Source organism: Peromyscus maniculatus, chromosome 3 (assembly GCF_049852395.1).
Source record: "Peromyscus maniculatus bairdii isolate BWxNUB_F1_BW_parent chromosome 3, HU_Pman_BW_mat_3.1, whole genome shotgun sequence".
Taxonomy (NCBI): domain Eukaryota; kingdom Metazoa; phylum Chordata; class Mammalia; order Rodentia; family Cricetidae; genus Peromyscus; species Peromyscus maniculatus.
The window spans coordinates 137,521,132-137,744,200 of NC_134854.1; the positions used below are offsets into that span (position 1 = coordinate 137,521,132).

At 42.3% G+C, this 223,069-nt stretch overlaps 1 protein-coding gene across 5 annotated transcripts; it reads left to right on the forward strand.

The window, feature by feature from the left end:
* The first annotated feature begins 56,410 nt into the window (after positions 1 to 56,410).
* On the forward strand, positions 56,411 to 188,281 carry Pparg (peroxisome proliferator activated receptor gamma). 5 transcript variants are annotated; one of them, XM_006978521.4, is made up of 8 exons: positions 56,411 to 56,550; positions 80,528 to 80,600; positions 136,476 to 136,703; positions 138,434 to 138,603; positions 149,995 to 150,133; positions 160,471 to 160,670; positions 170,374 to 170,824; positions 187,834 to 188,281. In XM_006978521.4, exons 3-8 carry the CDS (start codon positions 136,478 to 136,480, stop codon positions 188,079 to 188,081), a joined length of 1,434 nt encoding a protein of 477 aa, XP_006978583.1. In that variant the 5' UTR covers positions 56,411 to 56,550; positions 80,528 to 80,600; positions 136,476 to 136,477; the 3' UTR covers positions 188,082 to 188,281. The 5 variants fall into 5 exon arrangements, with proteins under 5 accessions (XP_006978583.1, XP_076423753.1, XP_006978582.1 ...); XM_076567638.1 differs by lacking the exon at positions 56,411 to 56,550 and adding an exon at positions 56,685 to 56,823; XM_006978520.4 differs by lacking the exon at positions 56,411 to 56,550 and adding an exon at positions 57,516 to 57,645.
* Positions 188,282 to 223,069: the final 34,788 nt, after the last annotated feature.

The window sequence follows — 223,069 nt, forward strand, 5'->3', positions numbered from 1 at the left end:
CTCTTCATGAGCAGCCCCGCCCCTACTTCCCAGGCAGCAATCCTAACAGCCGGGGTGACCATAGCCTTCACTTTGCTTGCTGCTGCCCCTGAAGGTCTGTCCCATGGTCTATATGGTCTCACATTTGTCCAATGTTGTTTCATAGATTTTGCCCAGTTGCAGGTCAGATCTGGTACAGGTGACGCCATCATCCCTGGAAGCAGAACTATATATAATCCACTCTCAAGTCTCATGAAAACTGTTTACAGCTAGGCTCCCACTCTAGGTAAAGTAGGAATGCGTATGTGAGTGAGTGAGTGAGTGAGTGAGTGAGTGAGTGAGTGAGTGAGTGAATGAGTGAGTGATATGTGGTCAAATCAGTTGCCTCTTAGTCTCCCATGGCTTGGAGAAACTTCAACAGCTTGCCTGAAAACACGTCATGTAGGTAGTCTAAATGAAGACCCATTCTTCCCTGAGGCCAGGCATACTTCAGAAATTAGCCCTTCATGATGGATTTTTAATTAATCATTAACTCCTCCAGAATGCTGCCTCCAGCGGCAATGCCATATGCCTTCCAGCATTTAAAAGGTTACAAGTGTTAAGTAAGTTCCGGCACTGCCTGCTTTACTAAAACACAAACGCAGAGTTCTAGTTTGCTCAGTAATATCAGAAATCAATCTGTGCTGGCCAGGACAGGCACATTTGTGTTTATCATTTCACAGAGGGGAGAAATCATACAGTTTCTTCATAAAAATCTAAGCTTTTGCTTTGGGGATTATAGCTAATTGCCTCTCTTGACTTCCATTCGGCATTTGGGTTTGTTAATCGTGGGACGTGGTTACTATTTTGTGTCTCCATGTTTTCTGGTAGATGGCTCCCTCTCTGGGGTCTATCACACATTTTATGTTTTACCTGGTGTGGGGGGCAACTATGAAACTGACTTTTTGAATTTGCCTGTACTATATCTGCTGAGCACCCAGGGGGAAGCTAAAGCCGGTGAGAGCGGGAGACAATCTATTTTCAGTGTTCATCTGCCCTCAGCATTCCTCAGCATTCTGTTGCTGGAGCTCTTGGAGGGATTTAGTTAGCAGAGGTTGTCCAGGTATGAGATCAAGCAGCTCACAACTGCCTGTACCTCCAGCATCGGGGGGATGGGACGCTTCTGGCCTCTATGGGCACTTGTATTCACATGCACAAACCCACATATAGACACACATACACACACACACACACACACACACACACACACACACACACACACACACAGAATTAAAAATAATAATGAATTTTTTTTTTAGGAAGACTAAAAATATCTTAAGCTTAAAAAAATTTAAGTCCAGTCCTTTAATTTCAGTACCTCTTAGTTCTTTGACTTTATGAATGGAAAAAGGTGGCATGTATCCACTGGCTTAATCTAAGGTGTCAACAATCCCTCTCTGAAACTATTGAAGTAAGGGGAGTGCCCACAATTACTAAAGATCTTCCGGAGATAAAAGAGCAATTGCATAAACTTCTGGCTCTGTGCATCACAATGAGTCAGCGGTTCACAAAAAGCTCAGCTCCATTGGCGGTCCGGCTCCATACATTTTTGAGGAATAATTTCTCCTCACATGTAGGTGAGTCACTGAGGAGGCACAGAGACACACTCCTGCAGTAGCCAAGGCTCCACCAGGGTTCCCTTTATCCACTTTCTCCTGGATATTTGCTTTTGATCAGAGACGATGACTTGGCCAAGACAGAATTCTCTCTCCTGGCAATAAGTTTCAGGCTTAGCAAGGGAGAGGCAGGATGGCTGCAGAGGCAAGAGCTGCCTCAACTCCTTGTTATTACACTAAGGCACTCACTTGCGGCCAAGCTTCCACAACCTGAGTTCATTTCCCAGAATGCACATGGTGGAGGGAGCTCACTGACTCCCCAAAGTTTTCCTCTGACCTCTACATGCATATGTGGCATGCACAGACATGCACATACTCACATTAAATAAATAAGTAAATAAATGCATGTTTTAAAAAAATACATCTAATTCACCTGGGAGATTATGTACCTGGTCCTATGCTTATCTATCCTGCTCCGTAGGGGGCCTGATTAGGAAGGAAAGAAATAGGATATAGAGGCATTGCTACCAGGCCACCCTGCCAACAGCTCCGTGCTAAAGCCTTGGCTGAAGCTGTGCCCATTAACTTCTGTCTTTCGTGTTTGCACACAGCGCAAAACTTGGCCCCTCAGAACCCTCAGAGGAGGAGGAGGAGTGCAGTCTGGGTAGTCTGGCTTCCTGAATGGCCATGAAGAAGCAGCCAACCTTATAAAATAGGATCCTGGGCTGGGGTGTGGCTCGGTAGTAGAGCGTGTGTTTAGCCTGCTGGAGGCCCTGAGTTCCATCCCTGGCACCATAACATAAACTATCTAGGAAGGAAATCCTCCTGACATTTTTTCCCTTATAAATAAAATATATAGAGTACCCTTTTCTTGAAGACATACTATAAATTATCAGTTTCAGTGAGCCACAGTGCAACAGGATCCTTGAGCATAACAAGGCACTTAGATGTCTCCCCCAGCACTGAGTAGTTCTAGACTTCTATCCCCTGTAGTGATGTCTTTCCTCCCTTGTGCCATCCTCTTTGGTCCTTTGCTCACAGAGACATTGGCAGTGCTCACATCTTCCTATTAAATAGAAGAGGATATTAAATTGAACTAACATTAAATAAAAGCTATTATTATCAGACTTTGTGTATGGCTTTTATAAAAATAAAGTTCATTAGATTGGCAGCACAGACTTCATAATACCCCATTGTCTGCTCAACTCTATTTTCTATTCTCTTTCTTTGGGGGACAGAGGATACTTTCCAAAATGGTGGGGTTGTCTCGGAGCTGAATTTTTGTCAGCTAAGGTTCCATCACTCTGTCACACAGAAGAGGTGACTCCCTTGCCATCCATGAGAGTCAAAAAGGTGACTCCTTTGCCATACATAAGAGGAATGTGTAGAGCCCCATGTTCCCTGATTATATATGAACACACATGTATGCAAGTATGAAAGTGCCATTATGAAACCTATTGCCATATGTAATTAATGTATGCTAATAAAACCTTTCAAAGCTGGTGTTTCCATGGTGTTCCCCCAGTATATACAAAGGGGGTACACTGAAAGGACCCCAGTTAATACCCAAAACATTGGGTAGCACTAAACCCTATCTATAAAGGTTTTTTTCTTGTATATACCTCCATTGAAGCCTAGTTCATAAATTAATATGAAGATATTAGCTCAGAAAGAGACTAACAATGATAAATAATAAAATAGAAAATTATACACTGTGTCAAAAGTTTCATGAATGGAGTGTCTTTCTCTCTCCCTCCCTCCTTAGTTCCTCCCTTTCTGTCTTTCTATTCTATCTTTGACATAGGGCCTCATGTAACCCAGGCTAGCCTCAAACTCACTTGTAGCTAAGGATAACTTCAAACTCTCGATCCCCCTGCATCAGCCTCCCACATGCTGGGTTTAAGGGTGTGTCTTACCACACTTGGCTCTTATAACACTTGCACCATTTTACTCAATGGAAACACTTCTTTTTTAAATATTTATTTTTGTTTTTATATGCATTGATGTTTTGCCTGAATGTATATCTGTCTGAGGATGTCAGATCTTGGAGTCACAGATAGCTGTGAGCTGCCATGTGGGTGCTGGGAATTGAACCCGGGTCCTCTGGAAGAGCAGTCCATGCTCTTAATTGTTGAGCCATCTCTCCAGCCCTCAATGGAAACACTTTACAGCTTCCCCATGATGCATCTGTCTTGCCAGCATCGATGTTGGGTTTTGGGGCCCTCTTAAGTAAAGCAAGCACTGTGATAGTGTAGAACATTCATGCTGATAACTGAAATGGCTGCTAAGTGACAGATGGGCGGGTGACATACACAGTGTGGGTATGGTAGGTGAAGAGGTGACTCATGTATGGGGTGGGACGGGGTGGGACTAGAAGATTTCTTCATGCTACTCAGAAAAGTACAATTAAAACCTGAATAATTATTTACCTCTGGAACTTTCTTCTTGCTTCCAGAAAATGTCTCCCTATATAACTCAAGTTGGCTCTGGACTCCACATTCTCCTACTTCAGCTCCCATGTGCTGAGATTACAGGCGTGCACCTCTACACCTGGCCCCATTTAAAATTTGGGGGCCATAGTTGGCACTACAGGTGTCTGAGACTGGAAAACGAAACCATGGAGACATCAGATCACTGTGTCAGCTAATGTTTATACAAAGAGCCACCTTCACTGACAAGGGTTCTGGCTACTTAGGGCCATAAAGTATCATTCCTTCAGTATTAGAAATGTTCCTTTTCATTATCCTATTTTCTTTATTCTTTTAAACCAAAGATTTGCTTTTAAATTATGAATATATATTGCCTCCTTTCTTGGTCTCCCAATACCCTAGCTATAGTGAACCTCATATGTTCCCCCTTTTCTTTGATTTCAGTATCCACTCCACTATTTTGATGGTTGGCTCTTGGCTCTGACAACCTCCCTCTGGCATTAATTCCAATTAGAGGTTTCTAGTTCGAAACTATTTAAGTAGCCTGGTTAACCATGTTGAATATGGGGATTAGAAAAGCCACTGAAAAAAATCCCAAGCATTCTAATGCAGTGCAAATTTTAATTTAGTTAAATCATTTATAAACAGACAAACAAAAAAAACCGTTTCACTGCCCCAAACCAACACACCATAGACTACTATAACCTGTTTCACAGATTAGCAGTCACGGAAGGGGTCTTGGACACCAGCCAACCCAGCAGATCTTTCTACAGTACAGAGCCCAGAAGTGAGTCTCACTGGAGTCTCACACGCACGGGGTGGGTACAATAGTCATGAGAGCTGGAACGTGCCATCGAGATCTCAATAGCCTGTTTTACCACGTAACCACGGAATTCCTTCTCCTTTCTCTCCAAATCACTCCATGAACCCAGAGCGTTTTCTTGACTCCATTCTTTGGTGACCACAGTTATTCAAACTGTGTTGCTCTTTCAACCTCAAGTGGGTGTCTGGCATTCCTAGTTCCTAATTCAGTTATGCAAGCTCTCAGCATAATTTAACCAACATGAGTTAGCAGGGGTGAGAAACTATGTAGACATTTTCATCAATATCAGCTTTTTTTTTTTAAATAGCCTGATAAGACTTTTTTATGAGCTCTAATTGAACCCAGTGTACTAGGCTAATTTTCAGAAAATGTGCGTTATTCCGTTCAGAAAGAGCCTCACGTGCCCTCACACACTTCTGAGAACTGTCCTGTGGCCTGTGATGGGTTGAAACTCTTTCTGATCAAAAGTGAGTGCAATCTGGTATTCTTCCCATGAAATAGGTAGGCTCCATCTGAATAAATTGATTCATTAGTGGAGAAAGAAACAAATATCCAGTTACATACACGTGGCCATGGAAAGGCATGGGGCGCGCTCTCAGCTTGAACGAGTCCTACAGTTTCTCAAGGAAGACAGGGGTAGTGCTGAGGAGAGGGAGCAGGGACTCTGATTCGCTTTTGCAAATATTTTCTTTTCCTATCTCCGCTCTCTGTCAACCTCTCTGGAGGCACCAGGCCGACAAGAAATGGACAGTTTCTTTGAGCAAATCATTTTTGCCTAGAAATCCTGCAGGACAGGTATGGCCTGACTTAGCTGCAAATGATAATCTAGCAATGTCGTTATGCAAGTTGCATGGGACCCGAAGGAACACAAAGCTACCTGCTGTGTGGTCATGCTATCTCCCTAAGAAAGCGATAAAGAACTTTGGTGTAAAGGAGGGGGTGGGGGAGAGGCGAGGAGGGCAATGTTGCCTTTGAACTCTAGCATGACACAGAAGGCTAGAATTCTCCACAGCTCGCATTTGGGCTAAACTATCCAGAGAAACCCAAATCTTGCCTTGACCTGGCTCATAACTTCATTCTCTAGCCACACGTCCAAAGATAGCTCAGACTCCAAAGATCTGAATTGCAGCAGCATCTCCCTGGCTTCTTATGAAATCTCTTCATCTGGCTTCTTAGCGAGTAATCTCACATTAAGAAGGCAAATCCCACTCTGCTTCTTACATCTATCTGCCTGAAGTGGAGAGCCTACTCCAGGAATGACCGTGTTCCTGCCCTGGGCTTGCCAGGTGCTGACCGCTGTCACTCAGACATGTCAGTATCGTACTGTTTCCCTGAAACCGGGCACTCTCATTGAGAAATCCTTGAGCATCCTTCTATGCCAACCTCCCACCTACCCCAGCACTGCTGCCACCAATGCTAACCTGGCATCCTCTTCTCGGGCTCTGGGACTCAGGCTGAGACCTGCTTCCTGACAAAGGTGTTTCCTTCCTATCTGGCACATCCCAGGCAGAAATCACGTTTCATAATGTCTCTCTCCTTTTGTTCTCGGATGGCTCCTTGTAGCTCATGTCTCTTGTTAGCACACCTGGGCCAGAGCTGGCTCCCGGAACGATGGGAGAGACTTGCCAGCAAACTTGCCTAGGATGTCTCTTCAGGAGGAATCTTGGGACTGGGGCCTGTTTAGAAATACCAGAGATAATGTGGGAAAAGAAATGCCAACCCATCCTATCCGAACAAGCCAGAAACCACATGGATCCTTATAAAGATGCCAGGCTTAAGGGGGTGGCAGATGCCCCTTCTTGGTAAGGGAACTTTATGTCCCTATGTCTCTTGTCCTGAGTGGAGCAGGTTGTCACTGGCCTTCTCAGGACATTCACTGCATAGCTGGGCTCCAGCCACCTGAGGGACTTGGAAAGGCCTTCGAATGCCTGCACCATGAGAAGTCCCTCCCTCTGCTCTATCTTTTCAATCACCAAGAATGTTGATTCATTAAAGTCTAAACTTTTGCTGGCACCATCTTGGCCTCCCATGCCCTGCCTTGGCCTCTCATGGTCACCTCCATAAAAGCAGTGGGTGAGTCAGCAACATGAGAAAAAAGGAAAGAGGTGTGTTTCTGGCTCTCGCACACATGACTCTGAGCGCGGAAGGATTGCAAACAAAGGCTTCGAGCTGAAACCAAAGGGTGTGGGAAGCTTCACAGCGCGGGGCAAGCAAGGTTGAAGCGGCGTGTTCAACAGGTCAGACATGTGCACTTTCTTTCTATTTAATAATTAGAAAGGCATTAAGTCCCCACTGGACTGCGGGGCAGCTTCTGGTGGAAACAACGGCGGGTGTCAAAACACCTGTCCTGGCCGGAGATTGGATCTCTTCCTTCCCCTGCGGTGAATTTTCTTTTTGGTTCCTTAGTTACGTGTGGTCTAGAACATGTATATCCCTTGTGTCTTCCTGCTCCAGTTGGTCTTGCAGAAGACAGTTTTTGAGCTGAAGCCGCTGAACTCACGCAGTGGACTCTCCCTTGCCGCCAAGGACGCAGCAAGTTCCTTTGCCCGCCATGGCATGTTTGTGATCTTGAAGCACCACCCCTGAGTGTAATCCAAATTCTGTGAGACTCCAAGTTTTCTGTACTGGCCCAAGACAATGTTAGCCTTCTCACGCCTCTATGGAATGCTGCTAGGTAAGAGATGGAAATTCCACCCAAACCCTAGAGTTCCCAATGGCCCCTCATGGACCAGCAGATACTTTGCAAGACTCTTGAATTGTTACCCTCGATATGAAGCTTAAACACCCAGAGAAACATTATGAAATCTGATTTCTATCTTCCTGGCATAGCGGACAGCATGGTATTCGGTTGTAAAAGCACATGCACACAATGCTGTGGGGACAGGTCCCAGCCTGTTTCTGCATCTTAGAACCCCTGGTAAATTCTCGGGGACAGAGAGAAGCCCTAAGCAGGCCTGCCTCCATACAAATCCCATCTCCATCAATGATTAAGCATGAACCCACGGGCAGGCTGCCTGATCTCCTCGAGTCTGGACCTACTCCTGTTCAATGTGAATGACGGTAACCCCCGCCTCCCAGGGCCATTGTAAGGATTCAATTATATTTGTAAAATGTTTAGAGGAATGTCCATCATAAAGTGCTTGTTGAGGGGCTGAGGAGACAGGTCAGTGGGTGACGTGCTGGCTGTGCAAGCTGCAGGGCCTGAGTTCGGATCCCCAGCACCCCTGTGAGAAGCCGGGCATGGCTGTGCATCCCTGTGAGCCAAACACGGAGAAGCAGAGACAGGCAGATCCCAGGAGCTTGCTCCCCAGTGTAAATGAAATGTGAGCTCCGAGTTCGAGAGACCCTGTCTCAAGAAATAAGGGAGAGACACAACTGAGGAAAATCCCCGTTGTTGACCTCAGGCCTCCACAGTGTCTGCGTGGATACATGTACACCCCATCTCAACTGTTGCTGGATGAAGTGAAGGTATGCACTGCAGTGTATTAGTCTGTGACAGTTGCTGTAACAAATACTACCGGCTTAAACAGCAGCAATTTATTGTCTCATAGTCTGTAGGTTCGGACTCTTGAGTTTAAGACAAAGGCAAGATGGGGTCTACTTCAGGATTCTTCTCAGGGCCGGTGGATGGCCCCTTCTCTGTAACATCACATGATTTCCATCTGTGTTCATGTCCAAAGTATCTCTCTATGTAAGGACACCAGAAATAATGGATTCAAGTTGGCCCTAATGATCTCATTTCATTTTTTAAGATTTATTTTCATTTATGTATATAGGTCTCTCTCTCTCTCTCTCTCTCTCTCTCTCTCTCTCTCTGTGTGTGTGTGTGTGTGTGTGTGTGTGTGTGTGTATACAGCCATTTAACCCAATTTAATTGAAACACTCTCATAAAACCCTGTCAAATACTGTCACACTCTGAAGTGTTGGGGGTTAGGATGTCAACATATGAATTTGCTTGTTCCTCCAGAAACAGCCATAGGCCACAGCTGCTCAGGCACATGGGAAGGAGCACCTAGCCTCCTTGACTTCTCACACTCACTTAAAAAGGTCCTCACACATTGTGCCCTCTCCCAAGGACTTTACAAGCAAGCACGTTTCTTTTTCTTTATTCTTCATTGTGTAAACATTTCCTAAAACCCCCATTTTAATCCTTTTCAAATGTACAGTTCTGTGACAGTGAGTGCATTATTGTGTGATTATCACCACTATCTGGCTCTAGAGCCTTCGTTCTGCCCCCAGCTGAGACTCTGTACTCATTAAACACCAGCCATAAAAAGGAGTGAGGTCCTGACACATGCTGCACCCGGGTGAACCTGGAAAACATTGCGTGAATGTCACCGGAGGGCAGGTACTGGATGGGTCCTCTCACATGAGGTTCCTAGAATTGTCAAGTCAGGTTTCTAGAGACACCAAGTCAATGGGCTGAGGACTGGGGCTAGGAGAGAGAGGAAGTTGGGACTTGGCGGGGGACAGAGTTTCAGTTTTGTAACATGTTACCAGAAGTGAATAATAATGGGAAGATCAAGTTTCTCGCGGGAGGCTTCTTCCCCTTGCTGGCTGCAGGCATCCTGGCAAAGCTCTGGTAGCCCCCAAAGGCACTCGGAGCATTGGAAGCGGAGACTTCATCTCTCTGGGTCTGCCTTCGCTTTGCGAGACATGCTCTGCTGCGTCCCCGCACCAGCATCTCCTTCCCGCCATCCTTGTACCTTTCGACCTTCCCTACACATGTCACTGTCACTGCTGCGGGATGTTCCACTTTGCTCTTGGGCAAGTGCCGTGCTGAACTACAGAACCAACAGACAGCAGTCCTACTCCAGGGCTGGGTGTGCGCCCCCACTCAGAGAATATTGGCATTTGAGCACGGGACAGTCTTAGCCGTGGGGTGGGGTGGAGGAGAGGGCAGGCCTTGGGAAAGTGACTCCAGCATCATAGAGGGCTGGGAGGTACCTGCCGCAAAGACACAGTCTGCCTCTTCCTTATTTCCCCCTCCCAAGCCAGGGCTACTGATGAGCCTGTAGTCTGAGCATCCCTGACCAAACCTCCCTGACAGAGGCCTCAGTCTCCGTGGCAGTCTAGCTGTGGCGGAAGAGAGCACTTGAGATGTTCTGATGTTTGGCCTCGTGTCAGAGTTCAAGTGACAGAGTCCCTGTTTTTATAGTTTATAGTCCCTATTTACAGATACGCTGAGCTCAAAACGGCTGTTTCTTCATGTGCCAGCTCTGAAACCATTTACACACACACACACACACACACACACACACACACACACACACACACACCTACTTTACTGGGAGTGCTAAATAACTATTTTACTGAAAGTGAGTTAGCAGAACCCTCCTTTTAAAACAACCCTTTGCATTTCTAATATGAATTCTGGAGGCAAACCTTTGGAAGTCAGTTCTCCATCAAAAATCATTTCAATCAACAGCACATAGATCTTTCAATACTGCCAGAGTTCAAGCCCTGGGGTTAGCTCCTGGCTGGCATAAGAGCTGAGGAGATTTAGTAGCCGCTCTGGATACAGGAATATAAACATGTCAGCTCGCCATAAGCCTTTTTAATGATAGCTCATCTATTGTTCTCAAGTGAGACACTCGAGAGTCTTCGCCCTAATGAATGGGCTTTCTGTTCTCCTGCACCTTGAATTATGTGAAGCAAAGATCAGATCTCCTTAATACATTGCTTTTAATTGCACTTGGCCTAAGGGATCCGCCAGCCCCCATCTTTCTTCTTCGTGCTCTTGAAGTGTCAAGCCAAGGAAAGCAAGACCCTTTCCTTTCGAAGACTTCAAGCCACCCCAGTTAAAGCGCTGCCATGTAGCAGGAGAAAGTTGGAAAGGAGAATTTGTTGTCCTAGGAAAGACAGCACAGAGAAATCTCAGACTACAGTCAGCAAGTAAAAGCAATGCAAACACCAATAAAACAACGGCCACCCCAGCCACCCCGGCTAGCTTGCGAGAGGTGATGAGAGTTCCTTCAAATGCCAAATCTACCCTTACAGCAGGCAGAGTCAGACTAACGCTCCCCGGGAGCCTGCCAGTGTGCCCGGGATTCTGGTTTTTCTCTGTTCTCAGGCGTTGGTTTTTTCCCCCCTTTGCTTGTCATTTGTAATAGTGACTTATTAGAATACTTATCATATTTGGATGAGTCACCTCCAGCCATTCAACTTTCATTTCAAATGTAAAACACGCTGCAATTTTTGAATACTAGTGAGTGCGTTATGGCAAATCCCAGAGCCATAAGCATAAATAAGACCCATGTTTGGTTTTTAAAACAACGTCTTGTTATTGTAGCCTGGAACTTGTTATTGTAGTTATGGCTAGCTTGGAACTTGATATGTACTTCAGACTGGTCTGGAATGAAGGTAATCTTCCTGCCTCTGCCTCTCAAACTGTTGGGATTACAAGCATCCATCACCATGCCAACTTCAACCTAAGTTTTATAAAAAAAAAAATATTCTTCTATTTCTTTTAAAAATGTTATTCGAGGGGCTGGAGAGATGGCTCAGCAATTAAGAGCACTCACTGTTCTTCCAAAGGTCCTGAGTTCAATTCCCAGAACCCACATGGCAGTTCACACCTGCCTGAAACCCTCTTCTGGTGTGCAGATAGACATGCACACAAAGTACCCACATACATGAACAAATAAATCTTTAAAAAAGTGTTATAGACGGCGAGAGACACACTTGCTATGGTGTTCATGAAGAGGTCAGAGGACAACTTTACAAAGCTGGGTCTCCTTCTACCTTTATGTAGGTTCCGGGGCCTACACAGGTCATCAGGCTTTCAAAGCAAGCACTTTTGCTCAGGGAGCCATCTCGCTGGCCCTTTTGCTGTTGCTGTTGTTTGTTTGTTTTGTTTTGTTTTTAAATTCTGTTGTTGTTTGTTTTGAACACACTAAAATAAACAATGTATTCATTTTTTTCCTGGGAGCTAAAACACTAGCTTCTATTTCAAGTCTCTCTTAACTTGAATTTCAGTGTATTTGGATAGACTAAGCATAAGCAGGGCATTAGAGGCCAGGAGGGGAGGGCGCTTTGTCATTAATTAACACTTCTACTAGAGATCAGTCCCGATGAGATTTCACTTGTCTCCTTTTGCCGAATCGGACATTTTAACCTCGATGCTGAGAAAAGCACCATTTCTGAGGGTCAGGTGTCAGGGCATTTGCATCTGTGGTACATTTGATTACTGTGGCTGTCATCACATTGAAAAGTCCTTATTAAGCCAGTACGTCTCAGCGCTGCTGCGGTAAGCAGTGTGTAAGGAGAACTACGTGGAGGCAATTCCCATTTTGATGGGCACAAAAGGGAAGCTGATGCAGAGACGCGGCAAATACAGATATGTTCCAGTGAGAGGGGACAGGGAGTTTAAGAGGAATGGGGGTGTGGGGGAGTCCTTCAGTGATAGAGTGGGTGCTGAGCCTACACCAGGGCTCCATCTCTACCACCAAAAAAAAAAAAAAAGAAAAAAAAAAAAGAAAGAATGAATGAAATTGGGTGTTTCTTGTTTGTTTTCGTAAATGAACTCATTTACAGACAAAGGAATCAGCTGGGCCCGGTAGCCACGCCTGTAGTCCCAGCACTCAGTGGCAGAGGAAGGAAGAGCTCTGTGAGTTTGTGGCCAGCCTGCTCTAATAGGGAGTTCCTGGCCAGCCAGTGCTACATAGTGACGCCCTACCTAAAACAATAACAAGGAAAACCTAAAAACAAGATAGCCAATCATAGAACTCTAAAAGCAGAACAGACTGAGGGCTGCCCAGGCTAACTCTTTTGTCCGACACTGGACAGACAAAAGACCAAACCAAAGTTACAGAAAATTGGACATACCCAGGGTTAAGACTGGCACTTCCAGCTCTGAGTAGAACGTTCCGCCCATCACCCTATTTTGCCTTCATGCTTTCTAAACACAGCCAGAGTTGTACATAGATGCTCTCTCGGTCAAGATCCAAACTTTTCTTAAAGTTAGCAATTGAAATATTTGTTTAGATTGGGTGGTGATGGTGGCACACGCCTTTAATCCGAGGCTGAGGCAGGCAGATCTTTGAGTTCGAGGCCAGCCTGGTCTACAGAGTGAGTCCCAGACGGCTAGGGCCACACAGAGAAACACTGTATTGAAAAACAAAAACAAACAAAAAAAAACCAACAACAACAACAACAAAAAAAACAGAAGATAAAAATGAGAGAAAAGAAGAGATAAGTATGAATAATAAGAAGAATAAGAAGAGAAAGACAAGCCTAAGAAGAGGGAGCAGGGCAGGCTGCCATCCTCCAGAGAGAAGCAGCCACATCTGTAGAGAGCAGGGAATTGGACACTGAGGCCAACAGTCCTGCCTGCTGGGTGTCTCTGCAGGACCACAGGCTGCTTACATTAGCCCTCCATCCTTGCTTCCTCTGCGGCTCCTGCTGTGGTCCACTGCCCGGCACTTCCCTGCTCTCTGTCTGTTCCTCCAGCACAGAAGAGCTGGGCAGTTCCTGAAAGAGAGCCCTGGGTGTGGTCGAGTTGACAAGCTTCCCACGGAATGCTCCTCCGTTAAAGCCTCAGCAGCCTGAGAGCAGGAAGGACTGTTTCAGTCTTCTTGACTCTGGTCACATGTGTTAGAACTGTGAGAGGCAAAACCTTTGCTATTGGGCTCCAGGGCACTCACAAGTATGTAAACATATGTTACCAAAGCTATTGGAAAGAGACTTCCTCCCTCCTCCTTCCTTCCCACCCCTTCTCTTCCTTTTCCTCATCTCTTTTTCCATCTCCCTTCCCCCTCTTCCTCCCCATCCCCACCCCCTCTCCTTCCTTCTTTTCCTCTTCCTCCCTCCCTCCCTCCTTCCCTCCCTCCCTCCCTCCCTCCCTTCCTTCCTTTCTTCACTCATTTGGTTGAATTCTCCTCCCCTCCCGAGTTTTACGTACGGGATAATAGGTGAGCTATGAAAACGGCTCGCTCATCTCGGCAGACAGACAAAGTTGCCTTTGGCTGTTGCCTCTTCAGAACAGTGCTGAGGTTGCAGAGGCTACTCAACCTTGCACTGGCCTCAGATTTTTAGTTTTAGTTTTAATGACCATCAGGGCACCCTGATTGGCTGCTTTCTACTGCATTAAAAACAAACAAAAACGTCTTCCAGGTGTCCACGAGAGACAAAGTTGATAACTAAAATAAACTGAACAAATTTCTGATCTGGCTAGGAAGTCCTAGGCCACAAATCTTTCTGGTTTTGGTCTGTGCAAAACCCATTGAACTGATATATGTGTATGACCATGAAGGCGAGGGTCCAGTCATAACTACTGTCAGCAAAGAGTCCCAACCTAACTTGAGATGGATTAAAACAAAGCCCCAAGCTCCACACAGCCCATTTCTTGCGGCCTGAGATAGGCCGTGTGAGCATCCAGCCAAACCATCCTGAATATATAGAAATATCTGCAAGGCTCTGTGTGTTTGGAGGCTGCTGCGTGGATGTTTTGTCTACATGCCATGGAACAGGTAGATGTTTCAACATCCAGATGACAGCCTTGAGGTTTTTTGTTTTGATGTGACATTTCCCAATATTACCAAGCAATATTCCCAATTGATAATCGACACCAATAACCTTCAAGAAAGCACCCACCTTGATTTACTGCGAGTAGACATGAGAACAGAAAGGACTGCACAGTTGTGTGGAGTTGGATGTTCATTTTCCCTTTGCAGGTATGAAAAACCATACGCCAGGGAGGCATTCTGGTGCCCTAAAGGTCTGCTGTTTTTTAGAACATTCCTCCTTGTTGCCTATTTTCTGTCTTTTCTTTTTCCTTTTTTTTAAAAAAATATTAAAATTTTTCTTTGACTTGTTGAAAGGACGGGGAAAGCTGAAATTGAACAACCCATTTTTTACTCATACTCGGGGCCTGCGCTTGCACAAGTGGACTGAGACATCACTAGGACCCTTGCAGGTGGCTGTTTTTGTTGTTTTGTTTTTGACCAAAAAAAATTCAACATATTTCTACTTAGCATTCAGATTTCTACCAACTGGGGTGTGTGTGTGGGGGGGGAGGCATGACAGGGGACAACTGTATACCACCCACACTCTTTTCCTTGGTGGTCTCCAACTCTCCAGGGAAATCATAGCCCAGAAGAGAACGGAAAGAGGATGTCTTGCTTGGTGGTACCTGGCCTCTTGCGTTTTCCCCGTTACACCCTATGTTCAGAGACCAGAGACAGTAGCTTTTTTTTTTCCCCTTTAATGTGAACACCTGTCTTTGGTTCCTTCGTACATTCCATTTCTTCTTTTCAGACGTTCCTCTATGCTGGGGCCATGACATTCTTGCACAGGAGTGTATTTGGGAGCATGTCCTGGATACAGATTTCTTGTTTTAGCTCTGTAAGCGCCAGCTGTATCCAACCCCCAAACCTCCCTTTTCCTCCCTCTCAAAACCATTTTGCACACATACTCACCACTCACAGGCACGTAGACCTTCTGGAAATGAGCGTCATTAGTCTGTTTGGTTCTACTTCTGTAGACTACCCGAGGCTAGGTAACTGGTGAAGAATAAAGACTTAGCAGGGTGTAGTGTAATCCCAGGACTCTGGAGGCTGAAGCAGGCAAGCACAAGTTTGAGGTCATCTTCGTCTACAAAGCGGGATCCTCATCTCAAAAACAAAACAAGACAATTGAGTGGGGAGTTATTGCCCCCAGATCCTAAGGCTCCTCCGGTGAGCACATATCTAGGTACAGCAAGAAGGCCAGGCTTACCCTAACAGCAACCCATTCAGCAATGATCCCTCCCCAAAGGCATGGCATTAATCAATTGAAGGGGTCAGAAGCTCAAGACCTAATCACTCTGTAAAGTCCTCACTTTACACTCGGGAGAAAGTTTTTCAACATAGGAATGAAGACGAATTTCTAAACAGTCTTATTAAATAAGAAACAGAGCCAAATACAGGGGTCATAGCTGAAGAGATCAGAGAAATAACTAATAGCCATCAATAGCCTTAGCTTACCACCTGGCGGGGGGAGTGGAACCTTTTGCCATATCTACTGTTAAATCAAGATAAACACCTTGCTTTGGACTGGTAAAGTCCAGAACCTGAAATTTCTTAAGTAAGTCAACAGCTTTCTCCACCTCATATAGGAATTTCTTGGGTCACATGAAAACCACAAGAAACTAAACTTCATCTTAAATATAATCAAACTTTTCTGTGGGGTTGTCATCTCTACTTCAGTTGTATTTTGGTAACATCTAAAACAATGGAAACACAGGATGGAGGTCTACAGAGCTCAGTGGTGGATGTTTGTCCAGCATGCATGACGCCCCGGGTTCTATCCTCAGCACCCCACCGTACCACTAACAATAACTGAAATACAGAATGAATATATTATGTTGCTAGTAATCATAGCAAGCAGAATTGGGAGTTTTAAAATGTTTATACAAACAATGTACACATGTATACAAGGTAAACAAAATAATCCTAAGGAACTATGATTCCAGAGGGGGCAGAAGGGTTGTAAGATACAGAGGTCAGGAGGACGTGGGCAAAAGTGTCTCCTGAACACAACAGAACCAACACACTCACGAGCTCACAGTAGCTGTGGTTGCCTGCACAAGACTTGTATAAGATCAAGCCAGTCAACATTCCAGCATGGAGGGAGGAGGGACTCCCGAGCTTCCACACTTAGGAATAGCTATAGACAGTTGATGGCTTCTGGAGAGAGAAGTCAGTTTTCTTTAAGGGTGTGACCCTTGGTAAATCAACCATGCTCCAGTGGGTGGCACCATGCCCAGGAGTATATGGACAGCACAAATTGAGATGGGGAGGTGGGGGTGGATCTGGGGGAGTTAGGGTTAAATATGATCAAAATATATTATATGAAATCCTCCAAGAATTAATAAAAAAAATTTTTTTAAAGAAACCACAATTCACTTCCACACACCACCAACCCAAAATTCTGTTTCTTAGCCACTTGTCCCAGACCTTCACCTTTTCTTGCTTCATCTACTTCTTCTCCTAATGTTTCCCTTGATATTTCTAGCTGATATCCTCACTAAGCTTTTTCTTTAACCATCAAATTGGGTGTTGTCCAACTTGAAGTTGTGGAAGGAGTAAATCAACACTCTTCCTCTCTCCCTGCACAGTCCTCTCCTTTCTTCCATTCTTTCAATGTAATGTTATCATAAGTTGGGGGTGGGGATGAACAGTTATTTGCATTACTATTACTCTGTAAACACGTCACCGTGGAGCCAAGTGCGTCAACCATGAGTGTGGCCCGCCCCTTTCCTACAGATTTGCTTTCCTTAGGGTTGATCACCTCCTCCTCCTCTAGTTTGTCAAGAGCACCAACTACACTTCCCATCTTCTCCAAAAGAAATGTGAAGTTCCTTCCAGCACAGATGCATCAGGCAATTAATCTGCAGGTATCCTTCAGAACGTTGGAGAGACATCTCTCTGGCAGTTCCCTCCAACACCACCCCAGGCAGGGTTAGCTGTTCTTGCTGGCTGTCTGTTCAGTGTCAGCCTGGCCTTCAGTCATCCTGAGAATGGCCCTTCCTTTCTCCAGGGCTGATTCTTCTGTTTCCTGGATTCTTGTCTCCTGTGTAATTAGTCTACTCCATTCTTTTGTTAGAGCACATCCTCCAGTAGTGTCTTAAGAAAAGGTGAGCAGAAGGCAATTCAAGAAAAGCTTTTTTTGTAAATACCTTTAATTTTGCAGAAAAGCTACAACAAATATTCATGTCTCTTCTGTTCCAAACACTTTGCCCATTTTGTTATTATTTGCTTTTATATGTACAAACACAAAAGAAAGAGGGAGAAGGGGAGAGAGAGACTGAGAGAGGAGGTAAGAGAGTACATTTATGTTAAGTAAAAAAAAATTCTGAGCAGTTTGGAGCTAGCTTCTCTGCATATGTCCCTTTATCCCTAATTGTCTATATAGTCTACATGACTAAAAGTATCATTTTACATATCAGCAACTTTGGTAAATATAATATTGATATAATACTTTTATAAATCCTTCCCTCCTCATTCTAACCTCAACTGATCAGAAATGTGCAATGAGTCTTTCTCACAAATAATGACACAGAGACTTCTTATTATAAAAGCTCAACCTATAGCTTAGGTGTATTCCAAACTAGCTGTTGTAACTTAAATAAACCCATTTACATTAATCTATGTTCTATCATGTGGTGTTACCTCTCTTTCATCTTGCACCTCCTGTTTCCTCTCCATGTCCTCTGGCTTCTGTGCACCTACATTCTCCTCTTCTTCCTTTCTTTCCCTGGAAATCCCAGCTATACCTCCTGCCTATATATTGGCCATTCAGCTTTTCATTACACCAATCACAGCAAATACATCTTTACACAGTGTTCAAATATCCCACAACATTCCCCCACTTTGTCTAAATAAAAAGGAAAAGTTTTAACTCTAACATAGTAAAACTATATACAATAAGAACAATTAATCAGGTAAGAATTACATTCACAATGTCCAGTCTATTTGTATTTGGCAAATTCAGAGAAAGTACTGTATTATCTATCCTATCTTAGTGAGTCCAAAGTTTTGTGCCCAATTCACTTTCTATCCTAATTTGTTTTAAACAACCCAAAACTATCTTTTTAGACCTCAACATATTTTTTTGGCTTTTTTTTTTTTGGACAGGGTTTCTCTGTGTAGCTCTGTGTAGGCTCCTTTCCTGGAACTCACTCTGTAACCCAGGCTAGCCTTGAACTCACAGAGATCTGCCTGCCTCTGCCTCCCGAGTACTGAGATTAAAGGCATGCACCACCACTGCCTGGTTTCAAAACATTATCTTAGATAAACAGTTTAAGCTTTTATGTCTCTCAGTCTTATACACTTTGTATCTTTTATGTAATTTTTTTAAAATTTGGTAATAAGGAAAACTGTAACTATAACTATCTAGTCGTCAACCTCACCAAAGACCCAAGGAGGATATAATATTACCTGAGTAAACAGGAAGTACAGAGCAAGCAAAAATAAAGAAATGATAGAAACAGCTGGCTGCCTGGACAGTCATCCAAGGTTCCTTTGTAATGTTGGGGCATCCATCTTTGGCCTACAAGCTTAGCATATCTTATAGACTTTTCTGTGAAGCAAGATTTTTTTTTTTGGACAGGGTTTCTCTGTGTTGCTTTGTGCCTTCCCTGGAACTCACTCTGTAGCCCAGGTGGGCCTTGAACTCACAGAGATCCGCCTGCCTCTAAGCAGGAATTTTGAAGGACAGTCCTACCTTGTCTTGGCAAAGTTTAGCAGTTGCCTCCTTTTGTGTCCTGCTTGTCTGGTTTGAACAGCATACTGTCAGCAGTCCAGGCAAGGGCAGTTCTTTGCCCAGTGGCTAGCTTTGGCACATTGAAAGGAAACTCCATATGGAGATTCTTTGATACCCATCATCCTTTTTGAAGTAGATTGGTGCTGCCAGGAGCAGATGTGTCTCACTGTCATGAAAAACCTTACATTATTAAAACATCTTAAATGCCATATTCTGTGGGTCTCTGAAATGTTTGAAGACCATCTATCTCTGTTTAACCCTAAAAACATATCTAATACGACTACAAGTTTGATTATTATAGATGACTAACTACTAACCTGTATTTCTTAATTATCCTAAATAGCTTTCAAGGACTAGAACTTTACATTACATTTTTAAATGAGTTGCATAGCTACAATACCTTAAACAACAATAGAAACATATATACAGTATAACAAAAGTAGCCTTAAATTTGTATCAGTATTTAAAAATTCATACTAATGGAAAATATTTGAGACTCGTGGTTATTCAGAAGTAGACTCAACAATTCCCCTTCAGAAAGAGATCCCTGAATCTAGACTCCTTTGTTCACTTTTTTCCTGACTGTTACAAATAACAACTTGCAACCAACCCCACCCCCCACCCCCCACCCCCGCAAATGATGACAAACATCCATAGCCCACTGAATGACCAAAACCACCCACCCCAACCTCTTGGGAATATGGGTGTCATGTTCTCTAAACTGCTTCCTGTTTTCTAAGGGCAACAACATCTTTAGGGGACCCTGAGAAAATTGAGATTATGGTCAAGCCCGGATTGCTAGCTATATTATTTGTTGTCCAGTCTCTGTGTGATAGGAAAGTTCAGGGCTTATCTGAAGTTCTGGCTGGAACAGAGCATGAGGCTGGACCATCTCAGCCAGCAGCTTTGAAGTTGTTCTGGATGCAGAATTTTAAGGAAATTGCAACAGAGGCATTTTAAGAGGCTGGATCACCTGGGCTACTTGTCTTTATTGGTATTTGGTCTTTTTTTTTTTTGAAAATACAATTTTTAAAGGTAACAGATATCTATATTAACACAAGTTTTGAATGTGCAGTGTGTGCACAAGTTAGTTAAAGATGATTTTTTTGTTTTATATTTTAGCAGGTAAAAGGCATCTGTTAACTTTATAAGTTTGTTTGGACTGTGTAACCAAACCTCTATCCATGCCATATGAAAGGATGGCATGTAATAATAATTCATAAGGATTCCATAGCCAACAAAATTTATCATGTATCATCCAGTCTCAGAGCTGTTCCCATAGTAAAGGGATCAGCATATACATCACATGTCTTATAGTCTTTCTTGGTTTCTTTTTTATGTCTGTAGCCAAGATTTTCAAGAGGTCTCCCTGGTCAAATCTGATCTTTATTCATTTTGAAGACAAACATAACTTTTTGTTTCTTGTGGAAACAAAGGCATAACCTCTCCCCCAATGCAACGTATTTCTGACTTTAATTTTGAAGTTAAGATATTCTTAAAATATATAGGTAGGTTTAATTTAGCACTTTCCATAATCCAATGTCTCTCAGCAGCTATTGTTTTTTGTACATTAGCATTTAAAGAATTTAAAGTCAACAAAATACCATACAGGATCCAGACACCCTGTGTATGTCCCATCTTTATATGGCTTTTTTATATTACTTTACTCTCTCCTTTTAAGTCTTTAGACTTTATTATTTTAAACTATTTTTTATGACTGTCTATACCCATTTTCTTTTCTTTCTTTAGCATTTAAGCACATTTTAAAACATACTGTACATTTTTAGAGGTTTTCTGTGTTTGGACCTAGCTTTACTAAGTGCTGGCAGAGTTCTCTGACCACATGAGACCAATCTTAAACTACCATGTCAGCTGTTGCATGGTTCAGCTTAGCACATGGTGCTTGTGGTTGGCTCTAGCCCACAGTGGCCTGGAGCGGTGTCTCTTTATGCCACTGAGCACAGGCTACCTGAGAGACTGCAGGACTATGAATCCATATCAGCTCCTTGTCCAGAACTTTTCTTAGCTTTCTCAGGTCCTGTATTTGGATATTCGAGCCTCCACACTGGACGCCGTATGTAGACAGATTTTTCTTTGGACCACCAACTCACAAAAAATGACATGGAGACTTATTATTAATTATGCAAGCTCGGCCTATAGCTTAGACTTGTTCCTTACTAGCTTTTATAACTTAAATTTACCTATTTATATCAATCTGTATTCTACCACATGATGTTACTTCTCTTCCATTTGCACTTCCTGTTTCCTCCCCATGTCTCCTACCTTCCTCTATGCACCTACATTCTGCTCCTCTTCCTTTCTCTCCCTAGAAATCCCACCTATACCTCCTGCCTATCTATTAGCCATTCAGCTTTTTATTACACCAATCACAGCAAATACATCTTCACACAGTGTACAAATATCCCACAGTGAAAATGTTTTTGTATATTTTCTAGAATCCAGTCTAGGCTCCCATGCTGTATTTAGCTATCCTGAGTCTTCAGTCTCCTTTCACCTGAAATACTGCCACAGACTAACTATTTTTTATGAACTTAAAAATAACCAAAAAGGCCCCACCCTTATATTTAATAGAATTCTACTCCTTTTGATGTCTTCCTGTTTTCTAGTAATTAGATTCAGGTAATACATTCCTGCTCAAAACACCACATCAGTGGTCCTATGTCCTTCCCAGGACATCAGATTCGAGTGTCTCTCAAGGCCCATCTGCTCCTTGTTAGTGATGTTGACTTTGGTCACCTGGTTAAGATGCCATTCATTTTTGTTTTATATAGTTTTTTTTTTCTCTTGCACTTAGTGGTATGGGAAGACCCTTCAAAATCATGCTGATATCCTCTTAACCATTGAAGTTTCTCCTGACTTTGTATTCATTAATGAGTCCTACCAGAATCAATATTTACTAATACAGTAAATGGTTTATGGCTGCCCTCTCTTCAACTGGACCAGTAAATCCTCCACATGCTACCAAAAGCAAGAGCCCTGCAGCTTGCCTCAAGGGCAGGGCATCCCCAAAGGCCTGCGTGTTACCTTAGCACCCAGCCTGGTGCCCCAACCTTTAAGCAGTGGGGCCTCCTAGGGGGTTTCACGTCATCAAAGGGATTGTGGGCCCCGAGCTCTTGTTCTTTCGCTTTGCCACCACAAGATGAACAATTTTGCCCACCCCCTCTTTGGTCATGATGTAACTAGCCCACACCAGAGGCCTAAATGCAGTAGGACCAGTCAACCATGGACTGAAACATCGAAAAGTAGGAGCCCTAATAAGCTATTCCTCTTTATAAACAGACTGTTTGAGGTATTTTGTTATAGTACCAGAAAGCTGGCACCTCCCATCTATCTATCCACTCATCTATCCTGGTTGTCACCACCCATCTACAGAGCGTGAATCTACTCTCCATCCTTTGTATGGATTCTTAGATTGTTTTCTCTCTGTGGTTTTTAATTAATTTCCTGCTTTACCTTTAGAATTCTTGTTTCCCAAACACTTACACAAGCCTCTCATTTTCTTATCTTTTCTTCTCCCTTTTATGCCTGGGTCTTCTAATTCTTTCTGGGACAGTTCCTTAGCTTTACATTCTAATCCTTATGTCAACCACTCCATCTTTAGCTATGATATTTCCAATTTTTAAGAGCGCTTGTTTTTTATTCATCTTACTTCATGGATGCAGTGAGTTTTTTCTCTCTCTCTCAGATATTATTGGCCCTGTTTTTTTCTAGCCTTTCTCTCAATCTTTCTCTCTCCATCCCTGTCTGTCTATCTGTCTGTCTCCTTTGTGTGACCTTCACCTTGGCAATGTTACTCAAAGGGGCCAGTGGTCTTTGGCAGATGATGTCTCAGAGAAGGCCTGGGCAGGATCTGCTAAGCTTCTTTGGAGAGCACAGGATGTTTAGATGTTGGTCATGTGGTAGTTCTCCAGGGGAGAACCATCTGATCCTACAATTGGGAAGAGTGGGGGAGGGAAGAGAAAGGGTCGGATAGATAGTTAAGAGAAATAAGCAGGGATGCTGGACCTGGAGGCCGGGCTTTGTCACCTGCTCGGGTACACCCTCCATCACGCCTGTGATCCTGCACCAAACCCTCCATCTCTTCCAGTCCTTCCAAAGAATAGGTCTCCTTCCTTCCATAGGACAGCGAAGAGCGCTGCTTAGCCGGGCAGACTAGTGGAGGAGTCAGAGGAACTATGTGTTCTGGAAACAGAGTTTTAAACAGTCTTCAATTCTCCTGTTCTAGTTTCGCTTCTGTTGCTGTGGAAAACAAAACAAAACAAAACAGAACAAAAAACCCACACTGACAGAAAGCAGCATAGGGAGGAAAGGCTGGTTTGGCTCACAATTCCAAGTTACAGTCCATCGTTCTGGGGAAGTCAAGGCGGGAACTCAAGAAGTTAGTCACAGCCGGGCGGTGGTGGCACACGCCTTTAATCCCAGCACTCAGAGGCAGAGCCAGGCGGATCTCTGTGAGTTCGAGGCCAGCCTGGTCTACAGAGTGAGATCCAGGACAGGCACCAAAACTATAAGGAGAAACCCTGTCTGGGGGGGGGGGAGTTAGTCACATCACATCCACAAGCAAGAACAGAGAGGGAGTGAACACATTCTTACCTCCTTGCTCTCAGCTCGTCCTCTCCATTCTTACACTGCTCAGGAACCCTGGGTAGGGAATGGTGCTGCTCACAATTGCCCGAATCTTCCTAGATCACTTAGCAATCAAGACCTCCCCCCCAACCCCCACATACACACAGATGCAGACATGCCTGCAAGCCAACCTGTCCTAAATAAATCCTCATTAAGACTCTCTTCCCAGGCGACTCTAGGTTGTATCAAACCAGCACACTCTCCTTCCAAGGGTCATCTGATGCACCAATTCCTGAACTTTCAGGGGCCCTGCAGAATGAGCGGCCACCCTCTGCCACTTGAAGACTCCAGGCTTCACCTTCTGTACTCTTCTGTCAGTCTCCACAGGTCCCTTGGCCAGTTCTTCAAACCTTTGTCATCTCCTTTCAAGTTGCCTTTACTCTGGAGTTTATCTGTGGATAGGAAGTCCCTATTCTGTCACTTTGATAGTGTCTCAAAGGGGACAGAGGGGAAGGAACGTGCTTGAGTCACTGTGGTTCTCTGGAATCTGAATGCAAACCTGGATCCGGACAAAGGAAGAAGCAAAGTATAAAGTCACTGTCAGCAATGGCAGTCTTGCACACCCTCTCAGAACAGCACCAACAATGGCGGCCTTGCACACCCTCTCAGAACAGCGCCAACAATGGCGGCCTTGCACACTCCTCTCAGAACAGCACCAACAATGGCAGTCTTGCACACCCTCTCAGAACAGCGCCAACAATGGTGGCCTTGCACACCCTCTCAGAACAGCACCAACAATGGTGGCCTTGCACACCCTCTCAGAACAGCACCTGGGCTGCAGTGTTAAGTTTGTTTTGTGGTTGTAAGGAAAGACATGGCCCTAAAAGTCTCATTTAGGGTGAGGTATGATACAGCAGCTCAGGGAAGGATATGAGATTATATTCTATTTCCCTATAGGACACACACACACACACACACACACATACACACACACACACACACACACACACACACACACACACACACACCTCATCTATACTACTCCATACTACTTTGCAAGACAAACCTAGAAAAACAGAGCAACTTTGGAAGCCCTGGTCAGGAGCCACCTCATGCCAGTGTGATACAGATGGTCAACATGTCACCATTTACAAGAATAATCAGAGGCCGGGGAGATGGCTCTGAGGGTGAAGGGTGTTGCCGAACACACCTGAACTCCTGAGTGTGTGTTGTAAAATGCCAGGGGCACACCTGCAGTCCTACCTAGCACAGGAAGGTAGAGACAGGAGGTTCTGGGGCCCATTGGCCAGCCAGGAGAGCCAGTGAGCAAGCTTCAGGTTCAGCCAGAAGCTCTGTCTCAAAAACTGAGGTAGAGGGCCAGAGAGACAGCTCAACAGGTAAGGATGTTTGCTGCCAACCTGAGTGTGATCTCCAGAGCCAGCCTACCCACGTGGTGGAAGGGGAGAACCAACTCCCACAAATTTGTTCTCTGACCTCCACACAGGTTCCATGGTGCAGGCTAAAGAAGCAAATGTTCAAAGGTGGTTGTTGTTGTTTTTAAAATAAGGTAGAGTACAAGAGAGGGAACTGTCAACCTCTGACCTTGACTTGAGCATGGATGGACACATGTATCTGCACACATACATAAAACACGCCCCCACCCCCCGCAGCAATGCAAATACAAAATTAGAACACAGGGAGAAAATTGTAGGAAATTCCATCAAAAAGAGGTTAACGAACACGCACTGGGTGCTCTTCTATTTGGTGACTGCCGGCGGCTCCTTTCCTGGGCTCTTCTTGCTGGTTACCATTACCATCTGCAGCAGGAGGAGACTCGTGTTTGACAGGAGCCAGACAAACACAAGTCACTGTGTGGCCCTAGGTGGTGGAGCAGTTAGGAAGTGTAAACTCCCTGCGGTACAGTGAGACTTGTCTCCCAGGACTTGAGAGTTCAGTCATAAAATATAACCTCGGTGTCTATTTTTTTGATTCCATAACTTATGAGAAACTCTGCAATTTGACTGCATTAATGGCAGCTTTGTAAACATTGACTGATGTGTGTGAAGTCACAGCCGGTACATAGTTGTGTTTATTTCTCTAGTGGGCGCAGCCACGCAGCAAAGGGCGAGGCCATTGCGTGACTCATCAAATGGGAGCAGGGAGAATCTGTGAATCATGTGGCACTCCAGTAAAACTTAACTAACTCTGAGTACATACATACCACCAAGGAAGAAAGGATAGTGTTCACCATAATTCCTTCCCAGAGTTTATGGGCCTTGGTGTAATGTTCAACTCCCGAGGCAAGGAGTTGCTGCATAGATTAGTGAGAAGCAATGTCTTAAAGGAGATCTGCCCATTTGCAATTGACTTACACAACAATAAACAGAAGCATAAGCAGAGAGGAGCAAAGAGAGATGTATAAATCCCTCAGAAAACACCAGCAGAGAGTTCAGCTATACTGGAAATCGCAGTTCATCAATAGAAAGCTTGCCTGACAGGTTCCATCCACGATCAAGTAAGAGTTCCCCTCAGGAGCTAGAGAGATGGCTCAGCGGCTAAGAGTACCTATTGTTCTTGTAGAGGACCCAAGTTCAGTTCCCAGCACCCATGTGGGCAGCTTACAACCATCTCTGACTCCAGTTCAAGAGGATCCGATGTCCTCTCTGATCTCCTGTGGACACTGCATGCCACACATGAAGGCAGACACTCAAACACATAAAATAAAAGCAAACTTCTTTTAAAGTGTGCTGCTGGAACGCAAGGATGTTTCAACAGATGTTAATCACTGAGTGTGATGAGCCATGTTAGCAAAATGAAAGACAACAGCACACAAACATGCCGTTAGTGGCAGAAGCATTTGACAAAATTTACGTGAAGCTAAAAAGCTTCCTCCCAGCAGAAGCAGAAATATTCAATAGACAGAAGAGAGGGTCAATGAAAAAGGAGGCAATATTTGCAAACCATAGCTCTGAGGAGGGCTTACTATCCAAAATATGTTAGGAACCAGTACCACTTCATTGCAAAACACAAATACAATCTGACTGAAAAGCAGGCAAAAGACCCAAAGATGTGCAAACAGCCATTGGGTTCATGAGAAAAATGCTCAATGTCACAAATTACCAAAAAAAAAAAAAAAAAAAAACCCACAAGTCAAGATCACCACATCACCTCACCCTATCAGAGTGGCTGCTATGACAAAAAGGACAAGTGTAGAGAAATGGGGACTTCCTCACACCGTGTGAGAACACGCAGTTTTATGGAAGGTATACAGATTTCCAGGAAACTAGAATTAGAGCTGCATATGACCCAGCTTCTACTCTATATCCAAAGGGTTTCAAATCAGTATGTCTAAGACACATGTGCATGCCCACATCTACAAGAGCCAGGCAAGAAACAGGCTAAGTGTGCGCTAGTGGATGAAGCAAATATGTATGGCCTGTGTATACCATGGAATTCTGCGTATTCCTTACAAAGAAGGAATGCTCATTTTGATGATGAATCTTTTATACTGAGAAGTACACTGGGGGTTGGGGAGTAGGGAACCAGACAAATCATCCAGTCTGATCTCACTTATGCATAGAACCTAAAATAGTCAACTCATAGATGTAAAATGCAGAATAGTGGTTTCCATGGGCTGTAGGGGAATTTGATGGGGTAGACGTTGGTTGATGGCTTCGGATGAAAGGAATTAAGTTAGTGATCTGTTGCATTGTGTGGTGACTGTGGTTAATTGTGTGTTGTGTATTTGGAAATTGGTAGAAGTAGTCTTTAGTTCTCTCCACCAAAAAAAAATTGTGGGTGTGGTAACGTACATCTTTAGTCCCAGCACTCGGGAGGCAGAAGCAGGCAGATCTCTGAGTTCCAGGAGCAACCTGCTCTACATAGTGAGCTCCAGTACAGTCAGAGCTACACAGTGAGACTTTGTCTCAAAATAAAAAAGAAAGTTTTGAGGTGACGTACATGTTAATTTGCTTGATTTCCTCTTCCTTTACTCCATGCGCCAACCAAAAGTTTGTATTGTGCTTTTTTAAAAAACAATTGTTTTTTAGTGAAAGGGTAAATAAAATAAGACAAAAAATAATATTTGCTTGACGGAGTGGCAGAGGTAAAGTGAGCTTAATTCTAAATGCTGAAGAGAACACAGTGCATGCCTCCCATGAAAGACAGGAGTAGTCTCTACAGAATGGAGCTTGAGGAGATAGAATGTTTCACCCATTAAGCTGACATTCTACTGTCGGGAAACTATCCACAAGGACAATCAGAGCAGAATGTAAATAATAGTCATGAGACCATCCATTGTACCTCTAGAATTTGAAAACTTCCAAGAACCTAACTTCACCATACCAAAGGAATTGCCTATAGACATTGTACAACTGAGGCCTGAATCCTATTCAGTGTTAACACCGTGTTCTGGAAGAACTGTGAGTATGAGAAGAATAGATGATGGGAAAGTTCAGTGGTCAGAGCAGATCCCTCTACTCATGTTATATAATGATCTGTCAGACACTGAAAATAATTTGAGGACTGGTGTGGTGTGGTTTTATGGTAGAATGCTTGCCTACTTGTCTGAGGCCCTGGGACTCCTCCCTTCCACCAGAGCAATCCTAACGATAAATAGGTAGATTTCTTTTTCTGCTTAAAATATCCATAATAAGCATGCACCATCTGATTTTTGTTTGTTTGTTTACTTACTTATAGATAGGATTTTATTGCGTGGCTCTGGCTGGTCTGGAACTCTCTGTGTATGTAGACCAGACCTCGAACTCACAGAGATCTGATACCTCTGTCCCTACCTGAATGCTGGGAATCAAGGATAAAGGTGCCCACCACCACACCCAGCTTGTTCTATTATTTTTTAAATTATATCTGTTGTTTCCTAGCCAGGCAAGAGCACATCCTCCACCCTTCTGGGGACACACAGGCTATTTATAATGTCCTCCTCACTTCGCTCTCTAGACGTATCATTTACTCATCTTGGGCTTTCTCCATGTCTTTTCAGTCCCATGGAAGTCACAGTCTCCCCACACATGCCATGTTCGTTTTTATCACAAGATCTCTCCACAACCTGGGTGTTTTGGTTTGCTTTGGTTTTTCCTTTGCAGACAGCCCTAGCCTCTGTCTTAGGAACAGAGAGGTTAACTTCTTCAGAATTAAGAGTCCTAAGAACAAGACAGGGTCTCTGTTCTAGGGAGCTGGGGTATCATTCAAAGCAGGAATCAGGAAGAGCCCTCTTAGGAGAATCCAAGAAACACACTGAAATGAGAGGCAGAGCCCCCAGTGCTGGCCTGACGGCCCCCTGTGGTCACTCCCTAAAGCAACTGGAGATATCCCAATTAACCCAGATGCTGAAACTAAATTCCAAAACAGGAATAGCTTGCAGTGACCTTGGGGGTGTCTGTCTTCATGAATTTGTCACGTTCTCCATCCCCATCTAATGAAACCTACCTGGGTATCCTCTCTGTCAAGCCTGATGTAAATATGAGCCTCTCAGTCTTTTTCATATCATGCAGCTCATGAAAACTGACTTTCTTTTATGGCACATGGGGGTTTATCTTCCAGGCCTGTGTAGACAAAGATGACGAGCCCTGGGTCTCTGTGGGCCCCAGCCCTGGCTGGCTTCCCTTGGGGCTGAAGAGATGCTATCACAGCCCACCTGGTCTGCTCTCCCAGGCAGCAGAAAATCTAGTCTGCTCGGAAATGTCCTCAGGGGGGAAAAAAGCATCTTGCCTCTCCTCCTCAGGTACATTTTCTCTTTAGCTCTTCCTCATTAAGCATCAGAGCAGCAGCCTGAGTCTGTCTTTTGAACCACACATTCAAATAGCTAGGCCACCACTGTCTCTTTATTACTTCTATGACACTGGACAGAACCCAGGGCTTTGGGCATGCGCGGCAAGTGGTCTGTCATCGAGCTATATTCCCTGCCCCGTGATTGCATTCCTAAAAGAAACAATTTCCTGACATATTTTCAGTGCTGTGACATCCTAATGTGACACAGACCTTACCTGGAGCGACCCAACTCTGGCTGCCATCTGCAGAGATCTTAGTAAATGTGTCACAGCAAAGCTCTAAGTAACTCCAGTCGTGTGTGCGTGTGTGCCTGTGTGTGTGTGTGTGTGTGTGTGTGTGTGTGTGTGTGTGTGTGTGTGTGTTGGGGTGGGAGGTCTGCAATAGAACCTTCCAGAGGAGCAAGTGGCAAGCAAAAGGGAAGGGATGACCAGGGTGCCCACCACAACTTCCTGGTGTTCGTTCATTCAGAGCAGACTGACGTCCTCCATTCTTACTCTCTGCTAAAAGTCTAGTCCTAAATTGCCCTGCTTGATTTTGGTCGTTATATTTCAAAGGAATAAATGGCATGGAAAAAAAGTATGTACAGAGATGCACAATCCAGTCCTTGCCTTAAAATCTTACTATTTATTTATTTGTATGTGTGCGAGCCTGCATGAGTGTGTGTGCACCACATGAATGCAGGAGGCCAGATTTTCTTCTCTCTCCCTCATTTTGTGAGATAGGGTTTCCCTGTGTAGCCCTGAATGCCCTGGAACACCAGGCTGGCTTCAGACTCACAGAAATGTACCTTCCTCAGCCTCCTGGGAGCTGGGATTAAAGCTGTGTGCCACCACCTAGTGCTAGTAATTGTTTGCTTGTTTGTTTGTTTATTTGGTTGGTTGGTTGGTTGAGACACAGGGTTTCTCTGTGGAGCCCTGCCTGTCCTAGAACTAGCTCTGTAGACCAAGCTGGCTTTGAACTTGCAGAGATCTGCCTGTCTCTACCTCCTGAGTGCTAGGATTAAAGGTATGTACCACCACCACACAACACTAGTACTTGTTTTTAAGGGAATAATTTAAATACTATCTAGAAAACCACATGATTTTAGTTCCTTTTCACCAAAGATAGGGAAAGGATCAAATATTAAAATTAAATTTTATTTATTTACTTGTGTGGGCATTTGGATATGTGGGTGTGTAGGTATGCATGCATGTGTGCACATGCACACACACAATCCACCTGTGGTCAGAGGACAACTTTCCTGAGTAGATTCCCTCCTTCAGCCACGTGAGTCCTGGGGATCAAACTCAGTTCTTCAGGCCTGGCAGCAAGCACCTTTAGGCAACGAACCATCTTGCAGGCCCATCAAATGTTTTTTGACTCTGTGTAGAGTGGTACATGACTGCAGTCCCAGTGATTTTAGAGGTGGAGGCAAATGATCCCAAGTTTGAGGTCAGCGCAAGGAACAAATATAACGAGAACACATCTCAAACAAACAGGCAGATAGAGACAAAGGCATTTCAGTTCTTTAAACTTGCTGATTACATGCACTATCCTGAGCAGTGCTGATGTTCTAGACATTTGCTCCCCGCTTTCTCCAGTGCACACAGGTTAGTGCTAAAGATTGTGTGTTGTTCGAATCTTAAACAGTCTTATTACTAGAAAACACTGAGCCAGGTATTAGAGTAAAAGCTCAAAGATCAGAGAAGCAGAACAGCCAGCCACTAGTTCTTACCTCTACGAAATCCTCAGCCTAAAGAGAGAGCGAGTGCCTGTTTCCTCACGACTTATATACCTTTCCCTGCCACATTACTTCCTGGAACTAAAGGTGTGTGTGCTTCCCAAGCAAACACATGAGATCTCAAGTGCTGGGATTAAAGGTGTGTGCCACCACTGCCTGACCTCTCTGTCTAATCTAGTGGCTGGCTCTGTCCTCTGATCCTCAGGCAAGTTTATTAGTACACAATGTATCACTACAGTGTATCACTACCTAGTGCTAAAGACTATACAACCATCATGTTTTTATTCTAGTGCTTCCCTAAAGTGAGACATGTACTCTGCCTCCCTCCCTTCACCCCCACCCGCCCCCTGCATTCTAGAAAGCGATAGCTTCTGGCCTTCCTACCTCCTGATTTCTTTGTAAATAATCCCCGTAGCGAGTACAACAACCTCAGAGGCAGTTCAGGGGACTTTAGCTCCCAAATAGAATTTATTAAATGACTGAAAACATTCAAAGTGTACCGTATGGTGATTGTGTGTGTGTGTGTGTGTGTGTGTGTGTGAGTGTGTGTGTGTGTGTGTGTGTGTGTGCTTTGTGTAGTGGTCACCTCAATCAAATTGATTAACAAGCTAGCCAACAACACATCTGAAATCCCAGTGCCTCTGGAGACTGAGTCAAGAGCACTGAGAGTTTAAGGCCAGCCTGGCCATAAACCGGTGAGACCTCATCCCCACCACCAAAACCCAACACAGTGCGGTGTACCCATCATTGCTCTTGCTGTGCTTTAGAGTTCCTGAACTTACTTTATAACCAAAGTTTGTATTCAACACATCCTTATAAACTCCACCTCTGGCAATCATCCTAACCTTTGCCCTGTGACTCCTTCCTTTCCTCAGAAGTATACATGAGGTCATGCAGTACTTTTCTTTCTGTGTTTATTTTGCTTGGCATCACATCCTCCACATCATATACTTGTCCAAAAATGGACTTCTTTCTTTTTAATGGCTGGATAATATTCCATTGTCCATATTACTGAATGGTTTGGGTTGGCTGTACCAAAATTCAAGAGATAACACGGGTGTCGAGAGAGGGGACTAATGCTCACTCTTAGGACAGCCACTTTTGAAAGCAGTATAGTAGGTGCCCAGAATTCAAAGCAATCCAGCAATACCAAAGGGAGTGAAATCAGTATGCTGGGCGGGGGCGGACCTGCACTTTCATGTCTATTAGTATACCATTCATAGTAACCAAGATAGAAACCCAACGAACTATGGGTAAAGAAATGTGGTACACAAAGCTTACTCCTTATGCCTTTTAAAGAACATCCATGCCAGGCAGTGATGGTGCACGCTTTAATCCCAGTACTTGGGAGGCAGAGGCAGAGGCAGGTAGATCTCTGTGAGTTCAAGGCCAGACTGGTCTACAGAGTGAGTTCCAGGACAGTCAAGACTGTTAGGCAGAGAAACCTGTCTTGGAAAAAAAGAAGAAGAAGGAGGAGAAGAAGGAGGAGGAGGAGGAGGAGGAGGAGGAGGAGGAGGAGGAGGAGGAGGAGGAAAAGGAGAAGGAGAAAAAAAGTTATGACAAACATAACTTTTCCATCACACCCTTTTAACCCAAATTAGTAATTTGGAGGATCTACTTTTTCTCCTGTGCATATAAGCTGTTATGTGCCTAATGTTTATAAGGTGAGATGTGTAGGCAGATTTTATAAAGCTGTTTAGTCAATGTGCTTGCAGCTTGGGTACCTTTGAGCAGGTGAGGAGTAGGACCCATGTTATGGTTTTATGTAGGGCAATCAGCTCATTTGCGGATAACTGAAGATGGGAACAGCCCACAGCCCAGTCGGATATGTTTTCCTTACTGTGAAATAGCTCCATTATGTCTAAGAAGGTCACACCTAGGTATTTAGCCAAGAGAAATGAAAACACAGCTTCACATAAAAACTGGTACAGTTGCCGGGCGGTGGTGGCGCACGCCTTTAATCCCAGCACTCGGGAGGCAGAGCCAGGCGGATCTCTGTGAGTTCGAGGCCAGCCTGGGCTACCAAGTGAGTCCCAGGAAAGGCGCAAAGCTACACAGAGAAACCCTGTCTCGAAAAACCAAAAAAAAAAAAAAAAAAAAAAAAAAAAAAACTGGTACAGTGAAGTTTATTTCGACATATCCATAGATGCTCAACAGTGGAATCAATCCAAATTGTCTGTCAGCTGAGTTATGGTGTGTCATTAACTTTCCACTACCATGAAGAAGAAATACAGAAATTCTGTAATTTATAAAGAGAAAGTTATTCTAGCTCACATCCTTAGAGGTTTGGGTCTGAGGCTGGCTATCCACATTTTGGGGGACTGTGGAAGGCAGTTATCATGAGCCAGAGGGCATGTTGGATCAAAGCTGTTCACTTTGGGGCCAGGAAATGAGAATGGAAAACAGGGAAGGGCTGAGTTCCAGTGTCTGCTTCAAGGGCATCTCCCCAGTGGCTGGAAGACCTCCATCCCAAGACATGGAGCATCCAATTAAATCTGAATTTTATATAAACAATGGGCATGTTTGATTTTTAGAATATAAGTCTCAAATATTTCATGGGGTATACTCACATTAAACAATTAGTAGCTGTTTGTCTGAAATTTAAAGTTATACTTACCTTTGCATCTGTCTTAGAGTCCCTATTGCTGTGATAGACACTATGACCAAAAGCAGCCTGGGAAGTAAAGGGTTTATTTTAGCTTATACTTCCATGTCACAGTCCATCACTAAAGGAAATCAGGGCAGGAACACAAGGCAGGAATCTGGAGGCAGGAACCGAAGCAGAGGCCGTGGAGGAGTACTGCTTACTGGCTTGTTCCTTGTGGTTTCCTCAGCCTGTTCTCTTACGGCACTCAAGACCACCAGCCCGGGGTGGCATCTCCCAGAGTAAGCTGGGCACTTCCCACTTCAAGAAAATATAGTTTACCTTAAAACTGTTTTATGCAAAGGTGGCATTGTGGGAAAACAAGAAGAGCCCATTAATCTCAGCTCCGGGAATGCTCTGTCTTGAGCCAGATCAGAGGCTCCTAAAGACTGGGTGAAATTAAAATGAGGGTTGAATGTGGGGTGTCCTACCATCTCTGCTGCCAAATTACACATTGCTTTAGGCTAAGATGGGGCATTTATTAGGAAGGAAGGGGTGAACAGGCAGAAAGGGAGGGAAGGAGGGAGGGAGGGAGGGATGGAGGGAGGGAGGGAGGGAGGTAGCATGTGCTTAGCTTTCTCCTTACTTATGCCCAATTATTTACTAAGTGAGAGACTTTTTAAAATTATGGGCAGTCTTGAATTAGGTTTGGGATCCCACCCTCTACACATGTGACCCCTGTGAGTTCAGCTTCATTTCCAGCATCCTTGAACCTGGCTAAGTAGCAAAGGTGAGGGAGAGCCGACTCACCAGAGACAAAGTAAAGTCCAAGTAGCCCATCTGGGAAGCATAGTGGTTTTACCAAATGTTAAATGAAAGATGCAGAGCTTGAGAAAAGATTTGTGAACTGGTGATTGATTGATTGACTGATTGATTGATTGATCATTCAAAAAATGAAAAAAAAAAGGGACTGGAGGGAAAGCTCAGTGGCAGAGTGTGCACTTGGTACACACAGGGCTTCAGTCTTTAGCACATATACCCCAAATCTTAAAAGAAAATAAAGAAATAAACAAAAATATGGCATTTTGCTATTGAGAATGGGAAGAATAATTTCTGTTTCATGTATCTATTTTTTAAATGTTTTTGAATGTTTGCTGGCATGTGTGTTTGTGTACCATGTGTGTGCAGTTCCTGAAGAGGCCAGAAGAGGGCGTCAGATCCCCTGGGACTAGCATTACAGACAGTTGTGAGCTGCCATGTGGGTGCTGGGATTTGAATCTGAGTCCTCTGCAAGAGCAGCAAGTGCTCTTAACCACTGAGCAACCCCTCCATCCCCTCATGTATCTATTTTTAAACACATGACTATAGACATTTCAGAGGACAAATTCCTTACATAGTAATAAAAATAAATTCTAAACATTGTTTTAATTGAGGTGTGTATATATTTGAATTCCATCTTCCATGTGCCTGGTTATATGAGGAGAAATGTCTCAAATTATGAAGCAAGAATGGTGAGAAGCCTGTGTGGGCTTGTTTAATTTAGAAAGAGGGCTGGAAAGGAGCCAATACATTTCTTGGCTTTAAATAAGACCCTGGTGACATGTTACATTTTGATTTCTGAGATTAATTAATTATGGGAAAAAATCTTAGCATTTATTTAAAGGGTCACATGGGAAAAGTCATACACCAGGAAAGGCCGGGACTGAGACTGAGGGGCATTTCCAGGATGGGATGATTGGCGTGTGGAAAATTACTAGGAAAGAAATAATGCCTAATGTTCATGGTTTCCAAATTAGAAAGGAAAGTTTATTTTTGATGCCACTGTTTTGTTTGAACCTTTATAAACTCTTTTGGGGCAAGATTATGGAGTACCCTGCAAATGAAAACTTTCAGAGTTTTTTTTTTTTTTTAATCTAACACAATGCTGGATTTATGCATGTAATTGTATTTACTGTGCATTATAATGCATATGGAAAGATAATAGGTTATACTATCAAACATGTAAATGGAAGAGAGAACATTCAAGGGTAGTTTCAGGCAGTGATACACACAGAAATATAAAGGTTGAAAATAAGGCTGAATGGAGAAAGAAATGCAGACATTTTACAAGATGGGAACTGGTTACAACAAGGCCCTGAAGCATTTGTTACCATCCCTGCAAAAGTGGGGAACCCCTACTTGCTGCTTTTACAGAAAATGCAGTCCGCTCCAGCACCCATCTAGCCTCGGGCTCTACATATATGTAGTGGACATACATCTATGCTGGCATATATACTGCTTGAGTGCTACATGAGATTTTTAAAGAAACCTGCAATGCTTCTGTTAACATTTAAGATGTGTTAATAAAATGTATTTATTAGCACACATTTATTATGTGCTAATAAAAAAATTTTAAGGTCTAGCAACCTTTCTTTTTATCATCCCACAGTTAGGTGTGTGTCCATTATCTCACTAAATCCCACACATACATATAATTCATAACAATGCAACAATGATAATTTTTAAAAAGAAATTTAAAATACAAGGCTTCTATCTATGTGTCTAAAAATAGTTCTATATACTGAATTTCCCCATTTTTTTCCAAGCTGAAGAATATTGAGGGATTTTTGTACCATGAAATACAACTAACAAATTACCCCGGGGGGTTGGGGACCCACGAGCAAAGATCTCTTTAGGGAGCTAAATTTGAACTTGTCTTCCCTTCGGTTCTCTCTCCTCTCTAGTCTGAGGTCTGAAGAAAATAAACGTACTGGCCAAGTCACATGTCTGTCACATCCCCGGATTCTCTGTCAGCTTCCCTTTTTCTCCCTTGCCTTTTCTCCCCCGTCAGAGATCTTCGACAACTTCGGAAGCATTTGTGAAAGTCATCATCACAGTTTGTCCCACATTAGCAACTTCTGCTAAAAAATGCTCCAGTCATAATGTGACTTTTTCTGTTTTTAACATCAAATACCTCTTTGCCCATCTGCCTGCAACTTCCGAGTTTGCCGCTTCTCCTCGGGAACTGCCTCGCACTTTCCTGTGAAAACGAGTTTTCCTTGTGTGTCGGACATAGCCCTCTGTTGGCGTCTGCAAAACTCTCTCCCTGCTTAGTTAGCAGTGTACGGAGTCTCTGAAGAACACCTCCTCAAAAACGACGGTCCTGCAGATTCTAGCCAATTTGTGCCAAGAACAAAACTTTCACTTTTCTGCGCAGAAGCAAGCGGGACGGTTGGCTCTAATTATTTTTCCTAATTTAGGTTGAGTATTTGTTCAGCAGCTGCATTTTGTTGGCGGTGCATGGGGATACAGGTGCAGTTCCTTTCTAGATTTTGCATTGTCTGGAATGTTCCACATTTTGGTCCAAAATATACTTCATGTTCTACAAATGAAAGGAAGAGCTTGGTGGTAGGTCTCGGTGACTTTGAAAAACACAAGGCTGCTGAATTCTGTAATTCTCTAGCCTGGTTCAGTGTCTGGTGCGTAACCAGCGCAATGCGCTTGCCCGGGTTTGACCTTCGCTGTTTTACAAACTCTAGAACTAAAAGTTGAATTTCTACAAAATTCAAAAACTATCAAGGAAAAAAAAATCACCAGGACTTGGTGCCTGATTGTGAAGATCTTTTTAACAACGTGGCTTGTTTGAGTTCTCAGTCTACTGAAAATCTGATACAAGTTCCACGCGCTGCTTTTGAATAGTGTTCTACACGGCCTCTGTTTCTCACAAATGGGATGCATGGATGGAGGGGGCATTTTTGTGAGCTGCTATTTCCCCCTCCCAAGTGGCCCAGGATTTGATTATGTAAAACCGAGAGGGTGGAGACACTTGAGGGATAAAAACAGACGGAGTTAGTGTGACAGCAGCGTGCAGGGGGACAGTACACGTGCCGACAGCACATCAAGTTGTGTGTGCTTTAGCAGATCTTTGAAGGGCGTCAATCTCACCCCACTTGCTCCCGTGAGTCCTCACCAGTAGTTTTAAAATTTTAATCTGAAAGGTTAGTTATTGGTGGGCAAGCATTCAGAAAAGTATTGGGGTATTGAGAAATGGTCTTTGGTGGGTTTAAATCACAAGCACTACTTCTTACTTTCCAGTACCCATTTGGCTTCAGGAAAACCATAGCAGATAAACTCCTTCCCTCAAAATGTAATCCTGAATGGAGTGACCATAGTGATCAATGCCCACGGTACCACAAGTATGCTGCCTTTCTTCAGACAGTGCACTCCAAGGCTGTCACATTTCCATGCTTCCATATCAGCCATTCCAGAAGAGCAGATCTGCTCATGTCTTCCAAGACAGCTTATTTTTGTAGCAATATTGTTCATGACCTCCATTGAAGTGGAAATTGGTGTGTATTTTTTTTTTTTTTTTTTTTTGGTTTTTCGAGACAGGGTTTCTCTGTGTAGCTTTGCGCCTTTCCTGGGTCTCACTTGGTAGTCCAGACTGGCCTCAGAACTCACAGAGATCCACCTGGCTCTGCTTCCCGAGTGCTGGGATTAAAGGCGTACGCCACCGCCACCCGGCTGGTGTGTATTTTTATATATACCATTTTTTTTTCTTTTGTATTTGATACTCGATCCCCTATCTGTATTAATGGTCTGAGTGACTTCCTTCAGTTTGGATATTTTCTTCATGCTTTTCAATCAAATTTATCAAAATGACACCACATGTTGCCCTTTGCTCTTTATTTCCCCTCCAGTGCACATTAGCTAATTTTTTAAGCTGGGAATTTTTTGCTAAGGTCTAGAAAAAGAACACAGGGACACGGCTGCAGAATACCAGGGAGTAAATGGGGAAGGTATTTTTGTAAGCGCCGTGCAGATGTGGAGGGCAGTTTCCGCATAAATATCCCTTGGTTTCTCAGGCATTTCACAGCAGAAATGAACACGCTCTCCCACAATACAAAAAAATAATGTCACAAAGGTGAATCTAAGACACACATTGACAATAAAGAGCTGAAAGAACACGGTGGGCGAAAGTCCTAACTAACTTGAAAAATATTTAACTGAACAATAATGGAGCCATGCCAGATGCTAAAAGTCACCAGAGATAATTTTAATTGTTGTAGGTATAATGGTGTTCAATGACAGCTGTTTTGGAACAAAAAGGTTACTTCCTGCAAATTTCAGTTGGTTTTCTCCTAAAATAAACTCTCATTGATTGTTAAAAATTACCAATTGTCCTTAATGGCAATGAACATTGACGTCGGCTTTAAACATGGAGTCACCTCTCTGTGTTTATGTGTAAACATTATCTGGAGGAAAAATTAAAGGCATAATGTGGCCCTGTGTTATTTCTCCCTATGGAGAGATTACAGGGCTCTTATGTAAGAGAAGTCATTGGGGAAAAAAATGGCAAAACCTCCTTGAAAGCTGTTGCAACTTCCTACGGAGCCCAGCTTCCCTGATGTTTTCCCTTTAAAAAAGTTAGAAATGACAATAAGCATTTTAAAATTATAATTGAAAAAGTATTAGTGGTAATTCAACAAGTTAGTAAATAAATATATGACTATTAGTAGTAATTTAACAAATTAGTAAGCAAATTTATGTGTTGTATGTTGGCCCATTTCTACTAAAGGAAACTGTCTTAGATGTATTTTTCTACATGTTAAAAATCCATCTTTATTTTTTTCTAAGCTAAGACTACAATTGTACGCATTGTTTTTAAATGACCAAAGAAATGCATTTACTTTTTCTTTTCCTTTGATGCAGGGCATGGTGCCCAGGGCCTTGCATTTCTGTGTATGGCAAGCACTGAGCACTGAACTGTGCATCTAGTCTGCTCTGTGTTCTTAGAATGTTAAAGATATGTCTTGATAATTACTTAATTAAAAGTAGTTTGGGGAAATGCCCACATAAAGAGGTTCCATTTTTCAAGTTTTTGGTTTGAGATAGAAAGTCTCAGATTTGCTGTGGAGCCAAGGGTTTTAGACATCTGCCGTCATGCCAGCTTTGGGCGGTGCTGAGAACAGAACTCGGCGTGTCGTGCGTGCTAGACAACTGCCTACCCCTGAGCTACACATGCGACCCTGAGAGGAATAGTTTGTTTCTCAGGTCAAGAGACACAGTCCTCCCAGGCTTTTGCTACTAATTCACTTGAATGCTTCGGTTTTGTTCTAAGTAGGAAACCCAACTCGAATTTGTTGTTTTTTAAATTAGGAAATTCAGAAAAAGATAAAGTGAGCGACCCAAGTACAGAGAGTTTGCAGAAAGCCACTGCTCAGACAGTGGGTGTGTGCACAGCCATCTTTAAGTGGGAGCTGACAAAGTTTGAGTAGAGTTCTAGAGGCAGGGTCTCACCATGTACCTCTTACTATCCTGAAGGTTAATTTGTAGACCAGGCGGGCCTCAAACTCACAGAGATCTGCCTGCTTCTGCCTCTTAAGTGCTAGAACTAAAGACTAGCTAAAGTTTTATTTTTGAAAAATATTTTACTTACCAGTTGAACAACAATCACTAACAAATTTTAAAAGAACAATCATTGTCCTTGGATACTATAAGAATTCCCATTATCCTAAAATATTTTCCTTTTTATTTCTGCCTTATGAGATATTAAATTATACATGCTCACTAAATAGAATTTCACTATTTCGTGCTGAAACATTTCTTTTAAGAACACTTGGTTTTAAGCAATATTGTTTACATAAGACCTTGTGTACATCACAACAACACATTGTTTTTAAAAGAGTAATATAAGAAAAATTTTGAATATCTTTTCAAATAAGCAATTAAACATAAAAATAGTTTGACGTAATTGCTGGCATTTGCTAATCAAGGGCTTTAGAGCACAATTATCTTTGTTTTGTTCTCTTACATAGGATAAATTCTAAGCTTTATTCTTTGCTGCTCTGGGCACAAGAAAACAATACCACATGTTCTTGCTCCTGTGTGGAAGTCAGAAACACTGGTCTCCTCAGAAGAATGTGGAGTGGTGGTCAGCACTCAGAACGAGGGGTGGGGCGGAGAGTGAGTGGATCGCAACATCACAATACACTTAAGAGGAATAATGCTAACGTTCAGGAGAGTGAGTATGGTTTATAACAATTAATTTTCATTTTATTTTATCTCATGTCTGGGATTGAACCAGAGTTCTGAGGATACTAAGCACATACTGTAGAATTTAGCCACATTGCTATACAAATTAAATATTTGTAAAGAACTCTGAGAAAGTTGAGCCCTTTCAACATACAGAAACAAGAAAATTTTAAGTAAATAGAAATATCAATTACCCTGATATGGCATATGTGTGTGTGTGTAATTTTGACACTGTGCTTCATACATATGTATAATTAATTACTTTGTGTCAATTAAAAATTTTATAAATTAATAAGACTATGGCACCAGTTACTTAGAAGTCCAAAGTGAGAGAATCTTGAGTTCTAGGCCAGCTTGGGCAAGATAGGGAGATAGCATCTCAAATATATAAATGCGAATTTTCAAAAAGTAAAACATAAACAGAGTTTACCAATAGTCTTATACATTCTGATACAAAGAAGGCATTTTTTAAAGTGAAACATTCACAGAATGATGCACTTAGAATAATTTATGCTAAACACCAATAAAGGTGTCCGTGTGATAAAGCATGTGTGAGTGTAAGTACATACTCATGCACAGACAAGAGACTTGGAAAAAAAATGTCTCATTTAGGCAATGAAGTAGATGGTGGTGGTAGGGGGAAGCGCGAACAATTTGTTCTAGGGATTTCTGTTGTCCTTTCAACAAGAACATAGCTATACAACTGAGAGTAATTATTTTGAAGTGGAAGAAATAAAGTTACCCAACACGGTTGGTGGTAGGTACCCTGAATTCTGGGTTCGCTTTGCTTTTCCGTTCTGGGAACCGAACAAGGACCTTGCGCATGCTCAATGAGCACTTACTGCCGCGATGCGTCCCTGCCCTCTGGTCGTCTCTGAAACAGTTTCATCTTCTCCAAGAAGGTCAAAATCTCCTGAAATGAGCAAAACCATCACCAAGAGGAACTGCCCAAAAGCTCTGAGTATGGATTTGCTTATATACCCTTGTGATAAAATTACAAAAACTGGAATGAATATCCCTTTTCAAGTGTAATTAGGGGATGTTGATCTAAATAACGCTTGAGCATGTTTGGCGTCATAAGGATAAACTCAGGGGTCAGGATGCCAATCACTTTCAGGAGCACAGCAGGGTCCGCAGAAAGCACCCAGGAGCTCTGGGTCATTCCCAGAGTAGCCATTGGTGGAAAGAGGAAGCAGGGAGGTGTTCTCAGCGCCCACTGCGACCTTCCCAGTCATCCTGAGTCCAGAATCGCCCTGCTATGTACGACAAGAAAGTTCTGAGATGTGAACAAGAATGAGGTCTGTTTCTCCCTAACATTAGATCCGTCAATTTCAATCCCAATGTTTGTTGCCGGTGACTTCTTATTTTGGTTCTGAGGCAGAATCTCAATGTATGCCTGGCTGGTCTTTATCCCTTGTTTTTGATGCTTGGGATTTGAACCCCCATCTTTGTACTTGCCCTACCACTGAGCTCCACCCCCTGGTCAGTCCCCCACTCTTGTACTTTCTCTCCTTTCTCCTTAGCGCATGACATATACAGGTCTTCCTATTAAAGACAAGAATAAAAAGGTACCTGTTGGGAATTAATGCCCCCTTTGTAATCTGCCCCCCTTATTCCACTGACAGGACTCAGAGCAGTTCCTATTCTGTATCCGTACTTCTCAAGACTGTGGTGGACCAGCAAAGGCCAAGAGCTGCACTCAAAAATTGGAAATTAGATGAAGTCACAGAGATCCTCCTGTATCCACCTCTTGAGCATTGGGATTAAAGGCTTGTGTCACTATTCTAAAATACAACAATAATTAACCTATTAAAAAGCAAAAAGAGCCAGGCGGTGGTGGCGCACGCCTTTAATCCCAGCACTCGGGAGGCAGAGGCAGGCGGGTATCTGTGAGTTCAAGGCCAGTGTGGTCTACAAAGTGAGTTCCAGGAAAAGGCGCAAAACTACACAGAGAAACCCTGTCTCAAAAAAACAAACAAACAAAAAAAAACAAAAAAACAAAAACAAACAAACAAAAAAACAGCAAAAAGAAGACAAACCAACCCAAAACAATAACAACAAAAACATACAAAGAAAGCTAGGTAGAGCCCATCTCTAAATGGTGGTTGAGGCTGTAATCCCACCACTTGTGATGCCGAAGTAGGGTAATTGCTAAGAGTCTGAAACCAGCCCAAGCTACAAAGTGAAACCCTATCTCAAAAAAAAAAAAAAAAAAAAATGCAACAGTGTAGTGGCACACTCCATTACCCTAGCACGTAGGAGGCAGAAGCAGGTGGATCTCCGTGAGTTCAAAGCCAGCCTGTGGTCTGCAGAGTGAGTCCCAGGACAGTCAGAGCTGAAAAGTGAGACTCTCTTGGAAACAAAAACAAACAAAAAACAAACAAAAACCACCAGGGGGTCGGGGGCTCAACCTTAAACTTTTTCTAACTAGTTCTCCATCTGTAGTCGAGGTCTTTCTGTGCCTCAGTTTCTTCCTCTGTAATTTAAGGCTAAGATTTTAATTTAATAATAAGATTTAAGATTTCAATGCTAATAACGACTGAAGTTTGAAAGCGATCCTCAAATGGCACATCTGGCAGTGGGTCACAGCAGATGTTCAGTAGACTGCCCTGACAGTTTCCATCTTGCTTCTCACTAAAGCCCCCAGGCCTGCCCTGTTAACCTCTGTGTCATGTGACAGTATTGTTCACAAGCGTTCTCTCTTATGTCTCTACCTCTCCCTTCCCCTCCCCTCCCTCCTCTCCCCACCCCCCACTTCCTCTGGAGACAGATCTCCTTAAATCACCCAAGCTAGCACTGAACCTGAGAACCTCCTCCTGTGATCTCACGAATGAGATTACAGGCCTTCACCACAAGTGCCTGGACCACGCCCTTTTTTCTTTCTATTTCTTCTTTCTCAAACTTGCCGTCCTCTTTCACGGGACTCTTTGAAAGAAGGAATTCTGTCTTTCCTGCCTACAGAATACAGGGCAGAGCGACATACCCTGTAGGGTTAGAAAGCCAGCCCTGGCCCAGCCCACCATTTAGCTCAATTAACCACACGGGTGTCTTAGTCATGCTCCTATGAGCCTAGAATTTAGCTAGATGATGGTGAGATGGCTCAATAACATTCCAAAGAATTTACCAAATCGTCAATCTGTTCTGAGGTCATTAAGAGTTAACTATATACTAGAGTCCCAGGGAATCTTGCCAAGTCAATAAATTACTTGCTGTTTACTGAATACCAACTGTTTCCTCCACACACCGAATATGTTTTCGGTTTCCACAGCTTGCCTTTCTTACTGAGAGCTATTGGGATTACACTTTTTTTTTTTCCATGAGAAGGGAAAGATTCTTTCTTTGAGATGGCATCTTAAGTGGTGGCCCTCAGATGGTGGGGAAGGCAATTCTCAGCCTTGACTGGGGCCCAGACTCTGCAGTTCACACAATAAAGCACAACGATGAATATCCAGCCTGTGCCTTGAACTCTAGGATGTTTTTGGCTTTTCCATCGAAGAGATGATTGTCCAGTTTTCTTGTGCATAAGAAGCACTGAGTCGTGGAAGGAGGGATAGCACCTGGACTGGAAAGGAAGATTTGACTTTACCTTCCCATTCAGGAAGGCTGGAAGAGTTAATACTCCATGCAGTTGTTAGAAGACCTGAGTTCAGTTCCCACACTGGGTGGCTCATAACCGCCTGTAACTCTTGCTCCAGGCAGGTCTGACACCTCAGCCTCTGCTGACTTCTGCACAACCCACACACATACACCTTATTTTTAAAAAGGAAAAATAAATCTTAAAAATACTTCCAGTTCTTAAAAAATTACTATGTTTTCTTTGTTTGTTGTGTGTGTATGTGTGCGCTCATGTGTGCCACAGCCCAGGTGTAGAGGTCAGAGGACACACACTTGAGGTAGTTCTCTTCCTCCCAGCAGGTGAGTCCTTGGGTTCGAACTTGGGTCATCAGACTTGGTAGCAAGTGTCTTTACCTGTCGAGCCATATAGCAGCCCCCTCCCAATATTTCAATAAGAAAAAACATTTATGAATATTTGTGTAATCAAATTCAAACCTCACAGAATCACCTCAGATGCTTAGCTGTAGGGTTCCTGAACTTAACCAGGTGCCTCTAATGAGCCCCTGAATTCCAGGTCCCATCTCTCAAGATTAGAAACAAACGAAAACAGCCATATTTTCAAAACACTGATGCTTGATTGTTAAGTTTTTTAGGCTCTTAAATGTCAGTGGTTCTGGAGTCATACTTCACAAGCAAATGGGCAAAGCAAGAAGAATTACTGAAGAAAAGTATCAGTTCAAAACACTACAGTTCACACTAAGCCAAACAGTTGATGACATGCCAGAATTCTCAGATTTATTTCAGTGGTCCAAACTACATCATTTTTCTTTCCTTCAGAAAATTTCTATTCTCCAATGTTAGGTGAGTTAAGGACCTGTTAAGTTCAGTGGTTACTAGCAATTGTAATCTTTAGGCACCACAAATAAACAACATTGGTCTCTATCTGTTCATATTTATTCACCTACAAATATTACTGAGTTCCAGGCCCACAAGCACTTGATAAAAAAAAATATGAGGATTTGAGGCTCTTCCTGTTTGGAAGAGAGTATAACTTTGAACATAATAGTAATTTAATAAATGTGTGCTGAGTCACTGATTAGATTTAGTGTAGAAAACACAATTATTTGAGCTCTTTTGAAATCAACAGAGGAATGTTTTCAGAATAGTCTCCCAGAGTAGTGACTTCAGAAATCCGCTGGGTCTTTGCGTGCCTCAGTTCAAACCCTGGATCTTTCTTAGAGGGGCCACAATGTGAGTTCCTGAATGTCTGAGTGGAAAAAAAAAGTCTGAGCAAGTTTGAGCAAAAGAGAACATCAGTGTGAAGGAGCTGAACACACAAGCCAGAAGCCAGCACTTTAGACAGCTGGGCAGTGACCTTTGATCCCAGTACTGGGGAGGCAATGGCAGGCAGATCTCTGTGAACTTAAGGCCTGGTCTATAGAGACTCTGTCTCAAAAGAAAAAAAAAACTAGTCAGATAATTTTCAACGAAATTTGCTAAAAGAAGACCAAGGGGCCAAGGGTGCTCCACTCAGAAGAATGATTTAGAGTGTAAATCATGCTATCATAGTCATCTGAAGCACCTGATTTCAGATTCTAGATGGAAGGCTTGAGTAAAGGCACGGACTTACGTACCCTCCCTGCCCTGAATGCTCTTGAAAAGATCAAGGCTGCTGATGGACATTTTTCTGTGAACTCCAGAGAGGCAGGCCCCTCTTTCAGGAGGATGAAGCAGGGTCTCAGATTTCAGCCCCTTGCGTACCTGGTTGGTTACCTTCCTACAAAATCCCAGTCTACCTAATACAGGCTGGTGGAACCGGGCAGGCAAGCGGACAAGGCTAGAGTACAAATAAGCAAGCTCTACCTGGTAAGGGGAGGGCACAGAGACACACTGTTTCTCAACTTCACTGTTTAAATAGATTTTTATTGAGATACAATTCATGTCTAATAAAATCATCCTTTGGTTAATTAGTGAATATATTTATTGTATCTTACTATGTAGCCATGGCTAGCCTTGATTTCACAGTCCTACTGTCTTAGGCTCCCTAGGGCTGAGATCCACCGTGCCCAGGGTAAATGCTTGATTTAAGTAGTTTTCATATAAGTTGTTGCTGTCTCATTCTAGAGCAGTGGTTCTCAACCTTCCTAATGTTGAGATCCTTTGATACAGTTCTTCATGATGTGGTGACCCCCAACCATAAAATTATTTTCATTGCTACGTCATAACTATAATTTTGCTACAGTCATGAATTGTAATATAAGTATCTGTGTTTTCTGATTGTCTTAAGCAACCCCTGTGAAAGAGTTATTCAACCACCAAGGGTCGTGTCCCACAGGTTGAGAACCACTGTTCAGGAGTATTCTATCACCCTCAAAGACACTCTGTACCTGTTATCTGCCACCCAGTTTCCTCCCATTATCCCCAGGAGCCACTCATCTACTTCCGCCTCTGTGAATTTGCCTGTCGTGGTCACTGCACTGTAAAAGGAATCTTCTGCTCTCGGCTTTTGTGTCTGGCTTCTTACACTAAGCATGTTTGGGGGAGCATCCATATTGTAGGTTCATTCCATGGTGGGTGGGTGGGTGGGAACCTGGGACCCTGAGCATGCCAGGCTAGTGCTTTACCACCACAATCCCCTCCCCCCTTTTCCAACTGAATAATGACCTGTCATAAGTTAGTTGTGTTTGTTTATCTGCCCACCTGCTGATAGACACCTGTGGTCATTATCCATAACCAACGCTCTGTGATGCTTATAATGCTGGTGTGAGCACTCACAGACAAGCTGTCTGACCATCATTGAGAAGTTTCTGTGACCTCTGGCATCCAAAGGCACCTGTACACACGTGGTGCATATAAACTCATGAATGCACACACATACACATAAAATACACAAATAGATTTTTATAAAAGACAAATAAGTATATTTATTTACGTGCATTAGGAGACTATAAAAGCAATTTTACTAAGAGAATTTTATAAGATTTTATAAGACACTAATGCCAGAAAAATATTTTGGAAAGAGAAAAATATATCTATGCAAGAAAAGACATTGCCAAAATGTTTTGTCAATAAACAAAGTATCACCCGCCCCAGTACATCCTTCCACCTCCCTCCTCTCCCCCACTTCATAGTACTCTACAAATTTGTTTAAATATATAAATGTGATGCATGGCCAAACTACTAGGCCCCCGAACATCAAAAACTCCAGCAAAAATGCAAAACAGAGCTCTGCTCTGTGCCAAATCATCACACTCCAGAAACGAATTCCAAATTTCACATCCTAAATGTATGAAAAATGCTGCTCTGGGGATGAGTGCCAGGACTGGCACCCTGAAGACTGGAAGGGAAGTCACCCCAATGGCTGCTGTAGCAGCAAGAAGTGTGGAAGCCACTTCTGGTGTGAGAAGCAGGCACCCAAGTGTAGGGGGAGGGGAACCTCTCCTGGAAAGGGGAGGGCAGAATTCTGAAGCCATGACCTGAGAAAGCCCAGGTCTGGATCCGTGCAGAATTGAGGTCAGGCTTCCCTCAAGAGCAAAGTAAGCAGATGGGTCTAAATGTTCTTAAGAAAAAATATCTCTAAAAACAGAGGTTCATGGCTACCTAAGTAAGGCCCGGATCAGTGGCTGAGCCTGGGAATATGCATACACAAACGCTATCAGTTTAATAAATAGGAAGGATGAGCATATGACTTTTAAAGATGTTTTTTAATTGTTTGAAAATTTTAATCATTTGTACAATGTATTTTGACCTAGTGCCCTCACACTATTTCCTCCCAACTTCATGTCTTTTTATTATCATTGTTGTTGTCATCATTATCATCATCATCATCATCATCCTTTGAGGATTTGAGACAGAGTTTCTCTATGTAGCCTGGACTGCCCTTGAACTCAGAGAGATCCTCCTGCCTCTGCCTCCTAAATTCTGAGATTAGCCTCTCCCTTTTTTAAATTGCTGGCGATAACCCCCTAAGTCTAATTAATGCTGCCCATATGTGCACAGGTCGGGGCGGGGGCAGGAGGCATCCTCTGGGGCTTGGGCAACCTACCAGTGGCTGTGTGCCTAGAGGAGAGTGATTCTCCCCCAGCAGCCCGCAGCTGCCAATAGCTCCTCTGCTAGGGGCAGGGCCTCAAAGCATGAAACTTCTACAAATGATTGAATTGATGACTTTACTACTATGTTAATAAAATAGGGAGATGGGGCTCAGTTGGTACAGGGCACCAAGCCGTGGGCTCCAACTGCATACCAGGCTCAGATTTTTGTGTTAAATATTCAGAATCTGTTATAGATTACCTCCCCCACCCTTACTTGGCTGGAGTCGTACTGGGTACAGTAGGTCTGGGTATAAAAAGATGAATAAAGTTTGATTTCTGCTCCCTAGATGCCTGCATTTCAGTAAGGAAGAGAGACCTTTCCAGCACAACCTATACCAAAATAAAATGCATCAGAGCAGAGTACTTCTCTCCAGGTAGGAACATGTTCACATCCTTCAGACTCTGGAAGGCACAGCACACATACATCAGTCTTCGAGGTAGTGAGCACAATTTGCAACATGGCAATAGTAGACATTATCCCTGAACTATTTTACTAGACAAAATGAGAAACCTAGTTCTTCCAGAAAAAAAGCATGCTTCCCAATATTTTCCTTTCTTTTCTTTTCCCTCCCTCTCTTTGTTCCTCCCTCCCTCCCTCCTTTCCTTCCATTCTTTCTTTTTAGTAGACAGAGATGTCTTCAAACTCAGAGAGATCCATTTGCCTCTGCCTCCTGTGTGCTGGGTATAAAAGTGTGTGCTACCCACCCTGCATTTCCCAACCTTTAAAACAAAGAGCAAAATTTTAAGTTAGATTGGAAGTCTTACAATGAAATTTTTCATCTGGCATTTGTTTTAGAATTATGTTTGAAGAAGGATGAGCATGAGAGTTTTGATAAAGCAAGATTGACTTGGGTTCATTAATATTCTATGTTTATGCATGCCTTGTATTTTTTGTAAAGATTTATTTATTCATATTTTTGTGTATGGGTGTGTGTGCATGCATTCTTGTAAGAGAGTTTTATGTGCACTATGTGTATGTAGTGCCCAAGGAGACCAGAAAAGGGCATTGGATTCCCTGAAACTGAAGCTACAGACAGTTGGAAGCTGCCTAATATGGGTGCTCAAACCCTGGTCCTCTGCAAAATCCTTAAGCACTCCTCACTGCTAAGCTATCTCTCTAGCCCAGCCAGTATTTTCTATTTTACATATAATAAATAATTATAGTGTATTATAAATAAATTATCTATCTTTTAGGAATATACATTAGAAAAATATACATATCTATATATTTCATTTTATAGTATAAGGTCAAGGATTTAAACTCTGTCTCTCTCTTTCTCTTTCTTTCATACACACACACACACACACACACTCATACTAGAAAACTATTCCCATAAGGAAACCTTGTATTTGTAGCTTTTTCAAGGTTTATTTATCGGATGGGATTTGTTTTGCTTTTGACATACCGGAAAGAAAGAGATACAGAAGTGGAATGCCCATGTAGAGTCTACACTGTAGATGCAAAGCTAGAGGGGAAACAGACATGTGAAAATCATTACATGGTGCTCTGACATTCATGAGTAACTATCAGAAAAAGATTCGCAATGCTTTTGCATGCTTGATGAGTAACAGTTTCTGAGCTCCTGCTGGGAGCCTGGACGTGGCATATTTTCATGTCATCTCACTGATGGAATTTTGAGAATATATTATAATTCCATTGTATAAGTGAGAAGACTAAACTTCAAGAAGGCGAATCGGGGTCACGATGAGCAAAAATAAAGGTCAGACACCGGGAACAAAATTCTCGTGCTGACTTCAACAATATACAGGGAGTCGGGGTGGCGGGTCTTGTGTGTCTGTTTTAAGATCAGGTCTCGCTGTGTAGCACACCTGACACAGAACTCATATTCTTCCTGTCTCAGCCTTCCGAGTGCAGGAAGTGCAGACGTGAGCTGATGAGCAGCAGGCAGCGAAGCCCCGGGGGCAGGAGAACACAGGGACAGGGACATGACAGGACAGAAGGGGAGATGGCCAGCTGTTCCCAAAACCAAGATTTCTCTGCTCAAACTTGACTACTTCTCCTTGCCCCACAGTCCTGAGAAACAATCTGATGAACCACTGGGGTCTGTCTATAGGGGAAAGTAGAGGAAATAAGCAGGCTGGGCAACCGGCTCTCTTTTTTAATCTCCTGAAAACCAAAAGTATTATCAATCTGTTACCAGGTTTTCAAACCATTAGAACCTTAAAATCTAGTCTAACTCAAAACTGTTCAAATTATCAAATGGAATTTTCTTAAAATTAAATTTCTTTAATGTTATCATCGGCGTTTAGAAATCATGAAAAACGAAAAGTAATGTTTTAAAAAGTGAATGAGTAAAAGGGAAAAAAAGGCATTACTTCATTCTGTAGAAAGAGTATTTTTGAAGAAGTGGTCTAAATATTGTATTTCTTTCAGCTTTCACCTAAAAGCTCTAAGTTGAGATATTAAGAAAAAATAGTGATAACTATATTCTCCATGGCTTTTGTTTGTTAGTTTTTCGATGTGGATGGTCAGTGTATTCCAGGCTAGCCCGTAACTGCTAGGCAAGTGCCCTACCGCTAAATAACTAAATAAACCAGCTGAACTTAAGGATTCTTTAATTAAAATGTTCCAGTTTTTTTTTAAAAAAAAAACAATTTATGTATAAGTAACCACTCAAAACAAAAATACAATGCCGATCTAAGCAGAGGTGTCAAAAGATCAGCACTCTGAATTCAGAAGGAAGGTTCCAAGTTTGGCTTTGGGACATAAGAACTTTTAACAGAACTCATTTGATGAAGGAGAAAAGGGGCCCTGATAAAATTCAAAGTAAAATTGGGAAGCTGCAGATAAAATTTCATAGATGAATTTAAAAAACAAAAAACAAAAAGCTCACATGTGGGAACGTGTTGAGAATTACTCAAATGGCAGACATATTTGTGGAAGTGTGTGTGGGCGTGTGTGTGCGTGTGTATGTGTGTGTGTGTGTGTGTGTGTGTGTGTGTGTGTGTGTGTAACTTGTTAGTCATGTTAAACTGGTTTTGATTAATTTTGAATGAAGATCTTCTAAGTCTCCCTGAAATTTATAGTGCCTGGAGATTGATCACGGTTGTCTGGGATACAGAGGAGGGACAAATGTCAGGGTTGTGCCCAGCAGCTGTAAAGAGCAGAGCAATCCTCTCTGGAAAGATGTGCCCCGCCCCTAGCCCCCATCTCCTCCAAGCAGTGAAATATCATCACTAATGCCAAAGCCATTTTACAGTACCCTTGGAAAATAGAGAAAAATAATTTCGTTATTTTAAATACTCCCCTGTAAAAAGTAATGTAACACTATTTTTAAATTCTTGGGGACTGTCCAGTTTAAATATAGTTGAAGTAAATGAAAATCAAGTCAGTTAAAGTCATCTCTCACTCCTGACTGGACTCCCTTCCCAATAATAAACACAGTATGCAAGTGTTGGCCTGGGGACAAGGTGCCACTCTAGACAAAAGTTAATGTTATAAATGTCAAATGAAACAAACAAACAAACAAACAAACAAACAAACAAAAACCTGGGCATCTTTTTGTATGCTATGGAGGGTCAACACCAATATTTGGAGGAAATTCTCGTGGTTGGGGAAGTTGAATTAGGCACAAGCTCTTGTCTCTAGAAACTCCATATGGACCAGTCTCTCAGTGTGGTGACCACATGCTGCTCACCATTTTATCCCCTGCACTTAGCAGAGGGCCTGGCACAAAATAAACACTCAATAAATGTTTGTGGGATGGAAGAATCCTGCAAGTATAGTTTATACAGTGTCTTCCCACCTTTTAAAAATGTCATCTGTGGTTAAGAAATCCATGTTAAGCCGGGCGGTGGTGGCGCACGCCTTTAATCCCAGCACTCGGGAGGCAGAGGCAGGCGGATCTCTGTGAGTTCGAGGCCAGCCTGGGCTACCAAGTGAGTTCCAGGAAAGGCGCAAAGCTACACAGAGAAACCCTGTCTCGAAAAACCAAAAAAAAAAAAAAAAAAAAAAAGAAATCCATGTTATACCAACTCCTGGTACACATAAACACACGCATATGAGAACTCCAAAGCCACACTTTCTTTCACATGAGATCCACATTCTGATAGTCTGTGTTTTCTAGTCTGTTCTTTTTATTTGATTTGAAAAGTATGGGCTTTAAACCACTGAATTGATTTTATAACCCACTAATGGCAAGGCCACAGGTTTGAAAGTTTAGACTATCTTTTTTCTATTGTTTTCTCACATGTATTTGTAGGTTTCTAGCCATAGACACTTCAGAAATAACAGATGTTTTGATCCAGGAGACAAATTGTTTAGAAGTAGTTCAGATCAACTCTAAACCTTTGTGCTGTTTATGAATTCTCTGTGGTGGAATTTCCACTTCACGGCTGTTGGTGAATTATGGGAATTTCCCCCATTAAAAGCTGATTGTCCCTAACCTCATACTATATACATTTATCTAAGAATGGATTACAGACTCATATTGAAGAGCCAAACGAGTAAAATTATCAGAATTAAACCAAATAATACTGATAGTATTGAACTTATCTTTCAATACTATAAAATACTATAGTATTTATATATCAAAAATAAAACAAAATTAAAGCTAAAATAGATCAAAGATTTTTTTTTAAATGTGCTTTTAACAATGTCATTGAGAAAGTAAAAGTACAAGCTGGGCATGGTGGTGCACAGTAGTGATCTCAGGAGGTTGAGGCAGGAGGATCTCCAATTGGAGACTAGCTTGGGCTACATAGCAAGTTCTTGGCTTAAAAACAAACAAACAAACAAACAAATACCAACAAGACAGCTTATAGATAGGAGAAGATATTTCCAAATTGTATATCTGAAAAGGGATTTGTATACATAGTATGCAAATAACTGTTCCATATAAAACTTAAAAAAAAACAAAGTGATTTTAAAATGAGCAAAATATTTGAATAGCCTTTTCTTTAAGAAGATACACAAATAGCCAGTGACTACATGAAAAGATGTTCAATGTGATCAGTCATTAGGGAAATGCAAATCAAAACAGTAAGATGCCATTCATGCCTATTAGATCAGCTAAAATATTTAATAAGCGCTAACAAGGATGTGGAGAAATCAGGCCCCTCATACATTCCTGGTGGAAAAAAATGAAATGCCATTTCTCTTTCCTACAGGCAATGTCTAAATTCCTTTAAAACACATTGTTACCATATAGATGAAATGAAATGAAAACACACGCAAACAGCATTGTCCATCACTGCGTATAGCAGCGGGGTTCACAATGCCCCAAAGTCGGAGCAGGGCTGGAGTTGTGGCTCAGTTAGGAAAGAGTTTGCTTTGAAAGTTTGCTCCCCAGAGCCTACAAAAGAAGCTGGGGGGGGGATAGTATTGTAACTCTGTCTTGGGAAGACAGAGATGGGGGCGGGGCTCCAGAGGCTTGCTCCCGCATAGTCTAAACAAGGAGCTCCAGGTTCACTGAGAGGCCCCATCTCAAAAAACAAGATGAAGGACTCAAAAGATGGCTCAACCATTAAAAAAGAACATTTGCTGCCTTTGCAGAGAACCCAGGCTCAGTTCCTAGTGTCTGTTTGATAGCTCACAGTTGCCCATAACGCCAGCTCCAGAGAATCAGGTGCCCTCTTCTGACATTTGCAGATTCATGCACACGTGTGGTGCACATACATACACATACATACATAAAATAAACACATTTTAAAAGTGAGGTGGAGAGCAATTAAGGAAGACATCTGATGTCAACCTCTGGTCTCCACTTACACGTGCACACACAAACACGTGCACACACACAAAAAGTAGAAGCAGCCTAAAGCAACAAATGGATGATTAAACATTTGCTATGTCATCCAATAGGATATTATTTCATAATAAAAGAAATCTATGAAATACTGTCAGGCATGCCTCTAATTCTAGCCTGCTGGAGGCTGGAGGCAGGAGGATTACAAATTCAAGGCTAGCCTGGGTGGCATAAAGAGACACTGTCTCAAATAAACAAAGGATGGAAATAATACAAGCTGCAGCCCAGGTAGGCCTTGACAACACTGTGCTAAGTGAAAGAAACCAACCACACAGGACTTCGTAGTGTATGATTCCGTTCATGCGAGATGGCTAGGACAGGAAAACCGATCCAGGCAGAAAGCAGAGGGACAGTGAACCTAGGGCTGATGAGAAGGACTGTTCACGAGGAGGAAGTGTCTCCATAGGGGGGTAAAGACGTTCTAAAATTAGGTTGTGGTGACCATGACACAACTTTGTAAATAGGCCAAGACGCAGTGGATTTTGAATGTATGGTATTTTCATTTTAGATTACGTAAATTACATCTCAATAAAGGTATTAAAATATATACCATAAAAATGTATATTAAAAGATACAAGCAGCGCTACAAGCCTCGGGAGAAGAGCAGTGAGTTCAAGGCCAGTCAGGGCTACATAGCAAGACCTTCTCAAAAAGTTTAATCAACTCAAAACCAAAACCAAGCAAAAACAAATAGATTGGAACTCCTGGCTGAGCAAGAAGTTGGCCGCATACTTACTGCGTATATACTGCATTTGTACATACTTTCCTCTGGGTGTGGGGTGCTGAGCCAAGTCAACAGGGCCACTTAATGTCAGGCAGAGAACTGGGGTCTTTCCATGGTTAGTAAATGGTCTTTAGAGTCCCTGTGAACCTGACCTGTGTCTTGTTATTTTAGGGTTCGAGGGTGGAAGGACATGAATCTGTTGATTCCCGCTCTGAACTTTCTCCATAGTGTTGTTCTCACAAACACGTGCTGGAAAGCGCCGGTGAGAACCTTTTGTACCAGAGAATAAAGAATTCCATACCCCACAACAAATAAAGATGCTAAGAGTGGAGGAATCTCCTGAGCAAGAAGCACAATTATAAACTCCCAGAAGTCAGTGCCTTCCACAGGAGAGCCAGATAGACAATAAGATTTCCAATCAATAAGATTGGAAAAGGATAAGAGAAAGGCCTCTGGTGTCCCAGACATCACACCTTTGGGACAGATCATGACAGACAGAGCTGAGAGAAAAGGAGCTGTCCATCACATGCACTTCAGGTTCCTGGGACAACAAGCCCCAATATTCTCTCTAACTTAAAAACAAGAGATTCTCAAGTCCTCCCTGTGAGTGAGGTCCCCTGTGCAAGAAATACTGCTAAAGAATTTAAGAAACCCAGTGAACAAGTTTAAAAAACAGAGGGCTGGAGAGATGGCTCAGTGGTTAGGAACAGTTAGTGTTTGTCCAGAGGACCTGTGTTGGGTCCCTGGCACCAACCACCTGTAGCTCCAGCTCCTGAGGAGCCAACGCCTCTCCATTCACGTGTAAGCACGTGTGCGCTCACACACACACACACACACACACACACACACACACACACACATTTTTAAAGGAAATTGAATGATTAACATTAAAGTTGTCGCTTTATGAAGATGTCGGTCTTCATAGCGTTCTGCGATCAAAAGAAAAAAACCTAAGAGATCCTAAAATGCACTTAATTCGTATATCTATACATTTTTAAATGTTGCTGAAAAGAACAGCTAGAGAAAACCAAACTTCCGCGCGACGGTCAGGACATCGGCGGGGCCCTGGGCATCGGGCTGAGGGACACGGGACCTTCCTGGGTCGCCTCCCAGCGGCTGGGAGCAGCAAGGCGGCCAGGTAGCCGGCGCGGGCTGCGGGCCTCGGGGACGCCGGCCTCCGGTCGGTCGGTCGGTCGGTCGGTCGTGGGCGCGGGGCCTCCGGCCTCTCCCTGGGCGCCGCCCCCGGCCCGGCCCGGCCCGGCTCGATCGATCGCTCGCTCGCTCGGCTCGGCTCGTCCGCGGCCAGGCGGGGCTCGCCGCACTCGGAGCGGCAGCTGCCTGGGGCGCTCGGGTCGGGTCGCCCGGCCGCGGGGACGCACAGCGCCCGCCAAGTCGCCGCCTCGGGTCAGAGTCGCCCCGGGCCACGCGGCCGGCCAGAGGGAGGCGGAAGGAGAGGACCCGAGGCGCCGCGCTGGGGTCCTCGGGTCGTGCGCGGCCTGAGGGGACCGAGTGTGACGACAAGGTGACCGGGGCTGAGGAGAAGTCGCACTCTGACAGGACCCGGTGTGACGGACAGCCGGCGTCTCGGCTGAGGGGTCGCCGCGGACCGAGAAGTCACACTCTGACAGGACTGTGTGACAGACAGACCAGGTGAGGGGGGTGGGGGGGCTCGGCCTGAGGGGACGGGATCTGACGGACAAGGTGACCACCGGGTCTCAGCCGAGGGGACACAAGCTGAGCAGTCACACTCTGACGGGACCGTGTGACTGACAGCCTAACCCGGTTTCAACCAGAAGGGACGCGGGCTGGGAAGGGACACTCTGACAGGACCGTGGGAGTGACAGACAAAGTGACAGGGTCTTGACGGAGGGGACCCGGCTGAGGAGAAGTCACGCTCCGACAGGACCAAATGTGTCACCCAAGGTGACGGAGTCTGGGTCTGGGGGGGGGGGGGAGGACACGGGCTGAGGAGAAGCCACGCTCGGAGACGAGCGAGCGAGCGAGCGTGCGAGCGAGTGTGACAGCAGGGCGGGCGGGATCGGGGACCGAAACGGCGTGAGGGGGTCTCGTCTGAGGGTTGAGCGTGACTGACAGGGTGACTGTCGTCGGGCCGAGGGGGCCCGGGCCGGCCGGGCTCGGAGGGTCACAGCCGAGCTACCTCAGGCTCCCTGTGAGGGCGCGCAGACGTGCGCGAGCTCGGGGCCGGGTGGCCGTCCCCGCCAGCCCCTGACAGGAAAGCCAGGCGGAGGGGGGGGGACCGCGTGGTGCCGACTTTGGTGACAGTTTTCGGGGGGGGGGGGAGAGAGAGAGAGAGAGAGAGAGAGAGAGAGAGAGAGAGAGAGAGAGAGAGAGAGAGAGAGAGAGCGCCCGAGGCGCCTGAGGGGGAGGGGTGTGCGGGTGATCACCCTGGCGACTTGGCCCGCGGCCCCCGCCCGGAGCTGGCCCAGGTGTGGAGACTGTCACCGAGGCCCCTCCCCGCCAGGGCCCCCTTCCAGTCTACCTAGGGGGCGAGCACGGGGACAGGCTCGGCGCAGCCCTGGTGTGTGTGTGGGGGGAGGTGGGTGTGTAGCTCGGGTGCTTTATGGCTTGGGATTGGGGAGGAGCCTGAGGTGAGGAGGCAGGCACTGGGAGTAGCCAGGGCTGCTTTTATATAAGGGACGCGGGAGGTCAAGAAGGGGCCTGGACCTCTGCTGGGGATCAGAAGGCAGCGGCGGCTCTAAATTCTTCTTCCCTCCCATTGCCCAGGTGAGTGGCCCCACCGTCGACATCGCGCTTTGTTGGAGCGTGGTGTGAGTGTGAGGTGGCCCAACCGCCCCCCAGGTTCGTACGGATCAGGATGGGTTTGCGGTGTTCTTGTTACAGTAAGGATCTACTTCCCTTCCGAAGCTAACGGTAGGAAGGTAGTGTCAGGAGGAAAGAGAAGAGTTAAGTCTTCTGTCAGGATGAAGCTGAAGTTTTTCTTCTTTGCAGGATGAAGGACAAAAATGTAAAATTAAATGATCACTTGGAAGAAACAAACCAACAATCCAGATGAACCAAGTTGTAGGATAGCTAACACTTGGAAAGCCTCTTGATTTTTGAAGTTCATTATTGTAATGTCAACTATTGTCATGCACGAAGCAAATTGTTAACAGGAGTTATTAAATGAATAACTTAGTCTTGGACTTGGGCAGGTCTTCCACGGATATCAGGTGCTCTGTGGGAGTCTTCCTGTCCACAGCTAAGCGATCAATTGCTGGCTGAAAACACAGCTCCAGGTGCTACATGATTTAGTAAACCTGGCTAGGGTAGGACCTGGCGTTCTCTAGGGCTTCTCAAAGATGTCTCTCTGGAAAGTTTGATAGAAACACTCACAGATGCTAAGAGCATTTGAAGTGATGTTCCAGAAGATTCAGCTTCAACTTTTAAATAAGTTCTCTGCTGTCTATCTTCAACCAGATTTGCTCCAAAGTTAAGTACATGTCTGTAATATTTTAATATATGAAGATTTGAAATCAGTCATACATTAGCTGGAGTGAAGCATATCATGAGGCCATCCCTTTTTGTCTTACTGTGGGGTTTGTATAAATTTGCTCCTGGTTTTGTGCCACTTCATATTTAAGTTGCTGAGAATTATATCTTCACTGAGAAGATCTAAGAAGAAACTGGTGCTCATCTCAATCTTTTGCAGCTCACTAGAAGGAAAAAAATTGACAGTTTTATTTTTAAGAAAAAAATTCCTTTTCATGTGTAAAAGTTTCGTACTCTGATAACTGCTGTGGAGCAAGGGCAGCAATGGAGGCTAAAGTTCTCCAGAACTCCAGGCCGAAGAGTTTCTAGATACCGTTTCCTCATTCTTTCCTATTTAAAAGAATATAAGTTCTTTAAAACATAGAACTAAAATACCCAGAGACTTCACATCTTTTACTGAGTTTAAGACTGCTTTGACATTTTTTTTGTGATAACTATTTCTAATAATTAAATATAATATTTCCTTTAGAGGGACTGGTTTTCTCAACATTCATGCCACTACATTTTTCAGAATCACTTTTATTTTTAAAAAATCCAAATTACATTAAAAAATCACATCATTAATTTCAAAATTGCGTTGACATTTAAAATTCATATATGAAGAAAAGTATGACTTTAAAATTTTGATGTAGAAATGGATCACTGAGTACGTTACTAATTGTTTTCTGTTAGTGCATTTTATATATTTCAACAAAAAAAATTTCCTATAATTCTCTGAAAAATACGGATATTTGTCCATCGGCCTTGTCAAGATCCTCCTGTGTGAGGAAGCTATATAAAGGCACCACTGTGAGAACATATATAAGTATTAGCGGTGTATTTCATTTCCTCTTCAGATTATGAAGCAGTTGTTAACAGCAGGAGACTTTCATAAAAATTTTGTTAAAATAATTTCCCCCAAATGTTTCCATATTTTCACAGCTTCCATAGGGTCTGTAGGTGCCCGGTGCATATGTTGGCCATTCCAATTTGTGTCTTTTTGCTAGGTTTATTGTCATTTGAGCTTGGAAATATTCTCTGTGTCATAAAGTGAGGCAAATATACTGGAAGAAATTTCTGCTTTCATAGGATTCCACTAAGCAAATATTTGTAGTAGATTAAAATGCGCTAGTCAAGACAATTTGATTTAAGTCAATAGTATATAATTTTAAACATATGCTCAGCCCACAAATTGTCAAACTGAATTTCTCTTTTGCTTTTCTTATTTTGTGGCAAATTTCCCTGTTATCTATTACTTCACTTCACTCTCTTTCTTAATGCCTAAAAGCGGCAAAAAGAGCAGCGGCGTGATTGCCTACAAAGATCATTAAAAACGGAACTAAGTTGACCAAACCCAGCAAGACTGGTTAATATGTCTCACCACCATATACCATGCGTGAATTAGTTTCATAGCATATGAGGGTTTTTTTTTAATTAATTTTAATTTTTTAAAAATCTTCCTGGGCTTTCTTTGTCTAGTATTTGCAGTGTTCTCACAATACAGAGGTAGATTTTGAAGAGTTATACAATATATTTAAAAGTTATTTATTTAATAAGCCAACATATTTTAAATTTTATTTATCCAGCACATGTAACTGCATTTAGAAGGAGATCACAAACACAATAGGCCGTATTTTGGTGAAATGTATGACTCATGTTAAGATACTATCCACCACTAGTATGGTATATCCTTAAATCATTGTCTTAAGACCTAGGTTTGTGTGTTCTTACTATTTCATTCAATTATACATACATGTCAATATTTTAATCTCAAATATTCTGTTTAGAGTTTGGGAGTTTATACTGTTTATTTCAAGCATTATGAGCTTTCAAACTTTCTATACTTGGAAAGTTGGGAGTTTTCAAGTTATTAATCTTTGTTTTTGTTTGTCTGTTGATTTTTGGTATGGCTGCAAGCCTCGATCTCTTCAATAAGAGCTTGGCCCTGAATTTAACTGAGCTGATATTCTAAAGACGGCCTACATGCCTATCTAGGTCAGCGCTAACTCCTTCACAAATCTGACTGGTGTGCTCTCTTACTACTTTTGAGATAACTGTTGAGAAAGATGATAATGCCTGTCATATTTTAGCCAATTCAAGAAAAATTTATAGAAATATTTTCCTTTCAGCTGCAAATTATGTTCCCTATTCCCTGATGATTTTTGGACAAAAACAACCATAACATTTTTTTCCATCTTTATGAGTCTTTCATAGACAAGCGGTCTTTGTGCTCATACTAAGTTTCCAGGGCGGCAGGCTTGTACATTTATTTGATAAACCCTGCTCTTTATGGATTTTTATGGTACACTTTGAGAGTATCGAATATATGTTATCCAGGGCAAGTTTATTTTACCAAACATAGTAATATCCTTCAGCTCCAAAGGTTTACTACAGTTTACAACACCTAAAAAAAACACATAATGCCTTGTGCTAGTCATTAAAACTGTTTGTCTGTTTGTTTTTTACAACAAACACTAACCCAAATCAGCTTTTTGAAAAGCTTGATAAGTCACTTGTGCCTGCTAATAGGCCACCCACTTACTGGCAGGGAGCAACTGGACAAGCACGTAAATGGCCGTACATTTGAAGCCCTCCACGGATTAACATATTATTTTAAGAGACTTTCTTTCCTATGCAAGAAACGGACTTGGACAGGATTCGGCAGCCTAGGCCGATTCCAATTAGTACCTCAGTGAGTTGTGTGCTTGCTGAGTGGGTCGAAAGAGGCTTGTGCGTCGTCGTACTGGGAGTGCCGGGGAGAATTGCTGTGGGGCTTGAACAGCATGCATGTCTAAGATTGCTGTGGGGCTTGAATTGCACATCGCTGGAGGAAAAAAAAAAAAAAAACCTTCCAAGACCTGGAATTAGCGGGCTCAAGTAGTGTCGGAGCTGCAAAGTTAGGGCTATGGAGGCAGAGAAAGGCTCAAGCTGATGTTTAAGTGGGGGTGAGTGTCTGTGGATTTCTCTTTGGGAGTGGGAGCCCGGATTCTCATTAACCTCTCTGCCTTCTTAATAGTAAGTACTGTTGGGGCTCCCTCAGAGTCTTGGCTCTCCTTTCAAGCACACCAGTGACCAGGACAGTGACTGAGAAATCTTTTTTGATAGAGTATAATGGATTTTTCTCCACTGCACCCTTTCAGACACAAAAGAAAGAGGCCATCAATCCTTGCAACTTGCATTGGTGACAATAAATTTAAACCTTTGAGGCAGAATTTAAACTAGATAATAGAATGAGGTTTTATTGTATTTAATCATTTATTTTCATTATTTATTTAGGTATTGGAAGTCAAACTTTGGCCCCTCTCCCAAGCAAAGTAGTGCTCTGCTACAGTTATACCCCTAGGCCCCACTTTATTGTTTTTGTGCTGTTTGTTTGGTTTGAAGTACTGGTAATTGCATGTGCTAGGCAAGTGTTTTATCACTCTCCAGCTATAGTTTATATGTTTTATGTGGATGCTTGCTTTGCTTGCATGTTTGTCTGTGTACCACTTGTATGGCGGGTACCTGCAGAGGTTGGAAAAGGGTGTCCAATCCCTTGGCTTACAAATGGTTGTGAGTCACTATGTGGATGCTGGGAATCAAACCTGGGTCCTCTAAAAGAGCAGCCAGTGCTCCTAACTGCTGGGCCATCTCTCCAGACCCACTTTATTATTTTTAGAAAATAACTTCACTGCTAGGTTTAACTACTTAAAAAAAATCTTAATCTATGAACTTATAGAATTATAATATGGAGATAAAGTGTATTGAAACAGATTATCTGACCCCTGGGAAGAGTTCATGTTGGCATGGACCTGGAGTGAGGAGTCCTTCTCAGTTTACTGCAGATAAGGACAAGGGCAATGTGAGGGAAGTGGAGAACAGGGGAATACCCTGAGAAGGTGGGGGTAGGAGCAGAACATACAGATCCTGCTCTTCTCTGCTCTCAGGCACAGGTCGTGTGCTTACCACCGTGTCCTAGAGTGTAAGATTAGCTTGAAAGACTTTCCCTGTTCTATGGTGACATCTCAGGCTTCTAGAATCACTGAAATTCTAAGGTTGCCTCTCTCTGTTACTCTTGCTGGCTCTCAGGTAACTTGTGGAGAGAATCTAGCAAAGGGAATAGAGACAGACTATTCTTTCTTCCTGTGTGTTTAAGCAATACATTCTCCTTTATAGGGAAGGCAATTAGGACTGTGAGACTGAGTGCTGGGATGAAGTTCTGGAAAGAACTCCTTAACTTTGACCCCACCCCTGCAGCTGTCATTACCCCACTGAAAGTGCATTGTCATATGAAGGTCTGGAGACCACTCCAAAGAGCCAGTGTTCCAGGCACAGTTACCTGACCACCTCTCAGAAAAAGAAAGGTTGCTTCCTAGATTGCTTGTTGCCTGAAAACACAGGTAACATTCATGTGGAGTTGGAAAGAGAGAGTAGAAATCATGTTTGGCAAATGCATAGAATCACTGCACTTAGGAGGGGGAGGAAGGGCTCATATGTGGAACTGGATAAAGGGGGTTAAAAGAAGGGAAATAAAATAAGGTAATATGTCATCCTTGGCAGCAAAATATACATGAGACCAACTATGTGTAATAGCAGTGATAAGAAAAGATAAATTATTTATTTGCCTTGCATACATAATTTTTCTTTTAAAAATCAAGACATGTACCTAAGAAATGGCTCATTGGTTAAAGGTCCTTGATGCCAAGCCTCACAACCTAAGTTTGATCCTCAGGACTGGCACGGTAGGAGGAAAGAATGGACTCCCGAAGGTTGTCCTCTGAACACATACATAATAAATAAATGTAATTTTAAAAATTTAAATCAAAACAGATTGCAGATGTTCCTCAAACTATTTTCAACTCAAAAGAAAATAAACAGTTATTGTGCAATAGCATTTCACCTAGGAAATGTCATCCAAGTTCAGAGCTGTGAGCTGGCAGTTGATAATGTAATCAAGCACTATACTATCAACCCCTCGTTATGCCCTTGATTTCCTCCACGATGCCACACTAATTCCCTACTGTCTTCATGCTTTAGTTCTGCCAGACCTTTAAAGCACCTTCCTAATAGAGAGAAGTGAAAGGGGTTTTTCAATCACTTCAGTGGGAACATTTGACTAAGAAGAAGAAATGGTGCTTAATGCTCTGGCAGATCCACTTCACACATACTCGGTTTTCTTCTCTTTGAAATAGTTACAGCAGCTCAATAAAGCTCTGTCAGAAACCAAAGCTTGGTGGCCACTTCCAAATCAGCCTTATTAGTTCTGTGAGTCAGCTGATTGGTGGGATAGAAGTTAAGAATGGCCACCATCACACCCTGTACTAGTGTTATCTGCCATTAGTGTTTTACACAACCTTTCCAGTTTGTGAACCTAAAACTGAGAATCCCAAAGCCTCACCTAACTACATCTTGTCCCTTTCTTGCATTTGATAATAACCCGTGTAAACAAGCTTTTGAGTGTGTGAAAAAGTATACCCATATGAGTTCTTTTTCTTATTTTGTATACTGGTTAAGGTTAATAAAAGAGAACACAACATGTGAATGATATAAATATAAGTGAAGTTGAAACTTCAAAAAATTATTTGCATATGTCAGAATAATCCAGAAAAGTAGAGAGTGCACCCAGTCAAGCATTTGGCAATGGAAGATTGCTACATGTTTCCTTGAAGCATTTGGAACGACTTAGTAACATCCTGATTTTATTTAAAGGCAATATAATATTTTAAATTTTATGTTCAACAGTGTTCAGATTCACTGGGTTTTAGGACTGCACAAGTAATGAGTGAGAAGTTTCTTAAAGGAGGGTACCAATGGGGTTTATTCATCTCTCTGTCTCCAGCAAATAGCACAGTGATTAGGAAGTGCTCAGTAAACTTTCTCTAAAAGTATAAGGAAGGCTAGGGATGTAGTGAAGTTGGGGGAGTGCTTGCCTAACATGCAGAGCACTCTGGATTCAGTCCTCAGCACCACATTAATACAGACAAACCAACGAACAACTTGGAATCTTAGCACTCAGGAGGTAGAGGCCAGAAAATCAGAGGTTCACCATATTTCTTGGCACTACACAGTGAATTTGGGCCAGCCTGGATTTATTCGGCTATATTCTTATCCATAGCTTATGTGATATTCTTTACTATATTTCACTTCATTCATAGAATCCCTGGGAACTAACCTGTGAAAATCACCCTCACTGGCTTGCTAGATTACTTAGAGAGACTCAGTGCTATTGTCTATAAGTTCCTGTCAAGATAGGCCAATTGGTTGTTGGTAGCTCCTGTTACTGTAGGCTAACTAGATCTCTGAAACGTGATCTCACTGGTTCTTTTTGTCTTTGAGTGGCAGTTAGGAATCCTGAGTCTCAAAGATTAGATTTTATACTATCATAGGAAAGGATCTAGCCCTGGAGGACTAGTCTATGTTAAGTACATAAAACAATTCTCAATTCCAGTTTAATGAAAGTTGACAATGAGCCTTTGGTAGAGATTTTTAGTAACGGTTTTGTTTCTTACTCTAAAATTCTTTGATTTGGGGACTGCAGCCAGGGGTGTGGCTCAATGCTAGAGGGGTCTAGCATGCAAGGTCCTGTAGACAACACACTATGATTTAGGAGCTGAAGAACTTTGTATTTACGTATCTCTGACGTCACTGTAATTTAGTTCAGGCTGTGTAGAAAGCAGTTGAGCAATGTGTTGTATTCTGTAATGCTATACCCCCACTTCTGAGGCTTTTGCCAGAGTGCTAGAGGATACAAGAAAAGGCCAGATACAAGAACTTCGTAAAAGCATTGTTATAAGAACCCATATTTGAACCAGCCATGGTGGTATGCACCTGTGATCCCAGCACTTGAGAGGCTGCAGCAGGAGGATTGCATGTTTGAAGCTAGCCTTGGCCATATAGTAAGATCCTATCTTAAAACCATGTTTACAAGTGACACAGATATTCAGCAACAAAGAAAATAGTGAACTTTTTAGTTTCTCTGTGATCCTGATCAGTAAAGTTCAAGGCAAAGCATAGGTATCCTTTAGCTAGATAAATGTAAAGGCACTATATGAGTTTTTACTGTTATACCCAAATTTTATTTCACGCTTAGTTTTGTTTCCCATATTGGATTTACCCATGCTCTTTTTATTTTTGTGACTTATTTGGGAATGAAAAAAAAACCTTAAAATCCATCTTTTTTTTAAACAGTCTCATAATGTTCACAGCCATACATAAGGTTCAATTTTGCAGATTTCTTATGGCCTGTGATCTTTTAGATCTTTAGTGTGTGCTGTCAAATAAAGTTTTGAAAAAGTTTGCAGAATTACTTTCTTTTAAAGCCCTCCTCTTTTAATTTTTTCTTAAAAATATATATGTATTATGCTCTCTTTGTTTTTTTTCCCTCTCTCTCTCTAAAACTGAATGACCCCGTGAAAGAATTATTTGGTTTTCTAACTCCAGGCAGAATGTTGAACATGTAATCATAAATAGTCACTGAAGAAGAAGCCTGTTAAAGTAAACTTCCCTTATCAATGAGACCTTGATACAAAATGTGATAGAAATACTGTACATAATGTCTTGAAAATAGCAAGGAGTAGGTTTCCCTAAATCCCCATGAGCCATGAAAAAAATCACATATACTTACATAGATATACACATATACATACAGAGTACAGCAATAGTCCTTAGACTTTTCTTTCTTTTTTTTCTAATGTATTGTTCTAGAAATTCCAGAAGGAAAATTTAACTGCTTTTGCCTTTGACCCAGGTTATATATTGTTCTTGTCCCTTTCATATATATATGGCATCAGCGGCTTATGGCTTAGAATACTCTTTCCATCTCAAGGTGTTAAAAGTCTTCTAGAAGTTTTATATCAGTGATACTAAATATTTTCTTTGGCTCCCAAGTTCCTGCTGATTTAGTCCCTAATGTCAACCAATGTGAACTGTAGCTAACAAGACTTCAATTTCTAGGTCTTAGAATCTATTGGTAGAACAGACTCAATGTCTTGACACCTTAGAGTAAATCCCCCGAAGCTTTTCTGTGGGTGGATGCAGTATGAGGCATCAAATCCTGAGCTTTGAGCATGCTAGGTAAACTGTTCACCACTGAGCCACCTCCTTAACACCTCACATCCTGTGTAGAATGACCATTCCCTAATCTAGTTATTATAGCTACTTCACATTTATGAATTAATAAATTGCCTTATTACCATTTATGTTTGGTATTTAAAATAACAGAAAATATTGACCACTTAGAAATAAATTCTGAACCTGAAATGAGTGCAGTACACAAGGAAAATACATTTGAAGAATTTATGTGAAATCAGATAGAATTTATTTCCCATACATAGTGCTGTGGAATATTGAGAGAACCTCAATGTAGGCATAACCACAACTTTCAGTTTTGGCAAATGTTGCTGGCATTTTTTTTTTTTTTGGTTTTTCGAGACAGGGTTTCTCTGTGTAGTTTTGTGCCTTTCCTGGAACTCACTTGGTAGCCCAGGCTGGCCTCGAACTCACAGAGATCCGCCTGCCTCTGCCTCCCGAGTGCTGGGATTAAAGGCGTGCGCCACCACTGCCCGGCTTTGGCATTTTTATTATATCCCACAAACTTCATCTTTACTGAATGACCACTGACTTTAGGAACCATGTATCTTTACATCGGGATCAAAATCTGTTTTCTGAAAACACAGTCACATAAATGATGAGACTGGAGCTTGGGAGACTAAAGATCACAAATGTGCTGACTACAAACCTGCATCTAACACTGGGCAGTTAAAGACCCTGGTTCAGAGATAAGAAAATGACAGTGACTGAACATACCATATACTGGCATGACTGCCCATACAGCCCATTCCATGTGTTGACTACTGCTCAGAATGGTCTCTGACCCTAACAAATATGTATAGATAACTCATTTGACTTTGATATGAATATAAAGCTTTAAATATCAACATTATAGAGTATTCAAATTGCTCTTAATCTTCACCAAAATGAAATGTGAGTGGAAGACAGACTTACTCTGATAAGTAATCTGATACAGTCTGTCTTCTGTACCACATTACATTTGCTGATTTACGGGAAGAGGTGTCATTTTTATGCTTATGTTCCTGCCATGCATTATTAGAGTGTAGGGAATGTATACCACAGCTCTTGTCAACCTTTTTACTGATCTGTGCACTATATACCTTCCTAGTTCTGGCCTGCAGCAAAGGACAGGTGCATCCAAAGTCCTTGATATGTACTTCTCAACTTGATTTTTAGGAACAACTTTGTGCTTTTTCAGTATCATTTGCACATAGTTCTTAATATTACTACTCCCCAAACTGTCAGGGAAATCCCAGAATTGCTCTTTTTTAATGTGAATTCACATTCTCGATAACATTTTTAGGAAATGTGAAATTAACGTCAGAAGAGACTTTCACTTTGCTCACTCTGATACTCTGGAGCAGGTAAAGTGAGACATGAAAAAGGGAAAAATGTTAATTACAGACTTCAACATTCTGCTTTAGCTCTCCTTGTTGTCCTGGTCAGAGGAACAGGTTTCATAATGGCCTAGGGGCCTGAGCACTGTTTTTTACATTCCTGTTTGTAGACTTCCAATTGCAACTGTGGCAAATTCTGTTTAGTACAATTGGGAAAAGTTTATAATAATGCACAGCACAAATGTTGCTGAGACTTACTATCTAGGCATCATGTAAGACTGATTCCCTTTCATACTTTTTGTCAGGTTGGATAAAACACCATCAAATTTTGACCTATCCATTGGCTTATAATGAACAGTAATCTTTTTTTTTTTCTAACAGTGTTTCTCTGTGCATCCCTGGCTGTCTTGGAACTCACTTTGTAGACCATGCTGGCCTCAAACTCATAGATCCGCCTGCCTTTGCCTCCTGATGAGGAGATTAAAGGTGTGTGTCACCATGCCCAGCTTTTAATAATAGTAATTTAATTGCTCAGCTATTTCATATATGAACCACAAGTACTATCATCATAGTTATTTAATAGTTAATCTTTTCCAAGGAAGATCTATATTAATGAACAACTTCAAAGTATCAGACTGAGAAACTGATTTACATATAAAAGCAAAACCAAAAAATAAGCCTCTTTAAAATATTGCCTTGTGACATCTCTGGACACCCAATTCTTCCTTGTGAGCCTTCATCTGTGGATGTGGAATGAAGGTAGGAGTCTGTTTGCTAAAGCTGAATGCAGGGAACCTGCACCCTCTCCACCCTTAGGCAACCTGCCATTTTCCTCCTCTTCTCACACCTGTTCAGCTACTAGGGCAAAGAAACACTGACTAGATACGTGCAGGTCCTTTTCTTCCAGAAAGGAGCCCTACAGGAAGGATAAAGAGCCAAAGCGGGCTTGAGATGTTCTCTCATTTAATTACCCAAACTTCAGTTCCATTTTCGTACTCTTTCATGACTTGCTGCACACAAGGAATTAAACACCTGTTTAGGTAAGTTTTTGGTTCCGAGAAAGACACAGAATACCATAGCTGGGAGTCTTGAATCTGCCTAAGTCCCAAAGGGATACAGTTGAAATGGTTAACTAGCAACCCACAGCAACACGATGATTCAGGGCTGAAAATGAATGTGACTGAAATTCAAAGGAGGGAGTAGGTAGCCAGGAAAAGCCCTGCAGAGAAGAGTTCAGAAGTTCAAGAGGGTCGCCTTAAAAAAAAAAAGTGCGAAAAATGGACAGAGAAAGAAACAACAAAGAGCCGAATAGAGCAGATCTTTTCACAAAGATGTGGGCAGATCAGGGTAAAGTCACTGCTTCATGAACACGGGTTTCCTTTGGGGATGGGGATGCTTTGGCACTATATCAAGGAGATTTAAGCTGCATTTCTTTTCTTTTTAATGAAGTACTGAGAATCAAACCCAGGCCATGTGCATGCTAGGCAAGCAGCTGACTACCATGCCACGTGCCAGTTCCTGGCTGCATGGCTTTTCCAGTGTTCCACTGGCTGCATGGCTTAGCCAGTGACCCTGATCTGACCACTGCACATTGTGTACATGTATTGAAATACCATCTGTACTGTACACTGTATACAATCATTATGTGTCAACCAAAGACAAAATAGACAAGAATATTCTAGATACTGCTGTGTTATATACTCTGAAATGGATAATTTTATGTTTCTTCAAAAATTAATGTTCCTGGCTTGAGATAGTCAAAGAGAAAGAAAAAAAAAAAAAAGAATCTCCCGTGTAAGAAAACCAAGGCTGGAATAGTGACTAAACATAGCCCCAGGGGACTCTACACAAACAAACTGGAGGTGGAGAATCCAGGGATATGAGCAGGCAGAAATGGGGTTGGAAATGTAGATCTTTCAGACCGATGAAGAATGGTCTGGAATGCAGATAGAGGAGTAGGGGTTTTATCTTAGCAGTGGGAGATTCCAGATCTTAAGAAGTTGGAGATGATTTAGTCAGAAGATTAACCTGGCAGCTGTATGCAAAGAAATCCATCAGGAAGCTGTTAAAACATCTGGACATAATGTGTGGAACACCTGTGGAACTGAAGACAGAGGCCCACCTGAGCCGTGCTCTGAAGTACCGGTATAGTCTACACTCTGATGCACACTGACCTGGAGCAAAGGAGGACAGCTTTGAGGTGACACTGTCATAGAATTCAAGCATATGCTTTGACCATTCATCAAAGTATCCACAGTGTGCTGCAGAGAGAATGCCTTTCACCCTCAAATTAGATCCATACTGTCTTGAAGAGTAAACTACTCTGGGGACTTGCCATAGGTTTTAGGGTACCTTCTCTGTGTATCTCTTTATATGTTGGACACAGAGGCTATTACATTAGGCAAGACAGAGCTGGTCCCTTTCTTTATGGAACTGTTACATAGTCTCTATCAAAGGGTAGCCAGCCATTAAAGAGAGTCATAGTTCAGCTCAGTGTAAGGAAAGAATTATAATAACTATAGCTATCCAGCAGTGGGAAAGGCTGCTGAGCAGGCAGAAAATGCTTTGTCATTAGAATCCAAGTGAGTCTCTTCTAAGATGGCTTCCCCTACACACTTCCTTCATAATTAGCTACTTTGGAACATGAACATACGCTGTTTTTAGCTTTTTCATCAGTACTTATAAATAAGCTTATGTGAATGCATGTGCAAATTTGATTTTTAAAAGTATCCTACACTTAGTTCCACAGCTGGATGTGTGTGTGTGTGTGTGTGTGTGTGTGTGTGTGTGTGTGTGTGTGTGTGTGTTTTACTGGGAACTGAAACCAGTCTCTCCTATATGCTAAGCACATGCTATACCAATGAACCACACCCCCCATACTCTAGTTCTCCAATTCTTTTTAAAGAAACTATTATTTTCCAATGCTTTCTCAGCCGTTCATTTATTTCCAATTTTAATATTTATAGTAAGTTCCTCTTTCATGTGATGTTTTTCACAAGTAATGCAAATTTCTGCAGAAGTGAGTTACGTAAATCTAAGTCAAGCTGCTGACCTTTAAGTCATTTGTTTTTCACTCCTGTGATGCAATGTCATGATTGAACAAAACCTGATGTGACTACCCACTCAGGGATATCTCTGGGGTGCCTTTTTTTTTTCATTTTTAAAAATTAGTTCTTTGAGAATTTCATTCAATGTGTTCTGATCACACTCACTCCCCTCAGTCCCCAGATCCACTTCTTCGCTGCCCACTCAACTTTGTTTCCTTTTTCATTTTTACCTATCAAGTCCAATTCAGGCTGCCTGTATGCTGTTGATATGTGGCTCACAGCTGGAGCATGCTAGTAGAGCATGCTGGGAGAGCTACCAGGGACTACACTCTTAAAAGAAACTGACTCCTCCTCTCCCAGCAGCCACCAGTTTCCAATAGGTTTTTAACTAGGGATGGGACTTGGTGCCTACCTCCCTTTTCCATGCTGGAGTGGGATGCTCTTTTGATGTGTGAAAATAGATAGCTTTTATTATTCAGCCTATTTGACTTAGTCATTACAAATATCAAATTGTGTCTCTCAACATTTAGTAACTAGACTTACTACTGATTATTTGCATTTTATAATATGGTAACTTTTTAGACTCATGTATATATAGGAGTGATATCCTCAGTATGCTTTTTGAGAAATGTAAGAATGTTTTAACCCAGATGAAAAACATTCTTTTCATGGGGATTATTTTAGTGCTTGTAATGTCAGGTGAACAAAGAAGGTTGTCTGCAGAAGAAAAAATGCATTTCATTTCATCTCTAGTAAAATACCTTGTTAAAAGTTGCCCCCCCATGGTGTATGAGTAAAATAGGTTATGCTTTTCACCAAAATGAATATAAAATTTTGACATGTGCCTAAATCATTACCTGCTAGATATTAGGCACTCAAATATTTATTGAACATTGTTCAGTTATGTGAAATGATGGTTGATCAGACATCTCAAGTGAAAATTTAGTGTCTGAATAGGCATAGTAGTAAGTAAGGAGAGTTTAAGTTTCGAGAAAAGGGAAGGCACTTTCCTTAAGGTGACATTTAGATATAATTACCATAGTGAAAGTTTGGGTTAAATAGTTTTGGGGGGTATCTTAATGTCTATGCAATATTTAAAATACCAATGATAACTAATTCTGATGGTTAAATTCAAAGCGAATACATACTGAATCTAAGCATGCGTGTTATTATTGCTGAATGGCTAGGAACCTCTGAGCCTCTCTTCTCTTTCCGTCACCTTCCTTTCTGCCCCTTTTCCTTCCCTTCTTTCCTCCCTTTCTTCCTTTTTGTATCTCCCTCCTCCTCTTCCCCTCTCTCCCTCAGCCCTCTCTTTCCCCTTACTTCTTACAGTATCTCTGGTTATTAGCCCCTCTTCCTTGCCCTATTGTTTCATTCCTGATGCTTCTTCTTTTTTTTTCTTTTTGGTTTTTTTTTTTTTTTTTTTTTTTTTTCGAGGCAGGGTTTTTCTATGTAGCTTTGCGGCTTTCCTGGAACTTGCTTTGTAGACCTGGTTGGCCTCGAACTCACAGAGATCCGCCTGCCTCTGCCTCCCTAGTGCTGGGATTAAAGGCGTGCGCCACCACCGCTCAGCTCCTGATGCTTCTTATATTCTCTTTTCTGAGGTTTTACAACTGCTTCTTCTGAAGATTCTTCCTTTGCATTTCTGTTTCTCAATGCCTATTATTATCTCTTCCCTTGGTCAAGACTTTGACTGCAATGTGGAACTAATGTGTGATTTTAATCTATTAATCAAAAAAATCAAAAAAGGGATGCCTTTCTTTTGAATTTTTTCTGGTCTTTCTGACAGAACGTGGTTTCCATTGATTGTTTTCCAAATGGGTTTTTTAATTCGCTAATTCTCAAACTGTCTAAAAGGGGCCAATAGGCCTTCACCCACTGATGTCCTAGTTAAGGTTACTGTTGCTGTGATGAAACACCATGACCAAAAAGCAAGTTGGGGAGGAAAGGGTTTATTCAACTTACACTTCCACAGCACTGTTCATCATTGAAGGAAGTCAGAACAGGAACTCAAACAAGCAGGATTCTGGAGGCAGGAGTTGATACAGAGGCCATGGAGGAGAGCTGCTTCCCATGACTTGCTCAGCCTACTTTCTTATAGAACCCAGGACCACCAGCCCAGGGATGGCACCACCCACAGTGGGCTGGGCTCTCCCCATCAATCGCTAATTAAGAAAGTGGCTTACAGCTAGATTTTAAGGAGGCATTTTCTCAGTCGAGGTTCTTCCTCTCCGATGACTCTAGCTTGTGTCAAGTTGACATAAACCCAGCTAGGACAACTGGTAAATGCTTGTAAAGCACAGTAGCTTGTTGAAGTAACTCCTGATTGTCTCTAACAACTTTCACTTCTACCCTTTTTCCCCAAACAGCACAGAAAGCAGATGATCCTTGAACCACTGATTTGGGGTTGTGTCCTCCCTCACATGTGCAGTTACATAAGAGAGTCTGTCGTGTTCATCCTGTAGCTCCTTGTCTAGAGCAGCAGTAATGAATAGCAGATGCTCAGCAGATAACTGCTGCTTTAATATAATCATACCCACAGTCTGTTTCCCAGTCCTCAATAGCTCTCATAACTCTCTTGTGTAAAATTACTCATTAGGGCATCTTAGTCTATAAATTATTTATAAATGGAAGTATGTGATTCCCTGCTTAGAGCATTTTTAACCCTTCATTGTACTGCTTAGCCTACCACATAGTTTAAATCTTTAGCCAAAATGTCACTTAATCATCTTGCTGAATGACTGTTTCTTAATTAACTCAAGCAACAAAAAGATAAGCTAGTTATTGAGAGTTATCATTAATATTTATTGATCAGCAACCCTATTTCAGGCTCCATTTAAAGCACATTGATACAGGATCTTACTTTATTCTTCCAACAGTCCTATATTATATATGGTGCTAAGGTTATGTACAGGAATGGGATGTAGCTCAGTAGATAGAATATGTGTCTAGCATGAATAACACCATGGCTTCCATCCCCAGAACTGTATAAACTAGGGGTGGTGACATATGTCTCTATCTCAGCCTATGGGGAACTCAGAAATTCAAGGACATCCTTGGCTAATAGTGAGTTTAAAGTTAGTCTGACCTACAGGAGACCCTGCCTCAAAATAAGGTGGGTGCGTGTTGTGCATTTTGTACATTACTGAGGTCAATGCGGAAATAGGAAGGGACCAACTAACCTGCCAAATGAGAAAGCTAGGATTTGAACCCAAGCAATCTAAACCTGGCCACCAAGTCCTACACAGGAGCCTGATTTTACAGTATTGGAGTTCCCAGAGAATGAAATATCTACAGACACACACATACCCCCACTACCATGCCTTGTGTAACAGTTAGATATAATATAGGCTAGTTGTTCTAGTTCACTGAAAGTCAGTCTAGTGTGTGATAGTGACTTGAAAATACAGCGTGCTTTTGTGTTGTTTGTGACAAGGCAAATGAGATTACCAAATCTTTGATGTATATTTAGAAACTCCACTATTACCTAAAATCAACCACTCGGGGCAGGACAACCACTGTCAAAATTCTCTCTCTGCCAAGTAGTGGTGGCACAGCCTTTAATTCCAGGCAGAAGAAGCAAATCTCTGAGTTCAAGGCCAGCCTGGTCTACAGAGAGTTCCAGGACAGCCAGGGCTACATAGAGGAACCCTTTCTTGAAAAGGGAAAAAAATTCTCTCTCTATCCCCCACCTTCTTTCCCTTCTGCTTTTTAATACAAATAAAGTCACTTTATTTTGTTATCTGAGGATATAACAGTCAACTGAATAGTAAATTTTATAAGGTTGCTGTAAAAATCTAAGGTTAACTGGCCTTGATTGAGCTATACCTCTAAGGAATCAGTCTTCATGGTAAGAGGCAATAGGGCAGTGAAAAGTCCAGTGGAGTTTGTATCCATGGGAGCTGGCTCCAAAATTTATATGAAATGTAGTATTTGCATATAATCTGTCCATATATTCCTATTGCTCTAAATTGCCTTTATATGTCCTGTTATGTCTAATACAGTGTAAATGCCAGAGAAATTGTTCTACTGTGTTGTTTAGGGAAAAATAACAAGACAAAGGTTGTTATATATTCAGTATAGGCACAGTGGTTTTAGAATGTTTACTTATGATTATCATGGGTATGTATGATATGTGAGTTTGGACATACACATGCCATAGCACGAGTGTGAAGGTCAGAGGATGGCTTGTGCAGTTGGCTCTCTCCTACCTTTCCATGGCCTCCAAGGACTGAATTCAAGTCATCAAACGCTTTACCTGCTGAGCTAGCTCCCTGGCAATGTATTTTTTTTAAAATATTCTCAGTGTGTAGTTGGATAAATCTTAGGATACAAAATCCTTGGATATAGAGGAATGACTACATTTATCTTGGAATAAAAATTACTAATTTGAATATGTTTTCATACTTCCTACCTTCCCCCAACACACTGTGAGGAACACTGTATGATGGAAGAAGATTGCTTTCCCTACCTTTAAGAAGATACAGCTCAGTTTGCCCATCATGTATGAACTCCTAGGTTCAAGCTCCAATATCACACAGGTGTTTGTGCATTCATGTGTACACACACAATCTTCCCATGTCAGTTTCTAGACTTTCATGATAAGGTATTAATAAAAAGGGGCTGGCCATGAAGTGCTGGCAAAACTGTGAAGCTGATGTGCTAAGTCAAAGCTCAAAGAAGAAGAAAAGGGGAATTTTCTGAGCTGGGAGTGGAGGAAATGGTTAGGCAGCAGGGTGTTAGTGAAGACTAGAGAGAATGTGAAAAGAATTTAAGGGGAGGGCAGAAAGGGCTGCTTGTGGGTAGAAGCTGAATCCTATTCACTGGATTTTTCAAAGACCCAGGTAAAAACCTGGCATTGTCTTGAATGTGTTGAAGAATGAAAAATATTCCCATTAAGTGATCAGTTATGTTATCTTTTAGTCCTCCCTATCTCCTGCCTCAGTTTACCCATGCTCCCCAGGCCAAAGTCCACCCTCCAGCCCACATTCCTTAACTGTGCTTCTTTGATATTTCAGAGAAAGAAGATAGATTTGCTTGGCTTGTATTAAGTTTGAGATGCTGGGAGCACTTCAGCAAGAGATGAGTGCTCCAGACATAGTGGCCAAAAGATTTACAACTCTTTCTTGTTTAGTTTGGGTTGGGTTTGTGTTTTGTTTTTGAAGCAAGGTCTTGCCATGTAGCTCAGGCTGGCCTAGAACTCATGATCATCCTGACACAGCCTCCTAAGTGCTAGGATTATAGACCTGCCCACCATGTCCAGTGCGAACTTAGAGTTTTTGAGAGCACCTTAGAAACTACACAAAGGAAGGTGTACCATGCTCAAGAGTAGAAAGAAGAAAGCCAAAGGACTTTAAGAATCTAATAGTAGGACAGTCTCAGAAAGAACAGGCACAAAAGAAGTAGTGGGAAGGTAGGATGAAGCAGCAGTATTCAGGAGCCCGCTTAGATCAGCTTGTAGAAATTAATTGTAAAATGTAAGGGTTTTACTAAACCAATTTTTAGAGACTTCTCATTAAATATTAGATTATATGAACTTACAATCAGACAGGTTATGCTAAAAAACAGACACACAAAAAGGATATTTCCTAGCTCTTACATTGCTGAGATTTGTCATTTTATTATGTCTGTGTGGTGGACATTCTGCCTCAGCGATATCATGCTGGAAGCTTGAAACCCATGCCTTACACCATAGAAACTCACAAATCCTCAAACCAGAGCATTTTCTTCATGCCAGGAGGGCTAATGAAGTGTTTTCTCACTTCACCATTTCACCATTGGAAAACAGTAGAAATCAAGAAGTTGAATGGGTTAACAACAAAGCAGCATATAACTAGTTTCGGTAGAAAGTTCTGTGACATCACCCCAGTGCACTGTATGGAGGAACAGAAAAATGACAATTGATGAATCCACTGTTTGGGTGAAGCTGGGAATAATGAAGCTATGTGAGTTGCTATTGATGATGTGTGGTGTTATTTAATTGTGAACTACATTAAGAGTAGTTATATCTTAATGTCTTTTATAAAAATCTCCAAAAACACACTACACACACATTTATTTTCTAGTGAAACCTTCACTATTGGAAAAGGAACTGGTTATTTATAGACTACACCTCAGGAAATACTGCTGTCATATTTCACAATTAAGTTGTAAGTTTGAGACAGATTCTTGTTATTCATCTTTCTTAGTTTTTAAAAGAAATATTACCAAGAACAAATGTTGAGTTAATACTGTTTGGTGCTAGGGTTTGGGACCCAGGTCCTTGAGCATGCTAGGTAAGTAAGGTATCACTGAGATACATGCCCAGCCCAACAGCTCCCTTACCCACTCAGTCATGTCAATAGCCTTTTTTTTTTTTATGTTTTCTTCTGTGGTGAGCGGGAAGTGTTAAAGTTTGGTATCAATATTATGGTACTTAAAAATTAATATAGTCAGCGGGTGGTGGTGGTGGTGGTGGTGGTGCACGCCTTTAATCTCAGCACTTGGGAGGCAGAGTCAGACAGATCTCTGTGAGTTTGAGGCCAGCCTGGTCTACAGAGCGAGATCCAGGACAGGCACCAAAAACTACACAGAGAAACCCTGTCTCAAAAAAACAAACAAAAAAATTAATATGGTCAATGTAAAAGTTTTTACTCATAGTTTAAATATGACATCTCTTTCTGCAGCATTTTAAAAGAACATCTGTAAAATTACTTTTGGCAAGAGGTTTTTGTTTTGTTTAATTTTGTTTTTTCAGTGGTGATGGACATTGAACCCAGAGGCTTGTGGGTGGTAGGCAACTGGTTTACCATTGAGTTACACCTGCAACCCTTTGAGGATATAGTCCTTCCTGGATAAGTTTTTGATGATTTCCTTTTTTTTTTTTTCCTATCTCTTGGGTCAGTTTTCACTGCTCATTCCAGTTCAGGCAAATTAATCTGAATAAGTTGCTCTTAGCCTATATTGTTATCTATGTGATTCTAGTAGAAAGTCCTATTTCCTTTTTTTTTTTTTTTTTTTTTTTTTTTGGTTTTTTGAGACAGGGTTTCTCTGTGTAGCTTTTTCGCCTTTTTTGGAACTCACTTGGTAGCCCAGGCTGGCCTCGAACTCACAGAGATCCGCCTGCCTCTGCCTCCTGAGTGCTGGGATTAAAGGCGTGCGCCACCACCGCCCGGCTGAAAGTCCTATTTCTTATATGAAGCAGTTGAAGGAGTAGGCAGAAATAGTCTGGCCTATTGTGAGCTTTGTGTAAGTGCAAAGCCATGATTAGTTTCTTCACAGCCTGGGTCTTCAGGTTTTAGGGAATTAAATGGATTGATCATCCAATGAACATAACATAAACATAGAATGTGAAGGAGCTCCATACACTGTCCTCAGATTATCTCTGTCCTGTGTCTGTAGACTATGCCTTGAAGACACAGAACATCTGAGTGGATCCAGACAGTAGAATGGGGTATGGGTGATGGTTGGAATACTGCCTACCTCCAGAGGTAGTAGGAGCTGGCCTTGTTTTCTGTTTGATATAACTCTTGGGGTCACAAGCCTTGAAGAGATAGCCGTTTCTATATTTCTGTGTATTTTTTTAAGAGCGAGAAAGAACATGAAGTTGGATGGGGGAAGGATCTGGGAAGATCTGGAGGATGGGAAGGAATATGATCAAAATATATACGTGAACATTTTTTTAAAATAATAAATGAATATTACTTTCTTTTTGTCTAGTTCTTAATGAAGTCATATGTATTTAAGGAGGACTGGGAGCAAGTTTCAAGGAAATTAATATTGCTTAATCTTAACCTAGATCTTCAAATTTTTTTGAGGTAGTTGTAGCAGGAATCTAAAAGTTCTTATTAATAAAATCAAACCCGAGGCCAGTTATTGGGGTCAATGCTGGTAGATCAGAGAGACAGAACAAGCCACAGCTATCTCACCTCACCAGTTCCTCAGCTGGTCCTGTTTCCTTAGACTGGAAGCTTCTGTGTCCTCATCCCAATAGCTCTCAGCTGAACTGTGTTGCTCCAAAGCCTGAAAGCTTAACCAGCCAAATGCTTAACCAGCCAAATGCTTCTAGTTTCTGGTCCTCACGCCTTATATATCTTTCTGCTATCTACCACCACTCCCTGGGATTAAAGGCTGGCTTTCTTGGATTAAAGGCGTGTGTCACCATGCTTGGCTATTTACAATGTGGCCTTGAACTCACAGAGATCCAGAGGGATTTCTATCTCTGGAATGCCAGGATTAAAGGTGTGTGCTATCACCGCCTACCTAGTGGCTTTTCTGTTCTCTGACCCCAGATAAGTTTATTAAGGTCCACAATATTTTGGGGAAAACAATACCACCACAGGTAGTGGTTTTGTTAATTCATTTCTTTATTGATATTTTTATTTTGTTTTCATATCTCTGAATCTTTTTTTAAATTTTACCTTACACACTTTAAAAAAAGTCAGAGTAGTGGTTTCTTACAGATAAAGCATGTGTTAAATATGCTATACGTAATAAGCAGTTTCTGTGTGGATGCTGCCTTCACTGTTGACTAGCAAATTAAGTGTTTATGCAAATCATTATGGTGGAAGCCAGCAGCCACAGCCAAAATACAAGGCATACAGGCAGAAAGTGCTGACAATGAGCTCTTCCTGTAGAAGACTATCCCACTCTGAGAACAGAACTACAGCTTGCTAGTGATACTGAGATACTGTTAAAACTTGCCTGTTTTCAAGCAGCAGTACTGTGCAATGCTGGGGAACACCAACAAGCAGAGCTCATTGGCTGAAGTTCATGTTCTTAAATGTTAGAAATAACAGAATGGGAAAACAGTTCATCTTCATGATGTAACATTTTTACACCATTCATCATGTAACAGAACAGTTTCTGTCAGTTCCAAGAAGTCAGAAAAGCAAGTGTTGGAGTCTTGTGTATGTCAGAGCGTGCAGAAGGTTAGGTCTGCAAGCTGAGGCTCTCCGGCCCTCCTGATAAGGCTCTTGGCACCGGATGCTGTTTTGTCTTTACTGAATGTCCTATTCTGGGCTCCCTGAGCATTTTAAGAGACAAGGATGTGAATCATTATTTAGACAATCTGCTCCTTTACAGACCTTCCTCTGTAAAGTCTGCTTAGGGTGGCGTGTACTTCATCTCCTATACCCAAACAGGCTGGGGCACTCTACTTTGACCTTAGACTTCTTAATTATGCAGCTTCCAGGTGAAATCAAATTTCAGTAAACATCAGCTTTGCAATGTACAACTCTTATCAGACTTTCATCACCCCCCACCCAGGAACTGGATATGGACAGCAGGCCTCCTGTTGTGGTTTCTATCAGTAAACCATACCCAAAGCCCTCAGCCCTGTCTTTTGAGCTTGCTAATCCTTTTAAAGATCTAGTTTTTCCTAAGTCTGAGTGGTGATATAGTTATTATTAATTTGATGTATTAATTGGGTGCAATAAAAAAGTTTTACATCGTGTCAGTGATCTGACTGGTAAAGCAAGAGGAACAGATCAAATGCCTGTCTCTATTATGCAACTATTCTGAGATTTTTTTCATCCTACGTGATGCACAATGAATCATTTGATGGTATGTTGGTTATTCTAGAGAATATAAAGCTTTAAATGTGCAGGAAAAAACAAATACTGGGATGAAAATTAATGTGTATATTTGCATTTTGGCAGCCTGGGTTGTCTGAGGATTTTGAGTACCAATGAAATTTGAAAATATTATTTCTTTTTAATTATTCAGATTTGAAAGAAGCTAACTGTGAACCACTGATATCCAAGAAGGACATTTTTTAAACAAGGACAGCCCTTTACTGGTATGTACATCAGAATTTATTATATTACATTTGTATTTTAAAAACATTTATTTTTTACTGCCTCAATACTTTCTCCTACATAACTTGCCTGTTAGCTGTGGTTCATAAGAGCATACTTGTCTAAGACAAAACAAAGATAGGAAAATGCCCTAGAAGTTGGGTATAACACAAATATTTAAAAATAGTCCTCTAATCTCTTATTTTTATACTCATGTAATGACTCCAAGTGCATTATTTTAGATTCTTATACTTATGATTAAAGTTAGATAAATATATCTTATCTGGTCCTCATAGGCCATCAGCCCTAACCTCTGATCAGACAGAAGTAGGCATATATATATATATATATATATATATATATATATATATATAATTCATTCATTCATTTTGAGGAGAATTGCTAACTTCAGCTTGTACTTACATGAAGATACTTCCTCCTTGGGACTGACTAGCATGGGGTATGACTTCAGGGCCTGTGGACAAAGTTCTGGGAAATCCATCATTCCTTCAAGACCTGATTCTAGTGTGCTAAGGCAGTTCTTACTCCCCTAGTGTGCATTTTTGCCTGGAGACCTAAGTTACCCTGAAACTTTATGTGGTTTTAGGACTATTGGTTATAGTCAACAAGGGAAGTCACAGGATGGCCCATTTTTCTGAAACCTGCAGATGCATTGAAAAAAGAACTGTCAGATAAATACATTCACAAATTAATGCAGACTGTGTGTGTATGTGCATCAGTGCATGTGTGTATGTTCCTTAGCTCTGTCCCCTGAGAGGACCTAGATAAGAGCCTCGTCAGTAGCAAACCAAACTGTGGAGTCCAAATGCCATTTTCTCCCAAAAGAAACTGGAGTTCTTTGTAGAAGAGGTTGATTCAAAAGCTGAGGCAAAAACAGTCCAGCATAAGCCTGGAGGCCTATTTGGTGCCAGAAGCCAGGGTGTGCTCCAGAAGAGTCAGGGTGGGAGGAGAGAGACTAGCAGCCAAAACTGAGACAATTTGAGCAATAAAACCAACCAACTGTGGAACTGCATTATAGCTCCCCAAATGAAATATATGCAAGAGTTCTGACTGGTGTAAATAATTACAGAGTAAATGAATAAATGGAGGTGGAGAGAATGACAGCTCTTCTTTACAGAACTCAGTAAGAAGTGAAGGCAATAGAAAGTTGTTGTCAGAGAACCATAGCAATCTTTGCTGCAGGCTGGATCCACCAATGAGCACTGACTTTTGAGGGTGGGTAAGAACTTAAGGAGAAACAGGATATGTGCACAGCTTCCAAGTATTTCCCCCATGTGTGTTAATTACAAACTGGAATGAAGAGACTTACAGTGCAGAGTCCTGGCAGACACCAGCCAAAGCCAAGCAGCCGAGGTCAGTATCAACAGTAGTTAAGACAGTAAGCTATCTGCCCTGTGAGGTATCCTGAGAGGGACACAGGACATGTTTGGTATTCTTCCCAAAAGTCCATGACCTCAGCTGAATCATGAGAAAGCATGAGACACACCCTGAATAGAGACAGCTTAAGAATTCCGGAGCAACATGCTTCAACAGCATCAGAGGCATAAAAGACAGGCCAAGATGGAAATCTAAAAGGTCAGGAGACATGGCAAGAGGATGTGGTGGATCCTGGAGCTGAAGAGGGACTGATACTAGTGAGAAAGCTGGAGAAATCCAAATAAGGGTGAATATTACTACATCAGTTCATTTTTTTATAATTGTGCTAGGGTTTGAATATGTGAACTGTGGGGGAAGATCCACAAGATTGAGATCTGTCACCGTTTTATTTGTTCTATAAGCCTGAAGTTAAATCATTTCCCAGTTATGAAATATTTGGTGGTGGTTTTATTTATTATTTATTTAATTTATTGCAGTTCTGGGGATCAAATGCAGGGTCTTGCACATTCTAGATGAGCATTCTACCACTGTTACATCCCTAACCATTAAATATGAAGGTTTTAAAAGTCACATGGAAATCACCAAATAATCGTTCTCCTTGGTTTTCACTAATTTATACAAGTAGAGTTTCTGTTTGTAATTCATAAACAAGCCAGAGGTATGAAGCAGGTAATTCCCCTTTCTCTAGAGTGGCTTGTTTTGTCTGTTTGTTTGTTTTTGTCTTTTTATGTTAGAGGCTAAACCCAGCTAAATGCAAGCTAAGCAGCTTTCTCCCACTAAGCGTTCTCCCTAACCCTTTTCTCTCTTCTTCTGCTGTCCCCACCCCTCTCTCTACAAACCTGTCTCTGGTCAGTCTACTTCAGATAGCAGCCAGTTACTTGCATCTTCTTAGAGAACCATGCTGAAAACCCCACAGCAATGTCCAGGACAGCTGAGGGCTAGAACATCTGCCCAGCATGTATGTGTGTTACCCAGCACCCATGTATGACTGGGGACAGGGGATAACAGATTCCCAGCTCCACAAATCTGCACTTGCCTGGGAACTAACTTTTAGCAAATTGTTTAATCTAGCTGAGGACAGGATAGGATGTGAATGTTCAAACAAGAACCTCACAAGTTTTGTTTTTGTTTTTTAAATTTCATCCATAAGCTCTTGATCCCCACTCTTTATTACCTAGAATCTTAGGAGCAGCGAGATGACAGAAGACTACTCGTTATTGGTAAGAAAGTCAGGGAGTGCAGTGAGTACAAGTAACACTAAGAGAGCTTAGATACTCAAAGGAAATCAATAACAGCATTAAGTTTGCTTTGAACATTGATTTAATCTTAGAAAAGCCTAAGTGATTTAAAACAGAGAGACCAAACCCTTCCAAATGAGGCAAATATGCACTTTGGCATCTGAATGAGTGATCTAAATTCAGTTATTTGGCATGAAAATTAAATGCTAAGTATTTGGAATTTGACCCTGAATTTTTTTTTTAATCTCACTTGCATGTTTAACCAACTTAGTAAACTGCATCAGTTAACAGTTTTTAGGTGAAAAGAAGACTAGCAGATGTACCTAACGCAGTTAGATTCATAGACAGTGGAGTGAGGACAGCTGGGGACTACTGAGGCTGGGGGCCAAAAGTGAGGCTTGAACATGGAATGGGAGCAGTTTCCATTTTACAAACTGAAGAAGTTCTGGTGATACCTACTCACCACTGTGAATGTACTTAACACCACTGAACTGATATTTCAAAACACTTAAAACACATAAAAATGGGGAAAATGATAAATTATGTATATGTTACTGTAATTGAAAAAAAAGAAAATACAGAATTTTTCAGTAGTTACATTCCCCCCCCCCCGCCCCCCCCCCGCCCCCCCCCCCCGGCGCCTTTACCCTTGGGAAGGTTTTGTTTTTAAACCTAGGGATGGTTTTCTGAACATAATTTGCCAACTGGCAGTTTAAATGGCCCCTGTGTCATAAATTGTGAAGTTCAAAGAAAAACTCAATGAGTTGCTTGTAGGTTAATTTACAACTAAGGCGGATGAATCTATACAAAGAAGAAAAGCCCCCATAAGAAATACGTTAACGGATGGTAAGGAGAAAAGAGTGTAAATAAAAGATATTTGAACTTGTTTGGGCCTAGTGATTTTATGACAGAGGAATTCAACTATAGTTGTACTGGGTAGAGTGAATCACAACTCTATAAATCGCTAATAGGACACAACAATCTTTATCGGTTTCTATGTGTGACACAGGCAGTATTGGGGCATGTTCTCTGTACACAGCTCTGCCTAGCTGACCTGATGTGCCTGAATTCAGAGCTTTGGGTTAAAATACAGATTATACATGGCATTAAAACCTTAACAGTGGGCAATTGGTATGTTCACAGCAACATGTAAAGCTAGCATAAATTACTTTGAATTTTAGCTAATGGGTTTGTTTTGCTTTTTTTTTTTCTTTTTTTCTTACTTTTCTTAATTTGATAGTGCTGGGGATTAGACCCAGGGCTTTCCAGACTCTTAAGTACACACTTTACTATGGAGCTACAGTCAAGGCTTACAGTCATTTCTTTTTTTGTTTGTGTTTTTTCTAAGACTCATTTTTAGTACATTTAATTATGTGTAGGTATGCATGTGCATGTGGAAGCCAAAGATGTTAGATCCCCTGTAACTGGAGCTACAGACAGACAGTTGTGAGCTGCTTGATGTGGGTGCTGGGAACTGAACTTGGGTATTCTGGAAGAGCAGCAAATGCTCATAACCATTGACCCATATCTCTAACCCTTTTGTTGTTTTGTGAAACAGGATTTCATGTACTCTAGACTGGTCTGGAACTCACTATATAGCTCAGGCTGTCTTTACAATCTTCTTGCCTCACCTCCAAAGTGCTGGGATTTCAGGCTGCACACAGTCCCATCTATCATCTATCTATCATCTCTCTATCATCTATCTATTATCTATCTATATCATCTATCTATGTATCCATCTATCTACCTATCTCTACCTCACTCTCTGCCTCTCTCTCTTCAGAACGAGTTCCATCACAAGGTTTTTATACATATATACAATGTACCTCTATAATATTCATTTGTCCCTTTGTCTCTCTTATCACTTCATTCTAAACACTTTTATTCCTTAAATCTATGAAAATATGTTTAAAATAAAAATATCACGGCCGGGCGGTGGCGGCGCACGCCTTTAATCCCAGCACTCGGGAGGCAGAGCCAGGCGGATCTCTGTGAGTTCGAGGCCAGCCTGGGCTACCAAGTGAGCTCCAGGAAAGGCGCAAAGCTACACAGAGAAACCCTGTCTCGAAAAACCAAAAACCAAAAAAAAAAAAAAAAAAATCACAATCACACAAAACTTTCTCCCATAATTTTTCTAGTTCCTGTTAACGGATATGTTTTCCCACTTGCATATCCCACTTGGCTCATCCTGCTCTGCTGCTAGGACATTTACATTTCCTCTAGTTTCTCCCTGCCTTTCAGATGTGTTCTTATGGTGACAAGATTTTCTATCGTAGTGACTGTAGTGACATTACCTAACTTACTAAGCCAGGTTTTAGGTGCTGTTTGTTTGTTGTTTTTGTTTGTTTGTTTTGATTTGATTTTTGGATGAAAACGCTATTATATATCATAAATATTTCTTGGTACATATTTCATTTAATTTTCAAGGTTGTCTTCTTCAGTTAAGAGGAATTGTTAGTAGAAGTGCTTGGGTAATTATATTGTTTTTGTTTCATTGGGGTACACTAATAACAAATGAACAAGTTCAAATAACTTCTTTTTTCTTGTTCTCCACCACCCAAATGCTAGGATTAAAGGCCTATGCCTCACCATAACCAGCTTGTTTAAATGAATTAGCATTTACCTGTGTTTTTTGTGATTATGTAATAGTGGACAGATGTGAGGAGTACAGAGGAATAAAATAACACAAGTGATTTGTTGTTGTTGTTTTTCAAAAAAAAAAAAGCAGGGTTGGGATATTGCTGAAGTGGTAGCGTGCCTCCTAGTACACAAAATCGCTGGATCCCCATCCTTAGCAGTCAAACAAACAAACTCAACCAACCACTAAAACCAACAATTGACTTTATAGCAAGGATTATTTCCTGCAGAATATTTCCTGGGGCTATGCAAATTTCATTAAAATGTAACACTACTACATGTGGTGATGACTATGTACTACTGACTAAGAGGAAGGAATAACAACTTCTGAAAATGTAGATCTAACAAAGTAGAACACAACCCAACTTTGAAAGTATATAGATTTACCGAAGCATAATGCAGGCCTGTAATCCCAGCACTCAGGAGGCTGAGACAGTGAGATCTCAAATTCAAGGCTAGCTTCAGCTATATAAGGGGATCATGTCTCAAAAATATTTTTTCCTCAATTGAAAAATTATTATAGGAGGCTGGAGAGATGGCTCAGTGATTAAGAGTTCAATTCCAAGCACCCACATGGTGCCTAACGTAGTCTGTAACTCTAGTTCCAGGGGACCCAATGTCCTTTCTGTCTCTTTGGGCACCATGCATACTTACAGTGCACATACATACATGCACTCATACACATAAAAATAAATAAATCTTTAAAAAATGTTATTAACTATTTAAGGGGATAATGGTCTCAGTATCTTGAAAAAAATCAATTATTTTAAATTTGCAATTTAAATACTTGGAAGAATAATTTTAGGGTAAAGAAAGCATAAGAGGAAAATTTAAGATAGAAACATTTACAGTTAAAATGAATAGAAAAAATATTAGATTATGGATGAAATTCCTTTTTATTGTTAACCCTTTCAGAAGTTGAGTCTCTTTATTATCCTCTGTGTGTATGTATGTGCATGCCTGTGAGTACCTCTCCTTTGGTTCCTGCCAATCATTTGTATGTTGCAAATAATGCATATAAATCACACGCAGTTGTAAAAGCTACTGTTACTCAGTGGGGCAAAGGGAAAGCAGCTGTAATCTCTTTCATTTTGTTTTAGTTTTTTTTCCTTTAAGCTTATGAACTCCTTAATTCTCTAGAATTCTATGATCTCAAATCATTTAAATTATTTGATGTTTTTAACCTTTTATACTCCCAGTAGGCAGAGCATAGGAAATTAAGTGACGTAAACATCTTTAATAATCTTTAAAAGTCACAAGACTTAGCCGGGACACAAAACAATCAGGAATAAATTTCAGGGAAATACCGTAATGGCATGGGTTTTGTTTTCTTTTGTTAGCAAGCCACATGGCTTTTCCTTTCAAATCCAAGAACATGTAGCGTGGTCTCCTTTTAAGATTTCATTTTCATCTGCATCACAGAACTATGTATTTCCCTGAGTTTACTCACTATAATTTGTGATTGCTTTTGCTTATCTGCGAAGGAAGTACAGCAGCTCCCACTGGGGAAATACCATGTTAACTTGATCCTAAAATAAGAAATCTAAGGGAAAGGTCACATCCTAATAACTTGTGCAAATCTAAAATTCCCATGGAGCTTTGAAATCATTTTGTAGGAATTGAGTATTAACAATGTGTTATTGAATTTCTTCCAGAGAGTGTTGTAAAACCCAAGCACTTCTGTATCCAGAAGTGACCACTGAAGTTTAAATGCAATTGACAAGGTCTAGTTTTGTTAGCTTTTTACAATAGATATCCAGAGAAGTTTAGCATGACTAATAAACCATAAAATCTGTCTTTGTTACTTTCACTGGAACTATAAGGATTGTTATTGGGAAGCAGTATAATCACATGCAATGAGAACAGCCTTTCCTGCTACTGTAGATAGGCCTCATACTCAACTTTTTATTCACTGACTTCTAGAACCTACTATATAATGCCTATGGTCTCTTCAGGAAACTGGTTAGTTCTAAAGACTTCAGACCTCAGTTTCTTTATCTGTTAAGAAGGAGGGTATTTATTTCAAGAATCAAGTAAGGACAGATTGAAAAAGAGCTTAGAAACTGTTATAGGATTGAATATTACCATAATCATGATTTTCACATTTTCCCCCCAAAGAAATAAAAACAGAGAGAAGTGAGTTAATTCACTCTATACTGCTCACGTCCATAATCTCCTACACACCCCCAGTCTAACCCTTCTAACTACCAAGTCCAAGTCATTCCTGAAAAGGGTGGAATTTTCATGGAAGCCAACACATTATACCAAGTACATATAGGTTGTGTTTACAACAAGGACTGTTTCCTAGAACACGCTAATTTTATTTTCTGAAGATGTTATTTAAAAAATGTCATAGAAATGTCTTTCTTTTTTATTTGGAGGAATGTGCATTATTATTCCTGATTATCTCCTTAATTATTACAAATTAAAGAAAAACACAGTGTGTGCCTTTTGTCTCTTTTTGGTTTTGTGGCCTTTGTCTTTTGACGTACTGTTATCTATTTGTTTCATGATGATAGTGAGCTTCCAGTAATTAAAGATGAATAGGGATAGATCTGGGCGCCTTACCTCCTGGGACTCAGTCTGTGGCAAGAACTAGCTGTTTGTTACAAGTATTTACGTATATCTGCATTTGTTTTTCAACTTTAGACCTCATAGTAAAGTACCATACAATAAGAAACACACACAATTTACTTAGGGACTTGGGGTTTATGTGTTGTTCAATGATAGCATCCATGCTTATCATACATGAGGTCCCTAAGAACAAAAACCAAAATAAAACTAACCCCAAATCAGCAACTTATTTGCTTAACTGTTTATCTATGTGACATGAGTTCAAAGAATTCCTGCAACTCTTCAGTATCTCATTAATAATCTTCACTCAGGAAAAATATTAAGTTCATTCTTCATGTTAATTATTGTTACAAACCAACATGAAAAGCGTGAAGATGTAGGAGGCCTGTCTTGGTACCCTACTGTAGTACATTACCAGAGTAACCTGTCTTGTGCTAACAGTAGACAGCCATTCTTTTACAAAGCTGAGTCCCTGAGCCTGACAGAGCACTCAGTCCCTGCCAACTCATATCTTGCTAAAGAACAACTGGCCTGGGAGAGTGGCAGTGAACATGTGCTAAACTAACTTGGTGTGTGGTAGGTTTACAATCATCTTGCCAAGGCATATTCTTATTCTGTAAAGTCACTGTTTTATCTACTAGACTTTGAAACAAAAGCGATAGCAGCAATGAATAAACATGTCAGAATACATATTTTCATACACTTCTGTTCTGAGGTGCCAAATGCCACTGTGTGGAAGAACCTTCCTTACTTTTCACTATTGGTTGCAGATGTATCCCCAAATGAATTGTTCATCATCTCACTTCATCTTCACTGCCTTCTGCACCTCTCTAAAACTCTGAGGTGATGTTCCAGCCCACTGAAGGGAGTGTTATAAGCTTTGTGGTTGACTTCTCTCTGTACTATAGTGTGGTTACCTCCAATGGTTCCGACACCAGACTTTCAATAGCATTGAGTTCTTGACTGGACCAATTATATCCTGTTATTGTTGGTATAAAAGGTAATTTTTCTGTAGTGCACTTTTTTTTATTCTTCTCTCATATATTACCTCCCAACTGATGTTTCCCCTCCCTCCCCTTCCCCTATCCCCCCCCACTTTCCCTCTTCCCAAGATCCATGCCCCTCTGTCTCCCCTCAGAAAAGAGCAGACCTTCCAGAGACATCAACCAAACATGGCATAATATGCTACAATAAGAGAGTGGGAGTGGAGGCAGTCACTGACTCTTTGCCTACTTTTGAAACCCTTTTCTGTCTACTGAGTTGCCTCATCTAGCTTTGGTGTGATGGTATGTGTCTGGCTGTACTGTAGTACACATCTTAAGAACACAGACTAGCTAGTGCTTAACACAATTCCTAATAAATATCCAAGTTATAAAATTATAATGCAATTGAATTTAATCTGAAAATCTGAGCACTAACATGAATTCCACACCTCATGTGACAGGTTGCTGTTAAAAGATAGGTGCACCAAAGATACTGTATAAAATTCTTTCCGACTGTGGATCTAAGGAGGATGTGATGTATAAATGAACTTTATGCATAGTCTGGAGTCTGTCATCCAAGATATCTCAGCATACAATGCAAATATTCAAAAATCTGAAATCCAAAGCACCCCTGTTGGATAAGAGATATTTATTGGGGCTGAGAGATGACTCAGTGGCTAAGGGCACTTGCTGCTCTTCCAGAGGTCCTGAGTTCAATTCCCAGCAACCACATGGTGGCTTACAACTATCTATAATGGGATCAGATGCCCTCTTCTGTCATGCAGGTGTACATGCAAGTAGAGCACTCATATACATAAAATAAATAAATCTTTTTTAAAAGAAGAGAGAAAGATCTATCCTATATTTATTCTGCAGTTATCTTATTTTATTTTGTTTTTAGACAGGGTCTCACTATGTAGCCCTGACTAGCCTGGAACTCACTCTGTAGACTAGGCAGAAATCTGACTTCCTCTGTCTCTTGAATACTGAGATTAAAGGTGTGTACCCCAGCACCTGGCCCAACAGTCTGCAACTTTAAATTCTTTGTGACATTTCATTGTTGCAAATATTGAAAATAAATCCACAGAAAGCACACACAGGTACTTTATCAGCACTTTTAATCTTAGTAATTAAGGATAAGGAACAGTTAATTCACAGACCAGTTATGGCCTTTCAGCTTTCTGTAGCAGCTGAAGTAAGGCGTTGAAGGCTAGGGTCAAAGAAGGTGTTACTAGTGAGACTTTTGTTGTTGTTGTTCCTATGTGTATTATTTCTAAAGCCCCTTGGACTTCTTTTACATACCCAGTACTGTGCAAGACAGAATAGCAGTTTTATTTCAGAGACAGTCCCTAAAAAGGGAGAGAATTAAACAATAGAGCAGCTTGGTGTGTGACCAGGGAGCAGTGTGGTGACAATCCATAGGAGAAAGCATACATGCAGAGCCAAGATGCTCAGCACCTGCCTCCTGGGCTTGTTAAACCTGAACCCTCCAAGAAGGACATGGATACACAGCAAGGAAGAAGTCACAAATTCTAATGACAAGGTAAGAGTTCTAAGGTATCAGTAGACCCAGAGTGAAGCATTTGGACTTGATCCAGGGTTCAGTGGGGAGCATCAAGACTTGGGGTAGGGGAGTGACAGGATCACAGCTGTGCTTGGAAGGGACCTGTGAAAGAGATCTCACTATCAGTGACACAATGTGATGATTGAATACACATCAAAGAGGATCAGAAAAAGCTGAAACGACTTTTTTTTTTAAGACAAGTCTTTTACTATGTTGCTCCGGGTAACCTAGAACTTAGTATGTAGACCAGGCTGGCTTTGAACTCACAGAGATCCTCCTGCCTCTGCCTCCTGAGTGCTGGGATTAAAGGTGTGCAACATCATGCCCTATAACTTTTGGTTGATGTACAGAAGTAGAGATATGAAAAGAAACAGGAATGGAGTTGTGTTTGAGAAAGATGAGCTGATTCTGGACTTGATGAAAGGCCCGAAGTGAAATGAAGATGCCTGACTGAACTTCATCTTAGACGTCAGAAGTAGATATGTCAGTTCGCATATCTCAGTACCAATTGAAGAAATCGTTGAACATGAGCCCCTAAGAATCAACTCGGAAGCTAGATATGGCAGACACACCTATAATCTCAACACTTAAGAGTTCAAGGCCTGAGCTACTCAGGGAATTCCAGACTAGCCTGAGTTATACAGTGAAATCTTATCTCAAAGAAAACTAAAACCAAAGGAGAAAACAGTTAATTGGTAAATGTCTATGTATTTTTCTAACTGTAAAATGTTTTTTGGAAACAAAAATCAACATCGTCTTCATTATACTTAGCATACAGTATAGTATATGACACTTAATAGCTAACCAGCAAATATTTATTAGATGAATGAAAGTTAAATGACAAATGCTGCCAGCAAAGAGACTTTATGTTATTTTTTTCCCTCTTGCTCTCTCAGTCCCTTTCATGAAAATTTAGGGACTTGTTTATCATGTTTAAATAGTTGCTTTTCATGACTAACTGGTTTTGCATGATTTTAATTGAGTTTTTCACTTGGCTGCTGTGGTAGTTTGAAAGAAAATGGCCCCCAAAGGGGCTGCTATGTTAACTTTTTGTTAAAAGGGAACCAAACTCAGGAATTGACTGAATTTAATGGAAATAAGATTTTCAAAAATGCCTGATGTAGTAACTTAAAAGTTAATTTGCTTCTTAATTCTTTTCATCTTTGATTAATTTAAAATTTGCCAAGAATGTTTTTACTATAATAAGGAGCTATGTTTATATTGTCATGAGAAGATTATCTAAGAAAACAGAAATCTGTATGTGAACAAATCTAATGATACTGGTTTAAGAAACATACACACACACACACACACACACACACACACACACACTCAAAGTCACCCCAAATTTAGTAATTCTTCCCATTAAACCCATGATTTCAGTTGCCCTCCAGCTAGCTAACATTGCCAGATATCACTATAATACCTCTTACTTTCTGTGGGTTCTTGCAACCTTACCCAACCCCCAAATGTGGCGGGCTGATTTGTAAAAACCTGAAAGTCGGACAATATAGTTTATTGCACTTGTATTGGAAATGTTTTGCCAAGATGAACTGAGAGCTAGAGAAATGCATCTGAACTTAGAGCAGCCCAAGTGACACCAAATAACCTTGTCCAGACCACTCCAGCACTAAGCCAGCCTGAAGCCACAATACTCTGTACAGTGAGAAAGTTCCAGCCGCAACCAAGTCAGCAGAGCCCTCTGGTTAGTGTTGGAAGTGAGAAAACTGACTGCAAGTATATTTGTCCAAACCCATTTTGTATACTTTTGATGTCCCAGAACATTATCACTTATTTTATTATCTTGGCAGTCAATGATTCTTTCCATCTTTCTGATCAGGAATGAGTAGAGTCATACACTTCACACTTAGCAGGCCAGTTCCAGCTATCTGGTGATTTGAAGATACCTTTGTCTCTTTTTCATTTTGGAGTTTCAAGCTTGGCAGTTTATCTCTGAAACTCCCTTTCCCCCAGGTAGGAATTTAGAGTATTTGTTTATATAAAGAAAAATGCAGATTTTCATAAATGGCTCTTTGGTTTTTGGGTAGAAATTAAAACTCCAAGCAGGACAGCCAGGCAGCTACAAACTGAAGGCTTATTGGGAGCTGCTGAGAAGGCTGGTAAATGTGGCCAGCCTGCTAAAGTACTTGGTAATTGGTAAAGGTATGTTCAGTTTTAGATAGTAGCTTATTTTTCAGTATGGACTATCATATTATTTTAGAAGAGTGGCTAATTTGCTGTGATATACATAGGAATAACCTTGGAAAAAATGATCTTGCAGTTTGAGGGGTAGAGTGAAAAAAACATACTAGCAGAAGAAACAGAAACTCACTGTTTTAACCCAGGCTGTCTCTTCCTCCCTGGCCTGGGGATTCAGTGGTTCATTTGCCTCCCAGAGACTAGAGCCACGGTGAACCTCTGTGTGGGAGTCTGAACACCTATAAATCAGCAATCTAAGTGGAATCTTGGCAGATGAGACCTTACTCAGGAAACCAGCATTTTGTTTATATTTAGATAATTTTAGCACATGGCCCCCAGGCACGTGGTAAGAACTCCAGCAAAAAGAAGTCTGAAGAACGGAGTATTTGCTGTGAGTAGTCACCTTCACCCCTTTCCATCGGGTTTAGTCCCAAGTAGCCTCAGAGGCAGAATGAAAGGAGCGGGGCAGGGAGAGGGGAGAATCAAGTAACTAAGACCACTGAGTGTTAGGATGGTGCCTGATGGGAATGATTTTGTAGCACTGTGAGAAGGGCATCCTTCCCCCCACAACAATGAGCTGCTGGTTCCTAAGTACTTTATGAGTCTCTTAGATCAGGATTCACTTTGAGTTTAAACAGTAAACAGCAAGCTGTTCATCTCTCCTTTTTATTGTAGAAAAATATATTAAACAAAAAAATTACCATTTTAACCAAACTCAGGGGCATTAATGATATTTGTAGTGTTGTACAACTGACCCTTATATCTATTTCTAAAACTTTTTTTGTCATGGAAACTCAAGCTCTGTACCCTCTGAACAGTAACCACCGCCCCATTGCTCATTCCTAGCTTTGGGGTTACCTCTCTTCTGCTTTCTGTCTTTTCGAATTTGCCTATCCCAATTGTTCCATATCAATAGAAATCATAATGTATTTGTGGTTTCACTCATGGTTTGTTTCACTTAGCACAATGTCTTTAAGATTCACTAATGTGTCATAACAGCATGTATCAGAATGCTATTCCCTTTTGTGACTGAATAATACTCCATTTTATGTGTGCATCACATTTTATTCATTCATCTGTTACATGAACACATGCTTTTTTAACCTTTCCCTTTGCAAATTATGCTGCAGTGACTATTGATGTTCAACTGCGTGTTGGAGTTTCTGCTTTCAGTTCTTTGAGGTATAATATATTTAGGTGTAGAACCACATAATTGCATGGTGAGTTTATCTATTTTCCATTGATCTAACAAAATAGACAAGGCTGGATACTCTGAAAAGAAAAGAGACTTACTTAGCTCTCAATATTAAGGCTGCAGGAAATAGTTCTGGCCTTTACTGGGCTCTGGTGAGGACCTTAGAGAGTGTGCTATCACAGTACCAGAAATGAGGGAGACTTCAGAGAAGCCTGGGCAGGGCAAATCTTGTTCTTCAGTAACAACTTTGTAGGGAGAACTAGTCAGGATCCCAAGAGAGGTACCACAGTCACTTCTGAGGGTATTGCCTGACAGCTTCCACCTCTTAACAATCCACCACCACTTAATATCTCCACATTATCATCACACTGGAGACCAGACTTCCAACACATAAACCTTTAGGGAGGAATAAGCCATATCTAAACAGTGGCATTGGATAATTCCATAGGTTTTGTTGTTTTTGTTTTGAGACAGAGTCTTAATTTGTACAGGATTGCCTTGATCTTGTTATCCTCCTGCCTCAGTCTCTCAACTGTTGAGCTTAAAAGTATGCCTGGCTTATGTTTTATGCTTTAAAGAACTGCCAAGCTGATTTCAAATACCATGTCAGCAGTCTACATTCCAACCAGCAATTTGTTTGAGTTCAAAGTTTCTCTGTCCGTTGGAGCAGTATAGCAGCCATCTTGTCAGGTGTGAAGTATTATCTCACCATGGTTTTGATTTGCTTTTTGTTGATGACTAATGACTCTTGAGATTCTTCTCATGTATCATTGGTTGTTTATACATCTTCTTTGGGAAAAAGAACTGTTCAAGTCCTTTGCCCAATTTTTAATTGCTTTGTTTGCCCCTTGCTGTCCTTGTCCTCTTTTTGGATTTAATTCATTTTTGTCACATCCTTCTCCAGATGGTAAAAACTCTCATCCAATCTGAACACAGGTAGATGCTCTCATCAGCCTCCATTGGCCACACACAAAGAAAAAACTGAGTGTTTCTTATGCTGTTGCCTAACAGCATTACCTAAGAGTCTATTGCTCTTCAGATGGATTCCTCAGTGCTGTGGAATAGCTTGTGTTCTTTCTAAGACGTAGCTTCACAAGCCCATGTGTGGGACTGATTCACTGGGAAGAAATCTGGAAGATAAATCCCTATCTTTTCTCAGAATGATGAAACTTTAAATCTTAAAAAGGTCATCAATGTCTCAAATAGGGACCCACAGATTCCTGTAGATCCACACGTGAATGTAAAAATATTGTGTCTTTATGTCATAACAAGTCATTATAAAGACTGAATTCCACAAGTTAAGGACGTGTCTTAGCTGGGCGGTGGTAGAGCACACCTTTAATACCGGCACTCAGGAGGTAAACGCAGGCAGATCTCTATGAGTTCAAAGCCAGCCAGGTCTACAAAGTGAATTCCAGGACAACCAGGGCTATTACACAGAGAAACTCAGGGCCGAATGGGAGGGGGGCGAGGGGGAGACCCACAAAAACAAACAAACAAGAAAAACCGATGTCTTTGGTGCTGGAGAAGACTCGGTGGTTAAAAGTGCTCACTGCTTTTCTAGAGGGCACCAGTTAGGTTCCCAGCACCCACATGAGATGGCTCACAGCTGCCTGTACCTCCAGCACCAGGGAATCTACACCCTCTTCTGGCTTCCATGGGCATTGCCCACATGTGCCATATACACACAAATACACCTAACTAAACAATAAAATAGGGCTGATTAAGTAACTTGTACAGCACAAAACAGTGGCTCAACAAAGCCCACACCAAACTCTACTTGCCACTGTTCTTTGTTTCTGGCACTGTACCACTGCAATGAGTTTACAGTGTGGTGGGAAAGCAGAGGGCAAGCAAGTTGTCATGCAATGATGAGTGCCACAAGGGAGCAGAGGGAGTATGGTGAGTTGTTTAGAACAGGAAGGCACTATATGGTCTTCACTGGAAGAGGTGATTTTTTTTTTTTTACACTGACAATTGATATGGAGAGTTACCTTGGGGAGTCCTGAGAACAGCAGAAGACAAAGTGAGGTATGGAGACTGAGGTGGGAAAAGCTGCTCTTACTGACTTAAGAGGAAAGGAGTCATTTGAGGCTTCAGAGAAAATGGAAGTTTGGGTTTAAGACAGAAGTCAGCTCGAAGTTAAGCTTTGGGGAGGGGAGTGATGTTCTCTAATTGGCATCCTTAGAAGATCCCTCTGACTGCAGCAGGAGATGAGTGCAGATGGGACACCTGATAGGAAGGGGTGTGTGTGTGTGTGTGTGTGTGTGTGTGTGTGTGTGAGGATGTGAGGTGGCTGGCCTGAATTACAAGGGTAAGGAGGCAGAGAAGGGGTCAAATGTAAATATTTAACAAGTAGAGTCAAAAGGATATAGCTGTTAGCACAGACATGTATGATCTTTTACAGATCATCAGCTGGGAGACAGGTTCAACCATTTAGAAGACAGGGTTCAATAAAATAGGATGGCATTAGGGGAACTGATGTAAATTTAGTTGATGACCATTAACTCTGAGTTACCTATGAGATATTTGGATGGAGATGTCTATGGGGCTGAGCCGCAGAGACCGTACTGATACAGAAATATAAATCAGTACCATACATCTCTGATATTTTCAAACTTTACATGCTGAGGTGAATAGATTGTTCCTGGTAAAACTACTGTTATTTTTGTTTGTTTGTTTGTTTGTAGACAAGTGCTGGAATTGAACTCAGGGCCTCAAGCATGCTAACACTCACCCACTCATCCACTGTGTTCCACCCTAGGCCCCTGTTCTTGGTAAAATTAAATTTCTAGCTAACTCAATGAACAAAAAGGCTCTTTTCATTTCCATTTGTGTAAAAAGCTTCCTTCATAGTGTAAGTCATTTTTTATTTTGGTAAATATTATAGGACAAACTAAAATACAGATTAAATTTAGATAGCCCCAAATTGATGAATTTGGAACTTTTAATATCATTGTTTCATTTTGATTAATGACATTTGACTATCGGTATAAAAACCATAAAGGATTATTTCAGGAAACACTCTAGAACAGTGGCTTTCATCCTGTGTGTCTCGACTCCTCTGGGATCAAATGACTCTTTCACAGTGTCACCTAAGACCATCCTGCATATCATAATTTACATTACAATTCATAACAGTAGCAAAATTATAGTTATGAAGTAGCAATGGAATAATTTAATGGTTGGGGGGTCACCCAGTACCCTTGTAAAAGGATCATTTGACCCCAAAGGGATCGCAACCCATAGGTTGAGAACTACTGGTCTACAATGCAGAAACTGTTTACACACACAATTAGACCACAGTTGTAGAGGCAATGTTGGAGTACAAACTGTGATGACTTTATTGTGGCTATATCCATGTACCTCTCTGAAAATCTGGAGAGCCATACTGCTTTATGCATACACCATGGCTAAACCATTTACTAGACTACTTACTTTAAAGCAAAATAATTTGTTTACCTACACTGTCTCTCCTACCCTCACCACACTTTTACTTCTTCTCCTTTCTCAAACATTCCATCTTTCTTCTACATGTGCTCATTCCCTCTGTCATTTTCCAGTTCACTAGTCAGTCTTTATTTATACAATAGTAGACTGTATCAAATGATGAAGATAGGGGTAGAAGAATAGCACCAACACAGTCACCTTCCTCCAGAAGCCATGCTCCTAGAGTCTAGATCCTGCTTTCCGTACAAGCCCTCATGGAAATCCCATATCTTCCACTGGGATTATTCCGGGAACCAATCCACTTGTCATGTTCCTCTGAATCCCTGTGAATTTTTTAATCTTCCCATTAGTTTGGCAATGAACCAAGTCTACCTTTTGACATCTCCTCTGGTGTTGGCTCAATTCTTATTCAAATAATAAACCATTGCCTAATGTTTCACTTTATTGTCACTTGTTTCTCTTGCAAGATTTCAGATACTTTAAGGGCAGACTTACACTCTTGTGTATTTCCCACAGTGTCTTACAGACAGCAAACAGTTTTTAATTTCATTTATTTTGAGACAAGGCATCTTTGTGTTGCCCAAGCTATGCTCAAACTCCTGGGCTCCATCAATCCTCTCGCCTCACCCCAGTGCTCAGGATGTTTGTTGTTTTGTTTTGTTTCTGTGCGTCTTATTTTAAGTTGATCTGATACATCTTTGATGATTTCAGTTAAATATTTTTTTGTACTCATTTCACTTCCTGATTCAGTGATCTGGGCCAAGTTGCTCAGCTTTCTTGAGCCTCAACTTTTGGTAAAATGGGAATAATTTGTAATTCTCAAGATTAAATAAGTATTATATATATAACATGTCCTATAATCACTAAAAGATTATGTCATCATGATTAGTCACTTTGAACTTCATGGTCAGTCCTCTTGTCCTGAATCTCCTGTAACCCTTCACATCTCTGTTCTTACTTGAGTTGTTCACATGATCTACTTACTTTAATCTTTACCTACCAGTTGGCTCTTTACATCGAATGCTGTTATTGCTTTGTTTATTTCTACTTCTTCATTTTGTTTATTACCAAATCTAACTTTTTTCTTTAGACAGTCTTACTATGTAGCCCATGGTGGCTTTGAACTCCCAATCTTCCTGCCCCAACCTTCTGAGTGCTGAGATTCCAAGTATGCACCATGCCCCAGCTTCCCAAGTCTTAATCTTATTTATGAGCTTGGATCAAAATAGTGTGAACTGTATTCAGTTAGTCAGAAATGATGGCTCCATGTTGTCACATAGGTCCATCATTGTAAAAACAACAACAAAAAAAAAGAGCAGGAAGAGAAATTGTTCATTTTCTTTCAAGGTAGTTTAATCTATATACTTGAAGTTTCAGATTGACAGAGTGTTTCATTAGGAAATAGCTATTAAGATTTACTCTGAACTATATTAGATTTTTGTTGTTGTTATTTGAGGGAGGGGGTGTCTTTGTGTTTTGTTTTGTTTTGGCTAGCCAAAAGGCTGGCCTCAATCTTGTGCAGTCCTTCTGCCTCTGCTTCCCAGGTTCTGGGTTACAGGCGAACACCGCGCTCTACCCCATCTTTCCCCAACACCAGCACCTTATGTGTATAGCCTCCAGAGAACGAATTAGACCAGTGCTTTAAAGATGTGTATTTACAGGTCCTCAGAGAGTTAGAAATAACCCCAAAACACAATCGTTTCCCTAGTTGAGATATATGATTCAGACTCCCCAAGTGCTAAGAATTTACTAAGCTGGATTATCCTGGGTTTTGTTGGTTAATTTCAGTCATCAAACCCAATGTCATGCTATGATCTTCATTGAAATTGGCTATTTTACTCATTCTTGTTTTCACTAAGAGAAGCACTTTGTCAGGTATTTTTTAAAAGTGTGGTTTCTGTGTGGTTAATGTGTCTCCCCTTTTGGGAGCCTCGAAATGCACAAATTGACTATTGTTATTGTTATTTATGTTGAAAGATATTAAAATGAGATTTGTAATCCAAGTGGGCATTAATTATTTCACATCTGGTGGCTTGAGAAGTGGCCAGATACAACACTCCTTAATGCAAGAGAGCCTAGGGCAAAAACTGTGCAATTCCCACCTTCCTTTGCAAAACAACTGCCCGTGTGAACCTTCGATGTTTAAAAGAGAGAGAGAGAGAAGAAATTTTACAGCACCACATTCTACTACAGGTCTCTTAAAAAATGTGTTGCTACAAGTCCTAGATCAATGAGTGAAATGTCAGAAGGGGAGGCTATGAGGGACAAACAAACAACAGCTAAGGCAGCGCTGACCTAGTTGCTAAGGACCAAAGGCATCAGGACACCTATCCTCTCCTCATCACCTCACCTTGCTTAATCTTAAGGTGATGATGACCTGGTTTGCCTGTGACCGTTCCAGTTCATGCCCAAAGTCCTATATGCATTGCTAAGAGTGCCCTGTTTCATTCCTAATACTTGTTCTGACTGGGAGCTGATGAAGTATCTGATCATCTTAACTGAACCCCCTTGTCTCAGGGACATTACTTAACAAGGCTAAGAAGTGGAATGATGAGAATGAAGTCAAGGGAGAGTGGTATTTAAGCTGAGACAGTGCTAGAAACAAAAACTGATCAGAATTCTCAGTGAAATAAGAGTCATAGGTGGTGTCATCCCTGTTCTCAGTCCTGGCTGCTCAGGATCTCAAGGCAGGAAGATCATTTGAGCCAAGTTCAAGGCAAGATCTCTTTTCAAAAAGAAAGAAAATCTCAGTAATAAATGAAGGCTGAGAAGGAAAGGCTGATCTATGTACACTCTGAGCATCACACAAGGAAGCACGATCTTTCTAGGGAGTTGGGAGCAGGCAGAGAGGCATGGCAGCAGTGAGGTCGGGAGCTTGTGGTATCTTTTGTGCAAGCTTCCTGTCTGTTTTCCAAGTTTGTCTTTCACCTCTTCATACTTTCTGGTGACTAGTGCTGCTGCTGTCTAATAGAAATACTTCAGAGAGGAAAAACAGATCAAAGATAAGAGTTCCATAGAAAAATGGAAAGACTTGCACTCTTCTTGATAAATCCAGTCATTGAAAAAGCTTAAGCAAACATCACTGCCATTTATCTTAGCAATCTACAGAAACTTAGTTTTATCAGCTCAGCTGTGTGAGGTTACTGTGCACATATTCTCTCTTAGAAAGCCCTCCAGAATGGTAGCTCTTCTTTTTCTAATGTTGCACAGAGTCCCTATCTTAAGGTAATAGCTGCTAGTGCAAAGTCTACAGAAGCACACAGAGCAAAGAGTTCCTCATTATGAATCCCATCACCTGGAAATAACAGCTGTTAGCCTCCTGGCACAGCTGTTTCCAACTCTCAGCATATGCATTTTATTTACTTATCTGCTTACTTATTTATGCTTATGGTGGTGGAACCCAGGGCTTGTGTATGCTAGGCACATCCCCATCTTGCATGTGTATTTTCATATTTACTCAATAAAGCTTTAAAAATCATAGTGTTTTAAAGGGAATTTTTTTAGTGTCTGGTCACAACAGGAGAAAATAGTATTTTGTGTTTACATAGGAGTATTCTATTAGTTTAGTTTTATTATGTTGCCTGTGGTTTTTGTTTTTTGTTTTTGTTGTTGTTATTGTTTTGTTTGTTTGTTTGTTTGTTTGTTTTTTGCCCAGGCTAGCCTCAAATTCCTGGGTTCAAGTGATCCTCTTGCCTTAGTCTCCTGGAATCACAGGAGTGCAACACTGCCCCTAGCTAGCTTTACAAAACTCTAAAATTTATAGTTTTTCATACAGTACCATGTTTCATCTTAATGTTTTCTCTACAATAGGACAGTTATTGCTTCCTGTTTTTTATAGGAAGAAATTAAAGCCAGAAGCACCCAATGACTTGCCAAAAGCAGAGGGAACTCAGAAAATCCCTTCACTCTTAAACTCTTTCCTCTCACTGCTCTTTCTATGTACGACTCCAGAAGTCTATACACTAGAAGTTTCAAGTATCAGAATCCAAACTAAAGAACTTGTTAGGAGCAACCAGTTGTTTTGTTGGGTCAAGGAAGAAGAACATTGTAAATAGCAGTCTTCAGGTTTGTTTGGGAAGTTTTTCAAAGAATGAAAACTGCCTTCCTCAGCCTTTTCTGAAAGCAAACAAGAGGGGAGAGCTTCTTAAAGACATTTAAGTTTGAGTAGAGAAATTTCCTAAAGCCTTGAGAGACAGTATAATCATCTGTGTGGGATTTAACAGTCACGATAAGCAATCTAGTCTGAAATATCTAATGTTATATTAATAGTTATCATTGAAGTTAAATGCACTTTCGTCTCTGTCTTCAAAAGAGTTAACAGTATGTTCCTGGAGAGGTAAAGCAGACGTGTGAAATAAATTAAGGCTAAGTTGTGTGGCATTGACTTCACACAGTGAGTGCTTAATAAGGAGCAGGATCTAATGAATGTTCATTTGCGGGGTGTCAACCAAGAAAACTTATGGCAGTTAAATATTATAGCAGAAATGAGGTCATAAAGCCAGAAATAAGTCCTAAAGGATGCATAAAACAGGAATACACACATCTATTCATTCATCTACTCAGTATTTATTAGGCATCTTCTGTATACCATAGGTACACAAGCATGAAGAGATAAATTCTAGTGAATAAAATGTAAGTTTCATATTAAAAAGTAGCAAGTGAGAGTAGGATGGGTTTGTGCATGTGTAAATTATAAGAATAATGATAGCATTTAACGTCTATAAGTAGAAAAACTCAAAGAAAGTGTAAGATGCCATTTACTCTCTGTCCTCTCCCAATCTCTGCTTGAAAAATGAGGAATTGAAACTAGAGATGTTGTGACTTGCCTCAGTTCATAGACCAATTAATGACATAACTGAAGGGTAAGTCCAGCTTCTCACGTTTCTGCCTTATACTGTTCTGCCTCTTTCCTCCTCCTCTTCCTCCTTCCCCTCATCCTCCTCTGTCATCCCATCCTCTTCTTTTAGTTTCTTTATGAAATGGAAATCTCATTTTGTAGCCCAGGCTGGCCTCAAACTTATGGGCATTCCTCCTGCCTCAGCCTCCCAAGTGCTGGGACCACAGGCATGAGCTACTTGGCTCTTCAATCTTGAAATTAACTAAAACAGCTTTCTTTCCTCCCAGTACTATAAATACCAGACTTCAGAATCTAGATTAAAGATTTGGGTTATGATCATCATTTGAACATTAACAGAAAAAATATGATTTAGAAAATGAATGTTTTACATGTCAATTTCAATAGACATCTTGTTTATAAAACCACAAACTGAGGTTAACACATACAACTTAAGTTCTGGTAACCATGGTATTCAAGAGTTATGTTTTTGCAAGAGACAGTTGTGTAGCTTGGTCTGTTTGAGGGGCTCTGACAGTGGAATCAGAATCCCTGGTGCATGAGCTGGCCTTTTGGAGCCCATTCCCCATAGTGAGATGCCTTGCTTAGCCTTCATGGGGGGTTGGACCTGCCCCAACTGAATGTACCAGGTTTTGTTGATTCCCCATTTTTGGAGGAGTGGATGAGGGGAGGGGAGGCGAGGGGAGAGATACAGGGGGAGGGGGAAGAGGGAAGGGAAGGGGAACTGTGGTTGGTATGTAAAAATGAAAAATAAATAAATAAATAAATAAATAAATAAATAAATAAATAAATAAGAAAAAGAGTTATGTTTTAGATGCAATTCAGTCACTAATTTGCTATGTGATTCTTCATAAACCATTATCACCCTTTTCTGTATTTATGAAATGAGAGGGTTAGAGGCTATAGAGTTCCCAGCATCCATGTTTGATGGCTCACAAAAACTGCCTATAAATCCAACTCCAGGGGTCCAATGTCCTCTTCTGGCCTCTGGGCGCACACACACACACACACACACACACACACACACTCACACACGGCATACACTAACACACACACACTAAATAAATAAATATCAAGTTGGTTCCAAGGATTTTAAGACACTGTATTGCACTATTTATTCAATTAAAAATTTTAAGAGAGGATTATTTGTTTCTATGGAACTAAAGCAAATTTAGTGTTAAGTTATAAGTCCTTTAACATTTACATTAGAAGTGCAAGTGTGGAAATGCTACTTAGCATTTTTCTGCTATCATTGATGTATATACAATTACACTATCCCCTGAACTCTTCTCTTTTGGTACTTTGAAGCATTCCTTCCTACAGCAACACCAGCTCTCATTTGACCTTCAGTAAATGCAAAATAATTATTTACATATTAAAAGTCTACCTTTGCCCTCTTTATAATCTTCCGCAAAGAAAGTGGTAATACTGGAGAGTTTATAAACTGTATCACTGAAGCTTCTTCTCAGAATTCAGTTATAAAACCATGCAGATAATCTAAAAGATGAATTTGTATGTCATCAACATGAACCAAAGTTAAAATAGTAGAATTGGACTTCAGTGCTTGCTTAGACTCCACAAGACCCTGGTACAACCCTTAGCACTGAAACAAACAAGACCCCAAGAAACACAGATTTTGTTTCATTGAAAAATATTTTCTCTCAAAAATGGGGCAACCTAAATGTTTGTGAGCTGCACAGATAGTCAAAATATTCTATGTCCTACACAGCTTACTAGAGGTTGATATATATTAAAACTTAGGAAATAACAGCCAGACACGTGGGATTCTTTATTACATGAGCCCATCTGAATTCACTGATGATGAAAGCAGTCAGTCTCTAGAGGAAGAATAGTAGGTTTGTGGTTGCCTAGGATTAGCAGTAGGAACTGAGATTAAATATAAAACAGTATGCATTTGGGGGGTGAAATATTGTAAAGCTCATTTATGATGATGGTGTAAAATTTGGCAAACTGGAGAGCAAACAATATGAAACCTAAAAGGTACCACCAAGGCAGGCCTGGTGGTACATGCCTATAATCCTAGCACTTGGGGAGATAGAGCAGGAGGACTGTCATTAGTTCAAGGATAGTCTGGGCTACAAAGAGAGACCTTGTCTCAAAACAACACAACTATATCTCAGTATGGTTGTTTGAACAAATCTTTTTCTAAAGAGCTATGGGGATTCACAATGATACTTTTCTGTTAGTAGTCTTTCTCTCCAAAGAAGACCCAGCTATAAAAGTGTTACTATTTTAGTGGAATCAGAGAACAGATCTAATAATTAGAACATCATGGATTCTAGCTTTGATATTATCACTAACACTGCAATACATAAAATGAGGCAATGTGCAAGCCATTCTACTTCTTTGTGTCTTGTCTATGTCATCTGTAAATGGAACATTTCTTTATGCTTCAGTTTCCCCAGCTATTAACGAGGATGAGGTTAGAATAGAATGTGCTTAGGATTTCTTGGACATGTGAAAAGCTCATCCTGATATTTCTATTCCCTGTGAGCTCCAACTATTCATTTACCCACCGCCTAAGCTTTTCAGAGCCCCTTTATTCAGCCTGCCATATTGATTTTCACACTAACTCTTGGTTACTACGGCTTCCTGATTTTAAGGCATAGGTCTTTTAAGTGCACAGTTCCCAAAATGTTTATCTGAAAGTTCCCTCCTGAACTGAATGCCACATCTTCATTAGTCTCCCAGAGGCTATGTTCTCATCCTATGTAACTCTCTCATAGAAGGTCTCCCATAGATAACAATACACTTCCCCTTCAGGCAGTACATGGAAGAAACAATGGGCTATACAATGGAGTCGTCCTCTGTGATTACACAGAGTGAGAATCTGGCCCATTGTTTTCTCCAGCTGCCTAAGGAAGGAGCTGTACTCTTTGGATCCCCATAAAGATTTTGGCTTGTCCACCTTTTCAGACTCCCAAGTAACAAACAATTAAGCAATCTGGCCTCCTTCCCACTTCTCATTTCAATGTGTAGGATATTTGTCAACTTGCCCAGAGTGACTGTAGGCATTTTGAGCTGTTCATCTGACTGTGTGCAATAGATAACAAATAAAAACATCATTAGAGGAACTAAGTTAAGGCTCAATTTTATATTTGTTTTAGGTGTGGAGGGGGACACCTGTTTCAGAATTAAGAAAATGTTTCTCTTCTGTCTTCCTGTTTGGTACTCTCCTTCTCTTTATGTTTTAATAAAATGTTTCTAAATATTTCAAATGAAGTTTATTAAAATGAAACTCATGTTTGTGAACATATAAACAGAATATCCTGCCTCCTAGATCTGGGTATATCTTCAAAAAACCTAGAGAATGAAGAATAAAGTATATAGTTGGGCTGTGGTTTAACTAGTCCACAAATCTTGGACCCACTTTGCAAAGCTGTGCTGACATTCTAGATAACTTTGGTGGAACCAGTTGAGTTCATTTGCTAACTTCCTCCATTGCACCCCCCCCCCATCATTTAGGAAAACTACTTGCTAAAAACTGAAAATCCCTGTGAATGGAAACTTAGGTAAAACTGAAACACTGGTTCTGTTACTCAGGGGTTGGTAAATGGTTTTGTGTATGTGATAAAAAGACAAGATTAGTGATTTGAAGGACCAAGGCACACAAGCCATACTTGTAACTGTCATAGGAGAAAAATAAAGTGGAAATAAAAATTCTCTAAAAATAGATTGAAAGAGAAAAAAGATGTTTTGCAACATGAGTATTCAGTGAATAAGAGACACTGATACACCTAACCAAGGAAGCTAGGTATTGAAATTATCTACCTTTTAAGGCGCTTGGACCTGCCTCAACTGAATGTACTAGGCTCTGCTGACTCCCCATGGGAGACCTTGCCTTGGAGGAAGTGAGAATGGGGAATGGGTTGGGGGAGAATGCTGGAGGGCGGGAGGAGGGAGGACAGGAGAATCTGTAGTTGGTATGTAATGAATGGAAAATTTCTTAATAATAATATAAAAATTTTAAAAAACAAAATTATCTATCTTTTAATAAAAGAAAGAAAATTAAGCATTTAGTCTTCCTTCCCAGTGGGAACTACATTTCAGAGTGATTACACAACTTTACCGGAGGAACATTTCCTCCTATAGAAAACTGTTAACTGAATGATGTATGAATGATAGAAGTAGAAAAACCACACTTTATAAACTCAAACTATTGATTTGGAGAAAAGATAATCAAATTTACTAGAACCCTTGGCAGAATGACTATTGAAACCAGGGTGGAGGAGATGGTTAAGAGTGCCTATTGCTCTTGAAGAGGACCTGAATTCAGTTCCTAATACCCACATTGGGTGGTTCAGCTCCAGGGGATCTGAAACCCTCTTCTGGACTCTATGGGCACCCATGCACATGTAGTATACATTCACAGAGATGCACATACATACATGGAAGGAAGGAAGTAAATAAATAAATAATTTTTAAAAATATATATATATTTTAAAAACTGTGAATGCCACAGTAACTGCACTTATTGCTTTCTAGCTGCAAGGAGGGGGAGTAGCCATACTAGGGAGAGGTCAGAAGTCAGACTACTGTCATTCCAGATTAGTAATTGGTGGGCTGGAGAAACAGCTTAGCCGTTAAAGGCTAGGCTCACAACCAAAGTGTGGTTCCCAAATTAGAATTGATCTCAGCTTCACTAACACAGTCTCTCTCTCTCTCTCTCTCTCTCTCTCTCTCTCTCTCTCTCTCTCTCTCTCTCTCTGTGTGTGTGTGTGTGTGTGTGTGTGTGTGTGAGAGAGAGAGAGAGAGAGAGAGAGAGAGAGAGAGAGAGAGAGAGAGAGAGAGAGAGAGAGAATGAGAATGAGAGTAAGAGATTGAAATTGGGGGATTGACCCTATAGCCTTGATCATCAAAGGCAAATGCTCTCCCATTGAGTCTTTATTTTACTTTTTATTTTGAGGAAAGGTCTTCCCTTCCTAGCCTTCAATGAATAATCCTCCTGCCTCGGCCTCCTGAGTAGCAGGGATTGTAGGCCTGTGCCGCCAGGCCTGCTGATCATATGTCTTCTGTGGAGCTACAGTAAGAAGTGAATGTCTCCAGCATTTGTGGGCTTGACTGTAGCTCATAGACCTTACATAAAATATCCAATTTGTCAGAAACGCAGGGGATAGAGAAGTGATATAAATGACGCCACAATAAAATAAGTGGTCTAATCCAGAAGGTGGGACATTCTAGGTGCCCACTGCCCTGACTACTCGGTGCTCTTAACACTAGGAGGATTGCTGGGAGAGGGGAAAAGAGAAATTGTGCTAGATTTAGAAGGGCTTAAGGGGGCCATGCAATCATTTCATCATTATCATAAAGTTTAGGTGGAAGCAAACCAACTGTAAACATTTGGGCCCAGGAAATGTGACTAGGAACTGGGTGTTGTTTGAAATGAAAACATGGAAATTACTGACTTTAAGAAGCAAGTTACAGGTGGTGGTGGCGCATGCCTTAATCCCAGCACTCAAGAGGCAGAGGCAGGCAGAACTTTGTGAGTTCGAGGCCAGCCTGGTCTACAGAGCGAGATCCAGGAAAGGTGCAAAGCTACACAGAGAAACCCTGTCTCGAAAAAAAAAAAAATTGGCTTACAAAGAAGCAAGTTACTACCAGTAAATACAAAATCTCATTTTGATTAACAACAAATGTCACTGTATTATATATGCTTATATTATATGTACATGTTTATGAACATACATATGTACAGGAAAAGATCCACAGAAGCACTGAGAACACAAGATGAATGCTCTCTGGGTAGTGGGAATATAATGACTTCACTCTTAGTAGTCTGCATTTTCTCATTTCCAACAGTGTGAATTAGTTATGTAATGATAACAGTAATGACAAGTCCCCAGCTGGCCTTGAACTGTGATCCTCCTATCCTCTTACCTCAGCCTCGGAGTGCTGGGATGACATAGCATGTTTACTGTGAGGAAAGAAGATATAAAGACTAGAAAACATGTTAGCCTCTCTCAGAGCAACAGGCATTCAAGATCAAGGATTTGTTAGGTGTAAACTATACTGTATTTCCTTGAGACTCTCAATATCTTTACCACAGAGATTTCTTTTAACTGTGCTACATGGGGATCATGTTTAAAGAGTAGTTCTAAAATGTTTGGGTTGTTGGGCTTCAGCCCATCTGAAGTGCTGTCCCACCACCTTGGAGTTTGGGATCAGACTCTTGTCTGAGGTGCCCTGTGCTATGGCTTCCTCACTACTCTTGTTTCATTCAGTTTTCTCCCATTTAGTCTTTTCTTGTTCACTCTACTCACTCCTTGCCACCACCCACAGTTTCTAATTCTCTGGGCTGGTCTTAAGTTTTCTTCCTGTTCTTGAATTCCCTTCAGATTCCCTCTAGTTCCATCCCACTCAGATGGGTGCTGTTTATCTTCTGAACCTCATTAGTATGCAGTTCCAATTAGTTTAAATTCCTTCTTTGTCCTTGACTGACTTTGTGACCTGAGACTCAATTTCCCTACCTGTAAAATAAAAAACTCACAGCTTAGTTTAGCATATTCCATGCACACAGCTGGACAGAAACTGGGTTCTCTAATCTAAGCCTGCTCTGTAGCCCAGTATCTTGTCCTTCTTCTCTTTCATAAGTTCATAAAAGGGCCTGAGAAGTGAGCCCAGCTTACCCATGATTTTCCTCAGGGTTATGTGATACTTTAACTGTGCTGCACGGCATGTGAGCTCCCATTTCTAATCTACCACTGACCATCTTCTTCTCCTCCTAGAGTAGGGTTGTCTTTTAAGCTCACAGAGTTTTTATGAAGTCTAAACAAAAGTGTGTGTCTTAGGACTACACAGTACCTGGCAGAGTGGGTGCTCAATAACCACAGCATCTGAATTTTAAAGCTACTTGTTGGTTTTATTGTTGTTTCCAGCCTACTAGCTTTCAGAAACTGGTGTGGCTTCATTATATAAATTCAAACTTAGAGACCTAGACTGTAACAGAATTTATAGTGTCTACTAAAGACCATAAAGGGGTAAACCTTTAGGTAATTGATTATTGCCTGGTCAATAAACTCAAATAGAAAAATTGATGTAAAAATATATTCTATGCTGTTTATTATTTAGGTGTCATCAAAATTCGATTTCTTGTGAGCATGTTTTACAATTCTATCTCATTCTCTATCGGAGCTTTGCTATCATAAACAGAATGTGTCTGCTTTTAAGTGAATTTGTAAAATTCCTACTTGATCCTGAGGGTTCCGTGTTCCACATATGCAGTTTCTTCCTGAAATATAACTGTGTGGCTAAAATATAGGATCAGTGAGTGTGTTACTTGGTGATGGCTCTGTTTATTAACCAAGAATCAAGCATAGGGATCAAGGTTTTGATTGTAAGAATTCATAACATAATAATTTTGAGAGCCTACTCCATCCTAGGCACTAGTTTATTTAAGTTATGTCTAACTCTAGTAACTCTCCTTTAGATGAGGAAATAAAGGATTAATACATCATAGAGAAAGGACATTTGTGAGCTCCAGCACGGGAGTGCAAACCCTGGTCTCTTGCACTGAGTAAAGATGCAGGCAAGCTTCCTTACTTGCTTTTCTGTATTGCTGAGGATTGTACCTAGACCCTCACACATGCTAGACAAATTCTCTACCTCTGATCTGCACCTCTATCCATACTGAAACTCAGTCAAACAGTTGAGTTGCTATTACTTTCTTACTTTGCTTTAGATAATGTCTCAGCTTCAAACTGGAAATAAAAATTGTGCAACTCTAAGATACTTTTTGTTCAAATTTTATTACTACAAAGTAGTTTTCTCATAGTAATACTATTTTCATAAGAACAAAGGGCTGTGTCTTGGGATTGTGGAGGGCACTGTTAGCATCAGAAGAGCCCTAGAATCTAGGTAAAACATGTAAAAATCTATAAATGAGGGGAGAAGACATGAGTCAGCAAAATGAATTCCCCAACTGCCCTCTGAATGTCATCACATTTTAAGGTACTAGGAAGCACTTCTTTTCTAGAGAGTCCTAGGTCTGAACTCTGTTGTGAACTCTGATTTCCATAATTCATCCACATTAAGTGAGTCAGGGAGCAAGATAAATTCAGACTGATAGACTATGATTGGTAGAATTAAGGATAATTGATTGCAACATGTATTTGAATATTTTATTCTTTTATCTTAATGAGATAGTTTATAGCTTTGAACTGAGAATCAAGAAACTATTTGTAACTCAAACTCTGCTACCAACTATCTGAGTAATGACCTAGGTGAATCATTTCATGTCTTTGAAGCTCATTTTTCTTACAGGAAAAATTAAGAGTTTGAGTGTGTTAATTGTCCTGGTACAAAGTTTTGTCAGTCAGTGATACCAACAGTCTATACATTTCCTTTAGTGCAGTCACAGTCCTGGTAAGCTGCTCCTTTTATAGAACTAAACTTACATCTAGTTCTGTGGCTCTGAATTGCTCTAGTATCAGCTGATTGTCAGTGTGGCCCCCACAACAGGATGTTGCCTAAGAAATATCCATGCAACTGATCTTGAAAAGGCAGTTGATAAAAATCAAAATTGATGGAGATACATGCTTTAGGGGGCCAGGCTTTCCCATATCAATGAATGTTAATAATATAGGCCACTGTATTTTTATCATGCTAGAAACCGAATTACAAGAGAAATTCAGATGTTAGATATTACATGCAAAGAAAAGTTAATATAGTTTAGGTAGGATGTCTTTGGTCCAAAGGCATAGGAACATAAGTGTTTAGTTGAGCCCTACAAAGTGATTAGACAGGTTAGGCTCTTTTTCAAATATTACAAAAGTTAACTTTTGAAGAAAAGGGGGAAAAAGAGGTTTTCAGTTGCTTTATTCTCTTGAGACTTTTAATTTACTATGATGCCATGTTTCTCCTCTCTTAAGACTTTTAATTTTACTATGCGGCCTCATTTCTCCACATGAAAGGGTCTTTTCTGCTGTCACCTTGTTATCAGTCATATGCAGAAAGGACATAAATAATGCTGACTTATACAATGAATACAGTATAGAGAATTCCTGTTAAATTTTTAAATAATTATAGGCATTCTATTATGTACCTTAGCATCATGACCTAAAAGGACCTTGATTATTCTTCTGATGCAGGAAGGTAACTTGACCTGTGTGTTTGAGGCCAGGCTGGAAAACATATGGAGATTCTGAATGTGTGTGTGTGTGTGTGTGTGTGTGTGTGTGTGTGTGTGTGTGTTTGTGTGTAGTGTGTGTGTATGTGTGTGTGTGTGTGTGTATGTGTATGTGTGTATGTGAATGTGTGTATACTCATATATCCACTGGAGCTGTTGGCCACAAATTAACATCATTTCACTGAGTTATTTTTCTTTAAAACCATATAATATAGTTTTAATATATTAATTGCCTTAAAATTTTACTTACTAAAAATATGAATGAAATTACTGTTTTTAGTGAAAGAATGGGTTGTGCCCGTGAACAAAATGGCATAAATATACTGGACACTAGCCTTCCTTGCTCTCTTCCTCTGTGAGTATCAGGCTCGCAGGGATGGTGTGTAGGATCAGGATTGTTTCTTCTCAAAGCCTGTATTCCATTAGGCACATCGTTCCTCCCCAGCTGTCTCCTTGTGATGTGAAGAAACCCTGAGTTGATGCCACTTGAAGATAAGGTTTTGAACCAGATTCAGTTGAGCTAGGAAAAAGGCAGTTGTTCTGGATAAAAGGACAGAAGAGAGTTAGTTGGGCAGTCAGTCTGCCTGTCACTTGGAGGCATCACCCGGAAATTGTAGTCCTGTCAGGACAAGAAAAATAAAGGATGCTTTTACCCATTTATTAGGCTCCAACCTCCTTGAATGACATATGAGAAAGAAATGTGGTAAGCAACTGTTATCTCATCATCCCCGTCATCAACAAAAACAATCCTACTATCTTTGAATGCCAAGCAGAGGCATTGTGCTAGGCTCTGGAGGGCAAAGAGCTGTCAGTTCTCAAGTTTCTCCCAAACTTTTAGGAGCTAGCATAAGTATTAGCAGTACTGATAAAATTGAATAAAGCAACTTTTAAATGAGAATATTAAAAAAATACTATTCCATAACAATACAAACATGTTATTTTATATAAAAGAAACCAAAGAAATTCTAAAAATCTAAATTCAGTCTGCAAGATCAATTCTAAATTGTTAAATATTAAATTATTAGTTCTATATCATGGAAAGATTTTACATAAATCACTCTAACACTGAACAATGCTAAAAATATTAATATTATAATTTTACTAATGAATTTTTGGTCTTTTGATATTAAATTATTCACAACTTTTTTATGGGTCTAATTACCTTTGAAATGTACAAAAATTTAGGTGGTTTTTTTTTTGACAAATAGGAGATTCCATAATTAACACTCAAGATTTAAATATTAAAGAGTAGCCTTCTCACCAAGCATTATAGTACACTCCTGAAATCCTAGCACTTGGGAAGTAGAGGCACGGTGATTAGGAGTTCAAAATCATCCTCAGCTACAAAGTGAGTCTGAGGCCCGTTTGTCTTTAAAAACAAAAAAATAAAACACTTTATTTTTAAAAATAGCAAAGTTTTCAAATAGCAAACTACCAGTGTGTTTTCAGGTATCATGAACAGAGATAGAATTAAATTGGCTTTCTGTGCTCACTTTGGCAACATGTGCATTAAAAATAGGCTTTCCATCTTCTTTGTTGTATAATTCACTATCTACATTCTTCCAAGAATGTAATATTGAATCCACAACCAAATCCACACTCCTTGTGTTTCCAAAATCCAAGGCAAGATGCTCATCTACTCCATACTATACAGAAAGCTCTACATTTCTCTACACAAGTCAAGTCCTCTCTGGTGCCATCTGGTCTTTTTCTTGTCTGTAAAATTACCCTTCCAAGCAGCTTTCCACTGGATCAGTGCTGATCATCTTCTCCGCTGAGGTGCAAAATTCTGATAACACATTGGTAATGTTATGATGTTAATGCTGCCAGCTCTTTTTTTAATCTCACCATCAATTTCAAGAGTAGGGCACTAGGATTATTAAGACTAAAGATTAAAGACAAAGACATTCGCCGGGCTGTGGTGGCGTATGCCTTTAATCCCAGCACTCGGGAGGCAGAGGCAGGCAGGTATCTGTGAGTTCGAGGCCAGCCTGGTCTACAGAGCGAGATCCAGGATAGGCAACAAAACTACACAGAGAAACCCTGTCTTAAAAAACCACACACACACACAAAAAAAAGAAAAAGACATTCACCTACATGTCAGAATCCTTATGACATTATTAATTTTCTAATGATTAGTATTGCCCCCTGATAATAACAACTTTACTAAAGCAAATATATTTCCTATATGGATGTATGCTACTTTACCTTCAAAGTTAAATAAAATAAATGATCACTGTTTTGGGTTTGTTTGGATAATTCTGGGAAATATAATTAAATGTGAACCCACTGAAGCTAAAAACTGTAGTTTATTAATGTGTCTGTTGGGGGTGTCTAGAGTATACTCTAATGTAGTAATACTTAATGAGTGGACTGATGATGAAACTGATAGAAAATAAAATTTGTAAGTCTTTCCAGTATTTAAGAACAAAACAGATGGACAACTATACAAAAATTCAACTTCTGAATGTTCATGGGAGCAAATTATTTTTTAAGTGACCTAGCACTACAGTATGGTAGGACAGCAGATTGAAATAAACACCAGCTATCTTAAACAAGCCCCACTGTGTAACTCTTGTTAGTAGCTTGGGTGTTTTGCATGTTGCATGATTCAAATGTGCCATCAAATATGAAAGCAGCATTTATTGAACCTGTTCTGTGCCAGGCTCTATATTTATTTAAACTGTGACTTTTGCTTATTGGCTGTTTTTGAAGTACATAAGAACACACCCATCTTGTTCATTAGCCATAGTACAAAGCTTAAGGTCTTCCATCTCTTATATTGTCAATAAATATTTGTTGAACAAATGAATGAAATACAACAAATTGAACAAATAAATGAATATAAATATAATCAAGAGGCTTTGGCTTTCAAGGAAAAAAGTAGACTATCTTAGGGCAAGACAGAATGACAAAACACAATCCTAGGAGTAGATATTACCAGAGTCAGGTACTGTAGAATAAGTAACTGCTAAAAGAATTGTGTGGTTGAATAACAAGCACACAGTAAGAACAGTAGAGTCTCTGAAAGCCTAGTTAACCAGTAGATACATAAGTTATAGTTTGTCTTGGGAAAGGGAGGAAAGGAAGGAGGAAGAGAGGGAGAAGGGAAGCAATAAGCAGAGTCCAAAATTTCATCCCTTGGAGGATGGTTGGAAAGACTAGGTCTGCGTGGTGCTCTGGGTAGGGCCCAGCCCAGATAACAACAGAGACTAAAACAGAACCTGAGAACCAGGTGAGACTGTTGACCTTAGAAACCAAACTGAGAAGATCCACACTGAGTCACACGAAATGAATGAGCTACATCAGCATTGAGGGAATGTGTGGACATGGGAAAGAAGGAATTGAGAGACCACCCCCCACTTTCACCATAGTCATTGGTATTGAAAACAGGATAACATAGGTGCTCATTAATATCCCCCTTAAGTCTCCTCTTCCTCTATCCTTATGGTGCCTAAGCATTGGAATCTAGTTCCAGTGCAGGCCTTGCTTCTCTTTTTAATTTAGAAGACACAGTTTATTACCCAGGGGCCTCCCTTTCTCATCTTATCTACACTCCTTCTAAAATGGTATCATTCTGCTATATATTATCATTTAAAACACCCATGTAATGTTAATAAATGTTCCCCTTTAGATGGTGGGGTACTGAGAATCAAACCCAGGGCCTACACATACCAAGCAAAAGCTATACCATTATGTTATACCTCTCCCCATCAACTATGTTTAAAAAAGTTAAATCAGGACCTGGGGACATGAATAAAGGAACTAAGTGACATGTTATCTTCATAGGAAATGAGGCTGAAGTTTACTTTCTAGACACAGATACCAGGGACATCACATAAGAGTATCGATAGATAGAATGGAACTCCAGTTTTTGTTCCATTCTGTGGAAACGTGTTTCTGTTTGTTTCTGTTCTTGACTTTAGTGATTGATTTTGACCTGTGAATTTTACCAAGAATTTTGGATTCCATCACATCCTTAAGTATTATGTCCTTGTGTCTGTATTCCATCTTATGTCTGATTACTTTGTAATTTAAGGAAGTTTCTAAGCATTGAGAAGAAAAGATCAATTCTTTTATTGAGAATTCAAGTTAAATGGAGATAAAAATAACCCTACACGGGGATCATTAGCCTCATCATTTGGACTACGGAGAAACTTGCTTTAACTTGAATTACTTTAGTAATGTTCTTGTGGGGAGAGTTAAATGATGTAATTGCCAACTTCTCACTTCACCATGTGCTATTTAGACGCAGTGAGCATTTTCCCATTGAGCTATTGCTTCATGTTGGACAGGGAAACTCTTGCTAGTCCCCTTGAAGAATGAATAGTTACTCAACAGAGATTAACTAGATACATGGTTATTCCATTTGGGGGATATCAGGATGAATATAACTCAGGGAATTATTGCCATCTGATATACTGCCCTATGTAGGGACTCTTTTAAAGTCTGCAAGTCACTGAATTCTATTAGGCCACTTATGTGACAAGGGCTGCTCCCACGTTAGCAGTTTGGCACGGCTAGTATCTTTTCTGCCAAAAAGGGCAAAGGCCTTAAGCAAGAAGCCAGCATTTTCCTGATTACAAAACTGACCACAATTCCTTGCCAACCTAACAGTGTAAAATTTTTTTCTTCTGGTAATGCATTATCCTCAGAGAGAGCTCCAATTTTTCCATTGTGACATAGCACTTATCATTTAACATCAACCATTGGAACATTGCTGCAGTTGCTATTGGTGTATAAACAAGTTTAAAACGAATACTTTGATATATAAAATTGAAACCTTACCAGGCCTTTATTCTGTCAACTGTTCAGTTTTATAAAATTTGTATAGCAGTAACATTTTTGACCTTTTGTAAACTTGTTGAATAAATCACCTTGAAATATATCATTCATTAGTATGTGGGTAGCAAAATTTATAATAAGAAAGTATATGTATTTTAATTCCAGAGTTTTCTTCAAACAATGTGATCAGGAGATTCAACCAAAGATGGATACTTAAGAAAAAATTTACCCAAATAAGTTTATCTGGTATTTTATAACTTAAAGATTAAAGTTTTCCTTTTAAAAAGCCATTGATGTATATTTTACTACAATTTTAAAAGCAATCAAATATTGAATGATCTCTGCTCTGATAATTGCAAATACTGTACAATTCACACCCCTCACAAGACACTGAACGTGTGGGTCACTGGCGAGACAATGTAGCAACGTTTTCCTTGTAATGTACCAAGTCTTGCCAAAGCAGCAGACAACATTATGACACACCATTTTGTCACAGCTGGCTCTAGCTCAGGACATTGCCAGCCAATTCAGGCCTGATCCTTTCTCTGTTTATTCCCACCTCTCCCAAATATTTGAAAACTGGTGTCTTGACTCATTAGCATATTCATAAGCTGTATGACCACAAGCCTTTTTCCTTTAACAAACTGATCTTTTGCAAGACATGGACAAAACACTAGTGTGAATTACACCAAATCTCTGTTTTATGCTGTTATGGGTGAAACTCTGGGAGACTCTGCTGTTGACCCAGAGCATGGTGCCTTTGCTGATGCACTGCCTGTGAGTACTTCTCAAGGTAAAGTCCACTCCTGATATTACTGCTGGGGATGCTTCGGGTGCTCATGTGTGGGTGAAATTGCGTGTCTGTTTTCCACATGTCCATTACAGTATTTAATCCTTTGATCACTTCTATGGTGGTCACTTATAAATGTATTCAGAACCTTCAGCATAGAACCCTAACCTAATCCATAGTTTATCTCTGTGCATGGCTTCTATCTCCTGAATTATAAGTGTTGTAGGTATTTTGATATCCCAAACCAGACCTGTTCATTTTTATTTCCTGCATTTGCGTACATATCCCAAAAATATGACCGAGCATTTTAGAACACTTGAAGAATCAGTTTCCCCTCTTTTATTGTGTTAAATATCTTTCATAGCAGTTTTTTTGTTTGGTTTTGGTTTTGATTTTTGTTTTTTTTCGAGACAGGGTTTCTCTTTGTAGCTTTGGTGCCTGTCCTGGATCTCCCTCTGTAGACCTTGAACTCAAAGAGATCCGCTTAGCTCTGCCTCCTGAGTGCTGGGATTAAGGGCGTGCACCACCGTCTCCTGGTTCATAGCAGTTTTTATCTCTCTTGTAGAATTTTTATTTTTCTTCAAGTATTTTCTTATTGTACTTTGAAATCTACATCTTCTTTCTCACAAAGAATTTCAAGCTCCTAGAGCATAGGAACATGTTAGATTCTTTTTTTAGAATTTCTAGGATACTCTAGGATAATTAAAGAATATCTGTTCTAAGCCTCTCACTTTATACACAAGAAAAATGAGGTCCCCTTATTAAGGCTAGATACGTGCTGAATGAATAGTTTACCATTACTTTTATTCAGATTTGTTGTACGGAACAAAATTCTCCTTTTCCAACATTTTTTCTTGTTTATTGCAAAATGTTATGTTCTCTACTTCTATAGCTCCTTCTACTGGAGTTTCTTAAGCACAGCTTCTATTTTGTATCATTTTTTATTTGTTCTAGTGTTTCTGTTTTATTTTTCTCATCTCATAGATTGAATATAAAATATGTAGTTTGAGTAGGGTGACCTGTGTTTTACAATGGAAATGTGAAAGCATTAAAATGAAGTGCTTTGTTGATTAAAATGAATAGCTCTGTCTTTTAACTTTTCTGGAAGTCTAAAATTTGAACATGTTTGTCACAATTTTAAAAACATCAGTTTTTAAAATGAAAAAAGAAACATTACCTGAAATTTTATTCTGCTTTTGTTTTTAATGTATGATGCTAAGAATCCAGTTCAGGACTGAGTGCACTGTCTATCTCTGATCTGATCCCCAGTTCTGTCATTGACTCAGTGTATATTTTTATCATCTGAGTTTCTCATACAGGAGTTTAGTTGCATTATTCTATAAAATATCCTATTTTTCGCTGGGCAGTGGTGGCATACGCCTTTAATCCCAGCACTTGGGAGGCAGAGGCAGGCGGATCTCTGTGAGTTCGAGGCCAACCTGGGCTACCAAGTGAGTTCCAGGAAAGGCGCAAAGCTACACAGAGAAACCCTGTCTCGAAAAAACAATATATACATACATACATATATATATATATATATATATATATATATATATATATATATATCCTATTTTTCTGTAAGCCACAAAAGTGATTATTATCCATATTAGTTTTGGCCTGCCTCAGGGCAGAATACTCTGGCTACATTATGAAGTAGTTCTTGATTCCAACTTTGATAGTTTTGTCTCTTTGAAAAGAGCTTGTCTAGAATATAGCACAATTAATACTTTAGGTTGACTACAGAGCAAGTATTGATTATGGTAAGGGATGGTTAGGTGATCCAATGTTTTTATTCTGTACCAATTTCTTATTTTTATGCCATGACTTTGTCCTAAATGTAATTTCTCTGAGTCTGAAATATCTCTAGTATACTAACCCAAGACTTTCTTTCTTCATCAAAATGGTACAAAATAGAATTATTTGCCAGGTGTGATGCTATGGCTTGTAGTCTCAAATACTTGGGAGACTGGGCTGAAAGTATTTATCAAGAACAAGAGTTGGGGCTAGGCTGGGTAACATAGTGTCTGGTATTTTTTAAGTTATTAAAATATTAATTTGAGCTACTAAAGTCCAACAACCTGTTTGTTACTTCTATTGTGTTTTGTGGTTGACCAGTAAATATTTATTCCACTCCTGCTAAAACAACAGATAGACTTGGAAATAAATCAATTGTACAGTCATCATTAGCTATCCAAGCCGAGCACTGATGAAGTACTGTAGAGATTCTATCTCTAGCCTAGCCCATCAGCTTAGGTGTTCATTCTTCCACATCTGAGGCCAAGTAGATTGGGGGGTAGTACCACAGCTGGGCACTGCTACTGAAGTAAAGAAAATAACCCACAGGTTTAGTTTTGGTCTTAGCGATGCAGCTGCATTGGTCCTATCTGTGAAGTTAAAGTCTCTCATTTAGCCACTCTGCCCAAAGAGAACATCTATACATTTTGTTCCTAGGCTCCATGAGCACTGTGTCCCTCACTCCTTTTCTTTTTCATCAAGAGTTCTGTAGGCAACCCCAAGTAACCTCTCACTGGCTCTGACTTCCCCTAATCAAAGTTGGCACAGTGGAAGGGACGCTTCCTCAGACTCATGCTCAATATGCCTCCCGCTCTGAGTGCCAGACTCAGTCCTGTGTGGATTCTATAATTTCGGCTGTTGCACCAGAGCCTGAAGGATGATGACACTTGTCCTCTGGATCTGATTGAGCAATGGAAATGCGCCTTAGAGACATGACAAATGCTGCAATAGAGCCCTTCGAAACCAGAGTCCCACAGAGATGGGAGCAGTGTTGATTACATACTTCTGTGGGGAATGTTTAAACTGTCCAAGGGGCTCTGGGCAATGGTATGTAGAAACTGAAGTGCTCACCTGGCCAGAAGGTTAAAGGGACCAAAATGTAAGGAACAGACCCGTTTTACCTACATACAAATTTTGTGAATGGAGCTGGTCATTCTCCTTTTTCCTTGTAGGCCTTCTGTGTCCCCATATTTTAAGAGGGTTACTGTGAAGATTAAATAGCATAGTTTGTGAAGGCAGATCTAAAGCCCTCTGTGAAGTTTATTGTTTTATTTTATTTTTTTTTTTAAATTTATTTATTTATTATGTATACAGTGTTCTGTCTGCATATACACCTGCAGGTCAGAAGAGGGCACCAGATCTCATTATAGATGGTTGTGAGCCACCATGTGGTTGCTGGGAATTGAACTCATGACCTCTGGAAGAACAGCCAGTGCTCTTAACCTCTGAGCCATCTCTCCAGCCCCAAGTTTATTGTTTTAATCTTGTCATAGTTGTTACTGGAAGATCAAATAGAAGACTCTGAGAGTGGAGTGTCTTATTTTTAAGCAGTTTAAAGAACATGGAAAGCAAAACCAGAATCATCTTCTTTGCACTAAAATAAGTAGCAGTTATTTGAACAAAAGGGGGCCTCTTGGAAAGCAGCTATGCTCACTGCTCTACTACCAATGCTTAAAGGGGGCATCTTTGTGAATCCCCCCATGAGTGTTTTAAGAAGGAAATAATCAAACTCGAAGAAAACAGCTCTATAGCTCATATTAAAAAAAACAACAACAACAACAACAAAAACTTTACAGTCCTGGAGATGGAGCCCAGGAGCTTGGGTATGCCAAGCAAGTAAGTGCTCTACCACTGAGCTTCATCTCCAGCCCTGGGTTGCTTTGTTTTGTTGTGTTTAAGATGGGGAAATTACTTCCCACGGCATTAACATTCATCTCCAAAGAAACCAAACTGCCCAAAATTGAAATTATTCTCTGAGTTTAAATAGAAGCAGTAACTGTTCTTTTTTTCCCCCCTTGGAGACATTTTTTTAAAAAAAGCCTTTCTAGGTTCCAATCATCTTTATTTGTTGAAGTGAAAGCCCAGAAAAGATTTGAATTATTGATACAACTCTTAGTTTCATAATCTCCCATGCTATTAGAAATTCAGAGAGCTGTAAATGTGGCCCTGGGGGGGGGGGAGTCCTTGCCTAGCATGCATAAAAACCCTGGTTCCATCCCCAGCAGTGAAGAAGGAAAAACAATTCAAGACATTTTAGGAGAATTTTATAGTTGTTGGTATTAACTTTTTCCTTAGAATAGCTCTAGTTCTGTCTGTATTTCTGATTTAACTGTTTTGAACTTCTTTCTTAAACTCCAAGACTTGAATTAGGTTGATTTCTAGACTCGATTATCTTTCCAAAATGGTCAGTTCTCTTTTATTCTCCCCAAAATTGTGAAATTAAAGCATATGAAAATCATGAAAGAAATGTCACTTACAAGAAAACACAGGGTTTTTTTTAAGACAGGGTCTTGCTATCAAACCTTAGACCCACACTCTGCCTCCTTCTCCTTAGTGCTGGGATCACAGGCAGGCCCACCTCAGCTGGCTGACTTTTGTTAATCACATTATAGTTGGTTTCGAAAGCAACCTAAGAGCAGTTATTCTTTCAAAGTGCTAAAATTTGAGTATAAAATATGTAGAATAAAATATGATCCCTTAAACAAAAAAAATGCAATCATAGCTCTGATATTGCTAGATCATTGTGTCTGTGAGTACACTCCCTTAATTATACCTTTACCCTGAAGAAGTAATGCTGGAGAAATTCTAAAATCATAGTATATTGTTAAGTATACATTTTTTGTCTCAGAGAAAATCTGGGCTGAGTAAATTTATTCACTTCTGTGGGGAACCAGAACTGACCCACAGTTTGGTTTCATTATTTTAGTTTCTTTGGACACGCCAGAGTGGCATAGAAGTTAGTGTCCTTCTACTGTCCTTCCTGTCCTTCTACTGGTGCTGAGTATTTACAAAAATATATTTGATAGTGTGTTGGAATCCTTTGACTAGAATCTGCTTTCTGTACATTCCTACTGGGCTACTCTTTCCTTTGTATGCATAGTTTTGCACCTGTAGCTAATTTACAGACATAGAAACTGCATGTGCAACTGACAGCAGCTGCAATCCCACTCTTACAAGCCCAGAACTGAGGTCACATGGCTATTTGAACACACAGTGCTTTAGACCCATGTAATTTTTATTTGAATAAGAGATTGCCAACACAAGATTAAGGTTCCCACATGTGGAAAGTGCCATGTGTGGTTAACACCATAAAGTGGATTTAAACAGTCAACTATCAGTTACATGTGAGTTAACTCTCCTTAGTCTGTGCCAGGTTTCCTGTGTGGCCTTCCAGCTGGTCTCCTGGGTAGAAACTCTTAGTCCACACTAGACTTGCAGATGAACAGCCCTAAGGCTGTCTCCAGCAGTCTTAACTGTTACTGAGTGTCTGCTGCTTGCAAGGCATCATAGTGTTGTGAAGTTCACACCTTTACCTGGCTTTCGCTGCTTTTTGGTAACTTGGCTCCAGTTCATATATTTTACCTTCCTTCCCACCATATCCTAGGAAGGGACCTGTCCAGCTCTCTTCAGACTAATCTCATTTTGCAAGAATACGCCCACATTCCCTCTTGCCTCCAAGTTTAGTATGTCCTTAAATGCCTTTCCCAGTTGTCCACCTTTTCAAGTTCTCCCTGTCTTTCAAGGTCAGGTTCAAGGAAGCTTTCTCTGAAAAGTCACATCTAAGGGTTCTTGTCTCCTCCAGTCTGACAATGTGCTCTCTCCTCTGCCTCCTAGGTTGCCAAAGCTTGATCCAATCTACTGTCTCTAAACTAGAGAGTGGTCTCTTGACAAGTTTCATTTGTTTGTTTGTTTAATACCCTTCATCCCAATATTGTTCTCCACCCACCTCCTATCCATCATGTTAAAAAGTTGGTCCTGTCCCTAACTTAACACCCTTTAGTGACTTCCAAATCACAGATAATAAACAAAATCCCAAATTGGCCAAGAATTGCCTATCCCACCCCAGGAGACGGCTACAGTTCCTTTCTTCTCCTCTCCATCTCCCCTTGGCTCTCCTATAGCATCACTAGTATTCTCTAGCTCCCCAATATTCTATGCATTGTTCTGGTGTCTCTCCCCAGGCTCCTATTCTATCTTCCATGAGTACTTTTCCTCTGACATACCCTTTACTATTTCTCTTAGCCCCTTTACTCTTAGTCTTTGCTCAGATCTTACCTCCAGTAAGAATAGCCTTTTCCACCCTGTCCTTCCCACTGCCTTTCTCCTCTTCTGTTCTCCAGTTTCCTATTTCTAAAGCATTTGTCATCTTCTACACCATATAGCTCATTGTGTTTATAGCTTATAGTCTGCTTTGTACCTCTATATTACAGCATTAGCACCGGGAGGCAGAGATCTTGGTCAGGTTGCTCATCCACATAACACATATACATAAAATTTTTGTAAATAAATATTTTTAATCTACATAATTTTCCCTTTCATAAAATACTTGAAATTATATATTAAATATCCCTTTCAGATTAGCTTTTTTCCCTAAATGATAGAAACTTCTTCCCTGTTCTCTCATGACTTGATAACTCATTTTTTTCAGAACTACATACTCCATTGTCTGGCTGTGTTATGGTTTATTCACTCATATGCTGAAGGGTTCCTTTGTTACTTACAAACTTTGGCAATCATAAAATTGTAATAAGCATCTGTGTGCCATTTTTTGTGTGGACCTAAGTTTTCAGTCTGTTAGGAATGTGGCTGCTGAATTGTATGGGAGGACCATGTTTAGTTCTAGAAGAACTGCTTCACTGTCCTCCAAAGTCACAGGCCCTTTTGCTTTCCTCCTGATAAGGAGAGGGTATTCCTGTTGCCCTACAGCCTCGACAGCTTCTGGTGTTGTCAGTGTTTGAAGGTGTGGCCCTGCTAATCAGTGTGCAATAGCATCTTGTTGTTTTCATTAGCAATTCCTAATGACTTATGATGTTGAAGATCAAGTCTTGTTCATTTTCTTAAGTTTTAAGAATTCTTTGTGGCCGGGTGGTGGTGGTGCACAGCTTTAATCCCAGCACTCAGGAGGCAGAGGCAGGTAGGTGGATCTCTGTGAGTTTGAGGCCAGCCTAGTCTACAGAGCAGTTCTAGGACAGCCAGGGAAGTTACACAGAGAAACCCTGTCTCAAAAAAGAAAAAAAAATTTAAAAAGTTATTTGTGTATTTTGAAGAAGACCTTTATTATATGTGTTTTTTACAACTATTTTTCTTGACAGTTTTGTACAGAGCCTATAACTTAAATTTTAATAAAGTTCAGTTTATCTCTCCTGGACCATACCTTTCATGTTGTATCTAAAGAAATCATCACCACCACACTCACCTCGGTTTTCTCCTATGTTATCAATGAGAAATTTTATGCATAGTTAGAATAAATAGTATATAGAAGTTTTGTTTTTTGAGAGTCTCTCTGTGCAGCCCTGAATGTCCTAGAACTCTCTATGTAGACCTGACTGGCCTCAAACTCAAAGATCTGCCTCCCAAGTGCTGAGATTAAAGTTATGTGATACTACAACCTCTGTTCAGTTTCTTAACATTTTGTTGGAGATTTTTGTGTCTATATTCATGACCAAGTTAGTTTGCAGGGTTTCATCCCTTGCAATGACTTTATCTTGTTTTGATATTAGGATAATGTTGGCCTTATAGCATCAAGAATTATTACATCTGTTTCTAGTGGCAAAAAATTAGTATGATTTCTGCCTTGAATGACTGATAGAACTGACCAGTGAATGCACCTTGGCCATCTATTTTATAAGGTTATTAATTAATTATTCAGTTTATTTAACATATAGGCCTATTCAATTGTTTATTTCTTCTTGGGTACATTTTGGCCAACTGTGTTTTGAGAAATGAACACAAGAAACAGGCTCACTTCATCTAGGTTATTGACTCTATACCATAAAATTGTTCATAATATTCCTTTATAAACTGTGTGTGTGTGTGTGTGTGTGTGTGTGTGTGTGTGTGTGTGTGTGTGTGTTATATTGTTTATGTGTGCTAAAGATTGAGCCAGGACCTTATACATACCAAGAACATTCTTCTTTTCTTTTTTTCTTATTTTAAACGATTTATTCATTTTTACTTTATGTGCATTGGTATTTTGCCTGCATGTATGTCTATGCAAGGGTGTTGGATCCCCAGAATTAGAGTTACAGACAGTTGTGAGCTGCCATGTGAGTGCTGAGAATTGAACTTGGGTTCTCTGGAAGAGCTCTTAACCACTGAGCCCTCCCTCTAGCCCTTTCTCTAGAACACCCTCTACCATTGAGCTACACTCCAGTCTTTTTATTATCTTTTTATTGTCCCTGGGACCTATAATAGTGTGCCCTCATTCAGTTATGAATGAGTAGAATTCTTTACTTGATGCCAGTGTATACTGGACAAATTAGTAATTTCAATTCAACCACACTAGCTATCAGCAGTTAGTCTTAGTCTCGGTTAAATTATTACTAGAGTCTCTCTTTGGAAAAAAAGAAAATTTAACAGAAAAACCATAAGCCATGCTTGAGCTAGTTTTACCACAGTAGGAAAGGATATGAATCTGTAGGTAAGGAAGCAGAAGAGATGGTCAGTATGATCTGGTCCTCTCTCCTTTCTCCAAATGCCTCTTGACAGGCTTAAGCAAGCTACCTAAACAGCCTGTGTCCCATTCAGTAAAAACTGAACTTCTAGAGATAAAACATGAGTGTGTTTTTCCTTATAAAGTCTAAGGCTAAGGCTGCAGTTTCTCTGAGACTTTGTTGATCTGAATTTAAGCATTTGCCATGAGCCTTTTGGCTTATTATAAAGAAATGTGCAAATAGAGATATGTATTAGATACTTCATCTTCTGCCAAATCCACCAGTGGAAAATCAAGTCAGAGAAACACTGGGTTTGGTTTTTAATATAGTCCTAAGTAGACAGCAGAGTGAAAATATGTTTTCTTATATTGAATAAACAAATGGCACAACACAGAATTCCTTTCTAAACCTTTCTGTAGTCAGAGAAGCCACAACTGAATTTAAATTCCTGCTGTAATATCAATTAACTGTGTAACATTATGCAATTTATTTAACTCTAAGTATTTTTCTTTTGTTTTGTGTTTTTCAAGACAGTGTTTCTCTGTGTAGTTTTGGTGCCTGTCCTGGATCTCACTCTGTAGACCAGGCTGGCCTCGAACTCACAGAGATCCGCCTGGCTCTGCCTCCTGAGTACCTGGATTAAAGGTGTGTGCCACCACCATCCGGCAACTCTAAGTATTTTTAACACTTTTAAGTGGTATTAATTACATATGTCTTCCTAGACCATTTTATATAAAAATTATATTTTATGTATAATATACACAAAAGTACATGCAAGATGGGCATAAGATATAATACCTGCTGCTTAAGTGATTAAAAAATTGTTAGCTATCATTCTTAAATATGCTTCTATGAATGAAGTTCAGAGTCATTTTCCTGTCGTAATAAATAAAGGCCCATGACAATAATCAAGGATAAGAAGAAAATTGACATGGGGGCTGAGGAAATGGCTCAGTTGGTAAAAGTGTTTACCTAGAAGACACGAGAACCTGAGCTCAATCCCAGGGCCCATAGTTTTAAAAAGCAGGCACACATTTGTAATCCTAGTGCTGAGAGGGCCAGACAGACCCCTGTGGCCCAGTGGCCAGTGACCCTAACCTAATAAGTGAGCTCCAGACTAGTGAGAGAAGCTGTCTCAAAACTAGGGTGAGTGATGGGCCTCAAGGTGAAACCCAACATTTTCCTCTGGCTTCAACACATAATCAGGCTCTAGAACACATGTGTACTTGTGAGCATGGGTGCACACACACAGATACCCACAATTTTTTAAAGTAAATAAATAGAATTTTATTTTGTAAGTGTGTTACTCAGAAGGAGAGCCATCTTTTGGTCAAATATCTTTTTTTTTTCTTTTATTTCAGTATATCTTTTCTACTTTTCTATATTATTACCCAAACATTTCTTTATAACAACACAAAGTACACACAAAGAATAGATTTACTCCCACTTATTAGGTGAAATCATGGGAAAATATTACAGTTAAAAGGTATTTAAGAAGTTGGGGTAGCTGGGCAGTGGTGGCGCACGCCTTTAATCCCAGTTCTCGGAAAGCAGAGCCAGGCGGATCTCTGTGAGTTTGAGGCCAGAAGGGCTACAGTGTGGGTTCCAGGAAAGGCACCAAAACTACACAGAGAAACACTGTCTCAAAAAAACACTCAAAAAAACAAAAAAACAAAAAACAAAAAAAAAAAACACACGAAGGAGGAGGAGGAGAAATTGGGGTATAGTTCAGTTGTAGAGTTAAAAATAAAGGATATCCAACTTAATTTTTAATATAATCAAATGAATACACCTTTTTTAAAAAAGAAATCAGATGGTATAAAGACTTTAATTTAAAAAAAAAAAAAGAAATCCCCAGTGCCACCATAATTCTGTTTCAAAGTTACTGATATTTAACCCCAGAACTCCCTTCTGGCATTCACCTCCATGTCTTGAGAATCACATGCGTGGCTGCTACTTTGTGTACTGTGTTCACCAACTGTTGACCTCTAACTGCAGAGTGTAAGCTTTCAGCCCTTTTACTACCACGCTGCCTTTCCCCACTACTCTTCTTTCTCCTCTCACCTCCACCCTGTAGTTTCCTGTAATTTGGGGTTAAGTCAGTTGTCCATGATTACACTGTAATAACTTTGGAAGGAATATTTAAAAGCTCCATCAGTAGACTGTGGTTTCATAAACAGTTGTCCTCCAAACAGTAAACTGTCCTACTGCATGGTCCTTTCCCTGAGTGTAAATCATGAGTTTAAGTCTTGCAGTCAACATGTTCAACCTTGTCTAACCTAGACTTCCTAAATTTACTTGACTACCTGGTACTTTTCTGTGTAATGATTTTTAAAGGAACATCATTAGCATATGTATAATACAGTTGGGGAGATGCCAGATAAGAAAGACTTTCCCTGACACAAAGGAGCAATTAAGCACTGGAGTGAGTAATTTTGAGAAGCCAAGTACTCTCTTACCAGAGGTCTTTAAAACAGGACATCTGTTTTATCCATAGTTCTATTTGAACAATAGCACTCTGCTGGTGTTTCTTCCTCTTCCTGTCCCCCAGAGGCTGCGTTGGAGGCTTTTAGCCCACCTTTTATATGACGGTAGGACTCTGGCTACTAATATGTACAAAAATTAAAACTATTGTTTATTTAGAACTTAATGAGTATCTGTCCCTATGCTAGGTGTTTTACATATATCTTATTAGTCTTTAGAATGGAACGAAGTAGCATTATTTTACAGATGGCAAAGTTAGCTATATAGAGATCATAAAACTAAGACCTCCAAGGCAGAATTTGAATCCAGGCATTAGACATAACAATGTTCTTTCCTTCTTTATTGTTAGTGTTCAGAACAACAACCTACAAAAGTAATAAATAAGATAGGATTATCTGTTTTATTATGTGAAAACTCAGACCACTGCAATGCTTAATCTATTAGATGAACCATTCCTTTAATTTTCCCATTCATTTGGAGGTTATTAGTTTTGTTAGTGTAGTGCATACTTCTCTCTTCACTGTGACCAAATGCCTAGCAAGCAATGACCTGGAGGAAGAAGGATTTACTGGGGATCCTGGTTTGAGAAGGTGTCATTATGGCTAGAAATGGCAGTAAGCAGCTCAGACTCCTCAAGCCCTCATCCCTCTACTGGACAGGAAGCAGAAAAAGACTGCAGGATGAAATGGGGCCAGGCTAAAACTCTCAAGGCCCACCCCTCAACAGCCTACTTGCTCCAGGTAGGCCCTACCTCTTAAAGATTCCCAAATTGTGCATGCTGGCTGGGGACTAAGTGCTTCAACATGTGATCCTGTGGAGTACATTTCACATTCAAACCAGAACAGGAACAATTCTGTTGCATGATTCTTCTGTATTTTATTCTGTGACAGTCTGTCATCTGGTAAATGGTTTCTTGCATGAGGCTTTTGAAATTTGATGTAACTTGTACATATTAATTAAGACCAAATACATCTCGATCTATGAAAATTGGCTTAGGATGAAAGTTTCTTTTTCAACATATTATATCAATATAGTAACAACACCATGAAGCTCAAAGGATGCTGGGCCAGGAGACAGAAAAGATGTGTTCTTGCCCACCCAGTCTCTCACTGTCTGTCTTCATAAGCAGATCATTATGCCTATGTTCTTTTACTGTCAAATGGGGAACAACAATTATTTCAAAATGGCTTTTTCCCTTGTGATGTTTCAGGACAATTTTTATCTCTGGATGTTGGCTCACAGATGGGAAAGGAACTATATAATTCCCAAGTTAGTTTGTACTATGCTGTGATTTACACAGATCAGTAAGGAAGAGCTAGCTGGGTAAATAAGTAGGAACCATACTTGTGAGTACCATGACATTAACTAAAACAAGAAGACATTGAAAATCCATGGTTGAATGTCTCTTGAAAGTCATTGCTAACAAAGTTAAGCTCTAGAGAATCTATGAGATGTTACCACATTGCTTCATTACTCATATGAATATGTTTCTCTGAGTTACTCTTTAGTATTCATCACCAGCATCCTGTGTTATGCCTGGCCCAGCAGGAGTTGTTGAAATGTGTTGATGTTTAGTGTAGACCTGGAAATCAGGAAGAGTGATAGTTTCCTAGGCAGAATGGTTTAGTTTAGGAGGTTAAGTATATGGCCACAGAGCTTCTGACGTTTGTGCTCAACACCCAGCTCTTCCTAATAATTGTTTACAAATTACTTTTGTATCTGTGCCGTATTTCCCTGGAAGCTTTCAGAGCTGGACTTGGAACTCAGCTGCATGTGTGTTAGGCAAGTGTTTATCACTAAGATACATATTCAGCACTTGATTACTCCTCTTTAAGAATTTTGAATACGTGGTGGCATATGCCCATAACCACAACTCTCAGGAGGCAGAAGCAGGAGGAGTTCAAGGCCAGTCTAGTCTACAAAGTGAATTCCAGAACAGCCAGGACCCTGTCAAAACAGAAAAAAATAAAGAAAAAAATTCTGAATATTCTGTACAGAGATATTGTAAGGATTAAAAGAGATCATTGCAGTCCAGTACCTAGTATAATCCTTACTAAAGACTGAGGGATCTATTTGTATCAACCACTGTAAATACTGAGGGGGTACAGTATTAGCTCAGGTGTCCTTTTTTCCTCCTCTTTTGGGGTGCTAGGAATTGAACCCAGAATCTTGTACATGCTGAGAAAGCATTCTACCACTGAGCTACAACCCCGACCTCTATAGAACTTTATACCTTGGGTTTTTAAACAATCATGGAATAGATTTAATGTTGTCATTTACCTTGTTTTTTCTGTACTGGGGATTGAACCTGGGACTTCACTGATGCTAAGCAAACTCTCATCACTAAATCACACCCTAGCCCTTTCCAGATTTCTAATAGAAGTTTTTCTTTCCCTAGAGAACAACATCATAATCCAAAGGCAAACCATATAGTCCTGGTGCTTGATTCCATAATCTGGTATCTTTCTGACCCACTTCCACACTCCCAAATAGATCCTATTCGGTTAGAGAAGTCACTTTACTCTTGCGTGAAATCGATTGCACTTTTGTTTGAAATGCGTTACACTTTGGAGTAGTGTGAGAAGGCTGCTCATTAACCATAACAGAATTGAAAGCCAAGTTTGAAGGTCAAAGAGAAACAGCATAGAGCTGTGCCATTGCACACAAAATGTGTCTAAAGACTTTCTTGAAAGTTGTGAAATTGAAGGATATGCCCTGAGGCAACAAGACTCATGTCACCCAGCTGGAAGTTAAGACACTGAATTATTCCTAAGAAGGACTGTTGTTCATGCAAATATTTTGTCCATTTGCTCTTTCATGGGTAATTGCACGGGGTAACAAAAAACACCTACTTGACTTACAGCTTGGCAGCAACAGAAGCTTATGTTTTCTAGAGACAAAATAAGAAGCAGCTTTCCTGGACCATCTCTAAGTCAAAAGGAAAATAAAGCATGTTTGGACCCTGTGCCTTCCAATAACCATGTCCATGGAGTAATACCATTGAGGTCAAGGTGTCCCAGAATACAGAGACGGGGGGTGGGGAGCATGTATTTCAGCAATATGTCTTCTTAGAGATGAAGAGGCAAATTCTTTTCTTCCTTCTTTGTCCTCTGTCTTAGAAAAATAAGGAAACTTGGGCTAAGGTATAACTCAGTAGTAAAGCACTTACCTATCATATGGGCAAGTCTGGGTTCAGTGCCCAGTATGACAAAAGAAGAAAAAAATTACCTTAGTTCTAATCTTCCTGATAGTCCCCAAAGGGAAAAGACTAAAACATGAGGTTCAGAGCAGGGTCTGAGCTCATGCTGAGTCTTAGTTATCATGCCAAAGCTTAATCTTTCCAGGGAAGCTTACATCTTGACAAAACTAAACTACTGAGGAAGTATCTTAATTTTCTTCTTCCTTCTCAGAGAAATGAGAAGTCATTTCTCTCTTCCCCATATAACATTATTACTTAATTGGCAAGTGTTTAGAACACAACAACCATGCAGAAGGACTAACGGGAAACAGGATGATAAGGTATCTCTTCATTCCAGACAACATGCAAACACAAGTACTATAGAGTCTATAACATTTATATCTATAGTGTAGATACTTAAATAGATCGGAAATTATGTCAGCATTAAAGAAGAGGAGGAGTCATGAAGGCTTCATGGAGAAAGTAGTGTTTAGCTTTGAAAGACGAGGAGGAGTGTGGTGCACAGAAATGTGTAGCTAGAGTTTTCCTGCCTTGCGCACAGTCAGGACAAATCTTTGTCACCTGCCAGTCCCACAGCTGCTCAGACCCAACCAAGTAAACACAGAGACTTATATTGCATACGAACTGTATGGCCATGGCAGGCTTCTTGCTAACTGTTCTTATAGCTTAAATTAATCCATTTCCATAAATCTATTCCTTGCCACGTGGCTTGTAGCTTACCAGCATCTTCACATGCTGCTTTTTCTGGCAGCGGCTGGCAGTGACTCCTTCTGCCTCCCTGTTCTTTCCTTTCTCCTCTCTGTTAGTCCCGCCTATACTTCCTGCCTAGCCACTGGCCAATCAGTGTTTTATTTATTGACCAGTCAGAGTAATTTGACATACAGACCATCCCACAGCACGAAATGAAGGATAGGAAAAGCTACAGTGACCTCAGGAATCTGCATCTACAAAGAAGGGCAAGAGTAGAGAATGCATGGCAGGTAGACAGCATGGCACATCTAGCAGTAGAACATGCCAAACATGGAAATAAGGTCTGAAACAACCAATGGATAATAAGACTGAAAGGGTAAGTTAGGGCTGTGTCATGGAGGACTTCTAATGCCATGGTGATTTATTATACAAGTTGCTGGTTGCCCTGATTCTCTGACAACATATGCTTAATAGTAGAGCTCAGTGAGTCAGCATTCTTTAAAGAAAGGGTAAAATGAATACGGGAATGCAGGGGTTGGTTAGAACAGATAAATAGTTCTGTACGATACTGTAATGATGGACACATCACATTACACTGCTGTTACTGTCCATAGACTTATTTACACACAGTGCCTAATATAGATATGACTTTAGTTCATAACAGCATATCCATAGTGGCTTATTAGTTGTCACAGGTGTGCCACACTAGCAAAGGACAATGGCAGAGGGACACCTGTATCTCAGAAGGTGAGATGCTATATAAGAGCTCTCCTTCTACTTAATTTTATATAAATCTAAAAAGTATTTTTAAATCTGTAAAGCCTGACCTGATAGTGCACTCTTTTAAAGCCAGTGCTCAGATGGAGGACTAAGAAAATGGTAGCGCATTTGCCTAGCATGTGCAAAGCCCTGGGTTCCATCCCCAAATGGAAAAAGAAGTAAACCAATAAGATGATGAATGACCACTTTCCCTGTAACCTACCTATCTTTCTTATTTTCACTTCTCAGTGTCTGTACAGAGGCACACCCACTACCTTTAACTCACTTAATCAGTCACAATAGATGTCATGAGAAACATCCAAATTTAAGGGTATTATAATCTGGACAAGAAAGGAGATCTTTTGAAATGAAAATAACTGATAGCAAAGGGTAAGGACATAGAGAAATGAAAATTAAACATGCTAGGAAGAGCAGCAGAGTAAATGCAGTGACTTGGGTTGGGTCCGTGTAGATGAATTTTGAAGCAAACAACATAATTTTATGAGTGCTCCTGCTAATTAGGAGCACAGGCTTCTTTCTAGATGTCACTGAGACCAGGACGTTCTCTAAGTTATCACCAATACACATTCCTCTTTTTTGGTGTGCAGTGTTTAGACCGTAACACAGATAACTGAAGGTTGTTTGGGTATTTATTATGCAGATATTTGGCATGGGAACCCAAATGTGCCTAATGAACTCACTTGCAGCCACAAAGCACATCCACAGAGCCAATCTCCTTATTTGTATCTACAAGGCATTATGTTTCTCATGAAGACTATAACTGAACCCCTTCATTTCATGAGGCCTTTGTGAAAAAATTGCTTTAGTTCTCTGCATGCTGGGAAAAGTCAAGAGAACCATTCTCCAATACCCCTATGAGAAGAGTCCATCTTCTAGAACATTTTTATCAATGAGAGATTAATTTGAAAGGATAGAGTTTCTGAGTCAGCCTTGAGTTTGCGTCACCCACACCTACCTAGCCCATGGACCTTGAGCAAGTCATGTAACCTGACAGGATAAATCCTGTCTTATTGATCTATAAAGTGAGGACAGTTCAGCACACATGGAAGAAAAGATAGATGTGTCTGGTACATGAGAGATACTCAGTGGGTCTGTTTGTTTCTCTCCTTCCCTGCCCCTCTGCTAAAAGTTCACAGTTACCTCCTCCAGCCATCAAGTCATGTAATGTTTAATGGATAAATATTTAATGAGCATCTACTGTGAGTAAAACCTTTGTCAAATGCTGCTAATATGATTACAGCCAAGATAAAATTTATGAGTTCATTTCTTTGTCACCAGGGTTAACAATTTTGAATTTACACAGCTCTGGGGCATTTAGAGTAGTGATTACTTTTTGAGGCACCACTCTGAATGGTGAGCTCATTTCAAGTAAACCAAGTCAGACTTAGAAATGTGTAAAGACTTATAGTCTGTACAAACCAGTGACTCACAGTTCATACTCAGTACTTGGGACCCAAATGAGTCAGAGCTTTGTTTTACTTACTACATTAGCAAATCATACTTAGAAAAATGCACACTTGCTGCTCTTTCAGAGGTCCCTGGTTCAGTTCCCAGCACCTAAATGGCAGTTCATAACTGCCAGTAACTCCAGTTCCAGGAGATCTGACACAATCTTCTGGCCTCCTCAGGCACTGGGCATGCACATGGTACACATACATACATGTAGGCAAACACTCATACACGTAAAATAAAAATAAATTTAAAAAAAAAAAGAGCCAGGCATGGTGGCATACACCTTTAATCTCAGCACCTGGGAAGCAGAGGCAGAAAAGAAAAAAGGAAAAGGAAAGAGAGAGAAGAATCTCAAATACACAGGGCTAGAAGAAGGATGGCTCAGTCAGTAAAGTGCTTGTAAGCATGAGAAACTGAGTTCACTACCCAGAACCCACAGAAAAATACCAGGCATACTAGTACACACTTACATTCCTGGCACTGGGAAGGTGGAGAAAAAAAAATCACCAGCATTTACCACCAGCCATTCTAGCCTAACTGTAAACTTCAGGCCACAAGAGACCCCCATCTCAAAGGTTGTGAAAGGCATTCCTGAGGATGACACCTCCACACACACAGGTTTACATATGCATGCACACACACATGCACACACAAATGAACACAAACACGAGGAAAATGAAAATCAGTAACAAAACACCAAAAAGATCTCAGTCCAAGACAAAGCACAAAGATTCATAGCTATTTCTAAAAAGAAAACATACAAATGGTCAATAGGTGTATGAAAAAGTGTTTAACATCACTAATTCCTGGGGAAAATGCAAATCAAAACTACAATAAAGTATACTGTTCCACACTTGTTAGAATGGCTGGTACATGAAGAGAAGACAGGATGTAGAGTAACAAAATCCTTTTTTGTGATGTATACTGGATACTGTGGAGCCATTATAGGACACAAGTGGAGAACCTCAGAAAATCAAAAGTAGAATTTCCACGTCATTAGCAGTCCCACTGCTAGACAATATGACCAGGGGACTAAAGTCACTATGTCAAGATTTCTATGCTCCCACATACATTATGACACTATTTGCTATAGTTAAGAGGTGAAACTGGCATAAGAGTCTAAGACACACGAACAAATAAAAATGAACAAAAAAAACTCTGTGGTATGTATATACACACATATGCAAAATGTACACACATGCACATGCATGCACACACACATATATATCATGCATACATACACACACACATCATGCACACACACACACATCATACACACACACACACACACACACACATACTGGAGTACTATATAGCCTTTAAAAAGGAGAAAATTCTGTCCCTTGTAGCAATATAGATGACCCAAAGAAACATTGTGCTAAGAGAACTAAACCAGTAGCAGGAAAGCAAATGCCATACACTCTTGCTGGTTTCCAAGGACCGGGCATAAGAGAAATGGAAAGACTGGCCATAGTTTCCATTAGGCTCTGGAGACCTGATGGACAACAAGATGACTACAGTTAGGAATACTGTATCATACAGTTGAAATTTGCTAAGGAAGCAAATCTTAAGTTTTCTCAACACAAAGACAAAAATAATTCTATAAAATGAATATGTTAATTAAATTGATGACTGTAATTATTTCACAGTGCATACATATATCAAAGTATCACCATAGTGATCATTTAAATATTTTATCAGTTATATCTTAATAAAAGTGGAAACAATTTGAAGTAAGAAAAATAACCATTATCAGATCCAGCTGATGACATGTTGTAGATGGATTTGTTCCGTGCAGCTACACACTGTAGGGTATATGCTAATATACTCGAGTAAAGGCTGTAAAGGCTGTAAAACCACCTGGATGGTGCTAGGAAGGCAGTAATGCACTCCTTCTTCACTGGGTAGTCTAGTGAAATGCTTTATTAAGCTCAGCTTCCTCTCTATATGTCCTTAGAGGCCTGATCTCTCCTCCAGAACTTGACTCACATCCTGTTCTTTTTCCATTTCAGAAATGACCATGGTTGACACAGAGATGCCATTCTGGCCCACCAACTTTGGAATCAGCTCTGTGGACCTCTCTGTGATGGATGAACACTCCCATTCCTTTGACATCAAGCCCTTTACCACAGTTGATTTCTCCAGCATCTCTGCTCCACACTATGAAGACATTCCATTCACAAGAGCTGACCCAATGGTTGCTGATTACAAATATGACCTGAAGCTCCAAGAATACCAAAGTATGTCCACTTTTCAAACTACTAAGACTAGAATTAGACAAATCTCTGAATAACCCTAGAACAAATGCTCAAGAGATTAGCACTCCAAAGAGAAGGCATCTTTATTCATTAATCCTTTGCCCTTGAACTTCTAAGTATCTGTGATAGGCAAAAAGAAGACAGCACATGAATTTCTGTTCCCAACCTTTCCCCCCCCCCTTTCCTTCTCCTCCCTTCCTCCTTTCTTTCCTTTCTTGATACCTTCTTAGGAACATTTCTTTTTTTTCAATCTTGAATAGTTTATTATCTTAGTGGCAAACATACCCCTACACATAAGTGAACAAACACACACAGACATTCTGTATCTGTCATACTTTGTTCTAATTTTCCAACTGTTTTCTCCCAGCACAGAACCCCCTCTTTTTTTTATTTTTTCTTTATTAAGAATTTTTCTACTCACTCCACATGCTATCCACAGATCCCCCCCTCCCTCCTCTCACCCCCCAGCCCTCTCTTCCAAGCCACCCCATATCCCCACATTCCCCCAAATCGAGGTCTCTCATGGAGAGTCAGCAGAGCCCAGCACACTGAGCCTAGGCAGGTCCCAGCCCCTTCCCACTGCACCAAGGCTGTGCAGGGTGTCACACCTCAGGCACTGGATTCAAGAAGCCTACCCATAGACTAGGGACTTAGGAGCGTTTCTAACATGATTACATTGCCAGTTGTGTCTTAGGCTAAGAGTCCATCATGTAAACCTTGAATTCTTCCAGCTTCTTATTAGTTAATAAGTCATAGTTGTAGATCAACTTTTATGACTAGTCATCACTAAGTTACTATTACAGCTGTATTTTTTTTTCTAGTCCGTAGTTTGTGAAATTTACCCCAAATCCTAGTTTGGAGCACAAACTTACATTTTAACACTGTAACTGATTGACAGATCATCATGCCATTAAGTAAACTACCATCAAACAACAACAACAAAAAAGACAGAACTGAACTTTTCAAGATAAAGTATCATTTCTCTGATGCTGTTTCCTTGATTTTTATCTTGTGGGCTGATGTGCTGGTTTTCCAGAGTCACCCCTGTGTCACTGGCAATCATTACTTGATAATAAATAAGAACTTCCTGTAATTTCTAGTTGTTTTCTTTAGATAGATAGTATACGTGGTTGTATTTATCTGTGTGGTTCTGGGTTAAAGCCTAATATGGAAATTCGATAGGCCTGAGCCACCAGCAAAGGCAGTACTTGCTTCACACAGGTTTCTCCTGCTCTCTATCAAAGATCACTTTACAAACCACCTCTTGACTCAACCCTGTTGATAACCTGGCACCTCAGGCTGGGCTCACTGTGATATTTTCTCAGCCAGGTTCCTTCTGTGTTTCTTTTTCAAGAAAGGTTTAAAACTACTTCTAAAGAGCAACATTTCAAAAAGACCCATAATAACAGAATGAGTGCCAGATGCAGCCCATCCTCTTGCCCAGTAAGCTACACTGCTTCAAACCTGTGCTCTTAATTCCTTTCCCGCTTTATTTGTGCAGGTGAGGCTCTGGGGTGTTGGGACTTGCCTGAGATGATAAAGTTTTCCTTTTCCTATCTAAGCACCAGTGTGTTTTCATGCTCCCCAGAACCTCTTCTCCGAGATAGTAAAGTTATGGCATGAAAATATGAAGGCCACCATGGGAAGCCACGGTGCCTTTTTAGGATTGTTTGCCATGAGATAACCATCTTCTTGAATTTTCCAATGCACAGGTGCGATCAAAGTAGAACCTGCATCCCCACCTTATTATTCTGAAAAGACCCAGCTCTACAACAGGCCTCATGAAGAGCCTTCCAACTCCCTCATGGCCATTGAGTGCCGAGTCTGTGGAGATAAAGCATCAGGCTTCCACTATGGAGTTCATGCTTGTGAAGGATGCAAGGTAAAAATGAATTTTTAAAAAAATGATCCAAGAATTTTCTGAACTTTTACTTATTCCATTTCCTGTTGCAAACTCACTCTAAGAAATTAAGATAAAATTGTGGGGTTTTTTTTGGCAGAACTCATTCTTCAAGTAATATAATATTTGAAAATCTAAGAAAAGCTGATAAAAGCAGGGTTACCCTGCCCCTCTTCTCCTTCTCCAACATGACTGTTTGAGACACCCATCTAAGTGTATCTTATAGAATTTTTTTAAAAGTACTTGTCCAAGATGTCACAGCAAGACAGTGAGTGGTGAGCCAGCACCAGGACCTGAATTCCCTGATATCCTTTGTGTGTTTTTCATCATGCTATATAATCTCTTATACAAGTAAGATTTGACAGATTATATGTGAGTATCACTTATCTGTAGACTAATGCTGTAATATTGAGCATATCTCTATATTATGGCTGTAGAAATTGTGAATCAAAGGCATGGGATCACTGGAGTGAGGGCTTCAGTGGTAGAGCAGGTGCAAGACCCTGGATTTCATCCTTAGGACTGCAAAAGGGGAAATAAAATTATGGATTAGTGAGGCTTGTCCCTATCAAGCCCTAAACTAGTGCTGTGTTTCCTTGGCCCAGCGTCAGCCTAAGCCTGTGTAATAAGCGAAAAGAGACAACTACGTACTTCCTTTGTGAAAGGGTGCTCTACGAAGTTAATAATATGCTGCCCCAGTTATAAGAAAAATACATTAACACATTCATGTTTTTATGTAGTTTAAAAATAACTTTAACATACTCAAGGAAAAAATAACATTTAATTTATCGTGTGCCCATAGACTACATTGTTTATCAGTACTTGTGTTATAAATACTGAGGGGTGTGGTAGTGCATGCCTCTAATACTAGCACTCAGGAGCAGAGGCAGGAGCATCTCTGTGAGTTCAAGGCCAGCCTGATCTCCATAGGGAGTTTCAAGCCAGCCCTGTCTCAAACAAAATCAAACATAAACGAAAGAAGTACTGCTTCACTTGGGATTTTTCAGGGAAATGAAGATGAAGTACACCAGGTAGGCGTGTGTTAGGACTTCCGGGTTCTAGATGATGATAGGTCAGAAAGGGAAACTAGTTTTTATAAAATTTTTACCTCCAGCAGATATTATACAAATGTGCAGGGGGGGGCGTTATTATTTAACCACATTCTGCAATCATTTTCTCATCTGTAAAACAATGAACTTCAATTAGGTGATCTCTAAGGTTTTTTTCTCAGTCCAAAAGCAATCTAATATGTTAAAAAGATACAAGCCAGACTCACTTCTGCCACTTTCTCAGTCACAGACTGCCAGTCACATAAATGCTTTAGCCCTCAGTCACCTCAGGTAGAAAATGATTTGATTGGGTTGGCAGCCAAGGTCTTACATATCTCTAAGGTTTGAATTTCAGAATGAGTCCTTGAAACACTCCTGGCAAAAGATGCTTTCATTTAACACACTACAGCCCATTCATGAGCCTAGCATGATGGCACATGCCTGTGATCCCCACTCACAGGAGGTGGAGGCAGAAGGACAGCGAGCGACCTTGTTTCAAAAAAGCACAAACAATGAAATCACTCTTTGATTAAAATAGCTATGAAATTAAATCATTATGCACAACCTAAGATCCCTGTAAGTAGTAAGAGTATGTATTTAATGAGCAAGTAGTTAATGAGTAAGATTCACACAATTTTTGGGGGTGTTACTGAATTCTGAGCCATATTTATCTGAAGAAACTGTTCAGTTTGGGTCATGCTGGTCATATACATTAATGAGTGTGAACTGTCTGACTGCTCAGACTTCATAGTAATTTATTTCCTATATGATGGCAAAGTGTCTAGAAAATTAGAGCCTGCAAGCAAGTAATTCCACCCTATTCTAGTCACACATTCATAGGAGTTAACATTGAAGAGAACAGCTGAGAATTGAAAGTCAGAAACCATTTCAGTATTTGGTGATAGTCATAAAAGTTATGCTCTGAAGGCACTAAAACTCAGAAGACAAAGCAGGCAAAAAAGAAAGAGGAAGAATATCCAGATCACCTTGTTGTAGTAGGAATCTTAAAAGATCGTATTAATAAAATCAAACCTGAAGCCAAGTATTGGGGTGAATGCTGGAAGATCAGAGAAGCAGAACAAGCCACAGACACCTCACCTTGCCAATTCCTTAGCTGATCCTGTTTCCTCAGACTGGAAGCCCCTGAGTCCTCATCCAAATGAATCTCAGTGGAACTGCTACTAAAAGCCTAAAAGCTTAAACAGGCTTCTAATTCCTGGTCCTCACACCTTATATACCTTTCTGCTTCCTGCCATCACTTCCTGGGATTAAAGGCGTGTGTCACCATGCCTGACTGTTTCCAGTGTGGCTTTGAACTCACAGAGATCCAGACAGATCTTTGCCTTTGGAATGCTAGGATTAAAGGTGTGTGTGCCACCATTTTCTGGCCTCTATATCTAGTGGCTGTTCTATTCTCTGACCCCAGATAAATTTATTAGTGTGCACAATATATTGGGGAACACAATATCACCACACCTTGTGATCAGGAAAGGGTAGAAAGGGGACTGGAGGTGTAGCTTAGCGACAGGGCTCCTGCTTAGCAGGTACAAGGCTGAGTTCCACCCCCTGCAATGTCAAACAAAACAAGCAGACAAGAAAAACAGGGTGGAAGGCAGAGATGCAGAGCAAACAATAAAACCGACAAAATGCATGTAAGTCCTTACCTGCCATAGACAAAACCAACCAAGCAAAAAACAGTACAAGAAAACCAGGAGAATTATATTTAACTGTAATAATTTGAAAGTCTCCCAAAATGTAGAAGATGGAATTCCTAGCCAAAAATGAAAAAGTTGTGCTTTCCTAGGAAAGGAAAATAGACATATACATTTATTATTTTATTTTTTGTTTTTCAAGACAGTGTTTCTCCATGTAGTTTTGGTGCCTGTCCTGGATCTCACTCTGTAGATCAGGCTGGCCTTGAACTCTTATTTTATTTTTTGAAACAGGCTTCATACTCATAATATTCATGCCTCTGCCCACCTTGCTGGGGATTGCAGGCCTGTGACACCATCCCCAGCAGAAGACCTGTATATTTTAAAGACGAAAAAACATTAATGGGGAAAAAGCATAATGATGCATATGTATAATGATGGTGTAACAGGGCCCACTGGTGTGTGTACGCACTTAAATTAATAACAGAAATGTAAAAATGCTAATGATGTGATTGGCTTCTTCATGTCGAAGTTCTCAAAGTTAACACAGAGCCTCAGAAGTTCATGAGATTCTTTCAAGGCAGCCATGGGTTTGAAATTATTCCACAGTGTTAACACTGTTTATTCACCTTCCCACTCTCATTCTCTCGCAAGTATGATTGAAGTGTTTTAGAAACTACATGATTTGGGGTGATGGTAGCTGGTGGAACATATGCTCATATGCCCTTACATGTCATTTCTCTGTTGGATGCTGGTACTTGTATTAGTCACTGTTCTATTGCTGAGAAGAGCCACTGTGGCCATGGCAACTCTTATAAAAGAAAGCATGTAAGTGAGGGCTTGCTTACAGTTTCAGAGGTGTAGTCCATTATCATGGCAAGGAACATGGCAGCGTGCAAGCAGATGCTGGAGCAGTAGCTGAGAGCTACATCCTAATCCATAGGCAGAGAGAGAGAGAGACTGGATCTGGTATAGGCTTTTGAAACCTCAAAGCCCACCACCAATAACACACTTCCCCCAACAAGGCTACTCCTAATCCTTCTAATCCTACCCAACAGTTCCACTCCCTGGTGACTAAGCATCTAAACATATGAGCCTCTGGGGCCATTCTTATTAAAACCACCACATTACTGTAATATGTACACATAGCCCCAGTGGCTGAAGAAGGAGAATCATTTGAGACCAGAAGTTTGAGACCAGTTTGGGAAACACAGGTCCTGTCTCAAAAATCAGCTCTTCTAAGTTTTAATTTCTTGTCTAACAAATATCTGTAAATGAAGCCTACCTAAATAAAAGCTCTTTAAAGTCATCCCAATAATTTAGTAGTAAAAAAGTCCTGAGATTCAAAAGTTTGACCCCCATTATTACAGGGCATGGGGCCTGAAGAAACACAACTTAAGCTCCAAACTACTGCCTCATTCTCAATACATTTGACCAGAGACTGTTACTAACAAAGATGTCTGCTCAGCTTATCACTAGTACCCCTGAGAACTAAGGAGAATGAAATTAGAAAATGGTTTTTTTTTTCTCACCTGTACATAGCTTAAAATGCATCTGGGAAGTTTAATATTTTCAATTTCCATAGTGTATGGGTGCTCCCATAATTAAAATTCAGTTGACCATAAAGCTTATGGACTCACTATGGATCAAAAGGAATATTGCCTAAGGTAACTGTTGTGGCATTTTCTCGTGTGAGAAGATTAAGATGCCAGTGTATAGCTCGTATCTGTGATCCCTGTCAAACTTCAAACAGAAAGGAGCAAATGATTGGCGTTGATAAAGTGACAAAGGGACAGGTTCTTGGTGTGTTACTATTGCAGACTTACATGAAATAAAGCATCTTCCTTCTGAGAGTTTATACATGGCTTAGAGCTCAAAAAAAACAATCATTCGCTGCTTGCAAATACACGTTTTTGGTTTTGTTTTCTTGAGTGTCCTCATTGTTTTACGCCCTTTTCATTAGTAAAATGAAAATACCTGAGGCTTCATACTTATAAAAAAGAGATTTATTCTGGCTTGTGGTTCTGGCCTCACATTGCAAGTCCACAACTGGTGATTGCTTTCTTAATTTAGAATTCTAAAGTAGTGTAGGACTTTACACAGGTGAGAGACAGGAAGTGGTGAGTGTGGGGTGTGTGTGTGTGTGTGTGTGTGTGTGTGTGTGTGTGTGTGTGTGTGTTTTAGTCTCTCTTCCTCTTATAAAGTAACCAGTATTCAATCACAGACTCTACCCTAAAGGCCTTATCTAATCTTAATCACTCTCCCAAGGCCCCACCTCCAGCTTCCAACAGTCAGATTAAGTTCCACCCTCTTCCACTTCACATAAAGATTAAAACTTAACACTTGAACTTTGGGAGACATACTCAAACCAGAGCAATCATACTTTGTAATCTCTTCTGAAAGATCATTTAGAACCAACACTTACCTAAAGCTCTGAGTAAATATGTCTGCACTACAGCACAAGGAACCTTACTTCCATGTTGGGCCCTGTTTTGTGTAAATGAATACATTCCTGCCTGCCAAGAGTAGCTCAATAACTCAGCTCCTATACTTGACTGTACTTCATGAGAAGGCTGCACGCAATCCCAGCACAGAACTTTTAATCTCATGGTAAAATCAATACCATGCTAAGCTTGTTGTATATGAAGTTTTGTTAAAAATAGAAGAACTGTGGAGCTGGAGTTAAAAGCACTGACTGTTCTTCCTAAGGACTCAGGTTCAATTCCTAGCACCCACACAGCAATCTAGAACTCCAGTCCCAGAGATCCTACACCCTCTTCCGGCCTCTGTGGGAACTGCATGCATGGGGTGTAAGGACCTAAGTGCCGGCAAAACACCCATACACATAAACTAAAAATAAGGAAAAAATGAATAAAATAATTGAGCCATTAACATGGCTCAGCAGGTAAGGGTACTTTCTGAACAAACCTGATTGCCTACCTGAATTAAATACACACAACCTAACTTAACGGTGGAAAGAGAGATCAGTTCCATAAAGTAATTATCTGACCTCCACATACACATATCATGGCACATAGGTACCCTTCCCCCACGATAATAATAATAGTTAAATAAAATAATTAAAGAGAAACTGGGAAAATATTTAAAAACAAGACATAAACAAAAGCCAGAGTAATTTTCTCACAGACAAATTGGAAGATTTTAGAATCTATGTATACACAAGAGCAGCTTCTGAAACAGTAACCTACAAACTTCATTACATTTTCACTGCATGGTAATCCAAAGGGTTAACTGTGAAAAGATGAAGAAAAATAAAAATGTCAACTGAAAATACACATTGTTTTATAGACCCTAAACTACTAAAGAGTACTGTTGGAGTGTTTCCTTATTAGTGATATGAAGAAACATTGGGCAAGTCAGCTTTATTCTTCAAGTCAGCAAATAAATTCATAGAAAAACACTCAGTGATATTCTTATATCTTCCTCTTGTTTCTTGAAAGATAAAGGACATGAAGACAATTGCTTATCATTAATTTGGAGGAGAATAACAGTAAAAGCAAGTTCTTAGATATATATTCTGTATATATTCAGATTAAGAATTTGTATACAGAGTTGAGCACAGCAGCATAAATCACTAGTCCGAGCACTCAGGAGGCAGAGGCAGGCACATCTCTGTGAGTTCAAGGCCAGTCTGGTCTACATAGTGAGTTCCAGGACAGCCAGCGCTACACAGTGAGACCTTGTCTCAAAAAAATTTTTTTGTATCTGTATAAAATTCATAGATGATATCCAGGATGATTATTTCTTAACAATGAAGGACTCCAAATCTTCCCAAAATGATTCACTTTTGATATATATCATATGAATCAAGCTAATTTTTTTATCATTATGGTAATCAAAACTCCTCATCAGTATGGATCAAGAAGAGTGGCTTTGCACATTAACTTGCTGCTAATCATCAGCATTGGCACAGCCATAGTATTGGGGCCCTTTGAGAGGTAACACGTTTCTATTACATCAGTTTCTTCATGGGAAAAACTCTTGGGGATACTGCTGATATCACAAGGAGTAGCATAAATTCCAAAACAACATCAAAGACAAAACAAGCCAAAAACAGAGTTCTCAGCAGGGCTTTCCAGGGGAGCTGCTCACAGAGCTGGGGAGGTGCTGTACTGCCGTGCTCAGAGCCATCGAGTGAGAGGAGCTGAGTTTGGGCATTTGTATGGAGCCAGGATTCTCAAAGATATTAGAATGTCATATGTCACTGGTGCCTGGACTTCCAGAAGAAGCATCTTCAATTTCTCTTTGAAGGAAAGAATTTCCAATTTAGACTTTATAGGATTTTTACAGTTTATGGTCCAAAGATAATTTCAAAATAAAACATCAGAAGCCACATACAAAAGCAATCATTTTGAGTGACATCTATCAAAAAAAAAAAAAAAAGAAAGAGGCAGACTAGTATTGACACTGTCTACCCATCTCCCAAAAGCAGGTGTAAGAGCAGATCTGTAAGACTTGTTTTCAAAGGGGGAGAGGATCAAAGCAAGGAACCAGCCAAACAGACCCCTCAAGAATGCCCAGGCTTAAAAAAACAGATTAAGTGAAACTTCTAAAAGTTAAATACATAAATATCACAATGAAAAAGCTAATGGAAAGCTCAAATGTCATTCTGACACAGAGGGAAAGATAACATCCACATCACCAAGAAGAAGGATAACAGTGTTCATGTTGGGGTTGGCTAGATTTTAAAGGCTCATTTAGTCCTCAGAGCTGGTTGATAGTGTTGTTGAGAGTTAAGAAGGTATGCTTGCACTAAACAGTGTGAGAGAGAATTCAGAAAAGTCCTCACTAGTAAACTTTGGTGAGAAATATTTGTTTTTACTTCCATTGGTATAATTGGGTTTTTATGTGGTCTTGTTTGATTGATGTTCTGATTTTTACATATGTAATCAATATTAGTAAATAAATCGGGACAAGAACATGGAAAACACAAAAGAGAATTTCAGAAACACAAAAGCTAGCACAAGGAATAACATTTGTCTAATTGGAATCCCAAAACGGATGAACAAGGGAAACCCAGATTCAGAAAACACAACCAAGAAAATAAGAAAATGAAAATCTATGCCAACACACACTGTAGTAAGCCTATAGAGTGCTAGGGAGAGAGAGAATATATAAAAGCAGCCAGTGAGACAGAAAGATCTCCACCAAAATACTTCCCACAGCAACAACGGGTACAAAAACACAACAGGATTCAAAGTATTAGGGGTGTACCTGTCGTCTCTCAAGAACAGAAATTAAATGAAATATTTACAGGTTTTTACAAATCACTGAAAAAAATCTATTTCAGCATAAAGCCAGAGGGGAGAAGATACTTACCAACACATGTGACAGACATCAAATAAGCATCTAGATCATATAAAGAATGCCTGATGTTCAATTTTAGACAAGATAACCCATTACGAACTTGGAAATAAAAAGCCAGGGAAATATATGTTGAGATCACACTTACATTTTATACATAATAGATTCTCAACGAAATCTGACAATTGGGCATGGTGTCATGGACCTGTAGTCACAGCTGCAAGGGAAGGCTGAGGAGCACAGCAAACATAAGGAGGTCTGACTACCCACGCAGTAATGGGGCATTCAAATTCTTATAACAGTTTAGAGGGCTATAAAAATATGGCCATTTTGGAAAATAATCTTGCATTATCTTATAAATATATCATTTGCATATCATATAATATAGAAACTCTGGCTAAAGATAACCCTTGCATATATGTAAATAAATTGTGTACATGAGCTGAGCATGATGACACATGCCTGTAATTCTAGCACTCAGATGGCTGAGGTAGGAGGATTGCTGCAAGTTTGAGGCCAGCCTTACCTCAATAAGTAAATAAAACTTTACAGTAATGCTTGTAGAAATGCACTCATAATAGCAAACATCAGTAAGTCAAGCAACTGTCACCATGTGAGTAGATTAGTAAACTGTAGCAAACTCAGAGAATGGTCAAGAGATAAAACCACATGTGAGATTTTATGAAGTATGCCATAGGCTCTGTCTATGTCCAGTGGTAAAGAGACAACTCTACCCCTATGAACTCACAGTTTCCAGTGGGGAGTGAGGAAGAGGCAGAGAAGAAGCACTCAGACATGCGTGCTGAGCACTTAATCCCTTAGGTAGGTGATTTCTGTGATATGTTAAAAAGCCACAAGTACTATTAGAAAACAAGACAAAATAAAGAGTAAGGAGACCAAGTTCCAGAAGTGGAGCACATACAGGGACAGGACAGCAGCATCAACTTAGAGATGAGGCAGGTTGAGAAGGTAAGATGTTACCAAAATTTATAATGAAGGAAGTAGAAATATGTATACAGATTGAGGATTCCCAATCCTAGTATACAAAATCCACAAGGCCCCAAAATACTTGAGTGCCAGTATAGTGTCATGTGGAAAATTCCATGGCTGACCTCATTGAACAGGTTGCAGTCAAAAAATGAGTTCACTAAAAATACTATATAAAAGTATTTTTCAGCTACTCATAGAGGTACACATCCAAATTCCCAGCACTTGGAAGGGCAAAGTTAGAAAAACCCAAGTTCAAAGTCATCCTGGGCTACATAGTAAAATACAAAGGCTCGGTAGCTCAGAGATAGCTTGCCTAACGTGTAATGCCTTGGGCTGATCCCTATCACCACCCTCAGGCTCTGTATATAAAATGTATATGAGCTGATCATAGTGGCATCTGCCTTGCAACCACAGCACTTGGGAGACTAAGGCAAGAATATCATAAGTTTGAAGACAGACTGGGCTATATAGTGAAACCCTTTCTCAGAAAGGGGTGGGATGTAGATCAGTGGTAGAGTACTTTCCTAGCATGCACAGGACCCTGAGCTGGAGTCCCAGCACAGGAGATGAGGTGAGGAGGAACACAGATTTAACATTTACAGACTCAGGCCCATATGTTCCCCTAAGACTAAGATAACTTACTTTGTGTATGCAACTCTTCTAGATAATTACTTTTAATCTTAAATCCAAAGTACTTATGCTCCCAAATATTTCAGATAATGGAATATTAAGCCTGTATTTAGAGAAGAGCTAGCTACTTGAGGAAAAGAAAAAGATCGAGTAACTTCGAGAGGAAAAAAAAGTCAGGATGATTGTATAAATTTTAGCTTGAGAAACAGAACATGGGGAGCTGCCTCAGCTGAATTGGAAAAGGCCACAGTGAAGGAGCTTATAGGGAGGTACAGGACTTTGTGGACACTGAGTTTAAGGACTCTTGAACTTTCCAGTAAGGATGTCAAGCAAGCAGTTGAACATGCCTATTTGTTTAGTGTTCAAGAAGTCCTGCTAAAGTCAGGGAAGTAGCTCACTCATAACATGCACAAAAGCTCTAGGGAGGTGGATTCTGGACAAAGTTAAAATTCGTGCCAAAGCAGAGCCAATATTAGTTCAGTGGGTTTTGTTTTTTAATTAAATTTTGTTTTTATTTATATTGTTGTCTGTGTATAATGTTTGAGTATGAGCATGCACATGTGCCACAGTGAAAAGAAATGAAAGAAAACTATGGAGATGGACACACACACACACACACACACACACACACACACACACACACTAGAGCTAGAAGACATCTCCAATTAAATTTTCTGAAGTTCTATCCAAAATATGTAGTAAATTCAGATGAGCCCTCTGCTAGCCCCAGAAGGACGTATTTGCATTTTGAAGTAGCAGATTTTCTGAGGATTTCCCAATTGCTTCTCGTATTATTTCCTGCTATCTCTTTCTGCTTGCAAGCTACAATAGTGGGGGATTCTTTCAACTACATAAATAAATAAAACAAATTCTGCAGGAAATTGCAACATGGAGAATTCCAAAAAGTTATCCACATGTGGATTTTTATTGGCCCTGATCATACTTTAGAAGGAAATGACTATAACTTTGCCAAGCTGCTTAGCACAATTATGAAGGTTGGGGCACGCTGCTGGAATGATTTGCTGAGAGACTGGACTGATTACATGGTGTTTTATTTACATTACATTAAATCCAGAGCACTTCTCAGTACATGCTGAAAACCAAATGTAGAGCCAAGGTACACTGCATGACATCACTGGGATTTACTCAGTGTCTGAGAGGTAAAAAAGGACCCCAGAGGATCCCCCTGTTCCTTGGTTTACAGCAAGGACCAGTAAGCCACAGAGAGCCACTTGTGCAAGACCCCCATGGTAGAACTGTGTCATAAACCCACCTTTTGTTTTATAAGTATATGCATAAGTCCATGTATGTGTGCAGGTGTACATATTTATAAGGTACAGGTGCATATGTGTGTGAAAGATGGAGGACAGCCTCAGGTATCATCCTTGTGAATACTGTCAACCACATTTAAGACAGGGTCTCCCACTGTCCTAGAGCTCACCAGTTAGACTACACTGGCTGGTCAATGGGCCCCAGGGTTCTTCTGGTCTCTGCCTTCCAGTCCTGGAAGCACATGCCACACAATGCCCAGAATCTTCACAAAGCTTCCTGGGGACTGAACTAAGGCCCTCAGTCTTGCAAGACAAGCACTTTTCTGATTGAGCTATCTTCCCATCCAGATCCACTTTTTCTGATATCTAGGTCAGTGAGTGTGCCTTTATTCATAGGTTAGTACTCCACGTGTCACACAGACTTAAAAACTGTTTCTTTTCCATATCCCCTCGCAGGGATTTTTCCGAAGAACCATCCGATTGAAGCTTATTTATGATAGATGTGACCTCAACTGTCGGATCCACAAAAAAAGTAGAAACAAATGTCAGTACTGTCGCTTCCAGAAGTGCCTTGCTGTGGGGATGTCTCACAATGGTAAGTGGACACTGAGGACCTATATACACTTTGTCATTCTCATGGCCAATGCCAGGTCCAGGTCAGTAGGCACTAGGACAACTAATGGAGATGGGTACAATTCTTCTATGAAACAGCGGGGTTCAAAATGATCCTGACAAGAGCTTCTTCGTGTAGGCCAACGACTTCCAGCTTTTAAATAGAATCCTCCTGTTTGGCTGGACAATAACTGGAGAAAAGACTTAAAACTTGAGGAAAGGGACTATGGAAAACTGTAATGTTTTAACACAAATTGAATGACAATCACAATTTTTAGGTTGCTCTAAAATCTTTTTAAAAACAGTTTAAAAGCTAAATTATATTAATATGCATGGGTCACTTCTGCCTGCTTTAAAAAAAATGCTGAGTGTCTCTGAGAGTATCAGAATTAAGTAGCATATCAGAATTTGGGCTCATGTATTTTCTTGTTCTTTACCATAAAATATGAGTACAGCACTATCCTTGACTTTCAGAGAATACACAGACTTGTAGAAAAAACCCACAATTTTTTTTAATTTCCACAAAATTTCAATGCTACATAAATACAAGAAGATAAAACTTCATACTTTTAAAATCCCTATTCAAACTCACAGGGGTAAGGAGTATAGTCCATATGAGATCCTGGGGTTCCATGCCTAGCATTGAAAAAAAAATTGTTGGCTTCAGAGAAATAGTAGAGAAGACCCACGTGTTCATGAGCTGTAGCACTCATTTATATTAATCATAGAAAATCTACGCCTATTAAAAACAAATTCTTCATTACCATTTGGTTCTGATTGGTTGACTGGCCCACAAAACTAATTTTAGCTGTAACTTAATAGTGTTATGTTTGTCAAGTCTTATTAGTCAATTCTTTTAAAAAAAAAATCCTATGGGTTCAAGAACTAATATATACTAATGTTAATGATAAGTCTGAGTTTTATTTCATTTGATATCCAATTTTCCCTCCCTCCCTCCCTCCCTGCTTTCCTCCTTCTTTCCTTCCTTTCTCCTCTTTTCTTTCTCTCCTGCAGGAGATCAGAAGCAGGGCCCTGTGTGTACTAAGTATGCACTTTACCACTGAGCTACACCCCAGCTCCCACCTTTATTCTCTCTTACTTTCATCTCTCGAAAACTGATCTGGTAAGAAGATGATCTTTGAACTTAGTGTTCATCTATGTGGACTCTAATAGACCTGTAAAGAGTAAATTTGTGTCTCATCATGAAGATGTTTGTTTCTCATAGTGGGAACCATCAAGATGCTTGTTAATGATCAACTGGTTGATACTCTACCCTTTGAAAGCAGTAAAAGCTGTAGTTGTCATTATGGGCCAGTTCCTTTAAAAGCAAGAATACATTATGAATAGAGCTATCAACAGCACTGAACAGGAAGGGAATTTGGTCCAACTTTCCTCAACATTTGACCACATCTGCTTTGTAGCAGTGTACAACTGCAGTCATTGATTGCAAAATAATTTGCTGGTTTAATTCCATCAATTTCCTTTTTATTTCAAACCTCATAAAACATAAGAGCAAGTTTTTAAGCCAAGAGCTTTATTTTAGTTGATGCAATCAAGTTGCAGCAAATTTATTTCATCTTTATGAAGAAATCATTGTCTTTGAGGTCATTATCATCAAGATAGGCTTGGAAAGCATGCCAGTACTGCTTTTAATGCTATTTGGGTTCTGCCTATTTTAAAAATTTGTCATTTCTCACATTCATATGAAATATAGTTCTTAGTACTTACAGGCACTACAACATTGATGTAAAATATATTTCCTATGGTTTACAAGCAAGTACACCTCACATGAAATTTATCTCCAATTGTTTAGCATTTATAGGTAAATAGTACTTAAACTACATGCAGAGATTGTAGCTCAGTGGCAAGCTTAGCATGCACAAGGCCCCAAAATTCATTCCTAATACCCTTCTTCCCAAAAATTGAACTTATGTAATACAGCTAGTATAGTGTTCTCCACTCAGAAAAATCAAAGAAAGCTACCATGCACTTAATAATGAAGTCATCTTTTGACTTTATTTAACAGTTATTTTGCACTCAGGAAGCAGGGGCAGACAGATCTCTGAGTTCAAGGTCAGCCTGGTCTACATGACAAGTTCTAGGCCAGCATGGCAGCATAGTGAGATCTTGTTTCAAAAAGAAACAAACAAGTAAACAAAAAAAAACCATTTCACTTACTGTACCTAGAGGGACCAATCTGAACAGTGTGCTCAGTTTGTTCTCACAAAAGCAAGGGCCAGTGGGAGTTAAATGTCATGGTGTCAGAGACCTAACCAGTTCGACCATTGAAGGATGTAAAGGGGACCAACAAAACTCCTTCTCAGAGGTTTTCAGAGATGTGTGCTTGCTACACACTAGAGGAAACACCCATATAGTCCATGCACAGGAAGGGAGTCTGCAGCAGGCTTGAATCAGGTCCTGATGAGGAAACATTTCTGAACACAACATTTTCTGAGTTGTCGTCACACTAGTCAATGGGAGCTAAAAGTATGAAGCTTCCATCCACTTTATAAAATGCCGTTTTTTAAGTTACCAGAGTAGACATCCTACCTGAATATGCACTCCACATGAATATCAGTATGGAGCTGTTTTCACTGTACACGAAAGTGAACACTCACTCCACAGAGCCGACCCGCCCCTTTAGTTTTAATTTTTTATTTATCTGTTTTATCTGGAGAAAAGGTCTCACTGTGTAGTTCAGGCTGACCTGGATCTCACAACCCTCCTGTCTCATTTTCCCACATGTAGGCATGTGCCACCACACCCAGATTCTGTTACCTTCTTTCTGGTCTTTGCCTCTGTTTAGCCCATTTAATGTGTTCAGATTCTCATAGCAATGCCCTTGTAGCTCTGAAGGGAGATTCTGCAGTAACCTTCAAGGACCCAAAAGACTGGAGAATAATGCCAAAAGTCACTGAAGTTGCTAAGTCCTTTCAGAGTTGACAATTACCTCATTATTTATAACGAAAAACATAATTCATTGAATTTTTCACTTTTCAGCCAGCTAGTCCATATATTTTACTAGACAATGTTAGAGTCTTCCAAAAATTTGTGAGCAGTTACCTGAATTTGAATGTTTCCACCCATATGTTTTGGTGTCATAAAGACAAAATTTGTGCCTGAATCAGGTCTTGTGTGTGTTGTCAACTGCTCATCAGTTTAGAGCACTTAGCATAATGGCTGTACAATGATGCCAGGCTAAAGTAAAAACCTGAAGCTGTCTGCCTAAAAAAGTTTACACGTGGTCCATTTCAACTTTCTGTCATTAAGGGTTGAACCAGCGTGGTGGTACATAGTTGTAACTCCAGACTCAAGAAGCAGAGGCAGGAGGATTGTGATGAGTTCAAACCCACAGGGACACATAACTTGTGGGGTGACTACTGTTCATGTGGGGAGCCGGCTTGACTCTTGAGAAAAATGTTTTCAATGATTTTGTTGTTTCTTCAGTCAAACGAGCACTTGCACATATTTCTTTACCTTTTAAAACCATAATTTCTATTGGAAAGACCTGCTATCACATCCCCAGAGTTTACCATATTTTTAAAAAATCTTGATTTTTAGTAAAAACAATTTAGTCATAAAGCATTTTGAAGAGTGAATATTTCATAGTCAGAGCTACTTTTTACACACAAACTAAATAACTAGGTTTAGGGTAAATACATTTTTAAAAATAGTTCGAAGTAGAAAAGAATTAGCTTGTGCTACTAATGAGTCATTCAGTCAGGTTTTCCCTATAACATTGAAATTTGATAATAATGTTTTTTGTATGTTTAAAAGTTAGTGAAAGCTTTGCTGATCAGGATGTCCTATGATACAAAGAATGTGGGGGTTTTCTTTTTATTGAAGATAAAAAGCGGACAACTTTAAAAATAGTTTCTCTGTGGTTTCATGAAAATCTGAAGGAAAAAAAAAAGTGGTTTCACAATTTTTTGTGGCATTCAGCATGTCTGAGGTAGTTGTCCCAGTGCCTGGGAAACAGTAGCCCTAGTATGTAGCATGAAAGCCTAAATGACAGATTTAAGTTTTATTACTCAAAAAAAAAATCTTTGCTGTAGTTTAGATCAGAAATAAACCCAAAGGCCCCATGTTGAAGGCTTGTTTGCCAGTGCCTGGTGCTAGGAGGTGGTGGGACCTAGTGAGGCCATTGGAGTGTGCCCTTGAAGGAGATGTGAGGCCCTGGTCCCATTCTGCCTCCCCTTGCTTCCTGGCCACCATGAGGTGAACAGGCCTTTCCTGACACACACACACATCTATCATAATGTACTCTATCACTCCATGCAAAAACAAGAGCAATCAACCACTGTCATCTTTGTGGTATGAAGGAAACGGTGGCAGTCCTAATACGCAAGGCACCTCTGTTAACGAGTGGTACTCATGATCTTTCCCTGCCTCTTCTCCCACTCCTGTCCCCTTTCCACTTAGACTTCAAGCAAACTGTGTCTTTTAGTACCTGGAAACAGTCTTTGTGCTTATAAACACTGTTGCCTCTAGATCCCGTCCCTCTGCTCCCTGCTAGAATCCTACCTGACATTCAAGGCCCTGTTCACACACACACACACACACACACACACACACACACACACACACACACACACACACGGGGGGGGGGGGGAGAGAGAGAGAGAGACAGACAGACAGACAGACACAGACACAGACACAGAGAGAAACAGACAAACAGAAACATACACACATACACACACACACACTCGTGCACACACACATAGAGACAGACAGACAAATAGACAGACAGATGAAAGAGAGAGAGATTGATGTTGTTTATTGGCAATGGTCTTACCACCAGCAGCTATGTCTTGTGTGATTTGCATGCAGTGAACATGTACAAATGGAAAACCTAACTAGGAGACATATCTTTACTGCTGAAAGTCTGCTATGACTGCAAACTCATCCCTTAAAAACTGAAAGGAAAAAAAAATGTCTCTTTCTATAAGATACAACTTTATTCTTCTATTTTACTTGATTTATTATCTTGAAAATCCATTTTAATATGCCTTTGTAATTAAGTAGCATCTAACTTTAATGTATTTACAATTAGGTAAGTATTTTGAAAATATGTTAGTTTAGTATGTTTTAGCATGATACTCAGATACAGAAAACAAGATACTTAATTATTCTACATGCATAAAGTTTATTGGATATCAGTACCAAATATGAAGTGAGGAATCTGTCATGTGCTAATAGTATATGGTGATTACATCATGTATATATTATATCTTTTAAGACAGTAATGAGCTTTCTCAAACCTAATCTTCCTGAAGGGACCTACCAATTCTCATGCTGATGATGTTTTTTTAACTGAGATACATTTCTCTAGATAATTCTTTTTTTCTTTTTTTGATGCCAGAGACCAAACCTGCTAAGCACATGCTCTACCACTGGGCCATAACAACCTGCCCTCTGTGGGTGACTACCCCAAATATAAAATTGAAGCTGCTCTGTGTGTCAAGTGCTACAACAGTCAGAATTCACCTTTTTGATTTTGTAAAGCCTCAAAGATTAGACAAACATTGCTTTAAAAAAGAAAGCAAAGTGTTTTCCTAAGTGCTGTGAGTGTGGTGTGGTTAGATCTTTGTAGTGTTTTAGAACTAAATAGAGATAAGAAGGAATCTTGAGACATCTTTTCCTAGTTCCTCTTCTGCAGCTAAAGCAATTGGGGACCATAGGTATTACATAATTTTCTGTAAATCATATAGCTGCTTTATCACAGAGAAGAAATCAGAAAGTTGACTTCCTGACAACAGTGATGGTAGTGTCAGTTCTACTGCGTTCCAAGAGGCCAGACCTCTCTCTCAGTGACTCAGAGTTACACAAAGAACATTTTCCTTTCTGGAAATTAATCATCACTGGTAGAAGACATATATATATATACCTGGTCTCCAATGTATAATGGCCATCTTTGTTTCTAAGCTTTAACTTCAGCCTTCTTGGAAACAACTGTCCAATTTCCCTGCCCTCCTTTGATTCTCCTCTCAAAGGGTGGGAACTGGGCTGGAAATTTAGTTCCCTGATAGAACACTTGCCTAGCATGTACCAGACCCTGACCTTATACATCTTAAAAATAAATTACTAAATTAAAAACACCAATCCCTAACAACTGAAAAAAGTTAAGAGCCCAACAGATAAATATCTAGATAACTAGATATTGGGGTTTGTTCTTTATCTGCTGGGGGAGTAGTGGCTGCCAATCTGAACTATAACACACAGAAAGCACAGCCCCACACCACTTCATCCCCAACAATAAAAGTCATGTTAGGAAGCATGAGCTTGGACAGGTGCCTTGCCAAACCCTGTTTGTGCCTTTGCTCAGCATTCACCTGATGTGGGTGTAGCTGGCATTACCTGGGACTCCAAATAAATGAATGCAACCAGCATTCTCGCCTTTAAAAAACAAAAATTCCAGGTATGAGGGCACACCTATAATCTCAGCACCTGGGAGGTAGAGGCAGGAAGATCAGAAGTTCAAGGTCATCCTCAACTATATAGCAAGTTCAAGGCCAGCCTGAGCTATAAGAATCTCTGTCTTGTATAAAGAAACAAGTAAAATGTTTCTCTACTTCAGATCTGTTACGTGCAGATTTAGTTCCACCAAACAGGACCTTATCTCCTTCCTTTGCTAAGCCCCTGATGTGTAAAAAGGCTGAATCTACCTGTGGATCAAGTTATGCCTAGCTTGTAACAAAGTTATTTAGCAATACAGATAGTTTAGACATGAGATTTAGTCTTTTTTTTTTTTTTGAGAACTACAACTTATGAAAATAGGCATTTGTTCATATTCCAGCAGGGTACTACCTTAATATATCCCAATAAAGTGATTTTGAAAGGTTTGTTAAGTGAAAGAAAGCAGCATTGTAGTAAGTGCTTTCTTTGGCTATTTAAATTAACTCTTGTGATTGCCCACTAGGAAAGAGAAAATGCATTTTAGGCATGTTAATGTCCATGTATGTTTATAGTTCCTTGCCTATAAATTTTAATCATAGGAGGGGCTGGAGAGATGTCTCAGTGACTAAGAGCATGTGCTGCTCTTGCAGAGGACCTAGGTTTGATTCCTAGCACCCACATGGTGGCTCACAAGGGTCAGTAACTCTAGTTCCAAGGGATTCTATGCCCTTTTCTGGCCTCATAGGCATTTTACATACATGGTGCAAAGATATATTATTTTTATTTTGTTTTATTATTTGCCATGCTGGGGATCAAATCCAAGGCTTCCTCATGCATGTTAAGAAAGCACTCTACCACTGACCCTTATACCCAGCCCATAATTTCTTCACCTTTTAATATGTCATAATTCTTACTTTCTCTCATGTAAACTTCCCAATGTACATATTGACTCATCTTCTATTTTTAAACTTGATGTTTTAGAGTTTAATTCTTCACACATTTATTATATATGTATTTTGTTACACCCAGGGGCAAAGATAAAACCGGGTATTCATACAGTTTCTGTTCTAGCAGAATAACTAATGTAAACCCCTTAGAAATATTGTAAAAGCATCACACTAATATATGCATACAAGAAAGACTAGCATTTAGAAAGCTTTTTCAAACCCCAAGTTTTATACAAAACCCTATTTGGATATAGGGATGACTTATTAGAATGTTCCATGGGAGACACATAATTTTAAAATGTTCCCAAGTGGTTCTCACATGCTCTGCCCCTTTTCTTCCACATTGCTCAAAGGACAACAAAGCAATTGATTAGTTCTGTGTGAAAGAGGTGGTGGTTAAGAATGGCTTTGAACCGGGAGGTGGTGGGCTTTAAATCCCAGCATGCCTTTAATCCCAGCACTCAGGAGGCAGAGGCAGGCGGATCTTTGTGAGTTCGAGGCCAGCCTGGTCTACAGAGCGAGATCCAGGAAAGGAGCAAAGCTACACAGAGAAACCCTGTCTCGAAAAACCAAAAAAAAAAAAAAAAAAAAAAAAGAATGGCTTTGAAGGGGACTATAAAAAGGTCTTCTACATGGTTGTTAAATTGTTGTTTTGCATATATTAATGAATGGGTATAATTGTGGCATTTGCATATATGCATATCATATTCACCTCCATTACCTTTTCTTGTCCCTTTCCTCTTCCAAACTAGCTAGTCCCCTTCTACTTCCATGTCATTGTTATCCTCTTCCTTCTTCCTCTTCTTCTCCTTCTTCCTCTTCTACCTCTCCCTTTTCCTCACCTTCTCCCTCTGCATCCTTGTTTTATTTCATGACCTAATGAATTTACTTAGGAACACTTACAGAAGCATGTGTGAGGTGTTATTTACAGGAGCTTAGGCAACTTTCCAGTGGTGACATTACTGAAGAAAGTGTCTCTGCCTCTACCAGCAACCATTAACTACTGGTCCTCAGAGAGGAATGGGGCCTTGCTGAGCTTGGCGAACATGTGTTTTATTCATTTTATTTCAAAATACTCTATAAGTGCTTAATATGTGCCCAACAATGAGACTGCAGACTGGAGAAAGAAAGAAAACATTACTGTCAACTGCTGTGGCCAGAGTTATAAAGAAGAAGAGTAGTATCAAGGTCATAGACTGAGGGAGCCCAGGTGGGAAGGCCCCTCAGTAAGCTGACATTCCCTATCCCAGTGCAGCTAAAATAGAAGAGAATAATGGGAGGCTGTAATTTTTACTTTAAAAAATGGCAATTGTTTAAAGATTTCTATTTGAAGGAGTCATGTGCAAAGGTTATATTTATCAAAAGTATCTAAACATATTCTGCTTTAATGTAAAGTGAGAGCCAAGCATCTCTTTCCCTCTAACTCCTAGCAAGGTCTTTATTGAGGCCCCTGAAGTGCATTAGTTTTATTAGTGATAAAGTATAGGGCCAACTGAGATGAATTTACACATATGAGACTCAAGGGTACAAATCAATCTTTTCTCTAAAACAAAAATCAGCTGGGCTTGGTAGTGACCTGTAATACCACCACCAAGGATGCTAGTGCAAGGAGTCTCAAGTTCTGGGCCACACTGTGCTATGCAGCAAGACCTAGTCTCAAGAATATAATATAAAATAAAATAAAAAAAATAAGAGCTGAGTTGTAGCTCAGTAGTTGAACATGTGTTCAGCATGCATGAGGCCCAAGAAGGTATGAAAAGAATGTCATATCCCCTAGAACTTGAGTTATAGATGGTTATGAGCCACCAAATGGGTGCTGGGAATCAAACCAGGTCCTCTACAAGAGCAACAAGTGCTCTTCAGCACTAAGCCAACTCTCTAGCACCCCCATTTTAAATTTAGTTTATTATTTTTTATAAATATTTTTAAAACAACAACAAATAATGACCTCAAAGAAAAACATTACTCAAAATGACATTTTTACAAATGATAGCAGAAGGAAAGCGGGAAAATTTATTCAAGTTGAAAACCTATAAACATATTGTTATTGATTTTATTTTCTGGGAATGAGACGCAGTCCTTACACGTACCAGGCAAGTGTTCTGACCCCAGATGACAACTCACACAGATTAATTCCCACCTTAGGATCTATGGTCTCTCTTCAATCTTTCTTTTGCATTCACACTTCCTCAGCCCTTGAGAAGCCAAGGATAAAGGTGTTGTCTTTCTGATGAACCTCAGTAAGGGGTAATTCGCAGAGTCAGAGATGAGTCCAACTCTATCCATTCAATGTCCAAGTTCCCTGGTCTACTAGATGGGAACTTTCTTCACAGCGGGACAAACAGATCACACAGACTGCCTGAGAACAGAGGCTGTGTTTGCACAACTTGGACTTCTATGTAGCTCCTTAATTCATGAAACATGTAGATTCTCCTACCTGACCTTTTGTGAAGTGCAAAAGTTACCAAGATAAATAAGACAGTGTCTCTGTCTTCAGGACATTGTTCTACAGAGGGACAAGAGGCATATAAAGTCATAATTATAGAATAGTATTAACATTTCAATAGTTGAAGTGCTCAGGGTGGGTGGGATACTGGGAAGTAATAATTAGCTGTCCTTGAAAACCTTACAAAAGAGGTGACTTTGCACTAGTTCTTAAGGGATGGGTAGGAATGGTCTCTCAATTATACATATTTAAACGAATATGTATTCCTATTTGCTAAACGGATTCTTCCAATTTCCTAACAGGATCATATGTTGCCTTTTTAAATTGAAGAAGTAAATAATTCAATTTTCATTTTTCTGTGCTACTGTTGTGAAATAAAAACACAAGCAAAGTGGTAGATAGAAAGCAGAACCAGGCAGGGTGGAGAGAGGAGGGGCTGACACACTGTGGGAACCAAGGCTGGGGAAGAGCACAGTGCAGAGCCATAGTAATGATCCAATGATTCATCCTGTCATTCCTCTTCCTCTGTAGCCATCAGGTTTGGGCGGATGCCACAAGCCGAGAAGGAGAAGCTGTTGGCGGAGATCTCCAGTGATATCGACCAGCTGAACCCAGAGTCTGCTGATCTCCGGGCCCTGGCGAAGCATTTGTATGACTCATACATAAAGTCCTTCCCGCTGACCAAAGCCAAGGCGAGAGCGATCTTGACAGGAAAGACAACAGACAAATCAGTTAGTTCCCTTCTGCTCTCTTCATGGGGTTGGCTGGGGCTGGGGGTTCTTTCCTTTGACTAAATCGTTTGCCTCAGTACGCATGCATATACAGAATATGGCTCAGCTGCCGGCTGTTAAAATCTTGTGGCAGGCCGGGTCCAAAACACAGGAAATGTCTTCAAATGGGATAAGTAAACATTGTTCTGAAAAAGGAGTAACTCCTCCAAGCTGTAATTTAAAAAAAAAAAAATCTTTGCGAGTACTACAAGAACTCATAGGTCATCTCAACACTCATGAATGAATGTGAAGCCCTCTCAGGCCCCTACCCCCTTTCTAGACCCAACTCTTTGCTCAGCATCAAAATAACTGGTCAGAACACAGTGCCTCAGCAGCCATGGAGGAGGGTGAGCAGGTGTGGAAGGTGTTGGGTCCCACTTTTACTTTTCAAGGTTTCCAGAGTTGTTTGTCCCAAGTTCAAAGTGGGCACAAAAGTACAGCCAGGATATCATGAGACCTATTTCCTTACAGTACTGAGCTTTATCCCTGAGAAGCTGGAGGCTCTATCCTTTTATTATATACATGAATTCTGCTTTCTACAAGGAGCTAAGCTGCTTAAGCTACTCCAATGAAATATTTTATTTTGTTTTACTTATAATTATGGGAGGGAAGGTTAGTGCTAAATATTAGATTGAATGCAAGGCTTCAAGCATACTAGGTGTGTGTGTGTGTGTGCTAAAGCTGAGCTGCATGCCCAAGCCTCAAAGAGGTCCTTAAGTACCTAGAGGTTTGTTGAGTGATGTTGTTTAGAAAAAACATAATGGCTGAAAATTATTGTTGAGTCCAGTTTTCTAGGAAGCAAAAAGCTTCCAATATGAAGCTGAAAATCAATACAAATTAGATTAAAATGAAACCTACATACTGCTTCCCCTTCCACTGTCAGCTGGGAACATGATCTGGGTCGCATCTCTGTCCCTCAGTTTTTACAGACAAGGTCTGACTTGGATGATATGGTCTACAGAATGTTCCTAGGCAGTAAGAGCTGCAGAGCCCATGCAGAAGACCTGGATCCAGCTCTTGAAAGCCTTGTGTGTGGTCATTTATTTTCAAGTGAACATGCCCAGGAGAGCAAGGCAACTATTAGGTAGATACATGTAACTTGATGTACATTCAGATTTTAGGGAAAAAAATCATACTTTGATGACTATCTCAGGTTCTTTCTTTCTTTTTCATTAAATGATGTAGAGTGTAGTCAGCTAATAGCTGTGAGAAAGCCACATGCCAATAAGAACAGTTCAGTTTCTCCTTGCAGGAGGGGTGATTGATACCTTCACAGTGATACACAAGGGCCCAGGCCCTGCAATTCCCAAGTATTTTATACATTCTTTACATTCCAGCCACAGGGCCTTCTGAAGGCTGCTGTTGTATATTACTATCTTCATTTAAGGAGAAGGAACTGAAGTGGAGAGGCACGAGCACATAGAAACTGAAGGCTATGATGTAAGCACTCTCAGCATGCTAGTCCCAGGACCACAGAACAGTGCAATCTGTTCACTAAGTACAAAAAGCAGCCACAGCAAATGAAACATGCATGGAGACCTGTATGCAGCTATTCTGACTACAGGAAATAAGCTTACTTCATTCCCAGGTAGAAAGTAAAGGAAGAGTGCAGCCACATGACTGAAGAGAGTCAACACTTGAAGGCAAATTGCAACAGCGTGCCAAGAGCAGGTGCAGGAAAGAGGCTGGAGTCTGGGATCTACAGAACTAGGCTCTGAGCAGAGGGTTGTTGAAAGGCAGGGAGTCCATAATATCCAGTTCAGTTTTACCTAAAGCCATTCATTTCGCAGGCTCTGGATTCTTATTGCCTTACCTCCAGTGCACACCTGAAATCCATGCTGGAAATCCCCTCAATTTAGTATTACTTAAAAGCTAGGTGGAAGAGAGAGGGAGGAGAGAGAGAGAGAGAGAGAGAGAGAGAGAGAGAGAGAGAGAGAGAGAGAGAGAGAGAGAGAAAGCCAGGCCACCCTAATAGGCAAGAATTGAAATTTATATAATGGGTAGTCAATGTATTCCTATCTTTGTTCTGAAGAACACAGAGCCCAAACCACTAGAAATCACTTGGAAACCTCATCCCAACTGACTTTTTGGCTCTAAATCTTTGGGTTAAAAATAAAATAATTGGAGGCCCTTTGTGAAACAAATAGCTATTAAGCTATTTAAGGAAGGAGCTACAAAAGCTTGATTATAGACTTCCCAATTCAGAGGCCAAGGGTTGTCATTTTTCCCTATAGTAAGTAGGCTTGTGCTTTGCCCATAATAGTTACTCAGACTATTTGTTTAATTGAATTAAAGACTGTTGCTTATGCCCTTTGAAATTATGGACTTTCAACAGAGGGCTTTTCACTAGCCCAATATTTGTTCATCAAACTAGACATCATTAGTGATTGGATAGTGACAGAATTGCCTCCAGTTAGGGTCTAGAAAAAGAAAGAGGCCCAGCCAAATATAAACAACCCATTCACTGATTATACAGAACTAAAACCAAATTGTTTGGCACTGTTTTCTCCTTATCTGGTGAAATCAAACTGAGCACCAATGAAAAGAAATAGTTCAGTAGAGAATATGGAAGAGAAACCCAAAATGTGATTTGCAGTGAGATTTGTTCTTTATCAGCATGGTCCTATTATTCATTTGATAGCATCTATCTCAGGGGTGTTATGTTATCTCTTGGCCAGGACTGTGAAAGCTAAGATTTGCATTGATAGGGAAAGTTTTGCTGAAGTGTGGCCTCTCGAGATGATGGGGGATGTGAGAAAGTGGCTGAAGCAGCCATAAGGAGAGCAGCTTAGGTCTCATTATACACACAGCTTGAAGCTGATGTCATCGGCATCAGTTAGGCCAAGCCTGGAGGAGGCTGCTCAGTGTAGTGGATGACCAATTACCCAGAACCCTTGCTAAAGGAAATGATCGAACTGAAGGGGCCATTCTTTACGTTTATCTCCCTGCTCAATTTAACCAAAGCCTGTTAGGAACCCACAGCTGCTACCCTCTCAGCCTTTGCCTCCAGGCCAGCAGGGGCCACTCCCCCTCCTCAGCTACACTTCCTCCTTCTATATCTTATCCCCTGAGGCCACTCACACCTTTCAAAACAGATAAATTAAGTGTTCCTCCTCTCCTCCTATCAACTTTAACATCATATCTTTAGGATAAGATACCAATAATTTTCATCATCTTACCTCCAAGAATATGAGCTGAGTATTCTAGGCTCAAGGAGATATGGGCTACAGAATCACTAAAGAAATCATAGGCGCAATATGCCTTTCACTGTCCTCAAATAGTGTGGAACCCATTCTCCCCACCACCTGCTTTTCTTCCAGTGGGTTTCTTCAGCCACAAGCCCTCTCTCACTGAAGAAATCGTACAGATCTCTGAAGCCCACACATGTGCTGGGACTAGAGCCCTCGTTTCTTGAAGGCAGTTTGATAACTGAATGGACTTTGGAAGTTCTGGATGTTTGACTATCACATTGGTGCAGTGGTCACATGACCCCATGTTTGTTGATGAAAATAAAGAGTGGTTTTCAAAAACCATTCTCAGTGCTGTGCCTGCCATAAAACAATAAACTGAAAAACCTTGGGTATACTTGCCAACTCTTCACTACAAGTCCAAGAGGGATGGCTGGGGAAGCCCTGGCTGTATTCTATCTACAAATAAGAAGTAAAACTTTGTATTTGTACTGTGTTGGACTTTGGCTTCCAAGGTATCATGTTGTTTATGACAGGCACATGCAAAGTCACTGTTCCTATAACAACAGGGGCAAACTGGTGCCATTAGGAAAATGGTCGTTCTTAATAGTACATGAAATACAAAACCACTGAATCATAAAGCCCATGCAGAATTATAAACTGCTATGGAAACATTTCTGTGCCCATCTACATTTAAAATAGACAGAGGCCATCATGTTGGACTGACTCTAATGATGGGAAAGATGTGTCTTTTTAAATCCTACTCCTACAACAGCTAAACAAAGCATGGTCCGCCCCCCCCCCCCTTCATCTTTAAAATACCTGAATGAACTGCAATACCCTCCCCTGAGGAGATAAATACTGAGGGAGCCCTTGGAGAAAGACTTAGGAGCCCCGTAAAAAATGAAGTAGAAAGCCGGGCGGTGGTGGCGCACGCCTTGAATCCCAGCACTCGGGAGGCAGAGCCAGGCGGATCTCTGTGAGTTCGAGGCCAGCCTGGGCTACCAAGTGAGTTCCAGGAAAGGCGCAAAGCTACACAGAGAAACCCTGTCTCGAAAAACCAAAAAAAAAAAAAAAAATGAAGTAGAAAACAGTACTGAACAATCTCCACAGCTGCTGAAGTTAGGTTCCTGGCATTGTGATCCATCTATCAATAGTAATAGAATAAATTTTTTTATGGCCAGAGTCGTCAATAATAGGTAACAACATGACAGATCTGAACTAATACGAACTAGTGGTTTTTTAGAGAAGAAAGAAAAAGAATGTTATTCTAGGTTTGGGTGTCAATGGTAGAACACTTGCCTACATATATAGGGCTCAGGGTGCCATTCCCAGCGCCAAGCAATAGCAATTATATTCAGTATAGTTAAGGAGGAAAGAACTTGAGCTTCTTTACTTTACTTTACTTTACTTTACTTTACTTTACTTTACTTTACTTTACTTTACTTTACTTTACTTTATTTTATTTTATTTTATTTTATTTTATTTTGGTTGTTGGATTGAGTTGGCCAGTACTCTTGTTTATCCACTGAGTAACTGTTTGGCTTATATTGAACAATTTATTTAAGAGCTGTGGTTATGTGCTGGTTCATTTGAGTGTGAATAATTCTTATTAAGTTTTCATTTATTTGTCTTAAATCACTAAACCACATGGGGACACAGAATTACAGCTGACAGACTTTCTAACTTAACTTCTATCATGAACAGCACTTGACTATAGGAAATATCATTCCAAAGGCACTACCTGAGGACCTCAGCACAGAAGAGCTTGGGTTTTAAAAGCCCTAGTTCTTTTCAGAAAAGTGATTTTTATTGAAAAGGGTTAAAGCACATGGAGAAGCCAGGGAGAAGCATTCTAAGAGAGACAGGAGGATATGCCAGTTCTAGTCAGGGTTGCCATAAAGAACTCTCAGACTTTGGAAAGTGTCTCACCTTTCAGTTTCTTCACATCTAGACAGTAGTGATGTGTGCTTTCAGAAGAGCCTTATGTTCTGTGGATCCCTTGGTTTTCAACACAGCAAAACTGAAACACAGGAGCAAGAACAGAAAGGAAGTTGAGGAAACCAATGTACTTGGCATTAGCCTTCATTAACTGTAGTTCATAGAGGACAAGGTGTGTGCCTGAATTATGAAAGCCAATTAACACAAGAAGACAGAAACAAAATTTAAAAGATAGGCTCTAGGAAAGGAGTGTTCTTCTTTGAAAAAATCTAAATATCTAGAAGGGCTCATGAATTGAGGCCCACATTTTCCCAAACCTTGTTTTTGTTGTTGTTTTGGTTTGGTTTGGATATAGGGTCTCATGTAGCCCAGTTTGACCTAGAATCACTCTGTAGCCAAGATAAACTGGACTTCCAGATTCTCCCGCTGTTACCTCCCAAATGCAGCACCATGCCTGGCCTTCAGCTCAGCTGTAATTCTGCACTGTTATTATCATGGGATTTTCTGTGAGCAGGTCAGCTACTGTGCAGATATGTGTGTGGTAGCAAATTAGAGAAATTACCCAGAATAACCTGAGCTGTGTTAGCCGATCTATACTTCCTTTAATGGGTTGTTTTATTAGTCAAGAGAAGCTGACTTAGCACTTTGTATAAAATCTCTTTCATAACTCAGATATTAACATGCTGATGGCTTGCTAAAAAGAGCATCCACACAGTGTTACAGGCTGTGGTTAGCATTTATGAACCCCAAGTCCAATCCCTAGTACTAAAGAAAAGAAGAATCTTTCTGTGGCCAGCAAAGCTTCAGCATCAGAGAATCCCATTCCCAGAGCCTTGGCCACTGTTCTGGGAGAAATTTTGTTCTCATCATTGACATATTTTTCTTAGATGGTATATGCATTTTTGGGCCCTAAAAAACGTAGATAGGCCCCTGAGCATGTCTAGTTGTAGTTTTCTTCCTGGTAAGTAAGGATGGCCTACCCAGCCATTTGATGCCATTCCTGAAGGTAAATACATTATAAACTCAAAATAGAAAATCACTGACTCAAATTTTGGAGACAATGTGACTCCTCCTACAAATGGTGTGTCATCAGAAGACACTGTACAAACTAATCCAAAGTACAGGGGCTCACTTAGCTTTGTATAAAATACAAAAATGTGATCAAAGACATACAGTTCATTTTATGTAGAATACTGTGCCTAAAGAAGGTTGTTAATGATGCATTGTGCTAACAACTCAATTCTCAATAAGCAGGCAAGCCACTGTTTTCTTAGTAGGTTTGAGGATGAGGAAGTCTCAGTGAAATGTGAAAGGGATGCCTTAGTGGATGGTTTGCGGTATGAGAACTGGTGGGCTGGTGGCCTGGGAATCAATCACTCTTACAGTTTGACAGATCCACACAGAAGCAGAAAGAATTTATGCAGAGTCCAAAAAAAGCATAATAAAATATAACTAGGAAAAACAACAATAAAACCTCCACTGGTGTTCATTTGCATGTCAATACTCAGAACTCTGTCAGCTCCCCAGTTTTTTCAGAAATGCCAAAGGGATTTTTTTTTTAAAGCAAGACTGTACTGATTTGGCATGATGGTGGGGGTGCTGCCTCTTTTCTCTGTCCTTGAGTATTTACTGCCAGGATATCCTGACCAACACTGATTGCCAAGGGGTTAAAGTCACATTGTTGTTAAATTGGGAGAGAAAATTAGCAGGATTTGGTGCCCTATGTTCAGCTATCCCAGAGTTTCAAAAACAGGAACCTGGGGCTTTATATGAGGGGCAGGGGAAGTCAAGGAGAATCACAAGGGTGATGGACCAGGGCAGAGTTCCAGATAAATTGCTTACTTGGAGGTGAGAGAATCTGATGCTTATGCTCTGCCAAGAACCCACATGACTAAGCAGAAGCTCACCCAAAAGCTGAAGGGGCAACTCTGGGTACAGTCTGCCTGGGTGTGAAGAGATAGTTTACTGTCTTGATTCTGTGCTTGTCTTTTCCATCCTGGGGGTGGAACTCAGAGCCTTGAGCATTCTAGACAAGCACTGTAGTGGGAACCATATGCCCAGCTGAGGCGATGATTTTATGTTCATGTTATCTGTAGCCCAACATGTTTGGTTGAATGTCTTTCTTTGTAGTCCACATTCATATTCTCCCAAGAGTAGAGAAAGTCAAGGGGCTGGGGGGTGACATGCTTGGAACCCTGTGCTTAATCTCCAGCAAAGCATGAGCCAGGTGTGGTAGTGCCTGTGTAATCCCAGCACTTGGGAGGTGGAGGCCGGAGGATCAGAAGTTCAAGATAATCCTCTGGTACATATCAAGTTTAAGGCCAGCCTGGGTACATGAGACTTTGTCTAAAAATGTTTAAGTCATTTATATTTTGTTAATATAAATTATAATACACTATAAAGCACCTAGAGCACCAATAGAGGAGGAGGCAGGGAGAAGGAAAACACTTCTTCTAGGTTCTGTAAAATCATCTTATCCATTCAAATTTTTCTCATGGTTAGAATCTGGCCAGAATTCAGGGATAACACAGTACATTTTAATTGATATAATTGACTGTGCCTTTCTTTATGCTCTTCCTACTAATGATGCCAATTGTGAAGAGTTGGGGTAAACAGAAGCGGGGTGTCTGAGAAACAGTGAGCATGGTGTGCTCCTGCTTGAAGAATCAAGGGTGGCAAACAAACCGCCTCTGAGTCCTGAGTCTCTCCTCCCTGAGGTGTGTTGAGCACTGTGGTTGAAATGAATTGAGGGCAGCAGGATTTCTAGAACAACTCACCTCTGAAGAGTTTGTACAATGTGTGTATTTGGAAATCTACTCAAAGTCTAGGAGTCCTCAGTGTGGAACAGAATGAGCTTGGTGAAATCTCTGGCCAGTACATCTTGAAGCTGGCTACTGTTGTGACCTATCCACCACCCCCAACCCTGCCATTTAGGAAAGCTCCCAGAACCTCTGCTCAAAAGAAATTACTTTAAGCACATCAGAGAATTTGTGATCTTGTATCACATACATCACACACACACACACACACACACACACTGCCACCATACACACTAGAAATATAACTAGAATCCCCTCTAGAAAAGAAACAGAAACCTCCAATTTTGTCAACTCCCAGTACTGTTTGAGGTCACAGCCTAGACACCCAGGGATACACAGAGAAACCCTGTCTCCAAAAACAAAACAAAACAAAACAAAACAAAACAAACAAACAAAAAAAATTGAGACTTTGGAAGGGTAAATGGCTTTCCCCAGTCATATAGTTAACTAGCCCTCACACAACAGCAAAGTTCACACTCATCTATAACCCTGGTCCCAGGGGATCTGACAGTGTTGTGACATGTACAAGCACTAGACACACATATGGTGTGCTTATATGCATACAGGTCAACACTCACACAAACAAGATAAAAACAAATCTTTGGGGGGGGAAAAGTTAACCATAGAACCAAAACCAGGACCTAATAGTCTTAGTTTTTATTCCAGTGCTCAGATACATAATATTTAATAAGATTGAGGTTAGCTCTTTCTAGGGTTCAGTGCATGTAAAAAGTGCAAAATGTTCCTTCTTCCTAGTTGCTCAGCCTTGAGACTTTCACAATGACCATAAGCCTTTGGTTGTTCTATACAAAGGAACAGAGAATAGATTGTCATGACAAACATGTGTTGCTTTTGAAAGCAGCCTGTTGCAAACCTGAGTAATCGATGCATTCATTTATTTATTAGTTGACCCTTAAGAACAGATATATTAAATTTTAAGTTCAAGGCTAGGACTGCAGCTCAATGATAGAGCATTTGCTTAGCACCCATAGGGCTCCATGGTTATATTTTTAAAACTACAAAAAATGAAAAGCTAAAGAACCATTTTTATTTTACTACTTTTTGTGATATTTTACCCACAGGCCTCCTACAGTGGCTTCTTCTGAAACAGATGGCTTCCAGAGCATTTAAAAAAAAAAAAAAAAAAAAAAAAAAAAAAAAAAAAAAAAAAAAAAAAAAAACAAAGAAAGAAAAGAGAAAAAAGAAAAGAAATAGACATTTTCTTGGCTCAATATTCTTAATCTGCTTTGAGTGATTTTTTTTATAGTGAAATATATTTTATATGTACACTGTGTTTCCTTTGTGGTCTGAGTAAATTTCATCTAAAGCTGCAAGATTAGTTTATGTTCAAGTGGATTTTTTCAATTATAACTTGCTTTAACTATTCTTTTAAAAAATAGGAGTAAATGTGTATTTTCATGAAATTCAAGAAAAACAATAGACTTTTTGTCATTTTAAAAATCTAACAAATCAAAACTGTTAGCTAGTCCCAGAGTAACATGGTGGTGGTGTAAGCTGAAGGGAAAGAGTTGATGGAATGTTTGACCCCAGCAGACCGTAACAGTGAACAGGAAGAGCCCTTTCTCCTGACAAGTCCCTTTAGCCTTCCCGGTTTTACTCAGCAAAGCAATACATACACAGGCTTTGGAACTAGGATGGTGTTCTCACAGAACAAGGAATCACCAACTCATCCACTTTCCCCTGTCTCATCTGCAGCCTTTTGTCATCTATGACATGAATTCCTTAATGATGGGAGAAGATAAAATCAAGTTCAAACACATCACCCCCTTGCAGGAGCAGAGCAAAGAGGTGGCCATCCGCATTTTCCAAGGGTGCCAGTTTCGATCTGTGGAAGCCGTGCAAGAGATCACAGAATATGCCAAAAATATCCCTGGTTTCATTAACCTTGACTTGAATGACCAAGTGACTCTGCTCAAGTATGGTGTCCATGAAATCATCTATACAATGCTGGCCTCCCTGATGAATAAAGATGGAGTTCTCATATCAGAGGGTCAAGGATTCATGACCAGAGAGTTCCTCAAAAGCCTTCGGAAGCCCTTTGGTGACTTTATGGAGCCCAAATTTGAGTTTGCTGTGAAGTTCAATGCACTGGAATTAGATGACAGTGACTTGGCCATATTTATAGCTGTCATTATTCTCAGTGGAGGTAAGAGTCATCTTTTGATTTTGATTTAGAAGGTGGGATGGTGGTAGGATTGCATTTCCTCGGTGTTCTGTGTTCCTTCTTACTGACTGTACTTGTGCAGAACATGCCAATGGCACAGTGCCATGACGTCACTCCCCAAGCTGCATACCCCAGTGAAGGCTGTGGGGATCCAGGCTCCTTGCTTTTTTTATTCATCACACTACTTTTTTCTAGCCAAATCCAATCATGAAAGACAAATGCCTTCTTTTCTTTTTTTATGTTCTTTTTCCTTGTCTTTCCCTCTTGCTTCCCAAAAGGCCAATTTGGTCTTCAGTTCATTTTAATAATGACGCATGTAGCTTAACTTTGATGATGCTCCTGTGGTATAGAGCAGGCAACGCTGTGTGATCTTGGCCCAGTTAATGCTCCCACCCCACTTTCCCTGCAGCAGGAATCAGGGAATGTGCATATGCTAAACTCCACTTTCTCTCTCATGTGGCTTCTTCTTGTGGCCTCCTTTTTGTGCCTTTGTAAAGCACTTGGCTGTGATTACCAATACAGTGTGAACCAAGAGCACACCACAGAGAAAGAAATTGAGTTACTTGGCAGTTTGTCAAAATTTTGGTCTTGCAAATACACCATCTAACTAACCAACTCCAAAAGCCATATTTTATACCAAACGTTACTTCCAAAGGCATCTCTCTTATTTCTAGGTAAGTAGAACTTTCTGCTTCTATCTCTATCTATAAAAATTGCTTTCAGCCAGACGTGATGGTGCACACTTAGAATCTCAGCAGTGAGGAGGCTGAGGCAAGAGGATCTTGAGTTGATGGCCACTTTGGGCTACATAGTCTTAAAACAAACAAACAAACACATTTTCTTTTTTTTTTTTTTTTTTTTTTTGGTTTTTTCAAGACAGGGTTTCTCTGTGTAGCTTTGCGCCTTTCCTGGAGCTCACTTGGTAGCCCAGGCTGGCCTCGAACTCACAAAGATCCGCCTGCCTCTGCCTCCCGAGTGCTGGGATTAAAGGCGTGCGCCACCACGCCCGGCCCACACATTTTCTTTTTAAATGGTGAATTCTTACATTGGAATTGACTTTAGGTACACTTTCTCTGTGAACTGTGCAGCAACCTATTTGTGAGAGCTCACCTGTAGGGAAGGGGAATCGGTAGGTGAAAAGATATATTATTGCTTCGTAGAAAGAACATGATCCAATGGTTAGTCTTGTGCAGTTGGGAGAAGATGCTTTCAAGTAAGGTGCATGGTAATTAGTAATGGCAGAAAGAGCCAACACTGAGGAGATACCTCTAATGCCATGTAGCATTCTGAGCACTTCCTACACAAATCCTCACAACAGCTCAGTGAGGTGAGAGTCATTTTTTTAAGTGAGGAAACCAAAGCACTGGACGGTATATGCCCTCACCCACAGTGATGTGACCAGTGTCAGATGCAGCTGGAGAGTCAGGCATAATGATACACACCTTTAATCCCTGCACTCCAGAGATGGAGGCAGAGGCAGCAGATCTCTATGAGTTCAAGGCTGGTCTAGAGAGTTCCAGGCCAACCAGGCAGCATAGTAAGTGAGACCGTCTAAAGAAAGATGCACTGGGATTGTGATCTGCTTCCAGAGCCCATGCTCCAAGCTTCCATTCTGTGAAAGCAAAGCTGCCTCCCATGACTGGGGAGCAGAGAGATAAGCGGTATGGCAAGGGTTAGCCAATATCAAGTGTTAACTAACTCACTTTAAAATAAGTGTGTTGTCTTTGTCAGTTGGGATGGAGTCCAGAGCCAAGCAAGCAGTGACCACTGACAAGCAAGCATCTACATCCCAGGCACAGCACACTCTCAGACACTGAATCAACATGTTTTGGGAGTTGAGTGCTAGGGATTAAACTCATGGCCTCAGGCATGTCTACCACTGAATTATACCCCCAGCCCCAGAAGCACCATTATTGACTATAAAATACTCTACTTTATAGAGGATCTCTTATAGACCAAATCATCTCCCTGTATATTTACATTATTATTTCTTTTTGAATGTCAGTGAAAACATAGAAGAGTGCTGAAAAAATGTATTCCCTTATTTTATTTTTTACTTCCTTGTTTAGGTTTTTGAAACAGGGTCTCAAGTTACCCTTAACTCACCATGTTGCTGAAGCTGGCTTAAACTTCTGATCCTCAGTGCTGGGATTATAGGCTTGTGCCAACGTGTCTTTCTTTGAAAAGTGTTCTTAATTTTGATTATTGAATATTCCTCTATATAAATTTCTATCTAAATCTCAGATGATTTTGTCGTTGTAAATTTCCAGAAATGGAATTCATAGCTATGAGCATTTTGAAGTCTTTTATTTCATCATTGCCAGATTGCTTTCCATAAAGTTTGCAGTCATTTATATCCACAGACACTAAGGGAAGCATTTGGAAAAACCCATTCAAACGTCTTACTTTGTAAATAGGAAAGGTCTCAACAAGAAACAGTCATGATGAGCTGGGGACAGGAGCTCAGTGGAAGAGTGCTTGTCTGATACATGCAAAGGTTCCAAGCACCACAAAAATAAACACACACATACATATATACATATACGTGTGTACATATATATACATATGCATATGTACAAACATACATACATACACCATTCATCAGTTGGTCAAGAAACCACACCATAAATAATGTGCTTGGATTTGATGCTGTAGTTCCTAACTCATGTTAGTTTATGAAAGTTAGAACGGCACCAGTGGTAGATACTCTATATAAAGAAGTTCCTTTCGGCCTTTCACAGATTGTCTTCACAAAAGCCAGGATTCAGATCTCATCTGACCCACACAGCAATAAAAGATAGCAAGGTAGCAACCTGCCAGATTATTAAGATCTTTTCACCGTTGTGAATATTTCTAGACTTCCTCAAAGCAGAGGATTAACCCATGACATGTTCCTACATCATAAAAAGTAAAATCCTTCCCTGACCAAGGTTGACTTTTATAGATGAAGTCCAAATGCAGGTAACAGACAAGAGTAAAACTGGCCTGTGTTTGTAGAGCTCACAGAAATGGGATTCTCCTCTTTACTTAGGGAGGCTGGTTGGGTGCAAGCCAGGTAAAAGCTGCCCAGCAGCCATTCCCAGTCCAAGGCTTCAAGTAAGTTCTCATCATCCATAGATATGAGATCAATATCCCAAGTTCTGCTTTATTAAAGAAAGACAGTTTCCAGATTAGCCTTTGCTTGTTGATTGTTTTTCCTTATTCTAAAATCCCAGGAAGAGAAAACATCATGTAAATAAGAGGCTTTAATCCAGAAAACAAGAGTTCTGTCCATATCTAGTCTTAGCAAGAGTGATTGTCTCTTCAGCACTTGAGAAGTTTGTCGTTTGCTTTAATTTTGGAAAGCAGTGCTTTAGGCAAGGACCATTTGACCCCTTCTGAGCTGGAGCCTTGGCTCTGGTGAAGGCACTTAGGTGCTCAGGTTAGGGAAATGATGAGGAAGATCAGAGCTGAGTGGGGGAGAGGGGGCGGGGTTAGAGGGACCAAAGAGGAAGATTGTAGATAAAAGTATCAGTTTGACCCAGCTCAGGATTTGCTGGGGAAGTAAGTGTTGCCACCCACTAAACACTGCTGACCCTGTTGATCTGGTTCTTAGATTTGAACTGTGTTTAGCAGCTCCTCAAGTACTCAGCTCTTGCACCAGCTTACTGAGATAGATGACCTAGTTCTCAAAGGCTTCTGTCTCCTCTGTCTCCTCTGAGCTGGAGCAAAAAATGGAATAAAAAGAATTGTGGGGCTTGAGAGCCAAAACTTAGCACTTCTTAAGAACAGTTCACCCGTGTTTTTATTCTCACTTCACAGGCAGAAAAATAAGGGCCCTGGACTCAGATTTCTACAAGATCTGATGCCTATTAACAGCAATAGGACTGGGCTAAAAGCCAGATGTCCATCCTAGCCCCTCTGCTCCCTTGCTAGAGGATCCCAGTTCACTCTCTGCAGCTGGTAGCTGCAACCCACACTCCCGCCCACGAGTTCCTTCCTGAAGGCCAGAACCTGGAAGCCAGGGGAGCTCTTCCTTGTAATCCCAGCAAATAACAGCTTCCGTTGCACCCTCTAGTCTTACTGCTGGGGAAGGTGGCATTGAGAGTAATAAAACTGAGTCCAGCAAGGAGATGTTTGCAACTGGCGCCATAGAGCCATGCCAACCTTGCTAGCAAGCTTTCAAGCCCTGCCCCATGGCCAATGCCAAGTGTGAAGATCAGGAAATCTGGCAAACTCCAGGATACTCCACTGGACACTTTGCCCCCTTGAGTGTGTGCTGTGTGGTAAAGAAAAGCCTAGGAGGGTCCAGCTGGAACTCTCCAACAGGAAAAAGCTCTTGCTAATTCAGAACAGCTTGGAATCCATTTCAATTCATCCTAAACTTTTAAGATATGAGGGAGGAAATTCACTGGATTATACAATGTATTTTTCAAGGCAAATTGCCACTGCTGTCTGAGTGAGGGAGAAACTGCAACTATCCCTACAGCAGCAATAGACGGTGAGTCATCAACCTCCTCACTTACCCTCTAGAGCATGGCTTGTGCCAACCATCTACGGAGTGTCCCCTGCTCTTTCCAGCAGACCCAGCAATGTCCCTTCTTCAGAGCACTTCTGGACGGCTGTTCTTGGAGTAACTGACTATTGAGTGGGTAAAAGGAGGTTATGTTCCCGTAGTTATACATTTATCCATGAAAGAAGACTTGATACTATTTGTCAATTTGACCTTGTTCTTTCAAGTCAATAACTTGAGGCCCCAGGCTTCATCATGGACCATGACTGGTGGATACACTTTTTAATTTATTGAACTTAAAACAGAATCAAAGCACATCACCTGGAATAAGTTGACAGATGCTTATAATAAGTAAAATGGCAACAGTAACCCCCATTTGTTAAATACCCCAGAGATCCAGAACATGTGCACTCTTCCTAGTCTTTGATCTGTCTTTGCTGAAGCTGTATGTGGCCTATACCCCAGTTTACAGATGGAGAAAATGGAACCTCAGAGAGATCAAGTCACTTGCCTCTAGTCACAGAGCTACTAATTGATAAGGCCAAGTTCAGATCCATTAGTATAGCCATGCTAGTGCCAGGGGTGTAGCTCAGTGACAGAGTCCACATTGAGCATGTGCAGAACTGGATTCAGTCCCCAACACTGCAATCATCCTCCTCATCATCATGCACTTCCCTGTGAAATTCTGTTGCCTTTAGAGTAATTAAGATGAAGAAGGATCCTAACTGCCTTGATCTTAGGGTTCTTTAGAAGCTATCAAAATAACTATTTCCATGCTGTCTATAAGTATTTATAATTAAGAATGTTCATGTTCGGGCAGTGGTGGTGCTTGCCTTTCTTTAATCCAGCACTTGGGAGGCAGAAGCAGGTGGATCTCTGTGAGTTTGAGGCCAGCCTAGATTACAAAGTGAGTTCCAGGACAAAGAAACTCTGTCTAAGAAAAAAAAAAAAAAAAAGAGTGTTCATGCATTGTTACTAATACTCAATGCCCTTCTTAAGAGACGATTTTAACTAACTAGCAAGCACTTTACTCACTGAGCCGTCTTCCCAAACCCCTTGCCTTGCCTGGCTCTGAAAAGTGCTGGGGAAAGGCCTAGGACTGGTGATAAGCTGAAGGCTGGTGCTATAGTTCTTCTCTGTCATATAGTAAGAACCTGGACACAATAGTTTGCAAAGCTTCCCACAAAAGTAGACGGTAAACTTCAAATGGCTAAGTAAATATGTTTCCGCTTAACCAGACACCGTCATATACCGGGTCATAAGAGAGATAAATGGTTACTGAGAATGTTGTAAGAGAGGGCTGGGGAGATTGTTGAGTCAGTGAGCACTCGCTCTGCAAGCATGAGGACCTGAGGTCAGGTCTCCAGCATCCATGTCAAGAGCCTTCTGCTGTGGCATGTGAGTGTGCAATCAGTACTGGAGATGCAGAGGCAAGGAGATCCCTGTGCCTTGCTGGCCAGCCATACTAGCTGAATCAGAGGCTCCACATTCAGTGAGAAAGCCTTCCTTTCTCAAAAGCAAGGTGGAGAGAGAGGAAGACACCTAGTCTTATCCACATGTGCAGGGAGGTGGGGTGAAACACAAACACACGTGCACTCACTCACGAGAGGGACTTAAAGCTGTTGAAATGCTATCCAGTATCTTCATTTCTCTGCTCTAGAGAGGCAGTAGAGCAGATGGACACTTGCTCTGTGCAGTTCAAGCAGGTAGACACGCACTCAGGGGAGTTGCAGAGTACCTCATTCAGCAGCTCAGACCCCAGTGACCCTCTGCAGATCACCTGGGGCAGAAGGAGCACCAGGTTTGGGAGTGTCCCTCCACTGCTGTGCCTCAATTACCCTTCAGACCTTGGGTATATGTCATGTCATGCTTCCATTTTTCTCAGAATGATTTCTGTAAGTTACAGTGGATACTATAGCCATTTCTCTGGAAAAAAGGCTGTGTGTGTCTAATTGGAGCCCTACAATAGTCACACTCTTGTCTCTACTCAGCGTAAGGACCTTTATATCCTCTTCAGTTGTGAGCATCTCACATAGTAGTTAAGTGAAAAGGAGACAAAATCTAAACTACTTTGAAACTTGGACATTAAAAATAAGTATAAATAGCAATAGACCAACTTTTTGTGCTTGGTAGCCCTAGGGATTGAACCTATGCCCTGGTGCATGCTGAGCACAGGCTTTCCCATTGAGCTACAGCCTCAGCATTATGCCAGCTTCCTACTTCTTCTATGCCAGCTAAACACTTAACTTCCTTCCCCATTGAGAACGTTGTTTTTCCAACTGTTTTTCAGATATTGAAAATAAACAAGGACATCTAATTTCTCTTGAGCTGGACAGCCAGCGTTGTCATGTCTCTTGTTCCCCATCAGGCGATGGCCATGTCACAGAGTAATAGCTGGTTTATTAAGGTCTGACATATCTAATGGGCTTTACCTACACTGTGTATGAAGCAGCCTTGTGAGATTGGCAGAATGGCTTTGAATAATGACTCAATTTGAGTTATCTAGAAATGTCCCATTAGTTCTCTGTTTTCATAACCTCATGCACTTGGTATGATAGGGGTGGGGTATATTTATGAGTTTGCAACTGGCACCCAAGTACTAAAAACCAGAGAACTGGGGGCAGGGATGGGGTAATGGGAGAAATCATGAAACACCTTAGAGTCACCTCGTAGATAGAGGTGTATGTGAGAATATATGTGCAGGCTCTTGTTTGTAGAGTATAGAAGACTCCTTATCTGTAACTGCTCCAGAAATAAAGCTTCCTCCTCCACCCAGGCTGGGTAAGCTGCCATCATCTTGGGACTGAGCAAACAGTTGTGTTTGAGACAGACATAGGATTGAAAGTTGAACTGCTGAGTCATTCCTGTCCACACTGGCAGTCTTGGAAGAGGCTCCTTAGCCAGTCACGGGTGGCTTTTCAGAGCACTTTATCATTTTGGACTCTCAAAATGTGTATTTAAACTCTGGGTGACCCCAGGCAGCCTTCCAGATAGGCACCATTCAGCAGCAAGTGGGAAAGACTGAACCCAGATCCTCTGGTCACCTAACAGGGAGGCTAGAAACAGCTGTGTGAGGTGCCATGTGGTCCAAGAGAAACTTCTCATCTGGTGCAGCAGCTGTGGACAGGTCAGAGAGAAAGCTCCAGAACCACACAGGAGGGTCTGAAAGCCCCACCCCTCACTTCCTAGATGTGTGGTTGCAGCAATTATTTACCTCCCTGGGCCTTAACTTCCTTATCAGCTCCCCAAGCAAGTGAAATAGCATTATATGAAGCTTCTGGCATTGTGCCTGGGACACTGTTATGCACACAGTGAATGCTAATTTCCCCTTTCTCCTGTGTGATATCATTGAAGTAGTTCCACTCCATCCTGCCAGTCAAATGGCTTGAAATTCCACCAACCGTCCTTAAAATCCCTTCCTACAATATAAATACCCCTAGGGAGCTCTCAGCTAATCCCTTTATCAGCTATCACTTTAAGGGGATTAGTTGAAGATTGAGAACAAAACCCAAAGGGAAAGAGATACAGAGGAGGAGGAGGAGCCAAAGAAGGAGGATCAAAAACCCCTAGGGGCCTCCACAGAGGCAGGGAAGCTAGAACTGTGGAGTCTCCCTCCCCAAAATTCCTTTGACTTAGGTGTTTAGAAAGTTTTTTTAAAAAAGGAAGGAAGGAAAGAAGGGAGGGAGGGAGAATGGGAAGGAGGGAAGGAAGAAAAGAGAGAAAGGGAGAGAGAAAGAAAGAGAGAGAGAGAGAGAGAGAGAGAGAGAGAGAGAGAGAGAGAGAGAAAGAAAGAAAGAAAGAAAGAAAGAAAGAAAGAAAGAAAGAAAGAAAGAAAGAAAGAAAGAAAGAAAGAAAAGAAAGAAAGAAAGAGAGGGGGAGGAAAGGGAAGGAAGGAAGAAAGAAAGAGAAGAAAGAAAGGAAGGAAGGAAAAGGAAAGGGAAGGAAGCAGGTGGGGGAGGGTGCAGGAGCAGGGAACTGGAAGTTGACAAGGCTCCTGGCTCTGCTTTGCTGTCATGGGTCTAAAGTCAAAGAGGTGCTCTTAGTCTCCCTGTTCTCAACCCTTCCTCCTTCGTCTTCTTTCCTCCCAGAGCAAGGCCAAGCCACCAGGTACATTGAAGGCAGCAGCGTGTCTGGCTGGAGGGGGACTCAGAAGAGGACATTTTCCTATTTCCTTCTACTAAACCTTCTCTCTCTACCCGTTACCCCAACCCCAGCCAGCCATTAATCCTGATGGAATTATCTGAAACAGAAAGAACAGAACTGTAGTGGCCTCCTTCAGCTTAAGTGGCAAACCACAGTAGACTGCCTCTTGGTCTGAAAAAAAAGAAGAGGAGCCGAGCACATGACTGAACCTGGGGTGACTAGTGCAGCAGAGCTAGAAGGATCACAAGGACTTCCCAAGGCCAAGAGAGAACTCATAAGACCCATTTCCATCCTCAAAGACGTTGAAATAGAACCAAACCCAGGCTCTATTCCCTGAGGGACCCTGTTTGGAGGGACAGACTAGCTTTGACCAAACGTAGAGAAAGTGTCACCGGCCTTACCCCTAATGTATTCATGTTCAGGAGCTGGCTCTGTGGAGACAGGGACTGAGGAGTGTTGATGGGAAGTTGCTGCTTGATGGGCAGATAGTAGAAAATATCGACTAGGCTTGATTTCATTGTGGTTTTCCCCTTCCATCATCCTGCTAAATCATGTTGTTATCCAACATAGAGAGAGCATTGATGAATGTGAAATCATTGCTTGAACAGGGAAGTGTAAGAATGTCTCAGTGCGTCAGAGGGAGGGTCCACCAACATGTGCCGCAGCAGGCAGATGATATCTATCTGTGAAGCATTTGCAAGGCTTCTGTTTTACTGCATCCTGGCTTTTCTGATAGAAGCAGTAAACCACCCCATGCCTCAAATCCTCCATTGGTCAGACCTCTCGTTAATTTAGGTTGACATTGCTAACATGCTAATAAATCCTCAGCAAGGTACAGTCCAGGATTGGGAAGAAGAAAACATCTGGAACAGGGAAGGTGAGGGAAAGCTGAAAAGAAGGGAGTAATTAAGGGAAGAAGAGCAGGAAAGAGAGAACACAGGACACCAAGGGCCTGGCAGAAGGGAGAGACAAGCAAGGGAGTAACAGCTGAGGGAAAGTTCCAAAGCCTCTGTGTGCCCTGAGAACACTGTGACTTAGTTTACCATTCCAGCTCTGCTCGAAACCATCATTTACTTTCCTGATGAGCTGAGGAGAGCTCAGGTGGTAGAGTAGCTGCCTTTTATGCATGAAGACAGGAATTCCATTCCAAGAGCCCAGGTGGGTTTGTTCATTTTGTTTATTGGCCGACTGTGAGGCTGGAGAGATGGCTCAGTGGTTAAGAGCACTTGCTGTTGTTCTTTCAAAGGACTAGAGTTAGTTTCCCAGCAACCACATCAGGTGACTCACAATTCACAACTACCTATAACTCCAGTCCCAAGGGATCCAACACCCTCTTCTGGCCTCCTCAAACACCCACACATACATGGTGTATATTTACCATGCACACATACACATAAATAACGTAAGTATATTTAAAAGCCAGATATGGTGACCTGTACTTGTAATCCCAATACTGGGAAAGCGGGGACAGATGATCCCTGGAGCTCTACATGGCAAACCCAGTAAGAGGCCTTGTTTCAAAACAAAAGAAAAAAGTCGACAGCACCTGTAGAATGATGCCTGAGATTTTCTCTGACCTCCATGTGCACATGTGCACACACTCACCACATATGAACAAAACTACTTTTGCAGTGCTATGGATTGAATTCAAGTGTGCTAGGCAAGCACTCCACTACATCCCTAGCCCTTTAATTATTTATTTATTATACAGGTTCTTGGTGTGTTGCCCAGGCTGGCCTCAAATTTCTGAGCTTAAGCAATTCTCCTTCCTCGGCCTCTGAGTATCTTGACTACAGGTGTGTTCCACTGAACCAGCTTCCTTTTTTTAAAACAGGAAGACTGAAGTATAAAGAGATTCATAAATCTGCCAAAGTCAAAGCCTCTCAGTAAACTACTGCTACACATTCAAACACCAAGAGCCCTGAACCTGATCCATCCCAGGTCAAGTACATGAGACACATATATGTAGTGTTTAATCTCTCCAGTTCATTTTAATATGTCACCCAAATTGAGGATCCCTGTACTAGATCTAGCTCCCCTGTAGAATATGTCTTTCTACAGAGAGGATAGTGGGGAAAAATGGCCACAGACCATGTGATAGCTTACTTTGCTCTATTCATAGTCTATCTAATGTTCACTATGATTCTGAAGTATAGATCAGAAAAGCACCCTAGAATCCTTAGTATCATTTCTACAAGGAATGCATATCTGGACCACTGTGGCTGTTTTGCTCTATGCCTGTTCTGGAACTGTCTTGCATATGTGTTTTCAACTATGAGAGTGAGAATTTTCCCAAACCCCAGACATGTCTGTATTGGAAATTATATTCTTGTACTCCCAAATTTCCATTCTTACCAAGAGCACCTCAAAACCTTCCATTTCCCAGCTGTTGATACACCACCCCACCCTTACTGACCTGACCCCACCCTGTAGCAAAGGTTTGAACAAGCACAGACAGTAAGAACTTCTAGTGTTCTTACTCCTGTAACTCAGTGTGGCCTTATGAGAGGCCTTCAACATAAACTATCCCCAAAAAGATCTGCTAAGTGGTCCAAAAGCACACGGAAACTTAAGTGGAAGGAAGATAACACTCAGGTTTTCAGGTTCCAGGTCCAGGTCCCTTTAGAACCCATCTTGGAGCTTACGGTATAATCCAGTAAAGGAAATGATAGAGCAAGTTGGAAATGAAGTTAAGTTGCGAATGCTGAGTCTCAGATAGACTTTTCTCCTCCTCAGTATTCACCTCACACTTGAACTAAAGTCCTTTATGGTTACGGGCCAACAGATAGCTGCTCCACAAACTGAGATCTCCCCTTAAAGGACCTAAGTACAGTCCATTTCAAACCAACCCAGCATAAAACCAACAAGGAAGGTGGGAAAGGCTCAGACAGCATCTCCCAGAGACCAGACAGAAGGTCTGGTCTATGTTCTCCTGCCCATCCTTCAAGAAACCTGATCTGTACCCTGCTGCTGTGGGGTCTAACTGAGCCTGAGAAACCTGTGCAAGGGGAATGCAGCTCAGGTGGGTGGGTGGGTGGGTCCTAGCAGGCCCAAACATTGAGTCCGATTCAGATAAGCCCTATACTCAAGGCAGAATCAGATCTGGATAAGATGGAAGCTTTGTACATTTGCCCAAATTAGTTACTCTCTAATCAATCCCAGGACTGTGTGAATGAAGACCGGAAAGGTTCTTTCCCAACTCTCTGCAGCCCAGGGAGTAAGGATGTAATAATTGACTCCAGCCTCCTGGAGTGTGTGAGTCAACAGGGCTTCCCCAAAGGGCCTTCTGGGTAGCCCTAGCCAACAGAGAGCCCTTGACCCTGAGCCTACTCCAGACCTGCCTCTCACCTCAGCAAGGTGCAAGAACCTCAGATAGCCCTTCAGGAAATGTCGAAGCAGGCCCTGGGCCCCAGGGAATGGACAGAAGGGAAAGGATGGGATGACTCTGTGGGCTAGTCTATGGTACAGTCTCAATTTAGTGAGGGTCTAAAAAAATGTGGGAGGAAGGTGGAAAGAGAAACACAGGGAAGAGAGCAGAGGAGGTCCCAAAGCCCATGAAGAGCAGAAGCAGAGGAGCAATTGATATTCCTTTTGCCCTTGACCTAAGACCAAAAGAGGATAGTTTTTGTTTTAGTCTTGTTTTTAAATAAGCCAGTTCTAAGTTTAATATGTGAGCTTATGAATACACTTTTCTAATTCAATTTTTATTTCCCTAGTTGAATTATGTGAATTGTGTACTAGAGGGAATTATAGATAAGAATGCATCTTAGAACTTTTGAATTAGGGATTTAGAGATCATTGATAGAGTGTACAGAGGAGGGAACTGAGCCCAACAAATTTAATCAATCGGACCCAAGGTCATGGAGCTGATGAAAGACAAAACAGGAAAATGTGGCCCTTTCTATTCTGTGGCCTCCTTCCCCAAACTGTGTGTTCCCTTGACAGAGGCTTGTGCAGGGGACAGCCAGGCTGATCAGTAGATGATCTAACTTGTCACTGGAGAAAATATATTTAATCTGTGGCCACAGCATCTTAGCCCTTCAGCCAAACATCATCCATCACATCATAAAGAGTAACTTGCCAAAGAAGAGTTGGAAAATCCAAACCAGATCCTTCCCCACTCCTGGAACAGCCGGTCACATTTCACTCCCCGAGCCAGGTTCCAGCCCATCCTTTGCACACTAGGGTCTTATTGTTTGTTAGAGACCCTGTGTTCATTCATCTGATCTCTTCAGCGGCTTTGTCCTCACTAGTGCTGCTCAAAAAGAAGGAGGAAGGAGAGAGGGCCCGGGAGCAGGGGCTCCAGAGCAGGCCTTGTGGGCCCAGGATGCTCCACTTAACTGTGCACATTCACATGGCCTCAGGCTTTCAAAACCCCAGATATTGTTGGGGGGTCAGCAGTCATTACCCCAAAGCCCCAACTCAGAGTTCAGCTTTTCTTGAAGCCTCAGTGGTTTCTTAACTTTTGAAATGTTTATTTATTTCTTTTTAGTGGATGTGAACATACACACACACACACACACACACACACACACGTAAGCCATAATACACATGTGGAGGTCAGAGGACAGCTCTGTGGAGTCCATCCTCCTTTTTCACACGGTTCTAGGGATCAAATTCAGGTCATCAGGGCCACACAACAACAAGAGCTTTACCCGCTGAGCCGCCTCGATGGCCCAAGTGATTTCACTGTGGTGTCACAACTGAGAATCCACACTTTCAGGGGTGGACTCTCTAGGCCAGGACTAAACCATTTGTCATTCTCAGAATCTGAGACTTTTCACTGTTGTTCTTTTTTCCATGGTCCCACATTTAATGCTGGAATTTCAAAGGAACCTGTACTTAGTCCAGTTGATGGGAATGTTAGAGAAGAAACAAAGTCAAACCAAAGACGTTTCCTTCTGTAATGAAAAAGAAGTAAAATTGAGAGAACGTTCTCAGAGTCCCACCCTGAGACCACACTGTTCTCCTGAGCCTTGCCTCCGTGGAGTAAAGGTCATGAGAGTTTATTAGATATGGCAAAACAAAGCACCATTCATGGCAGACGTCTTTACCGTGTGGTGATTCTGCCTTCAGGGTTGCTCACCAACTAGAATTATACTCTTCTACCTGGGACTTTTGGCCAGAACAACCTCTTGCTCATTAACTCGGCCCGCTGAGGGCTTACTGGGCATCCATCCACTGGTGGCTCAGGGACATGAGGACACTGCTACTTCCTGGCACAGCAGGCAAGAGACTGCAGTGCTGACAACACGAGGGAAGGACTCAAGTGTATATATAGTGTTTGGATCCGATGTGCACAGTCCTGGGACAATAGAGCCATTCGGTACCTACCTCAAGTGCAGAGATCAGAGTGGTCCTAAGGTGCTCTAGGGCCCAGCGCACAAAGGTGAGGACAAGAGAAGAGGAATGAGGAGAAGGGTCCATCATACTGGTGCTCCATTTAAAGGAGCAGCTGCAGCCACTGTGAAGTGAAGAGGATGCAGGCAGAAGGCACCGAGTCTCTACAGAGAGTCTGATGGGTCTGGATGTTTGAGGAATTTGGAATATTGTGATTGGAGCAGAAGGATAGCTAGAGAAACTGAGGCAGAGGCCTAGGGATAGCAGCCAATGAGAAGGCTATAAAGATGTGAGTAAACTTACCGTGAAGGAAGAAGAGCTGCAGTATTTAACAGAGAGAGCAGCCTGCAGGGCTGAACTGTGAAATCAATAGAAGATGCTGGGGTGGGTCCTAAATGTGGTAGGTGAAGCCTTCTTCAGTAGGTCTTAAGGAGAAAACTCTTATATTCTAACAAATGCAGTAAACTTAGAATACAGGAACCAAAACCCAAACCCTTTATTCAGACATTTTAAAGCAGCAGGTGTAGTAAGCACACCTTTGATGCCAGCACTCAAGAAGCAGAGGAAGGCAGAGCTCTTGTGTGTTCGAGACCAGCATAGTTTACATAGTGAGTTCCAGGCTAGCCAGAACCACATAAAGAGACCCCATCTCTAAAAGAGAAGGGGGGGTGAAAATTTAAAACACACTTCTGTGTAGCTCTTGGATTAAACAATGAAGCCAGCATTCTAAGATAGGCTGTTTGAAAAGAACAATGAGAGCCTGTTCCTGAAGCCTGTGGGATGAAACCAAAGTGACACTGGGAGGAAAATGTAGAGTCTTAATGAGTTCACTAGAGAACAAGAAATCCCATAAGTAAAAGAATACAGCACTCAAATCAAGAAATCAGGAAAGGAGAAAAAAGGAAAAACGAACAAACTTATTTTTAAAATGGAATTAAACATTGAAACAAACATCTGATTTAAAGTTGATTACTAAAACTAAAGGTTGCATTTTAATAAAAACATAAGGAGGACTGTGTAAACGGCTCTGTGGTTTAGAGCACCGGCTGCTCTTGCAGAGGACCCAGGTTCAGTTCCCAGCACCCACCAGTGGTTCACAACCGTTGGGATCTGAGGCCTTCTTCTGACATCCAAAGACAGCAGGCATGCATATGGTGTGCATACATAATGCAGACTAAACACAGAGATATCTTTAAAATTTTTTAAACAAAAAATAGGTAAGTCTTTTACAAGTAAGATTTTTAAAATGAAAAACACACAAAGAGCATTCAGCTAAGGAGCATAAAAACAGTAGATTCCATTAGTTCATAAAACAGGAAAAGAAAATAGGACAGGGACCAGTTGGGAAGAAGAAGGGCTTAGCAGGAGTGGGAATGGGACCATGAAGGGTAATAGGGGGGAGAATATGGTCAAAGTACTTCTATACATGTATGGAAATGTCATGATCAAACCCACTCACTGTTATGCATATTAATTTAATCTAAAAGAAACTTTAACAGTATATATAATAAAAATAGATTCCAGATTATAAAAGAATATTATGTACAACTCCATTCTAAAAGAATTTACTTTTTTTACTTTATACATTGTAGAAAGCCAGTTAGTGAAGGATTTGTCACTAGGGCCAGAGGGCTCTTCAAACAAATTCCAAGAAACCACAAAGGAGCAGGTCAAAACTGAAGGAAAACAGAACTCTACTCCTAAGGCTGGTTCACAGTCAGGACCAGAACAATGGATGGCTCAGACAATCAAACTCCAGCCATATCGCCCACAGTTATTACTAACAAAGCCTCGAATAAGATCCTAACAGATGAGTGCAAGGACATAAGGAAGTCTATTAATGTAATCCATTATATGAGGTGAAGATAAAATCATCTCTTTTCAGATAGCATATCTCTTCAGATAGAAACATTTAAAAGCCTTCAACAAAATTTAACCAACATTCCTGACTAAAACAAATTGAAAACTTTAAATTCTTGGAAAATCAAAAGTAAAACATATTCCCCATAATCTACAGCAAATGTCACACTTGTGGCAAAGCATTAGCAGCATTTGCTTTTGTGTTAGGTAAGCCAACACGAGGGTGTCCTACCAAGTACTGCACTCAGGTAGCTGCAGCCTGGGAGGCTGAGCCAGGAGGCTGAGAGAGCCCAGGGGTTTGGGGCCTGCCTAGGCGATACAGTGAGACCTCCCCTCAAAAGAAAATGGAGCCGGGCGGTGGTGGCGCACGCCTTTAATCCCAGCACTCGGGAGGCAGAGCCAGGCGGATCTCTGTGAGTTCGAGGCCAGCCTGGGCTACCAAGTGAGCTCCAGGAAAGGCGCAAAGCTACACAGAGAAACCCTGTCTCGAAAAACCAAAAAAAAAAAAAAAAAAAAAAAAGAAAATGGAAAGGTAGAAAGGAAACAAAGGAAAAGAAATGTTAAGAATTGATGAAAAACACCTGCAATCTCATCCCTCCGAAGAAACGTCAGCTACACTGTAGGGAGGGGAATATCCCTGCAAAGTGAAGCAGTGTTTTATCTTACTGTCTTATCTTGCTGGAAATGTGATGTATGATGCTACTCAAAAAAACAGCAAGGCTTACACTTGAAAGCTTTTTTTGAAGCTGTTCTGAAAATGTAGGTAAAAGCTATAAAAAGTTTCATCCAGGAGAAGCAGAGGTGGAAATGTGGTTTCTGAGACGAGAACCTTGTTGGCAGAAGAGGCGTGGTGTTGAGGACAGATGCTCCTCATGGTGTCACATCACACAGTTAGTCTGAATTCAAAGCTTGAGCCTGGATTCCACCCTCTGGTCTTGCCCGTGAGCTGCAGAGCTCCATCCTCACCAGCTTCAGAAATAAGGCAGAGACGGGATGGGTGGTGGGACTTGGCTCTGTAGTGGAGCATGTGCCTAACAGCTTGAGGACTAGGTTTCATCTCTAGCTTGGAGAGGGAGTAGCCTGAAGCTGCCCAGGCCTTAGAGCCAGCCCAGAGAATGTTTGACGGAGCTTCCTTTCATCTTTTCGTTTCTCCCAGACCGCCCAGGCTTGCTGAACGTGAAGCCCATTGAGGACATCCAAGATAACCTGCTTCAGGCCCTGGAGCTCCAGCTCAAGCTGAACCACCCGGAGTCCTCACAGCTGTTCGCCAAGGTGCTCCAGAAGATGACAGACCTCAGGCAGATCGTCACAGAGCATGTGCAGCTCTTGCATGTGATCAAGAAGACGGAGACGGACATGAGCCTTCACCCCCTGCTCCAGGAGATCTACAAGGATCTGTATTAGCAGAGAAGTCCCTCCCGCTGACCTATTCCTTCTTTCAATTGCACTATTATTTTGAGGGAAAAATCTGACACCTAAGAAATTTACTGTGAAAAAGCATTTTAAAAACAAAAGGTTTTAGAACGTGATCTATTTTATGCATATTGTTTATAAAGATACATTTACAATTTACTTTTAATATTAAAAATTACCACATTATGAAATTGTTTATAGTATTTAATGATTGAACGTATGTCTCCTATTGCATTGGGGGCAGATTTCTCCATTTTATTTCTTTCCTCCTTTCTTCCTTGGTCATTCTTTGACGTGTGTGTGTGCTCACATTTGTGTTTATGTGTGTGCATGTGCATGGAGGCCCAGAGACAGCTTCAGGGGCCATTCTCAGGAGCATCATCTACCTACTTTGAAAGAGGGTCTTTCTTTGGCCTGAAGCCAACAAATAAGAATAGACTATCTGGTCATTGAGACCTGAAGAGGCTCCTGCTTCCACTACCCCATATAGCATTTTTATGTGGATTGGGGGGGAGGAGTGTTGAACTCAGGTCCTCATCACCAGCAACCTGTTTAACATGTTGCCATCCCTCCATTGCCCTGGGGTCTAGTTCCAGGTACCAAACCCCATGGGTGTTCAAGATTTTATAAGATGGCATGTTTGCAAATAAACCATGCAAACTCTCCCCTGTCATTTAAACCATCTCTAGATACTTACAATACCTACTATAATGGAAATGTCGTACGCCGTAATGCAGCAGTGGTTGGAAAATAATGACAAGAATGGGAAGAGTCACAAAATTTAATAATTCACAAAAATGCCCCCAAATATTTGGCCCATGGATGTAAAACACACAGATTTGTAAGTCTAATGTACTGCCTACTAATGGGACACCAATGTGTCATCTCAACACTGTTAGAAGCTTCAGAGAACACAAACGTTTTAAGAGTTAGCACTAGGGGTCTGGGGATGTATCTCTGTCAGTAGAGTGCTTACCTAGCAAACAGATAGCTCTGGGTTTGACCCTTACCACTGGGGGGAGAAAATCACATTGGAAGAAACCTGTAATTCTAACATTCAGGAAATGGAGGTAGGAGGATCAGGAGTGCAAGGTTATCTTTCAACATGGCCTGTATATCAAGTTCAAGGCCAGCCTAAGATACATGAGACCCTGTCTTAAAATCAAAGGGAGGGAATGGCTGGAGAGATGACTCAGGGGTTAAGAGTACTGGCTGCCCCATTCACTTCCCAGCACCCACATCAGGTCATTCATTCACAACCACCTATAACTCCCAGCTCCAGGCTATCTGAAGCTTACTTTGGGCATCCACATATACATGGCATATATGTACCCATAAATAAAATAGTTTTTAATTTTTTAAAAAATGAAGGGGCAGATGCCTCTGCAAGTAAGTGCTAGTCATGTAAGCCTGACCACCTGCTTCCCAGCCCCATGGAGCACACATAAAAAGTCGTTGGGAGCAGACATCTTTAATGCCAACACTGCTGTGGTGAGATGGGGCCAGAGACAAGAGAATGTCCTGGAAGCTCTCTGGCCAGTTAGCTGGAATATTCATAGTAATAGAAACAAGAAAATCCCCTGCTTCAAAAGGGGACAAGTCAAGAATCAGCTCACAAAAGTTGTCTTCTGACCTCTACACACAAATAAAAGGAAGATAAATATTTTTTTAAGACTTTAAAGAGTTGAAGTCTGCCAAAATGAGCCTACCATTGAGCTGAGAAGAAAAACATGACTCTTTCTTAAAACATTATAATGCAGGTAATTAATTTACGTGCCAGATGAATGGTCAGGGCACTTAGTCACGTGCTAGGGAATGGTCTGCAGGGAAGTGAAGATTCATGAAGTCTGAAAATTCAGGGTGGAACCTGTGGATTTGGAGGCAGGCCTCAAGGACAGTGTTGAATTGAGAATCTGCAAGAAAGACAACAAAAGACATTACAGGAAAGCAAAAGAGCAAGGACTACAGGGCAGAAGAGGGGCGGGCCTTGCTGCCACCTGGCCCTAGTCATAGTCAACAGGGATGCTGTGACTCCTCCCATGAGCCTCCCGATGGCCATTTGCCCAGAGACCCCTTAGTCTACTGAACTCAAGAGCTCATGATCCATCATGTTTACAACAAATGCCAGCAAGCAGACTAAAGATTGTCCCCTACAGTAGAGGCTTCTGGGTTGGTTAAAGCCATCAGAGTCACACTGACTCTTTTAAGCATGCCCTGTGACTGGATGACCATGAGGCCTCTGCTCTCCAGGATGACTGTTCCCATGGCCTAACTTATCCCCTCATTTACCTTAACATATGGCGTTTCTACCCAGGAGGACAACTTTATAAAGTTGGGGACTGTCAAGCCAAAACATCAAGAAAGATCTTTCCATCCTCTTCTTGGAAAGAAGTGCATCTCCAAAGAGTGAGATTATGAAAGTGAGTCTTGACTCCAGCCCTAAAAATATACAATCCCTAAGCCCCTCAGAAACACAGCCTCAGAGTCCAAACCTTTAAAATGACAGATAGAGCTAAGCCGCATTGGAAGCAGAGCCAAGGCAGGGTCTGAGTGACATCCAAACATTTGGAAGGGGGGTGACAAATTCACTCGGCCATATGGCGGTTTCTTTCTGCCTTGATGCAGCGCATCCGGGGATTTTGAAACATCCAGATGACTGGCGGGTGTCTTCACAATGTTGGCGCCACATTGGGAGTTTATCGGGGAGATGGTAAGAGAAAATGTGCAAGCCACAGGCAAGGTGGGGCTCTCAGAGGGACCTGGGAGGAGATCCCTTGTTTACAAGGTTCTCAAACAAAAAGCCTTTCAGCTCTCTGCCTGATCTCGGTTCCCACCAGCGCTCCACAGTCCAGCCAAGCCCTTTCCACATTTTCAAGCTCTGTTGCCAATGGAGTGGGGAGAGGGATGCTCTCAACTCTTTGGCACTGATGCTTAGCGTTAAATAGCTTTTAAATCCTGGCAGCTTTCAAATTCCCATCTCTCGGATTTTTCCCTGTGGCTTGGATGATCATTTGCTAAATATTTTACAACACATTATATTCATCTCTAAAGCTCCTGCTCCCCCCACCCCCACCCCCACCCCAGCATGATTCACAAGTTAATCAACACATGCATCATCGGTTATTCATAGCACTTTCTCTAGGCACAAACATACTTAGGGATGCCTGTTAATAAAAATAGGAAGAAAAGTAACTATGGTCAAGAGTCAAGCCCTCGTCTCTCACCTCCTCTGACCATGGCCCAGCATCCTCTGACATCGTTCTGCACTGAGTGGGACACCGGGACAGCGGGCTCCTCACGAAACCAGAGCTCCAGAGCCTTTTCTCCAGCCGTGGGAAACCTGAGCTGACCTGCGTTTCCGGGTGGTTGCTGTTGTTCTGTTTCTTTGGCTTCTGTGTTTAAATCCAAGTGAGGAGCAAGGAAGCAAGAAAAGTGTGTGTGTGTGTGTGTGTGTGTGTGTGTGTGTGTGTGTGTGTGTGTGTGTAGGGATGTGGCTCAGAGGTAGAGCATGTGCTTAGCCTGTGTGAGATGAGGTCCCCCGTTCTATCCAATGTGTCCCTGTACAGTGGTGTTAGCTGGTGTCACACTGCAGATTCCCAGTTGTGGATCTGAAGTCAGAAACCAGAGGGATGGCCACAAAAGAAGGCAGCAGCCACTGCGGTCCAGTGACTTTTCTCAGCCACCAAGGAGCAAGTTCTTGCCATGAGTGGGCTCTGACTTGTGTGATGTCTACTACAACTGAGATGCTGAAGGAAGGAAGCAGGGATGACAGAGGCTGGGTATGTGTTGCAGGGGCAGGGGGATGCCAGAATAAGGACTGGGACGGGGCTCTTTATTCCCAATCCTGAGGGCAAGAATCATAGTTCATTTCCACCATGACATCACAGTGCTATCATGAGGTCAGAGCTTTACCAGATAGACACTTCCCCTGTTTTCCTCTTTCCTCACTCCATCTTGGTTCTCAGCTTGGCTCCTGGGCATCTCTGTGTGTGTCATCATCCTATTATCTGCAAGTTCCCATCCCTCATCCATGACTGATAGCACACTTGTACACACACACACACACACACACACACACACACACACACACATACACACACACAGGTTTTTAGAAGTTTATTAAGAAGCAGCTGCCTGGTTAGGAGGCTGGCATAGGAAAATTGCTTGAACCTAGAAATTTGAAGGCAGCCTGGGCAACAAAGCAAGACTATGCATCAAAAACAAATAAACATGGACTGGGAGATGATTTAGTGAGTAAACTGCTTTTTGTACAATCATGAAGACCTTAGTTCATATCACCAGTGTCCGTGTAGAAGCTTTATTCTGGAAAGCACGGACAGGAGGACCACTTATCCCAAGGACGTAGGAGCCAACCAGCCTAGCCAACAGCAAGCTCCATGTTGATGAGGACATGCCTCTAAATACATACATACATACATACATACATACATACATACATACATACATACGATAGAGGAAAACACCAACATCAACTTCTGGTCTTCACGCATGCACACACATGCTTCAACACACATACACACATCAATAAATAAAGCCAGGCATAGTGGCACAGCTGTAATCCCAGCACTTGGGAACAGGATAATGGGCAGGATAACTAGGAATTCAAAGCTAGTCTCAGCTATTTAGGGAGTTCAAGGGAATCTAGACTACTTGAGACCCCGCCTCAAAAATATACAAATAAATAAGCAAACAAGCACACAAAATAACAGGGTCTCAGAGTTAAAAGATGGTCAGCCATTGTCTAGTCCCATCCACAGTTCACACTTGGCAAAGTCTACCCAGGAATGAAGATGAGGGAACAGGCCCTGCCCTCAAGAGGTCTGTGGACGAGTAGACAGAACCCAGAAGTGACAGCTGCCTAGAGATGCAGATTCACAGCGAGTATGGTGGATACAAGAGTGTCCCAGCTCTCCAAGAGGGTCAGGGTGGAAAGTCAGAGGGGCCAAGCCTGTGTCAGACTGGGATGCAAATCCACTCCATGGTAAGGAGATCTCTTGGACTGTTTGGAGACCATGGGAATCCAGAGGAAGTTGCCAAGCAGCAGAGGGAGATGATCAAATTTGAAGTTTGGAAAGCAGGCTTCCCGAAAGTCAACGCTGCCCAAAGTATAAATTCCCTCTCCAAAGCTCCCCAGGATGGCCCAGCCCTGGATGGCTACCTGGAGGGATGGACTCCTTGGGGACTTTCAGCCCCGTAGGCCTGGCCCTGGCCCTCGGTTCCCACATATGCTTATTCATGCACCCTGAGATTCTTTCTGACTCACTTTAACCCTCTAGTACAGTGACAGTCTTCTGACCCACACAAAGGCATTCCCCCTCTAACTCACCATCCCCTCCCATTCCCAGGAGCCAAGGCCTCACATACCCCCAACCTACAAAGGCCTTCTGCAGCTCTGAGCTTCACCTAGTTCATGAACATCTCAAGGTCATTTCCATTCCTGTCTCACACCTACTCCAACATCTGTTTTTCAGAAGGATCCTTTGGCTGAGAATTAGGGCTATGGTCACAGTTCAGTGGTCAAACATTTGTCTAGTGTGCACAAGGCCCTGGGTTCAGTCTCCAGTACCACAGCAAAGTAGTTACAGAGGACCTGAAGTCCTAGGTGTCAGCCGAGATTCACATATTCAAAGTGTTTGTTACACCCATACTCTTTCCAAATGCCAGCACTACCACCAGAGGGGCTGGTAGCTTAAGGAGAAGATCCCAAAATGAGTAGAAACCCAAGCAACCATGATGGACAGCGGAAAGAAAGGGAGAGATGGAACAAGCTTCCTGGACACTCAGAGATTGTTACACAAGGCTAGTGAGAGCCTGGCATGTAATATGTCCAAATAACAGCCTCCTGGTGCAGACTTCAGAGTTATACCGACTTGGGTTAAAATTCCAGCTCTACCATGCTCCAGTCTAATGTCCAGGGGGATATGGCCAGTGTCTTAATCTCTTTAGGACTAAATTGCCCTCCAATGTAAAATGAGGTAATAACTCCATCTCCAGGGTTATTGTGAGGATTAGATGTGATACTGACTGTAAAGTAATTCTCCGAGTTTCTTGGCACATCTCAGTCAATCTTGCTTGCAGGAAGCATTATTGCTGCCATTACTAACATGCCCTTCAAGAACTGGGGTGCTACTCAGAGACAGAGCCCTGCCTAGTGTGCAGGAGGCCTTGGATTTATCTCCAGCACCACAGGCTGTCATTGACTTAATTTAATTTAAAAATAAAACATCCAAGAGCTAGAGAGATGGCTCAGCAGTTAAGAGCACATACTGCTCTTGCAAAGGACCTGAGTTTGGTCCCCAGCTCTCATGTGTGGTGGCTCTCAACCACATGTAACTGTAGCTTCAAATGATCTGATGCCCTCTTCTGGCCTCTGCAGGCACTGCACTCATATACACATACTACAACCACACACACATACACACACACACACACACACACACACACACACACACGAGAGAGAGAGAGAGAGAGAGAGAGAGAGAGAGAGAGAGAGAGAGAATGAATGAATGAATGAATGAATGAATGAATGAATGAATGAATAAGAGAAAGTATTTCTAAAATACCTGTATAAGCTAACACCCTGGGTCCATGGAGGAAGGTTTTCTATCTTAATGTCCTTGAGTCCAGAATATGCCACAAAATAAAAACAAGAATTTTGTTTTGTTTGTTTTTTAAGACATGGTTTCTCTGTGCAGGCTGGTCCTGGAACTCACTCCTTAGACCAGGCTGGCCTTGAACTCAGAGATCCACCTGTCTTTGCCTCCCAAGTGCTGGGACTAAAAGGGTGCACCACCATTGCCTGGATGACAGTATGCATTTTTAAGAGTAGGGTGAAAATACATTCAAAAGAGTTTGTCCCCAATCCACAAGTATTAGGAGGGGGGAAATATTTGAAAGACAACTGTTCTATGTTCTGATTTACAACAAATGCAAAGGATGAGGCTAAGGGAACGTTTTTTTTTTTTCTCCAAAAGTATCAGGGCTTTTCTCTGGCGACTTCTGCTCCTAATTTTAGATAAATATTACATAGTTTAAATGTCCAAAGGGGTTATAATGAATAAGAAAATTGCTAATTTGAGTCTGTAGGGAGTGGGTTGGGATATTTCCATCCCTCTGGAGTTTTGTAAATATGTTCCAGGGCAAATGTTCCCAGGAGAATGTCATTTCTGGGATCTGTTTAGAGCCAAGCACTGATCTCAAGGACAGCACAAGTTCCCTGCAAGAGTTGGAAAGTGGACCCCTAGGCCCATTTTCCACACACCTCAAAGCATGGAGTATGGGTGGAGGCTCCAAGGTCAGACCAGCAGGCCTGCCTCTTTAAGTATGAGGCTGTGGGCAAGTCCTCTCTGAGACCTGGGATCTGGCCTGGAGAAGTCCCTGAACATCCATTCATCATGAGTCAAGGACGGGCCTCTCTGTCCACCTATCTATACTACTGGTACCCAGCTTGCATGTCTCCTGGAAGATCAAATAAAGGAACCAGGACCAAAACCTCATCACTACTGATTGCAGATAAGAGAGTTAGACTCCCAGTGAGTCCAGGGAGCTAGCCTAAAGGTTTACAAAAGAAAGGTGGAAGCCCACACCATTCAGGTTATCTTGCTTAGTTGTTACTTGGGAAAGTGGACGAGTATAGGTTTGGGGAGGCAGGAACCAATTACATTTGAATGCCGGCACAGCCATATACCTGCTGCAGCTACAAGGCATGGTGATTCCTCTCTGGGCCTCAGTTTCTCCATCTGCACAGTTAGAAAGCTGTTCTGTCTTCCAGCGCTAACCTCCCGAGACCGCAGGCCTCCTGGGGAGGCAGGCCAGAGGACAGAACTCTGGCTGCCCATCAGAGGCCCACGTTCTTTGCTGCCTGAGCGCGTGTTCTCAGCTCAGAGCGACCCAGGCCTGGGCCAGGCCACAGCCAGTGCTCATTAAGGGGCTGGGGCTGCTCCAGCCTGAGCTGGCTCCCTCCAAGGGCAGGGGCGGGGACACCGGATGGCTGGTTGGTTCCCACCCGAAGCCAAGCTGCCGAGAGAAGGGCGTTGTGCTGACTCAGTTGCTGGCAGCTCGGCCTGGGGTCCCTGGCCACCCTGCTTGCCAGATGGGTCAGCGCCAGAAAGGCCTCGGAGGAGCCCGTGTTATCGACGATGCTGCCGTTGCTGCCACAGTGGTGGGCAACATGCCTTGGAAAAGCTGCACCGCGGCCAGGCCTCCCAGGGCTCCTGGGGCGGGACAGCTGCTGATGAAGGGGGACTTTTTTTTAGTAGCTGCCTCCTACCGGCAAGATGCTAGCCAAGGCTGTCTCCTTGCTCTGTCCCCTGATGAGGGTGACTTCTCTCAAACACCACGCACGCGCTTTGCTCATAAACTGCTTTCCACCTCCTGAGTCCTGGCTCAAGCTTAGTAAGGCAGTGAATGGGTCAGGACCCGGCCAGGAGCAAAAGGCAAGGGCACCGAAGGCAGAGGCGCCTCTAACGCAGAGGCCACGCGCCAAGTGTGGGCAGTGCCAGAGGAGACAGCGGAAGAGGGTGGTGATCAAGGTGAGCTGGGAGATGAGGGAGACGGTATCAGCCCCGACGCTAAAGGACAAGGGGTAACAAGGCCCCCAGACCTCCAGGAAGCTACCGCCGTGCAGAAGCTCCTGGGCAGAGGCTGCAGCCTGAGGGAGGACCCAGAAAACTCCAGGAAGGAAACAGCCCATAGGAAACAGTCTGCTGAGGCCACAGCCCAGGGGAGACAAGTGGGAATGAATTTGCCAGTCACACTAGGCCGAGAACCTAAGCACAGTCGTGGGTTGCAGCCCGGACATCCACAGACGCTGTGGACGGATGTGTAAGACAGCGCAGTGTTTGCATAGGACCCTCAAACGCCCTTCTGTGAATGTGAAACCCTGTCTGCATTAGGACACTCAGCCTAGCAGAAGTGCCATATAAGCAGGTGCCACACCAGTTTAGGAAACAATGACCCAAGTCTGCACATGCTCTGGACAGACACAGCTTTTCCCTAATATGTACACAAAATTAAGTCCACTTAAGTGGAAGCCATCGATACCAAGAGCTGACTTTTTTTTTGGGGGGGGGGTGTTTTTTTTTGTTTGTTTGTTTGTTTGTTTTTTAGTTTTAAAATATCACTTGAAAGCCTAATTGCCTCCCTTAACTCTACCTACACCAAGGACTTCACAAAGAAAGACTCTCTCCAAGATGGGGTGCTCCCTTTCCCTTATGGCTTTATAAACCCATGAGACAGGGCTGTGTACCCCACTTTAAAAGGCACAAGCCCTATTGACCTTTAGGAAAAGACTTGACTTGCCCGATGTCACACAAGTGACGCCACACACGATAGGTGTCTCCTCTAGCCATGCAGAGTCGCCATGAAAGAGTCTGAGCTTGAGACAAAGGAAGGGGAGGTGGCCTGAGGTCAGCAGAGGGAAGAAGAGAAAAAGACAGAGCCCAATGTCAGTCAATGCTCATGGCCTTGCCTGTCCCCAGCTCTCCTCAGCCTCCAGGGACACATAGATAAGGCTGGTGTGACTCAGGCCACCAAGGAACTCACTTTCATGGAGATAAACACAGAAGCTGGCAGCCACAGAACAGCCTGGCAAGCAGAGGAAGCCGAAGGGCTGGAGGCAGGGTGGGTGCAGCTGGATAACCTTGGGCAAGACTTCTGGAACCTTCTTGTGATTCTTCCTCTACAGCTCAGGGAGTGCATAGCTACCCTGGAGGTCCCGGTGAGGAGGGGAGAGAGGGAAGCAGGCCAGCACTGCCCACTGCACTCCCTCCTCAAGTGTCAGTGCTGGGGACAAGTTGCAACTGCAGCATCTTCCAGCTGGTGTCACCTGCCGTCTGGTATCACAAGAGATGATTTGAAATTTCCCAGGCAGTCTGAGCTGTGGGCCTTCCATTGCTGTGGAAGTGGGGAAGAGAGTCAACTCGGATGCAGAGGGAAGAGGAAGTTTCACAGAGGAGGTCAGGTTTGAGACAGAGTAGGGGGACTCAGGAACGACCTGGGCAAACAAGAACGAAAGAAATGCAAGGTGAGGGCTCGTGTGCAAAGGCTCATGGCGTGTGGGAAAGAGAAGCCTCTCTGTTTGACTGAAGTCTAGGGTAGTTGGAGGAGAAGCCGAAAAGCAGAATAGAAGCAATCAGGGCAAGAGAGCCGCCAACTAGACAAGCGATTGGACTTTGTCCCAGGGAGAGTGGGAAGCCATGGAAGAGTTTTAGCGGGTGTGTTAGCTCTCCTGAGAAGTCACATGTATAAAGAGAAAGGTTTGTTCTGGCTCACAGTTGGGGTGGAGGACTGTCAAATCCGTGATTGGTTAGTCACATTTCTTTGGGCTGTGAAGAGGCTGAACACAGTTGGTGGTTCCATCCCAAACCAGAAAACAAAGAGAGGAATAAGCCGGAGCCCTACAACCCCCTCAGGGAATGCCCCTGATGGCATAGACCTCCAAGGCCCTGCTTCTCAAAGGTCCCATTTCCTCCTCACAGCATCGCCCTGGAGACCAGGCCTTTAACACGGATGGGCCTTGGGGGAACACCCAAGATCCAAACTTCCAGGTAGCAGGGAAGATGAGCGTGAAGGGGTGACCACCAAGGGGCTGTGACTGGCCTGTAGACAGGTGGTAGCGGTGGAGAGGAGGGGAAGGGATTGGCCACAGGGACAGAGCTAACAGACAGATCTGTGGAAACAGCCTTGGGGGAGCACAGAAGAGAAAGCTCGGGTTTTGACTCGATGACACAGGCTGAGACAGGGACACACTCTTTCTCTGGGGAGCTGCTTTCTTCCTACGGGAGAAGTACCTGCAGGGCCCCAGGCCAGGTGTCTAGATGGCTGTGGGATGCATGGGGATCTGCATATTCAGGGTGCGGTGAACTGGAAGATCCAGGAGAGCCATGGAAGAAAGTGGTTGACAGCCACAGTGATGGGCAGTGGAGGAGCCTTCTTGACTCTCCGAACCCCATTTCCCCACTCAAGTGGACAGGCAGCTTGACACATTTTTTTTTTGTTCTCATTTTCTTTTTATCCCTGAAAAGATTCTCCAGATATTTATTGGGTACCATTTATGTGTTGCTGCTGCTGCTGATGCTCTGGAGAAGCTATCTCCCACCAGCTGCCAGCTCCTAAGTCTTCCCTAGGCAAAGATGCGTCCTGTCCCATCTCCACAGCCAGGTAGTGCTGTTTGCATTCCAAAAGCTTCCTTCAAAGGCTAGTGAGTGACGAAGCTAAGATTCGAACTTAAGTCTTCTAAGATCAGTGGCAAGGACAACCCTTCAAACTCGTAGAGTCGAAGACCCCCAGGACTGGAGGGTGGGAGGCCTCCAGGGACTATGGTTCTCATGCCAGACTCAAGCACTCCCATCCAGGGTCTCTACACAGACACACCCAGGGTCTCCACACAGACTCACACACCACAGCAGGGCTGTGCCTTGTCCTGCCTCCTCCATAAAACCTTATTCTCTCTGGCCAGGGGAAGAAAACTTCCCAGGGTGCGTACCTATCTCACCTTCTGGAGAGAGTTTTATAAGCACGAGGCTGGGCCCCAGACAGCTGGCAAGGTCCAGGGACATAGTCCTTTCACTCTTAAGGCCCTCATCCCCATTGGTCCAAGTCTCGTTCCCAGCTCAGGAAACTCCCCCTGGGCACCTCCGCCTGTGGCCCGGGTCCAAACTTAGATTTGCAGCGGCAGACACCAGGCAGCCACACCTGTCTCTACAACCTCCCTCCAGCCCTTTTCTATCCGGAAACTCTGGGGCCTGTCTTCTCGTCCATGGGGTGGAGAGGTGAGGGCCTTGTCTCGGTCCTACAATGCCATCTAGGAGTCCCATGGGATGCTGGGAAAAGAAAGGGCCCAGAGCGCCTTAGAGTTGCTGTAGCTCTGCTGTCTACACCAGCCTCAACCTTGCCGGAGTCAAGGCTCAGGGCAGCTCCTTAAGGGTGGGAGATGACACTTGGCTTGTGGGCTGAGAGGCCGCGTGTTCTCCCGTGGAGATACCAAGGTCCCGAGTTTATGAGCTCCATGAGAAGGCTGGTGCCATGACTAATCCCCGTCTCTGGCTTCCTGAGTTACCCTGCCTACCATGCAGGAAGTCAGCAGGCCTCATCTGCCCCCCTTAATCACTGCCACCTCCCCATGACCCGCCTCAATCACGTCTCTTTACAGTTGGGCAGAGCCGGCTGGGCCTCCTCAAACGTCCATATCTGCACCTCAAGATCACTGATAGGCCTAATGGGTTTGCTTGCCTCCACGCCCTGGGCCCAGCATTCCGGGAGTCACGCAATCCCACAGGCCCAGGGAGGAAACTGTTCCCACAGCCTCAGGGCCTCAGGGCCTGGGGATCCTCCCCACCACACACAGCGTGTGAAGCGAGCTTGCTTTAGGGCCACCTGCCCAGGCAGCCTCAGCCATGACTGACTTCCCTCGCCCTGCCCAGTCCTGCCCACCTCCACCCACCCCTTCTATCCCCCATCCCATCTCTCCCCTCTCTCTCTCTCCTGTGTGTGTGTGTGTGTGTGTGTGTGTGTGTGTGTGTGTGTGTGTGTGTGTGTGTGTGTGTATGCTGTGGGATGGCCTGTATGTTAAATGTGAGATATATATATATATATATATATATATATATATATATATATATATATATATCATACATATATTTCTCCATCTCTCTACCCTTCCCCTTCCCTTCCCCCCTCCCCTCCCTCCTTTCCCTTCTCATGTGGACCCCCTCCCAGGGGTCTATAGGGTCCTAATTTATCCTCCCAGAGAGGAAAGTGTGCTCACACGGCCGGCCACCACTCTATTTAATGTCTTCCCCACTAACTCATCCCTTCCTTTTCTTCGGACTCACTGGACTCCCCTGGCTCGGGCCCTACTGCTGAATGGAGGTAACATCAAGACTAGTGATGCAGATCCTGTGCAGTGCAGAGCTGTGGCTGGAATGGGCACTCCAGGGTAAGGAGGCCACGGAGAGACTGCCACGGCTACACCCCTCCCTCACCTTCCCCCTGGCTCCCAGCCTGCCAGCCCCAATCCCTCTGCCTGAGACCCTTCTCAAGCCAGGGCTCTGCTCTGACATCCCATATGACAGACTGGGTTGGCCAGGGTCCCCGCCTTCCCCCCAGCAACCTTCACTCCCATCAGAGGTAGATGGAACAGACACCTCAGTTCCTCGCTTCTCTATGTCCACCCCCCCCCCAGCTTCATCAGTTGCACCCACATGTCTGTGTGGGAACCCAGATCAAGATGTCAGGTTAGCACTCATGGTGGTCAACAATGAGGGCAGTGCATACACCCAAGAACGTGGTGAGCATAGGCAGAGCACCTACTGTATACCAGATCCTGGTTACTGGGACACTTGGGCAAACATGTTACAGGCCTGGCCCAGCCAGCGCAACATGGGTGAAGATAGAACTCATGAGATTCTGTGGGAACCAAAGAGAATCCCTAACCCAGTCTGAAGCTCAGCTGGGTCTTGGAGGGCCATCTGAAGTCACTCTAGAGGAGACGTACAGAGAGTTTGTAGGTAGAAGAAACAGGAACGCAAGGTCAGTGAAGCATAAGCAGTCACCCGGTCCTAGAAGTGCTGGTTCTGTTGTCTGCTTTGGGGGGGGGGGACGGGACATGGGGACCCAGGACTCACATGACATCACAGTGGGAATGAAGCAGAGTGTAGATAGATGCTGAGTGTCCTCTCGGACACTGGTGTGTTTGCACTTTCTAAAGGGAAGTGTGAGGAGAGGGAAGTGTGAGCTCCAGGACCTCACTGGGGGATGAGGACCTCAGACTCCCGAGGAGCTGTGGTACTGCAGAAACTTCTTCTGCTTCTGTTTCCTGAAGCTTCCGGGCTTGGCTGCAGGGGGCTGGGGCAGCCTCCCATGATGACTGCGAGGCTTTGGAGGGAAGATTAGCTGGGGGGACGAGTGCCACCACTCCCTCTCTCCCGGCATGGCACCTCCCTGGACCCAGCAGCCACTGGCCTGCTCTGGGAAACTCGCGTTTGAGCTACACTTTGGGGAGACTGGTCCCTGCGCAGGTCCCTCTTGTGAACCAGGAGAGCAGAGTCCATGAGTCTGTCCTGGGAGCCAGGAGAGCACCTCCTCGAGTGTTAGGGTAACCCAGTTCCAGGAGCCAGCTGGGAAGCAAAGCCTAGCTAAAGAGAGGTGCAGTCACACTTGGGAGGCTGTCCCACCTCCCCACGGCCAGCACCACTGATTTACACCTGGGCCCCCGGACAGACAGGGCCCCAGACAGACAGGGTTCTGCACAGACAAGGGTTGCTTTAAGCCTCTGCTTCAAGCTCTTTCCATAAACTGATCTCTGAAGAATCCACTTGAGGTGCCTGTTAACCACTGTCCCCACCACCAGGCTATCCCGCCACCAGGCTGCCCTGCCACCAGGCTGTCCCCGCCACCAGGCTGCCCTGCCACCAGGCTGTCCCTGCCACCATGCTGTCCCTGCCACCAGGCTGCCCTGCCACCATGCTATCCCTGCCACCAGGCTGCCCTGCCACCATGCTGTCCCTGCCACCAGGCTGCCCCTGCCACCATGCTGTCCCTGCCACCAGGCTGTCCCTGCCACCAGGCTGTCCCTGCCACCAGGCTGTCCCTGCCACCATGCTGTCCTGCCACCATGCTGTCCTGCCACCATGCCCACTGCAGGTGGAACCCAGGACCTCTCCTGAGCCAGGAAAGATACGATTAAGCCACACCCCAGAACCATGTCCCACTTTAAGAAGTAACTGAGGCACAGAATTGCTGAGTTTCATCCAAAGACATTAATTCTTTGAAGCTGTCTGAGGAAAAGACAGAGGCATGGGCCCACACTGCACCTCAGCTCAAGATGAAGCTTTAACATCACACAAAGTTCAACACCAGTATGGAAGTCTCAGACATTGCAGGGACTCCCAGATAGCACCTGTCACGCTTCAACCTGCTCGGCCAAGCCAAGGTCACTTAATACAATACATAAATAATCTCTGTGCCTGAGGGTTGAGGAACACCAAGGGGCTCCTGATGTCACATGTCCATCCTCGGAGAACAACTAGCTGGAGCCTCGTGTCATACTGTGGGGGGGGGGGGGGTCACTTGGAAGTGGCCTGGGAAGGAGCACACTGCTTGTAACTACTACAGTCACTTGAGCAACATGGGAACAGAAGCGTGTCAGGGCCTGCCAGAGAGCAGCAGGTACACTGGAGCTGGGTCACTGGGATCATTCACTGACTGGTAGAACCCAGGGCTTGAGAGAGTGACAGAGTCCCAGAACGTGGAAGGGAACCTGGAAGGGAGCCTCTATGGGAAAACGACAGCTTGTCAGGAGCCCGACTTTGGTCCAGAGAGGTAGCCAGCCCATGGGGACCTCCAGAGAAGGAAGGGGTCTACAGAATAAGCCCCAGGTCCTCCTCTTTCACTTCCGGGGATCCTGCGAGTCCCATTGACTGAAGCCATCCAGAGCCAACGGGTGAGGGCAGCATTCATGAAAACTGCACAGTCCAGAGTAAGGCCTGCCCTGGGGCGCGGCAGGGTGGAGATACTTGAGTGTGAGCCGGGAAAAGCCACGAAAGGCGTCCCTCTTGTCTTATATCTCAGCAACTTTTGGAAACCGGGCTTTGGCCCATAAACTGGGAAACTTCTGGAAGCCGCATTCTCCATGTGAAGGGTTTCCTAAGGCCCACCCAGAAAGTTTTCAGAAGCTCTGAGCCAGAGCTTCATGCCATAAGCCTTTCCCCACCCTCTGTAGGTCCTTTAGAAGAGAAAGTAGGGAAGAGGCTTGAACTTGTTGGCACAGGAAAGGACTTTCTGAACAGAACATCGATATCACAGACACTAAGACCAACAATCAATAAAAAGGACGTCATGAAGCTAGAAAGCTCCTAAACAGCACATGATACCATCATTCGGGCAAATTAATGGCCTACAGAATGGGAAAAGATCTCTCCTGATTATACATCCGAGAGAGGTTAGTATCTAGAATATAAAAAGAACTCAAAAAGCTGAACATCAAGAAAACAAATAACCCAACTTAAAACATGGGGTACAGAACTAAACCGAGTTCTCAAAAGATGGAACAGGTGGCCGGGGGACAGAGAAATGGTCAATGTCCTCAGGGAGAGGCCAATCAAAACTTCTCTGAGATTTCATCTTCGCCCAGTCAGAGGGGCCAGGATCAAGAAAACAGCAGCTGCTGTTGGGAACTTGGGGGAAGAGGAGCATGTATCCACTGCTGGTGGAGTGTGACTTTACGGCTTCTGTGGAAGTCAGTGTGGTGGATCCTCAGGAAGCTTCGAATAGATCTACTTCACGATCCAGCTGTACCACACTTGGGCATACAACCAAAGGACTCTACATCTTACTACACAGACACTTGCCCATCCATGTTCATTGTTGCTCATAATAGCCAGAAACTGGAAACAGCCTAGATGTCTATAAACTATATGGATGTAGAATGGAAATGTAGTGCATTTACACAATGAACCATTACTCAGCAGTTAGGAAAAGTAAAATTATGAAATTTGCAGGTAAATGGATGGAGCTAGAAACACTCATCCTGAATGAAGTAACCCAGACCCAGAAAAGACAAATATTGCCTCTTTTCTCCTATATGTGGATGTTAGCTTTAAGTTTTCCAGATGTGTGCTACAGTCTGAATAACCACAGAGGTTAGGGACCAGGGACCAGGGCAAAAGAGAGGCTCTCCCAAGGAAAGGCAAATAAATATAATGTTCTGGAGAGAGAAAGGGGAGGAGGACTAGGTAGGGAGGGGAATGGGAGAGAAGAGGAAAGGAGGGGATATGGAATGGACAACCAACACTCGAGGCCATTTGAAAAACTGCATGGGGACCTGCTCCTTTCTCCTAAAATATATACACACATCAAATGACTCCAAAGGGAGTCCCCAGATAACAGAGGCAATAATGCCCCAAGTACACATCTCATGACACCAAGTAAAACTTCCAGTGCCATGAATGGGTTACATATTGTTGAGTCATTGGCCAAAGGAATGCCAAGGAACCCCTCAAGTATCTAAGGCTGTTGGTTGCTCTCCACAACCTGATGGTAAGGACCTTTTGTTGAGGACAGTGTTTATATCATCAAACATGGAATAGTTGAGCTGACACCTACCCAGAAGTTTCACTCCTACTAAGTAGTGTCCGTGGTACTGAAAGGTACCCTACACACGACCAGAGGAGAAAGGGAATTGTCAATACCATCCAGCGACAGACCCTGCGATCTGCAACAGTGGCCTGTCTGCAAGATGTACTGCTGCAATAGTGGTACAGATGTTATGGGAGTCACCAGCCACCTTTCTATTACATTGAAGATCCATTCTGTGACGTGGAACCCAGACCTTACACTGCTGAGACTACCGGCAAGGTGCTGGTGCACACCTTTAATCCCAGCACTTGGGAGGTAGAGGTAGGTGAATCTCTGTGAGTTCGAGGCCAGCCTGGTCTACAGAGTGAGTTCCACAATAGTCAGGGCTACACAGAGAAACCCTGTCTTGAAATAGGAAGAAGGAGGAGGAGGAGAAGGAGGAGAAGGAGGAGAAGGAGGAGGAGGAGGAGGAGGAGGAGGAGGAGGAGGAGGAGAAGAAGAAGAAGAAGAAGAAGAAGAAGAAGAAGAAGAAGAAGAAGAAGAAGAAGAAGAAGAAAAACCTGAGACTAGAGAGGTCATGGGCCTATAGGAAAACCTACTATTATTATTCTGCTAAATGAGACTAACAATAAAATGACTCCTAATGGTACATAGCTATACCCACAGATCAATGCCTCACTCAGCCCAGGCCAGAGAAGCTTCTTCTTGCAGTAGACTGGAATTAACACAGAGACCCACAACTGGACAATGTGCAGAGAATGAGAGACTTTGGAGCACTCGGTCCTAGATGGGATGCAGTCATCAAACCCCTCCCCTCAGGGCTCAGGGAGCTCTGTGGAAGAGGAGGCAGAAAGATGGTCAGAGCCAGAGGGGAAGGATAATTCCAAGGAAACAGAGTCTTCCAGACACGACAGATGCACATATGAACTCCCAGAGACTGGCGTCACACACAAGATCTACACAGCTCCAAGCCAGATGGGGTCCTAACACTAAAAGGAGGAAGTGGAACCAGGCTCCCACCCCTAACCAAAAAGCTATTTGTGATTGATACCTACTGCCAAAGGGAAAGTCAATTTTCCCCAATGGAGTATCACTAAATATGTCAACCATACTCCAGGGCATGCCCCACGGCCAGAAGCAGTTACCCAACACAAAACAGCCCCCATGTTTTGTTTGGGGTTTTTCTTGTGAGGGGATGTCTTTTGGTTTGGTATTTTTGTCTTATTTTATTTGTTTGTTTTTATTTTGGGGATTGAGAGAAAGAGAAAGAAAATATGAAGTTGGGTGAAGAGGTGGGGAGGAGTTGGAGGAGGGAAAATTAATATGTTTAATCATATTAATTAATTGATTAAAATATATTATATGGAAAACTGTACATAAAAGTTTTCAACAATTTTTAAATACATTTATTTGGGTTTTTTAGGGGGCTGGGATGGTTCCACACATCCATGGCATATGTGTGGATAATGAGGGCAACTTGTCAATCCTTTCCTTCCACCACATAATGTCTCTGGGATCAAACTCAGGTCCTCGGGCTCGGCAGCAAATACCCACTGAGCCATCTTGCCAGCCCCCAGTAGGTCTTATAATGAAGTCCCCAGAAGGCAGAGCCTGAAACGGCTTGAGAGCAGGCATGCCTGGGTGAGTGGAGCGGGCGCTGGAGGAAGTGACGTCGTGAGAACGAGGAGAGAAGCACTGGAAGAAGCTGCTTCCATCTCCACCTCCATTGGCTGATGCTCATCCCCGGGGGTCCTGTGTGAAGATCCACTGGGAATTCTCCCACAGAGCCTTTACTTCACATAGTGGCTGAGCCTCAGAAAGTTGGAGGCAGTTTAACTGAGGAGTTGGGGCTGCAGCATCTGAAGGGGGTTGGACCTGGGGTCTGCTTCCAGGATCACTCATTCCCATGATGCTGTGGACTGACGTGTGTCCCCCTGAAATCCCTGTGTTGGAATCCGTGTGATTGCATCAGGAGGTAGGACCTTCAAGGAGGCAGTCAAGGTTAGCTGGGGTCAGGAAGATGGTCTCAATCCAGAAGGAATGTGTCCTTACCCAAGGAGGAGACGACAGAAGCATGGACACAGAGAAAGGTCATGTGAGAACACAGCGAGAAGCCAGCCAGCCGTCTGCAAGCCAAGATCCTGCTGGCACCTTGATCTTGGCCTTCAGGCCTCTTGAACCACGAAAAAAAAGCAGTCGGTGTTGTTTAAGCCACCCAGACGGTGATGTTTTATGATGGCCTTCACAGACTGGGACACAAGGCCAGCAGCAGGGGATCACAGTTCCCCCACACCCACTGCCTGAGTATCCTGGCCTGGCAGCTGGCCTCCCCCAGATCTAAAACAGCAAGGTAGGCTGGGGTACAGCTCAGTGCTAGAGTGCTTTCCTAGTGTGCAGGAAGTTCTGGGTTTGGTCCCCAGTGCCATAAACTAAACAAACCATAAACAAAACCTTTATGGCGTAGGCTTGGAGGAAGTAGGAGTCTACCACTCCCTCCAGGTCTTCTTGGTTCCAGGGCCCAGCCTGCCCACTCTGAGGGGATAGTGCGGAACCATCTAGCACACTGGCCAGTCCCTCTCCAAGGTGGAATAGCGTTGGCAGGTATGGGCGACCAGATGGTTTGGGTTACTACTACCTGGGAGCCAGCACAGGGCAATGCCTGTGCCTCAGTCCCTTCCCCAAGAGCTTAGATTACGTTGTGAAAGTTAATCAAGAGATTGCAGGAGATGGGAGTGACAAGCTGGCACTCGGGGAAGGTTCCAGTGGCTGGAAGTGGCTCAGGGACCCTTGCATTCATCACAGGTTGGGACCCAGCCGTGCCCCATTAGGGACCCACACGGGGAGGGACCTCCTTAATGCTTGGAAGTTGGGTGTATAGAAGAAGCTGCTGGCCTCTTAGTCACTTGCCCTCGAGTGAGCGACATTTTGCTTCTTCTACATCTCTGTTTTTCTCCCAGTAGTTGACACCACCCAAGATTGTCCAGTTTAGGACCAGCTCTAAGACTCTGAGATCTAGAGAGCCCCGCTCCCCCGCCCCGAGAGCATTAGGTATCATGGGTAAAGAAAATGAACTCCAGAGAGGAAAAAAAAAATTGATCCAAGGTCATCAGGGAAATTGTTACATGACCAGCACCTACTTTGGACAGGGCCTAGGGTGAACCCTTCCCTCCATCCTGTTCCGGTGGACAAGGGAGAAGTATGTTGCCCACAGGCTCGGGCTTAGACTTGGGGACCATAGACTGGAACTCAGGCCTTCCTAGTAAAGAATGGGACCAAATGAGAGAGGTCACAAGTCCTGCGCCCCTACCCACGTCAGACCCTAAGAAGTGTGTGCATCCCCAGCCCCACCCTGAGCTCTCTGTATGATGCCAAGGTCACAGGCGGTATTTAGCAATTCTTCAGCAGAGCAACCCGCCTGGGACACAGGGCACATGGACACCAGCTCCTGGCTAGCTCTATACCCATTGCAAGAAGAGCAGCCACCATGTGAAGCAATGATTGCCACATGCACAGAACCCAGCGTCTTAGGATCAGGCCATGGGGACTCAGGGGACCCAAGTTCTGGCGCAAAGGCTCATATGATCAAGATCAGCATTGAGCAACAGTTTGGGTCAAGGGTTTGCCAGTCAGAGGCTGCAATAAACAATGCTGGGCTCCCTGGATACGGACACAGTAAGCCTGGTCCATGGAGTAGCAGCCACGGGACAAGACCGTGGACCTACAGGATTCGATGGCACCCAGGCTTTCACATATTCCCAGCATTCCCAGGATGCAGGAGGTGTCATCACTTCCTCTTACAGCTGAGGAACTGAGGCCAGACACAGAGCATGACAAGCCAAGTCCTCAGGTTCCCAGCTACAGAGATAAGAGTTCGAGTCCTTCTCCACAGTTTCGCCTAAAGAGATGGGATGTGTGAATGGAGTGGGGTCATCTCTTTACATTCACCCCAGGTCCTTATTACAGCCCCTCCAGCTTCTCAGCCTGGCCCAGGGGCCAAATGTAGAGCAGTCAAGCCTAGGAGGCTCATGTCCTATCCTATCCACTCAGCAGCCTAGTGGCTTCAGTCAAGTCCCTTGACCTTCTCTTGACCTGAATGAGTCATTTCCTCATACCTGGAGGAGGGACAAGAGCCACAGGGGTGCAGGCTGCCAGGAGAATTCAGCCGGCCCCTGGAGACCCTGTTGGAAGCTCCACAAATGCTTGTCTTCCCAAGGATACTTTTAAATATTTTTTTAAACCACAAATAAAACTTTGTGTATGTACAGTATATATATATATATATAGTGTTTTATATACACATATGTATATCCAAGATACATATTTTGGAATACACACACACACACACACACACACACACACACACACACACACAAATACACTCCGTTGATTAGTGTACTGATGTTGGGTGTTTTACATGTGTACAGGTGCATATATGTGTGGGTATATTCAGAGACCAGAGAACAACTTCAGATACCATCCTCTGGAAGGCCATCCACCTCCTTTGACATATGGTCTCTCACCGGCCTGGAGAGCCCCAGTTAGGATAAGCTGGCTGGCCAGCAGGCCCCGAGGGTCTTTCATGCTCAGCACCCTTTATGTGGGGTCTGCGGATTGAACTCAGGTCCTCATGCTTCTGAAGCAAATTCTATATACCAGCTGAACTATCTCCCCAGCCCCTATTGGTGATTTTAATCAACTTAGTCTGCTGTTCTCAGAGACCAGGGATCAGTGGCTCTATACAAGACCTACAGTCACAAATGAGTCTATAGCCTTCACGGGTACAGTCACTGTGCCCATGAGTTTTCTGTCACTGTGACGAAATGCCTGAGTTAATCAACTTATGAGGAAAAAAGGTTCATTTGGGCTCATTGCTTCAGAAGTCGTAGCCTATGTTTGGTGGTCCCCATTGCTTTTGAGCTGTGACAAGATAGAACATAGTGGTGGGGGTCAGGTGACGCTTGCCTTATAGGAGCCAGGAAGCAAGAGGGCAGGGAGGACAGGTTAAGAGCCCACTGTCCCTAAATGTTTGTTATTTTACTTATTGCTATGGTAAGATACCTAACAAAATCAACTTAAGGAAAGAGTTTTCTCTTGACTCACAGTTTGGCAGAGCGGGAGGCAGCTGCTTACGCTGCATCTTCAGTCAGTGAGCAATGATGAATGAAATAAAAATTTCATTCATTCCAGGACCCCAGCCTAGGAGATGGTGCCACCCACATTTAGAGCGGTTAACCTAATCTAGATAATTTCTCACAGATGTGCCCAGATGTGTATCTCTATGGTGACTCTAGAGCCTGTCAAGTTGGCAATTATCAACTATCGCAGTCTCCAGGGGCATATCCCCATGACCTTGCTTTCTCCCACCAAACCCACCCTTAAAGGTTCCATCATTTCCCTAGAATACATAGTGATAGAAAACACTGGAAAGACTAGAACAGGAGGATTAGTGGAGAGGGGAAGGAGGAGGGGAATAGGGGAAAGAGTACTGGGAGGGATAACTTACACTAAGGGCCATATGAGGGTTATATAGAACCCTCCCACTGTGGAAGTGTCTTACAATATCTATAAATATGAAATAAATCTAAATGGACTTTCCAAATAGCAAGGGAGACAATATCCCAACTAAACATCTTTTTCTACCAAGTGAAACCTCCAGTGCCAGAAATGGGTTACATCTAAATGAGTTGTTGACCAAAGGGGCCCCATGGAAACCCCTAAACAACTCAGGATATTGCCCAAGCTATTGATTGCTTTCCACAAATTAACGGTCGCCTTTTACTGAAGACAACACTTAACATATCTCATGGAACATGGAGAAGTCAAACCGGTGCCTAACCAGAGCCTTCACCCCTTCTGACCAGTGTTCATGGTACTGGAAGGTACTCTGTGTGCCACCAGAGGAGAAAGGTAACCACTCACCCAGCTACCGACCCTGTGACCTACAATGGTGTCCTGCCTGCAGGATACACTACAGCAATAATGACAGAAACATCGTGGGGGTAACCAACTACTATCTGTTCGGATGTAAGGCCACTCCAGGAGATGAACCCAGTGCCTGACACCGCGAATGTGGACAAGAACCCGAGAATAAATAGGCTGTAGATTTAAGGGAAAACCAAATACTATTATTTTTCTGAAAGAACATAGCAATAAAATGACTCCTGATGACATGCTGCTATCCCGTAGATCAGTGTCTCACTCAGCCCTCAGCCCTTGCAGTAGATGGGAACAAATCCAGAGACCCACAACTGGACAATGCACAGAGAGTGAAAGACTTTGGAGCACCCAATCCTAATAGGACGTCTTCACCAAACCCCTCCCCTCAGGGCTCAGGGCGCTCTGTGGAAGAGGAGCAGAGAGATTGTAAGAACCAGAGGGGACGGAGGACATCAAGGAAACTGTCCTCCAGGCACAGAGGACTGACGCACACGCGAACTCACAGAGCCTGTGGCAGCATGCACAGGGCCTGCATAGCTTCAAGCCAGCTGGGGACCTAGCACTGAGATGGGGAAGTGGATACAATCTCCCATCCCTAATCAAGAAACTATCTCCAATTAACAACTGCTTGCAAAGGAAAAAAAAAAAAACAGTTTTCTACAATAGAGCTGCACTAGGTATTTAAACCACACTGACGGGCAGGCCCCGTGTCCAGAAGTGGATAGACAACACAAGACGAACTCAACAGTGCTTTTGTAGATTTTTTTCTTTCATATTGCTTTTTTTGGGCATGTTTTTATACTGCAGTTCTTTTGCTTGTATATTACGGTTTCTGATTTTGTGTTTTTATGGGTTTTCTTTCTTGTGCTGTCTCATTTTTTTTTTTATTGTTTTTTGTTTGTTTGGTTGGTTGGTTTTTTTTTTTTTTTTTTCCTGTTTGGTCTCTAAAGGGAGAGAAAGAAGGCATGAGTCGGATGGGTGGGGAGTGGCAAGGATCTGGGAGGGCACGGGGAAGAGGAAACTGTAATCAGAACATATTGTTGAATTTTCAATTAAAATAAAATAAAATAGCATAATGAAAAAGAAAAGAAAAAGCTCCATCATCTCCCAACAGCTCTGCCCTGGAGACAAGCCTCAGCACAAGGACCTCTGGAAACATACCAGATCCAAACTGTATCAGTCACTGTCTTCGGAAGCCATGTATCTGCCTAACACGGAGCCCAGCACATGCCATTGGATATGTCAAAACCCACTGTAAATGTCCCCCACCTCACAGAAGCCACCCTTGATTTATTATCTACCATTACCACGTTCTCGGTCTGTGTCCCCAGCACCCTGAACCCACCTGTTCTGGGATATATCAGGCAAAGAAGAATCTAGTTTTGTAGCCAAGGAAGGCCGGACCCTCGCCTCACACACCCTCCGCCACATTCTAGCTGTGTGGCCTTGGACAGAAGCCACAACCTCTTTGCCCCTCCAAATCCTTTATTGTAAGATAGGAATGATGACCCCTTCCTCTCAAGGTGAGTGGAATGCTGTGCTGTTTGGCTCCGAGAATCCACAGACATAAATCAGAGCCATCTTTATTACCTTACTATGAGGATAATGCTCTTCTGAGGGGCCTGTCTCTCCAGGTAGGGCTGTTGTAAGAGACCCAAAGGAGGACACAGGGCCTGGCCTCTATGGGGCAACTATGCCAGCCATCAGTCCATAGGGGCAGGGCTTGCCTGTGCGTGACCCCATTTGAGGCTGGTGACAGCCCCCTGCAGAAGTGATCACATCTCTACCATCCTTACTGAGGGCTGAGCTACAGCTCAGAGAGGTGATATAACTAAGCTGAAGGCTGCACAGCATGGAAGAGATGTAAGGAGGAGTCCAACCCAGGTCCGTCTGAAGAAGCTCATTTGCATACCGCCCACCAGGGAACCACAGTCATCTCTGTATCCCACAGCCTGGCATGGCAGAGATGCAATGCCTGTAGGATGCAGGTCCCTGAGACCACCCTGTCCAGGAACCAAGACCTTCCAGCTGCACCCCTTGTGGGTAGACAGGAGCCCACTACCCCAAATTAGATGCAGATGCCCACACTGGCAAATGTGGGTGCCTGCTGGAACCGGCTGCAGCAAGATTCTGTCCCCTCCAGGCCTTCCCTTAGTTCTGAGACCTTCCTTCTTCTTGCTTGGATTGTCTGGGGCGGGAGGAAGCGGCTCCTTACTTCTGCAGAAAATGTTCGTGTCTCTTCTCTACAATTCATCGTATCACAGGAAAAATAAATCAAGAGAGAGTAAATGAATCCATTGCAGCTATTCATTTCAAAACGAGGAAAGGGGAACTAGAAATGAACAGAGGAGCTCAGCCACAGCCTAGGCCAGAGATGGCGCCCTTCATGAAATACACCCCCAACTTAGCCCTTTCTGTCTTAGTCAATACACACACAAAATTTTAACCAAGATTATGTTTGAAATCCTGCTCCATCCTCTTAAAATGCTTTAGTTGTTACTCTCAGATTTTCCTGTTTTATTTTTTAGACAGGGTCTCATGTAGACCAGGCTAGCCTCAACTTGCTACACAGCCAAGGATAACCTTGAACTCCTGACTTCCACCTGCTTCCATCTCCCAAGTATTAGAATTGCAGGTGTGGGCTACCACACCTGTCTTAAAATCTTTCATGTTAAGAATGATTTCAGCCAGGTATGATGGCACACACCTGTGATCCCAGAACTGGGGGAGGATCAGTGGGAAGATTTCTGTGAGTTCATTGCCTGCCTGGGCTATGTAGACAGACTCAGTCTCAAAATAATAATAATAATATTATAATAATAATAATAATAATAACAAGAAGAAGTAGGAGAAGGAGAAGGAGAAGGAGAAAGGAGAAGAAGAAGGAGAAGTTCCTTCTTATTTTAGACATAGTACATACACACTGAGGCAACCAGGACGACTGCACACAGCTGTGGCCGGTCTCAAGTGATTCCTCCTCTGTCAGTTCTGTGCCTATATAATCAGAGAACCCCTGAGCATAAAAATGAGCACATTAAGAGTTTGTCTTTAGGCCGGGCAGTGGTGGCGCAGGCTTTTAATCCTAGCACTCGGGAGGCAGATCCAGGCTGATCTCTGTGAGTTCCAGGACAGGCACCAAAACTACATAGAGAAACCCTGTCTCCAAAAAAAAAAAAAAAAAAAAAGTTTGTCTTTAAAAATGTGTGTATGTGTGTGTGTGTGTCTGTCTGTCTGTCTGTCTGTCTGTTCTTTCTAGCTCAGATAGGCATGTGTCTGGAGTGGGTCGTCAGGAAACTGAAGGAGGGTCTCTCTTGGACACGGCTCCCACTGGTCACTGTAGGTCACACCCAAGCGGGGAACAGGTCTTTTCCAGGGTCCCCAGGCTCCAGTGTCTGTCCCAGGTCTGCGTCACCATCAGCAGCTCAGTGGCTTTCAGGCCCACCCCATCCTTCCACCCCAGGCTTTCAGTGCCATCCATGTCTGAGCTGCCTCTCCTAGAGCAGCCCACCTCTGTTGCCCCCTCCCAAGCAGAGGGGTTGCTTGGGAGGAGTCTCCCATTTTCTTGGGCCTTTTTACATTCATAAGAATAAGTCAGAAATTGCCAGGTTTGGTGTCATAGGCTAAACTCAGGAGCCGAAGACAAGAACGTTCCAATTCCTAATGGCAAATTAATAAGATCCTGTCTCGAACCACTTTAAAGGTATGTAAAGGACGGGGCGGGAGCTGAGAGACAGCTCGGTGTAAAGGGCTTGCTGCAGGGGTGGAAGGAACAAGTTTAGGTCCTCAGAACTCATGGAGAGGATGAGTGGGCATTACAGCCTCCTGTGATCCCCACCCACAGACTCCCCAGAGCAAGTCGGCTAGTCAGTCTAGCAGACGCGGTGAGCTCTGAGTCCAACGAGAGATCCTGCTCACCATCGGAGGTGAGAAGTGATGGATTAAGACACCCAGCATCAGCCTCAGGCCTCTACGCGCATGTGCACATACATAGACAAATACCCACACCCATGTAAACACACAAACCCAGGAGGGGATATACAGGAGAGATAGAAAGCCTACCTAGCAGGCAGGAGGCCCTAGGTTCAATCCCTAGTACCGTTTTATAAATAAAACAGAGGTCAGAAATGAATGCATGCTCACACACTCCTGGCAAGAGCATCAGCCTATACCGAACAAGAGATGCCGGCATGGCTTCTCCATCCTTCTCAGTCACCAGCCATGGTCACCCCCTTCCTGCAGTCCTTGCTCAACTCTTTTGAGACCTTAGGATACAGGATGAAGGGTCTTAGGATCCCCAGAGGGGACTGTGGGCCACTGCTATCTACACTGGTCTGAGACATGTGGTGTGAATGTGTTCCCAAAGGTTCCCGCATTGTGAACTCCATCCCAGGGCAGGGGTGTGGAGAGGTGAGGCTGATGTGAAATGTTATTTTCTAAGCATCACAGACACTACTGTCCTCATCAGAGCAACTGTGACCACTTGCCACCCTCAAAATGTAGATGTTCGTGTATTAGCAGAGATTAACAGGGGCCTGTAGAAGTGATTTGGGTCTTGAGGGCTCTACCACAACAGAGGTATTGAGTTTATTATAGGAGGGACTACCTACTAGAAAGATCAGTTTGCTCCTATGCCCCCTCTTTGCCTCTCCCTCTCCCCACCCCCCACCCTCCCAACCCCCTCGCCTCTCTCCCTTTCCAAGTGATATTCTCCAACATGTTATGACATAGCACAGACCCTCATCTGGTTCACCCCCTAGATCCAACCTTCAGAACCTTCTGTTCTTCATAAGCAACCCAGCTTTGGGTATTCAATTATAGCAACTGAAACCCAACTACAACAGCGAGCATTACCATGCCATGGGTTCAGATCTGCGCCTGCCTTGTCCCTGCCTGAGCAGGAGCAGTTCTCCACCAAAAGCCACACAGCCAAGCAGTGGATGTCTAACTCAGCATCCTGCCTGCACTGGTACAGTGTGGAAGTCCCTGCTCGGATGCACCAGCTGAGCCAGGGCGGCAAGGATGAACCTGGTGTCTTTGACTCCAGCAGGATAATAGGGAAGCCAGGCGAGGCTGTGTTCTCCTTTTCCATGGCTACAGTGTATGGACAGCCAGCTGGCAGCTGGGCAGCCTGAGCCTGGGCGTAAGAGATGGAGGCTTAAGACTCTCTGGTCTGGAATTCTGCCCTTTCTCCCATGTTACCATGGGGCAACCAGGCATCTCCCCCACGAAAGCGGGACTGTAACAAGTCATCTGTAACCCAAGAGGCACCTTCCCCACAGAGGCTCTTGATTTGTGACCATCTCCTCCTCTTCCGTCTAATGTCTGATGTCAGACAGGCATCCCTAGACACCTTACTCCTTAGGTTGCAACTGCACTGAAGTACGTTCAGTGACTCCTATGTCCTCCGGATAACGTTAAAATGTCCTGTTCTTCAAGACCCTCACCATCTATTTCAGCTGCCTCCTGCCTCACCTCCTGCCCCCCCAATTCCAGCCAAACAAATCCTAGCCCAGCTGTCCATACCCCATCTATCCTCCAAGGCCAGCGTCCTCCTCAGATTCCCCATGTCACTTAGACTCTCATCTTCAGCAAAAGCAAACCTCAGCTACCACAGGACTTTGTCCTGACCCTAGACTGGGACCCTCCTGGGGGTACAGTGGCTTCATCGCTACATTTTCAATGGCCTGAGTTCCAAAGGCATCGAGAAGGCGGCTTCTCTACTTACGATGAAGACCTAGCAACTATCTACCACTTTCCTCCAAGCGGGTCGGGGTCGGGAGTCTGCTGAGCATTGAAGGCGGAGCTCTAGAACCGGCATGGGGTGTAAGTCACTCAGCTTCCTGGGAGCAGTGTTCCTCAGACACAGTCCCACTGCTGACCTCCCAGTGCAAGGGGGAGCCTTAGTCCCCCTGGGGGTGTTTGGGGGAACCCCTTCCAGATGAAGCACTCGTACCCTTTTTACTGAATTTTATTCTCTGGTTGTCAGGCGTCATGGCAGCCACGTGAATACGCTTTGGACAGAGTAACAAAGACAGCACGAGGCAGGTGGCATCGTGGTCTCTTCCTTCCTTCCTTTATTTCTGGGTGTGTGGCCTCATCAAGCCAGTGGACGCGGGGTGGGAGGGTAGCCTCCACCCCATGATGCCCCTCCTGTCTGGACAGGAGGGGAAGCAGCCCCCAGGTTGCTGAGGAGATGCGTGTGTTGTGGCCTCTTGGGAAATGTTGGGGCCAGGGAAGAGGGAGCAGCCGGCCATCACCGGCGCCTTAAGCAAGCTCCAGGCGGTTGCTCCATCCACAGAACAGGGCGAGGAGGCCCCAGGGTGGGGCATTGCATCACATTCTTAGAAAGCTGCCTCTGTACCCACATTTCCATCTGGGGCCTGGACTTGGTTTCTTTAATTGCTGCTTTTTCACTTCCAAGTTTCTGAGGACAAATCTGGACACAGCTGTGGTGAAATGACAGTTATTAGCCAACCTTCTCGAGCAGTTAATCAGAGCTGCACATGGCTGTGACTCCCGTGGGTGATCTTTGGGGAATCCACACACTCTCCTCTGCAGTGGGTATGACACTGGCCCTCAGAGAAACTGAGGTAGACCCAGGGAGACTAGGCAGCTTGCCCACAGCTCCACAGCTCATGCATGGTGGAGGCCCGGATGGACTCTGTTAACTGCTCCTTAGCTCTGCCTCCCATGAGACAAAGTGGTCTGGGCTGTGGAGTCAGACTGTGGTGGTGTTGGAGGTCAGCAATGGTGTGGGCTCCCTGCTGTCAGGGGTGGGCCGTTTTTCTTCTCCAGGACTCAGTTTTCTCATCTGTAAAGTGGGAAACTTGAGCAGACCACTAGTTATCAAGTTTTAATTTTTCCTTGTGTTTTTATTTGCTGGGGGTGCAACCTGGGGTCTTGTTCACACTGAACCGATGCTTTCTCACTGAGGGGCAGACCTTTGCCCATTCTCTCTCTCTCTCTCTCTCTCTCTCTCTCTCTCTCTCTCTCTCCCTCCCCCTCTCCCTCTTCCTCTCCTTCTCTCTCTAAGACAAGGTCTCTATGTAGCCCTGAATGACGTGGAACTCGCTGGGTAGACCAGGCTGGCCTCAAACTTAGGAGATCTGCCTGCCTCTGCCTCCTGAGTGCTGGGGTTAAATGTGTGCACCACCATACTGGGCTCTGTCTTCACTTCTTAAACACCAGAATGTTTCAAGCTAAAGTTGACTGCTAACAGGCAGGAGGAAGCTCCATGGAATGAAGAGAACTTTGAAGACGGGTTGTGCAATTCTGTGTGTTTTCTAATAGACCATACACTTACAATGAGGGAGTTTTATGGTCTGTAAATTACACTTCAATGAGGCATAAAGAACAAAAAGAATGTTTTATGAAACACCAGTATTCATACCCTGGACTCAAGGGTCCTTGAAAACCCAGTGGCTGCATGATGGTGGATGGCCTCACTCTTGGCCTTTCCAGGGTGCTGAGAATATAGACCGTAAGGGCTCCACTTAGTCTCCCTTCCTTCCTCTGTACCGCCTACCCAGCCCCCTCACAGCCCGGGAGTGTGGTGGAGGCTCTCAAGTCCCTGCTGGAAGAGGGAATGGCCAAAGACAGAGCTCCTGCGCACTGGCCTTAAAAATATTTGGGTTTTGGTTTTTTGGGATTTGGGGTTTCTTGTGTGTGTGTGTGTGTGTGTGTGAGAGAGAGAGAGAGAGAGAGAGAGAGAGAGAGAGAGAGAGAGAGAGAGAGAGAGAGAGAGAGAGAGAGAGAGAGGAAAGCAGGCAGACAGACAGAGAGACAGAGGCCAGAAGAGGGTGTCAGATCCCCTGGATCTGGAGTTATAATTAGTTATAAGCTGCCAGATGTGGTTTCTGGGAACCAAACTCAGGTCCTCCACAAGAGCAGTCAGTGCTGTTAAGCCCTGGGCCACCCCTCCAACTCTCACTGTGAATTTTTGCAGGGCTGTGCTAGGCCTGGAACAGTCTGGAAGTGGGTAGGTGTGTCCACGACTAATCCTCCACTCCTTCCAGCGCTGAACTAGTGGTCCCAGGCAAGTGTGTAATGATAGGCTGTTGACTATATAAAGCAGCGAGTGAGTGAGTGAGTGAGTGAGTGAGTGAGTGAGTGAGTGAGTGAGTGAGTGAATGAATGAATGGCTCAATACCTCCCCTGAGAAAAGTCGAGAGGATATCCACAAGTACGTGCACATTGAATGTTGCTCCAAACACCTGACTTGCAGAGAGCAGCCAGCTGAGTCGAAGGCATCATTCACTGGGAAGTGACAGGAAGAGAGACCAAAGTCACGCCTTGGGTGGCAGATCAAGTGGAGCATCCAGGTCTAGTAGAGGCCTGTCTCTTTTCTTTTTCTTTTCTTCTTGACTGTGCAGGGGCTCAAACTCAGGGCCTGCGTACTAGGCAAGGACTCTCCACTGAACTATACCCCCGCCCTCCCTTTGGGTAGCCGCCACAGGATTCCAAGACCCTAACCACTTGGCAGTCTTGCACGATCCCCTTAAGATATGGATTCCGAAAGGGCCCTTGATGAGCCAGAGACCCTCCATTGGTCAAAAATCATCGGGCGCAGGCCCAGCGGCTGTGGTGCAGGCCGGGAGGCGGTGGCACACGCCTTTAATCCCAGCACTCGGGAGGCAGAACCAAGTGGATCTCTATGAGTTCGAGGCCAGCCTGGTCTACAGAGCGAGATGCAGGACAGGCACCAAAACTACACAGAGAAACCCTGTCTCAAAAAAAAAAAAAAAATCATTGGATGCCTGTACTAACAGTCCTCCGGGGGCCACTCCTAATGACAGGGCTGAGGAGTGGACCTCAGAACCAAACATGGGTTCTGATTTTGCAAGATAAGGAGAAAATGCTGAGCAGATCAAAATAACGTGTCTTCTGCCCACTGGAAAGTTCCACAGCGACAAAAGATGAGCGTGTCTAGATCGAGAGCAGTGGTTTCACAAAGCCAGGTAAGCTAGGGCCCCGAGCACGAGACATGCCTGGGGTCACAGTAGATGCAGGAGGCAGACAGAATTGTAGACAGGCTAGGAAGCCAAGGAGAACTGGGGATGGGAATTTAGCTCAGTGGTAGAGCGCTAAGCGCAAGGCCCTGGGTTCGGTCCTCAGAAAGAAAATTGCTGGTACGCCGGGCGGTGGTGGCGCACGCCTTTAATCCCAGCACTCGGGAGACAGAGACAGGTGGATCTCTGTGAGTTCGAGGCCAGCCTGGTCTACAGAGTAAGTTCCAGGAAAGGCACCAAAACTACACAGAGAAACCCTGTCTAGAAAAAAAATTAATTTTTAAAAAGGAGAACTGGATGAACGCATTTCTTCTTTCTCCCTTAAACCTCTTGGCTAAGTCACTGACCTGATACCAACAGTCATAGCTGCACCAGGGCCATTTCCTCCGTTCTAAAACCTTTAGGAGCCCTGTGGCTCTGATGAAAAGGTCTCCAAGGGGATGGGGCTGAGACAGGCACACTAACAGTACTTACCCGTGAGCCCCAGCTCCAACTTAGATTAAGAGTAAACAGGAACCGGGCAGTGGTGGTGCACACCTTTAGTCCCAGCACTCTGGCGGCAAAGGCAGGTGGATCTCTATTTGTTCAAGAACAGCCTGGTCTACAGACCTATTTCCAGGACAGCCAGTACTACACAGAGAAACCCTGTCTCGTGGGGGAAAAAAAAAAAAAAAAAAAAAAAAAAGAATAATTAGGAGTTGATGAAGTCTATAAATGTTTCCATGGCACACATGGCACATGCTCCATACCTGTTTTCTGATCAGTCAAGGGTCCACAAGGAGAAAACTGCTGACCCATTTGATGGCTGGAACAACTGAGGCTGAAGTGACTTGCAGAATTAGAATCTGAACCCAAAACTGGCTAGCTCCAAAGACCCTGCTCTCGTCTCTACAAATATTTTCAGACAATGCCACCTTCTCCAGACTTCCTAAGCTACAAATGACGAGGGGCTGAAAGGGACAGCCTTCTAGGTAGATTGAGCAGGAACACTCTAGGTGGGGGCCGCCATCGTGGCCCCGGGGGCCGATGTGATCTTCACATCTGGAGATGACTGATTAAAGCGTCTCTTCAGCCAGAGAAGCAGCTCTCCGTGGGCTGGAGATGAGGCCCAGCCTGTGAGTCACCATCCTCTCTCTGCCACCTAAAGAATGGGGACCACCCCTGCCTGGCCTCCCCAGCCCCTGCTCTCCGCCCTCTGGAGTGTCCGTCCACCGGGCCCAGCACACGCGGAGACAATCTGGAGTACGTGCTCAATCACACAGACCTCACAAACAATGCAGGGAAATAATGTTCTTACAGGAAACGTCATCATATTGACTCATGACAGACCCATCCATAAAACAACTGGGGTACCTGGGCCAGCTCAGGGTGCAGGCCTGGGCCTCTCTCCTGAGCCAGGAGGAAGTAGGTGCTGCTGGGGGTGGGGGGAAGGGCAGCTTCCCCTGGCTGCCTGGAGTCTGGCTGGGTCTCTGAATTATTTGTCAAAAAAGGAAAAAATATTATTTTTTTTAAAAGAACGAGTCCCAGAGCATTGTGGTCTCCATGCCTTGTCTCAATAGCCCTATTGCAAAAGCCCCTCTTCAGACCAAGGAGTTTTGCAAGCCATTTGCCCTGTTCAGGAGAGAAACACGGCCCTCTCCAGGGGCCTGTGTCTTCATCTGTCCTTCTTGGCAAAGCGGGTCCTGCTGTGGCCTTGATCCAAGTCTATTCTCAGACTTGAGGGAGCAGCACAGTGCAGCGTTGAAGTGCCCCACAAATCCACTTATGTAGGACCTCAGTTTCCTTATCTGCAGAATGGGAATAAAGCAAGAGCCCAGGTGCAGATCACGTGGCATGGTGTACTCTTTCCTGACCCTTCCTGAGCAACAGCCTGGAAGCCCAGCCTGGGAGTGTAGGAACTACCCTGTCTTCATCCAGGGAGCCTGGGCTAGCCCCTCTCTGCCTTGATCTCGTCCAGCAGCCCTGGCCTGCCAGCCTCCCAGGGTGTGGCACAGCTGTAGGAAATGGGTTGTCAATCGGGCTTAGGACACTGACCTGGGCATGATCTGAGGACCAAGGTGATATATCTGCCTACTGCCGTGGCACCCCTCAGCTGAGCAGTGGCCATTTTTCTGTCCTGGGATGTGAGGGACTGAGCGTTAGGGAGGGTCCATGTCCCCGCTTGGTTGCTGAGGACTGAGCTGGTAGCTCTGGGTGGAAGTCACCAGTAGTACAGCAGATAACAGTGTCCTTCAAGAGTGTAACCAGGTGCCTTCCAGTCCCCGGTCCCTGGCACAGCGTTGGATTATCACACGCCCCTGGCCATGGCTAGCCCCGGTTGGGCCTTTGTGTACCAGCTCTGCTCTCTTCATCTACTGCCACACATGGTGGCCAAGGTGCCCTCTCAAGACCATGCTCTGAACAGGCCACTCCTCTGCTCCAGCACTCCCAAGTAATAGGCCAGACTCCTTAATTCAGCCCTCCCGTTTCCTTGAATCCCGGCCTCTGCTGAGCTTACCAGCTTTTTCTGCCTCTATGGCACACTCAGTCGAGGGCCTACAGGTTCCTCACCCTAGCCTGATTCCCACCTGGTGCCTCCTGCTCTTCTCAGCTTTCAGGAATATTACAGTGAACTTATATATACCCCTCAAGGCCCAGCCCAAATGTTCCCCTTGCTATAAAGACAGCCCTAAATCGTGGGCCAAAATGTTCCTCTGCTTCCTTCCACACACGCCCTGTGCACCATGCCCTCTCCTGTGCGTTCTTAGATTCGCACCAGGAGCCTAAGAGGATATGGCCTCTGTCTGCTTTATCACCAGGCTCCCAGCCTGCGGCAGGTTAGCCTAGCAGGCAGAGCTATTCACTGGAGGAGAGGGGTCTGGAGGGTGTGTTTGCAGGCCTGTTGCTGACCTCCTTCTGAACTCTACCTACAGGAAGTGGCAAAGACTGATGCTCTCC

Bases quoted from the DNA above. Each gene is read 5' to 3' on its own strand.
- Pparg (XM_006978523.4), top strand. From the start codon at position 117,333: ATGGGTGAAACTCTGGGAGACTCTGCTGTTGACCCAGAGCATGGTGCC. The intron at 117,415-136,475 runs GTAAAGTCCACT...TTTCCATTTCAG, and splicing joins GCCTGTGAGTACTTCTCAAG to AAATGACCATGGTTGACACA. The intron at 160,671-170,373 runs GTTAGTTCCCTT...TCTCATCTGCAG, and splicing joins GAAAGACAACAGACAAATCA to CCTTTTGTCATCTATGACAT.